General features: G+C 38.5%; 2 protein-coding genes and 1 long non-coding RNA gene across 3 annotated transcripts; 1 reads left to right on the forward strand and 2 right to left on the reverse strand.

Annotated features, from left to right (window-relative positions):
* Positions 1–31,679: 31,679 nt before the first annotated feature.
* On the reverse strand, positions 31,680–52,454 carry LOC143693949 (uncharacterized). The gene is made up of 6 exons (XR_013182049.1): positions 52,284–52,454; positions 44,084–44,147; positions 42,824–42,915; positions 42,547–42,654; positions 39,268–39,401; positions 31,680–31,757 (listed from the first exon to the last, which is right to left on the reverse strand). It is a non-coding gene; the product is annotated as an uncharacterized LOC143693949 (long non-coding RNA).
* Positions 52,455–52,602: 148 nt separating this feature from the next.
* Positions 52,603–104,168, forward strand: STT3B (STT3 oligosaccharyltransferase complex catalytic subunit B). The gene is made up of 16 exons (XM_054644138.2): positions 52,603–53,132; positions 75,207–75,315; positions 77,046–77,333; positions 79,043–79,108; positions 82,711–82,810; positions 87,317–87,415; positions 88,920–89,066; positions 91,005–91,053; positions 92,781–92,935; positions 94,549–94,760; positions 94,851–95,038; positions 95,538–95,709; positions 98,056–98,229; positions 99,203–99,316; positions 100,326–100,538; positions 102,504–104,168. The coding sequence occupies exons 1-16, from the start codon at positions 52,618–52,620 to the stop codon at positions 102,582–102,584; spliced, it is 2,682 nt and encodes an 893-aa protein (XP_054500113.2). The 5' UTR covers positions 52,603–52,617; the 3' UTR covers positions 102,585–104,168.
* A 2,145-nt stretch (positions 104,169–106,313) lies between these two features.
* Positions 106,314–219,362, reverse strand: OSBPL10 (oxysterol binding protein like 10). The gene is made up of 12 exons (XM_054644018.2): positions 218,692–219,362; positions 187,840–188,021; positions 186,054–186,133; positions 175,321–175,512; positions 155,875–156,085; positions 147,257–147,417; positions 129,050–129,196; positions 122,088–122,571; positions 113,338–113,524; positions 111,718–111,900; positions 109,780–109,933; positions 106,314–109,071 (listed from the first exon to the last, which is right to left on the reverse strand). Exons 1-12 carry the CDS (start codon positions 219,345–219,347, stop codon positions 109,027–109,029), a joined length of 2,682 nt encoding a protein of 893 aa, XP_054499993.2. The 5' UTR covers positions 219,348–219,362; the 3' UTR covers positions 106,314–109,026.
* Positions 219,363–227,473: the final 8,111 nt, after the last annotated feature.

A 227,473-nucleotide genomic window follows, 5' to 3' on the forward strand; every position in this document is an offset into this window, starting at 1 on the left:
CTCAATTCTGACACAAAAAAAAGCCTCAAAGAAGTCAACAACTGTTTATCACTGCTGTTCACACAGTTCCAAGCTCATCATAGTCACTTGCTAGGGAAACCACATGATTTCTGCACATTCATGGTATTCAAGCTGCAAACAATAGCAGAGAAAAACAAAAGGTTTTACTTGAGGTTTTTTATTTGAGATGCCAAGGGAAAGAAAACAAGATGAGAACCAGGTTACTGACCTAGGTGCAAGAGGATTTGAATTGAGATCTATTTATAGCAATAAGGTAAGTTACTACACTCAGCTATGAAAAAAAGCAGACAAGCATATCATAGGAGCTCTGCAGTTTAATGGCAATCTTGATTTTACTATAGCAATGATTAATTACCTGATTTAATTATTAGTAGTTACCTTGCATGCAGGGCTACAGCACAAACATGAACCAGAATTTCCAATCTCTTTACATCTACAGTTACTAATTCTGTATACTGTGGGGTTTTTACACAATGGTGACACACAAGTGTTATTACGGCAGCTATGACAATATCTGGATCAAATTACTTCTTTATTTGCTCATTTAGATTTTAAAAACTGGCAAAACACAAGTTCTATAGTAACTATCAAACCAGTTGTATCACTGCAAACTCCTAGAGGTATGTGCAAACACACAGCTTAAGGTGATGTAAAGCAAGAGAAGTATTTAGAGGTATTTTAGATTAATAAAAGATTAAAGCAGTGAAACCTAATTTGGGTACATGCATGTCAAAGGAAGAAAATATAGATTCCATTTAATTTAGGCTAGCATTTAAAAGGAGTTTTAAAGGTACATAAAGAAAGCTGTCTGGAAACCCCCAGAAATTGCTACAGACAAATTGCAGTAAAGGAACAGGCTACCGAGTATCAGCTGACCCATGGCCTCAGTCCATGTCAGCTTTCTTAGACCACAGCAAATAGTGAGGTAATCAAAGGTAGCCTGGCCTTCTCTCTATGAAACCTAAGCTGATTCACATAATTTATCATTCTCCTTGGGCAGGTGCACAGTCACAGTACATCAGCTGATGCACAATGTCTTGTCAAGGTGTGTCACTGGATGAGGAATGGGAGAACAGAGAAAATTTGTCTGGCCTTGCACAAGAAAAATAGCTAAATGACCAAGGTAAAATGGAATAAACTGCATTTTGTTCAAGCTGCTATGTTTTTCAGGGATCTGTGCTGGCATAAACCAAGTGGCACTGGTGCCAATTTTCCTCACCTAAATGAAAACCTACAGAGATGTCTATAAAATGTAGCACCAGTTTGATTAAGTGTGCATTATAAATTACTGCATGTAACTCAGTTCAATCCACTACATTTAAAGCAAGATTATTTTAATTTGCTTTAAACTGATTAGGAATGTGTTTAAATTAAACCAACATATTCTTAAATCATAATACCACAATTCTGGTATAAACTCCCATTTTAAAATAACCTGTAGGGTTAAATACTTTTTAACATTCTCATGATACAGGCCAAAACTAATACTTCCATTTGTAGCCAAGTTTTTAACTCCAATAGTTTTTTGCACCTACAAATGACCCAAAAGTGGAAATATTTCCAAATGCAAAACTATTATAAATATCTGATTTACTCATGGCTGAAATTTAGTCCTACCTGAGGAAGTACTCTGAGGTAACTCAGAAATAGTTAGTTATTATCCTTGGAAGAAATGAAGTATTTCTACAGCTTCAAAAATCCAAATGGAAAATGTAAAACCTTTTGCTCCACAGATTCCAGTACTATAGCTAATTAGACTGAATTATAATGCTCCTTTAAAACCAATTCATATTAAAAAAAGCATATTTAAGACTCAAAAAAAACCAGCTTAAAGTAACAAAACCAGTAAATTGTTCATGATTCTGCAAATCAGTATCAAAGGGTTTGCTGTCAGTCTCTTTTAAGATCAAACTGTATAAAAGAGAATTTCTCTACATGTTTTGACGCAGGAACATCTCAAAAGAGTTTTATCAGGTTTATTGCTTTGGTTCTAAGTGCCAAAATATACAGAAAAAATATTACTGTCCAAGATGTCCAATTTGATTTCTAAATAAAACAAGTAATAGCCTGAATTTCATCCATTACAGGAATCCCAACAGTTAGGGAATCAGACTAAAATTTCAGTGCAAAACATCTCAGCACACACAGGAATAAACAAGGCCTTGATCCAGGAAACTGCTGCCTGTTGAGACTACTTGAGATCAGTGAGACTCACCATTGACATGGAACATGGCTTATTCAGAGCACTTCACAAGACTGAGGCTAAAAATCTAAAAGAAAACAGAAATTCCTCTCACTTCAACAAAAAGCCCCTTCTGCATTTTTTCAATTTTCCATTTTAGTTGCACCTTCTAAATCTTACAGTAAGATATAAGGAAGACCAAGGTTTATTTCATTCTTAACATTTTTCATTAGTAAAAAAGGGGGCATTATAAAAGTACCAAAAATCTAAAGAAATAATTTTACCTGTATTGCTAATATTTGGTAATTACTTCATAGGAGGAAAGAATGTTTTGAAGGGCCAAGAAATTTAATGTGGAGGTATTCCCCCAAAGTCAGCCCATAAATTCTTCTTCTCTCCTCTCCTAGTGGCAAACTTCCAAATATCTTTCATTTTCATTAAAAAGTTTCTCAGCTCGTCCTTGAGGGTACAGAGGATGTAAACTGCTGGTTATGGTGAAAGGTCATTCTGAGCTGTTGTGATTCAAGTGCTGGCACAGGTTCTAAAATAAAGCAACCTTCTCAGTGCTGTGATAAAGGCTGAGCCTTCAACATTTTGAGTTTAGCTGCTATTGAAGCTATTGCTGATGCACAGTTAGTTATCCTCAGCAATTCATACTACCCTTGGAAAATTTGCAGGGAAAATTGAGAGAAGTCGCACTGTACTTAAAAATTCACACTCTATCTACAGTTTCCATCCATTAGCTTAATAGAATTTAATTTATTTAAAAAAATTAAAAAGCTGCTCCACAATAGAGCTTGTATGCTTCTCCTATTTTCACTGCATTAAGTGAAAAGCAAAAGGCAGACACTTACCCAGCAGGGAACAGACTGAGATACTTCATGGCTTTGTAAAGTTTTAAATCAAAGGATACCATGAGATCAGGCGATCTGCTTAAGTTTCATCATAATCTATTATTATGTTTCATTTGGTCACCTCTGCACTGAGCCTCCCCTAACCTATGTTTGTTGATTGACTTGTCTACCCAAGGAGACACCAGGGGTTTTGTTCCAGTCATTATTAGCTAAACTGTGGTCTCTGCTGTGGCCCATGCCACAGCTGCAAATTAATCCTGGGTGAATAAGACAGCACAGTTTTGTGTGGCACTCTCTGCCAGGGCACTTCCCACACACTGCAATTCCTTGTGTTTGTGTGCTGCAGCAAGGCTGCTGGGAGGATGTCCCTCAGTTGGTGGCACTTGAGGACTCTGACAGTAGGAGTGGCAGGTATGTCACGATGTAGAGACAAAATCTGAAAAGATACCTATTCCCCCTCTGCTGGTGCAGATGCCACTGAGGATGCCTGGCCATCAGACTATTTCCTGAAAGACAGACGTGAGGAGTTCCAGGACTATCAGTCCGAAAATGACCAGAGGGCTGATAGAACCATAGCATCTGATCAGGCAGGAATAACTACAGAACAGGCTTTTACACACATCAGAGTGTTCCTTCATGCCTATGCAGATGTTTGAAACCAGGACCTCAGTAAAGACATTTATCTGTACTGCAGCTCCAGCACAACTGAGACTAGCAGTTGGCTTCAGGTAAACATAGGATGTACTTCACTGTCTGCTCTTCTTCTGTCATTTGACCCATAACCAATAGTGCCCTTCCTTCCACTTGAACTTTCCTGCATCACTGACACAACTGGAGTATGGATTAGGGAGTATATTAACATTTGAAAACCTTTGAAGGCAGCCTCTGCACTTTTTCAATCTAGTTTGCAATTGACGTAATCGTGCCCAGCATGACAACACTGGTACAGCGATGAAGAGGAATATGTTCACCAACAGCAGGTGAAAATGGATTCATATGATCATGGCTATCAAAAAAAAAAGGTGAATCAAAGGATTTCTGAAGAACTTAGAAGAGCTTTAATGAGTGGATGTAGTCATCCCATCTTTTTATTCTTGAATGAGAACACGAGGAGACACAGCAGGGGCATACTTGTCAAGTGTGAAAAAAGTGAACTTCCATGAGGCTCAAGGAACTGAGAGGCCCTGATGCTGAATTAAAAAAGAGGTAAAAGCACAGATGTCCAGATAAAGAGTCCCATGTGATTCCTTCAACTAATTAATTCTTTCGGTAGTGAGAAGAAAAATATCAATAAAGAAGAACCACGTTTCCATACAGTTTCACTTTCTCGTTCTCATCAGCAGCACTGCAACTGCACTGCCTGCAAACACAGCAAGGGGACCTCTCTTCCTCTTTACTTTTTTCCTGCACTCAATCATTTCTGACTTTCCTTGAGGTGCCACTGAATTCTAAAACTCAAGGAAGAAATTAGTCAGTGATTGGGTAGGAGTGTAAAGGAAGAGAGGGGTAAGAGAAGGCAATCAAGTCAAACCAAACAAGCAAAGGAATCCATAGCACCAGTATCAAAGGAGCAAGAGTCACAATGGCTGAGAACCTGAGGCTGATGTGATTTACTTGCATGCCTTAGGACATTCAGTTCCACATAATCCACTGTCAAAGTAAATTATAAGTATTACAGTATCTGCTACTGGAATGGATCCAATTCATTCAGAAGGAAACATCAAAAGCTGCCTGTAAGGTATAGGAGCACTTAATGACAAGGATTTATACCAAGATACAATCAAAATGAACAAGCTGTACAAAAGAGCAAACTAAAGCTAGGTTGCTTCTGTGTCTCTGGTTTTTTTTATTTCCCAAGGGATTATTTTAAACTAACTTTCTTCAAACATAACAGCATTAGGAAACAAAGGAATAAATAATCTTTTTTTGTAACACTGGCCCATATAGTTACTTTCCTAAGCCCATATTCATATATCAAACCAGACATAATTATACAGTTTTTCATAATTTTCATATAATTATTAGATTTTTTCAGATTTTTCAGAGCCTGGCACCTTCTGTTGAAATCAGTAACACCATCTATCTCTCACCACATGGCTTTACCACTACTGCGAGGACGATCCACTCCTGACTGTGATAAGTAGTGCTATTTGAAGGAGGAAACTGTGCTGGTAGGCATAGAGAAATGCTTTGAAGAGTTTGAAATCAAAGTACAGTCTCTTATTGTCAAAGACATACAGGCAGAACTATTTATTTAGGACTGGAACTGCTCCATGGATCTTGCCCCATTTTTAAGGCAGACGACTGAATAACAATTTTTACTGTATCTGCTTGACTCAGAAGCACCATCCCATTCCAGCAAAAGAGGACCTTGGCCACATTTATTTCTGTCTCTGACCTTCCTTGACTTGTGTACAATTTCCATGTACTTCAACACAAACCATCCAACATTTTGGAAATCCCAGCTGGCACAGAGAAGAGCAGCTTGCTCCCTCTGAAACACATGCTGTGGTGCATCCAGTCCATTCTCCTCACCTGAAAGCTGCTTCTCAACAGGTAACAAATGAAGTCCTAGTTCTACCAGACATCAGAGTATCTAAAAGATCAACAAAATTCCAAGATTTACATGATGATTAACTCAATCCCATGATCCAAGCTGGCACTCTGGGAGCAATCCAAACCTCAGCACACAAGTGCAGGCTGACTTTCTCTCACCTTCTCCTCTTTCTAGCATAAACACACAGCAGTAGGAATAGTCCATATATTCTAAGCTTAAATTCCATTGCACATACCTCATAATTCCTCAAGGAATTATGGGGTGTGCAGCACGGTCAGGTAGCTGGTGCCCTGACATGGGACCAGGAGGTATAAAGGCCATACCAAGAGGTGACATGGGTGGGAAGGGAGTAGGGGCTTGTGGCATTCATATTTTCTGGAAAAATCCCCAGGATTTTTCTCCTGGGAAGCTGAGAGGCCTCAGAGAAAAAGGAAAACAAATTCTTATCTCATTTGCTTCTCCTTTGTTGTGCTCACATGTGGAACGTGTTTGGAGATTGTTTATCCAACAGGTGATTGTTCCATTGGTTTCTGCTGTGGGTTGTTTTCACTCATTGGCCAATTGAGGCCAACCTGTGTCGGGGCTCTGAAAAGAGTCACGAGTTTTCATTATCTTTTTAGCCTTCTGTAAGTATCCTTTCTGTATAGTTTAGTATAGCATTCTTTAATATAATATAGTATCATGAAATAATAAATAAGCCTTCTGAGAACACAAATTCAGATTGATCATTCCTTCCATTGTCTGGGGATCCCCACAAATACAATAGAGGCTTGCTTAGCACACGCTCACCCAAGGTAGAAACTCAACAGAGGTAAGCAAGGCAAGCAGAGCTAAACAGCTGGACCTGATGGTCTGAAATGTCCTTCTCCAACCTTAACAATTCCATGATTCTGTGGAAATTTCTAGAAGGTGCACAGATGTGCATTCATTACAGAGAATAATCATGCAATCCTACTGAAAAATCAGAAGGTAAAATAGGAGACTGGATCAGATTTTCATTTCTTCCAACTTCCAACACCTCATGGCACCAGACCTGGACAACAATGGTGCAAGAGTGGCTCAAGCAAGCTGATTTACTAGATACAGTTTGCCAGCAGACCAACTGCTCTAGCACAGGCAGGATCATGGAAAACAAAGCCCCAAGAACAGAAAGAAAGAATCCTCTAAGGTGATATTCCAAATAGCTGTGAATATCCCTTACGAAGAAAAATTATACTTTTACTCTTCCTCTAGGAAACAGGTGCAAGATTTTTTTCCAGGGCTTTCATTTGACTTCTCCTGAATATGTCAACAATGTATTCCTATATTTCTTACTTCCCTTCAGGAGGGGGATTTCACTGAGAATTGTGGATAGCAAAAGAGACTAGTTTTAGACCTTTTTACCACAGTAAAAATATTTCTACATGATATAATTTCTTTTGCTACAATGAATCATTATAAAGTCAGCCGAACTTCAAGATAAGATATCTTAAGAACCTTAACAGAGGAAAAAAAATTATATCTACCTAATTATACATCAAAGAGTACTTTTGGAATAAATTCTGTTATCTGCAGAGTTAGAATTTTTTAAGTGTTCTACTTTAGTAATAAGAACAGTGCTGCTTGAATTAACTATTCTGCATAACTGTGCTCAGATATCAGGGGTGTCCAAATGTACTTTGACATGTCCACTCTATTATTATCACTAGTGATTCTCAGTCCATATTTCCCACAAAAAATATTCAATTCCTAATGCAGAAGTACCTTTACTATGGTCCTTTTTAATAACTTCAGTCTTGCCACAGTTCAGCATAATATTTTATAAAGCTTCTTTTGAGTTAAAGGGCATGAAGTTTCAATAATAGAAGTAATGTATATTGAATTTGTATTTCAGTTTTCAATTATTTTCACATTTTTATTATAATTTTCTTTACAAAAAATGTCTCCATGGGGGCAGTCTCATTTTCTACACAAGAATATATCTAATTCTGACATCCATCTGTCTGGAATTTTTTTATTGTATTTGTCACAGCATATTTAGAGGTAAACTTACTCTGTGACATTTCAAGATATAACGACATTTTCTCACACACACTAATGAAAATCCTAAAAACCTCCTATACTATGTTGAGAATTTGCCCTAGATCAGCCAGCTTTTGAGTATCTCCAGTGTGTGAGACTCCATAACATCTCTGGGCAACCTGTGCTGGTGCTGTCACCCTCACTGAGAAAAAGGGGTTTCTAATGTTCAGAGGGAAACTCCTGCATTTCAGTTTGTGCCTGTCAGCCCTGTTCCTGTCACTGGGTACCACTGGAAAGAGACTGGACCCATCCTCTTTGCCCTCTCCCTGTGATTATTTGTATACACTGGTGAGATCTCCCTCAGCTTTCTCTTCTCTGAGCTGAACAGTCACAGCTCTCACAGCTCTCTCACAGGAGAGATGTTCCAGTTTCTTAACAATTTTCATGGCACTTCTTTGGACTCTCTCCATGTCTCTTGCAGTGGGGAGCCCAGGACTGGAGACACAGCACTCTCGGGTGTGGCCTCAGCAAAGGATCACCTCCCTTGACCTGCCTAATGCATCCCAACAATAAAGCAGCTTTTCTGCTGCAAGGGCACATAGCTGGCTCATGTTCAATTTGGATACCATGAGCACTCACAGGCCTTTTTTTCTTCCAAGCTGCTTGCCAGCTGGGTGGCCCCCAGAATTTCTTGGTGCAAGGAGTTGATCATCCCCATGTTCAACATAAGCCAGCAGTGTGCCCTTGCAGGAAAAAAAAAAAAGTAACATTTCCTTGGGCTGAATTAGTGTGTTGCCAGCAGGTCAAGAGAAAAATATAAACACTTCAAGGGAGGGTATTGGATCCATATCAATCATTGGGACACATTGCTTGTTACTGGCCTTAAACTAGATTTTGTGCCACAGACCACAACCCTCAGGGCTCAGCTATCCACTCAGTTTTTAATCCCCCTCATTGCCTGCTCATGTAGCCCACAGTTCAGCTCCTCAGTGAGCATCTCTGGGAAGTCAAGGTATACAGTATCTACTACTCTTAAGTGTACCAGAGTCATGATTTCCTCTCACACTCTTTTATTGTTTATTTACACATCAATATTCCCAATGTGCTGTGGTTAACATTTGTAATAGAGAGTAGGTTAGACATTTGGCATTTATCATTTAGTTCATTGCCCCTGAAAACAGTAATTCATTACTTCTTACACACTAGCCCAGGAATCAGCCTTTAATACTGGGAAGAGAGAGCAAGAAAAACCTAACCAACCAAGATCATGCTTTCTTTTTTACTTTGTTAACCTTTTTTCTTTATAAATTCACTTCTTTGAGATATCCTTGAGGATGTGTCTATGAGATGTCTGAAAGAACAGAGACTTATGGGCTGGTAATTGGAATGTCCTGTACCCCACAGTCCTTGAAAAAAAGAAACAAAAGAGCAGGACGTGAACAGCTAAAATCACTAATAGAACAAAAGAAGGAATGTTGACACAATAAAAGACTATTCAGAGACAACAGCCTCCATTGCTACTTAGCTTTGAATAAACCCCAGATCAGGATCATCTTGTTTAATGAATGAACCAAGGGGTCCTTTGGAAAAAAAAATATGGCAAAGTTTTGCTGACACAGAACTAACTGAAAACAACGGAAACCATATATCAAATGAGAAGTCATTAAGAGCAACTTCAAACTGTATATTAATTACATATTTTATCCCAGTGCATTTCTGTCTTTCAGACAAACTTCATATTCAAATTTAGGTATGTATACAAATTATTCACCTCTTTACATCCAAAAACTTCTAAATAGCTTCCTTTAGAATAAGAGTTAAATTCCTTCTTTTTTTAAGATGTTAATTCTCAAAGCAGGAGTGTCATAGGAGACAATTATGAAATCTCAAAGTAAAATCCATCTTTCAGAGGGTAAAAAGCAGTACAGTTACATAATTCAAAAGGTAGAGTAATAAAATAATAACAACACAGGCAACTTCTTTCTCAAGATCTCAGAAAACTGTACAAATATTGATGTAGATGTAAGCATTATAATTTATCTGGAAACAAGGAAACAGTTTCATTTTCATTCCAGAGATAAAAAAAGGCACACAAAGGTTAACTTTTAGCTCAGGGCCACTGTGCTTGGCCACTGTTTTCAAAACATAACTGAAAATTTTTCCTAAGTCAGATGCCTTGCTTGCTGGATTGCATTCCATTGGGGAGTACTGTCTAGCCAGAAAATAGATCACCTTGTGCCTTACATTGATAAACAAAAGAAGTTTTAAATCTGTCAATACAGTACCTCAGTAACGGAATGCATATCATATACAATATGGAACAAATAAAAAGATAAAATTTTGAAATTTTTTTTCATTTTCTTACCTGCTTTTGTTACTGCAGGCAAGTGTGAACAGGGTTGTGCAGAAAGACTTAATTCTTTGAAGAACTGCAGAGCAGAATCACCCGGATAAAATTAAATTCTAGTTTAAAAATGTGGCTGATAATGAAGTGAGAGGAAGAAGGTGAATGCTTACATGCACTAATTTTTAGTTAGTGCAGGACTTGATCCATTCTATAGCATTACATCCCAAGGTGAGAAGTAATCATATTCTATCCCACATCTCTAATAATGGGGTAATCTAGTCAGCAACATCCTAGACTGGCTTCTCTAAAGAGGAACCATAAGAGAGTAATCCACTAGCATTATGCTGAGATATTTCCATAGAAAAAAAGGAGAAATAAAAAAAAAAATTTAAAAGAGAGGTGAAAATTTGCTTAATATGGTATTAGTCACTGTTTTTATCTTTAAAACAGGATAAGGGATGAGACACATCTAATGTTAGTTATTAACTTGTTTGTTACCATTACCCTGAATTTAGTAGTTTATTTAACAATCAAAGAATTTTAATTTAATTTGAATGTGACTCCTAAATCTAATGGCACTTGTGTGAATCCAATCTGTTGCTGAAGAAGCACTGCTTGTTCAGGTGACATTTGTGTGGAAGTAGCTTTAAATTCACAATTCTGTTATTTCCAAAATGTCATGTATTTCTAAGCAACAAGAACAACACTAGATCCACGTGATTGTGCATTTTTTCCCAATTACAAGTCCAAAACACAGTGGGAAAAATAAGAGATGCTTGGCACAGCCTGAACACTGAATATCCCAGTACAACTCGGATGCTATTGCGTGAGTGGTTTTGCCTACCATCAATGATGAACACACAGTTCTTTCTAGCCCTATAGATCATGTGTTTTGGTAGCTACTTTGTATTGCAAAAGAGCTAAGTAATATCAGAATGATTCAGTGGAAATTTGATTTGTTTTGTTTTGATTTGTTTTAAAGATAATGTAAAGTTTTGACAGGTCTCATAAACCAAAGTCAAAAGGGTCTGTATTTTAAAAAGCTATACCAAATTTTTATTTGCACTAATGTCAGACTGTTAATCTTTATATCAATTCTTCATTTCAGTAACGCATGTAGAAGATTAACACACCCACATACATTCCTTTCCTATAATTTTTAGCCATTCACCTAACCAAAAAGACAAATCCTGAAGTGCACTGCAGTTGGAATTACATGGATCTTAACAGATCTAGGCACATATTTTGATGCCCAGATAATAAGGAATTAGAAAATAGAGCTATAAAGGCTATCAATGTAGAAATTCACAAATGGAGAGGTTTGGTTAAGGCTGTAGGGGGAACTATGGGAGGGGAGAATAATTTTATTTTTTAGTTTTCCCATATTAGAAGAGGTGAATTTGTATCTTAAAAAATAAACAGCAATTCAAAGTGCATTTTTAGAAGTTCAATGCACTAAATGATTTCCTTTGTGTGTCCTAAATGCTGTACGGATTCTCCATCAACCTGTGTTTTCTCAGTTCTCTTATTTATTCCTCAGCAGAACAGTGTCAAGGCAAATCATATCAAGACACCTCCACAGAAAAAATGACCATGGATATTCAGAAGATATTAATAAATGTTACAACCTTGATTTATACAAGGCTGTGGCAGGGGTTTTTTTACATCTTGCACACAAAAGAGGAGTTTATTATAAAAAATTCCAACTACTTTCCATCTTATGACAGCAAGACCTTTCTTATATTTTGAGAAAAAACCTTAAACAAATATCTCAATGCATTCTTTTTTATGAGCTTTTTGATAATGCCAAGGCAAGAATATTCTCATTTCAACACAAATGAAAAATAATTTGGATCATCTGAGACTCAAAGCCCACACAATCTACTAGAAAAAAATAATACAAGAAAATGGAAAACAGGAAACAACTTCTGTATCAGACCTAAAATAGCTGGTATTTAGAAACAAGAACAAATCAGGTGTTTTACTTCAGATGTCATTGAAGTGAGTATTTTTTCTGCACAAGTTACAACATCATTAATTTATACCATATTCAGAAGCCAGAATTCTGAAAGAGAAGCACGCAAGGAAAAGCACCTCCCAATCAACATCCTGCCAATTAAGGTAATAGAGCTTTTACTATAGCTTACAGCTCTATAGAGCTGATAATTAAACCAACTTATGCCCCTGAATTGTTAGTCTTTCATATCTCAGATAAGTGCCATCAACTGATGATGGGAGAGCTGAGTCTTTGTCTCTGCACCTGGAAAGCTTTCACCCAGCAGACACTTCATGAAAATGAGTGTGTTTCTGCAGAAAGTTCTAGTTTTACTAAGTGACCCCTTTTTTTGCAAAAGTATGTTTCATCAGAGAATCATTACCCAAATTCTTGAGCATCCTTATAGAGGTATTTTTTCCCTATACTATTTTTCATTAGGGTCCTTCCACAGAAAGATTGCAATATCTTCTTAATAAAACAGTTACCTGAGACAGAGAGAAAGACAAACACTTTTAGGGAACATGATAACAGTGCACAAAGAGGACTTAGGAGCCTGCCTAGGAATCCATATTGAGCAGCAATCAATTATCCACAGTATGCATTACACAGTTTGTAGATGGAGAGTTAGGAGCAGTGCTTAATTTGGTCAACACGATCCCAAACCTGATCTCTCAGTTTTTTGAGTAGGCTGCATGGACAAACAAATCTTGCAGACCTGAAAAATATATACTGAATCTGTCATAACTTTCTCATTGTTAAAGATCCACCAGAGGCCTCCAAATCCTTTTTTGGCACCAAATTTGAATGGTTAAGATTATAATGTCATTTAACAAGTCCAGAGACTGTTCTCTGGCTGCACACCACACAGCATTTTACCCTGAGTCCCTCTGGGCCTCATAAACTGCCCCTCTGAGCACAAAAGCACAAGCATAATTACTTTTTACTGTGTTTATTTTTTGCTCAAACCACCTGAAATAACATGTGAGCTGTGAATACAGCACCTCCAGTTTTGGTTGCTCTCTGTCTGCATAATTCTAAATCTAAAAATAGGACTTAAATAATCCTTCCATAATGATATGTCACGGTGAAAGAGCAGGCAAAAGAATGAGTAGGTATTACCATGTACTACTGCTATGGCTGGTATCTGTACTGTAATTAAAAATTGTTAATGGTTCTATTATAAGTGTCTAATTCATAGATTTTATCATTTAATCTTAAAAGATAATGCCTTCATTTTAGTTCATTTACTTGAGTGAGTAATAATCCCAACTTGTGAAAAGAGTCCTCTTAATGAGTCACATCAATAAAGAATTGGTCCCAAAATGAGAATAACTTTTACAGTGTAAACTTTAGCTGAAAGCTACATTTCTTTCTTTTCCCCCTCTACCTCTAAACAAAAAATAACAGCATCATCTGAACCAAAATGAAAACATGTAGATACTCTCAGTTAACCATGGATCTGTTTTCAGAATGAAACAGGAAATTTATCAAGTAAGCAGTCATTATAGACTTATGATTTCTTTTGAAACAAACCTTTGAAATGTAGTTCAGGCATTTATCTTTGCTCACAATCAGTGGTCATTGCTCTTCTAAAGAAAAATCCAAAAGATCTGATGGCTAACCTTGCATGAGATGCTGAATTTATACTCACACGACACAAACCCACACTCACTTCAAATCCTGGAGTAATTAGTCACCAAAAGAAATGTTTGTTCCTGTATAATGTCTGCATATCATGACTTCCTGTTGGCAAATATGAGGCTTGTACACCTGCTATGAATGCCTATTTGATCATCTAAGATCTAATCTTCTTCACAACTGTCAGTCCCTCTGACTACAAAAGAAATTCAGTTATTTTGGTGGAGATCTTATCTGTGTTTTTATGCTGTGGGATTTCCCAGATCCATGAGGTACCCCTTGCACTTAACACTTCATGTTCTGTAACACTGTAGTTTTTCCCACAACATTATTATTATTTTGGTCACCATGTCACTATGCATGCCAGTGCACCAACAGAGGTCTTGTGTCATTTAGCACAGCCCCCCATGGAAGTGCTAAATCACAGTGAAGAATGATGTTTCTTTGAGAGATATGATCTCCAGGCCAGCAAGTAAAAAAAAAATCCAGTTTCTTCTGCTAAGGAGATCTGCTTCTGCTAACAAGAGATGTGTATGTATATTGGAGGTGGTAGGCAAAGGTTTATGCATCAATTCTGGTGACAGAAGGGTGCAACATTCAAGGTACTAGCAGTGCTACAGGACTAATGCAGAGGCAGCCAAGTCAATTAAGATTCTGATGGTTTACCTTTCTTTGAGCTGCTTATTTTGATAGGAATATCGAACTCAGAACAGGGCTTGTAAAGGCAGAGTTGGAACCTGATGAGGTAAAATCCTGCCATGACAAGCCAGTCCCCCAGCTCAGTCCTTTTAGCAATGCAGGAAGCTGCTCTTATCTACACACCAATTTCAGACCACAAAGAACTTACAGGACAGAAATGAAACATTAAAAAAGCACAAGAAACGACAGACAACACTTCAGCAGTAGAACACCACAGAAAACGACATGAAGGAAAGTTTGACTCAGAGCTCAGTGGAAGAGACCAAGACAAGAATGAGCAAAAGTGCTTAGGTGTGCTAGCAGCTAAAGCCTTGCTCAAGACAGTAGACGTAGATACATGGATTTTAGAAAAGTAGGTTAGGCATGTCTTTGAAAAATCTCCTCACTATTTAAATTCCAACAAATTATTAAAAAAAAAATTAAAAATCAGGAGGCCTCTGGCTGAGACTCGCAGGAACTGAGGATTTAATTTTATTTATATATGTATGTATGTATATGCACTGAGCACCAAAGAGGCTTTGACAAAAAGCTAAAGTGTGTTGGCTTGAATTATTGGAAGTTATTCCTGGGGCAAAGATTTTCTTCCAAGTCTTCAATTACAAAGAATCTGGCTGAAATGCTCTCAAAATTACCATATGATGAGACAATGCACCAGTGGGGTGGATCCTTTGGAACAGCCTTGAAAGTCCCCAAGATTAGCAGCTTCCCAAATTTGTGACATAGGGTGAAAAACAAGATGAATAGATCCAAAACTAAATTAATGCTTCCTCAGGCTACAGAAAGCGCACTGAATTTGTCCTGGAGGCAAAGCTGGATATTGGGAATGCAAGTGTAGGATGGTACTGACCACAGAGGAGGTAGAAATAAAACTCAGGGGTTTTCTGCAGCATCTACCAATTTCCAAGCTGCTATTCTGAAAGCCTTAGCACATGCATTCACACAAAAAATACTTTTAATGAATGTCTCAAGTTGTCATACAAACAGGTAACAGCATTTATTGTGTTTATGAAGCAGTGAAAAAGAAAAAGTGATCCAGTTACTGCACTGTTTGGACCTCAGTAGAACACAGTGCTTTCAAATAGATGATGCTGCTATCAGAAATAAATACAAAATGAATTCAAGGGTGGATAAGTCAGCATTCCTTTCTTAAAGAGAACTGGCATTAAAAGAAAATTCTTAGACATTATCTGTCCAGCCTACAGTAAAACAGCTGGTCCAGCTGTTTTTTGAGAAATTTGTGGGAAATTAATAAATAACGCTAGAGAAGAAACAGGTAAAAGAGGAACTGTTAGATGGAAAGGAAAAATGGAAATAGACTGTTGGGTAGCTGACAGTTTGAAAGGGGCATTTTGACAATGGAAGGGGCTTAATGGTACTTACTCAAGGATCAGTTCTGGGGTGAGTTGTTTCAAAATTTTCTTTCATGATCATGACGTATAAGTAAGTGGTATGATGACTCAAACAAGGAAGCATTGTCAATACAAAACAAAATTAAGTCACTGCAGATTAAAATTGGAATGGTCTGAGGACAGGAGTAATGGAAAGAAGAACTTGGACTAAAACACTGTTTACATGAGGATCTAATTGCAAGTGGTTTTGCCAGAAATTTAGGAAATTACTAGTGAAAAATAACTGAAGAAAAGGATCTATCTTGGCTATGAGGCACAGATTTACTAGAAAAACAGAATATCTTCTTCTCTTGGACCACAATTTCTCTGAGGATAAATGTAGAAGTATAGCACACACTCCCACTGCATGTGATGCAATTTCAGATATTCAGCTGAATAGACCCCCAGCCTGTGACAAGAATGAAGGCAAAATCAGGATGAATTTTTGAGGTATTTTCTGTGGACATAGAGAACCAGGTGTGTCATTATTTGGCATTGGTAACCAGTGAAATTCTGTACTGCCATTAAATAAAAGGAAGATCAAGTGGAGAGTAGCTACTAGGAAACAAGATTATGGTTGGTGTAATAGCAGAGTTCAGAACCTAAAGTTGCAGGTCTTGGCCAAACCCTATTCCTTGGGCTGAATTTGCAGCCTTTGTTAGTCTGTCTCTATTGGAAGCAAAGCGACAGTTCTGAACTAGAAGCAAAAATCTTGTGTTGTGATTTTGCTTCGCTGCTTTTTTTCAGGGTTTTGGGATTTTTGGGGTTGGGGTTTTTCTGTCTCAGTTGAGCACAGATATCCTAACAGACTTTTTCAGAAAAGCTTTGTATTTATATTTGCACGTTCATGCAGAACCAAGAATACAGACATAGAATATATATTAACAAAATAACTCTGTTTGCATGGTTTGTGTTTCATATCACTGTAAAGGGTGCATTGTACCATTTTACACTCAAGGGAAGAACCATTAACTTCCAAATAGCTCACTGCTGCATTTTTACTGGTTTATACTTCAGGTTTTTTGCATTCAATCAAAGTAACAGTTTGTTAAATCTGTTATCCTGTCCTCCATAGTAGCCATGGGCAGATAATTCATGCAACAGTTTAAACTTTATTCCTTAATAAGGAGCTGCTTGATACCATGCTGATGCATAAAGTTCCTACCTCCCCTCTGGTAGGTAGAAGTTAGATTACAACCTGAAAACTTAGATCCCAGATAATAGTCATTCTTTGAATATTTTTAACACAAGCTATATTACTGTCATCGTACACTAAACATCACTGTTAACTGGCAATACTCATCTAGAAACATGGACTATATATGACTTGTGAAAACTGATCAAGTCTGTCTACTCTCTTATTTTTCCTGAGGCACAAGTGAGGAGGGAGCTGCCAGCCACCTGAAGAGCACTATGCCCAGTCTTCTTTTCCATCAGCCCAGCACATGCTGGTCAGAGAAAAATGAGACAATGTCAGTGAAAGTCTTCTGTGAAAGCAAACAGCAGGGACTGGGATAAATCAGTGATTCTGGAGGTGGCATTGAAAAACAGCCAAAGCTTTATTTGATAGATACGGACAAACATATGCTGCATGGAAAATCAGCAACATTTCCATTGCTTCAGGGAAGCACCACTTCCTGCAAGTATACCCAACCTCATTGATTTGGGCATGTTCAGTAAGCCCAGTTCCACAAGGACTAATCAAACTTAAGTGCAAATCCTCCAGTCCATTAGGTGCTGGACACGTGACTATGGAAAGCACTGTGACACATGACCCAAGTGCTTTCATAGGAAGCTGTGCAGCCAGCTGTATCAGAACAACTGTGCACCACCAACATAAATAAATAATGGCAAAAATAAAGATTGTCCACATATTAAAGTACCAATCTAAAATTCAGTTTTGCTCTACATAAGATTCTGTCTGTGGTCCAAGGCAAATCATCTAGTGTTGCCACAGTGCCAATTCTGTTCAGTCAATTAGTGGCATAATACTTTTCTGCATTAGAAGCCATTTTCTGCATTTTGTAAGGATCAATACATTAAGGATTCTTAAATATTCAGATCAAATGTTATTGGATGATCGACCAAGTTAGCAAGAAACGTTGCTCTTTTTTTTCTGCTCCTTTTATTAATGCCATGAAGTTCACTGCCTCAGATCTTGAGGGAGTGATGCCACATTTGTCTAAAAAGGATTTTCTGCTATCAGTTTAAAACTGAAAGGCTGTGATTTTATCATGAACCCTTTGTTCTTGAGTTCTGAGAGAGTTAAATCGGTGCACCTCCTTGACCTTCTTTAAACCATTAATAATTTATACACCTCTTTCATTTCACCTCTTATTCATCTCTGTTGTTACGTAAATACCCTAATCTTTTTAATCTCTGCATGTATGGAACTCTATCCATGCCTCTGATCCTTCTCATTACTATTCTCTATCTCCTGTTTCATTTCTGGCCTAAGTGAAATTAAGTGACCAAACTGAAGGAATAGTCCAAATGGAAGGTTACTATTGTTTCATGTAAGATGTCTATAATACATTTGATTTGTTTCAGGATAGTTTCTTTTTTTTTTCTCCTGGGTATGTAGGTGTTTTCAACAGGAAGGCCACAGTAAGAGTATAGTTTTTTCTCTGAATATAGCTGCTGATCAGTTAGGATTTCTCAGGCTGAACAAGCGGGTCTAATAATTTTTTTCCCCACTGTCTGCTAATCTTTTCTTATTTTATCAGCTACTGTTGGACTACAGGCTTCCAAACAGTAGTTCTCTGCATTCTGCACCGTGGTGTTCTCTGCATTTTGCTCTTACTAACTTATTCTGTCTCTCCCATGTCAACACAACTTTTTCCTGATTTGCTCCAAAATCCTGGGGTTTTTTCAATTTTATTTGTTACACAAATATTTAGGATCCCATCATATCTTGTATTGCTGCCTTATGCCATTGTTTTGCATGAATCCAAACCTGACCATCTGGGCACAACAAGACCTTCACTCACCCATTTCACCGTTCTGTGTTTAGCTTTGCATTCCCTTATCTGCTCCCGTAGACTCTCTTGTTTATCTGTTAGGATCTTTTCCTGTCTGCCTTCCTTTCTGTTTTGCATTAAATCAACAGTCTCCTGCCTGTCTGTACAGCACACCAACTGTGCTGTACCATCATTTTGTGCTACCCATGAAGAAGGTGCCCTTGTGCTCCAAGTCCTGTTGATGCCAATTTAGTTAAATCCAGCTGTAGCACAGTGTGGACTGTTGCGTGAGTACAGTAATCTCAGGCCAAACACATACTTTCAAAACACCCCTGGGGTGTTTTGCTCCCTAGGCAGAGCTCTTGCCTGCATGTCCTTCATCAGGCACTTCTCAGAAATGTGTGTCTTGTATTATGGGTGACTGTTACCAGAAGTCAAATCCATTCTCACCTCCTGCCAGAACTGAGATTAGTAAAGACTGTATCACATATTGTCTTTGAATTCATCATCCAGTAATATACATGCCCTAAATTAGATATTCATGTCTGCCAAGCAGGCAGCTTTCTGAACAGACCTAGTGATGTCTCTCATTTCATATATGAACTGTTGTCCATTTCATGCCAACTCCTATGATTATGACTCAATTCTCTATTAAAAAATGTCCCCACCACACAGTACACCCATCATGTCATGTAAGAAATAGCTTCATGTGGTCCTCACAATCTGGTCAATGCCAAAGTATAAACTCTTTTATTCCTTAATCCCCATTTAGGGTATAGAATTATGTTGAGAGAGAGAGCACATCCATTTCTCAAGAAGCAAATAGAACAGTACAGTCCATTGCTGGAATCCATCTCAGAGAAGTGTGCATTGTGTTCAGGAAAGCCAGTTCAGTGTCAGCTACTAACAGTGACTCTTGCTCCATGCTACATAGTTCTGCAGTCTATACAACATTCAACTTGGAATGCAGTTTTTGTGATGGGATGCTCACAGTGCTGGCACATTCAGGTGAGCTGATGGAAACCTTTATTTGCAAACTACTTGGTCCACAACTCCTTCTTGAAGCAAATTTTTTGTGTCTCTTGATGCTAACAACTTCTGCAAGCTAATACATTTAGGAACCACAGCATCCTTGCCTTTCAGCAGAACAAATACTTTGGGCAAATACCTTGGCTATACTACTTTTATTCTTCAAATGTTTGTTCTTGGACACACAACTCTTCTTACATTGGACTGCTACATATCAAAACCTGTATCAAAGGCTATTTCTAAGAGCATGCAGCATCTAGGAAGACAGTTATTCATCCTTATTGCCCTCCCTCACACTCATCAATCTTACATATTCCTAATAGCATCTCAAAGCCTGAAAATTATTTCCTAGAAACCTACAGAGCTCAGTTCTTCTCACCTTCTCCTTGACCAGGTTTTCATTGGTGTACCTTCCACAGTATTCACTCATAATTTGTTGTGCCTTCACATTATGTGTTGCTTGTTCCTTGATGCCTCATTCACCTTCAAGAATGTCATCAGTCCTGGTCTTAAGATTTTTCTTGTACATGTTTCAATTAACATTAGAATTCCTTTGAAGGCAGACAGATACTTAAAGCTACTTGCAGTCAGCCCAATGCTAACAGTAAAGGTAGTTGCCTTGCCTTATTATATCAAAACATGTACTTCATTCCACCTAAAATGGTATTTTTAGGATAAAACAGATCCTATACCCACAGTCTTTGGATAAGGCTAATGACTTATTTTTAGTGTTACTTCAGTACAGGTTCTGATATTATCTGAATATTACCTCCCTCATTTCTTGTGGAACTACATTACCACTATAGTCTGCTGTAAATACTTATTGTACACAGTGTGGTAGTTGGTTTGCCAATTCCTTTCTATGGAGAGCTTAAAAACATTTCATTGTCTCATACAGTAAACATGGGAATATACTTCTAAAACAACCCTGCACTGTAGGTGTCCTTTTCCTTGAAATATATTTGCATGCTGCCAGACAATTTTCATTTCTCTTTTCCATCAGGGACTTCATTGCTGTTCAACAGTGCAAAGTACAGTCCCATTTGGACTACTGGAAATTCTAAAAAATAACTTGTCATTGGAGGAGGGTGGATTTTCATGGACAATAAGTACTCACTTCACTGACTTCAGGAATGTTTTACTACCTTTGATCACTTTGTAGGCATTCTTCCTAAATCTAACCACTTTTCAGGCTCAGCTGGAATTATAAGGCAGCTGGAATGTAATTGGCTGCCAGTCTAATAACAGATCTTCAAACATTATTTGGCATGAATACAGATATACATTAGTTTGGGGATCATGTACACATGGCAATCACTTCAATAGGCTCCTTTCATTACCCATACTGCTGCTGACCACTATGATGTTAGTTTCAGCTTCAGGATAAGAAGTATTTCTAGTCCTTATGCCTGTCCACAGAGTGGGCACTTGTTTTGTTTATTTTTCATGCTGCTTTCTGATGTCTGCCCTAAACCACACTATCAGCCTCAATGTCTCCTAGTTCATCACTTTCTTTACTGTGAGCCAGTTGATTGGTTTGGGCTTTTTTCCTAGTTGCCACTATAACTTTGATACTTTCCCAGGAGACTGCCATGGTTGTGGTTAGTGAAAGTAGCTCTGCTGCACAGGATGTATGTTCCCTGACAGTCTTTCTCATAAGAAACTCGTCTGCCATATACAAATATGTCATTAGCAAGGAATCTTTAATGTTTCCAGAGTTTCTGGAGCTACAAGACTTCTCAGGTCCTGTTATAATTTCCTCTTCCACTTGGCTTTGAGTAGAAAATAACAAGATGCACAACAGCCTCTTATCCATGATCTCCTTCTGTGGGGTCACACTACTCAATAAGCACTTTTATCAGTCTTCCCAGTGTTTCAGACACAACAGCATCTTATTTGCCTCTTTTTCCATCTTTTCCCTGAAAGACAGCAGAGAAAACCTTTACAGTCATTTTCTCATCTTTATTCCTTTGTGCACGTGCTCAATTGCATTTTTAACCGCTTCCTAGTTTGTGTAGGTAATTTTGTCTGGAAAGTCACCGTTAAATTTTTTTAAGTCTCCCCTGACCACCTGTTTATTTCTAGTTTTGTTTTCCATTTAATAATATTTGAAGGGGAAGGTGTGTCTCTCTGCAATTATTGCTGCTGACACATTTCTGCACCATGTACTGGACAACAGTACCAGAGGACTCCATGTTTATAACACCAACCTGGCTTTTTAACAAGTTATTTACACAGATGCTGAGGCTGCAATTAACAGCAAAGCCACATGCATGCAGATTAGCTTATGTGTGGTCTTTGAGAGCTCCCTGCAACCCATGTTCTTTCCCCTGGTTTCACACAGATTACTGCACTCCGTTATCTTTATTTACTTTCCCAGCCTAAGGAATTGTATGTGGTTTAACAGCAGCTAGAGAAGTCAGATGCTGAGCACTTATCAGTAGTGGTGGCAGCTGTTAGTCCAATAAATCTGTCTTTTCCAGCTTGGTTGGAAAATACCTTATATTTACATACTCACTTAAGCAAGACTGAAACTATGTTAAACAGAATTCCTTTCAAACAAGCCAATTTTAATTACTAGCTCTCACAACTTTATTTACTTCCTAGGAAACTAAATTTTGGAAACTTTGTGCTCATGTTGCATGTATAATACAAAAATAAACAGATAAAATAAGCAGATTTGAGAACTGATAAGCTTTACTTGAATCCATCACTGTCTTTTTAGATCTTATCTCACTTGAACTGCGTCAACCATCAGGGACATCCAAAAAGACTGTGCCTGATAAAGCAGTATATTATGCTGATGGAAGAACCTTTAGCATACTGAAATTTATTCTTTGATCATAGACTATGATGGTATCACCAAGAAATGGATAAAAGGCACATTTAAAATTACTTTAGGTTAAATATTTATACATTACTATTTCTAAATTGAAATGCGTATAGAGATGTTCTAAAACATATACTTACTAAAAATAAACTCTAAGATCTTCCTCTAGTGTTTGACTCAAGCAGCTAAACATAGCAAAATATATCACAATATTTTAATAGAGCATTAAAACATGACCATGTAAATGCATTCTCTACTGTGCAGGACTCTTAAGTTATTAATCTAGAAATGTCCCCTAATAATTCAGGCCAGTCTGAAATAATATGGCATTTTAGACCTTGTGCTTAAATCACTGTGTTACTCACTGTAAGCCAGAAATTAAAGATTCATTTCACATTAAAAAATTAAACAAACAGCTATAAATGTATGCTACAGCACCAATTACAAAAAGAAGACTATATTGCCTTTTGAGAAAATGCAGCTGTTTTTCATTCATCCAAATATGTTCAATCTTACTTAAAAATTAGTATGTATGTAAGGGCATGTTGTATTTTTCCAGGAGAATAGACATAGCATGTTTCCTTACTTCACACTGCAGAAGTGGCCACATCTGCTCACCTCAGAAAGCATACAGATGTTCAAGCACTGTATCAAGGTATATATTTCAAGGAGAAAATTTAACTGCCTGGGTGTCACACTTTATTCCAGCATAGCTGAAGCAGGAGGATGAGAATTTTTAAAAATTTTCTCAGTTAATTGATTGATGAATAACACCTTCCAAGAGCAGACCTTTATTCATCTCATTTCGTATACCATTATCTGAAATTCACTTGGATTACCTCAGGTCATAAAAAAATTATAAGTAAGGACACACTGAAGTGTGCACTGCACACTGCATACTTGCAATTTCTATTTTCCAGCATTTTTCTGGGATTTTAATTTACTGGAGATCCATGACCAGACTGCCTATTTGTACAAAACTGCTTTTAGAGCTTGAATCATGAAGTATTAGAAGTATTTCCCTGCAGTGTTTCTGTGAAGGGCAGTAACAACCTGGTACTATTTCCCTCTCTCAGGAGAGAGAAACTTTTTACAGCTCTCCAACATAAACAAAAGTGAAAGCTTCTCAGTTCCAACAGTAAAAATTTTATAAATATAGATATTGATACAAATATTTTCATTCTTTCTGCCAGATTAGCTTTCCTACCCAAGAGCTTATACAATTCAAGAGGTGTTTGCTAAAATGATAGCTATATAGGTATAAACATCTTAGCAATAAAAGAGCACCAGCATGAAGTCTGAAACATGGAATCTATACATATCATAGCTTATTGTAGATCTATCCAATTTTATCACTGCTGAATGGTTTTAAAATGTTGAATTCCTTTCATTTGTGCAATTCCAGCAAGCATATACATGTCAACTCTTTCAGTTATAGATACCTAATACCAAGCAGCCAAATTGCCTAAATAGTAAAAAGGACATTTAAGAGATTTGGGCTTTGAGATAGCAAGAGTCAATTAGAAACATAATGAAAACATAAAGCTTTGGAACACTGTTCAAAATATATCTTCTTAAAGGATGATCTACCATGCACCATATTCAGCAGCTGCATAGCTTGCAGTACACCTTGTTTGAACTGGGCAGAGCCCTGCCCAGAACAGATGTGTTTTTCACAGGGACACACATGTCCTACACTGGGTAGGCATGACACACACTGACTACACTTAGCCCTTCACTAGGCAACCAATGGCAGACAGAGACACACAGCTTGAATGAGCAAACATTCAACCTGTGAATTACTAGAGGAAAAAAAATAAATTCTCAGGGTTGTTTGTTTATCATAATCCTAAAATGTGTTCTGTTCATACAGATTTTTATTTAAAAAGGAACAGTTGCTCTTCAAAAATAAATAAATGTTTTGCAACAGAACTCCATCGTCATACTGATCACAATGCTTTCTTTTGTCATGAGAGCAAAGGAGTATGAGCAGTTTTAAGCAGGCCATATCAGGTAAATACTATCAACATCCATATACATTCAGACAGACAATTTTTTTTTCTTACTGATTTTGGTGTCCATCAGTGTTGCAGCATACACCACAGTTAAAACAGCAATAAAATACAGAGCATCACTATACAATTTCAGAAGGCTTTAAGGCCCTACCATACAGAGTAACATCACTTCAGAAGGCTGCAAGTGTCCACCCTTCTTGTTCTTTGGCACAACCTTTTATACCTCTCATGTTCATACATTGCACCTGTGTGCCCTCTGTTCCCTTTGGTGGTTGGTCAGTGCACCTGGGCACTCCATGTCTCATTGCTTTCAATGCTGTTCACCTGCTTTTCACAGTTGTAGCCCATTAGAGATGAGGTTCAGCCACAGCCCCACTCCCAATTACCACAAACTGTGTGCCTACACATTAGCTCTATGGATAGACCTTCTCTTTTGTCTTCTGGAGTGTCCATAACACTATAGGGAAATTGATTTCTAAATTATAAACTAGGAAGGAACTTTTGTAATAAAGAGTGGGTTTTAAAACCTCAGGTTTTTGGAAGTCAGTTTTTAACATTAATGTGAACTGTCATGGCAAGGGGTTTGCTTGGCACAGCTAGAGCAAAGAGAACAAGCAAAGCACAGAACAATAACATTACAGAAGAGGACAGTATTGAACAGAAGAGATAAAATGGAATGCCAAGAAAAACATGATGTGAGGAATCAGAAGGTTTAAGAAACTATGAACTTCAAAATTACTGCTTTACTTATAGCTTGGTGAGAGAATAAATTGTCAGCTAACTGATAACATCTCAACAACTGTGTAGAAATAGCCTAAATCTCAGACTCAAGCTGAATTAGTCACTTTTTCACAGCACTTCCCTGCAAAAGCTTACTCAAGGGTCAGCTCTACAGCAACATGACTAGTGCATCTAGCAGAGAAACCCCATGTATTTTTGAGAGCACGTAAGCTTTCTTCAGGGATGTGCTGCAGGATACTGGGACTGATTTGCCCTCAGAATGCATCTTATCATGGAGGTCAGCAAAATGAACTCATCTTCTGAGGCCCACTCAATCCTACTGCAGCTTGTAATAGAGACATACAATTTCAAGGTTTCAAAGTATTCTGGGGCCATGAAGTTCACATGAAATGTGCAGGTACAGCCAGAAGCTTTTAACAGCTGTAATATCTTTGTATCTACCTGCTAAGTTACATAAAGTATCTAATGAGAAGGTCACATGGCCAAATATGGCTCTACTTGCTCTGATAACTGCTACCCACGCATTTATCCTATCTTAGCTTGTTGCTTTTCTTCATGGTCTGTAGTTGTGTCAGGGAAGGTTAAGGTTGGATATTAGGAAAAGGTTTCTCACCCAGGGGGTGGTTGGGCACTGGAACAGGCTCTCCAGGAAAGTGGTCACAGCACCAGCCTGACAGAGTAGTCAACAAGCATTTGGACATCACTCTCAGGCACATGATGTGACTCTTAGGGATGGTGCTATATTGGGCCAGGAGTAGGACTTGATGATCCTTCTGGGTCCCTTCCAACTCAACTCATTCTGTGATTAAGGATGAGTTTTACAAAGAATTCCAAGGCCTTATTATGAGGATCCTATTAAATACTCAAAACCTTGCATTCAAAACTGTTCGGAAAATTGACTGTTTTGTGGCACAGGTTTGTTATTGTCCAAGGTTTTGGGGTATTTGAGTTTGTTGTAATTAATAGCAAATAAAAAAAAAAAAACAAAACCAAACAACAACAACAAAAAAAAAGGCAACACAAAACCATTAGGTTACACAATCTCCAAAACGTTCCTTCCATGTATTAAACATGTGAGATTATTTTAAATCATCTAGTCCGTAGCTCTGGCCCCTATTATTTTCATTTCTTCTGTTTTCTTCTTTGGAGTTGGGAAGGTAGTTAGACATGAGCTGTTGCCCATTTTAATCACATCTTCCCTTCAGAATCAACCAACACAGTCAGCACTATTGGCAAAGAATAGTGCTTAACATTTCAAGAGGCAGCAAGCTTACTTGCAAACCCTCATCAATCTCATTTCTGTTTCATTATTTTTCTGGAAAAAATACTTTTATGTCACCACTATATCCTTGCAACAATTATTATCTTTAGCTGTCTTTACTTATTTCTGTAAACTAATGCTTTTTATTAATAAATAAAAGTGGGATTGAATAAAAAATGCTGGCAAAGCTAGCAAAAAAAAAAAAAAGTCTTTGAAGAAAAATATTCTGGTGATCATTATCCTTAGACACCATATTAAAGTCTTTCTCTTTTATTCATCTTAACACTGTAGACAAGTGGTAACTGCTTCCAGAGAGCAGTGGAATGAAGGTGCCACAATATTAGCAGTATCACAGCAAGTAGCAGACAGGCTCTGGTGTGACAGAATAATAATAGAAAATACATCCATTTCAGGGACGAAAGATACTAATTTGTAGTCAACTCCACTCAGAGAGATGCTGAAAACAATTCCTTAAACTGGCTTCCTAAGAAAGATGGTAGGTTATTAGTGCCTCTTTCTCAAGAGGCACAAACAAGTCCATTACATAGAAGAATGACAAATGTTGTTTTTGAAGAAGGGCAGTTAACTATCTCTTCCAATACTAAAATCACTTGGCTCTTCATCTCACCTGCATCTCACAGCACTTTGTGAAAGCTGCATTTTATAGTCCCTTTCAGCAAGGGAATTAAAAACCAAAGCTTTTATCAAAGTGGGGATGCCTCTGAGGAACCACAAAAGAGGAAAAAGCATGCCCAAAGTGTTTCTCTTCCTGACAAGAAGATTCATTTCCTTGTCCTCATCCTTCCAAGCTCACACCTGGAGTAGGTTCCATACTAGAGTAATAGAGAGAAGGGTAAAGGCAAGCAGACTGACTGAAAGGAAGCAGTGAGGAGACAATAAGGATCTGTAAAACCTTGAAGAAAATATAGTCTGATAGAACAGCATGTGGAAAGTTTGTGCAGTTGAGAGGGCCTAGATCCAGAGGCAAAGACAGCTCATTAACATTTAGCTGACCTGTCAGCCACCTGTGGAAGAAAACCACAGATATGACAACTCTACACTGCACTACATTGTTAGCTCTAGTGGGGAAAGGGCACCACAATGAGTAACATTCCATCACAATCTAGGAGACAAAATAAAGTCAAAATAAACTGAAGCTATTGGGGAATTTAGTAGGCAGCAGGTAATTCCCAACCCTGCAGACTGGGGTTTTCTTTTCCTACATCTGCTAAATGAGTAAAGGTGCTGCTACTGGGCTCCCAGCAAGAGGAAGATAGTTGTGATCCACCTGTTTACATCCAGAAGTGTATTTCTTTCCCTTATGTCATTACTCTTCTACAGAGGTCAAGGAATGCAAGAAAAACTCTCTCCTGAGCAATTCACTAGAGCAGAATACAGAGCTCCTCTTCTAAAAATCTTTTAAGGAATGCCTTTGCTAGCAGAGTCTATAATCTACCATATGGAGGTCACAGTAGACACTGCATTGGCTCCATTTCAGCAATTATCTGGAAAACACTTTTTCAGCCACTAAATCAAGTTTGAAAAAAGCCAAATAATTCTCAGTAGTATGCCTCTGCACTCCTCAGTGTTTAGGCCTTATGGAAACAGTGATTGCATGTGCCACCCCAAAAACCTACTCACTCTTAGACAGCTCTTCACCATCCCTAGAGTCAGACTTCACACTTAAAATTCATCCCTCTGGATTTAGTCAGGATTTTAATATGAAACAGTGCCTCAGCTTTGCTTATTTGGTTCAGAATTCCTGTGAACCATAAATTACAGGGTTTGAGACAGAGCTATTCATGAATGTTTATCTGTATCATCTGATTCCAAGTTTGACCACAGATTTCCTTACTGCTGCTATGATATATTTCATGGGAATCCTTTTAATACAATTTAATTTGTTAGCTACCACTTCCTTCATACCAAGGGGAAAAAAGTGAAAAAGATTAAAAAACTGGTATGTGCCCTAGCAGTGCAATTTTCAGCTAATCCCTCTGTTTAAATGAACAACAAGGACAAAAACATTTATTTCTGAGACCTTTAATTCCAGCCACCCTTGAGCCTTCCAAAATAAATTGCACACTAGAAATAAAGCAAAATACAGTAGATCAGTTCAACTTTCCTATAGTAGAGCTCTATTCTATGCAATACTCCTGCCTGTTTAGTAATATGGGAAAGACTGCAATTTGCTGTTGTTCCAGTCACAAGGAACACAAATCCCTGCTGAGAACTGCAAGTCTGTTAAAAATCTCTTACAGAGATACATGCCCTTTAGAGAAATGGTGTGCAAGAGGCTTGAAGGGTTTAGTTACTACTCAGCCATGTAGAACATAGCACATAACTTTGAAAACAGTTGTCTTTTCACAAGACATTAATTCTATCACCTTGTATTAATTCTATCACTACATATTTAACTCTACCTGGCCAGGCTCCCCTATGTCTTAAGCCTGTACAAGTATTTGCACTTATTCTGTTTTGAAATAAAGAGCACATAAGGTGGCCATCCAACATGGATGGGACATATAACATCTTCTTTCTAATAGCACATGGTCTTTTCCATCAAAGAATTGTTTCAGATCTCCAAATTCTTAAATATTGGTAAACTACCACCTAGACAATTCTATTAAAATGTATAGCCAAAAAAACTTACTACAAGACAAAAATTTTTGTCCTAGAAAATTGTAGATTTGATCTGGAAGAAGTATAAATCCTGCTGTTAAAAATAATCTCCCCAGAACCAACATAAACATCCAAATAAACTTCTGTTTCATTTTAGTATTGTTTGATTGCTGTTGTCACCATGAGACATAGTCATGGGCCATGAAGTCACATCATCTTAACTATTGAAAAGTTTATATTTACTACATAATTGAGTTTACTTGTGCATTGTCAAAGGTAATTTTTAAAGGCTTCAGGGCAGAAAACTGAACAGTTGATGGTATGAAAAATGAGATAAATGTCTAGTGTCTGCCCATAATACAGTAAAATACAGTGGCATTCTTCCACAGTTAACAATATTATGAAAAAACTAAACCATATCTGCCATAGAATTATGCTTTGTCTCCCATATCATCACTTTTCTTATTTGAACACTTCTATTGCCTTGTATAAATACACCATCTCTACATCTTCATTTTTCTAAGGAGAATATACTGGGGGTTTTTGCCTCCCCACCAAACCCAAACTGTCTTTAATTTGGTAGAGTTAAGATTCCTGTGCAAAAAAAAAAAGGAAAAAAGTAAAGCCTCTGCATTTTTTACTGAAGTTAGTTTGACATGGCTATAGAACTGGGAGAAAACCATATCTTTAAATTGCATGTGCTATCATACTGTGACATTATATTACCAGGTGGTGATAAAACATGACTCTATGGGAAATGATGGTACACCTTCACCAACACAGAATATGTTAGGTGCTTTGGAACAGTGTCACTTGCTGTTTTGAGAAAGAAAAATTCTAATTTATCAGGAAACTTCCAGGGTGGCTGCATCCAGCACTGAAGAAAATTACTTGAAAATAGTTTCAACTTCACTGCCCAGAGCATACATTAAATGCATTATCTGTATTGAGCTCTGCTGCAGCTCTAAATTTAGTGAAATGTGGTTTTCACTGAGGCTAATGAAACTGGTAATCCCTATGGAGAGTGAAATTTCAGCATTTTCCTTATTCAGTGGCTTCTCATTTTCCAACCAGACCACCTCAGGCTATGATTTATCAGAGCTCAGATGCTAGGTTTGAGGGCCTTTTTAAACATGTGGATAGGAAACCTTTTTGGAAAACTTGGTTCCCAAGGAAGAAACGATGATACTATTGCACTATTGTAAACTCAATTGGTACCTAGTCACTAAAACTGTCTTCTTTTGACCAAGACCTAAAATACAAGTGTAATTAGCAGAAGAATTTCAAAAGATTATTGGGGTGTTGGTTTTCAGTTGTGGTTTTGCGGGTATTTTTCCCCACAAGGGGAAATGTCTGTACTCCTATTTCAGTGATCCCTAAAATTGGAGTGATACAGACCATCCATGGCCAATTGGCATAAGGTCAGCAGGAGCAAACCTAGTCGACCACAAAATTTCAGAGAAGTCTAACTTAGCCATGTGAGTGGGATTGTTTTGTCCTGTGGCCAGGGTGGTTTCCATCCAAGATTAGGAGCTCTGATGTGGAATTTACTCTATCATCACGTTAGTGTTTGTACACAGATTCAAAGATCAAAAAGCCCCATGTGATGCTTAGTAAAAAGTCAGGACTTACCTCTAGATTTAGACATCTAAAAATCAGGTTCTACATGTGAGCTAGATGTTCTCACTCCCACTGTAGCCAGTGGAGAACTGATCAATGTAGTTGGTAGAATCCAAAAGCAATTCAGCTCAAAAGTCTCTTCTGAATTTGGCAGCTTATAAGGCCAGCATAGTTAAAAGAACTGTTTCTGTGGCCAATTTTATACAAATGATGGATGCATCTGTCCACCCACTTCATTACTTTCAACTACTCAACCCAAATGACCAGGGATGCATGCTGTTATGGTGTAACCTCAGTCAGCAACTTAGTCACATGTTCATTCCCCCCTGGTGGGATGGGGGAGAAAATCAGAAGAAAGAGAGTGAGAAAATGTATGAGTTGAGATAAAGACAGATCAATAAGGTAAAGCAAAGACACACATACATGCAAGGAAAGCAAAACAAACAATTAATTCACTGCTTCCCATGGACAGGCAGGTGCTACAAGTCTCCCCAGGAGAGCAGGGCTAGATTACATCTAATGGTAACTTGGGAAGACAAACACCATCACTCCAAATGTTTCCCCCTTCCTTCTTCCCTTCTTTATATGCTGAGCGTGACTCCATATGGTTTGAAAAATGCCTTTGGTCAGTGGGGGCAGCTGTTCCAGCTGCATCTTCCCAACCCCTTGTGTACCCCCAGCCCTCTCACTGGCAGGGCAGTATGAGAGGCAAAAAAGGCCTTGACTCAGGGCACAAGCCCTTCTCAGCAATAACAAAAACATCTATTATCAATTCTGTTTTCATGGGGAATCCAAAGCAGAGCCCACAAGAGCCACTGTGAAGATGATTATCTCTACCCCAGCTCAAACCAGCCCACATGCATAGCAAGATCAATCATACAGTTTGTCACAAGGCAGAAATTCACATCTCTACATACCATAAACACTACTCTACTTCAACGGTATCATCACTATCCATATTTTTACTCATCTCTGTGTCTTTGCTTCAAAGGTCCACTGTAAAGCAAACAAAGGAAAAGCATAGCAGTTCAGATTTGGTTTAAAAACATAGCTCAAATGGTCTAATTTCCTACCAGCATTAAGTTCTTACAGAGAAATATATAATGCCATAATCTACGCAAAGCACCTAAAATTACCTAAATGCCTGATCTGCCTGCTGAAAATATACTGATCCTATACATTCCCTATGCAGCCCTTGCTGACTGACACTCATGAAATCCAGTATGGAATTTAAATTGCCCCCTACACAGACTTCTCCATCTCTGTTCAACAATTGCACCTCAGCATTGCAGCAAGGTTCAAGCATCCTCTCAAGCATGACATTTAACTGAAAATGGTTCACCCCTCAGGGAAAGTCTGGATAAAGATGCTAAAGATATCCCCTGCAGATCAGCTTAAAAGCTTTTTAGCTTGGCTAATAGATGGAAGTCTCATTGTATTAGTATCAGCTAATTGATTTTGGGGAACAAAACCCTCTTGCTGTAGGTTTAGCCTGCCTTACAACTGCCCTATAGTTTGCTGGTAAAGTCAGAGAAGAGTCTTACCAGATGCAGCAGAGACTGGAAATTGGATGTTTTCCAACAGAGCAATTGGTATAGACACTATCTGGATTATGCAGTCCCTTATTAAGTAGTGTCAAGGATTAGCCAGAACTAAAAACACTTGTGGGATTAGGGATTTATTTATATGAAGACAATCAGGAAAGTGAATTAACTAAAAATGTTACTTTAAAGAGAAGCTGTAAAACTACATTAATTCCTAATGTGGATGTTCTCCTTTAGAAACTACATTTGAATGATCTAACTTCACTGATGAAGTAAATTAAATTAAATTAGGACCACTTGAATTCTGGATAAGAAGGTCCTTAGGGGTTTTAATGACGTTTAACTGATCTATTTCTAAGTCACATCTTTAGTTGACTCACATTAATTTTCACGAATTGGTCCATGTAGATAAGTCTCAAGTTCTGAAATGAGGAAAGCCCATAAAAAGAAAAGTGACTGCTAAATTAATGGCAACAAAACATTCCTAAAAACAGTTGCAACACAGCTTGTTCATCTGCAAAGGCAATAGCAATCACAATGACTCTGGATCTGCATACCAAAGGACAAGATTTAGTAACAGGCTCTCAAATAAGTCTTCTTGAGACAATGCCCAACTGAGGCTTTTTCTGTATTTCTCAGATTGAAAACTGCTTGCTCTGCAAGTCCTAAAACAATATTTTAGATTTTAGGAAATTCTAAACATTTTGGAAGGCATTTAGGCCAAAGTTAAGATTTATAATTAAAGAGCTGGAAACTACTGGTGTGTCAAGAGAGTATCCTTTTTCTGTTTTTCATTCCAAGTTCAACTGCTGGAGGCAAAAGGAACAAAAAACTCCCTCATAACTCACTTTTTTTTTTTGCTTCTGTAATCTATGCAATCCATGGTTGAAAACTCATAACCAATCTATTTCTTGTATTGTATCAGAAAGCCAATGGGACAAATTGTATTACTGACCTTTCTGCTTTTTGTTCAGTATCCTATATCCAGAGTAGAAGGAACTACGTAGCTCCATTATATTACTGATATTTGAGTCAAATTGTGCAACAATTCTTTTGTTGTAAATTCAGCTAATTAATCATTGTCATCCTTCTATTGTGCATCTAGAATTCCTTCTGTGATTTTTCTGCCTATGGAAAAATTTCTATTACATATTCAGGGTGTACATAAAACTTCATTCCCTTATATAAGATTTCTTTTTCCTCAAGAGAGCTAATATAAGTATATGCACTTAAATTTTAATACTGGGCATCATAAATAGTTTTTCCTTACACAGAGATAGTTTTTCAAATCCCTCTTGTGACATGTGCAGTAATGAGCATCTTAACACTTGTAGGTGGGTTGTAGTTATTGCAGTTCAGAGAGTATATCTATACTAAGGGGGAGAAAAAAAGGCTGGAACCAGGCTAAAATATGCTGAACCATTGGTTCAATTTCTCTTCTATTCACCACTGTTGGTTAGTAAAGGTAAAAGCACTCATATTATACCTCAAACAAAATCACTGATTTTCCTTGTGCAGAGAACAATCTGTGAAGGCCTAACTTTTGTAGCTGATAGCAAACACATTTAGATTAAAATGCAGGTCTTAAAATACCCTGCTCTTGAACACATGCACTTACAAGGATGTTATGTCTAATTTTGGCCTTTTGGAAGGGTAACTATTTTCAGAACCCATTTTATTGAAGTCTTAGGATACTTGCAGAAATAAAGTACTACATGTTGATACACTTGAAACCAAGTTTTGAAAAACAAGATTCATCTGGTGCTTTCTCCTCACTTAAAAGAATAAAAGAAAAATAGACTTTGTACCAAAAGCCAAAGACATTATATTATTTTCATTAATTATGGTCTAAAAACATTCAGAGCTGTTCAAGAAGCAGAAAACCTAAAAAGCTTATAGAAGAGCTTAGTTTGGCACCTTTAATTTTTTCTCTTATGGAATGAAGAACTTGAGAATTTTCATTACAAATTCCTGATGTTTTGCCCATTACATCATGATTTTCAATAGAAAGGAAACATAACCTGCTTATTTCAGAGCACTGAACAAACCAACAAAAGTCTTTTCAAACAAGAATGGAATGTGTCTCTGAACTTTCTGGAAAACACAAGGGGCTAAAACCAGAGTGGTTAAGAGGAGCAAAGTTTGCCAGTTTTAAAACTGAAGAGGAAGCCAGTTTAACCTTGACTTAGTCTTTGTGAAATCCTAGCATCCATGCAGACCTTTAAATGAAAAAAATAACCTTGTTTCTCAATTACTCTGGGGTGAGAGCAACTGCAGAAATTCTTTGGTTCTGGTATAAAATATCCTGATTTTATTTTCCATCAGAAAAGATAAATTGTTTCATTCTCGGGTTTTGAACTCATAATGGCTTAAGCATACAAGTAATCCTTCTGGTTTATGAAACACTGTATGTTTTTCAGGACTGTGATTGTTTGTTTGTTATGTGTAGTCACTTTTTCATGACAAATATAACAAGTAAAATTGCAAAAGCCTGCTTAGTTCAGCAAAAAACACCCTGTTTTCTGCTTACTTAATGAGCTGGATCCACTCATGAGTGGTTGAACAAATAACAGTGGCTGTAAAAAAAAAAGTTGGACCTTGGGGCAGAAGTAAGGGAAAGTGGAAGAGGAAGCAGGAATAACAGAACCTGAAATCCTCCTTTCAGCAGTGTCAAACTTTTGGATGTGCTCAGAGATCTCATCTCTTTGCTGGTTTAAAGACCCAAGTATGACATATGAAAACAAGGAAACCTCTCTGCCCTTTTCGCTTCCCTTGCTGACCAGGGGTACAGTTCTGCTAAAAAGAGCTGCTTGGTCTTGTAAGGTTTAAGAAACACTTCTTTTTAATTTATGTTCAAGCATTTCTACTACCTCCACTGCATTGAACACAATCTAATAGGGAAAGACCTGCCTACTTAATAATAACTGCAATTCTTTCTCACGCTAGTCAAGAGTATTGAGTCTCTGGACAAGACATTTTTCAATGGTTTATCAAAAGCAAAGGTTTTCTTGCTGTAAAAATTAGAACAATTTCTTTACAGTTTCCATCCTCTCAAAAAAACAGCTTGTGCAGTTAAACTTGAGTCCTTTCCAAGTACCTTTTTGACTACACGTCACACTTCAAAATTTAAAACAGTTTTCCTTTATGAAAGTCAGCATCAAAAGCTCTTAATAAAAAATTGGTTTACAACTTTAACCATAAAATTGTTATTGGAAGCCTATGTTCTCAAGATGGAAAATATTTTGGTGGATAGAAACAGAAACTTATTTGTAAATAATCATCAAGATGTACTGGCAGACTTTGCTGGCATGCACAAAATGCAGTAAAGGAAAAAATGTTGCCCTTTTCTATCTATATTTAAATTAGACCTTTGTTCAAAAGCCCATTTCATATTGGATTTTTTTTGCTTAAACCAACACTGGAAGAGGTGAACTATTTAAAAAATAAAATCCCCCCAAATGAAAAAAGAGGATTATCCAATTTTATTTTCTGTCCAGTTTTGATGAAACCTCAATGATAAAAAACCCTCATATGCTATCCTACATAATACATTGATACATAAGCAGCATGTGCAAAAATCCTAAGAATACTTTGTTACAGTATTTTAAATAATAAACTTTAAAATAAACTTTTAATGCATATTAAAGATAACATATCAAAGTCATCAGCCTTACACTGTAAAATAATACAAGTACAGAGACCAAAAAAGTCCCACAGGACAGCCTTTCATGCTGTCTTCTGCTCTTTTCCTGGACTAGAAATACTCTCATGGCAGGTCCTTTTACAAAATTTACCGTGGACAGATAAAATACATGATATTTTCATTCTGAATGTTACATCTACAGACCCCAAATATACCAAGTTTTATTTAAGCAGCTAAATTATACTATTGATTGGAGAATGGAAAGCAGATGTTTGTGTGTGTGTGCATGTATAGGAAATGTAAGTGTAGGAGGGAAGGAAAGCAGAACCAAATGTGAATTCCTGCATACAAAAGATGGTGGTAGCAAGTGTGGGGTGTAACATATGTTGGAACACTGTTCTTAATTTTAACATGCCTTTGGATGGATAAATCCATGACAATTATACCACTAAGATTCTTGAGCCACTTTCCAGCAAGCATAGGAATGTGAGAACAGAATGGTAGGAAGCGACTACAATTAGAGGGAAGTCATGGATAAATCAGCAGATAATATGCAGGAGTACTGAGATGATTGATCAACAGAAAGTGAGAAGGAAAAATATTGTAACTAGAGACTCTCTAGAGTCTCCAGAGTCTGAGGTTTGCCGGCTGAGCTCTGCAGCAGTGGGTCTGTGGCTACAAGAGGGGTGCAGTATATGCTGGGTATAGTATGGAACCCATGGAGACTGAAGGAGAGTGCACATAAGGGGAAACAGCATTTTACTCTACTGCAGACACACTGTCAATTATCCTCCTTGGTTCCTCTTTTTAGAGTAATAGTTTATTCCCCTGTTGAAGGTAACAGAAGAGGCCAGGAACCTCTGGAAACTAGAGTTATACATACAAGGACTCACTGAGAGACAATTAGGAATACTTTTCAAAGGTTGTTAAAGATCTCCTGTCTCAGATTATTTCTAAAATAGAGATACAATATCTAACTAATCTACACAAGACACCAAGTTGATGGCAGCAAAGGTCTTTTCAATACATGGGGTACTATAATTGTTAAGTATTATTATCATTACTACTAAGAAGAAGAAAAGAGTAAAATATGGTACTGAACAAAGGGCAACACACTGCAATATTGTTACATCCTGTTTTAAAATAAATATATTTCTATCACTGGTAATAAAAATATACTATAAAGTGGAAACTTGCAAAAATAAATCTCAGACAAGTAATCTAAGGAAGGTGGGAGTAATATAAGAAATTGGTACTGGTTTGCTTGATAGTTTTTATGCTAAATGACATGGGGATTGGACTGAATACTCTAGACTGTAATATTTTCTGTTAAGTTTGATTTGTTCAAATCCATTACTCTTGTCAGAGTTTGGTCTTTTATCCATCTACTGGGGAGAGAAATCAAATATTATAAACACTCAAGGCAATGATGTAACTCCTGCATTGTATTTTTTTCACTTTGAAGCTACTGCAGGCCACTTAGATGTTGCAAATCCCTTTATTCCCTCCACAGGAGTCTGAACACACTGACCTTTCTTTGCCCTACACAACTTCCAGTGGAATCAAGAATATGCTGGTATGACACTAGGCAGGGAAGCTTGGATGTACATATCCAAGCTGACTTATCTAACCAATTTAGTGACTGACAAAAGCCCATCCCAAGGCAGGATGAGTCCCAGCACAGACTGTTAAAGCCAAAATCAAACAGCCTAAATGAAACCCCAAGCCCCTGTCTGGCTACACTGTGCTGGGTACCCACAAGAGCAGTTTTAAAGCCAGCTCAGATGTATCCTGAGGAGCTATAGCTACATTGTTAGACTGGAGTGTAGATGTATGATATGAGAGATGACTGCGGATATTCATCAGCTTTGGAAATTAAAAATTGCTCAGGATAAGAGCAGAAAGAGACAAAGACAAATTTGTAAAGGAAATAAGATTTTACTTTCTGGAAATTGCATTTGGACATAAAGTCTAATTAATGAAAATTCAGTAATTTTTTTAGCATCTAATCACATTTACTCATGGTGGTTAGAGGTTTCACCACTACTGGTTATCCAGTAAATTCCTAATCAATTAAATACATTATGTTTCCTCAGTTCCATCTGAAACTTTGGTGGGAAGATTTCTCACAAGAAACTGATCCAAAAGGCCTCTCACAGGAATGCAAAAATTCTGAAGATTTCTATCTTTAACTTTCTGGGCAACAAGCTTGCTCATTTGCATACTTTGCTCAGCAATTTTGACAACCAAAGGTAGCAAATGACAACTCAGATGGGAGCACTACTTCCTTATGGATTCATTTCTACCTCATTTTTGGTTTTATTTTGAGCAAAATATCTCCACAGATATTCTATAGATGAAGCTAAAATCCCTGGAAAAGAAAGTATACAAAAGTCAGATACAACTTATTTAAAGTTCATTAAGTACTTCAAACATTTTGGCATGTATGTAAGTCCCAACAATAGTTTTGGGAAGGGAGGGCAGCAGATCAGTTTCTTAAGAACTTTATCATTTCTGAGGGGAAATACCAGAAGTTTGTTGTATGAAATTAAGGGATGAAGGCAATAGCAGTTTCAAATCCTTTTTTTGGTCATGAACGGATCTACAGCTACATAGTCAATCATGTGATTTCATTAAGATACCATTTATTAAGGAACTTAAGCCTGCCAAATTCTAACCATGAATGATTCTACTACCAAGAATAAAATTATTGGAAGACCTATATCTATTTGGATTCTAGCTATTCAGGAAATTAATAAAAATAATATTTTAAAACTTTAAATATTAAAGATATTTATAAATTTTAAAATAGAGGATGCTATCTTTATTTTTATATTAAATGTTTTAGCAGGCTATATTTTTAGGCTTATTTTCTTAAACTGACCTGTTTAAGAAACATTTTCTGTTCTGAAATTCCTTTTAATCATGCCCTCGTTGTAGAGTCTTACACACTAAGTCATTGTTATCACATAAATTGTTCCAAAGAGGTGACAAATCATTACATTTCTGGACAAATAGATGTGCTACAAAAACACTTCTAGCAGGAGCAGTTACAGTTAGATTAAAGGCAAAAAAAATGAAAGTGAATGCTAGATTTTTGTGCCTCTATAATGTTTTTCTTTACTTGATCTTTAACATTTTAGAGAGATTAAAAGAAGACGACCGGCGCAATTTGTTTCAACAACAACAGTGTTAGTTCAGAAGGAATGCCTACAAAGATTTGCAGTTCCTGAGAGCAAAAATTACTAAGGACAGTAGCAAAGATGTAGTCATTAATTTAAAATACAGAGATATAATTTACAAATCTCATTTTGCTTACCTGTCATTGCAATCAGCAATGGCTGTGATAAGTAGTCATGGTAATAGGAGACCCTTTTTTTTTTTTCAGTCAGGATGTATTTGAAAGAATTTTTTTCAATAGTATACCCTCTCTCACTCTTCAGGGGATCCTTACTGCAACAAAATAGATATGAAAACATAATTGCAAAACCTCAGCATTTGCTGAGGCATTGGGTATGTACAGCATTGGACTGGAGAGAAGTTTTTTTTTCTCTATCTAACCCAGAAAATCTCAGATAACAAATTTCTGTCTTTTAAAAGATATCTCTATCCATCTAGCTATCTATATATGTATGCTAAATATAAAGTAAAATATAATGAAATCACTTGGGGAAAAAAAAAAAAAGGTGTTCAATAACTTACCTAGAGAAGCAGTGAAAATGCTGTTTATTTGCAAAGATATTTAAAACTAAATTGCCCAAAGCACTGGAAAAGTTTATGGCAGAAAACCATTTTGCTGAGAAAGGCAATGGACTACATAAAGTAGTAAGTCTTTCCCATCTCTAGATCCCATGATTCGTGAAGTAAATGAAGATGACTGATAATTTTTTTTAACCAATAAAAAGAGCACTTTTTGAAAACTCTATCCTTCCTTATTCCAGGAGACACTAAGGTTGAAAACTCAGACAAGTCCACTAATGATTCTAAAATTGCAACGAAATAAAACTAATTATTTATAATTAAGCACCATTTCACTTGTACTGTATCATAATTATGCTTCTAAAACATGACTCTGACACATTTACTTTTGATCATGGTCCAACACAACTTGCTCTGAGTGCCCAGAGCAAAGACACACAGGTAAACAAAGGGTACACCACAGGTATTTAAGCCAAATTGGAGCTGTAAATCTACTGGTCTGTTTAGAGCAATCACATCAGTGATTGATCACATCAGTGAGAATTCCTGAAATGACACAATGGCCTGGAGTCTTTCCAGCCTCACTTGGGATATTGACCAAAATACCTAAATTTAACATTGTCACCTGGAGATCCACCTACAACCATTCACAAGAGAGCTGCTCTGCCCTGCAGTTCTGGCTACCTACAACCCCAAGGAAAACAGACTGAACAGGGAGTCCCAGTCATTGATCCCTGTCTCAAAAGGACTCCTGGGATTCCAGTTTCAAATCCTCCCATGGAAATGTTAGCAGACACTGCTCTGCATGACCCCAGCTACTCAACTCTTACAGCAGAGACCTGTGATGTGCAGATCCAGCTCTGGCTTTCTCCTCTCCCCAGGGAATAAAAGGGTCATATCCTGGAACCATACAGAGCTTCCTACTGGACAGTAAGAGTAATAACTGGGCTGTGCACTGCCTATACATATCAGCTACTCTTTATTACAACTTGGTGAGCCTTGAGCAACATCAGGTTCCTCATAAACTTACCCCCTCAGGATATATCTCGTGCACTTTCTTGAGAGCTTATTCACCCCAGTCACCAAAACTAAAAATTTGAGATCCACTCCAGTGGGCTGATTCTTCCTAAATGAATTATGAATAACTCTTAAGGACAAGGGTGGTTTAATCCTGTTTCCAGAGTGATAATAGAGTTTCTTGGGCATCATGATTAATATTATATTGGATTGGAGTAGGAGAGTAAGTGGTCTTACATTTTCTCTGTGCTTATGGAACAGTGCAAAAATGTCATTACTGTCCAAAATTTTATAAATTCTTTATAAAATAGTAACATCAACATATAGCATGATACACTTGCCAAATGCAACTTTGGGGGAGGGAGAGAAGGGCAAGATATTTATGGCATGTTTCTTGCATCAGGATTGCTGAACAGCAAAATTATATTCAAACTGCATTCAAAGGAAACTTATTATAATAAGTACATATAGAAAGCAGAAACATTTCTACCAAATCTGGGAACAATGCTCATATATTTAGATATGTTTTTTCTTTGCATATATCAAGTTTTCTAGGGACACAATTCAGCGAAAATACTTCAGCATAAGATTACCTCTGTGCACTTTATTGGGGTTATTCACATGCTTAAAGAGAAATACAAGCTCAAGTGCTGAACTTAAGAATTATACATTTTAATGACTTTAAAATTATTGTCTTCAAGTAAAACATAAAAAATAGATGTTATAAAAGAGATCTTATAAAAATATTCCCAACTCATTGGCAACTTCTCCCTATCACCCAAAATCTGCAAGTGTTCTCACCATTTCTAGAGAGAAATTGCACCCTGATAAATAACCAAAACACAAATGTCCAAGACATCCTCATCTCTAGAGGAAGTACTGCAATTTTTTTTCAGAGCTCATCTATTAACTATCCTAGAGGGAAAAAAAGATATTTTAAAAATATACCTAGAAAACTGCCAATAACACTGCCAAGAAAGATGGCTTTTGATCCAGTAACTAAGCCAAAGTGCTTCTGCAAGAGGCTATCACTCTGATCCTGACTAACACCAGTAGCAGCAGCATCTTCCTGGCTTCTAGGAAGGACATGACATAAAAGACACAAGTCCAACAGATACATCACTGTAAGTGTGCTCTGGCAACAATTCACAGCACCTAGATAGAAATCCTTGTAGGAAAATTTACCAATTTTTCTCATCTCATAGTCCCAGTTCTTTTGTCACGGATTCAGTCTGATCAGAATCCAAGCAACTCTATCTTCAAAAGAATTTGAAAACTCACTGCAAGAAACATTTAACTCTGTTACAGTGGGCAAGTTCTTAGATTAACCAAGTAGCTAAGCACCAAGAATGCTCCTGCTGATAATTTCATATGTGCTCCTTAAGGCACAGGCATTTTTCTTTTCACTCCACCACAAGCATAGGATAAAAGTTTTGGTTTTAAAATATTTCTTACATTTCTCTAAAACTGAAGTAAAATCTTCAACAACTACCATCATAATTTTTTTCTTTTCTGTCTCAAATATCACAATCAATTCTCTTGCAACAGAGCTGAAGTGCAGGAAATTAAGGTCTATTTAGTATTAATGGTTTAAGAATAGAATTTCAGCTCCCATCAGATCAAAACATCTGCCAATCTGTACTACTGTTCTTCAGAGCCCTACAAAACATAGATATTATTAGGTTTCAGGACAGACACTTCAAACAGAGTCTAAAAGGCAAAATACACTACCACATCTTTACAGTTCTTTTACTCTAAGTTTAAATTCTGTTCATCAGCAGACGTGACTTGTGCAGATCCTTGCTCACACACAGTAGGATACTCTGCACTAGACCAAAAGTATAATCACTGCAACAGAATAATGGTCTTCAGCTCTTTTCACCTTTCATTTTCCAATGAAGAGCAGTTTCTCCAGTCAGTCAAAGGTCCTTGGGAGTGGGTGCTTGGCAAACTCCTTGTAGGCAGCCGTTATGAGGGTCCACTGACCAGTCTGAAAATTGCAAACAGAATTGTTACCAAAAGAACTGGCCTCTATTCCTCCAGTGGGAAAAGGCTCTGCCACAGGTAAGTTAGTCCTCAGAAACTATATTTTCCAAAAACGCAGAGTTGACTAGAAAGGTGGGTAGAACACAGCGTTTGTTTGCTCATGACACACATACCCAGATGAGCTTGTTTTGAACACTTAGCATCCCAATTCTTCTACTGGTGTATTATTCATAACTCCAGAGCATTTCCCAATCCTTGCAGATGCCTGAAAATAAGGACAACATAAGCATAGGCAACGAGGCAATGCCAGTAACTATGTACTAAGAGGCTCAGAAGAGCCATAATACCATTCTGGCCAATTTAAATATTCATCCTTTCCTTGTTAACATAAAGCCTCTCCATGTTCAGTTTCTCAGTTAAACAGAAGGTGAAGTGGTTTATACAGAAGTGCTTTAGTGAGATGGAATCTGATTACACTTAATCTCCCAATACACAGAAGTGTGGCTTCCCAAGAGTTAATAAAAAGTGATGGTTAGAAATTACAAGAGTACTACTTCCAAAATGAACTTAAGATCAAGCACAAGAATGTCTAATTACCAAATTAAAAACCTGCTTTGAGAGGTATTAATTTCTCAAGCATGGATGGGTGGAACAAGCCATGATTATATCTCTCATCCTTTAGCATAGGCATTCCTTACAGACCTATGTTGCACTAGTGCTTAGGAAGCTGATTGCTTCTTCTTCCTTTTCAAGAAACTAGCTGCCATAATGTTGGGTGTATGAGTAAAAGGATAATAATACCATATGGAGGCAGAGTAACTAAAATATTGATATTTCATCTTTTCATCCTACTGGGGATCTGTCATTTTTTAGATTGTTCTAACATGTAACAGAGAGAGAAAACTTTTTATGATCACAAATTTATATGATTCAGGCTTGTATGCCTAAAAGCACTCAGGGTTTGACCTTGCATTTCTGGATTTTTAGGAGCCTCTATAGGACTCCAAAACAAAACTATTTATTGCATATGTTTATTGTTTTATAATTGCATTATATATAAGCTGACAGACAGGGCTTATAATACTCTGGAGGAGCTGGCTGATCTTCAGAGGCATATGTCATTCTCAACTAAAACAGAGAATTAAGTAAAAGATAGTCAGTCTTTGTACTGAATATTCACAGCTTTTCTAGTCTCTAGCTGTGAGTAGCTGTGCTGCCTGTATTAATAAAATTTTTCTCCTATCACATTAGAAGAAACCATATACAACTTATACTTGACAGTCCAGGTTAGGACAGTGTACATTAAGCCATAGGTCACAGTAGGGTGGTGGGACTGCAGTGAAATGACACTGCATTTTTTCTAAGCCTGGCAGAATTACTCTACTGCCTTTGAAAGAGTATTTGAACACTGTCTTCTTTTTATTGTTACCTACCACAATGAGCTAATGAAGAAAACAAGAAAGTCACAAGTCACGTTTCTCTCCAGAAGAAGGGTAACTGTTGCAGAAATAACAAAATATTAGCATAATTCCATGCTTATAATTCAAATGCTAATAATTAACAGTCCAATAAAAATTGTCTAGGATCTCCACACAAATCTTAACATCTGCCTGCAATAAAAATCATGAAGTGTATCTCTGCTTCAGGTGGAAGTCGCATGAAGGAGATGTAAGTAGAACTAATTCAGCAAATTAAAGAACCTTGTAAGATAATGGGGGTATTTTCTCCAAAAAAGAGGCCATTACCTTAGAAACTCCTGAATTTATTCTCAATATTAAGAAATAGGATCTTTTCAAAAGTTGTATGACTCCATAAATACATACAGCCTTCAAACACAATATTCAATACATGACATTGTATAAACAGAACAGTATGTAACAAAAAGACATTTGAGTAAAGTAAAAAAATCCTGGTAACCAGCAAAAAAAATCATGATGAAGATAGCTTGGTCATATTCCCTATCCAGCTTGCCTCTGTGGACTTGCAAACCTGTGGGAAGAGGTCAGGGACTGCCCTGTGCCAGACACTTGTAGTTCCAGAAATCTTTACAGTGGATCCACTAAAGATCAAGGCTGAGCCCAACAGCCAAGTTGAAATATATCCAAGAAATACAACAAGGCATCAGCTATAGAGAGGAAGAGGAAGAGTTAGTAAAGAGTTAGAAACAACAGAGTGAACACCAAGTTCCAAGGAGAAGGAGAAGGAAGGGGAAGAAGTGCTCCATGACAGATATCCCTGCAGTAGTTTATGGGACTGGAAAGGATCTCATGTTGAATTTTGAATACTGTACATAAAGGTCCACACTTGAGGCACATGTACAGGGAACAGTTGGAAGATTTTTCCAATCTCTCACCCTTATAATTTTGAAGGTAAATAATTTGGCACAAAATCCATGGCACAAAGAAGCCAAAGTAATACTGAGTGTAGTCCTTCATGCAAAACCAAAGTGCATCTGCTCTAGCTCAGAAAGGAAAAGTATTGAAATTAGGGTTATTAAACCTGTCTTGGCAATTCTGGATGATCTCAAGCAACACTGGTTCCATGTAAAAATAAATGGCACAATATCAAACAAGATGGGAGAAGGAAGAGACCAGGGAGGCTGAATGCATGTGTCAGGGCAGCAGAGTTACTAAATCAGCATTTGTAAGACAAATTTGTATCTTTGTGTTTAAGACAACCTCATGCAACCCCTCCTCCCTCCCAAGTGTCCCTAAATGCAGAAGTACAGAGAGCACAAAAGCAAAAACTAGGAAAAAATTTTAGAGGACAGAATTCACATCAGAAGACAACAAAGAGGCTTTTAAAAGGTATGGCATGGCTTGTTACATAAATGTTGTATTACTTGCTGATTGCCATGTCAAAGGAGAATGAACCCTGCCTTGAACAGTGGTTTGGCTGCTTTGGCAGAAGAGTCTGTTCCCTGGTCCTGTTTTTGCATCAGTACTTCTGCTACAGTCAAATAAGAAAAGGATCTTTATTTTTGCATCAAATTTATGTGGCTGCTTTCCTTTAGCAACTAGAAATCCATTCTATGCAAATTAATTGGAAATACTATGATTTTTTATGTCTGGGAGCAAGTATCAGTAATAAACGGGGGGAATGTACCAGGAAATGGCATAGAGTATCAATAGGGATTACAATGTTCTAAGATGTATAAAGTGGAACAAATATTTAAGAAAGGAAGGCATAAGAAGAGAGTTTAGCAGTAAGGATTAGATTAATTACTGTGGGGTCAGTTTCCCCAGGAGAGGATTTTAAACATTAAGATTCATTGTTTCAGAACACATATGATAAGGGGGGGGGTAAAAAAGCAACAAAAAACCAGAAATTCAACTGGATAACAATAAATATAGGATTCAGGCACTAGAGTCATTTGCAAAAAGAGATTGCTGGGGACCTGAAGCCTACAGATTATATATCACAGAACGTGGTGTCTCAGTTCATATGTGGACAGAAGGCAGTAAAAACCTCATAGTAACTTCACCTCAATACATCAGTTTTTCACTTCTGCATCCTCTAATCATTTGATGCCACTGCAGAAGCCAAAGAAATTCAAGTAATATAAAGTCAAACTAGTCATTGCTGAGTTCTCTTCTTGACAATGATGGAGTCCTCACTTCAGATCTACATGCAAGGATGGTTTGAAATTACACTATCCCAAAGCACCCATAAGCTCCTATTTTGTATTGCATAGTGCATTTTGGCACAGTTTATTCCACAACAATGTGACTTAAATTCTTTTATAATTTTAATGCAGTTATTAATGCAGCAGTTGACCAGAAAAATACCTAAAAGTAGTCTAGAAAACAGCAAGGAGGCAATTAGTCTGAATTGCTACCAAGAGAAAAGCACTAGAAAAAAATCTTTTGCAAAATTCTCTTTCCTCAAGGCTGTTCACATTTAGACTATAAACCCAATTATGGAAAAATACTGCGCAATACTTAGAGTGAAACTTCCAGGCATGGGGAATTCTTTGCTGATATTTTACTATACGATTTTTTTTATCACCTACTGAAGTATTCTTTGATACTGCAGAATAATTTTCCAACTTAAACAACTTGCTCAAATTTATCAGCCAAACTAAAATCAGAAGAGCTAAGCTTTAATGAATTATGGCAACACTTTACAGACAATGTGCAAATAAAATCTTTTACCCCTTCCCCTACATTCAATTTCTACCAGAAACTATGTGGAATGTTCTGGTGAGGGAGGCAATGAAGAAAAATTCAAATCAAGGATGATCAACATGCTACCAAGAAAAATCTCCCATTGATTTCAACAGGCTTTAAATGACTTTAATTTTTTTTTTCCTCTCTGCCCCTCTGTTTTTTGCTGTTTCCACACATCTTACCCTGATGCTGTAACAGCAGCTGGTGTTACAGCAAACAGCAGAATGCCTTTCCTGTACTCCGCCCTCCTCTCTCACTTCAACAAAATTCACCTTAATTGCAACTAAACAGTGAGAGATCTCATATACTTAAACTGAATATAACTGAATATAACTTTTACTCCACTCCCCAGAGGTTGGCTTTACCCTCCAGCTGGTTCCCTGAGCAGCTTTGCTGTTCCAACAAAACATTTTAATAAGACCCACTATCTACAACACCTAGGTACCTAGCATTTACATGTTAAACATCACTCTTCAGATGAGCCATTTACTGATGTCCCTGAAGAAAATGGCCTTTTTTAAAACTCTTTTTTGATCATCCCCAAGGCTGTACTTTCCTTCTTAATAGAATGAATAAAACGAAAGTTTTGCAAAGACACTTGAGTGCAGGATTTGCCAAGAACAATTAAATTCTGGTTAAGGTGCTTGCAAACACTACAGATGACAAAACATGTTTCAAGATAGGTACTTCAGAGGTCCACAGGTTTTAAATGTTGTACAGCATTTATGTATGTGGGTTAGAAAATACACATGTAGAACATTGAGTATGGCATTTTTCATTTCTATAAAGAACGGCCCAGTGTGTGTCTCTGCTTCATTTTTTTAACAAGGGATGAAGATTTAGCAGGGCTGGCACCAGCCCAGCAGATGGAAAAGCCCCGTTTTTTTCACAAGAAGTAAAGGCAGGTTGATGCAAGAGGTTACGGTGGCAGATGATTATGTCAGGGCTTGGCTAAGGAGAGCGAAAAAGCAGATCTGTGCATGCAGACTGGAGTGATTTCTACCACTGTACAGGTCATGGGAAAGGCAAATTAAGCAGGATAATTAAGACAGAAGAAGCAGAGGAGCAACATCAACACATTTAAACTATTGGAAAGAAAAGAAGGAAGGTTTGAGATTCTCCTGTTATTGAATTAAATGCCAGATGAAGGCCTTGTCTAAACACACCAGTTATGCAATTTCTACTCAAATCAATTACAAACCTCATTATAGTTACACAGGTGCAAAACTCTTTACAGACCATCTTGTATCACTGCTTAAGTGATTTACACATGTCCACAAAGGGTTGCAGCTGCTGAATAAAATCCATTTTACAATTAGAGTAAACTCATGTCATTTTTGTCTATATGGAGACTAATAGATGGTGATTTTTTAAGTGTATTAAACTTCAGGTTCCCAAAGATAATTTCAGGCAATAGGGTTATGTTTTCTCTCATTTGAACATTTTTAAATCAATGACCATCTGAGCACATAGCTGAAATCAAGTATCTTTCACCACATCAAATTATGCTTAACTGTACTATTTTAATATTCTTCATTTCAAGAGATATTGTGTCATTAATTTCTAAAGCCATCCTCAAAATATCTTAATATCTTAATAACTTGTTCAGCTGCAGGAACACAAAGAGACTTGTTTACTCCTTCAAACCTGAACAGCTCTTCAAATGGCTTTCTAAACGAAGGTGTCTACTCCTGTTACTAAACACTGCTGAATTGTTGCTAATGAAGTTTGGTGAGAGATATGAACCATGAGCCTGTACTTCTGAGTAATAATTGATTTCCTGGATGTGTCCATGTGCAGTTTTTTTTCTGCAGGAATTTTGCTGTCATTCTTTCAGCAGTACTGACACATGGTAGCTCTTGTTGAGGAATGAAAAGCTCTCATTTGACATTTTCCTATATGCAGATCCACAGCTTTCAAGATTTTCTAGTTTGTACAACCATAATATGAATTCTGCATTTGGCATTATCCCCTGAATAATTCCACTATTAAGGAAACTTGGAAATGAAAGACTTTTTTCTTTCCTTAAGGCATTTGGCCATTATTTTACACACTCAAAATAGGAAACTGATTTTCTATACACAAAATGGTTCATAATCAGTATGCAAAGTCAACTTCTCAGTCACTAATGTGGACATTTTTGTGGGGTTTTGTCTTCACAGAATGCACCACCACACACAGTGGAACAAATCAAACCAAATTACCTTGAAACAAATCAAAGAACACAAGAAGGGGGGGGGGAACAGGATGGGGGATGGAGGAAGTAAAAATAAAATAAGACAAAATAAAAAGAGAGAAATGGAAAATGTCCTTGCCTATCAAGCAATGAGTGTGGGTTGAATGCAGTTTCCAGTAGGCACCATTTGCATCTCCTTTACAGAAATGTACTTTCCATTGCTGTCATGACCATGTAGTACCAAACCCACTGAATCCTTCCATCTACCTATAGAAGTCTCTTAATTTCCATCTGTCTGCATTTGTTTGATTGATTTTATCATAAGACTGTTAAGCCTTACTTCATTTCAAACAATAAATTTACAGAAACATTAATAAAGTTTTTACTAGAACTATGCTTTTGCTGCCACTAAATTTCACTGCCCGAGCTCTGAGATATTCAAGAGTACAGCCTTTAGAACAGTTTGAAAATAAATAGGCAACAATATAATTTGTTACCAATGACAAAGAAACACTTTACCATTAGTCAGCATTCAAATAAATCACATTGTCTGGGCTTGTCTGCGCTCAAAAAATTGTCTGATCTAACTCTGACAGTACACTCAGAATGATATAACCTCCCTGTTGCAAGTAAAAGTTATAGCACTGAAATTTAAAGTAAACATCACATAACCTTATCCACACCATGATCTGCAATAATTTTTAAATAAATCAGATTCCAAATCAAGGAAAGTTAACATTGGTAGTAAATTATACATTAAAAAAAGCTCTGATATACACATTTTTTCCCCAGCTAATATGAATCATCGGTCCTTTTTGGCTCCTTAACATCGAGAAAAACGGTCAGGAAGGAAAGAAAACACAAAGGTATTCTCTCAGCGTCCAACACTGCCATTTGAAACAGCTCCTCTGCTGCATCGTTAAGCCTGAACTGCTGTTACCAAAAACAGGATGCCAACTGACAGAATAGAAATCCAGAAAAGTAGATCAGGACTGAGCCTGTTGTAAAATCAGCCAGCACCCTTTAGAAAACACTTGATAGTTGCAAATTTCTGCTCGCGTTTGCTCTGCGTTCATGAACCAATTAAAAAAAAATCCTTCACTTGAAATGCCAGCTGGTCAGCTCATTAAAAAAGCCTCACTGACAACACTAGAAAAGGGGCAAATGTCTATCTCTAACATATTATTGGCCTATTTAAGCAAGAAAGAATACAGTGCGTAAAAAAGCAACGACAAACAAACCACAATCAACACACACAAAAAATCCCTACCTCACAAAAATTTAGCCTTTTAAAAGCCAGATTCAGCAAAACTGAACCTCAAAATCTTCCAGAAGTTTTCCTTAGCCTCATTCTGTGGCTGTGTGAAATGGAGTCCTTTAGGAGAAACAGCATACCAAAGTACTCAGATCAAAACATACACACAACACACTTGACAATACAGTTCCTCTGCTTTCAAACACAGTGACCAAGTCACTCCCCTTGGCTAATGCAGGGATTGAGGAAAAATAGTTACATTCTCTAAGGATTGTTGAACAGATCTTTCCCCTAAAGCAGCAACTTCAATGGAGGGATGCATCCAGCTCTGGGGTCTCCAGCACAGCAGTGCCATGGACCTGTTGGAATGAGTCCAGAGGAGGCCCACGGAAATAATCGGAGGGCTGGAACACTTCTGCTATGAAGACAGGCTGAGAGAGTTGGGGCTTTTCAGCCTGGAGGAGAGGAGTCTCCAGGGAGACCTCAGAGCACCTCCCTGTACCTAAAGGGGCCCTAGAAGAGAGCTGGAGAGGGACTTTTTACAAGGGCAGGTAGTGAGAGGACAAGTGGGAATTGCTTTAAACCGAGAGGAAGTAGGTCTAGATTGGATGTTAGAAAGAAATTCTTTACTGTGAGGGTGGTGAACCACTGGAACAGGTTGCCCAGAGAAGCTGAAGGATGACCCAAATGTTCAAGGCCAGGCTGGATGAGGCTTTGAGTAACCTAGTCTAATGGAAGATGCTTCTGTTCATAGAAGGGAGGTTGGAAGTAAATAATCTTTAAGGTCCCTTCCAACCCAAACCATTCTAGGACTCTGTAATAAAAAGGTTTCCACTGTGCATAGAAAGAAACATACTGTTTCCTTCCTCTGCCAAACAAAATAAAGCTAGAGACAACAGCAAGGACTAATTAGAATTGTATCAGTCAACTAAGACCCAGTACAGTCCCCATCCATACTGGTGAAATTGAACTGCAAGTCTTCAGGACCTTTGAAGAGCCATATTTGTGCATCAAAGGGAATGCCCAGACCTCAGACAACAAACATGAGCTATTTAATTTCAAAACTGAAGCCCTGCATAAAAACCATAAAACATATGTTGTTCGTGTGATCAGTGCAAAGAGCCGTGTGCTCTTTTATTCTGCCTGTGTTTAATATCATACTTTTTCTAAAAGCAGGCTGTCCCCTGCCATCTCAGGCTCAAAAAAAGGCCAGCATGCCCCACGCTGATGAGGCATGTGCAACCCGAAGTTTTCTCCACCTGCTCCTTATAGCCACAAGTTTTGCAAAACATTTGAGGGAGTTACAAAGGCTCCCAAATAGCATTTCAATGGGAAAACTGCTAAAAGACAATTTAAAAAACCCAAACAATCCCACCCTCCCAAAAAAGCCAAGGCGTCCATTTGCTGGTCACTGAGCCTGACCGAGATGGTAGAGTCATCATCTCTGGAATGGAAACTGTTTAGGAAAGACTGGATCTGGCTCTTAGGGCCATGGTCGAGTTGACATGGTGGTGTTCGGCCATAGGTTGGACTCGATGACCTCCATGGTCTCTTCCAACATAATGCACTGATGGATTCCATAAAAATGCTCCCAGCTGAGGCAAGTGGCACACGCAGGGCTCTCCCTGACCTTGCTCTAAGCTACTCCTCTCAACTGCATGAGGGCGAAGCTCTCCCACATCCCTCAGCGCCAGCCATCGCAGTTTCCACCGGGACAAATAAACATTCCTAGCAAACGGAGTTACCGGGGCTCGCCGCGCCCCCGCACGGGCGGACTATAATTCCCGCCATGCTCCGCTCCGCGCCGCTCCAGAGCACGCCGGGAGCGGGGCCACCCGCCGGCCCACACGCACCCGCAGCGCCCTGGCACGGCGCCGGGGGCGCCCACGTGACTCGCACGCCGCGCTCCGATTGGGCCAAACGACTGCCACTCAACTTCCCCAACGGCTGGCACCGGGAGAGACGTCCCCCCTGCGCGCGGGGCCGTGCCGCTCCGATTGGCTACTCGGGAATGACCCGCCCCTTTTAAATACCTGTCGCTCCGTGACAGGCCGTCACCGGAGTTCCTGTTAGGAGGGCGCTACCCGAGGGGATCGGTCCCGCCCCCTCGCCTTCTCCTGGGAGCCCCGCCCTCCCCCGGTAGCTCCTCCCACTCCGGAGGGGCGGCAATGTCAAACGGCCCGCTCGGGAAGAAGGGAGAACAGGAGCCGCGATCCGCCCCTGTCCCTCCCGCCCGGGTCCCGTCCGCAGCCCCCTGCTGGCGGAGCTCCCTCCCCACCCCGGCGCTGCCTCTCGGAGCCGCGCGCGCGCCCCGGGCCGTCTCCAGCCCCGCCCCTCCTGCTCCTTGACCCCGCCCCCGCCCTGTCGATGGCCCCGCCCCCCGGGCTGGCGCGCGCCACGCCGTGCTCCCCCCCGCGCCGGGGGACGGTGACGGCGGCGGCGGGAGGAGGAGGCAGCGGCAGAGCCCGGGTGCGCCAGGAGGCGGCGGGGAGTCAGCGAGGACCGCCGAGCAAGAGCGGGCGGGCTCCGCCCCGCCCCTTGCCGAGCCCCCCGCCCCCTGCCCTTCCTCCCTCCTCTCCCCTCCTCCGCCTCCTCCTCCCCGCACGCGCCGGGCGGAGGGAGAGGCTGCGAGGGAGCCCCGGGTACAACATGGCGGAGCACTCGGCCCCCGACCACAAGCACAGACCCGCCGCCAACTCCGCGGCGCCGCTCCACAGCCGCGCCGGGGCGGGCGGCGGCCTGTCGGGGGGCCTGTCGCAGCCGGCGGGCTGGCAGTCCCTGCTCTCCTTCACCATCCTCTTCCTGGCCTGGCTGGCTGGATTCAGCTCCCGGCTCTTCGCCGTCATCCGCTTCGAGAGCATCATCCACGAGTTCGATCCCTGGTCAGTCGCCGCCGCCGCCGCCGGGCGGGACGGGGAGGCGGGAAAGCACCGCGCCATGAGCCGCGGCGGGGGAGACCCGCGGGTTCCCTGCGCCCTGGCCGCGGGGACGGCGGGAGGGCCCCGCCGCCCGCCCCCTGCTCCGCCACTCCGCGAAGTTGCGCCCCTGGCTGTTCCCCGGAGGGAGCCGGCAGCCGCGGCCGCCCCGGGAGCCGAGGAGGGAGGCAGGGGGAGAGAGAGGGAGGCGGTGCGGACGGGACACGCTGTGGCAGGTCGGAGGGAGCGTGAGGGGTCGCCACCGCGGCGCGGGAGAAGGGAAGCGCCGGGAGCGAGCGGCGGTGCCGGCGCTGGGGTGTCCCCTACGGCGGAGACCTCGGGAACGGGGCGGCGGCAGTTCCCCCGCATCCCTCGGAGTTGCGGCAGGACTCTCCGAGGGGCACGGGGAAAGAAAGTTGTGGCGCTGGCAGGGAATCGGGAGTGGGGCCGGAGTCAGGGCTGGTAGCGAAACAGTTGTGCCAGGCGTGACCCGCGCCCCGGTCCGGGTCCCGCTGTCGCGGCGCCGGTGCCGTGTGCGCGGTGCGGCTTCCCGGAGTGGTCTTTACTGGAGTCCTTGTCGGCCGGGGAGGGAGCAGGGCGAGGAATGCGCTGCAGGAAGTAATCTTCATAAAAGTGACTTGAGGGATTACAGCGAAATGGGTGACATTGATTTACTGCCAGGTGTTTCGAAGCTGCGTTTCTGAGCCCAAGGACTTTTGCTGTTTCCCACACATCTTGATTTTTCCAAAGACTGCTTTCCCTCCTGTAGAAGCCGTCTGTTCTTTTTCCCTCTTGGAGGGGACCGAAACCATTTTATGGATGAGATGAAGAAATGCTGCACTCGTTCCTTGCAGCAAGGCGAAGTGAAAGGATGGCAAGACTTGTGGGGCAGGGTTGTTGTAATGCAAAAACGTGACAATGAATTTTTGTATTACTGGTTACTTCATCCTGGGAATCCGTGGGGTTTTTAGAACTTTAAGTAGGGTAAGTGGCAGATGACTTTAGAATAGTGAATTATCAGATTTTAATTTAAAATTTTATGTCTTGGTTCTCACTGTTAATTGCACGAAGGAAGGAGATGCTTCATTTTGAAATGCACGCTAGATATTCTGTGTTAAATTTCACCTAAAATTGTTGCTGAAATTGTACTTCTCTGCAAAGCATGCATTCCACTTTGATACTTTCAAAAGCACAACTTCCTCTTTTCTAGTTGGCCTTTCCCCCCTCACTTCTATCCCCCCCACACGCAAATGTAATCCATTCACAAATCGTGGCTCAGAATAGTGGATAGGGAACAAGGAATGGCTTTGTTTTTAAATGCTGTGTGAAGTAATAAACCTTTGTGATGTGAAAGCCAAGTATCTCAAAATATCTTCAAAATGTCAAGTAATTGCCCATGATTTAAGTGTTTTTCTGCAGACACAAATGAATGGAAGAAGTGCAGACTTCCAATTAATAAAGTTAAGAATGAGGGGGAGCGTAGTTAAAACACATCTACAGTGAGACTATGAACCTGAGTTTGTATCCTGTGAAGTAGTTACCTTCTAATCTAAATTTAAGCATAAAGGCTTTCATGTCTATTATGGAGGAAACTTTTAGGCATGCAACCTACATTTTTGTGCCAGTTTTATCTAATTTTTATAATCAAGACTCATCCTTGTTGGATAAACGAAAATTTTACAGTGCTGAGTTGCGTAACTTCTTACTAAGCCCTGAAGGACACTAAAATGGTGCTATGGGAGTTAAGTTCATAGTAATGATCTAGCTGTAAAGATAAACTCCTGTTTAAAGCAACGTGTAAATTGATGCAAAGTCATCTTCCTGAGTACACAAACAGAAGGCATTGCTGCCTGTGCTGCTGGATGTACCCTTGTTAATTAGGGAATAGATGAAGTTGACAAAACTCATTGATTTTAATGCAGGTCTGTGAGAAGCAGTTGAAATGTCAAGAATCATGCCAGTGTCGTGTTGCTGCATGCCAGAAATGGTAGAGGCAAATGCACTTAAGTTAATTAGTAGAAAAGGGACCTAAAATGGTAGAAACTGAGTGAAAACAAAGGACTTTCTCTATTGCAGCAGCAAAATTGTTGGAAAGAGTAAAAAATGATGTTGCTCTCTTAAACAGTGTGGAGTAGCTAGATGGGAATGGTTTTTCACAGTTGCAAGGGTCTTACAAGTCTGAATGTAATATGGGAAAGGAGCTTATGAAAAGACCAGTAGCAGTGTTTTGTTTCTAATTTTTTTAAACCACTTCTTTAGCAGCTTCTCCAGGTAAACTGGATTTTTTTTTTCAGGACAGTGGCTGTAGACTTTGCTGTGAAACAGTTTGATATTTTTCTCAATTCTTTTGGCTTTTCCTGTCAAGTTTGCATAGGATATCTTGCAGTGTGTTGTTAAGTCACCAATTCTCTAGTATTTGTTTTGTGCTCCAGAGAGGAAACGGAGGTATATCTGATAAAACGAGGAGCATTAGACAAATCACTTATTCTTTGGAATTGAAAAATATTATTGCCTCTAAGGTGTAGAAAGCTTTCCCATTTACTTAGGAATCCAGTTTCCTGGTATGGACATATGCAACCACCAAGGGTGGGAAGAAAGGCAGAATTACCTTGGGTTTTCTACATATCAATTGAATCAAATAGCACTTATTTTTTTTCCTAACATCCCTTTTGACCTGCTTTTCTGACAGTAAAATTTGGTTTTGATTTGGCATAGAAAGGAGATTTACTGCTTTTGTAAAATCAGCTGCTGAGACTCACTTGTGTTGGCATTTCTTCCAGAAGTGACCCAAATGTAGTACGATAGGCCAAGGCAGTAGAGGGAGGACGGTGTTTGATTTTTGATCTCCATTGAAATACAATGCCAGGGCAAGGTAAAACCAAACTGGTATTTTGAGGTCACCACGCTGTCACTTAAGAACTTGTGACCTGTACATTATGACTCAGTTTACTGGGGTTTTTTTCACACTGACTACCTATTTTGTGCAGTATTTTCACTTTTTGATTTATTTCTCATGTCATGTTTATTTTCCATACTTGAGCTGGTCCAGAGACTTTGAGAAATGTGTGTACTTCTTGTCAGCTTCTAGGTCAGGTGAGCTGATATGTGAAGTCAGGCAGCTCATTAAGATGTGCCATTGACAGGCCTCCAGGATTTAATTCCAGGATTTCATTCTAAGGCCAAGAACTTGAAACATGGATAGTGATGGTACATTGAAATGGACAGATTTCATGTCTGAAATCTGGTTCATCTCTTGGCTGGTTTGGCATCTGGGTGGATCAAGAGCTTAATTTTGGTGCTGTGTACACACAAGTGCAGAGTGAAAGCTGCACATGAAAGTACAACAGCAGATTTAACTCAGTTGTCAAGTGAGAGCATTCTTACTGTCAGATGTTGCCTTAAATGTCAACCTGGCTGCAGAACCAAGGCAACCAAAATCATGGAGCCCTTGAACAGAGGCTACTTTCTCTGCACTGGTTTTCTGAAGTACAGCTCCAGCATGTCCATATGCTATTTCTTTTGGCTGCTTGCATCATATATATATGTGTGTGTGTGTGTATATGTATAAAAAATAATCTGTATGTGTGCGTATGTATACATATAAGATAGATATATAGATATAGATATATATATATATATATATATGTATAGCAAGACTGTTGCATTCTGATACTGCTACCAAGTAAAATGATGATAACTTCTGGTACATCAGTAGTCTTCAGGGAGTACTGTCAAAATAGTACATTCATTGTGTTTGTACAGTTCTTACCATTAAGTCACACGTGTGAGAACTGTATCTGAATCATTAATCATATCCCATGACAGGAGATCAAACTTCTCTTTCCCCTGAGAATTTTAACATCTTGCTAAAAGCCAGCTTAATACCAGTTACCTTAGTGAAAGCTTTCTTAGGCTGGAATACCAAAGCTCATATGTGTGAGCATGAGACCCTCTTCCTACCACTTTGCATATGCAGGGTGATGCACCAGTGAGTGCAAGCTTTGTCAGTTCCCTTTGCCTACCTTCTCCTGCTGGGAATGTTGCCTTCTACATCCCTGCCAGCTCCTGGTAATGAAGAGTGCTACCACAATCTCATACACAGTTTTGGGCTCTTCCAGACCAGCACCATTGATCTCTCCACCATCTTTTTACCTGCCATTAGGGGTGGCCATTGTTTATTGTACCTTGCTCTGAGGTAACATAATTGTCCTGGTAGCAAATATGGCTTATAGATATAATAGCATTCCACTTTCTCATCGTTGATACCATAATCTACTGTTAGTAGGGTTTGGTGAATGGGGATTAACTGGTGAAAATAAACCTAAGGTCAGTGTCATTGCTTGAGTTTCAGAGACAGGCAAGTTAAAGGAAGTTGAGATTTTTATCTCAGTCAGATGCAGTCAAATATACAGGTTTTGTTCAAATCAATCATGTTTGCCAGATGGATCCTTGAGCTGTTGTAAACTTGTTTCATTAATGAAAACATAATTTATCATCTATAAATATGACATGAAACCTTCCTTAAAATTCAAAGTGTGACTGAAGTGAACGGAAAAAGTGGTGTATGGAATTGATCAGTCACTGGTGATTGTGGGTTTGTGTTGTAGTTACCTGATTTGATAGTTGACTTCTGGAGTAGTTCTCCTCTGTTGCCCAGTGTGCAGTCTGGTTTTCTTCTTCTTGCTTGCTCCAAAGCAGTCATAGTAAATTCAGTGAGGTAAATTGTTGAAATGCTATAGCATTTTAGTTTCCTGAGCTGGTTTGCCACCAGGTTTTATATTACCGTTTTATCTCTTATTTTTGAGGCAGAATATGAACATCAGGAGGGAATGTAAATAGTGACTGATATTAGGGGATAAACTGGGACTGAGTGACAGAGGGAAGGCACATACAAATAAAACCAGAGCAGATTGAGACACTGGAGTAGCAGGTGATGAAAGAAGAGGTGAATAAGAGCATGTTAAGCTGGTGTTCATAAGGAGAAGAGAAAAAATTGCATAAAGAGGATAGTGTCAATAATAACAATTACCACTGCCCACCCAGGTAATTCATCTGGCCACTAGCTTCCCTGCTAGTGCCTCTTGCTGGGAAAATATCAGATTGTGTACTAAAAGAATTCTTGAGAGTTGACAGGCACTTTGGTCTCCAAACTGGATCTGTCTTTCTGGAGCCTTTCAACCCAGTACACAGTCCTGTTCAAGTGAAGTACATAAATGTGATCTCTTTAGGAAACATTTCTCACAGACTTCAGGGCTTTTTTCCCAAAACAATTCCTTTTGTTTGTAATCTTAGACAACTTCCAGACCTCAGGAAAGAATTTGATTCCAATTCAGTTTGAATATAATCACTTTGAATTAATTTTGAGATGTTGCAAATTTCATGAGATTCATATTAAGAACTTACTACATGTTCTTCATTCACAAGTGTTTTGATTCTGTGAAGTGAGAAGTATTATATTTCTATTTTATTGAAATATAGTTTTTAGTATTATATTTACTGTTAACATTTGAAATGAATTTTTATACTCTAGTAATACTAATAGTTTTAACAGAATTTCAGGTAACTCAAACTCGTTTCTGCCATTTTATTATAGTAGGAAAATTATTCTAGCATAGAGTCCAGATCTGATTCAGTGGAGACTGTGTGCTCATGAAGGGAAAGGTTAGAGATTTTCATGTGGGAATAGTCTTCCAGGCTTTGCCACTGCACCACCACCTACCCTTTAATGAAGAGGATCCAAATCAGGCATCTTTTTGACCACTTCTATTGCAGTGTGGCGTGGGCTGAGAAACTGTTAGCACAGGTTAGCCTGGCTTTTGGGGTCTCTCCCTTATAAGGTATTGTTGACCTACTTGGAGGGAGCTGCTTTGAAAAGTAAATTTTTCTGTAAGGTTGATATGGTGGTAAAGTCAAGATGATGTGCACTTGACTGTACTGGACTTCTCTACTGCTTGAGAAATTGCAAAAATAGGTAAATATTAGAAATGTAAGGGAAGGAGGATAATTTGGTAAAAGAACATTGGACAGAGTTGAAGGCATAGCAGAAACTGCTTTGTGAGTGGGGAGACCTCAGGCTAGATTTGTTCAGTTGGAGTGATGCAGCTGAAAAGCAATTCACTGTGTGGCCTCATAAAATAGCAGTCATGCGAGAATCAAATCCCTGCTCTGTATCTACTATTGTCTACTACCATCTTTACAGAGGAGTAGTGCTCCTCTCCTCACTTGCACTACTTGTAATTGGGGTGAGCACCTCATCAGATTTCATGTGGGTGCAGTAATGGGCTTATGCATGATAGGTAGGAGGGGCAGTGTTCATAAAACGTGCAGAGACTCCCTGCAGACTTCTTGTGGAAAACATATGAGGTGAGATAGAATGCTTGCAAAGTGTTGACCCGTTTATGGATTTATGGATAGCAGAATGAAACATGAAAAAGAAAACATATCCAAATGTTTTATGTAGGCTGGGTCAACTGAACCATCAAGTTAAGTTTTTAATGCCATGATTTGTTTTTGAATGGTCTTCAGCAAACACTCACAAACACTTGACTAACTATAGCAAATGCTACAATTAAAATCCTTGAATGGACTTTTTTTTTGGCAGATATCCTATTATTTGAACAGCTTAATATGATCAGTTTTTAAAACAGAAATTTGATTTAATTACGTAGGGTTAGAGTGTTTTATAAAGGGTAGCTTTGCTTCCTATCATAACTCTCTCTAATAGTCTCTAGTTCTGGCAGCCTGTAATCCTAATACTCATGTTTTTGAACCTGTCGTATGTTGAACTGGCGGGGGAAGGAGAGAATAAAAATTTTGGCTAGTATAGTTAGCAACAAAATTCAAAATCCTGTAGGAACTAAGTTTTTAATGGATTGAGGGGACACTATGTTTAGGGAGGTGTCTTTGCTGTTCCACAAGAATCTCCTCTAATTTCGTCAGGTTATTTTCCATTTTATGTCTAACTGTGCATGTATTGCAGAGTTTCTTCCTGAATTTTTGAAAATTCCATTCTTGAAAGCCCTTTGAGGTACATTTGTATTGACATTTAGGGCTACTCCTGAAGGCTCCTTTCTACTTAGGAAAGCTGTTAAAGCTGCTACTTTTGGGGCCCGTGGAGCCTGCACCCTGTAGCAGGATGTGTGACAATGTTTTTATTATTATTAACTCCTTTAGCCAAACTTCTTGGAGCCCTCAGTCTCACTACTTGCTTGGAGAGCCAAGTGAACTTAGGATATGTATTGCTCTGGCTTTTTTATAGTTTGTCCAGCACAGAGAGTGCATTTCCGGCCACATAGTTGAGCAGAGCTTGTGGTCTTCATCTGAGCTGTTGCTGGGCACCAAATTGAGGTGTTTATAATAATGTGGGGAGCTGCTAGGTCTGGGCTGGAGGGGTACCGTGAAATTGACCCTAATGCTGCACCACACCTTACATAAGTTGAAGCAGCCTGGGGAATGAATTTAAGGATATAGATACGAATAAAATAGATCAGCTTCTGTATTTCCCAACTTACTGCTGCTTTCCCTGAGTAAAAGCTCCTTTGGCATTTTAGAGAATTAAATACTTGCTATACTTCAAAAGTGCTTGCTATTATGTGAGGCAATATTTCTGCACTTTAGAAAAAGAAATGGTCTGTTTTAAACAAGGAATAACGGAGTATTTGTACATGAGTGCTTTAAGAGCAGGAAATGGTATTTAAAATGTCTCTCTGCTGTGGGGGACCCGAGTCCAGTATCAAATGTTACTTTTTCAGAGCCCATCTAACATAAATAACTGTAAATGATAATATCTTCCAGGCATTACAATGCTTATCATATAATTTTCTGTGGCAGTCAAATGATGGGTTATGTTAGTTTGTTAGGTAAAAGAGCATGTTCAAGTTCTCTTCAGCTGATAATCCATGAGGAATTGCAAAACACCTTTTCAAAACTTCCCTCACTTAAACAAACAAACTCTTTGGGAAACTACATTGCAATGGAGGACGTGAGTTTGGCTTGATTATTATTTTTGATGGTTTTCTTAGTGGGATATCTATTTTCCTTCAGACTGTTTTACATAGTATTATTTACATTTGTTTAAAATAGTGGCTCACTGTATGGATGGGCGCTCTCTGTCCTGTTGGTTTAATATGGATTTTGCAGAAGGGAAAAATAACATGTAATTGTGTAATTTTAAACTGTTCTAGCACAGGTAACTACATGTTTTCATTTCTTTATTTTTTCAATCTCTGTATTCTCTTTTTTACAATTACTATGCTATAAAGGATAGCCAACTTTTTTAAATTCAAGAAGTGATTTTATTTTTTTTTTATTCCTATCTTCACAATAGATTGATATGTTAAGAAAGTCTAGGCATGGAAAGTACCTCTTAGAGGATGCAGCTGATTGAGAGGAACACATTTAAAAGAATGTGTGTGCTATAGCCAGAGGATTTGAAAATAGAGTGATGCAGAAGCAAAACATAACAAAACAAGCTTTCCTGTCCTGAGTACTTACCTAACTTTACTTATATCTATCTATCTATCTATCTATCTATCTATCTATCTATCTATCTATCTATCTATCTATCCACTGTCTATTGCATACATTGAATGTGCTAACTCCTTGTCCTAAACTTAGCCCAAATAGCATTTGGAAGTTCAGTTAAATAACTTAAAATTTCATAAATATTTTTGAAACATTTATCTTGGAAAAAGGTGATTTCATCTTCATGGTTGAAGTATTTGATGATTTGGGTATTAAAGGTCTTTAAAACAGCTTTAATTCTTTCTCTGGTAATAGATAAAATGCCTTAAAGTTGCAATTCTTCTGATTTAGAAAGTCAGCAAAACAAAATTGGAGCTTTGGCATTGTATCAATGGTAACAATGACAGTAAATGGATGTCTCCTTGACTCACTGTTGTAGAATGAAAGTCATTAGAGCCAGTGCAGTGTTTGAGTTTTCCAAGAAGCTGGGTAATGCTACTGTGTTTTGACTTTTTCTTACTCAGGTGACTAGAATGATTCATTTATTGTCAGATGTGTGAAGTAACAGTTGAAAAGCTATTGCATGTGTCTCACAATCAATTTTGCTCTGTAACAGTTTTAATCTTTCATTCGCCAAATAGAAAATGGATCTTGACACTGGAGAGACTACCTTAAACATTAGCAACAGTATCTTAATTTGTGATGTCTCAGGTCAGCTAGTAATGACAACTGTAATTATTCTCCTATGGCTAAATGGGAGCCAAGGAAATTTTAGTCTTTTTAATTTTGTATTCCACCTTTACTTCACCAACAATAGCCCCACTCTCCCACAATAAAGCCCAGTTTTTGCTAGGCACAATCTTGGATTATGTGTTTTGTGTGAAATGTGTCATGCTTGTAATTGTTCCATCACTGAATTTTATTTTCTGGCTTTTGCTTTTGTAAGTCATCCTCAGGGTTCTTTTTTCTTTATGCTTCCATTGCACTCTGGTTTCAACAAAACATTCTTAGCTATGCACATCATAGTTTTGCTTTGTGAGAGTGTGTTCCACATGGTGCCATCTGCTGTCTTCTTTCAGGGCTACCTTCAAGAAGAAAAAGCCACAGAACAGCGCATTTGTGGAGAGGGGTTTGAGAGGGCATATGGTCTGGTGGGGATTGAAGCATGAAAGGTCCTGGAACAGACCAGCTTAATTCATGTTTGGAGAGCAAGAAGAGAGAAGATTTAGGATTATGTGACCTAAGAACTGTCCCTTGAGAACTTCCCCCAGGTCCTTCCCAACCACTCTCACATACTCTTGGAGTACATGACTTTTGAACCCCACCTGAATTGAAACTGAACCTCTTGCTTTAGCCTCCTCCTTTCCCCATTTTCATGGGCAGCCACACATTCATTTTATGTCACAGTGGGGCAGCAGCAAAAGGATGCACTTTGATTTAATAAAATGGCTTTGGAAATGAAACTCATCCTTTTAATGTTCTAAGACAGAGGGGCTGTAGCTACCAAACTGTATATACCAATGTAGCTGGCTGGTCAAAGAGGTGGTTTGCTTTTGAAAGGGCATGTTCTTGGACATAGGATAGAGGAGGCAATGGTGGGTGTAGTCTCTGAATATTTCTGTACTAACATTTGTGACAGCTTCAAAGCATATGTGTGTAATATCAAGCTTAGCTCATGGTTGAAGTGTTCTCCCACCTTCACATTTTAAGGTCATTTCTAAGCATTCATGGGATTTTAGTGAAATGACAGAGAAGCACAGTGAAATAGCTCAATATCTACAGTAGAGTAGACTGAGCAATACTAGAAGTTTTATCACGTAATGAGAAAATGAGCATGTAACTTCAATTTCACATTGTACATGGCAGGAATTTAATATTAATTATAAATACTGTCTTAAATCCTGAGTACTGCAGTCATCACAGTATACTTAATCTTTAGCATTTCTGTGAGAATACCTAAAAAGCAAATAACATTTTGTTATTACACTTGTGTTTCCTGTGCATAGTCTTTAAAGAAATACTGGTAACCATAAAGTACAATTCTTAACAGGTTACATTAAATTCAGCTAAAACTTTGGGTTTCTTTGTAATTTGGACTTACTTGAAGCAGTATGAAAGATACAAAATAGAAGTAGTTCATAACTCATTTTAAATTCTGCTTGCCATACTTACTTGAGATGAAATCAGACACTGAAAGTATCTGAATGCAAAATATGGTTAGAAAGATAAACTCCACTCTGTGAGTTATGAGGAAGGATAAAGGCAACTTTCAGTTTTCAGCTACTTTCCTGGTCTTTGTTTATTTTATTGGTGACATCCTATTCCCACACTGATTTGCTCCAGTGTGAGAATATACAGTCACTTTGCAAGCATCTGGAACTCTTTTTGCCCTTAGCTAGGGGACATCATCCCTTCTGTTGGACTGTATTAATAGATGTGGATACTTTTCATCTGCTTCAGAATAAATTCAGTTAAAATAGTCAGGGTCATAAAATCATTTAGGTTGAAAAAGACCTCTTTGAGCAATGGATCCAACCATTAACCCAGCACTAGCATGTCTCACCTCTTTTAAAAACTTCAAGGGTTGGTGAGTCAACCACTTCCTGGGCAGCATGTTCCAATGCTTAACAATCCTTTCAGTGAAGAAATTTTTCCAAATAGCTAGTGTAAATCTCCTCTAGTGCAACTTGATGTTTCTTCTTGTCATCTTACTTGTTACCTGGGAGAAGAGGCTGACCCCACCTGGCTACAACCTCTTTTCAGTGGTTGCAGAGAGTGATAAGGTTCTCCATAAGCCTCTTTTTCTCCAGGCTGAACAAACCCAGCTCTTTCAGCTGATCCTCACAGGACTTGTGCTCCAGGCTCTTCACCAGCTCCACTGCCCTTCTCTGGACTCGCTTCAGCACATCAGTGTTCTTTTTTTGTCCCAAAAGTGAACATAGGATTTGAGGTGTGGCTTCACCAGTGCCAAGCACAGGGTGACAATCACTGCCCTGGTCCTGCTGGCCACACTACTGCTGAGACAAGCCAGGATGCCATTGGCCTTCTTGGCCAGCTGGGCACAGACTGGCTCACGTTTGCTGCTGTTGAACCAGGTCCTTTTCTGCCGTTCAGCTTTCCAGCCACTCTTCTCCAAGCCTGCAGTGTTCAGTGGGGTTTCTGTGATCCAAGTGCGGGACCCAGCACTTCACCTTGTTGAACCTCATATAAGTGGCCTTGGCCCATCATTCCAGCCTGTCCAGATCCCTCTGCAGAGCCTTCCTGCCATGCAGCAGATCAACACTCCCACCCAACATCTGCAAACTGACTGAGGGTGCACTCGATCCCTCATCCAGATCACTGATAAACAAATTAAACTGGCCTGGCCCAAACACTGATCCCTGGGGAACACCATTTGTGACCAGCTGCCAACTGGATGTAACTCCATCCACCACCACTTTTCAGGCTTGGCCATCCAGCAAAGAGTGTACCTGTCTAAGCCATGAGCAGCCAATTTCTCCAGAATGCTATGGGAATCTTGTCAAAGGCTGCAGTAAAGTCTAGAAAAACAACATCCACAGTCTTTCCCTCATCCACTAAGTGTCACCTTGTCACAGGAGGAGATCAGGTTGGTCAAGAGGTACCTGCCCCTCATAAACCCATCCTGACTGGGCCTGATGCTGGTTGTCCTGTATGAAGATGATCTGCTCCATAACCTTCCCTGGCACCAAGGTGAGGTTGACAGGCCCAGAGTTTCCTGGATCCTCCTTCATCACACCCTTCTTGTAGGGTGGACATCACATTTGCTGACTTTGGTCTAGTGGGATCTCTCTGGATAGTCAGGACTGCTGGGAAGTGATTGAAAATAGCTTAGTGAACACTTCTGCCAGCTCCCTCAGTACCTTTGGGTGGACCCCAAACAGCTTTGTGTGTGTTTGAGTGGTTGCTGACAATTTCCCCTTGGAGTATGGGGGCTTCACTCTGCTGCTCATCCCAGTCTTCCAGCTCAGGGCGCTGGGTACTCAAACAACAGCTGGTCTTACTGTAAAAGACAGAGGCAAAGAACCATTAGATACTTCATCCTTTGTCACTGTTTCCTTCCACAGCCAGCAAAGCCTGGAGTTTCTCCTTAGCCCTGCCTTTGTTGCTGATGCATTTATAGAAGCATTTTCTGTTGTCTTTTATGGCGTCTTTAGAGTGGTTTGCTTTTTAGCTGTGATTTGAGCTAATTTGTCCGATTTGCAGACAGAAGCGGATTAGGAGCACTTCTGCACTCCTTTTAGCTAGCAAAGGTTAGTTGAAGGGTAACTGCCACAGCTAAATTTGCATGTATAATTTAGTACAAGGCAACCTAGAGTTGGGAATACTTTTTTTTTTTTTTTTTACCCTTATGCCATTCCAGTTTGGGCTTTATTCATGTGTTTTTCTTTTCAGCTTTTTTTGTTTAGGGCATAATTAGATCTGTTGCTAGGTTCCTGTAAACCCTGTGTGTATTGTTTGGTTTGTTCTGCAGGTAGTTCTATCTATATACATACATACCCACAGGTGAAAATTGTCTGATTGGTTCTACAGTTCTTGGGAATGCAATGTTTGTGTCTATTTATGCCAGGTTACTGAAGGGTTAAGCAGAATTTGAGCAGACATATTCAAGTTAGATAAAATTAGGTCTTCAACCTGGTGTTAATCACAGGACAGAAATTCTTCAAGTTAGACTCTGTCTGTTCTGCTCTGATGATGCTTTGTATTATCCACTCTGAAACAGTTTTTATTTTCTCAGCAGTTATTGTACTAAAGAGTCAGTAAGTCAATAGAGCAACAGATGGAGTTCAACAGCTGCACTATGAGAGATCCAGATTCTTGGACTAAACATGATCTACCTACAGAGAGACCAATGGAAAGAAAGTATAGTCAGAGAATTAAGGCAAGGTAGACTGACCTAGATGCAGGATGAAGAATAGCAGATGCATTAAGAAATGTACTAAAGAGCAAATATGTAAGGATTTTTGGATGAAAAGCTACCTTATTTTAACTTGCTAAACTGACTTAGATGTGCAGCCATAACACTACAGATACTTCTAATTCTTATGAGCTAAAGAACCTTATGTTGCCATAATTCGTACAGAGTGTTTTGATGTCTAATGTCTGAATCTGCCTGGATTTACCCTTTGTCATGTTACAAAGTTCAAGTAACAGACTCTTGACAATTGAGGGTTGTACAAAATAATTTCTGCTTAAGCTCTTCTGTGATGCTCTAGCTGTTTAAATGTTCTGCCAGAAATAAGATTGTCAGTGCTTAAATATCATCTGTGATGTGAGGGATCTGGAGCCTTTCTAAGGGTCCTGTTTACTTTTTACCATGTCTTGTATTTTACAGGGTAGAAGCAGTCTGCTAGGCCATCTTGCATCCAGACTGATTTCTTACATTTCACTTAATGGGAAGTGAAGTTGGTTCAAATGCATTTTGGGTGTAGCTGGTACTTTCTCGATTGCCACAGCATTGCAGCATATAGTGACTTTATTATGTAATAGAGATGAAGGCTGTGCCCCATACTTCCAAGAAGTTAAAATATAATTAAAATACCTACAATGAGCAGTAAATTTCCTTTTTTGTACTCTGTATTTCAGACTATTACAAAAGTTGCTATTCACTTCTGCACACATACTAGATCTTGCTACAAGATAGCAGGTGTTTTTGAGATCAGTTTAATAGGAGTCCAGCATAGTTATTTAGGTGTTACAGGTTGCTTTTCTATACTAGGAGACGGTGAAAAAAGTGGCTTAGAGCTAGCTGTCCTCTGTTCCCTGTTACTTCTCATGAAGCACTCACGAGAAGTTCACCTCGCTGATTTTTAGTACCAGATTTTTTACAGAAAGGATATTTTGCTCTTAAAATATGTTGTTCAGCTAATAGCCTCTTAATTCCTTCCTGCCAAGCAGATCCTCATGTATCAGTCTCTAACTTAGAAGACCTTGGAGTTAAGCTGTTTCTATCCTTTTTAAAACAAGTACAGCACAAATTTGATCTGGAAAAACACCTTCTTGAACATATTCTTGAATTTGGTGCAAAGCTTTCACAGTTGCAGCATACGAGGCGTATTGTGTCACAGAGTGGTCCAAGAGCATTTAGAAAGAAACAAACATAGCACTATAGGGTTTTTTGAGTTTGTGGTCATTAATACTGTATTGAGGAGAGAATTGATGCCTCTCAAGAAGCTGATGCTGTCAAAAGGTACAGAACCAACATTGTCATCAATTTGGATGCCAGTTGTATGTGGTATCTGGGGTAAAGTGTATGTCCATCCATAAAAAAGAAAACAGGCATTCCATTTTTGCCTGTAAAAATTTCAAATTACTTTGTTTCTATCTTGTCTTTGAAACCTCTTGGGAATTTTGACTGTCCCAAGAAAAAGTCAACATCACTTTCTTCTTAGGTCTAAAATGTTGTTACATGTTATGAATGGCAGAATTCGCTGGCAAAGTATGCCTTTTAATATTGATAAAACCAATGCTTTTCATAATAATTTGCCTTGAGATATGAAATAGTTCAAAAGCAAGACAGAGAAAAAGTAATAAAAAACCTAATAGGCATCAGGGGAAGTGTCTGAAGTTGTAGACAGATATACGCCCACTACAGTGGTGATGGGAAGCATATCGTGGTTTCAGATGGTGATATATTGTGTGAAAAAATACAAATTGTGATCATGGAGTGCTCTCAAAAGCTCACAGTTTTTTAGCAAAAATACTGGAGGTGGCCTGGGTTCTCTGAAGAAGCTGAATGCCTGTATGCTCCTTGTAGAATTTTTTATCATTAAGCTACTGGCAGCATGCAGTTCCTGATTTTAGCACTTGCTAAGCGTAACATCCTATTGCAGGCAGGGAAAATACCATGCCAAGTAGTGGCGGTAGGAAGGCTGTAATCCTTCTTAAACACATTGGGGACATTCTGATATTCTTAATGGTAATTCTTAATGGTTATTCTATAAACATTCTGGTATTCTTCGGGATTTCCATTGAGCTTAGTTGAGTGTTGGGCCTGAAAAAATGTGTGCCGTGCTGATTGTGTCATCCACCTTTTTTTCTGACTTGGCTTTCTCCTGGTTTACCTTCAGGGATTATTCTAAAGATATTACAAAAAGGAGGAGTTTTGTTTCTCAGCTGGATGCCAGGGACAGAAATTTCTTCCTCCTTTGACTGAAAATTTCCATTGTTTTTTTAGTTAGGTGGCCACATCACTGCAAAACTTCCTGCCATTTTGTAACATCATCATTCTTACTAAGCTTAGTTTAACAAGGGAGCCTTTGCCACGTTTTTCTGAGGGGGTGAAATCTGAAATCAGAAACAGGTCCGTGGCCAACTTAGAACCTGAGGAAACTCAGAATGGGAGTACAGCTGCCAATTCTTTTTTCTAAGGTTTGTGATTGACAGTCAGCTTGAAGGACATGTATTTCTCTTTTCAATGGCCTTGCTTGCATCAAAACCCCTACAAATCATTTGAGCCTCTCCAAGTGTAGCGCAGTCTCAATAGCCATCACAAATACTTGACATTATCTCAGAATGCTAAGAGTAATTACATATCCAGATATTTTGATATAAAAATGTGAAGACTAAACAATCAAAAATCGCATATTTAACCCCCTAAAATCATCAGAATTAGGATGATATTAAACTCTGCATCAGTCAAAGCTTTTATTTTTTTCTTTCTGGTGGACTTGTCTTAGCAATCATTCAATCAAGTTTCACAAGAACTGTACAAACCTGTTCTGTCCCTTGTGAAAGATGGGGTAGAGTTAGTGTGCTCGTGACTCCCTGGGTGGTTGTTGTCTGGTGAGGTACAGAAGCTTGAGTGTGCAAAGTGATAACAGTTTCCCCATAAAGACATGGTAGGTGTCTATCCAGAGAAATTCCAGAAAAAAAAGATGTGTGGTCACATACGGACTTTATATATACACATATAATGTGATAATTAGGGTTAATTGTATAGTGTATGTATTAGAATTAGGACCTAATAAAACCATTCCACTGACATGAATGTAAGTTAAAAAAAGAAAGGAATGTGAGGTTTTTCTAAAATAAAATTGCCTGGTGGTTCTTCCATTTTGCAGAGTTGTCAGTTTTGGCTCAGGTAAACAGAAAACCACCCTCTATCTCATGGGTTCTTACACATGAGAGAGGTCGAGCTTGGTGTATGTTTTCTTCAGTCTTATTGTGAGGTCTAACACCTCAGGTTTGGATTGTGGGCACTAGGAAAGGCTCTTTATGTGTCATAAGTACTTTTTCCTGTAGGTATTGCTGCTCCAAAGTTTTAATCTTGATTATTTGAAAATGGCTTAAATGTCCACACATACTTACCAAGGTTATAAACACAACACAAATAAGAATTTTCTTGATGAGAAAGACTTCCTTGGTGCCTTGAATTCATTATGTGATTGATTGGTTCTACACTTCCATTTTAAAAACCTTATGCAGAACTGAGTGTGTTAATTGCTCATTTGCAGATACAGAGCTCAGAATGAGACTTGAAGGATCTTGTGCTGGTAGTATAGTCTGTGGGCAAGCAGGTGTTTTAAAATTTAATTTGGAATACCGTATATATGTTTCTTTGTTTCAGTGGAAGTTACTGAAGTTTCTCATTAGATTTCCCATAAAGTGCTGCTGAATGTATTCTTCCTTTGGATGCGAAGAATATGTCGGATATGGAGTCAATCTGCAACCATCTTTTTCAAGAATCTACACTTGCCATCTCTAATTAGATTCTGTATGGCCAAATTGATTCTGTAATCTACATTTGCATTAAAAACTGACTCCTAGAATTACTCCTATAGCTTGTAATGTTCACAGTTTGTATCTTGTCATTTTTCTGAGTTTGCAGATGTGAAAATTTTGTGCATCTGCAGCTGAAGACTTTTAAAGCACAGAAGCCTTTATAATTGAAGGCTTAGAAAATTTTCAACAGATTCTGCTCGTAAGGAGATTACATATTCTCAGATGGCTGTAAAATGCTGGATAAAAAGTCTAGATGATGGGGCAGTAATAGCATGAAATTGATTGGGGTTTAGACAGTCACCATTCCCACAAGAAGCAACACACTGATCTTGCACTCTCTTGGAATTGAGGGGTCAAATGAATTCCATTGCTGTCAGTGTAATTTGCCTTAAGTGTTGTTAAGATGTGGATGAAGTAACTTCACTGCCATACATGTGCTGTTCTTTTCTATATGTTCTTATTTCTCAGTAGGCTGAATTTTATTTTAATACTCACCTTAAATAGTACTTTGTCAAGGAAATACTAAACCTAGGAACGTCAAAGACGTCTCTTTATAAATATAGCAGTAATTGTTGCTGTGAAGTGCTGGAGAATTCTGTAGCTCCTGGATAGAGAGTGATTGCTGTGACTAGCATTAAGTAATTATCCTACAGTATTGCCTTGTGTCATCAAAAAGGCAGTTCATAGCAGGGAATAAAAATCATACCTAAACATGAACAGATAGTTAAGATTATGTATTAACAGTGCATAATATATATATAAGTGAAAACTTCACAGGCTTTGCTTTGCAAGCTGCCTAGTTAAGCTTTCTAAATTAATGTTGCTGCTAAAAAAAAAGATTATGCCTCTGTTTCAGTTATTTTGCAGTTGCTGCTTATACTCTGTTCTATGTTAAAATATATGAAATGAGAACTGTATTTTTTATTAACTTACCTCCAGTTGTCCAGTGAACCAGCTGTAATGTAGGTATCTCCAACAGTGCCACGAAATTAATGCTACCATCCACAGAGCACTTAGGTAATCATTAGAGCATCCCCCTCAAGGTTCAAACTACAATACTAGCCTGGTTTGGAGGTTGGGACTTGAAATTCTGAAATGTACAAAGACATAGGATTGTTTATTCCTTTAAAGCTTAGCTTGGAGGAGGAAATAATTCAAACTACAGACATGACAGAAAGAGAGAACAGCAGAACATCACTTTTTCCCCTAGAACGTCTACTGAAATAAATCAGTGCTTCCTGGTGTCAGGCCCTTAGCTGAATCTTAGCAAGTGTGAATATTCTTTACAGCACGGACTGAGAACCTGAATATTTCACTCAGGTTTTCTAGCTAAGTATTTAATTAAAATGTGCTTCACATAATTTTGTTCTTTATTCTTCTCAGGTCTGTTTCAAATCGACTTGCCTCAAGGGGGTGAGGGAGGATGAGAGGGAATCTTGGGAAATGGGTAATCTGTTTCCATACCTTAAGATCAGGTGGATGTGAGGGTTGAGGGTGGCAGAAAAGGGATCCTGTCCTTCGTTCTGGTTCTGTCACATCATGCTGCATACTGTTTAGTCAGTGCAACCAGCAGTGTACTTCAGTTCCAGTGTCTCCTTGGATAAGATGGAGTAGGTCAGAAGGAGGGCTGGATAAAAACCCTAAATACCACCTCTTCTTGCTGCTGCTGCAAGTGGAAGAACTGGGGCAGGCAATGACCCCCAAACCTGACATGCAACCCCTACCCGGCAGTGGCTGTTCTTGCCTCCATTCTGATTCCTTCCTCAGCTGCAGCCCCTGAATCTCCCAGATGCAGGTGCAGGCAAAGATGGCATTTTTTGGTGATATTTTCTAGGGTTGTTTTACACCCCTGTGGAACCTATAGATATTTGCAGGTACTGTGATAGCATTGCAGTAGAAATACAATACCACTGTGCTTCATTTGAAGCACAGTTTGAAAAGTACCAAGATAGTAAGGAGGTGTGACTGGTTGTGATGCTCGCTGTTTGTTAGCAGCACTCTCTGTCCTAGCTTAAAGGGAAAGAGTTTCACAAGGTTCAGGCTTGTCCCTAAAAAAGTGCTCTGAAGGGCTAAGTGATACCACAGCATAATACTGGCATCATCATATGAGTGCCAAACTAGATTTTTGTCTGGTGCACTGTCCATTGCTGCCAGTTTGTCCATGCCTGAAGCTGGCTTTGATACGCAACATCACAGCAACCTTTTCTTGATGTGTGCATAGGTTTATGTTGACTTTTTAACTTATTTTGGTTTGCAGGTAACCTAGTGGGAGGTGAAGTGGACGCTTTTTTTTTAAGTCAAAGTGAGGTGCTGAATTAAGCTTTAAATATTTTTATTTCTAGAAGATTATTTCTTGTTCTCACAGGTCTTCTCACAATACACTGTAGTATTGCCAGTAATTTCTGCTGCAAAGACATGCCCCGCTGTCACTGCATGCTTTCATTTGTGGCAAAAGAATCACTTTTTTGAAAGAAGGGCTAATAGATTTGTGTCTATCCAAGAGTATAAGAGTATATCAGGAGGGAAGATTAAATTCTTACCTCTGAAGTGGTAGAAGTAAAATGCTGTTACATTGCATTTCAATTTTGAGTGGTAATTCATTCTTATTAAAGACTTAATGGGATGCTGCCAAAGCTCAAGACAGTTGTTCGCATCCTTCTGAAGTCAGTTACGAAGCTTTGCTAATTGGAAACATGAGGAGAATGTCAATATGTATTCTTCTTGCCTATTTAGTTTGTTTAACTAATCTTTTGATGATGTAAAAGTAAACATTAGTCATACTTTTGTAGCCTCTGTGAGTTTGAATTATGATTTAAAAATTTGAAAGTAATTCATATTAGTAAACATCTTACTTGGTCTCTTTTTAAAGTTCTAGGATAACAATATTCAGTGGGTTTTCAGTGTTTTCAGTCCTGTCTGTAGCTGGATGGATTCCGTGTGTCCTGTGCAATATGAAACTCCTGATTTGTTACATACCATACTGCAGGCACTTGGCACTAAACAAATTAACAATAGACCTTGCTGTCCTAAGATAAGAGGCTAATTTTACAGGTACAGCATTTCAGAAATCACATTAGAGTTGACAGTTCAGAACTGGAGAATTAATTAATATTTAGAAATCTAGTCAAACGGGAATAGTTGTAGGCTTATTAGAAACCAGTGTCACATTGCTGTTTGAATCAAAGATTTCTAGGTCAGACTGAGTGATGTTCGTGTGAATTTTCTTATATAAACATGACTAATGACTTCTGAAAGCCCACAGTTTTATCAGTTAATCCTATATAAATGCTTATTTAACAGATATAAGATATAAGAGAGTGTTCCTGAAAGTACTTCACTCTGTTATTTACCTATTTTTAATATAATTTGACTGATGCTGTGACAGTTCAGACACTTGAAGCATGCAAATTTGCTGACATCTGAACCTGAATTTCAGTTCTTTTTGTTCTTCCACTGTGTAGATGAAGAATCTGCTCATGACCTCAATGTGGTTTTATTTCAGATACTACTTGTACTGATTAAACAATTAGGAACTTGATGGGGTTTGCAGTCTTAAATGACCTTAGCTTTATTCTGTGGAAATGAATTGGTTCAAAGTAAACTTGTGATATTTTGGGAATCCTAGATATGCAAAAGAATTTGAATTAGTTTTAAATTTTTTGTCAGAAGGGATGCATATTTCTGATATAAGGGAATTCTTCCATAAAATAGACAAAAAGAAAAACACACAGTCTTTTCTAGGCTTGAATTCTAGCAGTGTCTTTGGAAGTCTTTTGTGGTGGTTTGCCCATCTAACCTTTTGTCTGTTGTAGTATTTCATTTAGTCACCTGAACTTCTACTTAACTGATGAATAAAATCTTTAATACTTCTTTAACCAATGAATTTCACATGCTTAATTGAATTTCAATTAGAGTATCTATTAGAAGGGTTGGCTTTGTGAATGTTGCTTGTTTTAGAAGCTGTGTTCACCCAGGCTTTTCTCTACCTAAGCTTTCTGTACCAAGCTTCACATTCTCATTATCTGTAGCCTTTTTAGTTTGGCCTTTGAATGAGTGATCATGAAAGAGTTGCTGCTTTAGGGTGACATGCACTGTAGTGCTTCTTGCAGCCTGATACTTAATTTCAAGAACTAATGGACATTTTAATAGTTTAAAAGTTTTGTTATCAAATGTTTGAGATATTTTGTGCCAGGAAGGTGGAAGATGAATGCCTTAATAGCAGTCTGTTGGTGTTTTTTAATGGTTTTTATACAGTGTGGAAGGCTGAACTGAAGGTGTGCATGAGAGACCCTTTGTTGTACAAGAAATTCTCTGCAGCAGAATATGTACAAACTTTGAAACTTCATCTCCAGAGGTTCTACATTGTGTAAATTCTTACTGATTGGAAGAAGGCCACTGGTTTGATAGTGTGAACAAACAGACTGATTCCTGATGCCTGTTATTGGATGAGTCACCTGTCAATTTTACATGAAGTAGGGCAGCTGCACGTGTAGATAGCCTGTCTCAGAATGGGAATCTTGCCTTGACTGCATGTGATACACTGTAGTTGAAAATGAATAGTTTTAGAAAGGAATAACAAAAATAGCCAGAGTACTGTATCAGAGTGAAAGAAAACATTTTAAAGTTTACGCACAAAAATGAAGTCACCAAAAACTGTGAACTGTCATCTGTAGTATATGCACTGGCTGTAGAAGTGAAGAAAATATAGTAGTTAGTAGCTGAGAACTTAGTAATTTACTTCAAAACTCTGCAGGTTTAGAGAGGACCATTGTATATACATAGTAAATGAGAGGCTAAAGCTCTTGATTTTTATCTTATCCTTCTGTTTCTTTCTAGGTTTAACTATAGATCAACACATCATCTTGCCTCTCATGGCTTTTATGAATTTTTAAATTGGTTTGATGAAAGAGCATGGTATCCACTAGGAAGAATAGTAGGTGGAACTGTAAGTATTGTAATAATACATTTATTTTAAAAAAATCCATTTAATAAGTAAAAAATAATTAAAGGTGACTTTTCAGGAAGTTTTTTGAACTTTCAGTACAAATATGATGTTGATAAAAGGAGAATCTTAATAAAATGTGCTTTTAATTGTCAAATTGCTGCAGAGGGAATATCAAGATGTTTTTAATTTTTAGCTGCAGAAACGAAGTAAGTCAACATGCCTTATCTAATAGCACATTGTGACCAAGGAATACAGAACTTCCTTTCATATGAAATTCTAATAAGTAACAAGTAAGGGTATTATGGCTCCTGCAGTTCTGGTATATGAAATCAAAACAGGAAAAACATTTTTTTAAACATTTTTAAAAAATCATTACCTAAATCTCTTGAGGTACAAGTTTTAATCCAATTATGTATGCTGAGTGGACTTCATATGTGTATGGATAAAAGTTAGGATTTCACTGGGAGAAGACCATGTGAAATTAGATCAGTGTGGCACCTGTACAAAACATCAGGACTAGTTAAGATTGGTATCAATGCAAGTCACAAGACAGGAAAGGTGTACAAAACAAGGTTATCAAGTCAAAATGCAAATATCACTCATTGGAATAGCTTTAGTAACTCTAAGTAATGCAGCCACATGTTTCTTAATGTGTTAAAGTTCATTAAAGCTTTTTAATGCTAGTATATACCACTTAAAGGCATTTATAAGTTTCTTGTAGCAGTTAGATCACCATTGTTTTAGTATCTTAGAGATACTGGACACTTTTATGCAACATTTAAGTGCATGTTTTTCACACCTGTCTCATACAAAATAAAACCTCTTAAGAAAAAAAATTGAAATATATGCAGGGGAATGTTCAGTCATCTGTTAATTTAATTTAGTACAATGTCCTTCTTAGTTTTTGAAAGAAACTAAGGCAGGTGAAGTACATATTAACTTGTCTAGGATGTATTGATTTTTCTAATGTTGATAAATGTGGGAGGGTAGAATTCCTACTAAGAATATTCTAAAGTTCTCTAATATTCTATGGTGGATTCAATAGACTTGTGTAAGTCTGTGCTACCTTTCCTGGTGCACATCTTAATTCAATTTTTACAGGACTTTGTTTTACTCCTTCATATCCAAAGATGTCTACAGATACCTTGTAAAAATGTAGTATTCAATTGACTGACCATCTACTTTTCATCTTTAAAAAATTAGATCTTATTGAAGTACATTTTCTCTCCCTGTTGGCACCAAGAAGTGAAAGAATAGTGTGGTATATTTTAAAGGAAAATGGATACGACTGGGAAATTTTGCGTTTCTTCTTGATGTCTTAGGCTTTTCAGGCTTGTTTTTGCATTTCCTTAAAACCGGTAGCTGGCTTAAAATTCTGTTGCAGATTTTGGTTTCTGCTTCCATACCTTAATGACAAATTGTTTTCATTATATGATAAATGTCAAGTGAGATGGGATATTATCTGTATGCTGCTCATTCATTTATGAAGTAGATTATATGTTATTGTTAGCATTTGGATAAAATTAAAAGAGCCTAGGGTATTCAGTGTTGTTGTCAAAACATGATTAAAGTAGTACTAAAATAATTCTGTTAGCTTATGCTAATACTCAGTGCTTATATCAGCTTAAAAATTATTGTTTAATTGCAAGTTCTGTGTAAACATGCATACCATGACAGTTTTCTGTAATAACCCCGTGTTCTGGTTTGTTTTGGTTTTTATCTCCATGTAGGTATATCCAGGACTGATGGTGACAGCAGGCCTTATACATTGGATTTTAAATATGCTAAATGTGACAGTCCATATAAGAGATGTATGTGTGTTTCTAGCACCAGTTTTTAGCGGCCTTACAGCTATTTCTACTTTCCTGCTCACCAGAGAACTGTGGAACCAGGGAGCAGGGCTTTTAGCTGCCTGTTTTATCGCCATAGTTCCAGGTTACATATCCCGATCAGTAGCAGGATCTTTTGACAATGAAGGCATAGCTATTTTTGCACTGCAGTTCACATACTATTTATGGGTAAGTAATTGCTGAGTCTTTTGCTTTGGAAAGGTTTTTTGGTTCCTCCTCCAACCAAATGACTGATTTTTCTTAGAATCCATTGAATTCTTATTTTCCTCCCTCTCATCTCTCTTCCCCTTGGCTCTTGATTAGGCAAGTACTGAGAAGTCACATGATCTGAACCACTCCATAATCATGCTCTTCAGTTTGCTGTGTAAAAGCACAGTTCCACTGAAGTATGTGTGTCCTGTAGTAGTAATAAAAATGATGATGAGTCTAGAAATTTAAAGCAAACAGAGGGGTTGTTTGTTTTTCGGTTTGGAGGTGTTAGTGCTGTGTGCATCAAATGTCAGCCTCCTTATATAGCTGGTGAAAAGCTATATAGATAATATGTTAATATAGCATATTCAGAGAAGACTGTGAATATGAATATGCTTTAAATTGTCTTCTCTAAAGACTTTTGACTGTATGGACTGTCTGGGCTTTGAGTTCAGTATCCAAATTAAATGGTCAAAGCTGGCTAGAGTCAGATATTAGTGTTTCTTGTGTGCTTAAAAAACCAGTCTTATGTCTTCTCATTTGCCTGCTTGCTAAAGCAACATGTCTGCCTCTCCTTTATCTGTGTAGAATTGCATCCATAAGGTAGTTTTGCAGGAAGGAATTTAGGAAAGCTAGAGTATTTCTGGGCTGTTGAACCTACTTTGGAAATAACAAAAATAGCGTAACTATTGTTAATTCAGCACAGACACTGTAGGCTACTGTCTCTTGTGTATTCTGGAATGCCTGCACTTTTTATTTAGAGGGCTCCATATAAGTACATGGCCACTACAACTTTCTCCATAATTTTGTCAAGAGTTATCATGAGCAGATGCATATCCACAAATGTTTTAGCTTTAGAGTATTTCAAACTTTGGGATATATTTGGTAGGAATATAATGGAAGAGAACTGAATTTTTCATGACTGAGTGACTGGTGTTACTTAAATATAGTATTTCTTAATCTGGTTTTAGAATAAGCTGCAGCTGGAAAGGTGTGCTGTGTTTGATAACAATAATAGAATCAACCTGTGTTGTTACTTTAGAGTAACTGAGATATGATAGCAGTTATCTGTTCTCATGGAATTCATATTTAACTAAACTGCAGAGTGCAATAATGTTTGCATGAACTCTTGTAGAATCAAATACATTTTATAGACAACTTCCTAGCATTTTTTAATGTCTGTTCTTCATTCCTGTTCTTCCTCACCACAGTCACCCCCATCAGTTTCAGACAAATTCATATTCCTTGGGCAGTTTCTGGATCCTGCTAAACCTTTAGCAGTATCTGGATGCTCTTGTTAACCTTAAGTGAATTTTTTTGGAATAGCTATTTTGTCTGTAGTGGCAGAGTTGGGTCAGATGCCAGACAAATTAAGGCATGGATGGTCTTCACTTAGAATTATAAAGTGCTCTAACACCTCAGAGAAAGTAGCACAGAGCCATTGCAACTACATTTCTACATCAGATCATAAGGCAGAGAGTTGGATTGAATGCTTTTGCTAGAGAAATACATCTCACCTTTTGTGTGTGTGAAAGAATTGCATTTGTGTTACGATTTTATGGACATCAGTTCAGAAGCGTCAAATATAACTTGATGCAGGCTAAAGTTCTCTCAACAATTGTTTTGGGATGAAACTTTAGAGTATTGTCCAGGATTTGTCATTCATAAATACTTGGTTATTTTTCTAGGTGAAGTCTGTGAAAACTGGGTCTGTCTTTTGGACAATCTGCTGCTGTCTATCCTACTTTTACATGGTAAGGCTTTTGTATATATAATAGCTAAACTAATTGAGTAACTTACATACTTAATATGTTGACAAAGAAGAGAATAAAGCTATTTTCATCTTTTTGGAGCCAAAATATAAAATTTTTGCTTTGTATTGTTATTAAAACCTTAAATATATGACTAAACAACATAGTTTGTAAAGGTAAAGTATTTAAATCAACATGATTAAACATGATTGATTGGGGTAAAAAATGAAAATATAATAACTTTACTTAGAAATTTTCCCATGCTGTGAATAGGTGCTCTGATTCAGTTGGATTTTTATTTGGGTACAGGTAAATTAAGGTATAATTTTAATGTTTATGTGTCTGTGTGTCATTACTATAATGCAATAATAATCAGAATATTTAGAATGTGAGGACAAAGTTACCTTTTTATAATTTTGAAAGCTATTTCTATGGGTATAATTATGCCATAAAGTAAAGCTTACCACCAGAACTGATGAATGACTTCAATGTCATAATAAATGATCATAAATGCCCTTTTCATTTTTGATCTGTGAAAATGAAGGCTACTGCAGAGATTTTCCTAAGGGCTAACAGAGGGGGAAAACACTAGTAAACATGAGGAGATAAAACTAATAGAAAAATGGAGGGAATTGGTTTTCCTCCTCCTCCATCTTCTGAAATATTACACTAAGAATTCTCTTGTTTGAGTCAAACATGTGGTTTTTTTCCCCCTAACTGATAAACTTTTTGTGGCTGTATGAAAAATAAATTACCCTCAAAATAGCTAGTGCCAGGACAGTCAGGCTAATTGCTTGGTGACAGTTAAGACTGAGGTCTCAAATACTGCTTTTCTATCATCCGGTAACTAAGTTTGCAAAAGCAAGGAGCTTCTGGATTGGTTTATGTGCCTTAAAGTCAAGGTTAATTCAAAGCTTATCTGGATGCTGTCTAGTTTTCCTCTAGCTTTAATGTCCATTTGGTTTTCTGGGAGACTTTTACAGTTAATATGGGAGATAATAGCCTTCTGTTTGTCACCAAAGATACGAAGATAGCTATTTCTTGTTAAGAGTACATTTATTAATTCAATTTCTCCTCCTTTTTGCCACATTGCTTAATAGAGAGCCACTTCTTTATACACAGCATTGCTGTTTATATAGCTTTATAGTGAAAAGGTCCTGTAGCTTTGGTACATGAGTCCAGTATAATAGCTGCAAGTAAATTTTTGAATTGTAATATTTATATAGTACAGTATTTTTTTTATATTGTGCCAGTTTATTGTTAAGATTCTCTTAAGGTGCCTTCATAAACATACAAATAACAAATACAATACTTCCACAATTTTACTGCTAAAAATCACACATAAACAGATTCTTAGCATCTTGGTGTGTGGGATTGTATGTGAGAGTATGTGATCATGTGTGTACATGGTATCTGAACTTAAGAATCAATGTAATCATTACAGTCAATCCTTATATATAAATGGGGGTGATGTTATTTTCCTTTCAAGTTCTATCAGCTCATGAAAGGTTCAGATTCATCTGTAGCTTAGCTTCACATCTCAGTGAATAGATGTTAGAATTTTATTGCTTGTATCTGCATCATCCCACATATGATGGTCTTCCCTACATTGTATTTACCTTTTGGAAAGAATTTTGTGAAGTTGCCCTTCTAGATATTTTGCTTAAGTATATTTTTAGGACAAAACATAATTTTCTATTTGTTACATTGTAATAATTTGTCTTTCTCTGGTGGAGTTAGTAATTTTCAGTGTAAGTTGGAAATGAAATCAAATTTAGTTTAAGCTTTGAGGTAGTAAGAGTTCAGTCCTTGAATGGGAAGTTTGGACAACAGCTTGAAAGGTGAAGGGATATTGCATGAACTGACAAATCTTTCCTGACAACTAAACCTGCCTTATAATATATGCCTTACTCACTGTGGTGATTTGACTCATAGCCTTGCATTGGATTCAGTATAGAGAAGGGTGTTTTCTCCTTGGATTTATATTTTTAGCCTTTGTTTTACTTCATCAGCTTCTGCTTCATATGGCTTTTCATGGCAAGGAGGTAAAATAAAAGAGGCTTTACATTGAAGCAATCCTTCAGGAGTAATAGCATGTCTCCACTCTTTTTGCCAATCTGTGAGGATGCCTCAGTTTTATTTGAAAAGTTCCAAAGTACATCTTCAGTATAATTTTCAGTGCCTAGATTTGGGTTCAAATTTTGATAATTAGGGATGCAGGTCTCTGGTCCATGCAAGCTGTGACTTCCTTCATTCAAACCTTTCCCTGAATTTGACAGTGTTCTATTTGCATGTTTGAACTCTATTCTGTCTTACCTGTCTTCAGGTACATGTTTTCTCCCATTAGATAAACTTAGCTGTGTAAACATGATACTTCATCCAAGTAATTAGGCACTAGGATTATGATAATCTGAAATGAGTTACGAGAGAACTTTGATTATTTTATTCTACTTGTTTCATATTGTCTGAATTGCTTATCATAAATTTGAAATGCTGGGGTTTGTAGTATTAGTGTCAAAAGACAGTAATCTTGGCCTCATGGTTTTTTTAGAATTTGTTCTATAGAACATAGTCATTTGGGTTTCTTTTTGGATTCTAGGGCTTTAAAAATAGCTACGTGAATCTAAACCCTAAAGTACAATTAAAGTGAAAACCACATTAGCTACTGCATGCTAAAAATGAAGATCTAGGTTAGGCATGGTGCATATGGGATAAGTCTAGACTGTAATATGACAAGAGGACATGTTAAAATACAGATTGTCTAGTCAATGTGAGCCTTTCTAAATATGTTAGAAATTTAGATAGCACATTGTAATGATAGCTCATTAAATCCTCACTGAAACCGGCAATCTGTTAATAACACTGTAGTGTTTCAGTTCTAAGTACACCAGTCCTTCTCAACAGCTCTTGTTGCCACAGGTTTGCACTGTCTATAATATTGTTGTATATCATTCCACAGTGCTCAGTCCTACTTTCATGTGCTTCCACACTCTTCCCTTTGTTCATTTCCCTACACTGCAGCCTGCACTGGCTGCTCTGGGCTGCTCTGGTCCCAGAGTTGTGCTCCTGGAGGTGCACCTTGCTCCCTTTCCCTCTCTAGCTGGAGATAATGTTTCCTGTCCTCAGCAAAAAGTGCATGGTGCTAAATTTGTCAAAGAAAGTTTTGCATCCTACATGAGATTATAGAATATCCTGAGTTGGAAGGGATCCACAAAGATCATCAAAGCCCAGCTCATAGCCTGCAGATCCTACCACTGCCTTGAGTTGCAGCCTTCACCATGGGGAATGGCTTCCAGCATAACATTCTCGTTTGCCAGTATGGCCAGATTAGCTTGGAAGGAGGAGATCCAGGAAGGGTAGCCTAGGAAATCCATCAGCCCATTTCAAACACCTCTGATATGTGGGCTTTGTTGTGGTATGTTTTTTTCTTTTATAATATATATTGAGGAGGATTCTGGTGGTATTTATTAGTAGTAGTTCTGACTGCTTGTGTAGATGGGCTGTGTGTTTTCTTGTTAGACCATCAAGATGTATAAATCCACCATGGGTTGTCCTAAGAATTTGCAGATATTTTCAGGTCTAATTTCCTGTTCCATTTGTCTTAGGTCTCTGCATGGGGTGGTTATGTTTTCATCATCAACCTTATTCCACTGCATGTGTTTGTTCTGTTGCTGATGCAGAGATACAGCAGAAGAGTCTACATTGGTAAGTTCTGTTCATGGCAAAGTCATTCTCAAATACTTAAAACATGAGATACAAAATTATTGTACTGATGTGTTTTGTATCAAGTGGGTGTTAAGTAATTGCATATCAGATTGAGTTGTTTTAATTTGATTACTGATTATAGTCATTTATTTTCTACAACATGGAAATAAGGAGTTGAAGCATACTCACACTTCCAAAATTTCATATATATTGCTACTAATTAATTTTTTCGTTTCTAGTGCATGGGAAAGAAAAATGGGTGGTTTGATGTAAAAGAACCCTATTAATATCTTGTAAATATGCATTGCATCTGCGCCTTTAATAATGTTTTATATTTTTTTCTTTTCCAAGTATATAAAACAATTGGTATTCTTAAAAGTTATATAGCAGGAATTATGCAAACATCTAGATAAAGACATAAGAAATTTTGAGCAGCCATGTAAGTTTTAGATGACTGAGAAAAGGCATGCACAGTAAGAGTCTGCCCACTCCATGGGAATCCTTAAAAGTTTATTGGATTAATTGGTCAGTCTTCCTTCCAGTTTCAGGAATGTGTGAATAGGGATCCTGAGAGCCTAACGTTTTTATTGATTTGCCTGACATTTAAATACTGTGTAAACTGTTTTTACTGACACTTTACCAATAAAATCAGTTGGCCATGATGTAGGTGTGTGAATGGAATATTTAGTAAGCAATTCAGGTATTCAGAGATTTAGAAGTTAGCTGGAACACTTTTAATGTGAAGCCTTTACCATAGGTAGGTGGAGAACATAATGTGTGCTGAAGCGTAATCACAAAGCATTTCATATTTGTAAATATATTTTTATTCCTCATTTTAGTACTGCTTTATCTTTGTATTTTCAATTATTTTAATGCATTTTTGAGTCCCTGCTAGAGAAATTACTTCAAGTACATATATGTGAACCACTATATATCACAATTGCTTAATTTACTCAAGTTCAGTTTTGAGTTTTTGTTATCAAAACTATAAATATTGCTTCCATACTTCTTTGCTACTCTATGTAAGTAAGAATTGGAAATTCATTAAAATTTTAAAAAGAGAGAAAGAAGAATCTCTAACCCATCTTAGAATTGTTAGTATTAGTTAACTTCTTCATTAACTACTTTTTCCTAACTTAAGGGGAAAGTAATTTATCTTGTTTTCTGTTTAAAATTGTTTTATTGAATATTTTCATTTTCTGATTTCTATGAATTAGGCAAGAGAAAATTAGATCAACTAATTATAAAATCCTGAAGCAATATGGTAGCCAGAAACAATAAGGAATAAGTGCTCTTGCTTTTTCAGCTTTAAATTAACTAGTCTTTGAACTCATGTGGGAAAAATAGTACTGCAAGTTCATAGGAATTAAAGGGTTTGGCAGATGTTTGTTTTGCAAATAGCTGCAGTGTTTTGAGATGTTATTGCCCTTCAGCAGTGAGGGATATGTGCTGCCAAGGAGCTGTCAGAATGAAAATGTGATCAGTGCTCTCTGTTTCATTGCAACTGCTGTCTTAATTTAAGCTTTCATGGGAAGCCCTAGAGAAGTCTGTACAGCTCACATTACTATGTCATTTCTAGGTTTGTTTAACAGGATGTTTTTGTAAAACAGGTAAGAATGTTCAAGCACTTCTGAGAGGAAATTCGAGTGTGCTTCACCTCCAAACTATTCAGATAGGGAGAAGAGTTTACAAAAGCTCCTTGAAGCAGGGAGAGTGAAGATATTTGGGGAGTTCCTGTTGCAATTGCTACTGCGCCTGCAACAGTCTTACAATTCTTAAAAAACTTATCTTGTGCAGCTAAAACTTTTGAAAAGCATTGTCAGCTGACAATAGATAATAAAAGCTCTACATACTTTTTACTGTTATGGAGAATTTTGGGGGTTTTAATCTCTAGATCAGTTGTTTACATTTATTTCAAGCTAGCATGAGCCATTTTATAAAGGCTCTTTGTGTTAAGTTTAATCCAACATAACATAAATGTAGAGAACAGTATTTGTCAGAACCAAATTTTTAAAAATAGTGGTGGATTCCTGGTATATATTTCTCATAAGAGTGTTCATACACCAAGGAAAAGGTTAGTGGGACATGATTGATATATCTGGGAATGTAACTCAGAATCATGTAATGAGTAAAAATTTCCAGAATGTGAAGGGTTTGCCAATTGTAAAATATTTTAGGGCTGGAAGGGAGATGACTTTATTAGCCAGATAGCTTCTGACCCATTTGGCATCAATAGTGATGATACTACCTCCATCTGAAAGCTCAAGCTGTGCTTTTATTATTTTTTCATCTTGACAATGGCCAGTGCCTTTCATTCAGATCCTCTAGTTTAATCATTATGAGCAAGTGCTTACAATTCCAGTGTATTAACAGAGCGGTGAATAACTTCTTTAGTCAGATACAGCAACCATTGATACTATATTCTATCATTGTAGTCTCTCTTTAGTTTCTCATATGTTTAAAAAATAAATGGTTTTACAATTGGAAGGGTATAGATTTATGTTATGTTTGCACACGTCAATTTTATAATTTTTCATACAATTTTTTTAGGTTCTGTATAATTATCAGAATATTTCATAAAACACGTGAGGATCTTCCAGAATTTAAACATACAATAATTCCTTGATGTATGTCTTGTATTTTATCATTAAAACAGTGAACAGGCATATATTTATATCAACTACTTCAGTGTTCTAAAATTTCAGGTTGAGTGTTTTTTTCTGGTGATTTTAATCCATTAATTGAAAGTATGTGGCCAGTATATGATTATACTCTCCAGAGAAGCTTTTGAGTAGGTCTTTCCTTTGTTTGTGGGGTGTACTGCAAATTAAATTCTTTGTAAAATGACTTTATCCACAGTAGGTCAGAATGATTTTGTTCTGGAGTTGATCAAAGTTATAACCATAAGAACAGCATGCAAGAATCAAAATTAACTTCTTGTTTTTGCAAAGACTGTGCTAACTGTAGAATATAAAGGAATATTAAAAGTTTGTGATGATATATTGTCCTGATCTTTCTAACTTCCTAGAAAAATTGTCATATTGTGTAAATTTTCTTTTTTTAAATCTTTTCAGTACCAGGCACTATGTACCTTTTTGAAAGAAGTGGGAGTAAGGGATTGGGATGGGGTGGGCAGTGCACATAGCAAGTATAGCAGTTGCAGGACTGGGCTTAAAAATGGTGATTTACAGTGGTCTAACAAATGTGAAATGTAGTGATTTATGCCAACCATTGAACTTCCACAGGATGGCAGTGTTGTAACAGTTGCATGGTACAGTAAATGATTTATGTTGTAGTGAATTCTTCAAAAATTGAGCTTCCTACAGGAAAAACACATTTCAGTGACTTAAGAGGGCATAGGTGAGTAGCTAGGCCAAGCTGTGCAATACAGGTGCTTGAAAGAATAAACCATCCCTTCTGGCTGGTTTGGAACTCAGACAGTGCCCTGGGAGCATAATCCCTCAGTGAGACCACATAGGTGCTATGGAACTGACACCACTGCTCAGTGATGCACTCCTCAGAACTGACCTCATGGAGTTACTAAAGGGAGAGAACAGGATACATGAGAACAGGATCTCTTGGTAAGATCCAGGTTATCTACAGCCAGATAGTGGTTTAGGATTTGTAGGAGTTTAAAAATATGACAGGTGGATTTTTGCTGTTTTCCACTGAAGGAATGGAACTTCATTTGGACTTTAGGCTGGCTGGTTACTTCAAATGTAATCAGGCTCATGGCTTTTCAGATTTGGTATTCTCATCTTCCCCTTCCATCTCTTCTTCACCTTGTAATATTGAGGACCAAAACCCCTTTCAAAATAAAGTATATGAATGTTAATGCATGTACAATAAGAATTCATATTAATTAATAATAGTAATTAATTATGCTCTTGGCCTCTGTTTTCTGGGGGATTATAAATCCCCAGGGTTGATACAGATCTATCAATACATATGCTTACTATTAATTTTTAATTCTATTGTTGTTCAATTTCTTGCCTTCCCTTTGCTCTTGTGTTAAATAAAGAACAATGGTGCCCGTTTGCATTTTCTAAAGAAGTAGTGGACTCTTAAATGTTTTGCTTTTTTGAGGTCTGGTCCCTTTAATTTCTCCTCATATAGAAAGCTTCCTATGTCACTTGTTATTTGAGAGCTCTTTCTACATCCATGACTCTCAAAACCAAGATGGGAAACAAAAACTTTTTACAAGCTGAAGAATCTTAGGTTCATGGCTTATTTTCCTAGGAGAAGGCAAAACAGTGCAATTTGAAAGAGCAGTATGCTGCTACATCCACCAAAATGGGTTGCAATGGACAGCTTTATTCTAGTCAGTGAAGAAAAAAGTAATTCACATGGCTGAAATATTTAGCATACTACAGTTCTGTTTTGCTGTCAGTGGAGTTAGGGGAGAAGGTGGACTCCTCTCTGACGATGGAGCCAATGCTTTTTCAAACGTGTATTAATTCTGTTCCCATCTTTCTCTTCCCCTCTTCTCACATTTTTCTCTCCTAGCATATAGCACTTTCTACATTGTGGGGTTAATATTATCGATGCAGATACCTTTTGTGGGATTTCAGCCAATTAGAACAAGTGAACACATGGCAGCTGCAGGTAAGAAAATGAAGCTTCTGCATCCAACAGCCTCCTCAGCACAGGAAAACCTCAAACACTTGCAGCTTTTTTTCCTTGTTTTAGAAAAAACACCAGCTAACTAAACAAATTGTTAAAGAAAGAGGTACAATTTAGTGTCTTCTGGGAAGTTTTCTTTCCAATTGACACAATATCCTCTTTTTGTGTGAGCTAATGGAGATAAAATGCTTCCATAAGACTGGATCAATTAGTATTCTGACAAGCACTTACTTTACACATTGATAATCTCTGCTGGTTTGCAATACAACGTTGCCTTCACACGTTGTACAATTGAAATATTCCAGTGTACAATAGAAACATTGGTAACACAGTTTTTACTGAGCCATTTGGTTTTAGAGTTGATAATCTTCTGTAATTTTTCAACGCAGGCTAAATATAAATGACATAAATTACTAATTAGGAAGGTGATTTTTAAAATAACCATTTTCAATCTTGTTTGGAGTTTTTTTGATTTCTTTAAGTTGATTTTTCCATAATTGTTGGCAGTCAGACATCTTGATTTCTTGACAGCAATAACCTTTGCTAACAGTGAGTTTAACTGCATGCACTGTTTGTGTGATAGAGTCCAGTTTGTTAGATTCCCCAAGGGGCTTTTTTTACATTTAGTCACTTACCAGAATGTATTTGGGACAGTAATGGGACCATCATTAAAATTTAACACAAAAATACTTTCAAAATGAAGACTTGCAACAATCTGAATATAATGGAAAAAGAAAAAAATTACCTAGCCATATTCAGATTCTGAAGATTTTTTGCATTTATTTAGTGAATAGAATTTTTGTCTTTCTCTATGAGCTCAGACCTAGTGAATTTCATTGTGTACCTTGAATTCTTTGTTAATTTGAAGAAAGATGATACACTTCTGTTTTATTTTATTCCTCTGACAGCCAGCATTGAATTTTCACTTTTGAAAGGATTCATCAGTGGATTGATCTAACTATATACCATGAAATGAATAATAACTGAAATACCATGTCCAAGTTCTGGGTTTAATGTTAAACTCTGAATAGCCTTTTTGAGTGTGTCGGGTGCTTCACCATTGAATTCTGGTGTTTCAACATTAACTTTATATAATTCAGTTGACTTAATACTTACTTGGTTTGGTTTTTTCTTTCATTAATTCCTCCCGTTATTCTGTATTAGCATTGTGTGTTGCCTGAAGTCTGTCTCCTAATTTTTCACCACATCTAGCTAGATATGTTAACCTGTATTCTCATCAATCAATGCAATCTGCTTTTCAGAGGATTCTCTCCTTTAGAATATTTTATCTCATTGGAAGTTTCTGGTTTTCCAAGTGTCATGCCTGCTAAGTATTAAAGGTTATTTGTTGATGTTATACTAGTTTCTAGATGTTAGGGTGTACCCTATGTTTATTTTTCCAATTCAAATTTTGGCAAATATGTTGGTTGCTTTAACAGATGTACTGCTTTTGAGCATTTAAACGAGAACTTTCCTCTTTCCGCAGGTGTTTTTGCACTGCTGCAGGCTTATGCATTTTTGCAGTATCTGAGAGACAGATTAACAAAGCAAGAATTTCAGACATTGTTCTTCTTGGGTGTCTCACTAGCTGCTGGTACTGTATTCCTGAGTGTCATCTATTTGACATACACAGGTAAATAAATGTGAAACTCATTTACCTTCACAGCTTGTAAGCCAGATGATCGACATTTAGTTTATCCTAAAGTAGTTGTTTCAACATTTTGGACTATTTAGTAGCAGTTTTATTTTTGTTACTTATGATATCATAGTTCCAAAAGAATTTTTAGCATCTCTGTTTGTTTCAAAGTCTTCTAAAACATGGTCGTTTGATTTGCTTTTCCATGCATAAGTTAGCAAAGTTTTCAGACTGGCATATCAAAACAAAAATTGGCTTCTAATCTCAGCATGCAGCCAAATATGTATTCAGTTGCAGTTCTTGGGAAGTGTTCATTTCATCTTCTGAAATTCACTGATCAGTATCCCTGCTTCATCAGCTGGAACAGGCCTTGTTCCCCCAGCTTCTGACAGGTTGTGTGATCTGGGCTCCTGCCCACCTCACAGTGCTCTGACCTCTCTAGATTTTCTTAATACTCCTCTTGCACAAGAGGGTGCCCACATCTGGACCCTTCATCCCAGCATGTGGAAGAAAGAGTTTCAGGTTTTGGACTGAAATCCTGCCTGCCACAAGGCATGTCAGCCACTCTTTTCAATTTAGCACAGTTCCTTTTGGCCTCTGGGATATTTTTACTTTCTGTGAGCCAGTGGTTGGACCCCAGTCCACTGTGTACTACCTTGAGCTTGTCAGGACAGCCAGTTTTCAACCAGTCAAATAGTCTGTTTGTCCTGTCAATTCTTCTTCAGCTATTAATGAGCAATGAAGAAAACATTTATCAATGTGTTTCAGGAGGCTGTTCCATGGTTTTTCAGCAGCTCAGGTTACTGCCCTGTAGGTTCCCACATACAGCTTCCTGCCCTGCCTAGAGGTGCAGCAGTAGCCAGTTCCCAGGCACCAGGCCCCCTCATCACCCAGGTGAAGGGAGATGCTGGGTAGCTCTCATGCCAACTCTTCCAGCACCCTCAGGTGAAGGCTGTCTGCATCCAGAGAAGATCATAACCAGTAGTGTCCTGTGTACTGACAGCTCCTTCTTCATGTGCACATAGTGGATAGGCAGCAATCTTTTCATCTGGAGACTGAAGGGAAAAAATATGTCTTGTATTAGAAAGTTAACCACAATATTTAAATGTCTAAATTAGATACTGAAGTAACCCTTCAGTCAGATTATACTCATTCTGAATATAAGATACAGGAAGACGTACTGAGTCACACACAAAAACTTGGATAATAATGAAAGGATTTAATCTTCTCTTATTTCTCCTTGTCTGTATCTGTCTTCAGGAGGAGCTGAAACAATTGCAAAGAAAGCAGAAATAAAAATTTAAGAATCATCTTAAAACTTTTAATAATAATTTTTATCTTTCATCTAATAATTGTACTGTTTCTTTTTATCTTATCATATTCAACTTACCTAAAAGCCTTGTTTTATCAAATAATACGTAAAGCTTATCAGCATGTCTAATAGCAGCTTTTATATTCCATGCTACAAGTAGATTCACCAGGAGAGAAATAAAAGGAAGCCAGCATTTCATTCAGTGTTTGTGTTTCAGCTATAGAGTGCTCCCAGTTTCCTGCTCTGACATTTCAGAAAAATGAAATACTTTCTTATCAATTATGTTTTCTTTTTCTCATACTCCTTCACAGAGTATAGTTTGCTATCTGTCATATTATTTGAGAAATGTTTAGTATTGCATTGCTTTGACTTTTGGAAGTGTGCGTGTCTTGATACTCAGATTGTACTTAACAAGTACAATGTGATCCTGTAATTGTGTTCTAAAACCAGCTTGCTTCATGGTTGGTGGATTTTATAGCCTGCCTAATGCAGTAGGTATGGTTCACATATATTACAAGTTCAATGAAAATTTCTTTGGGTTTGTGTTATAACTTGAGGGAGTAGAAAAATTATTTCATTTAAAAACCTAGGCAGCAAAAAGGTTTTTCTTCCTCCTTTTTCAGGTTATATTGCTCCTTGGAGTGGCAGATTTTATTCATTGTGGGACACTGGGTAAGTAAGCATATAAGATTTAGATATTGGTAGCATTTTACTGAAAACTAATAATCATTTCCTCTCCTCATCCCCAAATCCATTTAGTATTTCAGTCAAGGAGAATCAACAGCATTCAGCAGGGGCAAGGGAGGGGGAAAGGAGTGGTGATTGGCACACCTGGGGAAGGAACCGGGATAACTGAGCCAGGCTATGACATCACACCACAAAAAGTTATCTAAAGAAAGTATTTATAGTTGCTATTTCATGGTCTTTACAACCACTTCACTAATTTGTCTCTGAAAATTCTTGTTTCTTTGCAAATCTTTGAATATGTAATATGTTTTTTCTATATGAAACTGTAGTATGTATGTCAGCATGAAATAACTGCAAGCTGTGCCAACACTTGAGTACACATTTAAAAATTACTAAGAGCCTTAGACTATTTTCATTGTGCAATATTGCACGAAATCACCAAAATGTTGCACATAGGATCTTGAATGTTGCCTCTATATTACATTACTACATCTGTTTTTTATATACAGATGTCCACTCTGAACAATTGTTTTATTAATGTGTGTTTTCACAGGTAAAAATCTTGTTAATCTTTTGTTTTAGTTAACCTTTGAAAATCCTATGTTGGATTCTTTAGTCAGCCCAGAGAAAAGGAATAAAACTGAATTTCACTTTAAAATATTTATCTGAGAAAATGGAGAGTATTTTTCTCAGATAAATATTTTAAAGTGAAATTCAGTTGCTAGATATTTTTAAGATTTAAAGCAAGGATAGAACAACTTCAAACTTTGTGCAGTTCAGACTTTTTTCCAGGCTCCAAAATCCAGCTCATACGGGATTCTGTCCCAGCTCCATGATAAATGTGGTCGAACAAATGTTAGTAAAGAAGCCTCAGATTTACTTGAGGAATATATAGATTTTGTTCTTTGCCTGTCTATATATATGTATACACATATATATAAATACATGTATATTCAGAGCATTAAACTTTTGAGGGCTTGTCTACATTAGAAAAACATAGTGTGTTAAAACACACAATACAGTTTTGAATGAGAGCTAGATCTCAGTGAAGAAAAGGACATATGTTAGATACCTCACCATTCAGTCATGGTAGCACCCTAGATCAGGTCCATATGTATAGTTGTCTGTAATATAGAACACAGTTTTGTCCTTGTCTGCACTGAGTGTTTGACATGTTATTTAGATGACATGTGTTTCCAAGTAGACAAGGCCTGTTTTCTTCAGTATCTGAAAGAATATGGGTGCATCAGTAATTGATCTGGTATTTAATACTCTAACTTTCTTTACTAAGAAAATGAAGATATTCTGTGTAGAGGTTTTGAAATACAATGTTGAAAATTTAGGAGATTTACTGGCATTGATGATTCAAAAATTTAAAAAAAAAAGGTGCTTCCATAGCTGTGTGTTTCTATTTTGGTGAATATGGCTTCATATTTAGCCATGAACAAATGAAACATCTATAATTCTAATTGTCTTAATAAGAATGGAAATAATAGTTGTTTTAAATAACTATACACTAAATGCTTCCTAGATCCAGTAAGGCCTGGGGATTTCTTTGGTATAAGAGTTTCATCAGATTTCTGCTGATTAGGGCACTTGCCATTTAAAATTGAAATGCTTCCTTTGAGATGAATTTCAGAATTCCTAATGTTTACAGGTTTTAATAATTTTATCTTTTCAAAATAATTTGAACTGAATTTTTTTTAAAAAAGGTATGCGAAAATTCACATCCCGATCATTGCCTCTGTGTCTGAGCATCAGCCTACAACATGGGTTTCCTTCTTTTTTGATCTGCATATTCTCGTGTGTACTTTCCCAGCAGGGCTGTGGTTCTGTATCAAAAACATCAATGATGAAAGAGTCTTTGGTAAGAGAAAATATTTTTAAATTATTTTGAAAAAGTTTGCCTTCAACTTCATTTTACTTTGGTTTTGTTTGCTCAAAGCTGATACGTGGCTTGTTCTAAAATATGGTTTAAAAGTGATGTGTTTAAAGCTGATTATTAAGAGTTGCCTGCACCCAGCAGTCTTTAAAGCAGTTTATAAAAGTGCAGAGGTTGCTGAAATGGTGATGGAGTGTAGTCCCAGGAGGTGGGATGCAGTCATTTGTTGTGTTCAGTTCTGCAGCTGGAGTTGCACATTCTGGTGGGATGCAGTTCCACAGTACAGGTTAGCCAGGAGAACAATGTGCAAAGGCAGGGTCCCTACTTTGGACGTCTGGCACTCACCCCATCACAAATTATTCAAAATGCCCTTGCTTTCCAGGTTTTCTGCTATTTTGGGGAACAGAATCTCTTGCTTTGGAAGAAGTGCTAGATAAGGCACAAGCCAAAATAGAAGTGTGGGGTCTCCCTATGTCAGTGACAACCTTTTTTTTTTTTTTAATGCAAAACTGTGTTGTGAAAGCCAGCTTCTGATTTTGAGTGAGGCTTGTAAGCATTTGTAACCCTTATGGAGGAGTGAAGATCAGTCAGATCTTGGACTTTTACAGGGAGAGGAGGCTCCAGGCTAATATAGCTGCTTCTTAGGCAACCTAAGAGATGGGTGGGCAGTATGAATGTTTACAATGAATGTTTGTCAGCTTGCTTTCAGCCTCCTACTGAAGGCTGCACCTTCCATTTAACCCAGCTTAAAGAGACCTATGAGTGAGGATGGAGAGCCATACTGTCTCATCACAATGTAGAAAATATTTACATGATGTAATCTTATAAATCAGTGTCCCTTGATCTCTGTGGCAAATCTTTCACAAGAGGGTATTGTTAAACTGTAGCAGATGAGTCTACCACAAGGAAATCACTATTGGATATTCCCAATCAGTGTATGCAGGATTGTTTGTTTTTTTTTCTTTCTACTAAATGTGTTCTTAATGTTTTGTAGTATTCTGAAAATCTTGGTTTATATTTTGTGGAAGACAAAGTGGAGGTAATACTGCTCAGGAATACTTACTTCAGAATAGGGCTCACAATATCATGTTATTCATCTGTATAGAATTATAATGTAGACAAGCCCCCAATTTGTCCACAGATGCCTCTAACTTAAATCAAAATTTAATATTTACACGAATTGTAACACTTCCTTTTGCTTTTTCAGTTCTAATAACTTGTTTGGTCTAGAGCTGTTTGATTTTTTAATCAAATGAAATTACCTATTATTCCAGTAGCATTGTTGGTGTATAATATTAAATTTCACTAATAATGTATCTTCTGACACATTACTAATGAATATTGAAAATGGGGTTGTGTTATTGTTAATAGTTGTGGAGATGAATCTCAGGAAGGGTTTGAGGCTTCAAAGGGATAAACGTTAATTCAGCCGTATGTCTGTACATTAAAAAGCAATGAAATGCAAGATGCACACTCAAGCCTTTATACACACAGATGCTCAACCCACTTCCAGAAGCAGTTTTATGGAGAGCATGTACGTGTGCAGTCAGAGAGAGTGTTATTTTCCAAGTGTCACCATTAGCTGTGTTTCCTTGCAGTTGCTCTGTATGCAATCAGCGCTGTTTACTTTGCTGGGGTGATGGTCCGCCTCATGCTCACTTTGACTCCAGTGGTCTGTATGCTGTCAGCAATTGCCTTCTCCAATGTCTTTGAGCGTTATTTGGGTGATGATATGAAGAGGGAAAATCCACCAGTAGAAGACAGCAGTGATGAGGATGACAAAAGGAACCCTGGCAACCTGTATGATAAGGTGAGGGGAGGAAGCAAGAGTTAGAAAATTTAGGTTCCTGTGTCAAGGATGATAGAAGTTGCCATAACAGGTACATTTGTGTTTGTTTAGGCAGGCAAAGTGAGGAAACATGTGTCTGAGCAGGAAAAAACAGAAGAAGGGCTGGGCCCCAATATCAAAAACATTGTGACAATGCTGATGCTGATGTTGTTGATGATGTTTGCTGTTCACTGTACCTGGGTAACCAGCAATGCATACTCCAGCCCCAGCGTGGTTCTCGCCTCCTATAACCATGATGGGTAAGTAAGGTCTACAGTCTGAAGTGATTAAAGCCTTTTTTACTGCCATTGCATTAGCAGTTGGGTTTGCCTTCTTTAAATCACTCCTTATTACAGAAAGGAATTGTGACCAGAATAATAAATTATTCATATTCTAGTTTTCAAAAAGATACAACTTTTTCTGAAATATTTAATGAAATATATAAAAATAATCCTACCCAAAGCCAATAAAAATGATGGTTAAAAAAGCCTTGGAGTGAACTGGGAAAACTTGTTTAAGAGTATATATTTGACTGGAAATGCATTTACTCATGTCTTCAAAAGCAATCATGTCTTCAAAGCAGTTCAGCTTCTGGACATTCAGCTGTCAGAGTTCAAACTTATGAGTGCTGGTGACAAAATCCCTCAAAGGGAGCTGAACTCATAAGAAAACCCTTATTTGTGAACCCAGACTTACCATGGTGCAGTTAATTTGTTGGTAGTATCTGTACAGATGCAAATCAAAGGAACTGTTTTGCAGCACTCGGAATATCCTGGATGACTTCAGAGAAGCCTATTACTGGCTCAGGCAGAACACGGACGAGCATGCCAGAGTGATGTCATGGTGGGACTATGGCTATCAGATAGCAGGAATGGCCAACAGGACAACCCTGGTTGATAACAACACTTGGAACAACAGCCACATCGCCTTGGTAAGGGTGGCAGTTTTCTAGGGAGCAAAAACACCAAAATGTTTACACTGCAGTCCAGTATGAAATTGCAGATGTCTCTTAGGGTGACTGATATTAAGGAGAAATTGCATAGAGTGAGAAACACAAACGTGGAAGGGACATACTTCTTTCATTTGTTAAAACTCAAGTAAAGGGATCAATTTTGCTTCAGAGTTTTCATTTACTTGGAGCTTCCAAAACTTCACTTTCACTTCAGTTTCTCTTCTTTTCTTTGGGGGAGGATAGACAATACCTAAGGTAACCATTCCCCTTGGGATTAATGCTGTAACAGCTGGTACCCACTGGCCTATCAAAGTAAGGATCCTTGCATTTCAGCAGTGTCACTGCTGAGTGGATTTCTGAAGGGCATGTGAAAACTGACCACAAGATTTGACAAATTTTCAGACATCTGGGAAATCACAGGAAGTGATTATTTATGACTAGCTGTGGAAGTGTAGCAGACTCAATGCAATTCTGGCTTCTCAAATTTGCAGATAGACAAAATGACTGCACTTTTAATTTCTTTCACTTCTGAGGAGTAAGTTTAACCTTTGTATGTGTGCTTAAGGCAGGGTGTTAGTGTTGCCTGTGGTTACAGGGCACCACCTTGGGCAACTTGTGTTGTGCAATGAATGACTCCTCATCAATCACATTTCTTCCCAGAATGTTTTGCTACAAGGGCAGGATGGGGGAAGGGATCAAGAAATTAGGATAATTAGGATAGCTTTTTGTATTCTTCCTGTCTTGGGTCAGTACTGAGTACAGCTGTGGACCAGATCTGCCAAAAAGCAGTGTAGAAAGCCAACAAATTAATGAAGCTCTGCTTTGAGCAGAGTCCCGAAAAAATGTGTGTTGGAGAAGAGAGATCACACATCCACACTTTTTACAGGGCAGGAAACTCACATTCAGCTAGAAGCAAACTTGAGAAACTGTACTGATGGTGTTAATATCAGTCTAATGTCAGTCAACATGCATTGCCATGTACTCTGAGACACTTCTAATTTGGTTGGTGACCTGACAGCATTGGGTGTGTTTTAATGGACACTCAGCTCTGATACCTGTGTGCCTCCCTCTGCTACAAGAGGTAGAAATGCAGGTACTGCATTCAAACTCACAGTTTCTTGCAGGACAAGGTGCATCATGTGAATAGAGACTGTGGAAGTCATCTGTGTTGCCTAAGCACAGTAAGCACACACATTGCAGTAACTGGCTATAATGGCTTTCAGTAAAGAATTCTCTTGAGTATGAGTGCTGCATTGTGAAGTTCCATTTTGGAATGAAGACTCCATAAAGGAGGACCCAAGCAATAAATGTGTGTTGTGGCCAATACCTGCACTTGTGCTGTAAACAAGGCATGCCCTGGAGATGTGTCCAGATGATTTTCTCCTGCACAGAGATGGAAATCTGGCAAATAACCCCAAATTAATTAGGATAATTGCCAAGAAGTTGAGGTTCTTGGTCTTATGACAGCTTGCTGCCTAAGCTTAGTGCTCTCTAATTACATTCTTAGCTGAATGTTACCAAGTCAGGCACAATATTATGTATATTGTAGTTACTCCCTGAGACTACAGCAATACCTTACTGTGCCTTAAGTACAAGAACTTCAAGAGGAAACAAAACTGCTAAACTGCATGCCAGTTACTGAGCAAATTCTTTTAAGTGTGGGAAGTGACCAGGATACAAGAGGTGCTGGATACAGCTATAAAAAGTTTTATTCTGACATTTTCTCTGTGTAGATTTACCTTGAATTCAGTGCTGAGGGCACCTGTGTGCTACTTAGTGCAATGCACAATGGCTGCTTCATTAATGAAGGTCAGAGCTCAAGGAAAAAACAAATCACATTCAAATAATTTGTACACTTTGGGCTGTGTCTAAAGCTTTGAAAATAATTTGTAATTAGGTATTTTCTGCAACACTTAAGCTTTTGGTAATACAGCTGTGACTTCAAGAATATGTAGGTGCCACAAAAGGAAAAGCCTTGTTGCTACATTTCATACCAAAAACACTCCTTTCAACAGGCAGCACTCCTCTTACAGAGGAGAAAATATTTCAGTTTAGGCTGGGCTTTTGTGGGTCTAAATATTCACAATGGGTTTTCTTCATCTGATATGAAAATGTTGGCTTTGGTTGACAAGTAGGTATTAGAGAATCACAGAACCAGAGGCTGGAAGGAAGTGCAGTGGGTACTGGTCCAACCTCCCTGCTAAAGCAGGGCCATCCTAGAGCACGTGGCACAGGATTCCTGGGCTTTGGTCTGGCTGTATTGATCTGTGGAGCTGTTCCATAGGCAGCTATGCAGAAATTTAAGATATTTTTGCAATTATACAGGTGGGAAAGGCAATGTCATCAAATGAGTCTGCAGCATATGAGATCATGAGAAGCCTGGATGTGGATTATGTTTTGATTATTTTTGGTGGTGTGATTGGCTATTCTGGTGATGATATTAATAAGTTCTTGTGGATGGTGAGAATAGCAGAGGGGGAACATCCCAAAGATATACGGGTAAGTGGAACCTCTACTTTCTGATTTTTTTTAAAAACCCTTTTATTTATGTTATCACTTCTCTGGGAGTGGCCACTACAGTGGAGGGAAATCTCTACTACTTAATTGCCATTTTATTTGAAACATGTGCTGGGGTTGTTTTTCTAGAATAGTAGGAGTGCAGGGGCCTGTAGCCCAGTTTCTTTCAATGTTTTTGATTCTGAAAGGTCAGTAACCTAAAAAGCTTTTCACATTTATGCATGATACTAAAAGTAAGATTTTTTTTTCTGTAATTCTTGTCTGTATGTCTCTGTGCATCATCACATGCTTGAAAAAAGTAGGAGTGTTTGGACTATTTAAATGGCATTACAAATTTCTTCAAACTCTGTAATAGCAGGAGACAAGTGAAAGTGTTAATATTGACTTATGTAGAGTTTAAGCTGTTCAAACACCTCTGAGATTGCAGAAGTGTGTAGTAATATTTTCTTAAGCCTAACAAAAACTCCTAGATATTGAGCACAGGCTTAAGGGAGTAGCCCATGTGTGTATTTTCATCTTGTACTGGAGATGAAAATGCCAGAAATTTGTTTAAACATGGAGAATATATGAAGTTTACTGTGACCCTGCAGATAGATCTTTTATATTAACAATAAAGTATTCATCACCTTTCTGAAGAATAGATGCCCAACTAAATTTTACAGTTTGAGGTAACTTTTCCAGAACCACTTACAGTGATGTGACAAAACTTCTAACAGCACAAAGTACAGATTTAGGAAAACTGATCCATTGAGGTCTGGCTTACAAGCAAGGTAGTTTGCAACTATTTCACCTTTAATGAGCACCATTTCTTTCATTTTAAGGTTACCTTAAATCAGCTTTTAAACTGTAGTAGCCAGTTGAGATTCTTAGATGTCTTTCTGTGGGGGAAGGAATGAGAAATTTCCTTAGGATTTGAGTTTGCATTGACTCTTTGTATTTTCTTTTCTCTTTAAAGGAAAGTGATTACTTTACCCCTCAGGGAGAATTCCGGGTAGACAAGGCAGGCTCTCCAACTTTGCTGAACTGCCTCATGTATAAAATGTCCTATTACAGATTTGGAGAGATGCAGGTTAGTGCTACAACTTCTTCTGAATCTTAACTGCAATGTGAGAAAACAAATATTATTTTGATGTATTTTCTATCTTGTAAATTAAGCATTGCTTGTAGTAGCAGAATATGCAGTAAGAGTGAGCTTTACAAATTAAAATACATCCAGTCATGGGCTGCTGTTTATAACCCTTAGCAAAAAGCATTTTTGCTGTTAACCCACACTTGTACTTCATTTTTTGGTGTCCTTCACATTGCCTCAGATGACTATCTTGATTGCACTGTGGTTGGTGTGTGCTCACTAAAGCATCAGCTGTGACATTGTGGAGAGCTTTAGATCTGTTTGCTATAATAGCAACATGCAAGTGAACTGCTGACTGTTTGAAGTGTGTCAGAAATGACATGATTTCCATCCAAGTCACATCAGTGTATAAAATAACACCACACTGTGTAGTAAAGGCTGCAGTTGTCGCTCCCCTTTGGGAGCACCAAACACATGGATGGAGCTAAACCTGTTTGTTTTCTTTCTTTCCTTTTCTTCCCTTGTTGCCCCCACGAGGGGCCCTTCCTTCTGATGTATTGGCACAAGAATTCTTTTTTCAGTGGATTTACTTGTAACGCAATGGGGCCAAATTTAACTGATAATTGTGAACTACTTCTGGATTATATGGAAATTTGTGGAAGTCCAAATAATTGCAGTATAGGCGAGAGCACAAAGGCAGCAGCTCTGCTGAAAAAACACCCAGGCTGCTGCAGCTCAGACTGTTCTTTGAGTTGTTTCATCTCTGAATGCAGACAAGGTGGTTTTGCTATTAACTACTGTCTCCTGTGACAGCTGTAGGAGTAAGAATGAATTTGTCCCTTAGGATCTCAAAGGTTTTTCTGTGTAGTAGAGTAACCAGTGCAAGAGAAGTGTTGCCCTTTGACTCAAGCCAGCTGAAAGCATTGCTTTATCTGGGAAGTTTCACAGTTTGCAATGATTGGTGTTCTGGGTTTTGTCTCAAACTAACATGCAACTTTAATTTTTATAGCTGGATTTTCGGACACCCCCAGGATTTGACCGTACACGCAATGCAGAGATAGGCAACAAAGACATTAAATTTAAACATCTGGAGGAAGCCTTTACCTCAGAGCACTGGCTTGTTAGAATATACAAGGTCAAACAACTAGACAACAGAGAGACACTGGATCACAAACCTAGAGTAACCAACATTGTACCGAAACAGAAGTATTTGTCAAAGAAGGTGGGTTCCCAGTGAAGTAACTGAAAGGGGTCAGGAGTTTATTTTTAACAGTGAATCACACAGCTGGTGAATTATATATTTCCACTAGCCAGAATGTTATGGATACTGTTCATGTTAGTGTCCAATATCAGACCTGCCTGCTGGTAATAATTGTTAATTTACTGTCTGCTTAACTTAAAAGCATGTGAAGACACAAGGCTAGATTTTTTTTAGGCAGAATGCTGACTTGACATAGAGTGTGTCACTGGCTGTTACAACTCTTAAGTCTTCATGTAACTGGAAGTATAATCTCTAAAGTACATCAATTCATGTTTCAGTAACCATGGCTCACTAAGTAAATGTGGAAGTTGCTTTCTGACTTTGTTTGAAAGTAGTGATGCCTAGAAGTTTACAAATGGCAATTTTGTATGAAATAAATTAAATATGAAACTTTTGTTGATGGAACTTTAGTGTCTGTCTGCTTACTGCTTGAAGTCATCTTCACAGTTTTAAAGTGTTTGTTGTGCTGCCCTCCTTCAGTCTATTAAGAAAGGCCTGTTCCCAGGGGAGTTGGGGAGACTGTTAGCAGCCCTCTCCTTCACAACATCTGTTTTCTATATATTCAAATAGATGTTGCAAAAGGAGCTGCAGAACCCTGCCTAACAAACTAGTATAGGCAGTAGACTTAAACTGTGTCATGGAAATACAAGTAAAGAACATTCTCTGCAAGTAGAGAATGCTAAATGTAAAGATGCTTATCTCTGTGATTTGATGGGAAGTACATAAAATAAGGCATTTGGGAGTTACCACTGCAGCTAGACATAACTTGAAATGATAAGCTTTATTATGCCTGTCATACACTTAACATTGTAACTTTTGATCTTTAATGACAAGCAAGGCTGTGTTTATCTATGATAGATGCTCTGACCCCACTTGAGCCTTGGATGTGTAAGTTTTCTGTCTAGAAGTTGATGCTGTTTCTGAAGGCTGCAGTACAAACAGGCTGTACTTCCCCTTTAAGAAATCAGAGAACCAGGGAGAGCATGGGATTTCTTAAATATAAACTAGAATTTCTTAAATACACAGTCTGAGGGCTCCTTAGTAGCCACAGTTTTTCAGAAGTTGCTTCCTTACTGGAAATTCAGTCCATCTCCTGTCATGTTAGGAATGACACTGCTGAACCTCAGAGATTCAGTATGTATCTGAATATTACATATTAGTTTGTATCTATTTCACTTTATTATAATCATGTTGGTGGTGTCATGTTGATTAAATGCAGTTTTTTAAAATAATAATGGACCCTGCTGGTAAGCACAGCACAGTGCAGCAAGGGTGGGAGCTGCCTCCTGGCAGGTGTGTTGAATGTACAGTTGCACCTGCCACAAGCTATGTACACAAATTTGAAGTTAATTTTACCTTTGACCAATATTAATGGGTCCCCCTCATTACTACCTAAAAAAGAATCTAAAACAGGCTGATAAAGGAATGTGCAGGAAGTGCTAACTAAGCAACCTACAGACCAACAGTGGAGTTTAGAAGACTAAAATGGGATTATTCAGGCTTTTTTCTTTTGAAAAATGTTGCTTTGAGCAAATACTTCTACCTAACTTTTAAGAAAATAAAATAGTCCAAAAGATGCAAGAAGGTATTTCCAAACAAAACTAAGATCTATATCAATATATTTTGCTCTATGGGCATATTAGAGTTTTATCATATTGGTTAATGATTAATTCTCCCCCAGCACATGCTTTGAAAAGAATTCTACAGATCTAGTAGACAGGGTTACAAAAGCACATCTTGTGCAAAAGCAACTGTTAGGCAGGAATTAACAATCCCACATTAAAAATAATAACTGGATAATGCCTAGGTGAGGGTTTAGCATTCAAGCTCTTTAAAATCAATCTAAAGCTCAGGCATTGAATGCACATGAAACCGCGGTCAAGATAAATCATTAACTAATACCTGTTGTTCTGTTTTTCTTTTTAGACCTCCAAAAGGAAGCGTGGCTACATTAAGAATAAACTAATTTTAAAGAAAGGCAAGAGACCCAACAGGAAGACAGTTTAAACACACTGTTCTGATTGCTAATACGAAGCAGTTGTCCTTGAGATAACCAGTCTTTGCCTTTAGCTCAAATCATGTTTCACAGCAACATGAGGGTACAGAACCATCATTGGTCCAGATTATTGTACAAAATTTTCAGGCAATGTCTGATTAAAAATATTGGCTTATTGAGAACAGCTGTTTTAGATTTGTAATGTGAAGCAAGACAGAGCTGCTATCCAAGTCTAGCAGCATTTTTTTTATTGGTACATATTATCCTTCAAATCTGTTGAAAATTTGGACTGACTTTACCAAAGAACCCTGTAATTTGGTCCTTGGCACATGCATTACTTGTCAATCTTTTCTGGAGAACACTGTTCAGCTGAATAGCAGCAGTATGAAAACTGGAATGGTGACATCTGAAAATGACTCTTTTTCAACAAGAAAGAGATGGCAGAGCTCTCTCAAATTCAACTTTCAAAACAAGTTACTCCCACGATTATTTTTCAATGGTTTCTTTCAATGTCCTTTTACTCTTGCTGCAGGCTGGTTTTGAGCTGGAGTGTAAGAAGCAAAGCTGCAGTTTTCACAAGAGGTGACAGGACAGATGAATTGGACAAGCTGCTTTTGTTCAACATGGGATTGCAGTATTGCTGCCTTACACTGTCATTTCACAAGGTAGACAAGGCAAATCTTGCACACTGTAGATACAAGGGCTAAATTTGTAACCTCCTGAAAGATCTGAAACGACAGTAATGAATGCTATAATGACATACAGCTGAGCACCATGAAGCTGCTGGTGCTTCAGAACACAAATTAAACTATTTTAGGTGAATGTTTACATTGGTAAAACAAGTATAGCCTGGTTACTGGGGAAAAGAAGGTTGACAGGTATACAAACCCCTTTTCTGTGGCTATCAAAGGTAGAAGATTTGCAAACCTCTTCAGATTTGCAAACCCTCACTGCCTTTCTGGTGAGGGTGGAAGTTTTTCTGGAAATCTGTTTCTCTGCATTTTATTTGGAGTGCTTAAATCAATTGAAGAAATTCCTGCTCTAGTGCTATTTGCTTTGTCTGTCTTTTATACTGGTTCGGTTTGGGTTTTTTTTTTAAGTGGTGAAAGCTGTCAGATTAAATGCACTAAAATATAAACGGAGACTGAACGTGTTCACTTTCCAGATATAAGGAAACTTTATACAGACTTGAAATTTTTCTTTAATTAAAAGGAAAGGGTTTTTTTGCAGTTTGTTTTCCTGCCACAGGTTGTAACTTTTTATAGAAACAAATCTTGCATCAATAACTTGATGTAAAATGCAGAATAGTATGTACCTTTCATGAAGAAAATGTAAATTTACAGTGTTCTGTGAGAATGTTACTGCTGACTTCTTTCCCAAGGTGTAGAATATTTTTTTGATTTATGAACTCATTTTTGACTTCAGTGGTTTATACAGACCAATATTACAGCTGCAACATTTTCACAAAGGTAATTAAATCTGGATTTCTGGCCCCTGTCGTTTGGAGATTTCATTTTATTTTGTTGCTTTAAAGCTCAATGCAGACCAGTTGTCAACTGTAGGGGAAAATAAAGTTAATTCAAGTTTTGTGTTAAGGCTGTTGTGTCAGTTTTGTTGTGATTAACTTGGTAACATGTTGTTTGTAGTCTTAGTCATAAATTAAGACATTGGAATTCCATATTGCAAATCTCCTGCCTTCACCAAGCTGCTGTAGTGAAGCCACAGCATCTTCTTAACTCCCTCCAGCTTAAACCAAGCCAAATCCAGGGCCTCTGCTGTGATGAAATCAAGCTGGCTGTCATATTTCCAGGGAAGAGCAGCCTCTCTTCCCAACCACACATTGCAGCAACTCCTTCCAGCATCTGGAGCTCCCCAAGCTGCTACAGCTGCTCACCCACCAGCAGAAGGGCTGAGTGATGATGTGATGCACGATTCCTAGTGTCGTGCTGCTTCCAAGCCACTCTGCATCCTGACCATGGGTGAGAAATAAGGGATCTAACATTTGGAAGAACACCTGAAAGGCAGCAGGACAGAGGCTGTCAGTCAGTCTGTGGCTTGGCAGTAACTCAGCCTTGTTTTAAAAAAGGAAATACACAATTGCCCTCCCCTCTTCACGTACCTTTACATTTGGACAGACTTGTACCAGATTTGTACCTTTACATTTGGACAGTCTTCAGCCTTAGGTAGCAGCGTTCTCTTTAACAGCAGAAGCAAGTGAATCTGAGGCATGTGAAATAAAAATAAGCCAACTGCAGGCATCCCAGCCAACCTGGGCCTAAAGTTGCCTCCTACTTACCTGAGCTTTACTTTTTTCCTAAATCTAACATGACTTCAAGGATTCTGCCAATGTTCTGTGGTTAAAATTAAATAAAAAGTTGGGAGTCATTGAGGCATCCACTTAGAAAAAGCAACATTATGAAGAAGAACTGGCACTGTCTCACCTTCCTTGGTTCCTCAGGAATCTGCACACTGGGTATGTTTACAGCTGGATCCTGGAATCAAACAGCTGAACTAACTCCTGCCTCTTTGGGAGAACTGCACAGAGCTTCTACCAGCAAAGACTATCAGCCTCTTCCCTCTTCATCACACACTCTTCCCAGACTAGTTTATTTCCTTAGCTCCAGCCATCCTTTTTCCTTTTGTTGTTCTACTGTGTCAAATTTTGAAGCATAATTGCCACAAAACAGTAAAAAAAACCCAAAAAACACCAAAACAATAAAACCAAACACAACAAAAGACACGTGAGCCAGGCTCAGGTCAGCAGTTGCTAAGGAACTAAAGCTACAAGTGTCTAGAATTCAATAATAATGCCTAGATTCTGTATCTCTTAATAATTAGTGGTGGGAGCAGTGAGACAGACAGTGCTGCTGGTAATCCCAGAAGAAATACTTTGACTTGCAGAAGTAATTTCATAACAAGGAGAAAAGTTGTTAATTAAATATCTTGATAGATTTACTCTTGAAAAAGCAGCTGAATGCTTTGACAGAGCTCCTTGTACATACCAGTCTCATCAGGAGTAAAAACTGAAAAAAAAGAGTATTTGGCTGTGACTAAAACGCCCTCACATCTTTATCCCAAGTGGATAAACTGCTCCAAGATGGGGCCTTGAAGCAGTGCCACGGAAGGCAAGGAACAGGGCTGGGTAGTGTTTCCTGCCCTATTTACAGGCAGCGTTCTTTTCCGTTTTCCATTAAAACAAAGTGTTCCAGCAAGATTGTTTCCAGCACTGTGGATGAATGTTTAAAGAAAACCAGAAGGGCATTATCTAACACTTGAAAAATGCTGACCATAATCTGTGTGATTCCTCTAGAACATTTTTTTCTCCTCACACAAGTGCCCAATGCTGTAATAATGTAGAGTTGTGTTTTAAGAGGTTCTAATCAAGAATCCCTGTTGGTGATGAAGATTAAATGAAATGGGATTTTCAGAAGCAAGGGTACACCTTTACCTATTTCCTTTTTACTTGCCAAAATGAAGCAGTTGTTCCCCAGCCTTTCCTAAAGCTGTTGTTGCTGCCCAGCCCCATTTTCCCTGGGCAGAGCTATCCAATTTAACCAAAAAACTTACCTTCAGAGTGTCTGGGAGAATAAGGGTGGAAAAGCCTCAAAGCAAACCCAGATTAACCTAGCAAATCACTTCCATGGGAACCATGCTCTGGTGTCATACATAGCTCCTGGACAGTCAGTGACTGACACCACTGAACTAAGGCTTCCATGGAAAGAGAAAGGGCATCCCACTGCTAAATGAAACAAATCTTTTATTCATGAGCATTCTCATTTTAAATTCACAAATTATGAAAGGAAGGCAAATCAGAAGAGACTGCCAGAGCATCTTTTAAATGATAAAGGTATAAATTTTCTTTCTGAACATTTCTAATTTAAGAAAGAAAAAGGTTGCATAGGCTTTCTACAGGTGTGCACAAAAAAAAAAAATCGAAGTACATGGAAGTTTTTACATTACAATTCAGTGTACATCAGCTACTTGAAAAGGAAAGTATTTACTTGCAATTCCAAGACAGCTACTGGAACAACCTACAGAATAAGGCTTATGAATATTTACGTTTCAGTCCTGCAAAATATACTGAACACATACTATCAGAAAAATAACATGACACTTGTGAATCTTGTTCTGGAATCTCTCACTGATGGGATCTTTTCTGAAAGGACTTTTTCTGTTCGTGTCTCCCAAGTTAATTTGGGAAAGAAGCAGTGATAATGGCATCAGGGGATTCTTCATAGCATCAGAACAGAACAAAACATTGGCCAGAGCACAAGTGGAATGTCCTCGGCATGCAGAAACAACCAACCATGCAGACAGAGAATCTTCAATAAATTACAAGCAGAAAATTATTCAAATTTCTCCTCAAAAGAACAGCTACAGCATCTCTGTAGCCTTGACAGTCACACCATCCCAGCTGAAAGAGGTCTACTCCTTCAGGGGCCCAGGCCTGCATGCCTGAGACACAGAGGTTTGCAATGGCTATTTAGTGAGTATGTGTCTTGTTCTTTGGTGTGTGAGAGAGTTCTGGGAGGATGTTCCATGTTTAACTCTGCTTTTTCCATTGTTCTTTGTGATGATACTACAAACTGTAGGAATACTCTTAGGTACTTATCAGACTAATCTCTAGAACAAGAGTGGATCCATTATAAAGTGAATTCTTGCAGGTGATAAAGTACAAGTGTTCCTGATGATACTCAGTAGCAGTTCGCTGATTACTGCAACAGCATCATTTTGGTTTTGTTACAGAAAACTGTTACATCAACTGTTCCTAAAAAATAAGATTTTTTTTTCCTCTTAAAAAAAAGTGTCAGTTAGAAAACCAAGCTCATACAATCCACTGTTTTTTAAAAATAGGATTTAAATCATTTAGAACACAAATCTTCCTAATGTGCAAAAAAAAAAAAAAAAAGAGACAGACAAGAGGACTAAATAGATTTAGGAGGAAAAGTAGCCACACCTTCATTAAAATTAAATAGAGATCTGAAGTTCAAATCCAAAGGAACAACTAATGGAATGTTTCCTTGTGCACACACCTCCTCCACTCAGCCTTCTGAACTGCTCAAGAGATTTTAACGTCTACCAAAAACACAAAATGCGGGATGCACAAGGACAGATGTGAGCAGTGCTGTGACCTGAATATCTCTGCAGTATAAGCATAAGTCAGTGTATGAACAGAGCAGACGGAAGGCACAAAATTACTCAGCTCTACAGATGGGCATCCATGCTACCGTGTGTTAGAAATACAGTGGTTTTGTTAAGGGGCACTGTGGAAAGGAGCACTGAGCACATTTTACATGTGCCTTTTGCTGCCACCTCTCTCAAAAACATCTTCATTTCCAACAAATAAAAACTAAAAAGCGACAAAGCCTTAACACACTTCTAGAATCCACTTTGTCCATGTCACAGTGGGTACCTTACAAAGCAAGATCAAGTGACAGGATTTTCTTTGATTTTTCTTTTTAACACTACAAAACAAGTTGTATCCCATTTCGTTTGTTTCATTCATAAAGTTATTATCCCGGTGGAATAATTTACTAAATTGTTACTTTTACATCAGGGAATAATTTTTCTGGGAAGGCTAGTTACATCACCTCTACTCATCCAGATGTTTTATCAGAAGCAATCCCATTTAGTGGAACATGTAAGCCAGAAGTGCTAGCATGCCAGCAGCCAGAGAACATTACACAGCAAGATCAAAGTTACCAGAGCAGCTGGCTCAGGGGTGGTGACCAGAGATGGACTGAACAGCTGGAGCATGAACAGACAAAGCAGCGAGGACATGACAGGTTAGTGTGAAGAACAACGTTCTGGAGAAGGTATTGCTACTTCTTAGAGGGTGGCAGGAAATTCACACTCATCAGTGACAGGAAACACGCCCTGACCTGGGCAACCCAGAGCGAGCACGGCCAGTGGATCATTCTTACATCCAAGTGAGTTACTCGCTGACTGTTCAGACAGATCGACTGCCATTAACAGACACATCACGTTTTAAGTGCAAAACATTTTTGGCAAAAGTGAAAAATAGAAAAACCTTAACCAGTACTAATAAAAAAGTGTTTTCTTAAATACTAGCACAGGGCCTGATCCTGCAAGCACACAACTCAGGGAACCCTGGCCGAGTCCAGCCAGGGTTCTGTGCCCTAACAGTTGGAGGAAAAGGTCTTTGAGTTGCTGTTGGTGTTGGTACTGTTTACATGTAGTGTAAATAACACACACAACACATGCACACCGTGGTACTTAGGGACCTGTGCCTGTGTGCCTGTGGATCTGCACACACAAAATGGCTCCTGAATAAACCCGAGCTCGTGCTTATTGTGAGATGTATCATTCACAGTACATAGCTTCCCATGGGGATCTTCTGGGAACAGGACCTATCCAAGGACATCCTGAAGTTACATACTGTATCATTTTAATGCCTTTCAGGTAAAGTTAGGAGGCAACTGCTCTCTCCTGTCAATGGGTCTTCCAGAGAGGATTCATGTACAGCCAACCATCGCCCTGTAAGAAAATTAAGCAGAGTTTACAAACAAGATTTATAAATACCAGATCCGTGTATGTCCACACAAAAGCTAAAATAAGACCAAACAAGAAGCCATCCCTATCACCTGAAAATTCTGTGTTTAAAGAATTGACAAGTAATGTGGGTGGGAGGGAAAAAATTACAAGGGGGGGAAGAGATGCAATGAGAAGAGATGCTGATTTAAATAGCAGCTAATGGAACAATTCCCACAGTCAGTCTCATTTTCCCTCCACCTTTCCGCCAAGAAAGGGGAAAGATGAACTTGTTAAAATTCATTTCCTTTCACACAGATGAAACCCAAGACTGTGTTTAGGATGTCAATGCTTACTTACACTGGATAAATCTCCCTACATTGTGCTCATTTTAGTATGCTAAGATTATGGGGGAAGTGAGTATGCAGAATTTGAGAAGTAAGGGCTGGATTTTAAAGAAAAACACATCACTTTATGTGCCTAACATTAGGCACCAAAAATCCAGATCAAAATCAATCTAACTAAGGTGAACAAGTCCACAACATAGAGATGGAAAAGCCCACTGCTCTCATTCAAGAGCCAGACTGTCAAAAAGAAAATTTAAGCAATCAGTGGTACATAACAACACCAGCCCATGACAAAATCCACAGACATTCACTTGTCCCCTGTGCAGGAACTTCCTAAAAGGTCTCTAAACCAAGAGACTCCAAGTACCTCTTTGGCAAAGTATTTGGGTTTCCAGGGAGTTGTGAGCGCCGCCCGCTGCCTCTCCTCTGCTCGCTGCCTCTCTTCCAGGCGGTGCTTGTGCTCCGTGGCGGCATCGATGTTCCCCTCCTTCAGGGAGTTGGTGACGTGCTGCCACAGGCGCCTGCCCAGGGACAAGAGCACAGGGGAGGGTGACAACAGCTCTGCCACAGCCCCTGCTGCTGGACACCACACTGCTGGGCAGCAGGCTGAGGCCACAATATCCATGCCGGACATTTCCAAGTCCCACAGCTCGGGAACCATCACTCTCCTAGGATATTCATCACATTTGTGGACCAAATTTTCAGATTCACCCAGTATTTTGCAGTGCAACTTTCTCAGTAAACTGTTTATGTTCTGTTCACCACCTGAGCTTTTTTCTCAAAGCAGGTGGATTTACTTCTACCATTTCCAGTTCACATTCCTTACTGATGGTCCTCCACCCTCCAAATAACAGGAGTTTCATTTTGCGTTTTTTTGCAGGTAAATTTTTGAATTATAAGGAAGTGTCAGCCAAAACCCAAGAGTGCACTGAACCGGGACACTGACTGATCCAACAAGATCACTAGCAGAGGAACTGATTCTAGGGAGCCGCTCTAGGTCTGTGTTCTGTATTCCCAGTTACAATATTTACCAGCACAGAGCTACACATTTCTCACATAGTTGATCATGCTCAGATACAGTGCCTTATATCAGCCTAGCAGAATCTTTGACCAGAAAAGCACTGAGAAAAATCCTCATAGAATGGTTTGGGTTGGAAGAGACCTTAAAGATCCTCTAGTTCCTCCCTGCCTGCCATGGGGAGGGACATCTCCCACTAGATCACTCTGCTCAGAGCCCCATCCAACCTGGCCTTGAACACTGCCAGGGATGGGGCATCCACACCTTCTGGGCAACCTGTGCCAGGGCATCACCACCACCCTCACACTAAAGAACTTCTTCCTAATATCTAATCCAAACTGCTCTCTGTCTGAAACCAACCATAGCTTTCACATATGTCCAGGGCTGTTTAAATGAGATTGTGTTCACAATGTGATAAACTGCAGATCCTGCAGAGCCACTGGATGGATGCAATTTGCTGACTAGTATCTAAAAAACACAATAAATACACTGAAAAGCTACTGGTTTCCTTATTTACTACAATCTACATGTTCCACACTACAGGGGGAAAATGAGTTTGTGGATAAGCAAGTGGTCTAGAAAGTAGACAAATTGTATCTGAGCCTGCACAATGACTCAAGACATCTTTGTAAAATAAAAAGACCTTTACAGATAATAAAATGTAGTTTAACTCAAATTTTTAAATCCTTCAATAAAATGTTCCTAAATTCAATTAAGGTATTGATTTTTCTGAAGATAAACATGAACAGTTATTGACAGTGAATACAGATCAGGTTTTTCTAATGTACCTAGTCCAAGTTAGGCACATGATGTAGGTGCCAAGAGGCTCAAAACCACCTGTAAGTGTGTCTTTATATCTCATATTGCCTCACATTTTAGATACGTTTATACAAATACATATTCTAAAATATATAAAACATGAAGCAGTTTCAATGATATGCAACATATAATATATATGCCAGTTTGAATTGCTTGCAACAAGCTGATTTGCCTACCATGTTGCAATCACTCCAAGAAGCAGGTGAAAACACTGCATTACCATTTTCCAGATGCTCATTAAAACAAATACAGGCCTTTCCCCCATCTACAGAATTGATGTACTCGTCACTACAGTGTAATTTATGCTCCAAGGAACCAATACACAGCCTCACTCAGCTCTCTGTGCCCAGATTTCTGTGCCGTGGGAAGCAAGGAATTTTTGAACCACAGCACTCAGAGCTGCAGTTGGCTTCCCTGCTCTGTTCCCACCCAAAGTTCAGGACAGCACTGCAAAGCCTCTGCCCTTACCTCGACTCCAGTGGCCCTTGGTTTGCTATGGGCCTGATCTTTTTCCTGATAACAGGCAGTTTGGTGGTGTCAATCACTTTGGTGTCTCCATTGCTGTAAGTGAATTCCAGGGTGCCGTTCCATTCTCCCTGTGCCTTGCACACAATGGTGTTCGTCGGATTGTGCTTCACCTCGGCCGTAACTCTGATTCAAGGGGCAAGGAAAAACAGACCACAGACATAACTGGTACCATTTACTATCAGCAATGAAAGCACCACCTTGCTAAAGGTGTAAGCAGCTTTCTACCTCCACAAACCAATTATTCAAGCAAAGTAGTGATGCTGCCTCCAAAAAAGAAAGACTCATCCCAGGAAAGCTGTTCTAACACAGCAACAACTTGGGGATGACATTCTAACTAAATGCAGCAGTAATCCAACTTAAAACTGTGATACCTGGCTCAAGCCCAGACCAAATGGTTACCTCAGCAGCCTGAAAAACAATCCCTGACATTCATGTGACATTTTCAATACATGATACCTTCATGCCTGAACATAATGCTGCTCAGAGACCCATGTCAAAAAATTTGGGTATCTTTGTTTTCTTCTTTAGCTCTGCAAGTTCACTTCTCAGCTGCTGAGAGGCAATGATTAAAGCCACCTCACCAGTCAAATAACTGGTCTGAGAGTGAGCAAAATAGACAGATAGAAAACTGAAATGCAGGGAGAAGTTTTGTGAATGTGCCCATGAGCATGCACACATGTGCTTTAAAAAGCCATGTAAAGTCATGTGTAAACTCAATTTTTTAATTACTAAAGTAATACAGCACAACTTCCCCAAAATTTTACTCGCCCTGATGGCACCAATTATTAATCTAAAACTTGTAAAAAAAAGCCCTGTCAAAACAGCCTCATGTGGACATTTAACTGAACACAACATTGAAATGGTTGACACATACATATATGGAAGAATAATTACACCATCTGAAATAAAACAGAGGCAACCATGCAAAGCACAGTCTCCTCTGGACACTGCAACAGTCCACAGCAGAGCAAGAAAGGGATCCAATGTTAATGACTGGGACATCACCCTGAGCATGGAAGCAAGACAGGAGGCTGTCCTGCACAGTGCCTATTTGCACCATTAGTAAAGGGGAACCAAAGAAGGTAAACAACATTTTCACCATCTGGAATTTCAGTGCAGAGATGGGAGTCCCCATTAGGGAGGTACCACTATGGATAGTGACACTTTTGCTTCTCTCCTCTTTTCAGGAGCTCCACCTGGAACACCAGTTCATCTACAAGACTCACACAGAAGCAGCAGCTGGGGTAGCAGAAATATTGCCTTTTCCACGTACATTTTTCTGATCCTACACTTACAGCAACTTTTACAAGCAACAAAGCCTGGAGAGATACATTCTCTTTATTTTAATGAGAGAAATACATCCAATTCAGTTAAACAACATCATATGTATTGCTACAATAAACTGCCCTAGAGCTTTAAGTCATCTCCAGCACTAATAGGAAAAGAACTTCAGCTATCTGTCTATAAAATACTGCAACAGAAGAACTGAACAGATGCCCCAGAGCCCTTCCCCTGAAATGCAGCAGCAGGTAAACAGGAGTAAGGCAGTAATTGCTGTACCTGTGGACCTTCCCTCCATAGAAGGGCTTGGTGTGGAACGTGACCGTGGCAGAATAGCCCGTTCTGGCACAACTGATGTTGACTTTCCCTCCAAGCTCCACCCAGGGGATGGTAAGGATTGAGCGAGCGTAGGCACTGGGCAGGGTGAAGACATACTCCTCTTCATGTTCCAGCAAGTGAAGGACACCTGTGCAGGAAGAGGAGAAAGTGAGGTGATAAAAGGTTCTGTGATAAGACCTGATGGTCACTGACCAATTAAGCACCATCAAAATGCACATCCACAGAGAGCATGTGCAGCCCTCCTTGAAGGAGAGCACTGTCTGCTAAGAAACTCTGCTTTCTAGAACAAGTTTCTTCCAATAAGCATTTTCAAAAGCATCCCATTTGACTGTGCACCCTGACATATTGATTGCTACCAAACAAATTTTCAGAAAATCTGACTGGATTCTTTTCTTTGCATTAGTGTTAAAAGCTGGATAAACATAGAATGTACACCTAAAAAACCATACTGAAAATTCAGATGCTCTGTCAATGTTGTATCATAATCTCCCTCCAGAAAAAATATGGGCATGGCCAAAGGACTGTTCACTTCTCCATTCAGTTAGAAACAGCCATGTCCTCCACTAATTCCCTCTTGATGCTGTAAAAGGCTCTAAGTCTCTGTGGGTACAACAAGAAAACATGGCAACTACAAATTTCCTATTAACTTTGCTCTTTAATTTCCAAATGGCTGGTTTCTCACACTGGCTTCGAAAAAATCTTGCATAATCCAAGAGGTGCCCAGCAGGGCCACTGCTCTATCAGCACCAAGTCCAGTGTCCCTACCAGGCAGAGAAAATTACTGGTAATTCCATCTCTTTCTGTAAAGGTTCCTCCACCCTCAGCACCATGAGGCTGTAACTAAAAACAACACACGACAGCAGCAGTTTTTCAACATTACTTGGAAGTTGCACAAAGAAAGTTGCTTTCCTGATCAGACCTTTGCAGCTTCCCCTGGGGCTAAGGATACAACTCTATCTCCATAAAAACTGTAGTTTGGTCTTCAGGATAACAGGACATAAGACCAGGAAAAGAGCACCATAAACCTTGCACACAGAATTAGATCATGCCAAATGTCTGCAGTGTATTTTTTACTAGAGTTTTACAGTCTTTTGTGTCCCATTTACTAACTGCCTAAAGGCAAAAATGACAGCTTTGAAAATATTTTTTCACAACGGGGACTGAAAATAACCTATTACAGGAAGAACTCACAACCCAGAAATATTTGGAAAAAAAAAGAAAGGAAAGATACTTTGACACAGTAATAGTATTGGTTTAGTAGCAAGATAAGCTTGAGCCCATTTGCCTTCACCCTGGGGCAGGCAGGGGAAGAACACACTGTTAGTGGTATTGATTATCTGTTTAAGGGCAAACTGACACTACTTTTTCAAAGTGATCTCACATTTAATGAAGAAAAAGCATTAAATAGGAACATGACACTACTGCTGCCAATATGAAAATATGCCTTTAACACTGCATGGAAACACAAACTTAAATTAAAACACAGTCAAAATTAAAAGCACAGAGCTCTAAGAGAGCCCTGATCTTGAATATAGGCTCCAGCTAACAAAACTAAATACAGGTACAGGAAACTCTGCAATTTGTCGCTTCTGCCTTCTGAACTATTGCACAGGAAAACATTTGCAAACCAGAACAGTTTCATGCAGTTGTTCTCAGAACCTCTGCAACCTCAGCCTCCCAGCAGTGACACAGCCAGCACGTCCCCTCCAGCAGCTCTGACCCAAGGAGCTGGGAGTGCAAAAGCACAGAGAAAAGCCATGTCTCAAAAGCACCTTTAATCATTCCAGCTTGGCAAGCTACAAGTTCCTCGTGTCACGTGCTGAGCCCTCAGCAGCAGGGAAAGGCCAGGAGGACACAGCCAGAACACACAGACACGTTTTGCCTCCAGCTTCCTCAGCTTCACACCTGCACAGACATCCCAGCTGAACACACTGCAGGGAGGCTGAACTACCCAACTCACCCTGGACATGCACCCAGAAATAACTTACACTCAAAAAACTACTCTGGCTATCAAACTCATTAAATGGATGCTACAATAGCATTAAGTTAATAAAAAACAATTGCAGAATCACAGAATGGCCTGAGTTGGAAGGGACCTTAAAGATCATTGAGTTTCAACCCCCTTGCCATGGGCAGGGACACCTTCCACCAGACCAGGCTGCTCAGAGCCCCATCCAACCTGGCCTTGAACACTTCCAGGGATGAGGCATCCACAATTTCTTTGGGCAACCTGTTCCAGCACCTCAATACCCACACAGTAAAGAATTTTTTCCTAATATCTAACCTAAGCCTATTCTCATTTTAAAGCCATTACCCCTTTTCCTGCAGCTACATGCCCTTGTAAAAAGTCTCCCTACCTCTCCCATCCTCCTCTGATCACCACTGTATGTGATGCTCCTCATGTGAGCGGAAACTGTTATGATAAATGAAATTTCTTTATGGGTCAGTATAGGTTTGCCTCTGTGCCCCTGATGGGATCAAGAGATTTTTCTCCCTAGTCAGATGGGAGGGGCTCAGAGCTGCAGTGCTGCCAAGCACATTTAAAGTGCAGAGCAAACAGCAGCAGTGACCTTCAATGTAAATATTTAACCACCACAGCAGGTTAGATATTAAAAACTGAACCCAGCTCTCTTGGCAGTATTTTTAGCACCCGGTAGCATATTTTCTGAATTCCTTGAACACCTGAATAAATACATTTTTTAATGAAGTGCTATCTCACTTGAAATGTGACTCCAGCTCTATAATTACAGTCTAAAAGAGATTAAAGGGCAGATCTGAAATACCCATGACTTGATAATACTTTTAGTATTAACCTGACTGTTTTGCATTCCATTGTTCACCGAGCTCGCATGCAAAACCTCGTTTAAATGAAGCACCACAAACACTGTGGCTGCAGCACCACACTGAACAGAGACTTGTGCTCCCTTAGGGGAGAGGAAGCCAAAAATTACACTGAGATTCAACATTTGTAACAGGTACCACAATTTGAAGTAACTCCCCACCCTGCAAAGTCTCAATCTTGAGACATCAAAAGCCAATTAACTGAAAGCTAACAGTTACTTTACAATGTGTCATTTTTACACCTGTTCATAATCATTACATTGCAACTGATCTTTAAAAACAACTGCTGGAAAATACACAAGCCATTTTTCTTCTTTTGCTTCCCTGCTGTAAGGGATGATTCAAGTTTAGTTCGAAAATGGCTATAAGTAAATACACATGTAAAGCTGTGTATAGAATATTCTCCCATTTTTAGTTTTTTCCTCTCATAACTAAGAGTTCTTTCAAAAACTTCCAATTCCTTTAAAAAAAAATCTAAAGTATTTATAGGCAACAATTGCACAAGGAAGAATACACCAGACCAATACTCTGGGAGGAACAGTGGATTTAGTAATCTGGTTTGTTAGGAAAAAATGCTACAGAGAAGGCTGAATTTGTTAAAAACCATTGCAGGATATTGAAATTCCCCCTTGAAATGTCCTCAGCACCATTTACTCCTCCTTTTGACTCCAGCAATGTATTCAGAGTCACACCCCTATCCATGACCCCTCAGCCTGCATTAAAGGAAGCGATGGCCTGGCATATCACTCTCCCAGTTTGACTCTTACATGTCCCTCACTGATGCTGCAGCTTTGTGAATTGATTTCCCAGTAACACATATTGACAAAAAAGCCCAGAGGAGGCTCTGGATCAATAAGCTGCAGAAGAGACACGTGGGATTTAATGCTTCCCACTGCCTGCATGGAGATCAATCTGAACAACAAATGGCACGTGGGACTCCAGGGGCCTGGGGCAGCTTTCCCATTTAAGCAGGTCTTCACCCTGTGTTTCTCATAACACACAAAGAGGAGCAAGTTATGTGTAGGATGAGCCCCACACGGGTGTTGTGCATCACCAACTGCCCAGACCCCCACAGGAAAACAGGAAATGCCAGAACTGGGCTCTTATTGTCTCAAACCTTCCAGGCAGCTGTGCTGAGCAATGCTCATTTTTCAAAGACTGGAACCATTTGCTAGATTAGGTAAAGAGTGCCATGCTATATCAAAATAGTTCTAAAAACACTAGGCTAAAAATATTAACGCAAAAATGAGTACTTAGGGAAATACTTAGGTAGCTCTAATTGCATGGAGCAATCAAGCTTTGGGACTGATAAATTTTAAGTCACTCATTTCTCAGTACTAGAAATTATAGATCTGTACATCTATTAATACATACACATACATGTATTTGAACAGAAGAAAAAAAAAAAGATGAAAAAACATTCATTGCTTTCTTTTAAATTTACCCTGGAAAGAGCATTGAACCTTTTACTCACCTATCAGATCTTTTCAAGTTGATTTCATTTGAGAAAAAATAATTTTTGGAAGCCTATACCTCACTACTTTTTAAAACATTTAAAATACCAGAAGTGAAAACATCAAATGTAACTAGCCACTTGACAATACAGAGCAATCCATTTAAATGTACTTTATGCTCTCTGCAAAATTAACCCATAAATCAAAGATGACACTTTTTGTTGGCTTTTGCTGCTCTGAACCAAAATCCAAGAGCAGAAAAGGAACGGGCACAGCTGACACTGAGGTGTGCTCACCACAGCACCATTACCCCACAACCAGTATCCTTTTAAAGATTCTATGGACCATGTAAAAACCATTAAATATTTATATTGACTCATCCTTTGCTAATTTAAATCTTAATGTGACCCTGTTCATTACAGCCTCATCTCCTCCCTCACTCTTTCATTAGTACATAATTAACATTAACCAGAATTAGGGACTGCACATGCAACCTAAATTCTTCTATGCAAAATACCCTCTTTTCTATTCCAGGTGGCTTTCTCATGAGGAAACTCGGTGCTGACTTCTCTGAAGAACGGGGGTTTTGTCATACAGCAAAGAAAAGTTGCAAGGCTTCATTAGCAAGCCAGATTTAGAGCACTCATAACCAGAGATGAAGAAAGGCTAGCATATAAAACAGCTCCCCACATGGATTTCCAGCAGTGCTCTCCCAATTGTTCTGCATCTCTGCAACTGGTACTTACTTTGAATCAACAAACAAAAATCACAGACAGAAAAAAAAATCTTAGTCACTTTGAGGTGTGACATACACAAAAAATCACACCACTGAGACACTGAGCTGCAGCCTTTGTGTGCCAAGACCATACCATCCTTAAATCCCCTAATTCTTTAAATTCCTTTATAAATCTTTGTACTTCCATGACATCCTATGTCAGCTTCTAACAAAAAGCATTAAAAGCAATATGCTCTATACATCTAAGGACTTGCTATAAAAATATGATTCAAAGCCTCCACAGACACATTATCATTACCATATTCTTTACACACACTATAGGTCCAAAAATTCAGTACTACTTTATTTCTGCAAATAGCCAACTGCAGTAGAAAAAGCTCCACTGAACTGTTGGAGGGACACATTGGAATGTTAAAACACACCTCAGTTGCTTGTGTTCAACATTAGGCTACAATGAAGTTTCTGGTCATTGTCACAGAATCATAGAATGGCCTGGGTTGGAAGGGACCTTAAAAATCCTCTTGTTCCAAACCCTCTGCTGTGGGCAGGGACACCTTCCACCAGACCAGGTTGCTCACAGCCCCATCCAACCTGGCCTTGGAAACCTCCAAGGACAGAGAATCCACAACTTCTCTGCCAGCCCGGTCAGACAGAACAGTTCTGATACATATCTGACTAGAACAAGATGGTCACTCACTACCAGTAAATTATCCAAAGCATTAATTACAGTTCTCTAGCACTCTGTCTGGAAGGATGTTTTTCCCCTCTCCCATATCAATTAGTACTGATATAATCTGTAGTATAATGAACCTAATATTGAACCAACAGCAGAATTATTTAACCCAAGTCTCAAAACAGACACAGGTACTTTAGAGGCATCGAGGAAACCGTCTTCTAAGTAACATGATGCCACATCTAAAATCCTTTCTGCTCTTACAAAGAGTGAAAGACCCACACATGTATGTAATTTAACTCCAGCAACAGGCAAAAAAAAGTGCTGCATGTTCATAATGAGGGGGAAATTAGGACAAAAAAAGGAGTAAGAGACAAGAAAAAATCCCAACAATAACACGATTAGTTTGGTCATCCAATGCACAGTAGCAAAAAAACCCCACAACAATCAAAGCCCAGAGATTTTGAGGATCCATGAGATGTTACTTTGTCTCTCATCAAAAGTAGGATCAGTGATATTTCATTCCCCAGAAACTCAATCTGCTTTTAAAAGATTAAAATAAGATTCTACAACCTTACCAGCTAACCTTGGTGTGTGAAGTTCTCTCCAAGGAGCTAACTTTAAGTTTCTACCTATCTTAAGTAGCTCCATATGCCTTCTGACTATCAGCACCTTTCCACAGCCCAACTCACTAACTTTGCTAGACTAATTCAGCCCATATGAAATATTGCGACTCTAATCTGTCCCTAAACAGAAGGAAAAAATTTTGAAATTATATTTCACATTACTAAAATTATTAGGCCCTGCATTACTAGGCACAAAAATACAGCCTTAGATTTTCCACACTTTTAGTCCAACATCTCCTTTTTGTTGGTTCAGCAATCTATTCCCTGGTACTCACACTGACCTCAATCTACTACAGAATTTATACTTATGCAGCACATAAGAAAGAAGCATCTGCAGTAGATTCTAATTTTTGCACAGCTTGACAAATCCACACACCAACTTAATCAGGAAGATTTCCCTGGACCTAAAATAAATAAACAAAAAAAAAATTAAAGAAAGTGCAGTTTCAAGAGAAGGAACTGCACATTTTAAACTGAGGCTGCCAGGCTTAGGTTTGCTGTTTTCAGATGACAGAAAAGCCTCAGTGGTACAAGTTCTTGCTGACCATTGCCAGCCCTCAACATGCAACAGAAATGCTTGGGCTGCACTGAAGTGTCTCCATCACTTCCCAGAAATGCTGTGGCTGTGAATGCCCCTGCTCTTGCACTGCTTACATGAACACAAAGATGAATAGTAACTATGAACTGGTGAACCCAGACTTCCTCCCAGCATGCACATCACAGAGACAGCAGCAAACCTTGGAATAAAAGAGTTTGCTACTGCAGATGTTCCCCAAAGCCCGCCTCCACTCCTGGGATGTCTCCAGGATCACAAAAAAAAAAAAAAAAAAAAGAAAGAGCATAGGGAGGAATTGATTCTCACAAGCACACATTAAACAATCCTTGGGGTGAGTAAGCAGTTAATTCTTAGACCCTTTCTCTCTCAAAACTGGGACACATCAGGACTTTGAAGTCTTAAATAATCCCCACAGTAGACACCCCCAATCCCAGGGAACTGTGTGTGCTAGCAGCAAGAGAAAGAAATTTCCCTACTCCTACATAATCATAAGTGACTTCATGTTTAATTTTATTTCCATTAAATAGTTCCTTCACTCAGCAAAAGAGTACTAGAAACGAACATGTACCAGAAAAATGCAGAATGTTAAGCCAGTGACTCAGACTGGCAGTAGTACAGGCAGGGGACAGACAGACAGACCAATTTCCGTTCTGACACTCCCTTGCCAACTTCCTTAACTCTGTACTCAAAGCAAAATACCTAAGTCATGGGAAGAAGGAAACACATGCTAACATAGACTTTTATCACAAGGGTATCAAAACCAGTAGTAAGGAGGTTTCATGCCTCTTCTATTAAAAAAAGGGAATATATTGCCATCAGGGAAGGAGCAACTGTAGTCCTTTCCACTGGTCTTTAGTTTTAGATAGTGGAAATAGCAGAATATATTTGTATTTTTTCACCATAGTTATTTTGTTGCTATTAATAAGCAAAGCCAAACCACTGCATTTCTGCATTTCCCACTCCACTTTTTTACTGCCATTAATACCACAGTATTTAACATAATGGTGACAAAAAGAAGCAAGTTGTCTTCATACTTCTGAGACTACAGTCCAAAAACTATTTAAGACAAAACAGTAAAATCCATACATAGCATCTTACCCTCAAACAGCCAAAAGGACTAAATTGCTTAGAAACACACTTCTCTCAATGCATTAACAGTCAGTGACAACACTGGTACAAGTGTGTGCATCAGTTCAGATCATCCATTAAGGATTTGTTATGACTCCCTGTATTTCTGAACTCAAGTTGGGCAGTGATTTATCACAATGTACACTGCATGTGTAGGATATAGAAAAGCAGGATTCACACCTCTACTATGTGACTTTCTAGAAAGCTTATGTAAATAGACTAACTTTGCAAACACTACAGAAATCATGATTCTTTGCAGAAACTATGAAAAACAAATGTCAGGTTTATGCAAAAATGAGTTTCTTCTCATTGCTTTGTTCCAATAATGAACACCAAATCCCATATTACTTTGAAAGTGACCAAAAATGATCTCTCAGAATATGCCATAATTTGTCATTTGCTATTATGACTTAATTGTTTCTGAAGTCTGGCCACATAAATTAACAGTCTCATCAATATAAGCACACATTTATATATGCAATGTTCATTTCACATTCTGTCTGGACAGCAAAAGGTTATATGAAACCTACAGTTTTAATTCCAAACTTCACAAAAGCAAACAGTCATAAGGTTCAAATGAAAGGTCAGAGGGAGAGCAAGTAGGAAAACATTTGGATTTCTGTTGACACCCAGAAATATTAGCTAAAAAAAAGCAGAATAAAAGCACATTTCTTACCTTCACCTACCATAGAAACACCTATTGACATGCCCATGAACTTGCTTTTGGTCCATACGTGAGCGTTCACACACATTTTCTTCTCTTTGCACTCACAGTAAAAGCAAGATACTGGTGGATGATGAGACACTTGCTCAGCTACAAACCTCAGCTTGTAGCACGAGGAGTGGTCCTGGCCAAGCTCCTTGGCTGAGTCCTTAGAAACCGTGGAGGCACCATTAGTTCTGAATGCTTTCACTTTATCTCTAGGCACATCCCACGAGCAGTGAAAGGTTTCACCAATTATAGGGTTATAGGGCTTCTTGGCAACTGCTCCCTTTCGGCCTTCGTGAAAAGCTGTTAGATAATACTCCACAAAGCAGATAATTCTTTCCTCGGGAGTGGCTCCAGCTGCAATTGACAAAAACAGGTCTGGATGGGCCATGAAATTTGCATACATCTCCAGCAGGGATCTTTTCTCCAAAATAAATGTTGGAAGCACTACCTGTATGCAAAGCAGACAAAGGCATATATGATTTCCCTGTGATCACACTACTGAGGGGAAAGGGGGAGAGGGAACAGTTAGGACAGCTGGAATTCTGACCCTGCCAAATTTTGGGATAGCATATTTCCCTCCCATTCCACAACAATTTAATTTTCTTTGCAGTGTAAATAATGAGTGAAGGAAAAAGCAGTGGCCTTGATACCCATGCAGGGTGCTTCCTATTTCATCATGACTTTCAGGAGCAGCTCACACAACAGGGATGGGCTGTTCCACACACATGGAAACCCACCTTTTCCTCTCAGTTAACAAACCAGACATTGTTTTCTTTGTTTACAGGACACAAAACCATACTTTGATATAAACTAATGTACACCAAATGTCAACAAACCAAACTAATCATAACCCTCCAAAATGGGAGGGCCAAACCACCAGAAGGTGAGTGTTTTATATGAACGTACCCATCACCAACCCCTAAGTGCTGGAGAATGTAAGGGGTACATCCATCCCTTCTGTCAAACATCTCTGTCCCATATTTCACTCCTGGGCCCCTGACTACCCACTCTACACAGATTAGGTCCCTTCCAGCCTCTAACAAACCAACCCAAGGATATCCAACCACAACCAAATATCAAGTTTATTTCCAAGTATAAAACCATCCCAAGGAGCCTTCCCAAGAGGCTGTAGGCAAGAAAGCACTCCCCATTTGCCCTAGAGTGTCATCATATGCCATGTCCCTCCACAATTCCCAAGCCAAATCCCTTGCCATCCCTAATCTCCTGTCTCCCCCAAGCCCATGGCACACCCCCTCAGTTTCAGATGGTTCCATGTCACTGTGGTGGGCCCCTGCATGGCTTCGCTTTATTTCAGACAAGTTGAAAGACAAACTGCACAAACCATTACATTCATATCATGGGAATAGAGAGGCTCCCTTGGGCCCAGAAAAAAGCCTGGGGCTGAGCACTAGGCAGTCTGCCCTGGAGGGAGCCAGCCCCAGGTGACTTGGATACAGTCTCAAGGGCCTTCTCTAGCAACGCAGATGTTGCCAAGGTCACTCACTTCACAAGAACACTTTGTTGGAATTTTCCAGTGAAGCATCCTGGAGGGTACTGCAAGGCAAACAAGGGCTAAGGAACATAATTTATTTCTCTCCCTTCTTTGCCCCCATGCTCCCCACTTTGTGCAGGTCTGTCGCAGGGGAGCTCAAGGGTTGCTCTCATATGACCAAAAGGAATTTCTGGCACGCACAAATTTATCTTATGTGAATCCAAGTGGCTCAATGATGCCAGATGCAAACCTGCTGTTCTCTATTACAGCAATTCTTCTGCTTTCTTCTTTAAATTTTCACTGCATTTTCACTTTAAATTTTTACTTTTTCCCTTTCCCAAAAGCAAGGGTTATTTACAGCTGGCAGGGAGCCACTGTTTGTCACAAACACATTTGCTTTCCCCCTGCTGGTCCAGCTTGCCATTCTAAGTGGGACCAAAGCACAGATCAGCCCTTTTGGATCCCATGGATAATGAAATAGAAGCTTTCAAACTTTTATTAATCATTCAGCCCTTCTCAAAGAGAACTTGTAAACAGGAACAAGAATTCCAGTCACAGCAGCTCGAACAGAGTCTTTACAGCTACACAGCAAGTCACAGCACCTCCTGCAAAAAGAGAGAACTGCTGTGTCTGGTAACTTATCTGCTTATTGGCTCTCTCCTTCTGTATTTTATATTTACACACATACAGTCCTTTATAGGCTAATAATTTTTACAAGTTTAGATATAAATCAAGCAAAGTTCCATCTGTAATATTCCTCTGACTCTACTCTCTAAGCCTTGAGGACTCCACATAATTTCTGCCACCAACCTGAATGATGGAGGACCTTAATTTTACACTATATGTGGCAGACTGAGTGCTAATGACAGCCTACAGTGCTGGTGGTGTGACAGTGGCAGGCTGAGGAGATTGGTTTTCAAAATGAAATCCAAAACTTTGAAGGCAAAGCAGAAAGCCAGTAGAGTTTTTTTTTATTTTTAGCTCTTTAAACAAGTCCATCTTATTTGCAGCATTCTCATTCTGACCAGATATTCATTATCCAATATAATCTTTAGGAAAATGCAATTCAGCAGTTGAAATCCTCAATTCAGGATCTCATTTTAATATAAATTATACACTAAAAGATCAGGGTACAAGATGGGAAAGTGACAGCAAAACATACAAAAAATCTCCCATATTTTCTGTCTAGAAGTACCAGTAGTGCCTTTGTGAGTTCACTGCAGAGACTTGAAAGGGCAAACTCATTTGAATAAACAGCACTCTGCATCTCACTATGTCCAAGAGCTTCTCTCTGAAGACAGTGACCTTTATTAGCACAAACAGAGGAGAAGAAAACTGCAGACCATCCTTCAGATGATTTTATGGTACAACACTAAGACTGCCGTGGTCTCATCCCATTGTCATGGCCACAGAGTCTTGGTACCTCCTCCCTTAAGTCCCAGATGGGTGCTTTGCTTAACACAGCTACACCAGCACTGCCACCAGGTGAGATGTGATGAATCACTGGACTCTAACTATTGAGTTTCAAGAATCAATTTAAAATCTGAGTCAGGCCTGCACTCCAGCTCAAATGATCTTGCTTTAAAAGCCTAACTAAGCTGGAAATTAAATCCTCAATTGTGGCAGGAACGGATCCACTGAATAACTGAATTGTTTCCACACAAGGAGGCAGAACTATGAAATAAAAATATTTGACTTTTAAAGCTTACACAACTTCAGTATTACAAAATATGCCTACAAAACATTGCATTTTATTAAATAATCTCATACCCTCAAAGTTTCAATATGCAACACCACCACACACTAATACAGCACCAAAAAAATAAAAAAATCACACCAATATTTTTTTTTAATTGGCCCTATCTTGATTTCTGCAGAAATAAGAAAAACAAAAATAAATAAATTTGAAAGCGTATAACATTCTTCTTGCCAGCACTGGGCTGTTGTGCACTTGTGCTAGCACTCCAGCTTTTAAAGGAATGAGGTTTTCAACTCTTCTGCAGCCAGACAGAATGAAGTGTCCAGAAAAAAACACTTAGGACCTATGTTCTTTATACTGGCTTTGGGCAGGACTATGAATTATTTTTTTAAATTGCATAAGAAGTTAAAACTGACTAATTTTTTCCTCTGAGAAAATGTCAGCATGACAACCATTTGGACAAAAGAAACACTCTGGAAGAAATACCAAGTTGCTGAAGTCTGAAGGAAAGAAATCACCTCACCTCATTCTAAAATGTTAGAACAATCTATTCTTACTCTCTCTCGGGCTTCAGATGAAAAGAAAGCAGTTTAAGAGGCATTCTTCCATTTTCATTGAGGTTAAAAAGACAATACTGGTTGAAAACTTGATTATAACCTCCTAGGTTTGAATTCACTTAATTAGATCTGAATGCAACTGAGAAAAATGAGCACAATGTCTTAAGAATAGAGATATTTATCCCCACTATTATTTACTGTGAGGAAAAACATGGGTGTCAGCACCATTCCCTAATTTTTTCAGAAATCCAGCCAAGGTACCTCCTGCTGAGATAGCCTTCTCTTAGACGTGTAAAAGCTTTCTTTCCACTGTTATCTGTGTCATTGTGGGAATAAAACAAGCTATTTTCATGCCACTTACATTTTAAAATTGCAAGGTAAAACAATATTGGCAAGCAAAGGAAAAACTTATGACATGAACACATCACAATGTTAATTTACAACAGGCTGACATTCTGCAGAATTACTGGCAGCTCTTTTACAAAGAATGGCAACCCTTTATTTTTAGCATATATTAATTGTGTAAAGGAAGGTAAGGGAATGCAGGGGAGTGACCACCCATCTGAACAAGCTGTTAGCATTAACTGCAATCCATTAGATGCCATTTGCCACAAAGACTGTCAGGGGGTTTTGGCCCTGTTTTTAATTTTTTAAAAGTCTGAAGAACAAACAATTTAGAAACTTGTCTTTTTCCCCAGCAATTCTAGTTTCAAATGAGGCTGAAAGTCCTATCCCAGTCTGAAGCATCAGTTGTGTACACATTCTGCTGCTGTGTACTGCTCCCCACCCAACTCTCTCCAGCAGCTGTTGAAGCCTATTTGGCCACCATGAAGTTTAGGCCATTCTAGCAAATCCCCACACAGATTTGATACTTCACTGCAGGTGTTCTCCTTCACAGCAGTTTTTACTCCTTAACTCCTCACTAAAAGGCAAAGCAGTATGACACATTCCAGAAGGGAAGCACCTCCACAACATTAATGTGGCTGTCTTCACTGTGGGAAACTGCTGTCAGCACAGGCAAGGCCATGGCTAACATAAGGATAAGATGCTGTTTCCTGTGATATGGAATGTAAAGGTAAAGCTCATGCATCCAGAACCCAAAACCCCCAAGGGCTCAGAAAAAGCTGTTTGTTCACGTGAGTATCATGCAGCTCTCAGAATGAACCAAAGACACAGCCCTAGGGAAGATAGCACAGGCAAATGGAAACATGTAAAAACATCCTCTGATATTAGCAACTATTGTGCCACAACCACTTCCACCAGAAGGTGATGAGCATCAAGGTGCTCTGAAATCTGACTTTCAGAAGAATAATGAAAAATGGGAAGAAGTGCAGCCAACAAACCCAGCTTTATTGTCACATGTCAGCGGCCCTAAGGGCCTCATGTCAGTAAGCAAAGTTGATAAAAAAATGCAGCCAGCTGTCCTGTATTTTTTTTTAATCCTCAAAATGGGCAGAAAAGTGATGTGCACATGTGGCATGTCTCATTAATACTTATCATATGTGTATTCATGCATCACACAGACTACAAACAGATCTAACTCTGCCATATGCCTGTTCCTCTTCTCATTTCAACATTTATCATTATCTTTAAAAACTGTGCTCTAAGAACACTACGTAAGAAACAGGTTATCATATATGTATTTACCTTCATATTTCTCTTATAACTGTCTACTCTTCTCTTATTTACCGGAATTTCTCTTACTTACATTAACTGTGTGTCTTTGGGTTTTGCCTACTCTGCCATGACAAGAAGATGACTGTGAAAACCAGGAAAGAAAAATCTTGTCTTTAGACAAAGACAAAATGTTCTGAAGACACAAGAACCACGGATAAGAAATCTTAGCCTAGTTTGAACATTATAGACTCAAGACAGCCTTAGAAAACCAACACAGAAAAGAGGAAGAGCTAAGAAAAAGTGAGAATGTAAGAAAAACAAAATCAAAAATGAACTGTATATAACCCCAGACATGCTAAAATGTGAGAGGTATAAATTATTCAAAATGAAATTATGAAACTTTCATTTTATTTAGAATAAAACATTCATTTCTGTGCAGCTACTCAGCAACAGAACACAGGATTGCTCAGTCTTAATATTGTAATTATTTTAAAACACTGACAATTGTTCCAGAGCAAGCAGGAAAAGCTATATTGAGAAAACTTTATTTTGTAAAAATATTATGGTTTTTGATTAATATGTTAAAAAAATAAAAGCAGATGAACTCTTCAGAATATCAAAATGCCCATGAGAGTAACTTCCTGCAAAACTACTTCAAGAACGTGCCAGAGAAATTGTCTGGTCCTTCCAAACTTTGTATTACTTGTGGAGAGTGTCAGAATGAACTCTTATTTGTGAGAAGTGGACAACAGGAGTTTTATCTGGGGGATTTTTAAGTAGAAAACCCTTGTGCAAGGAAAGGATATTCCATATATTTACAAAAATCTCCTTGATTATTTATTAAGCCCCATGAGAAGGTTTCACTGGAATACAAGACTATTCAAAAAGAAGCACTCCTTCCTTCCTTAACATCTACCTCATTTCCCAAACTCCAAGGACTGAAGGGAAAATTTCTCAGACACTGTAATCTCTTTGCTCATATCAGTATGGACAAGCTTGTGACAATACTGGTTCTAGGACCAGAAGAATGCACAGAAGGTTAAACCAGTGAGCTGCTCAACACTGACAAGAACTGATACACTGAAGACTGTAATTTCTTTACCAGCATGGGGTTTTTCTGAAGCTGACTTGCAATTAAATGGAATCCGATCCACAAAGCAGTTATGTGAACATGTATATCCTTCATCCATACAATTGCCATTATTGTTCCTCCAACACCCAGTGCACCCTGACATACTTGTGGGTTACATACACAACATATGGTTACTCTGAAAGTAACTCTCTGAAAGACTTGCAAAAAAGTAAGAAAGAGTTTTGGAGGATTTTTTTCTTCTTCTTTTTTTCCTTCCCTCCCCCTCCATCTCTAAAATATCTGATGTGGCCACTTCATGTGAAAGCCTGCCTAGCAAGAGACAGCACTCCACAGCTCTCACATTTTTATAAAGAGGAAAATTTCACTGTCCACAGGGGCAAAACACACTCACAATAACTGGCTGTGCACATAAACACACAGAAGAAAAAACAATAGTGAACAGATATAAAAGAGATACAGTGTTCCTACCCTGGTAAGGTCCATGCCAAGTTTGAGCTGAGAGATGAGATGGAGAATTACACTGCGTTGATCATCCATGACTCCTAAATCCTCCTCTTCATTATCTTCAGTATCTGTCATTTCATCTTCAACTAGGATCAACTCAGAAGCTGAATGCTGAAATGAAAAGAAGCATCACCATCTGGACAAAAAGACAGAGAATGGTATTTTCCACCACTATATATGTTTTAAAATGGAGCTGTCTTGATGGAACTGAAGACAGCCTATGTTAAAGACAAGAAAAGATACAAAGTCAAAATAAATAAAAAATCCAGTCATGGGTTCATAAAGCATTTTGATCCGTTTCCCAGAATGAGAGTACTAAGTATGAGATGCTAATTTACACATTCTCTTCTCATATTTATACTGCAGTCATGTCAGATAAATCTCATAGCATATTTAAGTAACAAGTCATCTTTTCATTAAATAGAAACATGCAGTTGAAAATGAGTCTTCAAGTTTGTTTCATAAATCTCCCCAGCAAATATTCATAGATGCTGCATGACCCGATTTCACAGGTTTTTTCCTTTCTCTATCCAATTTCAAAGTTAGATATTTAAGAAAGTCAAGATATTAACTAAAGAAGATAAAAAGACAACTATAATTAAAGAACACACCTTTGAAAAAAACCCAAAGACATAAGATTTTGGGAAGTAGAGCAGTGCCATAACTCTTTATAACTATTGCAACACTTCATCACCTTACAGCACAACGCCCGTGCTGCTGAGTTTCCAAAAATACAAGCTGAATATCAACAGACAGGCACCATGCCAGTCCCTTCAAGAGGAACTTTACAGCAAAAGGGATAATGACTTGTGATATTTTATTTTTCCTCAGGGTTTACAATGTATAACTAACAATAATCCAAACAGGTGGTAGTTACTTTGTTCAAGCTATTGAAACCACTCTGCAAGCCTTCCAGATATGTATTCAAGTAAGCTTCTTGTACTTCAAGGGAAAAAAAAACTGGGTTATGTAGATGAAAAATTACAGCCCAGCATGTCATTATTGCCCAAAGATTCCATGCTGTAAATGAGACAACACTCCCTGTAAAAGTTAGCATTCTTTCATGCTAAATTGCATTTCTGCAGGAACAGCTAGCTCATTACATAAAACAAGAAATTTTTCATCTCAGTGTGGAAGCCTACGCAACTGAAAAGTTTCACTAAAACCAGCTAATATCCAGAATTAGGTTTCAAAGGAATATTTCTGAATGATCACATTAGAGACCCCTCAGGTGAACTGCAGCTTGTGTAAGGGGAGTTTCTTTGAAATTAAGTTACTACAGAGGTTTCCAAAATCTGAATAAAGTACTTTCTCTATTTTTTTTAAAATTACTTAAATGTTTAGGTAGCTATTCCTAAAATAATAGCTCTTTGGTGAAACCCAATGACATCTGCAATACACTTTATAGTTGCTTTATTTAGAAAGTAGAATATGTAGATTACATAAAACAGAATCTGGTGAGCTGTAACCTCAACAGCTTGGAGCTTTTCAAAAGGACAAAACCACACTTTCTTCTTCCCACTCCCTTGGAAAATAAAAGGAGAGAAGATAAGCCCTTTTCTCCCAAAATGCACAGCATTATTACCCAACTGACGCCTCACTGACAAGTTCAATTAACATAAAACCTGACAATCTCACACAAAATTATCAGTCGGGGAGGGATAAAGCACTGAAGCCTGGCAGAGTCATACAGGCTATGATTTATTTGGAGGTAGCAGGGAAAAAGCAGTATCAGAACTTACAGGAGATGCTTCCACAGGAGGCTTCCCTTTGATGCAGCTTGACCTCATTGAGAGCACTGAGCAACCGAATAGGCTCTGCTGCCTCTGCCATGAACCGAGCTTGCGGCAAACAAGCTCCAGCAGGAATTAACAGCGCTACAAAAAAAGCAAGGGAACCTCCCCTCCTCACTCCCACCCCCTCTTTTTTTTTTCTCTTTCTTCTCTTTTTTTTTTTTTTTTTTTCCAACTGAGGGGTTGGAGAGTGTGCACCGGATGGCAATCTGCTCCTTGCGTTTCCAGTCACATGGCATTGAGATCAGTGAGCTTAAATGCACGCAGCTCCAACTGGGAAATGGTGCTGCTGTTCCCAGAGGATATCCTGATCGGCGGCTCTCCAGGAAGGAGGGGAAGGGGCACAAATTTGTGTGAGTGTGCACAAGTGGGAGACAGAAAGAGGACAGAAAGAGAACATGCCAGCAGGTAACATCTTTTTACATGAACATGTAACAGCTGCATAGCCTTAAGTTGCTAACAGCATCAGAAAACAAACAAATTACCCATTACCAGTCTGCAGACTAAATGACACACTAAGAATTTTCTTTTTCTCCCAAAGACTGCACATTTACCCAGGGCCAGAAAATCTTCTTTCCTTCTTTCTTGATGAAATAGGTGTTAGGCTTTCCTTGCCTCTTAACTGTTACTAACAAAATAGCAAGCAACTGAGAATATTTTGTGAAGTTACCCCTCTCTGCTACGCTGCAGAACATCCACGGTCAGAGCAAGCCACCCTATGGACACTTGGGGTGCTCACTAAAGTAGCATTTGCATTGTTCTAAATGAAAGCCTTTCTGATCATCAGAGAGGATGAGCACAATGTAACATTAAGATCAATCGTGTTTAATGAGCACACTGTAAAGACTAAAATCTTAATTACCTTAACTATCCCTATTTTAAGGACTTGTGCAAGGTCACCAAAAAAACCAAACTCTGCTATTACAGTCATCAACACACAAGTGACCTTCAGGGAATGACATGCAGACAACTGCGCTTTTCTCACTTTCCAAGGAGAAGAATTTAAGGAAGCAGTTTACAATTTGTGCTAGAGGAACTGAAGAGCAGTCATCGTCAGAAAGCAATATCCTTTCTATATTTCCCTCTCTCCTCATTAGCTGTTCTGTGTCACTATTAAATAAGTTTATAGGAGCACAAAAAGTAACTTTGACTAACACATTTTCTTAAACCAACATGTAAGCATGTAACAACCACACCGTGTGAGTGGACGCATGCAGTAACAAAATACAAAGCTGATGTATCTTTAAAGTGTCATAAAAGTTCAACCATTCTTTAATTCTTTTTCTATCCATGAAAATAGCATGCAGTTTAGTAGTATCCAGTGCATAAGCATTCAGCAGAATGCAAAGGATTATGTGGACTGATTATCCTTTAACGGCAGCTTTTCTGAATTATCAGACACAGACTTTTTTTTACCTTGTCCTGTAAAACGTAACTGCACAACTGACCTAGGAAAGCAGCGATCTGCTCCACCCCTGCGTGGTCAGAGCATAATGTAAAAGCTATTGAGCTGTGCACTGCCCAGCTGGGGAATGAACAGCACAGCCTGGCTTAGGTGCTGACCCTGAGAAATCCAATACTGAACCAGCTACAAACAACCACAAAAAAGGGGCTTATATATAAAATCATTTAAATCAAAATTGGTTTCCAATACTGGGCTGAAGCACCAGCATTTTTCAGAAAAATCTGAAGAGAAAATAAAAGATAATTTCTAAAAATCCCAGGAAGAGATGCACTTCAAAGTTTAAATGCCAAAGACATGAAAATACACACCGGCAGAGAGCTATTTTAAACAGGTCACCTCATTAGAACTGAGATCGATTAATTTAGAGAGGTCATCTGCGGGGACACAAAATGGATGTTCTAGTCAGCAGTCTCCAACAGAAAACATGCTGATTCTTTTTTAACAGATGAAATCTGTAAAGGTAAGAAACAGTTTCTGAAGGAAACATTCTGCATTTTACAAAAATGCTTTTAGGAAAAGACACACTGACAAGCCTGGGATAGAATCACAGAGTCAAAAGCTGTACTTCCGTGAAAGGGCAAATGTGTCTCTGTCCTTCTACAGCTTCTTCCACAAGTTAATTTTTCAAATTAACTGCTGTGCTGGAAATTAACTGTTAGGTAATTAATACAGATATACAGCTCAGAACTTCATTTTCCAACATACTTCACAAACCATACAATGCAACAATACATTCAAGAATGACCTGGGTCTCGTCTTGGTTGGATTTTTGAGGGGAAGAAAGGAACACACAGAATCAGAGTCTCATTTAGGTTAGAACAGACTTCTTGGTATCTTCTTGTCCTTCACCTGCTGAAGCAAGTGCATGTAGAACCAGTTGCCCAGCTAAGTTTTGATTATCTCCAAGGATGGAGACTCCACAACTTCTCTGGGCAACCCACGCCAGTGTTCAATGCTCTCCACAACAGAAGTGCATTTGCTGGTGTTCAGATTCACTTCCACTGGCTCTTGTTTTGTCACTGGGCACTATTGAGAAAAACCTGTCTCCCTGTTCTTCACTCCCATGAGGTATTCATGTATATTGATAAAATACCCCTGAATCTTCTCTTCTGCAGGCTGGACAGTCCCAGCTCCCTCAGACCCTCCTCATGGGAAGGATGCTCCAGAACCTTCCTCATCTCTGGGGCCTGTGCTGGACGTACCCCATTAAGTCCATGCCCCTCTTGCACTGGGGAACTGCACACAACACTGCAGATGTGGCCTCACCTCTGCCAAGTAGAGGGGAAGGATCTCAACCTGATGGCAACACTCTTCCTAATGCAGCCCAGGAAGCTGCTGGGCACACAAAAACATTTTTGTTGGTTCATGGTCAGCTTGCTGTCCCCCAAGATCTTTGCAGAACTGCTTTCCAACCAGATGGCTTCCAGCCTGTACTGGTGCAAGAGTTTACTCTCAAATATCCTCCAGATAACAGGAATTGGCACTTCCCTGAGCTTATCTTTAAGAGACTCCTCTGTGTCCAGACTGCCAAGATCTCTCTCTCTCTATGGCAGCACAACCCCCTGGCTCATCAGCCACTCCTCCCAGGTTTTTCATCACCTACAAACTTCTCAGGAATGCACTCTGCATCATCATCCAGGTCATTAATGAAGATGTGGAACAGTGCCAATCCCAGTATGGACCCCTGAGGTACACCATTAGTAACTGGCCTCCAACTGGACCTTGTACCACTGATCACAACCCTCTGGGCTGAGTTGTTCTGTGAGGATGTTCGGGAAGACAGCATCAAAAGCCTTATCAACATTAAAGCAAACAACATCCACTGCCCTCCCCATAAGCACCAAGTGAGTCACTATCATTGTGAGGGGAATCATGCTGGTTAAGCATGATTTTCCCTTTGTAAGTCCATTAAGACTACTTCTAATTGTCCTCTTGTCCTTTATGTGTTTGGAGATACCTTCCAGGGTTAGATGCTCCACCACCTTCCCAGGGTCTGAGGAAAGGCTGAAAAACCTGCAGGATCCCAGATGTTACCAGAACACCCAGAGAGTCCCTTCTTGCCCTTTTTTAAAAAATTAATGACATTCACTTTCCTCTAGTCTACACAAACCTCTCCCAAATTCCATAATCTGTTAGAGACCCTGGAGCTGTATATGTGCAGCTTAAGTGCTGCACATATACAGCTCCATATGCTGTTCCCCCTCCATGAAGGGTCTGTCTACCTCCAGATTTTCCCTCTGATCTCAAAGTCTGTTACCAGTAAAGGCCAAGGTAAAGAAGGCATAGAGAAACTCAGCCTTTTCTCCACCATGACAGTAAGCAGAGACTGTGTATATCCTGAGATATTAGGGACATGTATCTCAGGGACACACTGAGGACCTCATATTCTTCATATAATTACAAAAAAGTATTCTAAGAATCTTCATTTAGGCATGAAAACATTTTTATGTACTATAAAAAGGACTGTAGTCAGGAGCAAGAAGATGAATCTTAGGAACTTAAAACATCCAGATAAAAACATACCATTTTGTAATATTCCAAGGGAAGTATTCTTTAAGTCCTTCTATGTTCAAAAAAATGCAAAAGATTGTTAAAAAGCCCCTATTTAGAAAACACCTCTGCATCAAGAGGGAGTAAGTTAGAAGAAATATTAAACAGAATTAGCATTCTCAAACTAGACAAGGATTGTCGTATTTTCCACCTAGTCCTCTAATTATCTTTGGTCCCTATTACTGGATATAAAAGTTAAGGGCCTCATTTTGATTTTCAGATTGCCTTCAGTAATAGCATAGGTTTGCAAGCATCATTTACACTTCCATTTGTGTAACTCAAAAGCTTGCAAGCAGGTTTTCCGTGGGTGTAAGATTAAATATAACTCCGTAAGGTCAGGGAGTGCTTTAGCACATTTACACTAATGCAAGAAATGGGCCCCGTAAGATTTTCACCGGTTTCAATACTAAAGTTAGAATTCTTTTTGTAAAGCACATACAGTAAGAACACCCCAAAGTAGTAGCATATAATGAGCTGTTAGCTTCTTGCAGGGCTTGTCACCAGATCAGAAGTGACATAACTGCACTAACTTCACTTGTCTTCTTCCACTGGGCACCCCACATTTAATTGCACTTATTGTAGCATGCACCTGGCAGAAAAGCATGCAAGCTTACTGTACTCATCCCTTATTAGCAGTGATCAAATGTAGCTTGTGCTGTAAGTTGAACTTATTAAAGCATTTACATACAGACTAGCATATTGTCATGCTACTGGTTGTCGTGGGCTGTCCCTGGCTAGGAGCCAGATGCCCACCAAAAGCACTCCTTCACTCCCTTTCTCAGCTGTGCAGGAGAGAGAAATACCATAGAAGGCTCACGGGTTGAGTTAAGGACAGGAAGAAATCACTCACCCATTACCTCATGGCTAACACAGACTTGACTTAGGAAAATTAGTTCAATTTATTACTAATCAAGTATGAGTAGGGTAATGAGAAAATAAAAACAAATCTTGAACACCATCCTCCCACCACTTCTTCCTAGGTTTAACTTTACTACTGCCTACCAACTTCCCCACAGTGGGGCAGGGGACAGGGAACGGGAGTTGCAGTCAGTACTTCACACCTTGCCTGAACGGAACTGTGATCCAGACTCTTCCCTTGCTCCAGCACAGACTCCCTCCCAAAGGGGACAGTCAGCCACAAACTTCATCAATGTGAGTCCTTCCCATGGGCTGCAGTTCTTCACAAACTGCACATCCATGGGTCCTTTCCACATGCTACAGTCCTTCAGGCACAGCCTGCTCCATCATGGGTCCCCCACAGGGCCACAAATCCTGCCAGAAAACCTGCTCTGGTAGGATTGGCCTTCTCTCTGCACAGATCCATAAATCCACATCCTACAAGGAATCTACTCCAGCATAAGCTTCCACAGGGTCCCTGCCCCAGCCAGCACAGAGTCCTCAGGGGGCTGTGGGCAGGTATCTGCTTCACTGTGGTCCTCCATGGGCTGCAGAGGGAGAGCCTGACCCACCATGGTCCTCCATGGGCTGCAGAAGAATGTCTGCTCTGGCAGCTGGACTGTTTCATGTCCTTCCCCTCCTTCTTCACTGATTGTGGTGTCTGCAGCTGCTTCTCTCACATCCTCACTCCTCTCTCTGCTGCTGCTCTGCAGGGTTCCATTTTTTCTCCCTTCATAAGTCAGTTATCCCAGAGACACTACAACCATCACTGATGGGCTCAGCCTCAGCCTGCAGCAGGTCATTCCTGGAGCCAGCTGGCATTGGCTCTGTCAAACACAGAGGAAGCTTCCAGCAGCTTCTCACAGAAACCACCCCTGTAGGCCCCCAATACCAAAATCTTGCCACACAAACCCACTATAGGTTTTGAAAGGAGGAATTATGCCCATATAGAAAACTGAATTTAATAGAAACTAAACCTAAATCTTGAAATAAAGTCTTGAAACACATTTACTACCCACTGTGAAGACTGATTCCTGAAATCATCCTCATCTACTCACTTTTTCTCTAACTTCCAAATGCATTGTCATTTACAGATTATCAAGCCTAATCTTAACTATAAGGCAGTAACTTTTTAATATCGAACAAACTCCTGATCTCTTTATATAAAATGTTCTACTCTTCAAGAGCAGCTAAAATAAAAAAATAATCTTGAAAATACTATTCTCAATGTTTACCACCACACAGTGTAAGCAGAGAAAGGCAAAAAATGGAGCTGGAAAAGTGGTGGTGAAGTCAGGTCATTGCTTGAGCCCTGGCCTCCCTCCATCTTACTGTAGTCTTATTTATGCTTTGCTTCTGGTGGCATCTGTGACTGATCACTGCAAAGAATGAGCAGATCAAGGATAAAACCTCAAACACACTGACATCCCATATGCCCACTGTAATGCTGGCACCAGGATACCAAAGTTAGTGACTTTCAAAGGCTTCCAGTGTTCAGGTTTGATGTTTTCAAAGCCACACAATGAGCCCAGAAGCATAGCAGATTTTAAATGGTGAATTTAGAGAGCAAAACTTATTACCTGTGTACACCTTCCTTTCATCCTGAAAAAGTTTTCTTAAAGGTAGCAAAATAGGCAGGCTCAGTTCAGCTGCATTTTTTAAAATTTACTCAGAGTATTTCATAGAAACTGTTTCCTCTAATGCAGAAAAAGTCTACCTCAAGGGGGAATCCACCCCCTTCAAACCCCAAATCACACACCCACAGTCACACTTCCAGCATTCTGCCATTAGAGCTTAGCTCTAATAATGATGAACCAAAATTAAAGTTAACTTTTAAAATATTGAAGCAAGCAATAGAGGATGAGAATCAAATGAGAAGGATTTTACAATGAAAAAGTGAATACACTATAACTTACACACACCATCACCATGGCAAGCAAGAACACCACTCTCTTTTTGTTATCTACATAGAGAACCAATCAGCAAGACAGTTACTTTCTCCTTCATATAACAAAGGAAAAATGCCATAATAGGCAGATTTTCTACTTACCTACGCTACATATGACAAGAAAAATAATCCAGCCATATCTATCTGAATAAGTAAGTAACTGCTGTATCTGAGTTTCTGCTCTGACAGCATGGGGCCAAAGCATTTATGTAACTGTGGATACATCATTCAGCACTAATAGGTCAAATCAGGTCTTATTTGGTAGAGAAAGCTTACATCAGGGAAGAATGTTTACAGAGTGCCCAGAAATTAATTTCTTGCCATATTTGTTATTTGTGTTTGGTATTTCAGGTCTTCAGAGAAAATAAAATTCTTCAAAGGACCATCAATGATTAAAACACCTCTTTTTTGTGTGTATGGATAATTTGTATACATTTTGTGGTTTGTTGCTTGGGGTTGTTTTTCATTGAATATGCTAAACACACTTGATGTTCAGAAAATCTCTCAGCTAGGGACAAGTGCAAGGATCAAAAGTGTGGCAATCTGTCTATCACACAAGATTAATTGGATACAGCATGTAATAGCAGAGACATCTACTGAACCAAGAGAAACCTATCCTTCTTCAGGAGATATCCCCTCACTGCAAGCAAGCAAAGCAAGCAAGCAAAGCAGAAATGAATCTTGACACTAACACTGCACGGACAGGCTGACACACAGACAAAGCAAGCAAAGAAAACAATCACAAAACCTGTACCTTAGGTGACAAATAGGTCTGCAATCTTTTTCCTTCTCAACAAAAACAATCTGCAAGGCATCTGGAGACAAGCACATTATCCAGATACTACCCTCTTAGAGAACTGCACTAATGCCTTTTTGTTAATGTTTTGCAGGAGTATCTCTGGGAACAGAAGTCTTTCCATCATTAAAGAACAAGCTCAGAAAGCTTCCTTTTCCCACACTGCAGATGTGTTTTACTACGACCTCTGACTATATTTAGGGCTGAACATAATGAAGCAGTGATGAGGACCAGACAATAAGAGATTTCAGAAGAAAAAGGACTGGTTTATTGCTTAAAGGATAGGAGCAAGTGCATGTAACATGAAACAAAGAACATCTATGTTTATATTGCAGTATAGCCTGTGCAATCATTCAGAAAAAATAAGCTAGCTCTGAAAGTGATTATGTTTAAAAATAAAGAATCTATCAGTGACTAAACATCCTGTTAAACAGAGCTCCTCATTTGAGTTACCTACAGCACTGTAATCCTGTTATGCACCAAATAATGTTTATCGGACAACTTTTCCCCCCACATGTTCATATTTTCTTCATAAAACAATTCCTCTTGCAAAAATCGATTTTCATAAACCTAAGGTAGTCAGTTCTGAAAACAGGCTGAAAAGCAGCTAATTCCCAAGCACAGACTCTAAGGGAAAGATTAAGTATCAGTACCAGTCCACACATGCTTGTGAGCACCTTTCATGAAATGAGGGCCACTGAAGTACAGAATTGTTCAATCTGAATCCTAAATCCTACTTTGCAGTATTGCATAAATTCAGTAAGAACTGGGAATAAACATATTTCATCACTGGTATCATCAGAAAGGAATAGTAACATGAGACTATGAAACAAAATGCAGGAAGAGAAAAGCCCCATGGACTTGTCCTAAATTAAAGCAAAAAAACCTTGAAGGCTGGCATAAATCACAACCGTAATTTAGAGAGTATCACAGCATAAACAATTTTAACAAAACCTATACCTAATGCAATGCAGGTACTAGTGAAGAACAATTTCCTCATATTCAATTTTATTTTACTAATTAATTTTTCTAGAAGCAAATGGCAACAAATAGAGTATCCAAAGTAAGTGTACAAAGCTTACAAACCACAGCATGCAGCAGGACAGATTCCAGCCACTGCCAAGCAGCACTTCAGACACTCCAAGGGGTCTGCAAGTTGCATGGTTATAACTTTTGGGGAGCTGAAGACAAAAGACTGCACTGAGCTGCAGGTCAGTGCAGGAGAGTAGCATGGGGGAAAGGCTGGCAGAAAGCTACCCTTTAGACACCTCCCTGTACTACAAGGCATCCTCTCTAGAGTGAGATCCTTGGGGAGAAACCTGAAGTAGTAGGTTCTTCAGGCCTCCTAATCCCGTGAAGAAGGGGAGGACAAACACGCTCTGGTAAGGGCCCCAGCAGGTAGGTCCCTTATTGCTGCTCACCAGACAGTACAGCACACTGAGTATGATACCTTTCCTTAGCAAACAACCCTTAGCTCCCATTGGCATAATTCCCTAGAGAATTGCAAGATTTTCTGCAGAGAGGCCGTGGGACCCCCACTGTGGGAGGTGTTCAGGACTGGACAAGCTGACCTGATTAGTGCTGCTCTCACAGTGCTGAGCTGCAGGACCTCTGGAGGTCCCTTTCAAGCCAGAGTACCCTATGATTCCATTATGATTCTGCCTGCTATGCCCAGTAAGTGAAAAGTTAGGCAGTAACAGAGCTGAAGTCATTTAGCCAGCTGTAATTCTCTTTTATGTCGCTTTGTATGCTGGCTAAGCAAATTTACTGCAGAAAAGTACTGCCACATTAGTCAATAATACACCACTCACATATGCAAAGAGGGCACAAAAAGATGGACAACTACAAATTTAACCTTTACAATCATCTGGTCTTGCAATACCAATCTATATGTAAATCCAGTTCTCACAGTGCTATTTCTTGTGCGCAGTATCACATGTCAGCATATTTGTAAAAGGACAGAAATGGTAAAGACATGTTAATCCAAGCAGTATTAAGTCTTGCCCCAAGACAACACATTTATTAAACCACCCTGACTCTTCCTGCAATTTCATTGCTCATCCACCATACACATTCACATTGTTGATAAACACACACAACTGAAAAAACCCAAACAAAAATCCTTAAGTCTTTCAAAAGAAAACTGAATCATTATTAATCATAGCAGGAGAACATTCAATGTGTATGTGAAACAAATTAGGCCTAGAAGATTGTCTTCTTTTCTATGTCTAACTCCTTGAGGCCAGTGGAACTCTCTGCTTGAAAAGCTTCTAAGAATTGTTCTCAGTCTGATGAATCAATCACTTGGTCCATCTCAAAATGAAAATTCTCTGTTAATGTAGAAGAGTTCTGCCTTTTTCACCTGCTCCTTCCAACTCCTCCTCTGGGACAAATTTTAGAATTCAATTCTGTTATCACAGCTGGGATTTATTTCCACATTCTGGGCTTTTCAAATAAAGAACCACTACTGTTCATCACCACAAGCTGAAAACCCCAGGTTTTTTCTAGCAAAACCAGACAGAACAGCTGAAGCCAGTCTAGATGATTCACTAAGCAAGATAAAGCAATGTCAACCTGAGACAAACTCTCCCTGTAAGAGAGTTGAGCAACTTAGTAAGGTCTATTAAGGAATTGACAGTCTTAATGAGATGGGTAAGATTTCTAATGGGCAGTATCACCAAGCCAAATATATACACATACCAAGAAATAAAACTGATAGCACAAAGCAAATTAACTGGCACATAACAAACCAGCACACAATCCTGAAATAAAATTAACATTGACTTCGGAGTTCCTTTAGCAAGGGGCACGGGTTTTATGCTGAATAGAGTATGCAACTGATCCACTTAAAGGTAATTTTTAAGCCTTACTGCAAGGGAACCCAAGTTCTTTATACTCTGATGATTAGATTTTGCTGACTTTTCACTAGTAATTATGGAATGCCACATGAATCAGAACCTCATGTTTATTCAAATTAGAAGCAGATTTGGAAAAAGGGTTTTCTTACACAGAGTATTACTCTCAAATATATAGATAGCAGCTGGAACACATGCATTTTAGAGGTGGAAGTGATTCAATAATATGTAATGGGTTTGGCTGGTGATAAAATTTGTATTAATTATTTCCATAAACAGATTTACTGGAGGACTGCCTGGTGACACAGTAGCTATTCCAGAAAGCTAGCAAAAAAAAAAAAAAAAAAAAATTGGCTAGATTATCTTAGTCATTGTCAGTGCTGCTGTAGCAGGCTTAGGGTCATTTAATTCTACTTTTAGTCTAATTGTACATTTAATCCTTAAATATACATTCCCTTGATTATCCTTAAATATACCTTCAATTGATTATCTCAGATTTCATTTTTTAGATGGTCTGCATAGTGAATGGATTAACTGGTACCATCTTTGCCTAGAGATTAATTTAGCTAAATCATTACAGACCATTCACTGTGCTCTTCAGCCTGAAAAGTACTTAATCATGCAGAGGACAAAGAGCAGAGCACACTGAGAAACCCTGTAATGTCTGTACTAAACAGTGAAAGGGAACCATCAGTACTACTGCAAACATTACTTTCCCCTCCTGATCTGTTGTTCTTCCATTACTGCACTTGTGGCTAGCACTGTATGTTCATGGCATCTCCCAATATCAATTATACACATTTCTGTCAAGTACAAAAAGAAATTAGGAAACACTAGAAACAAATTATACCAGGAAACAATCCACAGACCTGGGCACATCTGCTGAGACACAGATAAATAAAGGTAATATTGAATTAGAAATCATTTCTTTTATCCAGCTGAGTGTCTAAAATTGCATGAGCATCTCTTAAATTATTTCTTAGTATCTCTAATACATTCTGTAATAGCTCTAAAGTCTAAAGTCATATTAGGATATATACTTACATACAGATAAAAAACAAATTACAGCTTGAAAAAAACGATCACCTGAAGAAATGGGAAAAAAAATACATCAATTTATAACATTAAACAATTCAGTAACTCTTCCAAATAGAACAGTTCTGTTACAGTTAAAAACAAGGTTCAGATCATCCAGGGGACCAAAATATCTTTAATAACCTGGACTTGACTGCCCTTGCAATCACTATCACAATTAAAACCTGCTTTAGCAGTTAGATAATCAGAGCTAAAGGCTCAATCCTACAGAGCTCAAACTTCAATCTCATTAAAAAGACACTTCCATTTGGAGCAGGCATACAGCTGCTCATGCTCACAGGCAAGGGAAAGTTAGGGATAGGAAAGCAGAGAAACAGCACAGATACCAGATCCACAGGATGGGAAGAATCAGCTGGCATGGCATTTTAAGGCATAAAAATCACATGAAGAGGACTATATTGCAGATCTAGCTACAGAACATTTTTTTTTAGTAATTCTTAACAGAACTATTAGATCCAAAGAAAATTATTCCTTCCCTTTCAGACCCCACAAAAATAACAGCCTGTTACCTATTTGTATTTAGCTGATAGGAGAAGTATTAGGCCTGCAGTCACTCTTTGTCAGCTCAGAGGAGGAATTCTGACACCCAAAATGACAATTAGTTGAACTGCAATAGTTCACCCATGAAAGTGATTCACACCTTTATTCTACTTTGGCATCGAGTTTATTACAACCAAATTTACTATGAGATTCAAACTAATTAAGGTCAGTATTTCTTGAAAAGAATTCCAAAATTATTAAACCTTAAATGAAGAAAGCAGGGTCCCATTTATGGCAGCTTGGAAAGAGACCAAGTTCACATCAGAGGTCTCAAGAATGTACCTCTGGCACATTTCACACCGGATTGGTTCTGTTCTTCTTTAAGGAAAAACCCTAAAAATTACCTTGAAATTATAACACAACTTATGCCAAAAAGTCCTTCACTAGGGGATGCACAGGAGCATTTTACATCAATTATCACTAGATTGAGGATAGTTCTGTGCAGCTCAACCCTTATCCCTTCCATCTGATCTTTCAGGTGGACAGAAAAAAAAAAAAAAAAACCAAAAAAAACAAAACCACTAACTAAAAGTTAGAGACTTATAAAACATTAAAACCAATATGGCAAATAAGAGACAAAATTGCTTGATCTGGGAATTCAGTCTCAGATGTTATTTCTTTCAGTAAAGATAATAGGCTTTAACTTCATGCTGTATCATGCATATCACAACTCTAAAAGAATAACAGGCAAGGAAGACTCAAGAAAATAATCTCTGTCACAAAATCTTTTCTTTTCTGAACTAGTTTAAGCATTACCTCAAATTATACCCCTGCATTTAGAAGCAGGAAACAACCTAAATAAACCAAAGCAAGTAAACACCAACATATCTAAAAAGGATAATCTTTAGCTTCTACCTTATTTCACCAAAGAAACTCTGCATTCCTGAAACCCTGACAGTACAACAAAGCAAAAAGAAAAGTTTTACTTTAGTTACCTATGGTCTTTCTACATTCCTCAAGAATGCTTAAGTACTCAAAGAAAATGGCATTAGATGAACCTTGTTGTTCAGAGAATTGTAAAGATCCACACACTTCTTCATAAACATATAAAAACCTGTCCCCAAAATCATTATTATAATGATGCCACTTGATGCACAGCTGCAAAGTGTCTGAATGCCGTGCTGAGAATTAGCACAGTTAGCACTAAACACACTCAGCCACTCAGTCATGCTGCCAGGAAACTGCTGCCACTGGCAGGCAGCTGGATGGGAGAGATTCCTCAGCACTCATCCACAACCCCCTCTGCCCCAACACAACATCTTGGTTCTCTTCTTAAAATCACTGCTCATCCACATTCCTAAAACTACCTTTGCCTTATAAATAACACTCCATAATATAAGCAGCTGAGTCTGCTGCTCCTCAAGGTTAGCCATTTAATGGCATTTTCTAGTTCAGACTAGAGGTCAATTCACAATTTTTTGGTTGGTCCATCTCCTATATTACACAGAGTTAGTCAAAAAGCTCTTTTCCATTCCTTTGGGGTATAGCTTCTGCTTCTGACTAACAGATAGAGGTTATACCATGAAATTAGAGATTTTTTTTTTTTTAATCTAGACCAGTCAAAGAAGAGAGTGGAATTAATTTTGATAGCACTGATACAGGAACTAGCACTCTCATCTCATAACTTCTGTAAAAGCAAGGCTTATTTCTTCTGGCAGGTATATTTGGAAAGTTGAGCCCCATTAATATCCCAGCAGCTTCTTCAAGAAACCAAGATTATCTAGTGCCTAGTTGGGTTTTCTTAAAAAGAAAATCATTAAGAGAAATAAGCTTCATTTGAATTACACTAGTGGATTCCTCTTTTCTTCTAAAAGAAGCTATCACATAAATAAAAAAAAAAAGAAATCAGGGCATTCAGTGTCAGCAAAATGTCAGGTAATGCCATCTAGAAGCATTTTCTCATTCTCTGCTACTGTCATCACTTACTAACAACAAAGTATCTGGACTACAAACAAGTGAGGATTTTCATTTGCTTTTATATATTATTATACATGTTAAATAATTAGCACAGTCAGTGCTTTTATACCTTTGAAATTAAAGTGCCTACTCAGTGCCAGATCTAGGCGCTTGCCTTGGACACACAAAGCCACAATATATTTAAAAATATGATTACATCTTGCGCAGAGATGTGGGAAATTATTTGTGGCAAATCAAACATATTTGATAACTTTGGGCAGGCCAGACATCATCTCCTGGGTGACTACCTGGCTCAGATAGCATTCTTACCAGAGTAACTGCTAAGTTTCTCAGAAAAAAAGTTTAGCAAAATGATCAAAACTGAAAAGTGCATCAGCTACATTTTTAAAAAACCTTCAAATTCAGAGCCAACGATATCAATCTCAGCATCACACACAGACTGTATAAGAGAAGATGCAGGTTTCTAAAGAACTTCCAGGAATGAATCCTGGTTTAAGCCACTTCCTTGGAGCAAAAACAAATTCCTGCTCATTAAGCTGTATTACTACATAACAAAAATTGCACGCCTGATTCCAGCAGCTTCTTGTTGCTCCACCAATCCACAAACTTCTACTTCCTGTTTCTACCAAAAACACCATCTTGAGCTGACCTTTTTGTAACTTAAAAATCTTACTCTTTCTGCCCCCACCTCTTTTTCTTCTTTTTTAATGGCTAATGCCTCAGGGCCTCCAAACGCAGGTTGCTGCCTTCAGGAAGATTGCCCACAAAGCACTGAGGATTCTGCACTAGAAACAGTGCTACACTTTCTTGTTTCCCCTCTTCAAGGGCACTCCCTTTTCAAGAAATCATGAGTTCCACAAGCAAAGCAGTACCTCAACCCACGCACACAACTCAGTGTCTCTCATCAGCAAATGAACAGGAAGGGATTGGACTCATAAAAAAATATTGTAATTTAAAACATGTCATAAATGTCTCAACTCAACTGCAAAATGATATCTCAATGTGAGTAAAATCAGCTGCCGCTCTTTATGTTCTTGCTGCAAAGCTCATGCTTCCACATCCCATTTGGCTTTAGTGGATGATCAAGAATAAAAAAGAATATCAACAAAAACTAAAAAACTCCTAATGAAACAGATTTCAGTGCTTCAAGTAAGTAGTAACTCCCAAAACAATACTCTTAAATAGCCTCTTGTCTTAAAAACACACTGTAAAAAGTACACTTGACTTATCTGAAAAAAGAAATTACACAACTTCCTAATAAAAAGTAATTACAGGTAATTTAAACATTTTGGTAAATGGACACTAGTTGTAACAGAATTCAAAATTCCTTTCTAAGGACAGAGGACCAAAAGGACATGTTAAAAAAAAAGCTGGTTTGTCTGTGAATTCTTTTTTGAACTACATTCAATTCAACATACTACAAAAGAACAAGAAAAACAGCTTTATTGATGTCTCCAGCCATTACATATTTTGTTTAAAGTGATGTCATTTAATTTAAGCTATTCCAATTGCCCAGAGCATTCACTAGTTTCTTCAGTTCTTTCAAAATCTTTGTTCCAGTTCTCCAAGTCTCATGTGCTCCAGGTGCCCTATAATCTCTAGGGTCTCAGAGTGAAGTGTTTTCCTTGTGGGCAGGACTGGTTACTGAAGCAGACAGCAGAAGCTGCAGAAGTTTGTCATGATGAGAGATTTTCAGTGCATGAGATGGCTGATACACAGCTGTGAGTCTCCTCAAAGAGTGGATGCTTCAGAACTGCCCTTTACCAAGTAAATGCCACGAAAGCACAAATCAGCTGGCTGACACAGGATGATGTGGACAAGTTCTGCCCATAATCACTTAACAGGAAAAGGGATCAGGAAAAACATCATTTTTCAAATCAAAGAACAGTCAGCTATACTCAAGAGATGCCCAAGAGGAAACAGCAACATGGAAGAGCAAGTAGCAAGCAAGTAGTGTCTCCTGTCTACCTCACCAGAATGAAAGATAAATAAATAGCTTTTATTTACATCAGAGGATAGAAATATGTATTGACAATCTGTTGATTACTTTTAAGATCAGGAAAGACATTTTACACTTGCCAAAGTTTGCTGACCGGAGCACCTCAGAGAAGTAAAAGCACAGAACAATATCATCAACAAATTTTTCAAGTTTTTGGAGTGCACTGTTGCATGAAACTTAGCATTTTCACAAGTAACTTCAAACAAAGAGCACATTATCCAGACAAAATACAATAATTTATCAATGAAAGTATCCACCATCACACGTGGTTTGCATCTAACCAACAGAGGTCTCTGCAGAGACCAAGCACTCTTACCTCAGTGTTTGGCTGTAGTGCCTGTGCATCCTGGGCTGCAGATGGTACTATGGTACTTGCCCAGGTAATGTTGGCACTAGCAGATGATAAGGAGCTGAGGGCACCATTTTTCAGTTCCTCTGTGGAGTGTGACTTGGGCCCAGGCCATCCCAGGATACCATCTGAAGCAGAAAATAGGTATCAGCTTACAAAAGAAAGATTACAGATTTCCTCCATTCTCCTCACCATTCTACTGATCTAAATGAGTTGTATCTCTTCTCTGCTTCCATGTAGCTTTACTTCAGTAAAAAATGATCTTGTACTTTCTGAACTAGCTTATGCAGTATCTCAAATTATATTCCTGCCTTTGGAAGCAAGAAACACCCTAAACAACCAGAGTAAGCATCTTACAGGCAAACTTATCTGTGATATTTTTTTTAAGTCAATGAATGTTAGCCCTACCAGCTGAATGTATAATGTATAATAATATATGACTGTATAGAAATCTGGCATACCTTGGAAATTAAGCAAGAATTCTCCACCCACTATTTTCATAGCTATGAAGTTATCCAACTAAACTCTCAATTTCTTCTGCCTGAAATCAAAGTTTTAAACCTAGCAGCTGTATTTTATTTCTGCCTGTACTACTAAAAGTTTCTTCTAAAATGCTTTACTGGTACCAAGACCACAGTTTAAAAGAGGTCTCATTAGAAAGATACACATTAAATATGAATCAAACGAAACTTGGCATCAGAACAGCCCTTATTTCTGGGGGCACTTGATTTCCTGGATGGGTCTGTATTTAAGGATGCCATGACAGAAAGTACAATCAGCTAAGGCAAGTGCACAGCTGTTCCTCCCTAAGTGCTCTAAAACATAGTCTCAACAGTCAAATTACTAGCCCTCAGCACAGGACTTATAATTTCAGCCATTAATTACACACTGCTGTAAAACATAGAGATATGGATAAGAAAATCATAGCTCTTCACTCATTACCTTAATTTATATATGAATATACAATTAGTGCCACAGGGAGGATTTCCTCTCAGCACTGACAAATTTTTAAGATGATGCAAAGCAACACAAAGTACATTAAAGAACATGCACTTTCTCCTCTCCACATGACCAGGGTTACCAGAGATTGCCTCCTAAGTGAAGTAAATGCTTAGATCTGGAGAGGCTATGCTGCACAGTGTTATAGTAGCACTTCCATTATTAAAAAATGGGCCACAAATCCCATAGCTGACTGAACTCTTACCAAATGCTAGAGACAAAACAGTTACAGAACATTCCTCTCATCTAAAACAGCACTAAGTTATGAAGACATGGCAGGAGTTCAGATCTACTTTGCTTATGGTGCTTTTGTGGCGCCATCTTTTGCTGAAGAAATTCTGAGGAAAGCATAAGCAAGTAGTTTAAAAAAAATTATTTTCAAAGATCTGAGTAACCAACAGGGAAAAAAAAATCCAGCCTTCTTTTAAAATGTGTATTTCAGACATTTACACAAAATTCCTCTTGCCAAAGGAAGAACATTTTCGTGGCTCTGCTGTCAAATTATTTCTCAGTCTTCATTATTTTGCAATAACACATCTCGATCTAGTTTTCTGTTTCTCTCTGTCAAAGAAGCTGAATAATGGATTACTGTTGCTATTTTCCTATTACAGAGACACTAAAAAAAAAATTGAACTGACTTCTCTTTATGCCAATCTTTAAAAATATGTCATCCCATCATTTCCTTGGGCTATCCATTTTCTCTCTGCACAAACAATCTATTTGGCCTTCACTGTAAACAGTAATTTTTGATTTTTTTAAATCTAGTTTATGTAAATAAGCACAATAAAAAAACTCCCACATGAAGAAGTACCTCACTTCAGGGGAAATTTTAAAGTGTGAACATTTACTTCATCATCACAAACATATTTTTAAAAGAACTATACTAGTTTTCGTCTTCAGTGCAAACACGTTGTAAAAAGACCTTTGTATTTCTCTGCACATTTTAGAGTCTCTAAGAGAAATAGAAACTGTTAGAACTAGGCAAGCATGTTTTCTCTCCTGTATCAAGGGCAATGCTACCCTCACAAAAGAACAAATCTTGTCAGCCTAATCAAATTTTAAACAGATCTTAAAAATACATTATGACCAAGCCAACACCAACAGGATGCCAAGAGTTACAGTGCAAAAGATATTAAAGCACATTAATTTCCTCAACACTTTTGCATATAAGAAAAATTGTTTTGTTAAACTGTGCATCTGGAATTTGAGTACTTTGCCAAAGAGAAATATGCAGGGAAAGATATTAAGTCACACAGCTCAGAAATCTAAACAAATAAACAGTATCTCTCCGAATAAATTGAAAAAAAAATCCCGCCTTTCAAAGCGCCATTAGTGAACCTGTGATGACTTGAATCTACAGATCTTACTCTGAGATGTCAGCATTCTCATATCCTCCCAAGGGACTTGCCATATATCTAATACAGCAGCTCATGTTTCAGGCAAAAACAATCTCTTATCAGAAATTATCTTAAAATCAACTCAGGCTAGAATACAATCTCTGTGTAGAAAGTGAAAGGCTACAACAATATGGCTCCTACTTTACTCATATTATCAATTTTCCAAAACTTTTCTGGACAGTTTTTCAAGTTTTCTTCAGTTTTTTTTACACCCAAAATGTTCTCATCTGCACTAGTACAAATTACTCTTATCACAAAAAAGTACAGGTATAGCTGTTGTATGTGCCATATCTAATCCAGCTGTTTTACTGGACTTTACTGTCCACAGTTTGAGCTGCCATCTGTAAATAATTTGATCCACTCTCATGGAGTTGCCATCTTTGCCACTTTATGGGACTCAAAAATTTCTATCACTAGTTCAATCCCTGTTCTTATAAACACTTTAAATATATATATAAATTAAACATAATATGAGAAAGTTTATCTTCTTCTGAGTTGGATAAGAATAGGAAAAAGCTGCTGTCATTGGTTTGGGTTTTCTAAAGCCACATTTTTTCTCTGTTCTCAGTCACAGCCAAAGACAGCTGACAGAAAGGTAAATTCTGTTCTATTTTGATACATTTCAGAACTCTAAAGGAATTCTCCAGAAAGGCAGTCACAAATTATATAAAAATATTGACAGCTACATAACTACTTTACTACTTGCTTTAAGACTATGCCAAGCACTACACTAATTAAAACAAAACATCTGTTTCTGCAGTAAACGATGCAAAAAGTAGAAAGGACATACCAAATAAACAACTAGTAAAATCAGACAGATCTTTTCTATCTGCACTGTGTCAGTTCTGTAGTTCCAGGAGTGAAAACCCAAGTCTGATTCCTCTGAAACTTCAGGGCATATGTATACACAAAACAGGAGTTCTTCTAGAACATACCCAAAAATGAGCTTCCTTCCCACTTCCCCTCAACAGCAGCTTCCACTGTGATGAACGTGCAGCAGACAAGGCACATGAGAACACCTGTACCTAAGCACAGCATCCAGACACAACCTATTTATCCTTTCCCCACAGCAATGCTGCCGTTCACAAACATCTATTTTAGAGGGCATAATAGGTTGTATCACACAAATGCCCTCAGGAGAAACATCTTTCCCTTCTACAGGTGCACACTGCAGGAGTGGGTGGAATTCTCTCCAAACAGAAGGTTTACAGGAGATTTTTCAGTTAAGCAATGTTGATAATTTTCTTTTGCTGGTTTCGATTTTCTGGGTACCTGATGTACCTTCAAACTCACTTTTGCATGATAATTGATGCATGAAATATGCTTAACATATTTCAATTCCACAACAAAATGTTTCTAATTTGAAGTCCTCTGGTCTTGCCTGGGAGACTACAAACAAAAACTCTGCCTTTTTTCCCTGACACAATTGTAAACTAACATTTATTTATAACATTTTAATGACATATTTTAAATATGTCATGAGTAAATACACTCTAACAAATATCCCCTAACAGTGCAGTGGCAGGCCTTGAGGAGAAACCAATATTAGACTTGGATTCCTTCCCCTGCCAGGGATGGATGTGACAGCTTGGTCTCTCTGCTGAATCCCTACAGCACACTGAACCAGCAACAGCAAATGGCAGCTGCACATCTGCTTTTCACATGAGACTGCATTTGCTAATGTTGTGTGGAGACTAGAAAATAATGTTATCTTCCAGTGAAAGAAGAACATGTAAGGAATAATGTATTAGCCTTTAGATAGAACAGCAAACTGTTCTGGTTATTCTTGACAGAAGCAAGGCTGGGGATGGTGCAATTAAGGGAAAACGAACTGACCAAGCCAACTTTAGTAAAGTACACCAGTAACAAAGAATTTGTACTCCTGTTTTCTTTCCTCACTCTTCCCTCTCCACATGCATTTAAGCACAAACAAGGACTTACTTTTCTACTCATTTTTCTTTCTTGTCATCAGCTGCAGGAGAATTCCTAGGAGTCATTTTTCAACAAATTGAAAGCATCTAGATTTTGTCCTTCCTATCCATTTATTTTCTTCAAAAAGGAGACAATAGAGAATAAAAAGCTCAAGTATATCCTGCCCCCAACTCCAGAATAATCTCTGATCCATTTGTTTCCATGGGACCCAAAATCAGCAGCGTTTGCACATTAAAGTGAATTGCAGAAAATCAATAGTAAGGATGAGTTTGGTGTTTGTTTTTAAAAAATCTTAAGCAAAATGAAACGTTCTACAGTTTGGAAAAGTGGGCAAGGGAGAGATAGAAAAATATAGGAGGGAATTCCTGTTGGGAAGATGTTTTATTCAGTAAATGAATGGCCAAAGTGAAATGCAGATTAAACGAACGGATTGATCTGTGCGGGCTGCTACTACAGGAGAGGATTCTGTCCGCCAAAACACCAGAATAAATTTTAAAAAAAAACCCAGATCTAAAACACAACATACGCTGGTAGAGCTAAATTAAAACAAACATTCAAGTTTGCTCTGTTCGCAGTCTGGGAGAGAAAAATGTTAACAATTGCAGTCAGCAGGCTCTGGAGATACTCCTCTGCCAAACGCTGTAAACAGAGCTGGAAAAAAATAACACTAGAACTTCTAAAGTTAGAAATGAAGACAAAAGTTCCTTCTCCACATTTTTATTTTCAAAGGTGTCTGCTCCTTGTCTGCACGCCAAATAAACTCAAGCCTGTCAGAAGGCACTTTTGATGTACCTAAGTGGTGACATTCTCAGACAAAAAGAAAGGCCTTGACATTTTCCACCATCCTATAAAAAAAAATGTCATTCCCAAACACAAAGAAGCTTGTAAAGATACAATCTCTCATCCTCAATTCACACTATATATAACCAACACTTTCAGCTAATAATATCCTTCTCTGGCATATTTTTCAATGAAAGTAAATAAAGATTACAAAAATTTAGCCAATGATCAATCCACATACCTTTAATAATGACAGTTAGAAATTATTTTTGCATTAATTTTACTTAAGAGTAGAAACACAGATAGGATTTTGCTTCAGTGACTGTTCTTATTAATTTACTTCCAAAATAGACAATCACAAAAACCCTTCCATAAAGCTTCAGAGTAGAAATAAAAAAAAACATTGACTAGCTTTCAAGACAAGATTGAAGACTTCAGTTTAATCTTCATGTCTGCTTGTAGGCTTGAGGTCTTAGACCGACAATTCGTGAGAAACATGAAATGGAAAAATCATGTCATCCTTAAACTATTCTATTAGAAAGGATGCCATAAAAATATTTTAAGTCATGACCAAGATAATTTTAAATTCTGGACAAGATTTTACTAAAGTGAATGCTAATTTCTTTCTACTCTAATTACTGGAAAACAAAGCAACAAAAATATTTACATCAAAAGAAAGAAGACACTTTTTTTCCTTGTCTAAAACAATAAATGTCAGTGTCTGTTTAAAATAGTGACTATTTCATCAATCTTCATGAGAACATTCCATAAGTACTTGGTCAGAAACTCTCAGCCACTTTTAAGTCTTTGCTTTAGAGGCAGTAAGACTGCAAGACCTCCAGGGAAGTCACAAAACTTGCACAATCGGGTATAAAGACCCCAAGGACACAAGGAAAGGTACAGATTAAGTAGACATACATCTACTTTTAAGGCAGTTCTCTCTCTTTATGGCATAATAGTGAAAGCTTTGGATGCTGAAGGAAAGCAAACTCAGGGGTAGGTTCAATTTCCCCAAGGTAAGCAACTGAGTATTTCTCACACTCACACAAGGAAGACTGTTGCCTGCCTGGACTGGATTGCTTTCATGAACTGTAGGCTAGAAGCAAGAAAATAAATAATGAAATAAGAAAATAAATAATAAATAATGAATAATGAATTTAAATAATTTAAATTTATTTAAATAATAAATAAATTTCTATCTTGTCTCTGTCTATGCATTCTGCCCCACAATGCCCACTAGCATCTTTACACCACACAGCAGGTAATGAGACAGCACTGGGATGGAAGCATTCAGCAATAAATTGCACAGGACATCTCACAAGCAAGGTGTTTGAGAATTCCTACCACGGGAGCACATGGTTTTTAAACTAACCAACGTCATGTTCACCTGACAGTGACAGAAAAGGTCATTTTCTATTGTAGCTGCTGGGTATAAAATTAAAAGAATTCACCTGGAGGACACAATCAAAATGAACTAGATCATCTCTCAGAATTAGTTTGCTAGGGGATTACTTAAAGGCTTTATTCTGAATAGGTATGAGCTTATGCAGCTTTGATGACTCTGAAACTCTACCAACTCAGCACAAACATTAAGTCTATCAAAGTACTCCTGGAAAAGATTAAGTGTGTAGGAAAATCAGTAATCAAGACTTGTAGGCCAGGTTCTTTCAGGCAACTGTGTTGCATAATAAGGCCTAGGGAAAAAAAATCATTTCAGTCAGGAAGAAGAGACTAAATATTTCAGTAGCTTTTAGTTCCCTTCTTAGTACTTTCTTTTTTTTACTTCCATACCAAAGAATAAACCCAGCCACACACTGAAGAATTAACTGCTTGCATTCAAGTTCTCACAGTTACACCAAAGATGCTGGTGTGAACCACTGCTATAGAATTTTGATTCCTGAAAGGATTCTCATGCAAGTTTACAGTCTTAGGAAGAACAAATAAAAACAATTATTAAATTTTATAATTCAGTATTTCATAGTCATGACTTTCCTTTAAAAAAAAAAAAAAAGGTGATTCCCTTTAAGTAATTACTAATGCTTTGCTTGCTTTTCTCTCTTCCTGTCCATAGATCCTCAAAAAACATTATCAAGTCAAAACAAAGCCTGATTTAACAGAAGATTATGTGGACACAGAGTCAAGGATATGTACACCTCAAGGCATCTATCTCTTGACAGTTCACTTAGATCACATCAAGATTAAAAACAACCTTCAGGGACCTTGAAACTAGAAAGTAACTTTTCTTCGAAGGATGCTTTTCATCTGTGTTTCAAACCATAATTTTCTGAAATAAAGTTATATTAAATAATTTAATTTAATCCACTTTATTATTACTACTTAGGTAAGTGCAAGAGAGGTTTGCATTTTCTACAAGAAAATGGCAATTTTTAAAAAATCATGTTCCTTTATGAAACCAATCAGCATCTGGATATGGGAAAGTCAGCACATACCATAGGACAGGTGTCAAAAAGTTTAATATTGTTTATTCCAAGAACCACTTTCGTATCATTTTCCTGCTTCCCAACTAACCCTCTCCCATTTCTATTCTCCTCACAATGGGAATGCTTCAGAGGCTGTCCCAGTGTGCCATCTCAGCAGCCTTGAGGGCATGTCCTGCCCTGCAGTGAACCTACTGCAAGTAAGGGCAGGTTGAGGGGGATTGTTTTGGAAGCACCCAAAGGAAACACAAAAAGCCACCCTGTACCCAGAGTTCTGCTGCTGCTGCTTCTCTTACATCAACACCTGCTCTTGTTCTTAAAACTTGGCAGTGCAGTTATGGGAAAATGCTAACCACCCTTCCAGAAAGCTCAAGGTCCAACTTCCAGTAGTATGGACAGATCCAGAACTGGGTGAATTGGAAAAACTGACGTACATGGGGACTGAGAGGGTCATGCCTGCAGAGCTCACTGTAGTATCACACTGACATTTTAGGCTCATAAAACTTGCCACATTTCTTTTTTGCTTAAAGCATGGAGAACTCTTTCCAGACTCAAAGAAAATCACAGACCAAAATAAAACCACCTCAGCAGCATCCTTCCATGCAGAAAACTAGAAATATTATCTTCACTGTAGTATTGCATAGCATTATTTTTATCAAACAAATCTGTATTGAGATTGAAATCTATTAAAAATAAAAAAGAAGGGGGGCAAACCAAAACAACCAAGCTGGTTCCACACTGCCATTAAGAATGTAGGTTTATATATACCTCTTCCCAATTCCCTTTTTTTTTTTTGTGTAGCTGTCTTCAGGACCAATTTCTCTGAGAAAACTCAGGACCACCTTTTTTTCCTCCCCTCTTTGACTGCAATACATTTTGCATCTTTTTTTAGGTAAGGAATTACATTGTTTGAGGCTGCAGAAGCTCACAAGCAGCTCATCCCAACTTGCCTCTCTGAGAATGGTTAATTTTGCCTGCTTCACATCATAATAAAACACGCCAAAGTACATGAAACAATACCCAAGGGAGCTGTGCTCACCTGATGACAGTGTCCTGTTATGCTGTTGGCCCACTTGATGCATGCTTTGCTGTAGGAGACTCAGGCATTCTCCAAGGCAGCTCAGGGTGGCAGCAGAGGTAGCTTTTAAAAGTAGCAAGTCCTGATCCAAGGCAGTAAGAGGTCCAGAATTTGGGAGAGATTCAATGGCTTGTACAAGATTCTTCTGCTGTCCTTCAGCTTGGCTCATGATCTGTAAAGGTCCAAAAACATCTGCTGTCATAGGAAATATCACTATATAGCTGTTACATTCTTATGGATTGAAATAGTGACTAAATGTGAAGAACTACCACAAATGGATGTTAATGTTCTGATCCAAACATACCATATACTCACCTACAAAAACGAAGGGCTTGAGACTACCAAAGGCCTGTAAAAATGTCAAGACTATGTTAGAGAAAATAGTCTCTTAAAATAGTAGCTTCACAGTAGGTTTAATAGTGACTCATACTTTCTGCAAGTCTTTGTAAGGAAAAGTATGAAAATTCTACTTCCTTCTCCATTATTGATTTAGGCTTAGATTTTCTTGCCTTGGTATGTGATCTGAGACACCCAAGGAAGTTATACTGTCCCTCCTCCTTTCCTACATAAGGTATCTCATCACAGTTTAAGAATAGGCATTACTCATTTCTCAAACTAAGGACCTGCTTTTACAAAATGCAGTAATTTTTAGGTTTACAGACATTAGCATAGGAAGCAACTTAGAGTACTTATTTCATATCCAATATGAATACAAGCTGTCAGGCAGCAAGTTAACCTCTTTCTAGGTTTGGACCATCCAGATGAAGATGAAAGGGGTGCTTGTATAGCAGATAAAAATACAGCAGTATTTGAGCAGGCTGCTCTTTAAGCAAATTGGCAAGCTTTCAAATTCCTAAAGCCAAAAGAAAAAGAATATATTCAAAATTTCTCTTTCCATTTTTGCAGCCTGTAGGAAATCATATATGCATATGACAAGCCTCTTACTCTTACCTTGCAAAAAACTTGCTGCAAAAATTTACAGGTCCTACACTTGAGATATCCAAAGTTTTCAGAAAAATCTATCTGAAGACATCATAATAAACAAAAATTCAAGCTCCATTTGTCCACACTACTGTACTGTAAAAATGTATTATAAACTTCATGACTTTTTTATTATCATTATTATATTTTCAAGTATTGTGTGTTTCCTGCAGCCCTCCTACAATTATTGTAAATTGACTGATTAAAAAATATATGTTGAGTGCACTGAAAAGCTAGAAAGGAAACTGAACTTAGAGATGAAAGAACCACTCTTGCAAGAAAAGACCAGAATTACACAAGATGATGATGATGTTGCAGTTCATAAATTTAGCCAAATGCCATGCTGAAAGTTAACATGACATTTTAATAATCAACATTTAAAACAGAGGCCAAAACTTCAGTAAAAGCCACAGACAATTTTAATTCCCTTTGGCAGAAAACAAGACCTGTCAGAAGGTGACACAAACCTCTCCAATATGCAGCTTTAGGGAACCACAGAATCAATCCCAGGCAATGCAAGTATTCCTCCTTCATGGAAAGAGCACAAGGAGGCAAACAGAAGGAACAGCCAGGAGAAAAAAAGATGACCATCTCCCTAGAAGACTAAACAATATAATTGTATGGAAAACTACTCCTCTCCTTTTCCCATCCTGCAGAAGAGTGTGAAATTGAAAACCTGACTTTCTCATACGTCACAGTGACAGAAGTGTTCTAATTTCATTTCCAAGTGACTAGTTTTCCTATTTTTTGGGGGGGTGGGGAGGCAGAGCTTACAAATCCAAGACTTGCTTCCATAAAAAATATAATGAAAAAGAAAACAAAAAGCAAAATGTTGAAAACTTCAAACATTTTAATTTTCCCCTCCCCCTTAGTAAAGAACTCTTTTTTTTCACAGATTGGATAGGAGCATAAGATAAAGTTTAGAAAACATTTGGAAAATTAACTGAATGTGTGCAGCTATCAGCCAGCCCAAAAGTTTACAGGCTTTTGTCAGCTGTATTCTTCCTAGATTAGGAGAAATTTCAATAAAATCAAAGATTTATTCTACCTTTATCCAAAACAAGATATTGGTCCAAGTCTTACTGTTTTCTAGCTGACCTAAGACAGCTTTACAGCAGCCTCCTGATTCAGCTTTTCCTTGCTATCTAGTTTCATGCTATAGTTGTGATACCAGCAGCTGGTCTACAGACCTGACACAGCAGAAGACATCTGGAACTGCAACTTCTGTGTAGGATTCAAAGTATTAGAACTTGCTGAACATTTACTGCTCAAAAACTGATCACAACCACACTGTTTAAGGTGTTGAATGCCCAGAACAAAGATGCAGAACTTCCCCTATTGTAAAGTGACAGATTTCAATGGCAAAAAGCATAAGGAAATTACATATATTATTGAAATAATTGAACTTTTTTTTATATGTTTGCCAATTTTTTTTAAAAGACCTTGACAAAATATTTCAGAAGACCTGAAGTGTAGTTGTTCTACAGAGAGTAAATCAAGGAGGAGCTAACACAAAAACCCCAAACCATATAAGATGAAACTCATTAAACACATTAACCCTTAACAGGACAGCCACTAAGTCATGCAGTTATAGCACCATCCTCTGTCTTACTGGTGGGTCTGTTTTTTGCTTTTTCCCAGGAGAGGAGAGGTAAAATGCTTGACTTACTAGCACTCTAAGCTTGTTTCAAAATCAGAATGAAATGCTTGGATTTTGAAAAAGGGAAGTTTCTAACTTTTCTTTCACAAAGTGAAATAACTTGCCTAATTTTGAATGACTTTGCTCTTACATGGGCTTATCTCAGCACCTTACAATTCTCCATCCTTCCCATTTGCAAATACAGACAGCTCAAAGTAGCAGTTCTCTACTTGTAACAACAACAAAGTGTATTTGCCCCTGTTTCCTCACCAATTTTAACCTATTTCTCTTTCCACTCTTGTTTTGGATTTGACAACTCCTCTTCACCTATATATTCTTCTCATAATATAACGAAACAACATTATCAGAAAAGCACTGAAACTTCAAATATACAACTCCAAGATGTACAATAAAAAAACTGAAAGAACCATCAGGACTATATGTATTAAAAGGAATTACAGGTATGCAAATATCTAGCATTATTAGGCCTGCATTTACTTGACTGCAAAATGTTCAGTAAGAGGAAACCTCATCCTAGGAAGACACCAGCTCAAACACATAGTTTGCTTCTTTCTCCATCTTCTGATTCAGGAGAACAAGCAGATGACAAGTGTTCCCAATTAAGAGCTGCTCCTGAAGCATGAAGGAGATTCAGACTTTTAGCCTGTCAGAAACTCTCAGGTATTGCCTGTGTTCTTGTAGTGGTTACCCAGTGCCCACTGCTTCCCCTCCTTGGCTGAACAACAAAAGGTTTGGGGGGTCAAGATAAGAACAGGGAGGTCACCCAATTACCATCACAGGTAAAACAGACTCGACTCAGGGAAATCAGTGCAATTAGTACCAATCAGAGTAAGGCAATGAGAAAATAAAACCAATCTTACTTTTCCTCCACCCTCCCTTCTTCCCAGGCTTAACTTCATTCCCAGTTTCACTACCTCCTTGCCCAGAGCAGCACAGGGGGACAGTTAGGGGCAGTTACAGCCTGATCATGACACATTGCCACTCTATGCTCCTTGCTCTCTTCACCTGATCCAGCATGGCAGACAATCCTGCACAAACTGCACTAGTGCACGTCTTTCACAGGGTCACAAGTCCTGTCAGCTTCAGCCCGAGCTTCCCCCGGGGTCACAGCCTCTTTCAGACATCCATCTGTCCTGGTGGGGTCCTACACAGGTTGCAGGTGGATCTCTGCTCACCATGGCCTCCATGGGCTGTAGGACATCCTGCTCCACCATGGGCTGCACCACAGGCTCCAGGGAAATCCTTCCTCCAGTACCTGGAGCACCACCTTCCCCTCCCTTGTCACTGGCCTTGGTGTCTGCAGTTGCTTCTCTCACATTTTCTCACTCCTCTTCTCTACCAGCAGCAGTTTCTCCTCCTTTCTTCAATCTGTTATCCCAAAGGCTCTACCACCATGGCTGATGGGCTTGGCCAACTGCGGGTCCATCTTGGAGCCAGCTGGCCTTAGCTCTGTCAGACATGGGGAAGCTTCTGGCAGTTTCTCACAGAAGCCATGTCTGTGGCCCTTCTCATGCCAAAGCCTTGCCAGGCAAAGCCAACAAATTCTCCTGAGTAAAACTACACTCCAAGAAACCTGCCATCCAATGACCCAATCATGAATGTCAGAATGCAACAGGAAATTATGTGATGCTTTCCTCTCTAGGTGATGCCCTCCCTACCACTTGCTCCAAAACAAGACAATCCACAGCTTTGGTTGCTGCCTGCTTCCTCCTCTTCAGGGCTGATCTTAACATCCTGTGTGATCACTTTCCCTACTTAACCCAGCCCCAGCAACTGCTACCTACTCCTTCACAGCTGGAACTGCACCTCCTGCTCTGAACACACAGCCAACCACAATGCAGGAGACCAAACACTTATGTGATGAGAATCCAAACAAATGGTAAGTAGAAATGACTAATTCTCAGGATTATTTCCACAGTATGTGGAAGATAAGCAGAAAAAGCCATGAGATACCCTAGGTTTGCAAAGAAATTTATTTCAGACATAATAAGATGAAAGAACATTCTTTCATGTGGTAAATAAGCTAAAATTAGTTATTAAAAATTAAATTAGGAAGTAAAAATGAAAAAATTGAAGTGCTATTTTCCATGCTAAAAGAAAAAAATACAGGAATTCAACATTTGGATAAAATACTAGATGATACACTATTCTTTCCCATGGAGAGAAATCATCTTAAAAAATCTGAATGCCATTTTTGATTTAAGACTTAAATTGGTTTCTGAAACTAGAAAGAGAAAGGGAGAGATTCCAAATTATTAAGTACAATAACAAATAATCTCTATTCAGGATTTTTCCTCCCATCTGACAACAAAAATAAACAGAAACTTCAAACGCAGAAAACTGAATAGCCACACCTAACTGCAAGAGCATATGATTGCTTTTGACATGATTTTATTTTAAATGCTTTTGTTATTCAGACTCCAAGACTAACATAGGCAGAAGTCTGTTTGTCTAGGACAGATGTGTATTATCAGACATCCTTCTTTCTAGAATTATTGATCCTACAGGATTTTGCCCAATTAACACAGTGTATCATAACGACCTAAAGCAAACATCAGCTTTATGCCATCTGTGAAACTTCTCAGTCCACGGCTGCCAGAGGGGCACCTCCCAAGACAGTGAGTTCAGGTTCCTCAAAGGAAGAATGACAGCCATATGACCTCAGCCATATGACCTCAGAGGGCAAGCAGACACTCTCCCTTTGTCACAGGGGCCACGTGGAGCTGGCCATGAAAACAAGTAGCATCACCAATCCTGTCTTTCTACACAATTATTTAAACGCTTCAGATCATTCTACCCTCCTTCTAGAATATAAAACATGAGTGAGATTCTTCAGACTGTGCCAACCACAATCTGATACACACATGAGCAATTTCAATTTTAGTTTAAATTTAGTTTAAATGTTGTTCAAATAGAGTTGATAACATAATTGAATCCTTTACAGTCAGTATTAAGATATGCCTACCCATGCATGAGGAAAAATCCAAAACATTCCAGAGAAAAAAGAAAACATTCTTTTAGCACTGAAAAAACACAGAAATCCTGTATCATCAAGCTCATCTGTGACATGCCAGAAATCATTCATGAAAGAGAAATTCTGCTCCATCAGTTAATAACTCTTTTTCTCTGCTGTAGTAATCTCTGTGCACCATCGCCAGCAGCACGTGGTCTGACAACCTATCTGTAGGCAATTCTTCTGAAAAATTTAATGCGGTCATTTTTATTTTTAAATCCTTTCCATTATTGACTGCATGCAAGTTAAAAACAGTTATTAAAAACATGGGGAAATAAACAACACAATAAAAAGTGCTTATACAAAAAATAGAGCATCTGTAAAAATAAACACTTGTGTAGAAAAATCTTTAGACACTTTAATAGTAATAGAAATGCAACATGCATCACTTCCTCAAAACTCCAAGTCAAGCTGTTGTCCTTGTGAGAAGTTTACTGCTTTTAAAGACTGGGAAATAGCCAGCTTGCTGCTGAACTATTTTTCGGCAGGATTTGATTGATTGGTGCTTCATTTGGGGTGGATTTTCTAATATGAAAACACAATCTCTCTCTCTCTGACACATGCACACATACACTTTCTGGAAATACTAGTTTTTTTGCTTTTTAGAAAACAGTACCAGAAAAATAACTTTTCAGAAAACATTGGGAAAGGAGGTGAGACCAGCTTTTCAAACTACTCTAGAATAAGTCACAAGTGATGTATGAGTGAGGACATTTAACGATTGGTAAACAAGCAGATTCGACAGGAGTTTGGATTTTTTTCTTTTATTTCATAGAAAACACCTTTTTTCTTAAAAGCAAATGAAGAACAGAAGAGTCCACACACAAGAAACAAAAACCTTTTAAGTCACTGTAAATGTGATATATTGTGTTGCCACATGAAGCTAACACAGTCATCAATTCTGACCTTGATCAAGGACTCCTCTGGCAATCTTGACCTGTATTGCATCAACACCACAGACTGTCATATGCAAAAATCAAAAGTTAAACCAGCCAGTATAAGTAGAATATATGTGTATATTTATACACATACATCTATCAAGAATACATCAAAATGCAAGATACTGATACCTGGAACTCCTATGTCACTAAAGCAATCAAACCAGTCACCAATTGGACACACTAGCTACCAATTCAGCTCATATTCACAAATCCAAAACGATTTCCATTAAACTTTGTCCACTTTCCACTATTTATTCTGAAAAAGGAAAGAGCATCAACACACATGCAAGAAGACTACAATAAATACTGTTAATCATCAGCTCAGAAAGTATACCTCACCAATTGAGATGTCTGGCAAATGAAGGTAACTCATACAAATACAGTAAAAGTGGAGGTTTTTTTTACAAATTTAATGCTCTGTTGTTTTGAGTTAAGCATAACCACAACAGAGGAAGTGAACTTTTGCCTTGATTTAAATTACTGAGAAGAGTTCTCAGACTGCTCAAGGTTACTTGCTATGTCCATCTTACTACTTGACAAAATAAATTTTCTGATGAGGATTTACAGTAACTCTTTTCTTCAGTAGAGTCACGTAACAGATTTTGCAATGGCATTCCATCTATGCAAGCCAGGAAGAAAAAAATCACAGCTTAATATATAACTAAGATGAAATAACTAAGAATAGAGGTTGCTGCTGGAAGTACTCCAATAGCTAACAGAAATCTCTTATCAAGATAATTTTGCACTTCAGCTTTTAAAGTGTCTAGAGTAGAAACAGGTACAAGACCAGATCACCACCAGTAACATATCTGTACACTTTGCCTGCAATAAAACCTGACCTTCAGACCAAAAAGAACCTCCTTAAACTGTAAACAGGAAAGAATTCTACCCACAAATATTCAATCTGGAGTAAGACCCACAGTAGCCTCTGCAGACATTACAATGCTAATGGCAAAAAATGTTTTAAGGAAAGATCCTAGAACACCAAGTGAGATACCCTGAAAGCGCCTTGGAAAGATGGAACCAGATAATGACATCCGTATCAGCTGTCCTTTCCTGATTACTGCTTCCCTCCCATTACCGGGAATAAGCACGAAATTCTCCATTATCATCACCTCCGGGCAGCAGCCAGCTTGACCTCAATTATTTTAACAATGCAAACAATGAACATTAAAATTGGACTGACTTGTTATATAATAGTTATTAAGGCTCAGACACATACATCCCATCAACAAAGCTTCAAAGGAGCAAGTTAATTTTCATTTGGCATGTAATTTGCAGAGACACAAAAAGTAACAGAACAAACAGAACTATACCTCTGACAATCAGGATGGAAGCTAATCACCAAGGCACATTTCTTCTCTTCAGTCCCTGCCTCTGCTGTCACGATTCAATTTTTTCCCTCAAAGGAGAATGAAAACAAGCTCTCTCCACCCCCATTTGTTATTTTGTTATCTTTTCCCTAACCAGGAACCCACAATCTGTTACGGGAAAAACTGAAAAGTCAGTTGCTACATATCTTCATTGTCTCAGCTAACAAAACATTATTTCCTTTGGGGTTTTGTTTTGGCTTTTTGTACTCAGTCTTCTCACCACACACTCCACAGGGTGGTTCCTTGTGAGGAAAACCTTACAGAAACATCAAATGTCATCAGGACTGAGTCTAAAAGCCAAGTTTAAGACAATCAGAAAAACAGGGAGTGGATGAGGCAGGCTGGCTCAATTGTTTCCTGTTCTCAGCTACTCTTACCAATCTGCTGCTGTCCCACTGGTCGCCATCAGCACCTCCTGGGGCTATGAGCTCTCCACAGACCTCAGCACAGGGTTTACTCTCCAGAGAGCAGCTCTTATTTACCTACATCTGTCATGAAAATTTTGAATTGGCCAGTTAATTTTTTCATATACTAAACATGAAACTATGCTCCTTTTTTACACATTCAATTCCTATTTTGTATCTTCAAATTCTACAACTTGGACACTTACTGCATATCCTTACAATATAATATAATTCTATTTTGCACAAACAACATTCATTAATCATTTGATAAACTACAAACATCTTCTTACTGGCCTACTATCCAGTACCTTATTAATCACACCTGCAAGCTCCCTTGTTATTAGCTGCAGAGCTACAATAGTAAGACTTCGTATTTTGTAGGTCTGAATCCTATTGCTTTAGTCCATGAAATTACCAGATTTGAGGGATAGAGGAAAAGGGGGACACAGGTCTTTTTTGCTGAATGGTCTGGAAGCCTTAAACATTCCATGCAGTGGCAGAGGAGGAAAATTAATCTACCCTCCCAAGAAATTCTCAGTTGGTTGCAGCTCAGGTATATGAGAGAAAGCTCCTCCCTTCCTCCAAAACAGGCAGAAGGCTCAGCAAGAAAGGGAGCTGACCTATCTTAACTACCTGTTTTACAAAAGCATCATTCTGTTCAGAAGAACAAAAGACAGGATATATTTAACAGATCCATCTCCAAAGTATATGAGTATCTGTATATGATATCTGTAATTGTCAGGGTTCTCTGGGACTTTATGAAGACAATTTGGATGCAAGACACTCCCAAGGACAACCTGAGTGTTCTGAGTCTTTAAGGAAGTCTGCTTCTTAAATCTGGGAAGCAAAGAGATACCAGAGAGCTTCACAGCTCTTGCAACACAAATGGTTAAAGTAAAGAGGATCAAAGCAGTTCTGGCAGGATCCCTGAGAATGCCTCCAGAAATCTCAGCAAAACAGCCCACCTATGTCAGGCCAAAACAAATCGACCGCCTCCCTTTGCTACCTCCTTACCAGACATGACAACCCAGACACAAGGTTAAATGCATGTTTTCTGTATTCAATCTGTCCTCCTCACCTGAGAAATGAGTTACTGAATGACAGAAAGGCAACTGGGGCAGGGGTGAGGAAAAGACCTTGTGTCCATGCAGACAGATTAGGACAAAAAATTCAAATTCAGAGAATATTTAAGCAGACAGAATCTCGGATTTTCTAAACCAGAGGATGCTTTTAGTCTTAATCAGTACTCTAATATATATTCAGTTTTCCATGAGTGGCTTCATTATACAGGAGGGAAAAAATGGGAGGGGAGGGAAGCTTTTCTTGTCATTCTCCCAAAATCTTTTTTATGATTCTGAGACTACCTTCTTGCTGCCTAAATCTGAAGGAGAACACTTCTCCCTCACAAAACAACATCAACTGCATGTTGTTTTCCCTGTGGAAGAGGAAGATTTACTAACAAACCAAAGTACTAAAACACTAGAGAAAAATAAAATTCCTCTGATAGTATCAGCTGTCTTGGAGTGTTTCATGGAATCACTCCACAAGTCTTCAGGTGAGAAGTGAAATCTTTTTAGAAAGAGCTGGCTGCCATAAGAAATACACAAGTGAAAGCATGTGATTCAGACAAATTGTATCAATGACCACTGCATTTTCCCACAAATCAGAGTCAGCTAATTTTCTGCAAAATGACTGATCAGTACCAACACAGCACTGGTCACTTTGCTTCTGGAGGGAGGGGTCAGGGCATCAGGACCTGTTGCAGGAGGCATGACAGTTTTCCTTTTTTGCCTGTTTTGTTAGAGCTCCCTGTGAATACTCCATGTATCTGGGTAACACATGACATTTTGTACAAAAACAACTGATAAGTGCTGGGTTTCTCACCATGATCTCTTTTCTTGAGTATTTTCTGCTAATCACATCCTACTAAAAGTCATCTATTGAGACTTTGCTTTTACTTTCAAACACAACTCAATGGGACCAGAGAGTTGGGATCTCAAGGAAAAATCACAGGGAAGAGCAAAAGCAGCTCCCAAGGTTGTTACCCCCACCTCAAGTTGCTTTCAGCAATCCAGAACCAAAAAATTAGAGAAGCAAAAGGAAGGCGTGTACAAATTCAAGTAAATCTTGGATGGCAGCTCGCTGCCATCTAGCCAAGCAGGAAGCACACAATTCTATTTTAAGCCACAGAATACAGCATTGAGAGCAGTTTATAAAAAGAACTTTGTGGGAATTTATTCTTATGCAATTTTACTATAAAAATTACCTTGCAAAGTCATTATTTTTGTCATTAAACGTTACTCATAGGCAGATGTTATTCCGTGGGCTCCCCTGAGTAGCAGCTTTCCTTATGCTTCAGAAGGATCATTTTGCTGAAGTTAACAGCTATAATCCTGGTCTGGAAAGCGTATTTTGGTTATCAGGAATTTCAAGCATTTGAAAGAGCTCAGAAAATGTTGCTGCCAGCCATTAGGTCAACATAAGCAATCACAAGAAAATTCTATCAGTTTACTGCAACATAGGACACAATTGATAAAAGGTGGGTTTTGGATTTCAAGTGAAATTAGTCTTCAGAAGAGAAAAGGCCATGTTGAACATAAATTACACATTTCAACATGAGTAGCTTCAAGGAGGCACAGGTTACTGTCAGAACATCTGGTGCTGGGAAAAAGAACTCCAAATGTTTTACTACTACTATCATTATTATTATTATATTCTTAAATGCTACTTTAAAGCATATGTCAGATTTGGGCAGATGTAGTTCAGGTTTGCTTGTTGGATGAGATGTTGCTAGCTATTGTCTTATGGGCCATTTTTTAAAAGCATACTGTCAGAAATCAGAATTGCAGCCAAGAAGCAGGTAAGCAGCTGCTGAAAAGCACCCTTGTAGCACAGTTTGCAAAGCATTCAACACCTGCAAGACAAGCATTACAGTAAGAACATGTAGCAAAAGCTGTCAGAGATCAGGTCTTTGTTAAATAACTAAGAGTTACAGGGCTTACTATTCACATTTGTTGTAAACTTAAAATGCTTCCTGTGTTTCTTAGACTAGCATTCAGTACTTCAGGTGCCACACAAGGAGCTGAAGATTACAGTAAGCCCTCAATAAACGTGTATAATAATGTAAACTTAATGCTATGCTTAAAATATATGAGCCATTTCTATGGTTACTTTCTTCTTGAGGGCATTTATAGAAGTACTTTCTGTACTTAGTATTTGAAACCTCACTAGCCACCTTACATTGTCATATATTACCACTGAGAACATTCAAAAATACCTTCTACTTAATTCAATAAAAATAGCATGTAAGTGTGGGTTAACAAAATGGCCCATGTATCTTGGAAGCAGTAATTCACATTACAGAGTTGCAGAAGGTGCCCCTTGTCACCCTTGTTCAGAGTTTGCTGTGAAAATCACTGTTGCATCAGCAAGTCACCCAGAAACCTGCACTGAAAACAAAACCATGAGATATGATATCCTCATCCAAGAAAAGATTTACTGAATTATGTTATTTTTTTCTTCATATTTTTATATTAATTTTTCTTTAAAGCTTCATTTTCAAACTGAGAACTCTGATTTTAAACTACTGCAGTATTTGTACTATAGTTGTGAAAGAAAACAACCTTGTAGTTTTCAAAAAATGCATGTGTATGATACACTATGCTGTTTTATATGTGCAGATAAAACAGTTGCATTTTGTACATAAAGCAGAATTAAGTGGCAGTTTTGAAGGCACACAGAAACTGGAGACTGAATTCCCTTCAAATGTAACTTCTCTAAGGATCCCTTGGGAACTTACCATTTACTTGAAATGCAATTAAATGTTTTAACAACTGTAAAGAATAATCTTAGCTTCTCTGCAACTGCTTAAGAAAATGAATGCTGCAGCAATCTCTGAATGTAGTTATCATATGTACTGTATTATCCCTAATTTATTAATTGCCATTTATTAAATGATGGAAAATTATCATCTTTGCACATGCTCAATTACTGCTAAACTACAGGCTGAAAAAAAATTATGAAAAGAAGCCATGTTTGTATAACTCATATTTTTGAGGTTTGAAGGGGGGGCTGGTAAAAGGAAATATCAAAAATAATGAGCCAGGTTCATTCTTGACATAACCCATATGGACAAACAGTGTAATTTTAGTAGAACATTTGCTCTACGATTCCCATAGCAACCTCAATTCTCCCTGCCTGGGTATCTGGAACCCAGGATGACTCAACCTTCACATGAATACAAAATCAAATGCACAGAACAAAGTGCAGTTTAGGAAGATGCTACTTATATGCACTCTTAGTGACCTCAAACATATTGCAAACACAAGGTAAAGGTTCAGAGATCAGAAGTATTCAGATCATGTTTATGTAATGGTAACAGCTAGTTTATAGTATTAGAATAATTTCCATCTCCTCATCCCCATGTGAGACAGTTAATGCTACTTACTGAATAATTTTTAGAAGCACATGTACGTTTACTACTCTAGGAGGTACTAGACTGATTCTGTCAGAGATATAAGCATCCCATTTACTCCCCTAGGAGACATGTTTCTATTGATCTTAGCAGAGCTAACCTGAGATAGAATAAGCAGATACAGAAAAGATGTCTACAGACAAGACAAACGGCTTCCAAAGAAAGTGCCACAGAAGGCACCAAATAACTGCATCTGTTCTACATGCACTCCAATCCACTTTTCTCTCTGAGGACATGAAGGGCAGGCAATCACACAAACGTTGCTGTATGGCCAGATTTCAGTGTGCTCACACTCCTATTTTCACACTGTTCAAGTATCTCAGGTTTCTAGAACAGGGGCCAACACCAATTCAGAAGTGCAGAGGTAACACCTGCAGCGGCCCCTTTTAGACATCATGTTAGGTTTGAAACTTGTTTTCTCTGTTACAGATTTAATGCCTCTAAACAAATCATAATGGCTCCTGTTAAAACCCAGCTGGAAGCAATCCTTTTGGTATCAAGGAGCTCAGCGGCAACTGAGCTGTTAAATGTACCTGTAACACAAATTTGTATTACAACACTTCTCAATTCACAAAGTGTGTCTAAGCACACACTTTGTTAAGTGTGTGCTTAGTTAAACAGTAGTAGCTGTAGAATAACTGACACTACCATGTTCTGTGCCACATAACTATGAATTTACTGAATTAAGGCTTAAGGCCTCACTTTGTATTGACAGACACAAAAGTGACACAAAGGTTTTCTGCTGTCTTTTCTTCTGCTTCACTTTTCTTGAAGCCAAGAAGTATCCATTGCTTTCTGGGAAATAGCTGGTTTTGGTCTGAGCTCTTTTCCAAGCACTTTTACATTACCTGTTTTAGAGTGGAGACATTCTTCTGTTTTTCCCACCCAGATAATAAAAGTGAAAATTTTCTGACAGTGAGTTTACAGACAAATGGAAGTGTAATACATCCAATCCATATAAAGTATAGATGCAGTGTCATGAGGATGTAACCTCTTCAGTAACATATCTCATTTTCTGATTAGCATCCATCAACAATTAAAGACTAATTATCTTGTATATGTTATGACATACTTGATAGAAGATGATCAATAGGATGAGCCTTTAGTAATTTCTTATGTATAGTGGGGGATTGGAGGAAGATATTTTAAATACAAGTCCAGGAAAAACTGGAGAGCTGAAACTCACAAAGGCTGCTCCTCTGTGTACTCTCCCTTCCTTTTCCAAAATTGCCACTCACTGTACCACTGTATTATTTCCTAAAATGAACAGAATACAGGACACTTGGATTTCAAAACTGAAACAGTAAAAACACTTTCTACAGTATCTAAGAGAGATGAAATGCCCTGGTCAGTCCAACTGAGAAATCTGTCTAGAGTGTATTTACTACGCTGGTTTTGAAATGCAAGAAGACTAATTAAAGAATCAACCACAAACTGCCACAAAGAAAACATCACAAAGTACCTTCTTATACTAAAACATATTTAGAAAGAAAAATGGACATGATATTAGGTAACTAGTTTTTTACCTGACTAGCAAAGGCACAGCAACAAGACCTAGACAGTGCTACTCTAGCTGCAGTCCGCAGTTACCCGCTCTCCCCTATAAAGCACCCACATTACTAGGCCAGAAAAACTGAAGTTAGCACAGTTTAGCAGCCCATCTTACCTCCATACCTTAGGTGAATATGAGATCATTTTCATCTCCTAAAAGCAAATATTTGATTTATTACTCATGCAGACCTAAAGGTCATCTTTGTTAAAAGCCAGCTCTCATCTTCCTGCACTCCAAAATCAAGGTGAGAACTGCAGTGAAAGCAATGATCTAATATACAGCATTTCTCCCCACTTATACAAAGTAATTTTACACAAAATTAGGCACATACGGTCAAACCCACTTAAATTGTTAAGAGGATTTTTAAATGGTCTTTGTGTATACTTCACACTGTCTAAGCATGATATCCCGTTCAAGGAGCTGAATCCATTTTTTTTCATGCACCCTTATTGCACAACCCCACAGAACCTCAACACTATGCCAAATATCTAGAGCTACAGCATTCTTTTTGTTAGGACTCACATTATTCCTTATCCACTGACCTTTCCAAGTACATGCTTTCAGAGGAAAAAAAAAAGGAGGGAAAAAAATTGAAATAAAAAGCAAAACCTGACTTTTTCGAAGCTGCAGAGTAAAATTTGGCATAGGTCATAAACCATCAAGACTTCCCCCACTACCAGCTTAAGCATTTACTACAAAGCTTTAACATCAACACACAGCTTAGTGCAGTCTTCATATAAAGTTCACACCTGTGAAAAGTCCTGCAAGCCTTAATGCTACCCCAAGTGGTTTAAGTACCACATCTCCTTTGTCACCTACAATGCTGCCTGTGCAGTGCTGTAATTCTGTGACACAACAAACACTTCTCCACACACAACAGCATCCTTTTTTGCTTACAGTAGCGAGTCACAGTTCCTAACTTTGCTATCCAAACATTACAGCAACCTGAAGACATTCATTCCTCACTTGAAAAATCCTCAAAAGTGTTTCAGAATCATCACTTTTTCCCAATAAGCACATAAAATTGTTGCCTCACTCCATGAAGCCCTAGGTGCAAATCCTAGATTTGCCCATATTGTAAGGAAGGAAGCACAGAACTATCACTTTGCTGCATAATTCCTGCAGGAATCAAATAGTAACTGTTTCTATATGGAAAAGGATGTGCAAGAAGCAGTAGGACTGTCATCTCATCGAAAAGCAGTCCTTTCCAAGTTCTAGGACTGCCAACTGGCACACAAAAGAGATGTTACACTGGTAGAGGCCCTGTGAAATCTGGATCTCCCTGTACCAAATGTTCAGAAACCCATACTGATGACTAGTCACGGTATCAAAAGTTGTAACAAACACATTTCAAAGTGATCAGAAAATTCTTCATTGGCTTTTTTAAACTGTGGGAAGAAATATTTATCTGGACTTCTTTTAGTTTAATTTCTGTAAATGTCTGCAAATAATTAAAACCAATTACTACAAAATCTTCACACACTTGGTTCTTTAACAACAATTGTAACACTGGCAGAGGTTGTACAAGAGTCAGACACTCTCAGCCAAAATAAACACCGTTCTGACCATTCTGTCACTATTATTTAGTTCAGTGACAGCTAAAATTTAATATGAAGTGTGATGTGGCCACTTGGCTTAACCTTCCAGTTGATTTTAACCACCTACAGTAAAGAAATCTGAAAGCATAACTCTGATCATAAATTTCTAACAGGATAATAATATACACAGTTTTAAAAACAGAATTAAATTTCAAGACCACAGAGACTTAGTTTGCCATAAAATCACTTACTAAAAAATTAGCTCAAAGTAGTGCTTTAATGCTAAGTTATGGTTCAAATAAAGAAGTAGGATCTCTAATAATTCTGCATGAAGTGCAACACGATGCAGATCATTTCTCACAAGTTAATGTACAGTTAATTTTAGTTTTGATGTAACATTCCATAAATCAGTGTGGACTGCACTATTAACACCAAGTTAATATAAGCAAAAATCTGATTTAAGAGATATTAAACAGAATAAAAAATTACATTATGATGAAAAGCAATGCTCCTGAGCTCCTTTTCCATTCAACACTATACAAAAGTAGGGCAAGTATTAAAACATAAATTTTTTATAGCAGTCAAAAGCTCCATACTTATACTCAATTTTAACTTACCAAAATTTGGAAAATAGGTGAAATTCCAACTTCACAATGGAAACACTTATGACATGTGTCATTTTGCAGACCTAGACAGTTGCGTCTACTACATTTATATGATTTTGCTTGTCAGTTTGGTGCTAAATAGACCTCTTTGCTACAATTAGTTTCATGCTAAAATTCTCTAGCCTATTAAAAATCAAACTAAATCAACCAGAACAAACCACAGAAGGAAACATTGTTGTTTATTCTTACTGTTTTGTTTATTCTTATTATGAACTGAAAAGAGGGGGGAAAGAACAATCAAGTATTACCAAACATCTTGCATTATATAAAATATAGGAGTATATTCTGCCCTATTTGCAAGGTGGAGATACACCTCATTTTTTTCCAGATAATATGGCCAGACCAAGAAAGTTCAGAATTGAGAAGCAATTTCAAGTTGCTTTCTCAGGAACATTGACCCAGCTAGCAAACACTGTCCCAGCTAGCACATGTGCCAAGTGAAGAATGCCCCTCTTTGCAGCATTACTGTTTTTCAAAGATCTCACATATAACATGGTAGGACTACCATAGCATAACATTGTTGTGAAATTTAAAACACACATGCTTCCTCTCGTTTTCCAGAAGGAGATCAACATTTTACATTGACTCAACTACTGTATTTATAAGGTGCAAAATTAGCTAATGCAGTCCTATTTATGGAACAATTTAAAAAAACTTATTTGCATGTCAAAGCTTCAATTGCATCACTCAATCAGGGGAACACTAATATTGATCTATAATCCTTTTGCAGTCTCTTCCCTTCACCCAGATCATACCAAACAAATGTCAAATAAAAAGTAAAGATTTGGGCATTGAGGAAAGGATTAACTCTCTCTCTCTCACTGTACTTTTAGCTCCTATTTTTCATTGTTTCAGATTAAAAAACAGGACTAGAACAGATTTAAGCGCACTTTCGTGAGGGGATCTGGACATATCTCTTCATTGATAAATTTCATAAGGGAGGGTGGATCTAACAGTCACTGCTTGACTCATACATGGAACAAAGATATTTCCTGAAAACACAGGTATCATATACCCAAGTCTATTTCATTCACTCTGGAAGATGGGGGAGAAGGAAGTGCACAGAGCATACTGTTGAAATAAAATGTACTTCCTTAATCTGGAAAAAACAGACTGAGCCTTTCACAAGATGGAAACAACATCAGTTAAGCAGCCACTTTTTACACAAGACTGGGAAAGAGGGCAGAAGTTCTGATTTCTCCACTGTTTGCTGTTCTTTAGGAAGCAGCACACACACACAAAATATCCAACACATAAAAATGTAAACTTCACACATTGTCTTATGAAATTTTGCTTACGCATCATTCATTTTAGTACCATTTTCTCTCCCTGAAAAGCACTCATTTCTTTCAGCCATTATTGTATCTTCAATGTCTGAGGGGTTTTTTTTCATTATTATTGCAGACCTCTAAGAGGTACCATTCACCTCAAGCAAAACAAAATAATCACCTTCCATCATTAAAGACTGAAGTCCTGCAATAGTTACCTTTTTTGGAATGACATCACATTGCAATGCACCACAAACAAGTGAGTCAGCAATTCACTGGCCTTTTCTGCAGGGATGATACCTGAACTCTTCCTCATTGTTTTACTATAGGTTAGTATTTATTTCTTCCAGGTGTATTCTTTGCAACTGATGGCTTTTTTCTTCCCAACTTATGATCAGCACATACACTAATACTCCCTTTCAAATGGCTTTCAGCCTTACTTAGCTCCATTTGACGAAATTGCAACCACTCCCACTGTTGATTTTATTAATAGGTTTAAGGTGCACTCTGAATTCAAGGTATGAGAGGAAATACATTTAGCATGCTAGGAGTAACCTGGGGGAGATGATTGGTAGACAAAGACACGATATTTTTACAAAAAATAGACAAATGTATGTTTTCTCTAATGTAAAGAAAATGTGGGTGACATTCAGACAGCCAGTTCTTCATTTCTAATGTTTACTAGAAGAAAAACAAGCATTCCTCCTCAGGATGTGCAATTTAAGCCTTCATTCAGAGCACATCCCAAGCATTTATTCAAATTCTTAACATGAAAGAGAAACTGAAAGAGAGTAAGAGATGAAAGATGAAAGTGTGTTCTGTGAAAATCTGCTGTACTATTTAAGCTTAAAACTCTGTACTATTTTTGTTGTCTGAAAGACAGAGTTAACTCGGTATGAGTTAAATTGCTTAAACACTGGTACAGTCTTTAAAAGAAACAAGCTCCATATGAGTTAAATTTCTTAAACACTGGTACAAATAGTCTTTAAAAGAAGCTTTCTGCTTTGGTTTTCATGCATTTGATACAGATGAACCATTTTTCCTCTGCAAGGCCAGCAATATAAACTTGACACAAAGTTAAGACTACAACAGCATAGCAACAAACTGCTGAGTGTGGGGAGCTACGCCTTCATTCACACTTTCATCAGAATTATTCAAGTAGTTTTTTTCCAGCTATATTTAAATGCTTCAGGGCCCACTTTCCAATCTGAAAAGTATTTTTTGCTGCACACAGCTTCAAAGAGATTTTCCTCCAGTCCTGCAATACCACTGCAAAGCCTGAGAGCTGTTGCCTATCTACTTCACTTTCAAGCATGTGCACACACCAATTTTAACATCAGCATAAAAAAATCTGTATACACCTGACCTGAAGCTGAACCAGAACTAAAGCCCACCTCTTGCTCAGCAAGGGGATCAAAACAAAGCAGTCGTAAAGTAGGAAGAAAAGATAATTGTTAACTTGTCAGATTCAATTGCTTATTGTGAAGCAAAATAAGCACTTCCAAGCTATAGCAAACCAGCAGATGTTTCTCTCTTACCTCTCGGACTTCATGGAGCTGACCAGATCTCTGGCTCTTTGCTCTTCGAGCAGCTGCAGGTGATTTGTGATGTGTGATGGTTACAACAGTTGGCCCACTTTGATTCGTGTGTTTCTGGCCACTGGGAGATGCAGAATTAGCTGTCCCAGGTGGCAGCAGAGATGAGCTTCTACTTCGTGAGGATGAGATGCTCTAGAACAAGCAATAGGATTGTGATATTAGCAACTTTACACAAGCAAAAATTTACAATACAGGCTATATATTTTACATTTGTATTGTTCTACTTTTCTCACAAACCTAATCTGCAGGTGTAACTGATTTATTCCTTCTGAACCATATGCACGGCTCAGGAGATGCTCTTGGAAACATTAGAGCTGTTACCTTTGTTTCTTGGTGTGCCTGTATAATTGGTCTTTGCAAATATCTTCACAAATTCTTACATAATAATATGCGGCTTAGTTCTTACGATCCTACTTTTTAGGAAAGCTTAGGAAAGATTTTGCAGACAGAATAACAACAATGCCAATACAAATATTTTTCATGAAACTGTTGACCAACAATTCACCAAACTGGTGTGAACAGCCAGGAAGAAAAAAATCTCAATGCTTTCATTTGATCAACTTCTGAAACAGTGTAGTATTGTTCTCAACATCAGAGGAGGTTCAATTTTGGCAAGGCCAATCCACATACCAATTAAATATTAACATTTGAAACAAAATTTGTCTTAAAGAAATCAATGCATTTTGGAGTAAGCTTGGGATAAACCCAATATACAAAAAAGGCCAGAAATAAATCTCCAACAGTATCTGCAGTAAGAATACTTTTAACATACAACCTATAAAATTGGTAGGACACTCAATTTTTATCTAACCATCTGTCAGTGTTGCTGTCTCAGTTTGCTCTCCACAGACTTCAAACACAAGGTCCTGGAGGTCTATAGGACACCAATTCTCAGTCAAGCTCAGATGGGCACCAGATCACCCTGGGAAATCATATATAAAAGTGCAATATAAAAAAGTCTTTCCCTTCTATTGAACTGTTGATTGCATCTGTAAGGTTAACACTGAAACAGAATAATTTTTACCTCATGAAACACAAACCAATTCAGAGAGTAAGATTAAGCAGCACTTCAAGACAGTGAAGAAAATACACAGCCCACGACTAAAACACCTTTCCACCTCTTCTCCAAAATCTGCACAAATAACAATGGCAACCTACAACATTGCTAAGACAGTCACCATCAACACCAGGTACTTCTCCTCAGCATGCTAACAAAAGTATACCTATACAAAAGTATTCCTCCACAAAAGGATTCCTTGGGTATAATCTCTCTTCTTATACCTTCCATGTCACTTTTTGCAATTCTGTGGTAATCTTCAAACCAAGCTGAACAGGTTCCAACTAGAACTGCAACTGAAGTCAGGCCCCATGTTACCACCACACTGACTGTAAAGGACAAGGCAGATTATTTGGCACTGCCAAGGAAGAGGAGTGAAACAAGTAACAAAATCCCATTGCCACCACCACACAAAACTAGACTTTAGACTTTTTGAAGGCTTAAAAAATGGGTTATCACATTGCCATTGTGCAAAGAGCTGCTAATCTCATAGAAATAATTATCATTCTGTTGGTCTAGATTTAACATTTACAAATGCTTCCAAGAATGATGGTCTGACTGTTTTTGAAATGAATATATCCTTTGCTACCATGGCCAATAAGATTACAATAATAAGCATATTTCAAAAAAATATCCACCCTGGCTGATAAATCACAAATGCATTAAAACCGGATTTGACTCTAAGGCAAAAATGCAGCACGAGGTGTAATTTGTCAGAAGGGCACAGAAGGTTGCTAGGTTTATAATTCATCTTCCATTTGAAAGAGCTTAGACTTAACTACAATTAAAATAAGAGCCAGATGAAAAGGTATTTGGGAGAAAGAAGGGGATGAGGGAAACTGAATTTCCTTTTTCAAACATATATTCCACAGAAAAAGGGTGTTCTGAGTATATGAGTGAAATATACTTCACTAATGCTTGTTCTTCAAACTGACTAGTATCAGAATACCATCTAAACTAAAGTTAGGGTGTAGAGGTAGAACAAGATATTTTTTTTTTTCAATGAAAAATCAACTTCTCTTTTAGGTTAATAAAAGTTGATTTTGTTTTAGAATGAAATCTTTTGAGATTCACTGACATTTTAGTATCATACTATCACAATAATAAAAATACATAGCTGCTACTTTCATATAGCTAAACAGATCCTAACAGATCAAACAAACAGTTTGTCTGCTGCTCAGACTAACAGCAGCCATGTAAAACTGAGTTTTCCCATTAGATTCACTTAAAAAAAAAAAAAAAAAAAAAACAAAACAATTCTGTGAGAGGTAAAGTTTTGCTATGTTTTGATTTTCTTGAGGGAGAGCTATAGATCTGCACGTAAAAAAAGTTAACACAAAACACATTTGGAAAAATCCATGCACTGGTTCAGACTGTGGGACCACAGTGCATTTAAGATGGCTTTTCCTAAGTTTTGCCAAAGTATGTAGTAGCTCACAGCAACTTCTGGTGAACAGTCATGTAGGGCATGGAGTTTGGGGATCAGTGGAGCAGGAGAGAAAATTAGAAAAAACAGCCCATCTCTAGTTTCAGTAGTGGGTGGTGCTCAAAAAGACTGTGCAGCTATAGGGACACAAGGTAAACCCAAGACCCTACATAGACAAGCACACAGCCTGGCAAGGGCTGCCCATGGATCCACTGCCTGATGTGCCTAACACTCAGCTCTGTTGTGTCAGAACCCAGGACATTCCTCTGCCTGCCCTGGCTGATTTGAGACCCTGGCAGGAGGCTCAGAGACCTTGGCACAGAGTCAAAAACACCTGTACCTTCAATCTTAGCCCATGGAAAAAGTTACCAACTTTGTGTGAAGATTTACAAGCCACAAGAGTTTGAGTAGAATGTTAGTGAATTTATCACAGGGTGAGAAAGTAGAATTTTGGAGTTTTAGAAAGGGGGTTCAGGAGGCAAGATGGAGGGATTTGGGTATGTCCTGTCCTTCCTCTTGCTTCTTCTTAGCCTCCATCTTCTGCTGTGATGGTGGCACTTTTGGATTGCTTTAGAGTAGAGACAAACTGTCTAACATAGGTGATAGGTATTGGAAAATTATTTTTTGTAAATATTTATTGTAAATAAAGTACACATAGTTTTAGTATAAAAAGATAACACTGCCCTGAGGGCAGTCAGTGTGCCTCAACCCGACCTGCTAGACAGACCTCAGCAGGTCAGAAAGACAATGTATTAAATAAGAGAAAATAAACAACCTTGAGAACCAGATCTGAGGAATCCCATCTTCTTCTTCGGTCCCGGGACTGGGAAAAAGAGACTTTCTAACACCTTGGGGTCATCTCGACACCAGAGACCCCGGCATGTTGTAGGGCAAGGCATGGAGCTTTGTGATCTCCAGGGAGAGACCAGCTCTGCCAGTGAGCCTCCTAGAGCCCTCTGCTTCCCCTTGCAGCACAGAAGAGTCACCAGTCCTATAGAGCTCATCCAGTCAGGGAGACTGTCAATCTGGAATTCACACGTACATGGTCTGTGCAAAATATCAGACCTAAATATATTGGTCCACAATCAGCTCCTACAGGTCTAGAAGCAAGCTCTCCTCGTCTCTTTGTTTTCTTTACATCCTTCATCCACTTATAGTGACCCAACATTTCCAAACAACATGATAGAAAATTCCACCAGCCCACAACACAAATACTCCAGCACCTAAATTTGGTATTATTCTTTAGAGGGCATCTGTAACATACAAACTTTAAATGAGCTCAGCACCAGGACCTCCAGCTACCCATGAAGCTCTCTCTAGGCACGCCTCAATGACAAACATAAAAATTTTGTCACAGCCAGTATGCATGTGAATGTCTGCAGGAGGCAGTTTTTGGAACCACTCAAAAGCTTTTCAAGTTGGACTAACCTGTCACAGAGAACAGCAGCAGAGTACTGTGCCTGCTGCATCCAAGAAAATGGGGGAAGCATCCAATTCCTTCTGACAGCTTCTTCCTGTCACTGCCAGAAGAAGACTCTCCAGGAACTGCACACTCAGCCCCTCAGGCACTTTTGAATTTTACAGTACATTGTCAACACCTATGTCCCAGCCAAATACTTGACTCTTCTTTTGCAGAATTTCTTGAGATTCAACACTGGGAATGACAAGCATCCTTTTTGCATTTGACACACAGCTGTGCAAAAATCCAAATTTTCCATTTCTGGTAAAATGTGAAAACCTATGTGAAGTTTTCCATTGCTAAAAGCACTCTAATTATAAATCATACTACAACAGCCATTAAAGTCACTCTCAAAGGAAATCAAAGCAATGACAGTAACTGATGGGCCTTTATGCCTAATCCCCTGCTCTTCCCCCAGCACTGCTCGTATGACTGATCTGCCCCTCTAATTATTATCATACCTCATTTTCTTTGGTCTTGCTGCTTTCTGGCTCACAACTAAATAAATAAAAAGAGAGTGAAAAGCCTGATGAAAGGAAAATGTAAGCTCTTCAACATTAGTAATGCACAGTGCCAATAATGAGTCAAGGAATCCACAGGCTGAAGTATCCCAAAAGGACTGCAAATTTTCTTTCCTGAGGCTACACCTTACCATTGCACCAACATTTCACCTGCTAATAAAATGAAACCAATAAAAGAATAATAAAGAAGCTAATAAAAGATTAATTTGTAACTTGCATTCATATGGGTTTTATGACCTAAAGCTAGCTAAAGTATGCTTAGCTAAAACAGATTTGGGTTAAGATTTTTATTTTAATAGCCTGTCCATCCCCAAGATAAAAAAGCAGTATAATGAGTGCTTCCATTTGGATATCAAAAATCCTAACAATTAAAATAATGGAATTGCAGAACAGTAAGTTCGAACTATACTAATGTTTTCATGACTCATTCTCCCAGGAGATTGCCCTTCCTGTTCACAAAGAAGCTGAAGTGTTTTTCACCATTTACCAGAAGCAAACAATTTTGTTTATTTTTGAAAGTAAATGCAATTTTCCAGAGATCAATAAAATAACTTTGAAGTGATTGTCATATCTGCTTATGGTTGATAATCATCATTTTCACAGGCACTCTGCCACAGATGTTTTTCTCTGAATAATAATTACCAAAATGACACTCCTTTACTCCTCTGCACATATACAGCACAGAAAACCAATCCCTGCATGCAGCTTGAGAGTTATGGGAAGTCACACACTATCAGAAAGTAATTACAATTTTGAGATACCACCATTCAGTGTTTTAATTCCCATCTACTTCTTTTCCAATGCATCCTAAGTAAACAAACACTGATAAAAGATAAACCTAGACACAGTTCTGCTTCATTTACATTATAATCATTCACAAATATTAAAATGCAAATGACAGAATCTACATAACATCCAAACTTCAACACTACATAGGGACTAGCTTATGATGTTTTGCATATTCCTGTCAAGCACCACTCTGCAGTACTAACTTTTCTGATAGAATATCATACTGTTTCATCATCTTCAGTAAGGCAATATGTCTTTTTTTAAGCAAGAGACTATGATAATCATTCTATCATAAAATCTTCTCTTCATCAAGAATCATTTGAGCATGTTCAATCCTAAATTGATTTTCTTCCATTTCTGTAGAAAGATTTTAGAAGCAGTGAACAACTCTTATTTTCATGAAGCTTCCGAAGGGAGGAAAAAAGATGTCAAACACACAACTATCAACAGCCAAGCACTGCTTCCCTCTCAGCCCCACTACTGTAAGGATTTCAGTGCATGCTTTAATTAGAAATGCCATTCTTTAGTTGACTTCCATAGGTCAGGGATGAGAAGAGGAAGCAGACAAGCATACCAACAGAGGGAACACTTGAAGCTCAGAAGGCAAAGCAATTTGACATGCACAGAAGAACCAAAACAACACTGAAAAGGACTTGAAATTTTCACCGATTTAGCTTTATGAAAAGTTACCATGCAGATGTTAAATATACTCAGCCAATGATCCACTTAAAAATGTAAAGGTATCTCTGTGGCCATTCATTACTAAAGCAAAAAGAAACCTGATAAAACCAAAGATCCATGATAGTCATTCTTCCAGCTGTGGAGAATAATTACACCTCTGCCTCATAACAATATGACAGAAGTGTTAAGTTTGAGGCATTACTGCTGGTGCTGTTTACATTATAGTCAAACTGCTACTGCAGTTGATACTTGACAGGGGCAGGTTTGGACTTTTTTTCCCCACCATTACTCCAGGGAGGTAAGCCAGTAGAGAGCCAGAGCCAGAGACACACAATCCTCAGAGAGCTGGTCAGAGAGCTAAGCTCTTTTTAGTAGGATGCCATTTTTTCTACTTTTGATGCCCAGGTTAATACAGAACTGGAAACATGACAAAACCCACACAAAAGGTGGCAGCAGAAGGAAGGGAATTGGATTGCAACCTACAGCTGCAAGGAATCAGCAAATGAGTTCAGCTTAAAGATGAATCCACATCATCCAATTTTAAGCAGCTAGCTCACTGTGCAGCTCAAAACCAAAAAGCTAAAACAATGGACAGTCTGTCTCCTTATTCTAACACAGACCTAAGCTGAAAGTTACCATCTGAGCACAGAAGTGACTTCACAAGATAAAGGTTCTGTTCCCTGTCACATTCCTGATACAGACACACTGAGATATACAAGGGCTATATGCAAATCCAGCAACCAGTCCACACACTGGCATTAAGAGCTGGTTTAAAAACCTGTGTTTGTTTTCAGTAGTGCTTTTACAGCCACCATCATTAAACAGTCAAGAAAAAAGGAAGATGAAACAGAAGAACTAAAAAGCTTGTGACAATTTCTGGATACAAAATTATTCTTGGAAGTTACCACAAAAATTACTCCTAAGCCTACTCTTTCTTGAAAGCACTTTATATCACTGAATGCAAATTTGACTAATGTTTTAATTAAAGCTTGTACAAAATATTCACTTAGAATAGTCTAAAAGAACCAGCAATCCTATCCAGACATAGATGATTTCTTCCAAAACAGTTGATTTGGCACTTATGGAGGTTGAACAATCTGTAATTAAGTGAAATGAGACTTGTATGGGAATATCAAGAACATTAAGATTACGTGACAACATGGGAATTATTTGCCAGTGAACACTATTCTTTTACTGCTTTTTTTTTATCATTACCATGTAAAATTTAATTAAAACAAAGTCAGAGACTTAGCTTGAGTTACATACACTCATTAACTGTACCGCTCACCTTTGGACCATTCATTAGGACACACTAAATTTAGTCTTTAGTATACAACCTTTTCTTTCTTTTTTCAATCACTTCTCTATTTAATTTCCTCCACCACTCCAATCCCCAGCTGAAGCTTTAAAAACAGTCATTCAGTAGCATTTTGAAGCAGGCAGTAGCTGAAAAAAAGAAAGTAAACTAAGTCTGATCTACCTCCAGTGCAGCCAGTAGGAATCCTCTTCTCTGAGTATTTCACAGAAACGGTGACACGGCTTCAGCTTTGAAACACATCCTCCAAATTATCATGTTTTTCTACAAATTCCCTTCCAATAATATCTATTCAAGATTTTTAAAGTGTGCTCTCTCCAGTATGAATAACCTGTCGCTAAGTTACTTTGCTGGTATTCTTGGAAACCCTCCCACTGCTTGCCTGGTTATCCCATTATTGGGTTTTTTCACATTTAAACTATATCCCACTTGCATAATAGAAAATATACCCCTCACTGCATATTTTTCACTTCCCATTCTACCTCATTCAAGTGTATGACTCCTCAAGAACAGCTAGAAATTTCTGCATCTCAGTATTCCTATGAAAAAGGTGAATTTAAGCTGCAGAAGAAGCTGGGAGCAAACATTCAGACTTCAACTTCCCAGAGGCTGTTCCCAGCAGAGACAGAGCTTGGATTCTGTTCAAACTCCAGAAGCTCAGAACACATGAGTATCTGCCTGTTCCTTACAGCATGATGAGAGACAGATAACTGGCAGTTTCCACTTACTACAAAGTATGCAGAGAGGGAGGAATAAAGAGATCCAACCTTGCTGACAGCAGAATAACAAATCACATCATGACAATCCTATCAATGGTAGAGCTATTTTAACAAAACCCAAAAATACAGATTTTTGTGAAGTCCTCGATTATGCAAAAGTAAGTCAAGCATACACCCATCTCTGTGTCATTACAGACCTTTCTTTGCAAATCCAGACCCTAAGCTGAAAAAGTAAGGCGGCTAAAAATAGCAGAATGCTATTTTATGTAAATTTAAAACACTTTAAAGAGCATGTTTCCACTCCCGTGCTAATAATAATTTAGTATAAAGTGCCATCATCTACAAGAGAAAGAAAAAAACAATACAATGAAATGAAGCAGTTCTCGCTTCTTGTAGTGAATATGAAGACAGAAACTTTAAGAAAAAAAATTAAAAGAAAAAGAATAGAAATGTCTTTTTTTTTCCCTAGTTTCTGGAATTTCTGTGAAGAATTGTTACCTTGCAAATGATATCTGATCTCCAAAGTCTAATTATTGTAGCATTTAAGCTTTTGATCTCTTCCTTTTATAAAGAAAAGCAGAGAGAAATTTAAAATCTTACTTGTAGATGAAATTCAAGTTCACCATATATGCAATACTAAAGCCAGTTAAAATATTCTTCTCAGTTAATACTCTAATACTGAGAAGACAGGAGGGGGAAAAGGGAAAAGGCATATTAAAAATAAGAGATAAATCTTGTCACAAGAAAAGTTTCTAGGAACAGGTAAGCACAAAATTGCTTCAAGTACAGTCCACTTCTTGAGTAAGAAGCAGAGTCATCGGTGGTGTCATCTGAAGCACATAAATTCTGGACTGTTAAGTTTAAAACCACAGAATTTTATTTTCTGGACTGTTAAGTTTAAAAACACAGAAGATAGATATTCTCTATTTGCTCTGTGACTTACAAAAGCAGAGAACTTAAAGTGCTTCAGTAACAAACATTTCAAGTGAAAAGTGACCTAGTCTGATTTGTAACACAGAACTAAGAAGCATACTTTTCTTCAGCATTTCTGCTTTATACTCAACAGATTCAAGCCAATTAAAACATACCTATTCCAAAATACATCTATACTTCCAACTTCCTATGCCAAGTTTCTGTAACTTAACAGTCTTAAAGAAAAATGCAAGAACCCTCTTCCTACTATCTGAAATACTCTTCCATTTAGTTCCTCTGCTACACATGTCCACCACCCCTCAGTTAAGGAAATACTCTTATTTTCTTGCACAATGAGCATAGGAACAAGGAGCAAACCACAGCATTGTTGGTCACTATGCAAGAATACAAGTGGACCAGTGAGATGCTCCCCATTCTAAAGCCTTCCTGCTTCCAAAAGTTGTGCCTTAGATCTTCTGTGGCAGAAACTGGCTGTGTATTTACCAGTCTCCCACTCATTTAGTCAAGACTTTCTAATAAAATTTTGCTTTTCAAATGCTTTTCAAATTCCTGAACACTTCTGGCATCCAAAGCATCCCAACATATTCTCCACTTTCTATTCATGTCCTTTTGGTGCCTTTTTTTGGTTTTTTGTTTTACCTGTTTTCAACTCCTTTTTTCTTTGAGGCTCCCCATATCAACATTATTATTAACAGCTAAGCAAATACTTCATATTCAGCCACTGCAGAGCACTTACTATACTGATTTGCTCTTTCCATTCTCATCACCAGAAAAAAAAAGACTACAATGAAGTCAAATTTCATCACACAGAGTTCATCCTGTACAGAAGAATAACAAATATGATGAAAAGTACTTCATTATCCCCACTCCAATTTTTCATTTCAGAAATGGAAGGGGACTGATAAAAGTATTCATTACAAGTATTTGACAGAGTTAGAGCAAGCTAAGTATTCTTGCTATTCTTCTTTTTCCTGATAATTTCTGAAATTTTGTTTGCTTTCTTTGGACCACTACTAATTGCTGTTTACTTTCACTGTTGCAACACCAAGGTTTTTCTCTTGACACATGAATTAATTCAGGACTAAATATGCAGATACTACTCCTGTTGAAGGAGCTCAACATGGAAAGAGTCTGAACAGAAATTACTACCAAGTGTAACAGTTTTTACCTAAAGAAGAAATATGATCCCAACTTCAGTTCCACAAAGATCAGCTTCAACTAAATTACTGCTATTCTAAATGAGATTTTGCTATTAAAATAGAATAATTTATCACAAGCAGGAAAAGCATAAAAATAAAACCAGTATTAAGAAATATAATGAAAATTAATAGAGCGTAGAAGCATAAGAATCAGTATCCCGTTGCACAAGTCTCCAATGTCATATATACTGAACAGCAGTTTTACCACCTCATCACAGTTATAGATGCTAAACATCTAAATGCTTTTAAGAAGTGACCAGAAAACATACTGAGGAATAATTCCTTGCTGGCAATTGAGTATAGAAAGTTGGCATCAGTTGGCATCCTGGTTGATTCAGCCACTCAATTAACTATGCACTTTACTAATTTGTCATAAACAGGAAAATGTTTATTTATTAGGATCGCCCAAACTGACCTATCCTGCTCCATTAGTGACAAATGACAACTTGCTGCTTTTACTCAAAACCCTCTTAACATCAACCCACTAATCACAACAGCCAGTCATCCAGGCTATGCTGTTCTTCACCTACTCCACTTAAAACATAATAGTTACTTCTCACTCTTAATTATTTACCTTAGAATCACTTTCCTTGTGATGTTTGGCACAGGATCGAAGCTGAGTTATCCAGTACTGTTTCTCCTTTGCATCAGCAGCTAGAACAGAAACAAGAAAATGCAAGCAATCACACATAAATCAATACTCTTTTGCCCAAGAGGTGACAGAGCAGGACAGAGGGGGAAAGATTAATTATTGAGTAGGATGAAGTATAAATCCTAATTTATGCTACATAAATACACTTAAGTTTTTCAGTGCCACACATCTAAACCTGTACTTAAGAGGCCAGTTGGAAGAAATAAGCATATGAGTCTTCCTCATAGTTATCTCTTCCACACATTAGCAAAGGCAGAACTCCTACCTCAAGAAGACTACTTTGTTCAAAATTTTTCATCCACTTTTGTTTTATTTGTCTGTCTTTGTGAAGGACACACCGCAGCATTTAAATCCATAAAAGCTCTACACTCAGGTTGTCGATCAGCTATCAGACAAGCTACCAGTTTCCCAGATACTTAAGTGCTTCTCTTTTAATGGAGTTCAACTAAATCTCTCTCTAAATCCATGTCATTCACATGCAACTTAAAGACATAGGAATTTCCCCACACATCTTTAAAAACCAGCTTTAAAAACCATTGAAGAGTTTGACTGCTCTCAGATGGCTCCTGTGTAATATACTAAGTCTGTTTAGGAGAAAGGCTTTTGTTTTTCCCTAAACTACTACTACAGGAATCCTCATTAAGAATAGCAATACAGAGTTGATAATTTCAGTAAATATTTTCTCTTACTTCCTCTGCTATTGATTATCTTAATGGTTATTGACTCAGCATAAAAATTGTTTACTGATTTTAATCAAATTCACAGACATCATTAAATTAAAAGCAGCATATTGTAAGCATTTGATAATTTCAAGTGATTGGAAAAGCATAATGAAACACAAGTGCTCATGATTTCTAGCTGTGCAACTTTCAAAGCATTTTATTAGAAATTCTCCCCGGTTGTTTCAGAATTCAGTTCTGTGTATGAAAGAGCAACACACTGTAGAACAGGGGACTCCTGCATGCTCAGTGCTGTTGGACAACTGGTAAACTGTGGTCAGAATAAAACTAAGAATACATCTGTTACACTGCATTATCTATCTTTTCTTTTAGATAACAGGGTTTTTTTATAAATTAGCTTGACTTGGAAGCATCATGATCAATCAACCATACTGAAAATACCTTAAAATCAAAACACTACCATTTTTTTTTTCTTCCTTTTTGTAAATATTCCAAAGTAACTCCTATATACCCTGTATTGTTTGTCTTATACTTGGGAACAAGGGAAGAGAACATTTTATATCACAGGAGCATTCAATTACTCCAAGACTGATAAGAACATAATATCTCAGCAACCCCTCACTGGCATTTTTCCCTTCTCTGACCCATCATCAGATTCATTACTGCACATTATCTGCAGAAGAGAAGAACAGTACTAGAAAACAAATGTTATGGTGTGGAAGCAATGAAAGCACCTTTTTCTTCCTTTGGAAGCAAATAAGATACAGCATTCAATGAAAATGCCACAGTAACAGATTACAGAAGCCACCTTGAGGTACCTTCCAGCCCTGAAAGTCTATACATTTTAAAGTCACATGTACTTAACTCCAGATTACTCCTCCATCGTGTTTTAAAATATACTGTGTAATAACAGAGCTGGATAGCCACTACTTTCTGACAGCACAGGGAAATGAGACATGAGAGAAGAGATGCAGAAGTGGGAGTGGAAGAGAAGAACAATTCAGCAGGCACTGTGAGCAGCACTGTACCTCTTAGCTTGTACATCTCTCCATTAGCAGAGTAGACCACCATCATGTGTGGCACTTCATCACTGGGCGATATTATAGCTCCAGCTAAAGACAAGGCTCCTCGTGGCTTTGGGCTCTGGTTTTTAGTTTGTTCATTCATGAAATACTGCAGAATCCCCGTCTCAAAGTCCAGCACAAAATACCTGTTGAAAGAAATTACAAGCATACAGTATTTCCACAGAAGCTTTTCATGCATTTACCCAACAAAGGACACAGATTGATCTTAAATCAAGATCATAAATATACAAAGAAGGTTAAAGTAATTTTTGTAATTACAATTTTATAAGGTACTGTTATTAGGCTTGGTTTTTCAGGGGTAGATGATCCATTCCTTTATTCATAACACAAGCCATTTCACAATAAACCAACACCTAAGACTGAAAGATCATACAAACAAAAAATAAACTAACTGGGTTGCCCAAGTGCACTAAATGAAAGTGAAGGCATTTCAAAGTTGGTGTGTCAGCCTCAGGAGTTGAAAACATTTCTTTTTTCCCCACAGATGAACCCTTCTTTCACAATAGCACAGATCCTAAATTTCATTTCCCTCTGGAAATCTTCTATGGTATCATAAAGAACAATTATTTAACACTAACCCTTGACCAAGAGGGAACAGACAGCAGCCTCCTGGCTCACATGAAGGTCAGTCTACTACAATCCTCAATAGCCTAGACCAAAGATCACACAAATGCAGGTAACCCTCCTTAGCTGCTTCTAAAAAACCACTGCTAACAATATGGCTAATCCCACTAACACGGGCATTTGTAACACACAATATTTGCTACTGTTCCTCTAAAATAAGATTACCACAGGTCATATGAAGTTGTGTAAAATATTCCAAAAACTGTGGTTATTTAGACTTCTGTTGCTTTGTCTATCCCAAACTTGCTCAAGTTACCACATTTTGTCTTCACAATATCCCCATATTGAACATCTCCATCTAACCTTCACCATCAAAGAACATTTCCAGGATTATCTTCACAGCCTGCAGTTATTGGTGGTGGTCTGCTCTTCTCTTTATTCATGCCAAATAAGCCTGGACATGATGCAAGCAGCTATTGCCTAAGACTTACAAAGTTTCAGACATTTTGCTTGGGACCCCTTCCTTTGCTGCAGTTATGCTTAACTCTCTACTGCCACTGCCTCCACATCTGAGCAAAGATTAAATTCTCTTTCAATTGTTACAGATTAACAACCCTGTCCCAAAGAATTTTAAGCTAGTGCACCACCACACCCTTCACTTCTGCCCTGACTCCATCTCCCACAAGCTCTTCTGCATCCTTTTCCTCAAGAAACAAATGGAAAGCCTCCCTTTTGTAATCATGTAGCAGCACATCACTTCACCTTCCCTCTACAGGTTATCTTCAACACAAAGAAGGACTGGAGGAATGGAAGCTGAATGACAACCACATTTGCAAAAGTAGTGTTAGAAATAAGGATGCCCTAAAAGGAAACTGCCAAAATTTCATATTACCTTACTGACTAGTATTGTACCAGTTCATAACCTTCCTGTTGTGTTTGATTTTTAAATGATTTTACAATACTTCTCTTCCCCTTAAGAACCACTTTTTCTCTCCAGGTTGCTTAGTAGGAGAAAACAATGCACTTAACTGCACGGGAAAATAGCAGAATTGGAAAACATTTTTTTTAAAACTCAGACTTGCATATTTCATAGTAAATTTTAATTTTGTTCATTCTCATTTTTCCAGATATTTTGGGAACATCTGTTACATACTCAAGAGAAAAAGCAGAGCGCCAGACAGAAGTAATGCCATGCCCCTGAGAAAATGACACAGTAGCTTGACCCTAGAGCTAATGCTTCTCCCCATGGTCTCCGAGCTCAGCAAACAAGTCTAGACTTTATATGCAGTGATGTTCATTCCCAGCCCATGCCATCCTCATTATAATTTCATTGTCCTTTTATTGTTCAGGTACAAATAATTTATTTCAGCCTTTGTTATTTGGCCATTTTTTAATCGATTACTACCTTGGAAATCATCATTGTGGTTACTAAAGTGCATATCTACAATTAACAAAAGGAGGAACAACAGCTAGAGGAGAAAAAAAACAAAAAGGAAAGAAAAAGAGAGGTAAGAAAAAGTCTCTTCTTCTCCTATTAAGACCAAAGGATTTGGAGAAAAAAGTTCCTCTGAGTCTATTAGAACAGAATCTATTAAGTTACATAAACACTACGAGCACTTCAGCTCAGAAACTTCTGCATGCTAGACCAGCAAAGCACTCCCAGAATGACTGTAAGCTCCACAAAAATGGACTTTGCATTGGCTTAAAGCTACCCCAGGGAAGGAAACCAGCCATTCGAGTACAGAATAATACCTTTACCAGCATAATGACATCAGACAGCAGCAACTTCTGCAAATTCCCAAATGCAGAGACTGCAACCTTCCACATCCTTGTTATCACTGCTACAGCAGTAGTGTTAACTGGATTTCTAGCCAACCACAACCTATTTTATGTACAGTCTCAGAAAAACAGAACATCACCACTGACCTTGTACCTTAGGTTTTTTGTGATGATGTCTTAGAAGCCTGCAAAAGCAAGCAATTCAGAAATCAAGCAGTAATTTTAAGAAAGAAAAAGGTAGTTTTCAGAAGCCCTCACATCACCCTCAAGTATCCTGCCTTCTTTCTTGTCCCAAAAGAATCAGGAACTTTTCACAAGCATTTTGGCCATGACACTGTACATATCACACAGAATCAAGCGTTCCCTTTCCAAAGATTATGGTTTGATGTGCAACTCCCCTCTTCACCTTTCACACAGTGGTATCACAGAAAAAGACAAGAATAAACTGCACAGACAACTATAGTCTCACAAAGATGCAGGGAGATAACACACTTTGAAAACTGCTAAAAGGATAGAAAGAGCCAGGAGAAGGAATAAGGAATTAAATGTCAAATCAAGCAGTGCAAGGCTTCATACAAAGGAGGTGGAGGAGAGAGGAACACAAAGAGATAGGAAAAACAGGAGCAGCTTTCAAAAACATTTTCTCGCATCACAGACCAAATGATGACCCAGTTCAGACCATCACAAAAACACAGAAGAAATAAAGACCAGAGTCTTTCATTAACTGAGGATGGAAAAGCATTACACATATAAAGTAGAAGAGCAGGGTACATGTCCCATTTTAGAAGCACTGTGCAGCTGAATCAAAAGGACAGAGATCTCTTTTAACTTGTAAAAGTCATTTGTTCTGCCTACCAGGGAAATAACAGCACTAACCTCTCTACAACTGATTCATCTGGCCACCTCATCCTTACTGCTCTACTTGGCCTTGCTCACATTTACCCATGATGTCATATTTCTGTAATTAAATCTCAGATACCAGTGATGAAAACAAACGTACTCTTTAGAGAACAGTCAGGCAGAAGGTGGCAGAGCCCAGTTATGTCATACTTCTCACACAAAAAATCAGTGCTACAGAGGAATTGTGAAACAACTGTTAATGAAAGACACTTCCAAAAGACAGCTGGATTTTTCTGTTATTCCAAAACCAGAATAACTTTTTTTTTTAATTAATAGTCTTTAAAAGAGGAAAGGTAGAAAATCATCTAGAGGGAAAGTAGAAAATCACCACTTAAGCACATTTTAAGCAGTTTTAACTGCTTAAGCACAGTTCAAAATGGACAGGCAAAATTACGGGCAAGAAAATGCAGGCTTCACAAATGAAGAGCCAATGGATTTCTCACTTCAGATTCAAATCCATTCAGAAACTAAAAGCTTCCTCTGGCCCAGCTTCCCTTAAGCTCCTGAGATCCATCAGGATAGTCCCCCTATGCTATTCCAACCAAAAGTAGAGCCATTACCAACTGACATGAATTACAAGAGAAAACATTCACCACACTCTGCAGAACTGAAGTCTGACATGACCAGAATTGCTACTTTAAGTCACTCAGGAGTTTGTCAATATAGCCTGATGACAGTTTCTTTCTCTTTTACTTCCCATATTTCAAAATTAATGCCCTCTCTGCATAAATCCTAAGTCTTATAAATTCTACAACTGTCTTAAGTAAACAGTTATGTTTCACCATGCCCTTCATCCATTCACTCATTCATTTATAGCCATTTTAAAAAAATTTTAAATGTCAAGCAGAACAAGTATGATATGCTAGGAAGTGGAACATGTTGCCTTCTGAATTCTTAGAAGGGAAGGGTCAAACACTGTACTAATAAAGTATTTCAACTGGGTTTGCTTCCACTAATAAGAGCATTTATTAGACTAATAAATATAACATGTTCATATAATTATAGAGTATTAAAATAATTTATTATTAGTTCCCTATTCAAGAAGACTTTAAGACAAAGCAGTGACTATGCTTTAAAGTGATAAAATGCTGGTAGTATAGCAGGACATGAACATGCTCTACCACAAGAGATTGTCAACAAACAACAGCAGCTTAACAGGTCTTCCATGAGAAAAACTGACATTTCAACACTATAACAGATTTGAGGCAATAAAATTTTTTTTAAAACATTTAAAAGCCACACATAATTATCAGAAGCACATGATACAAACATTTCCCACATAATTTGCTCACCTCACTGGATTAAAGAATTTTAATTATCCCACTTCGAGGCAAATTAATCATTTCCTTGTTCTCCAGTGGAAATGAATACTTTAGTAAGTAAATAAAAAATAAATCACATCTCTATGTATTTCGTCATTCAATTACACATCATAACATGGTGCTCTGCTCCTTGAAGCTGTCACTTGGATGCAAACCTGCAAAGCACCCAAAATTATGCTCCCAACAGAAAAAAAACACCTCAAAACAAGTTTCTCCTTTTCCTCCCTTATTCTGAACACATCTCACAAACCAACTATCTGAATCCATGTTTTCACTACTTTGTAATCCAAATAAATTTTCAGTGTAGGATTGCTAAATCTTTCCATTGTGTAATGCATTCCTAGCAATTTGAATATTCCTTACACCCTTCTTTCCCACTTAAGTCAGTTTTCTGGACCAGATTTTGTACAACTTCCAGTTTGAATCCATAATGTGACAGAGGTTTTTTATAGACATTTACAGCTGGACAACTACAGTCCCAGTCAAATCTTCAATTTCTGACACAATCTTCTGGAAGAACCTCAACTCTTTTGGAAAGCAGCTTTGTATTAATCATGTCCTTGGGTTCATAAAGGTAGCCTGTGCTGGAGTCCATGCTTCATAGCTGGACCATGTCTAATCCCAGGCTTTATGTTTAAAATTGTATGGATGTCCAAATACTGCACACTAGGCACAGACAAATCCTGCTGACTGACGACAAAAATCTTCCAATTTTCCATCATTTCCAAAACAAAATTGTTTTCATTTTATTATGATCTAACACAGCAAGTACTTCTGGATGGAGAGGGATGCTGGGTTGCTTCTACAGCAGGCTAGCTTTGTTTCACCTTTTTGGAGATTTTTTTTTCCCCAGTTTCTTAACTCACTGATGCATAGAGGAACTTTTCTTTCTAAAACACCATTTTAGGTCTTCTGCAGACATCTTTTCTCCTAAACCAATCTCACAATACATACTTTATGATCTGCTTTTTATTTTGCTTTAGCCATAAAAATGCAAATTGTTTAAATAAAAATACATTTATTTGAAACAGGACAGTATTCACTCAGACTTAAAAGACCCTGACAGGCACACACTGAATAGTAACAATTCATGCATTTTCCCTTCTCAGACTACTGAACTCATCATTCCAGACAATGTGACAAATACTATATCTACTCAATACTTCAGCACCAAATTAACTCAAGAACAGAAGCAGCTCACAACAGAGGAATTTCACTACCTTCTTCTTCAACCACTGTTCTTAACACTTCTGAGTTTCCAAACATGTTTTCCTTTCACTCCATTCCAATCTCCCCCCAGTCACTGCCAACACATATTCTTCACTGATTCCATAACCCTCTAAAGGAAGATATTCAAGAATAAGGAATCAAACTATTCTCTAATTTTCTTCCTTTTTTAGAAGTAGTTTAAAAATATATAAGAACTGTAGGATATAAAGTAAATTACTGTGTCAAACAAAAGCAAACTTTATGGCTCCTGTAACTGAGTAAGATGTCACACAGAAATGTTTCATTTTTAGGAAACTGTATCTTATTAGGACATCCTGTGCACCATATTCATACAAGAGCTTCTTTTTTTCCATTTTTACCTTGATCCATAAAACTAAGGGAATTATTCAAGCCAATAAAGATAAAGCATAGAACGCACACATTCCACAGCCAAGGACTTAATTATTAAAATTTATCTCCAAAGTTGTCATTTAAAGACTGATAATCAGGAGAACATGCTTACATTTCAGTAGCTCTACCACCTTGTCTGCACTGAGGTTCCTCAATTTATCATTTTTTAACATAGGAAAGTGTAAGAATCACAGTATTCGTTAAAACCTTTACTGACTTCACGCATCTCTGTATGAAAACTGAATTTTTAGAACAGTAATTTTTCAGCATTACTGGAATTCAGTCATGATGAACTACAATTTGCTTGATACTTTTAGAGGTGTTCTGCATCTAAAATGCAGTTAGGAAGTAGAGGAAGTATTATCCACAACTAACAGATGAATGGCTCATTTTTGCTGATCAGGCCCTTCATGATTTTAGCACCTGCAGAATTCTCACACAAATAAAATAAAAAATTAAGAGAAATCTCCTTTCCTGTCTTATCAAGTCCCAGCAAGCCTTCTTTATGAACCAGAATGTCACTTCTTTCTCAGTGAAGAAACAATTGCTACTGACCAGCTCATCAGGTCATCAACCTCTGCTTGCAATGCCAATTATTTTCAACTGTCTGAACTTCTCTGTAGTGACAAATGGATATGTTGCCCAGATTTTACAGAAAAAGAGACTACAGTAAGGATAAACATTAAAAATTGCTTAGGGGTTGCTTTTTAGGAAAGAAGGAGGAAGAATAGGCCTAAAAATAACACATCCATTTGTACCCATCAGGCTTTGAATTCATAGAGAATTGTGGAGAAGTACATTCATCATACTAATCCATGCTTCAGTACAACATGGCCATGCTGAGGGGTTGCAATTGCAATTTGGGGACAAACATAAACAAAAGGTACACAGTTAATACCATTAACAGCACCTACTGCTCACAGCTCATCACACTGGCTGGCTACCAGTAATCATTGCCACCTTCCTTTTCCTTGTTCCAAATTCACTACTACTTAACAATTAAGCAGACTGAAATTCTCATATTGCAGGTCAAGAGAAAAGAGATATAACGGGGGGAATAAACAGGCTGCTGTAATTTGAATTCTGGAAATGTTATTACCCAGCTTGATTCAGGTCCCAGATTGAAAACAGAGCTTCCAGGCAGGAAAATATGCTTTCCTTCATAAGAAAAACAATGAAGACCTAAACCAAAACAAGAACCAAGTACTTACATGTCACTTTTAATGATCTGCATGTAATGAAAGGATGGTAACCTTTAGAAAGACACAATTCTGTGAGATTCTAAAACAAGGTCAAGGAAACATACACAAGAAAATTAGTTGTACACACACCAACTTCATTCCCCTTCAGAGGGGAAGGCAGAGCTCTGTGTGACACAAAGCTCAGCAGCTAAATTGGTTCTCACTGAAGCCAAGCCCACAGGAGCTGTCTGCAATCACCTGGACACCAAAAGGAAGGAAGCTGTCTGGTCCATCTTCTCCCAGTCCCACCTTTCCACTTTATCCAGGAACAAGGCTTTGCTCCTTTGAGAAAGTAAAATTACAGAAACCTACTTTGCAGCCTGTATGGACAACTGCTTCTCTGCTCCAAGTCTAAGTGCAGTATTGTTCAGTCACAACTAGCAATAAAAACCCCACCAGTAAACAAGGCAGCTATCAGAAATCAAGTGCTTCACTTTCTTCTGTCATCCCTACATCTAGCTAAATTGGGCTTTACATTCAGATGTTTAGCTTTCACCTAGTCATCCTGAAGAGGATGCAAAGAAGTAGAATGCATGTAGTTAGTCAAGGAATATTCTAGTTGCAAAGTACCTTAAGAATACCCAGAGAAACAACTGTTAGAAGACCTTATTAGCAAACTTTGTGAGAGTCAGTAAGTAAATGACAAAAATTAATTTGCTTTCATTTTTGTAACAAATCACTAAGACAATCCAAAAGCAAAAACATACAAAAAGCCCCCCAAATCTAAATACTGGGGGGTAAGGGCAACACATACACTAAAAATCAGGGAAAAAAAAATCTGAGTTTCTTCCCCAAAATAAACAAAAAATATGTACATGTAATGAGACAATCAATTATACCTAGCTTGTGAAAGAAGTTTTCACATACTAATATTTGTAAATCCCTCTAGTCACATTAGCAGTCATCAAAACTGCTCTTGAGCAAACAGCTGCATTACCACACAGCTCCCAAACACCTCCCAAAATTACACCAGCTATGGAAGGAATCTTATTGCCTTTTCTTTTCTGTAACACAAAGCCCCACCAAAATGTGCAAGCAATACAGAAATGTTCGACCTTCTGAAAAAATATGTCACTTTTTTGCTTTACACTTTCTGTAATAACATTTCAAAAGATCTGACAGGTTTGGCAAGCACACTTCACATCAAAAATCACCTGCTACCTAGCATGCATTCATCTTTCATTAAATACTTATAAAAAATATAGAATTAAATAAACAGCTTAGAAGTTGGCCTGACATATCAAAAAATACAATTCTCCAACAACTAAATACCAAGTCTGAAGGAAAGTAATCAAAAAGAAGGCAGCACTGAAAGCAGCCACTGGGAAGGCAGCTGCTTAGAGCACTAATGAGTCCAACAGTGACTGACACTACTATGGTTTATTCTTTCAACATTCTCTCCTTTAAGTAGGGATATGCACACACACAGAGAACACGCTTCCAAGATGGCAATATATGAAGACAAATCAATAATGAAGTGATATTTGACCAAGGGCAGTATTTTATGGAGATTTCTGTCTGCTACCTGTCACATCCTGGAGGAGACTTCACGGATTGACTAGAGAAGATGTGACCTTTGCTTGGTCTTTCTGCTACTTGCTTTTACAACGTCCACAAATGACTCAAATATATTTATTTGACAGCTTGGTTCTCATGAAATATAATGAGAGACTTGCAGCAAATTCAGTCACCTAACATAATGTCCCCATAACACACAGTCTCAGAGTCTGGAATTACCATGCAACAGAGTTTAAAGAAAACCACATCCCACTGAATTGATGAGAGTCAGCCAGGTCTAAATCATAGTTCTATCTCAAAATACTATCATCTGTAATCCAAATTCTCTACAATTTGCAGCCACTGAATTTTAGCAATCCCAAACACAAACACCCCTGAAAAAGGCTGTTGAATAGAAAACTTATATTCGGTTGAAATATACCACAACCCTCTCCTTCACCTCAGCAACTAGAGCTTGCCCTCTGAACTACTTTACTAGCAGGTCATAAAATGCATGAAGGAAGCAGTAAACCCTCACAGAGTCACACACCCTAACACACACTAACTTCCACTGATCCTAAGCTTTATTATCACTTCCCTCTTATGATGTACCAGTGATGAACTGGACCCTTATTGCAGACGTGAACTTGGTTTACGTTCCCCTGACTTGCACCTCCCGACTCTTCCCCTCTCTTCTCCAACAACTGCTGTTATTGAATATTATGTTCCATCTAGGACAAGCACCTTTATACATCTGTAGATCTTTGGAGCTCTTTTCTGCTGCCAGGAATTACAGACCATATACAGAAAAGCACTCAGCTATGAGAAAACCAGCATGACCCCAACTTTTTATGCCAGACCCGATGTTAGTTAGGATTTCACCTGGAGATAAAATGCTTTCAGGGACTGAAATATTTATGAAACAAATAACAAAGGCACAGGGAGTGACCCTTGGACCACAGCACAAATGCTGACACTGAGAAGGAGACAAGGACTGGATGACAAACCAGGAGATGGCCTAACACCTCCAGGCATGAATATCAAGCAAACTATTCAGGTAATCAGACCACAAAACAGACAGCAAAGACTGCAAATAGAAGTAGCTCAAATTACAAGACTACTCTAGCTTCAATTAGAGTAGCTGTAGAGTAGTTCAGCTACTTTCAAGTACTGCTGTTTGTTCAATTTAACAATGAGAGTACAGAAATTAGGAGTATCATTCAAATCATGTCTTAAGCCAATTACAGAGACAAAAGGAGTCTGTTATCTCAGCCCAAACTATTTGGCCTCAGCGTTAAAAGCCAGGGATATTATCTATGCAGGTAAACTCTAATGTTCCTCATAGGTGAATATAGTCCCATATTTAACAATAACAGCCTGTAGTGCTAAGTTAGGAGTCTTCAGGGAGTTGACCAGGACATAAATAAAAAGGACTAAATGTCAATGCAAGCAAAATGGCCATTGGAGTTCTTTCAAATTCATTTTTACTGCTTACTAGAAACCAAGGTTGCTTTAACATACAATGCAAAACCTCAGAGGAAAGACGTGCAACTCTACTAAAAATTCTATTCTAACTGCACTATTCTGTATATAGTAATTATTGAACTAAATAGTTAAATCACTGAACTATCTTCACTATTACTTCTCTCTGCCCTCATTTTTTATTTTTGAACATGAAATATAAGGTTTAGATAGGATTCATAAACTGTCCTAATAAAAAGATGTCACCAACCTACAAGTTTTCAACAGAAATATGTTGCTGAAAATTAATTAGAACAGTCACATGTCATGATTTATTGAGACAGAACATCAGTTTTACTACAACCACTCTGCTGCCAACAAGCAAGAAACAATCTAGAGAGGAAATGAAGTAGAGGGATGAAGGAGCAGACAAGCGGAACAGTTTGGCAATGGCATGTGCCAAAAGGTTTTCATGAAATCTACCTAAAACTAAATAAACAGAAGTCTGAAGAATCATTTGACACTGCAGTCTAAAAAAGCATTTTAATAGCTAGACTTCCAACCACTATTCAGAGCAAAACACTCTTCTGTACCAGATTATATGTACATTAGGCTAATTATTAGGTTAGTGAAAATTGAGGGCTTTTGCTACTTCCCACCAATTTCAGAGGTATTTAATTCTGTTCAAGTTACTGATATGAAATTCTAAAGAATGTGACACTCCTCTGGAAACTAAAACCCTTTCAAAAACTATATTTAATCTTATTTACATTTTCTATAATCTCCATGGATGAAGACTTAGGAAATCAGCACAGACATCCTCTTATCATTGCTTCCATTCTATGTGAACAATTCCATTTCAAAACTACGTTACTGAAGAAAATACATGAAGTAGATTTGGTATTTCTCAATATACGATCAGTTAACTAAAATGAAGGGGGAAAAACAAAATTAAACTTAAGATATTAGTCCAACTTATATCTCCAAATTCCAATCACTTAATTTAGGCTGAAATATGTTTACAACACAGTCCACAGCAATGGTGCAAAATAAACAGCAACCATTCCTCAAAAATCTCAATGAAGTGTTACATCACATATTTGGGCAGTATAGTTTAAAAGGCAGCCCTTAAAAAGCACAAGTGAAATCAGTTGTAAATGCTCTCTCTCCCTCCTCAAGGAAGAATTACTGGCTTGCTCTTTAAAAACCCAGTTCAGCTGAACCAGCCTCCCCCTATCTGATGTCAGGCAGAGCTCCTGCCCTGTCACCTTCCCTGCACTGTCCCCATCACTGCCCAGCAGCAGCACCCAGCAACACATCCCACTACAGCACCAATCCAGGAATGAGAGCTGGATTCAGGAGCTGGATTCAGAATAACACAGCCAGGTCAGTCTTTGGGTAGAAGGGAAACTTTGCAGAGTCATGCATACAGCAGAGGAAAAAAAAAAAAAACAAAACAAAAAAAAAACCCCAACAACAACAACAAAATTCCTCTGTCCTCTGCAACTACAAACATCACATGGAAACCACTGCATTGTCAGTATTTTCAGATGTAGGTCTGTGTGGATACTTGGCCCCAGGCTGTTATTTGGTACAGGCTGACTAAGAAGCCACAGGTCTCATACCCTGTGGTGAACCTGTGAGCTGGAAAGCTCCTGGCTCAGGTATAAGTGAGTGAAGGTGCCTTGGGAAAAATATTTCTAAAGGTGGTTTCAAAGCCCAAAAATGGAAGGAATCAAAGGACATAACAAGATAATAGCTAAAATGAAGACACCCATCTGGTATACACTATTGCCAAGCAGCCAACAATTTCACTGCATAAATATTCCTATCAGGATGGATCCAACTGGAGCTCTCCCTGAACTGCAGCTGAAGTGCCAGGTGACTCTCCCCTTGAGCAGGGATGCCTCTCAAGGTTTAAGATTCCTTACTTGACCAAGAGATCCTTCCTTACACAAAGCAGAGAGAATGATAGCATGCTGAGTTAACTCTAATGAAACATTGCCAAGTCACTTAGCTGCCTAATATTATTATAGATATTGTACAGATAATTCCATTACAGATCAATTTTTGTCCAAGTCTGAGACTAAGATTGGATCCAGCTCCACATATTCTCCATAAGGAGTTAAGAAAGTAAGGTTCTCTCTGAATGCTGTGACATAACATGAGGGTCCTCATTTCTCTTTGCATCTCTGGTCTACATGTGAATCATTCCAACTTGATACTATTTCAACTTTCCTGTGTATATTTCTTCCATTCAGTAATTAATAAGATGAACTTTGCCATCAAGCTTATTGAACCTTGTCAAACTATTGCCAAACCTTTTTTAATTCCATCAAATTTATTTAACTCTGTCAATTTATTATTTTGCCTCAGTTAAGCATATTGCTGCTTCTCTCTTTTGAATGAGGTGCATATTCTACTCATCCACAACAAGGTCACATGCATTTGTGATTGTACATAGCAGTCCTGACTCGACAGCAGAGAGAAACTCACTTGCTGCCCCATTACCAACTTTCAACTACTCAAAACTCCTGGCAAGAAGGCTTTTACTCAATTATGTGCAACTACTTTTTCCCAGGGTGAAAACAGAACCTGCCCCACAATAACAACTACTTCACTAAGAGTCTTAGTCAAAAAACCTGATAGTAAGAACAATTTACATCACTCAGTCCTGCCAAAATAATTTCTGCTGTTCTCACATTTTAAAATTACAAAACTCCTTTTTTCAGGAGCCTCCTACATTACACTACATATGTTTCTGTCAAATCTCTTGTTGCATCTTACTGAATGACTGAGAAGAGTCATAGTGGCTGATCAGCTAGCAGGTACTTTCAAATAAAATTTGATGCCATTCGTAATACAAAAGCAATCAGTCTGTTCTGCAAAGGTCAAACTCACTAGTAACTTTTTTAAAGCTTAACAATTTCTGCTGTCATTCCTATGGTTACGATCACACTACTATTAAAAACAATTTGGGAATTTCTGATCTAATCCACCCTCCCACACAAAAATAACTCCTTTGTCATAACTGAAACTATGAACTTTTGAGCTATGAACAGCTATGAACCAACAGCTTCAAAAGGAAAGTTTAAATTCTTCCCTTTTGAAATAAAATAGTACATGGGTATTGAAGAAATTAGGCCACTAATGACAATATTATAGCAAAATCAAATTACTTTAAACATGCTGACAATGTCTCTGCTTATCAATGGCATAAAGCAGAATGAACGGCCTGGAAAAGATAAAACTATGGAACAATGAACTAACTTAATGAGACAAATAAAACATCTCTTAGAGTCTGCTTCTAGTTCAGCTTCAGGTGTTTATAGTCTCTCAGGTCAGGCTTGTGCTCTCCCCCTTAGGTAAAAACCTTGCTTAAATATAGCAAAACAGCAGGCATTTTTCCTCATGACAGGAAGTAACATCAAGTTGTGAGATATCTATTAGACTTGAAGTTTAATGGTTCTAGTAACAGCTGAAACCCCAAATCTTACTTTTAGTGCCTGAACATTTAGGTTACATTTCAAACTTTTTCATGAAACTCCACAATTATAATAATGAAATGCTACAGGGAGATTTGGAAGAAGGAAAATTACTATAGCATAACCATTTCCTCAACTAGCAGACATAAGCTGTATGTTTTCCTTCAGTTACCAGAAGTCCACAGCTTTAAAAAAAAGCAGCAAGTAAAATTACTCAACCACACTAAGTTCTCTTCAGTAATGACCTAGAATTTATTCCAATGTCTTTCCTGCAAGTGTAGTTTAAAGACTTCTTCCATCTAGCTTTTTCCTTGTCCCTAATTACGATTACAAAATCAATGGTGTGTTAAGTACTTCTCTACTTCTCCACTTGTCTGTAGCCTTTTTTTAGTTTATCAAATGTTATCAACTGTTTGCAAACAGTCTTAATAGATGTTGCTCCTTAGCTGATAGTTTCTCTTACCTGACACCACAAATAGACAACATATGATTTATTTCCACTTCTTCCTTCCCCCAAAAAAAGAATTCCTCTTGCTCACTGTATCTGAGATATCCAGATTACAATCAAAAATGCTCAAGCAAAAAAAGGGTAGGGTAAAAAAAAAAAAAGAGAGTAGGGAGAAGTCCAAAAAGAAACATCCCAACTGAAAATTCGAACTACAGAGAGATGCATTTTTTTTTAACAGCCATTTCAAAAACTTACTATTTCTCAAAATAAAGCATTGTAAAGCAGCATTCATTCACTTTATGGATCACAAGCTGTTAAGTCTCTTTCCTAGCAGAGATTTGACATTTGAAGGTCACCCCTGCTCTGCAGTGCTCTTGGGTACCCTACTACCTGCCTTCACCACACTCCTCAGTACTCACACTGGTCCTGCACTGCAGCATTTGACAAGGTACCTTTCTCTGCTTTTCATTTCATTTCGAGCACTGAGAGGCAGACAGCATGACAAAAGAACAGTGTAAAAAGAAAAAAAAAACAAAACACACACAAAAAAAATAAAACACAAACAAACATCAAAAACCCTACAAATTAGTTGGAGGAAAAACTTAACAGCAGACTAAAACACCAGCAACAATTTTAGGCATATTCTTAAACTCCTCTAAGAGTAAACCTCATGCTTGCTGTTAGAACTGCAGTAGCCAGCTTGCCTCCAATGCGGTCTCTGAAAGAATGAAAAAGCAGATAACAACACACAAAAGGAATTTCAGGAAAAAATTCTATAGCAGGGATTTCAAGAAGCTGAACATTTTCCTGTGAAGGAAAAGAGAAAAGGTAGTTTGATTTTTTCCTTCAGCAGTATAACCATGACACAATTCAAGTGAACATTTGAACCCACTGTTGGCACGTGTACGGAAAGGAGGTACAAGAGGAGTGCATTAACCAATTCACAAGTGTAAAATACTCCTTTAAACAGAAGAGATCCATCCAAGAATCCAAGTACCTAACAGAAGACAACACAACCAACAAACCAGAATGTAAGCACAAAACAAACAGAGGTAATAAACAAATAAATAGCCAGAGCAGAAATCGTTTTCACATTTCCAGAACCAAGTTAATTTCATAATTCTATTCATTTTCTGTTAAAAAGCAGACAATTCAGCATTCTAATAATTAAATCCAATTGAGGGAATTATTCAATGAAAGACAAAACTCAACATGAGAGTTCAGAGTAGGTATTTTCAGTCTCTCAGACATCTGTTCCTGGTGTCCTGACACCATCACAAGTAAAAAATATCTGTGAGAAACTGCACTATATTTTTGCCTATACCAGCTGCTTTCTCTATTACTAGAGACAGTTCCACTAAGCATTCCAGTTCCCTCAGTTGAGACACCTATTCCTGCCTCTTGTGCTCAATCTGTTCAAGTGCCACTTTTGAAAAATCAATTTTTAGGCTCAAGGGGAATAAAACCTACAAAAAGCATCATGTCATTAGCCTCCTCTCTGGAACCTAAGGTCACAGCTCATCTACCTCTAATTTTTAGCACCTGTAATATTTTCATATCTGATCTCCTTTCTTTCCAATGTTTTCTTCTCCTCAGTCCATCTCTTATAGCACTACTCCCCCCTATACCTGCTGTCACAGTATCAAAAAACAAGATCAAATAAATGGGAAAGATCCTCAGAAGATGGAAAGGAGGGCAGATGGATTCATATCATTTATCTGATCCTGCAGAAAAGCTCAATATTGCACTGCCAACCTGTTTGTTCAGCTCAAGGAGCAAGACTGCAGCTGGCAGCTGCTCAGCTCTTCTCCTCAAGGCTTTAATTCCTCCATTTAAAAACTAGCATAGAGAAAAGATAAGAACCTAAGTGATGAGCAGTTGTAAGCTGCTCCAGTCTGCTTAGACAGCCCAGCTACTTTCTGCAGCTCATCTCTCAACTCAGGCATTCCCACTAGAAACCCCATGCCCAAGGAGCAGCCACCTAAGCTGCTCCCACCATTTTTCACAGTCATCTGACCCCTCTAAAAAAGGTCAAAGCCCAGGGAGACACTTCCAATACTTCTCCCTCACAGAAGGAGCACAGTGTGCTACAGGAAACCCTGAGATACATTTGAATAATCTGCCAGCCTTTTGGTTCAGAGCACAGCAAAATTACAGGATCTGTCACAGGATTTCCTTTGGCCAACACATTTAAACGCTGAATGAAGCAAGCCATGCCATGCCTGCCATCTATCCTTTGGGCCCAGCAGCTGTGAATCAGCTCAGAACAGCTGAAAGCTCTCAGCAGTGAGCTCAGAGGCACAGATGAACCCCAGGCCATGCAGTGCTGAGCGCACCAGAGCAGCCAGCACAAACCACCACAGCAAAACGCTCCTGAACGTGGGGAATGTGGGCATCACCAGCCCACACCCCCTAAGCAGCACGGGGTATGGGCATAAAGGCTGGGAAAGCTCTGGAAAGCTGCAGAACCAAATTAGCAGTTTGAGCCCCTGACCCCCTGGCAAGGACAGAGCAGCTGAACGTGGCTGTCACAACCCACAGCTTATCAACTGCTCACTGCAACCCATTCTCACATTTGTGAGCTCTGCTTTAAGATACTGGCTGTTCTCACAGCTTCCTATAACTATCAACTCTAAATTAGTATCTTAATTAGAAAAGAAGGATAAGTGTACCAGTGCTTTTCCCAGCATAATTACATTTTCACTAGGGTTTTTACTATCAACATGTAACAACTGGAGGGAAAACTGGCAGTCCTGTTAGCAAGATATTTAATGACAGAAGAAAAACAAGAAATTAGAAGTTTCTGGTGTTCCAGTCTCTGGATGTGTTTTTCTCATCCAGGAGCACAGACCCAGCTAGACAGAACTACTCCCAGATCAGGTGCCCCAGCCTTCACTTCTAGGGAAAATTATCAATTTTCCGCTAACCAGTGCAATTTGGGACTTGGGAGGAGAAAAGATAATTCTGAAATAAGCCTCAACAGCATGTTTGGATTAAAGTCGCCTCCCAGAGAGAAAAGAAGGAACAGAAAAGAAAAATATGAACTACACATTTTATCTGCAGCCTCCAGATCCCTTGTACTATCTCCCTGATGATGACTTCACTTGGCATAGTAAACTGCATTCCATACTGGGTGTGGAACAATTGCAGATATACTGCACGATGCCTGGTAAGTATTAAATGTATACACAGACTTAACTGGACAGGACTTGCATCAGCATCAAATATAAATGTAGTTTTTACAAACAGAATAGGGAATCACAGACATGACTTAGGATGTTCAAAATAGCTTGAAAAAACAAAAGAGAACAGAGGTACCAGCAACAGAAGGGTAGACAGGGAAGTACAGCATGATTACACAGTTAATTTTTTAAAAATTGAATTTTACATAGTGATCTACAAAAGGAAGTAATTGTATTAATAAAGATTGTAAATCTATGTAAGATTATTCTTTTTTTTTCTTAGTACATGCTATGTTAAGAACTGGTAAGCACTTCATTTATGTTTTTTAAATGACAGAAAAAGTTTCAAATATATTCAAGACTACTCCTAGTTTGTTTTTAGATCCATTCGATTTCAAGTTGACATCTTTTCAATATTCAGAAGCTACTTTGTTGAAGTCAACGTTTTAAGAACAAGATCCTGTTAAAGAAAGATACTGACCGTACTGTATTACAATAATGCAATGCAATGAGGTTCAAAGCATAACCACATCCTATCCATGGATATTATTGCATAAATTTTCAATTAGCTGCCTTGAGTCAGCAGAGTTCTACTGAGGTTGTATCACAGTTCACCGACTTCTCTGCCAGACCTTCAGAGTTCATCCTTGTTTTGCAATGCCCTATCCTCAGCAAGAATCATTGCCAGGAGATAGAAACTCTTCACTGTTACTTTCTAGACTGCAGCTAAAAACATCAAGGAATAAAAAACCTCAAGAAATAATAACCTTCCTGTAAACTAAAAAATTAATGTTTAGATTTGAAAACCATCTTGCAATCAATCAATGAGAGTCATTTTTAGACCTCACCATTACACCAGGAAAAGAAAAACACAATATATTTATAACCTAGCAATCATTTAATGAGGAAAGATGTGGTCAGTTAGAGATCCAGCATCTCTTACTCTAACCTCAGGAATGTTATGCATCACATCTGATGCTTCAAATTTTGTGAGGTACCTGTGGTGTTTTCAGATGAAAGATAAAAACTTTAAAAAAAAAACTTTGGCTTTCTTAAGAAAACACTATCACCCCAAAATATGGTGTTAAAAGTTTAAACAATAGAACAGTTGTGCTACAAACCAGTTTTAGTAAGTATTTTATTGAGTAATGCACTGCAATACCAACAAAAACGTAAGCTCGTGGGTGCAAGTTTTTTTTCTTTTACCATTTCTAACAAAACAGAATGTGAAATAGTTTGAAACACCTTTTATTAGAAGAGTGCTTATCTTCATCAATCTAGGTCAGCAGAGTTATAATACCTATACAAAGCTCCTGTATTCAGGAATCTGGCTTTCTGATACCTGCCTCACATTCATTTAGCTATTTTTGGCTTGTGGGCATACCTACATTACTCATGTAATTTATGTGCAAGATATTCATAGTAATAAAATCTGATTACCACCAGCAAAAGGGAAACCAGCAAAAGGGAAAAATTTTAGAGGTCATTTCCAGGAGAAAAAGATACATACCTGATGCCAGGAGACACCAGTCCTCAAGCCAATTCTTCATTCCTCCATTCCACTCTGTACTTCTTATATAATTAATTCAGGGCATATTCTCTATAGCTGTTCTAGACACAAAGTATTATCATATATTCTAAGTGAATACATGAAATACCAGATAATTTCTAGCAGGCAAACTGCTTCTGAATACATCTATTTCAACAATAATTTTTGTGCAAGTTGATGGAATAAAACATCTGGTTTTAAATTTGTTCTGTTTTTTACTGCGCTGGTTATAGGAGCTGTTATTTTCACTTTCAAAATGCAGATAATTTATCATCTAGATTCTCAAACTTGAACCACATGAATGTTGGCATTTCTCCCAACTGTAAGTTACATTGAAAATATTATTTCACTTGCAAAACCTGTTGAACAAGAAATATTAATTTCACTGGCATATACAAGGGGCTGAGAACTCACCTATGTTATATTAATGCCATTTTTATGTACTGCATATACTTCTTATATTTAGGGAGAGAAACACAGAGAAGAAAAAAAAAAGCAAAGGCAAGTTAAGGTCTTACTTTGGGAATTTCTTAAGTCCTCAATTTTATGTCTTCCCTTCTGTTCATTCTTCCTAGCATTTGAAATTTTTTTTTTTATCCACAATCTAAAAAGTTCTCAGTTGGGAAGAATGAACATATTTGATGCAGCATTTTCTTTACACATCATATGGGAGAAAATACAATATACAAAGTAAGAATCTTGATAACAAGATCAGCATGCTAGTTTCCTTCCAGCTCTTCTGCACCCAGCTTGTTCAAACAAAGCTTTGCAGAAATCAGACCTTTCTTACATCATCTCAGAATAGTTGGAACTTTTCAACCTTCTCTGCCAATACTTCACAATCCAATAGTATTTCCCTTGCCTTTACTCCTAGGACTATTAATTCATTGACTGAAATGAGAAGTTTAAGTTTCCATGTTTGGTCTTTATCCTGTCAGCTGATATGCAGCAATTTTTAACAAGTATCTAGTCAACACTGTCTCTTACAAACATTATACATAGAGTCCACAGAACCCGTAAGAGGGCGGTTTCATCAACATATTGCAAGATATGCAGAGCATTAGCCTTGATCTTTCTGAAGAAAGAGTATTTAAATTCGTGAGCAAACATAATTTTTGAAGACCTTTATACATTAGGCTGCTGCTTTGTACACATATATATAGATATTTCTAGAAATACTGTTCCACAAAAATCCAGATCATCAAAAATGTGTTCTAATCAAAAATGCAAAAACAATACTTATAACCTTTAGCAAGAAAATAATCATCACAGAAGCCTGAATTCCCATATAATCAATACTGTGTCTAAAAGGGCAAAGGTAAGTCTGGCACATTAATATATATCCAGGTGGATACTGTCAGTAGCTTCCTCTGACTGCTCTTCACATCAGTCCTCTACTTACCTGAAATCAGCTCTGCTACAGAAGGGGCAAAGGGAAGAAAGCAAAACCAGAAAAATCCTCACTACACATTCTGCAATTTAAAAAACACTACTTTCCTCACTACTTCTTGTGTGCCACTCTTAATGGCAGTATTAAAATGTATAAATAAGAGCAAATTCTCTCACTTGGGTTTTCGAGACTTCATTCTGAATTCATGTTATACAACTTCCAGATTTTTTTTTTTTTTAAGAAGTAAGCATCTAGCCTTGTGCTGTTCTCAGTTGAGCATCTACTTCTGTCTCACCCCTGTTTCTTCCCTTACACAGAATCACAGAATGGTTTGGGTTGGAAGGGACCTTGAAGATCATCCAGTTCCAACCCCCCTGCCATTGTGGCGGACACCTTTCACTAGAGCAAGTTGTTCAAAGCCCCATCCAGCCTAGCTTGAACACTTCCAGGGATGGGGCATCCACAACTTCTCTGGGCAACCTGTGCCAGTGCCTTGTCACTCTCACAGTAAAGAATTTCTTCCCAACATCTCATCTAAACCTACTCTCAGCGTGAAACTAATTCCTCTCTTCCTGTCACTACAGTGTGCTTTGCCTTCATCAGTCCATCCTCCAGGTGCTTTAACCCCTTTCCTAAAACTCTCCAGCCATTCTACTCTTTTCTTTCTTCCCTTGTTCTATTGCCAAACTATCGCTTCCTTCTACTTGCATAATAAAAATAGGATGAATTTTATACACTAACACAATGTAAAACAAAGCTCACTAAGCTGGTAAGATAAAACAGGAGAAAAGCAGAGAAGCGAAGAAAGTAGAGACAAAATCCACACTACACTTTATGATGTGGAAGGCAAACCTTTCAGCTAAAAAACAACCAAAATAAAAACACCAAAACCAAATGAACCAACCAATCAAAAATGCCAAATACTTGATGTTTGCAGCATAGATAACCTGTTTTGCTCCTCCACGGTGCTGGTTTGGGCTGGGATAAAGTTAATTTGTCTACACCTTGGGACCTTCTTCATGATTAAGTTCATTATTTTCCTCCTATCACCATGATAAAAGCACTAGACAGAAACTTTACACAACTCCAAATAATGGCAACAGACAAGAAAATGGCCTTTTCCTCTCTTCTTCCCTCCTCTTTTTTTTTTCATTTAATAAATTCAAGCACACAAATAGCAGAATGCCTGGTCTTGCCTGCATTTGCTTAAACAAGTCTAGTCTCCTTTTACTAGGAAGATTTTCTCCATATTCCAAGGCTGGAAAAACACACACACCTTTCTCCAGCTGAGGTTAAACACACTACTCTGACTGCAGCGTGTAGATTTTCTCACAGTGTGTGTGCTCTACCTCAATGAAAGACATAGCAAACAACATACCTGTAAGTGGAGTGTGGTTCACACCTCTGTATGTAAGATAAACACTGAAGCTTTATCAACACACAGCCCCACCTTACATTTATGTACTTCCTGCCTCACCACTATTCTTGACTGTGCTCCAAGTCCATTCTCAAGCAAATCAAATAAACATCAACCTATTTTATAAAAAATCTTGTAAACCAGACTAGAGGCACACTATACAAGGCACAGCTCTTCAACCCTTAAAGAGCAGGGAGTTATACAAGGAACAGATAACCCCTGAAAGGCTGTGCAGTTGAAAAAAGCCATTTCCTCAGTCACTGAGAAATATGTACTTCATACATGAACTTGTAGTAGTAACTTACTCAAAACCACAATAAAAATAGTAATTTAGGGATTTCAACTTAGAACTGACAGCCTAAGATCTTTTTAGTCAAGTACTTCTTCAGACACCTACAAATGCAGATACCCAACAGCAATCATATTTAGCCTGCATGAATGTCCCAAACAAGCATCAAGCATTTAGCAATTACTACTACACATCAGTGTATCCCTGTCTTTTATTTTGAAGACTCATACTCCACATTTCACTGCAATTTTAACAAAAAAACACCACCAACAAAACTGTTAGGTTATGCCACGCATATAGTGAATGACAAAAAAAGGTTAAGGTTCATCAATACTTGGTGCATTCAGCTCCTCTTCATCAAAAACAATGGGCAAGCACCCAAACCACAGAAAATTACACATTAAATGCACTGAAAAACAGTTAAAAGATGGGAGTTAGCTCAAAATATAACGAAACGAGGTTATTTGAGTGAATGTATTTCTAATAGGGTATTCTGGCAATCAGTACTTGGCTTTGGAGTGCTTAGCAATGACCTACATGGGAGGAAAAATTTCCATAAAGATTGCTGATGATATGAAAATAGGCTATCATCAGCCAACATCAAGCTTTCCAATACTGTCAAAATAAAATTATATATCTAGTGACAAAAAAGTCATAATTACAAGATACAGGATTCACCTGGAAAAGAAATTACTCATAAAAATTCAGGGTAAGGAAAACCTACTGATTATTTTGGTCAAATAATTCCTCCAACTAATAATAACTTTCCTCAACTATATTTTAAAATTATTGTCTTCCTAAACAAATAATTAACTGCTATTTTTCCCCCCTCAAAAAACAGGGCCTGCATGCACCTTGAGAAAGCCCAAGAAAGATCACTGGGGATATGCAAAAACATGCTAACTGTGGAGAGAGCAGTCTGCAGGTTGACAGCTCCCACAGCAATCCTCCCCAGCACCTTCCCAGACAAACGAAAAAGGGGTAGTGAAGTGCTACCCTTCATTCTGACACTTCTGGCACTCACTTGGGTAGTACTATACCATATGTTCCTGGATCAAGTAGTATACTGGATACTAGGAGAAAATGGCATAACAAGCACCAGGATGCTGCAGCTTAGGTAAACAGAAAATAACAAGAGTGTGGGTATGGAGATATCTGTCAGGAGAACCCAAGCAGCACCAAGGAACATGAGGTCTCAGTGTTGCCTGTAATCAGACTAATAATAAAACTTAAAAGGCAAAACTAACAACCTAATTTTTAAAAATAAACCAACAAAGATCAAAAAAGCTAATGGTCCTTGAACTTTTCAAGTGGGAATAAATATTGAGTTGGAGCAAACAGAATGCATTATTCTTGTATTTGATCCCAAGTGCAACTACAACTGAATGCGTACATAGTTCTGGTGTCCCACGTAAATAAAAACTTTGAAACACTGAATAACCATCAGGACTATCATAAATTACTGAAATTACTGGGAGAGCTGACTTGTGACTGGGACTGTAACGGAGTGACTGGGAGAGCAGCAAGAAAACTCCATTGGTCTACATACTCCAAACTCAGACAAAAGATAACCACTTAGTCTGCCCAAAAATAATGAATGTAGAGCCCAAATGTGATACAAGGTACCTTCAGTCCAGCATCATGAGATTCAGTGAAGAGTAAAAGGCTGATAAAAAACTGCTTGTTGTACTTAGTGTGTAAGTAGTAATTAACTCTGGGCAAATTGTTCCCATGGCTATAATGAAGAATCCTCTATCACCAGAAGATAAATCCTCAGATCAATATCCAAAGAGAAACACAAGTCTAGATGCAACAGAAACCATGGCAAATACTATGGCTTGTGCTATACAACTGAGTAGTAAAGAATCTCCACCCTTCAGCTTTAAATTACCTACAAATTAAATGCTATCTTGGAAAGTGAAGTGCAGCAGCATTTAGACAGCATTTACAGCAACGTTTTTATATGCAACAGTTAGGTACTAAGCAAACTTTGTCTCTCTGGATTGTGTTCCAAAAAGTAATCAAACATCTCAGGAAGATATCCACAAAAGCCTCCAAGATCTAAAGCACAATGTCAAGATACTTGTAAAAACAGTTGCATTAGTTTATTATATGGAAACAAACTGCATTTTTCAATGAACCAAGTTCATTACTTTTTTTTCATCATTCATTATAATACGTATTTAACAAATATAGTTGTACATTAAATAGCCATTGTCATGGCAATTTTTAGCAACTTTTTCACTTAGAAAGTTCAGTCTTTTAAATATATTATAAAGAACAAAGAGTATAAGGTGAATCTAAAGACCAAATAGATTCTTACTGAACAATTAGTTTCAAATATAAAATGACTGGGGAAAACTTTTGAATACTTATATACTCATAAAATTATTCCTGGCACATTACTTAGTTTAACCTACTGTCACTTCTCCTACATTAACAAAATCCATATTCATAAATTGGTGGGGCTTTATAAATGAGCCAGCAAGTGCATGTGTGCTCCCTCTAACCACACTTATCGTTGCCTTGCTAAGCACAGAAATCACCGTTGAAAAAAGCTAGCAGCAAAATGAGCCAGTAATAACAAAACCCAGAGAAGGGCAAAGTGCCTGTTTCAGTGCCAGTGCCAACTGCCACTTCTCTGCACTGCCTGAGAGCTAAGTGTGACATCTGGGTGAAAGGAAGACCACACTCTATTTTGACTGTCACTTCATTCCCTCTGGTAGGAGACTGCTGCTCAGCTCTGAAGAGCACTCGCAAATCCCAAATATACTGCCTGAGTGAAAATGCCCAAGTCTCATCTGTTTCAAACAGATTTTTCCTACATTATCATCAAGCATCTTCTGCATTAGGTTATTATCCATTATATGAATTTATCCTCTGCATAGGCATAAACAGCCCCAGCACCATGTGATACAAGCAGCTAAGGAACAAAGAGCTTGGGTTACCTGCCTGGGGACAAGAGAAATGTCCATGGCAGCTCTCCAACCAGAATCCACACCCCCACAATGCAAACCAATTCCTTAACCACAAGGCCCTCCTTTTCAATTTTAGCCTGAGGTTCCAAGTTGTCTTCTTCCAAATGTTCCCTGCAAGCACTACTGAAGGGCAGAGAATGATGGATTCCTCAGCCTCTCTCTTACCTTGTTAAAATTCTTTCTCTGATTTTGCTGTTGGAAATGCCTTCTCCATTCTCCCAACAGAGATGGTTTAGAGGCAACAGCAAAAGCTATTCAAACTAATCAACCAGCCTGTCATTAAACCAGTTAGGTTTAATCAGCCAGTAACTAAACAAAGAGAAGGTACACCTTAACTTAAATCTTCCTACAAAGAAACTAGGGATATACATTTTAAAAGATTTATTTATTTCTTTTTAATTTAATTTGTTTTTTAAGTGAGAATTAATGATCCTTAAGGGGGAAAAGTTCCAAGAGCAAAAAGCAAAAGAAGGAGAGGAAGAAAAAAGAAAGCCTACATTTCAATGTGATTATTTTTGCTATATAGATTTTAGGATTAAGAAAACAGATTAGTGCCTTAATCCAAAACAGAACTTACTAATAACTGACTTTTTGGCATTTTAAATGCCAAGTTTATTTAAGACTAATGACATACATCTTGATTTAAATATTGTAAAATATGCAGCTACTGAGTGTTTAGCACAGGAAACATCATTTGCTCCAGAGAACTAAAATAAGTTGGGTTTAAGTAGATTTCTTTCTTTTCACATTCCCTCCTCCTACAAAGAGAGCCTATAAATGAAGGGACAACACAGTCTCCAGTAAAATCTATTTTGCAAGTAAAATTTTTAATAAATGTTAGCACTATAGTATAAAAACACCTTGACAATTTTAAGGTTTACACAATTGCTAACAAATTATTAGCAAGGCTCCAAAATTCAAGCAGGAGATGCAGAACGACAGAAGAAACAGAATATATTGTATCTCCAGCTCCTTAAAAGGGAGTCTCCCTGTTCACAGATTCTGCAAATAAATCCTGGAGGGTGTTACAACACTACACAAAGCCCTGGACAGACATGCCACAGAATCACACTAAGATGAAAAAATACGCAGTGGAGGAGCTGGTGTTAATCTAATTCCAGTAAGAACACAAAAAATTCCCATTTCAGCAAACTTCACAAACATTAAATTAATTGTGTGGCTATTTTCTCCTTCTCAGATACAGTCTACTGTTAGGCTATTTAATACGGCTAAAATGGCTTATTAGGAGTGTGGCTTACTTTTATACTAAAAAACCCCAGTTTATTTCTCTGGGACAGATTTCCCCCTCCAGCAGCTATACAGGTCTACCACAGTCATATAGTTTGTTCAGTAACCATATACTGGGTTTTTTATACTGGAAAAATGCCCCAATTCATTGCTCGAACAACTTGACTGGTACCATTGAAGAATACTATATTAGTATTATATATAGTATATACTACACTTAAGAATATTAAGAATACCAGGGCTGCTAACTACCCCAAAACTCCACAAGCAGATGTGTCAATCACAAAACTCTGTGGAAGACTAGTTAGCTGATTCAGAAAGAGGGAGAGAGAGGTTATTACTGTGTTTGAAGGTACCTTTGTCAATTCTTCTAGGAGGTCACAATCTATTTCTCCGGAATATACATATAAATTTTTAAAAATAATAATAATAATAAAAATGTTACGAACAGATTTTTGTGCTACAGCACAATACACTGTTGACACATTTTGTCAGCATACATAGAAAACCCTCCCATAAGAGCTGCAGTCAGAGTAGCACAAGGTCTGGGACCCAGTGAAATCAGCTCCTAAAGTGGCACTAAAACCTGATGGCTACCTCCTGCTTGGGACACTGGTAATAAAAAAGGGCTTTTCTCTTGTGGCAGGAGTCAGACTGCAACTGCTCTGTGCAACTACACAAGAAAAGATATTACACCACAGCATTGGAGAGCCTGATAAAGATCCTGAGTGCAAAAAATCCCCAGACTGCCCCAAAGTACACTTTTTGTTGACCTACAGGGAATGCAGCTAAACCCCAAAAGAAGTCTGGTGGTCCCAAGCGCAAGAAGTCAGGCATGATTCATGCAGGCTGGTAACACAATACATTTCCCAACTGAGAGAGGAAACAGAAGTAGGCCAAAATAATGTTTAAAAAAAACACCTGGGCTACAGAGCAACTTACACAAAACAGTTCAGCTCAGAAAAGCAACAACATCCATCAGCCAGGGCTCCATTTATTGTTGTTACAAACCCAGATTTAAGTCCCAGCTCAAATGCAGATGACCCAGGACTTTATACATGCTTGCAGGATAAAACCCTACAAGTGCAAGTACTAAGTATTTTCAGGGAAAAAGCAGAGAGGGGGATGCAGACACCGTGAATTTCCCATTACCTTGGGCAAATGGGGGTTTTAAGATTTTTTACAACATTTTGCCAGTCTACTCAAAAGACAGGATAGTAACATCACAGGCAATAAGTATATCAATAATTTCAAATTAATTAATAGAAAATAGGTCTTGCATGACATAAGATGACACTACAGAGACATATTTGTCCATCAAATCCACATAACTCCTGCTTAAAATACAAGCTCTACCCTCCCATACACATGTAACAAGTAAATCCTAATAGAAATTATTTGTAACAGTACTTCAATTGAGAACACAATTACTTGTAATTTCATAGTAAAGACAGCCAGATGCCCTACTGTCTCAGACCAGACACAAGTGTTCTTATGTCAAAGAGTCTGTTTCAGATTAAGCTCCACTCCCTGTATCCATACCTGAATAAATCCACAGAAAGTCACAGACTCAAGTGGAGACATGGCAAGCGCCCAGGCCCCTTGACACCTTTCTCACACAACAAACTGCCTCAAAACAAAGAAACAAAAAAACCACTGTTTCCTTCTGTTTGTCATAAAGGTGAGGAATCACCTCACTAATTTCCAGATCAGGTTGTTCCTGATCTGCTTGAGCAGAACAAATGGATTTCTTTAGTAACAAACAATAAACACTTGGAAATTCTCAAAATAAGAAGTAATGCAGCTATCCAGATTGACTGATTTTGAGGCCTTCAATTACTTCAGTTAATGCTTATAAATGAAGTGTTATGCTTCAGTAATCATATTCAGTTCCCTCATCCACAATCAGACTATCTTGCATATGCCTGCTAAAGGAACATTTATTCAGAAGTGACACTACTTTATTATAATTCAAATTACAGTAATTGCTTCAGACTTGTAAAGGCTACTCTGCACACTAAGTGTTGGATAACCTAGGAAAGCCTTTCAACTTCAATACCACACGGCAAGAGCTAACATTAACTACATTTAAATTATTCAGGCTAATGGATAAGGAGCTTTAAAGAAGAACATTCCAAATCCACAATAAGTGAACTCTGTCAGTTTTCACTTTATTTTCCCATTTTATTTATATTCATGCCATCTGGTTGTATTGATCATGCAGTTGAACAATCTTGTGTTTTTTTCAAATGAAGTAAATGCAAAACTAATTTGTCTGCTAACAAACACGCTGAAAGTGCCAGCTACAAAGTCACTTACAGACTGTTACAGAATGAGCTCCAATTCACAGTAAACACATTCCGTAACAAATGGAATAACAGAAGGCCAAATGGACAACCATGCTCAAAACCATGGATCACTATTCATTTATTGAACATTATATAATAAGATCAACTTCTGTGAGCCTCAAGTTTCAACTGATCTGTTTAGAACTTGTATCAGATTCCAAATCCCAAACCACAGCTACACGTATCAACATAATAGACTAAGTGAGCAAACTAAAAAAGTTACTTATCCTAAAAGCTGTCTCATGATAAATCACTTTCTCAAAAAGCCAGACTTATAGAAAATAAAGCCAGCAATTGACAAAGCACAATAAAGCAGTATAAAAAAAGACTGCTGGAAGTAAATTATCATTAATTTCCAAGTGCTGTGGTAGAACTGTTTAAGTGACATTTGTCTTTTTTCCATCATGCTTTCAGGTAAAATTTCTTGGGCATGCAGAGATTATGCACACTATTTCCAGCTGTTAGCCTCATCAAATATTTAATGTTTCCAAATACAAAAAACAGGCAGCTTTAGACCCAAAGATTTATAATCAATTACCTCTCTTTTGCAATTTCAGATTACAACCCTTAAAATCATACACATAAAAGAAGCTACTGTCTCTATAAAAAGAGATGGAAGTGTCAGGGGAAAAAAAGGGGGTAAGGGGGCTTTTAATTTTGAGTCATGGATTTCAGTCCTACATTTTAGGTATCAAAACGCATTTGTTTCTTAAACAAAACTACAGGAGTACCATATAAACCAACAAATAGATAAAAGTCTAATGTACATCTAGAACAGAACTACAGTAACAAATGACAGCAAAAAAGGCCTTCTCTACGTCTCTGCTGAAGCAGTCAATGGAGATGCATGTCTCCAGTTCATACCAAGCTTTTTAATTTATAGCTGGTACACCTACGCATGGCCTCCAGTGTATGGAATTAGACCAGCTCCTGAAATTCTCCAGGAAGTGCTGCTACAGTAGTCCTAGCACTGATTTAGCCACACACGATTCAGCACCAGAGCATCACTGGCATTTCTGCAACTCTGTCACTTATAAATGCTTTAAATTTACTGTCAGAACATCAAGATCCCGGCCATTCCCACATTCTTATTGCTTGTGATCACCTAATATAAGCAACAGCAGGTTTTAGTCTTTTTGTTTGTTTTCTTAAAGGTCTGTACAGAGCTTTATAACTAGTCCAATACTCGTTCTCTCTATAGCATCTTCTCTTTAAAATCACCACAGTGTTGCTTTATATTGAGAAGTTGCGTTTTGGACACACATCTTTATCCATCCATTAAGATGACAAATTTAAACAACAAAAAGTGAAACATCACAGGAAATCTCTTTTGCTTTCAACAGATCCCAACACAGCCCTATTAACTCCACAGTCTGGCTGAAACTCTGTAAAAATTTTACACTACAACTAGACCAAAACCAGACCTTCCTCGGGACTTCCACAGATGCAAGTCAGCCTGTCCACACCCAACAAATTGCAGGACCTGGGCCTGTCACCATATCAGCATAAATTAGGGCTTGTGAAACTTAGGACATAGCAACAGAAGTTATTTTATTGAACTCAAAGGAAACTGTTTCTGCTGTCCCACCTATTAGCGACAAAAACAATAGTAATAATCACAAGCATGACATTTTCCTCCCTTTATTTTGGGAGGCTCTCAGTTTTTCATTCTTGAGTTATCCAAGCTAACTTCACAGGAGATGGATACTAACGTGATAGGCAAAGGAGCTTAAAAGCGGAGCCCTGTCATACAGGGACAGCAGTATGTGCAGCCTCAGCCCTCCCCTGCCCCCGCCCGCACCTGCGGCGGCCGCGCCGGGGGACAGCGCTCCGACCCTGCGCCGGGCCACCTCCCCGCCCGCCCTAATGCCAAACTCGGCTGGGAAAATAAACAAGTCCAACAAAAGGAAGGAGAGCGGGCGCAGAGGGGAACGGAGCCCGGCCTCGGGACGCGGCGGCCGGTGAGGGTTGGGGTCGGCTCGGGCGGCAGCGCCGGTTGCCCGGGCACCATCTTGGGGGCTGCCGGGGGCGAGGACGCGGCCCCGCAGCGCCGCCGGGGGCCGGCCCGGCGCTTTACCTGCTCTGCCAGCCCTGCAGGAGGTTGGTGTATTTGCTGAGCGTCCCTTCCAACACCGGCTCCCGCCGCCTGCCGCCGCCGCCGGGCGCCTGCGCGCCCCCCGGGCTGGCCGCCACCGAGCCGGGGCTGCTGCTGCCGCCGCCCCCGCCTCCATCCAGCCTGCCCGCGGCCGCCGCCCGGCCCGGGAGCCCGCGGCTGGCGGAGGAGGACGAGGGGGACGAGCCCGCCGACGTGGGGCGGCTGCTGCTGCGGCTGCTGCTGTTGCTGCCGCCGCCTTCGCCCGCCGCTTTCTCCATGGAGCCCCGCGGCGGAGGCTGCCCGTCCGCTCCGGCCCCGGCTGCCGCCCGTGCCCGGCAAAGCCCTGACTCACAGGCGGCGCGGAGAGGGGCGGCGCCCGGGGGAGAAGGGGCTGGGCCGCGGCGGGCGAGTGAACCGCCGCGCCGCCTCCTCCTCGCCAGGCGTTGCGGGGAGCTGGGCGGCGGTCGGTGCCCCGAGGCTCCGCGGGGTCCCGCCCGCCGCCCCCCCGGGCGCCCCGCCCGCCCGAGCCGGGGGCAGGGCGCCGCTGCGGCGGGGGCCGCGCAGGGGCGGGGGCCGCACACGCACACGCGGAGGCACAGGGCGAACGGGGAGAGGCACAGCACGCACACGGACTGCATGGTGCCCGCGGCCGGCACACACACGCACACGCCGTGCGACACGGGGAGCGACCCCGAAGGACGCGGTGGCCGGGTATGGGGCGGGCGTGCAGACCCACGCGTGTGGCGGGGGCAGAGCGCACACCGAGACCGCCTCCGGCCCCAGCGGCCGCACCGCGCCCCCCGTGACGCGCCCGCCACATGACAGGCACTCACCCGAGCAGCGGCGGGATGTGCGCCGGGACAGCGGCGGACAGCGGGATGCCCAAGCCACACAGCGTGTGCCTGACGCTTGCACAAGCCGTGCCCCGACACCGCCGAGGAGGTGACTGTCGGTGGTACTGTACACCGGCAGCACAGTCGTGCCCGCACTCGTGAGCTGAGTGCTGTGCCCAGCACTCGGGAACACAATATTCTTGCTCAACCCACAGCAGGTAGTGTGTATGAACATACCACATGAGTCATGTCATTCATCCAGACTTTACAAAAACATACTACAAGTCCACACCTCCTAAAAGGAGAGGATGTAACCTCAAGATCACCATAACAAGCTAAGCAGATCCTGTACAGTCAGCCCAGACCCACGAATCACTTCTGTGGCCATCCTTGCTGTCTTAGACAAGTGCCTCAGTTATGTTACAATGTGTATCTTCCCAGCGTACCAGAGATGTAACTATTCTTCTTGTCAGTTTATAATTGTAGACCTGAAATGTAGAGGAGACTCGAGAGTCCTTGAAAAGTATAAACTGAGCCTTAGCTTTTGTGCTTCAACCCTGTGGAAAGTTTTAACAATCCTTTGTACTAGAGATATTTTGAGTGTAGAGTATCAGATGTGCCTTCTGTTCTGCACCTCAGAAGATACTCAAACTATCCAAATCCACACACAGTCAGATATGTACATTCCCCATATAAATCAGCACAGAGAGGAGGGATCCCAACTTAGATTCTCCCAGTTTTCTCTCTGGAAAATCCTACCATATGTGTTGTGGTTGGGTAGCTGAAATGTTGGGCAACCTGATCCTGAATTTTGGGTGGTTAGACTTCTCATGTTGCAGTTAAATACTAAGGCACTGCAGTCTGGAAACTTGAATTTTAATACTTCATGGGTTGGACATATAACACTCAACTCTTGCAGAACAGACAAAGATTAAGAACTTAATTATTTTAAAAGATAAAATGTTAGAGTAATTATTTTTCTGCATCTGTTACTTGAGATGTTCATGTAAAATTCCCAAATCATTGTTTGCTATGGAAAGAAACTCTATTACCACAACATGAAAATCCTCATTCTTAGGCTCAACTCTACTTTTGATGACCAGAGTTTTTAGGAAACATTTAAATGAACAAGGAATGCTCCTTTGGCAAGCTCAGATCCTGCTTGGTGGAGATAAAGATGAGACCCCTTCACTTGTCTTCATAATGTTACAATGAGGGGCCAAAATTGTGGAACAATATTTTAATAAACCGTGTCACCACATCAGCCACTTCAACACCTTTCATGTGTGTGTTCTACATTAAAGGTAATGAATGTAATACTTTCTGCCTTCCACAGAATTCATTGGAACATAATTCTTCAGAAATTCATCAGGAAAAGAAAGTGACCTTAAAAAAGAACAGAGAAGCCTCTCCATACATTTCTGTACAATAAAACTCAAATAGCAATGGTGCACTTATCAGGAAGTCTCTGAAATAAAAGGGGTAACAGACTGTAAGTATATTATGCCCCCAGAGAGTTCTGCCAAATCATAAAACATGGTTCACTGCTGCTAGAAGGAGTGCTGGGATGTGGTAACATAAGAAGTTCTCTTGTAGATTGAGAGCCCAGCTATGAGTTGGGTTCTGTGTTGTTCAGTATCTTCTTAAGTCAGAATCTCTTCATTTGCTTATAGTTAAAACTAGAATCAAATGTGAAAAAAATAGCAGAAGGATATCACAGTAGTAACTAAATCACTGATAAAGTGGCACCTGAAATTTAATATTGCCAAAAGCCAAAGTAAAGCACATGGTGAGAAAATAACTTTTACTATGCAGGCATGATGATCTATAAATTAGCTATAGCCTCTCAAGCAAGAGATCTTGGAGACATTTTAAGTAGTCCTCTGAAAATTCCATCTCAGTCAGTGTTCAAGGGTAATCAAACAAACAGCTGTGATAAGCTCATTAGGAAAAACAGAAATAACAGCTTGCTGCTATATAAATCCACAGTACAGCCAGTATCTATACAACCCTGCATTTATAATATTCTTTCAAAAAGGACAGAGTAGAAAGAGAAAAGTGTAAATCCAAGCTTTTATATGAAGAGAGCTCACTGAGCAGGGTTTTCAGTTAAAAAATAAACAACAAATGTAAAAAATAATATTCAGGTTAATAGAAGTTATTCTTCACTGTTTCTCATGAAACAAGAACTATGGGGGCAACTGGTTTAAAACAAGCACAAGAAACTACTTTCTCACATGATTTACACTCATAAAACTCATTCTTATGGAGATGGGTTTGGATGCTAAATACCTAGAAAGATTAAAAAAGCAATTGTTCTTGAAGAACCTTTCAACAAGGTTGAGCAAAGTATTTTGGGTGTATTTGAAGTTCAGAAAGGCTCTAAACTTCTGACTCTTCAAAGACTGTTTTTACATTATTGATTAATTAATCCCTCCCCTGTTCTTAGTCTTTCTCTAAACACCTACTTGTGGAAGGAATTAAGTGCTGGACTAGAAAGACCTTTGGCTTAACCTATTGTATAGCTTTTCATGTACTAAGGATTCCTCCTTCTTGGTCAACCAGTATGGTTGAGTCAAACATTGACACAGTTTGCAACTTTTATATTGTATTGAAGCAAAAGAATGTGTCATTCTTCTCATCCCCTTTCCTTTCCTAATTTGTACATACTGCAGCCTAGCAGAGCTGGACAGCCTTTTATAGCAATCTTGATATGAGTGAGCTCCTAACCTCATTTGCTTTAAGTTCTTAATGGTCTTTAAAATGACTGAACCTGTATTTATTTTACTAGCTAATGGTTTGTCCTAGTAGAGCTAGAGTTCAGGGTAATACACACTGACTTATTCTGATGCAATACCACATGATGTATGCCTCGTTACAAGTATTCTTAATTACCTATTTATTAATGCAACCTGCATGATGAAGGTTCACACTGTTTCCAAGGTAACATAGCTGCTATGTTACAGTCCTCCTTTAGAACATTACTTTCACTCTCTGACCAAACCAAAATTTTGCTTCTTTTATTAAGAATCAAAAAGAATCAAAATAACTCATTATTTATCCTACCTTTTAGAAAGCAAAACATGCATTAAGACAACAAATTCAGTGCTTTTTGCTCTTATCAGGAAACAGAGACCTTTCTCTGTCCTTTGCTAAACTACACTTTTAACTTCTAGAATGAGGTCAGCTCATAACCCATTTGCTAACTTACATTTCCTGGACACATTGGTTTGGGTTTCTCTATCATTTTAACACTCTCCTGGTACACAGTTTTCTCAAATTACTTTGCAATTTATTTTTATCTCCTTCCACCACCAAATTTCCACACAACTTCCCACCATCACAATTGTATGGAGGAATTTAGCTATATGGTCTACAGAAACAATTTCTGCCCAGCCTACATTCAGGTATTGAATATATTCCATGGAAATGCCCCAAGGCTTGCTCAGCTGTTCTTTCTTGCCCTACAAAGTCCTTCTGAGACACTGCTTCATTTCACATGAGCTTTGGAGATAAGTCCATCTGTCACTAAACTGTAGGCAATATTTATGGTAAAAGCATGTCAATGTGCACTTCTTTCCCCGCTGTTTATAGGTGTCAGCACCTATAAATGTCCCAGAATGACTGGGACATTATCCCTGAAGTTCATCTCATGCCATGGTAACACCTGCACCAAGCCTACTGTCACTAAGGCTTCCCAATTGTCCACAGCAACTAGAAGGGAGTGAATGTGGAATGGTGTGCACCAGCATGTCCTTCAGTCCTTAGATTCAGCATCATAAGTTCCTGAGTTTGAAGGTTCAAAAGAAACAGTGACTCTCTAAGCAGACCTTTTAAATAACACAGTACAAGAATTGCAATATTCTCCCTCATACAATTGTTTTATTTAGAATTAACCAGCACATCATCCATGAGTAGCAGGCTTCTTGCCCAACGATTCTGAGAACAGAGAAACAGCCACTAACTCTGCAGCCTGCCAACTTTAGCTTTAGCTTTGCTGAGCCAGTATCCATCTTATCCTCCCTCCATGGTGCATGTAAGCCTGCAATGTATGCCAAACATGCTGCTTTGCCACACTTCATCCCATTGTCAGCAGCTTCTCATCCACCAGCATAACCACCCATCTAAGCCTCACTCAGCTCAAAGCTGGTGACAAGGGAAACAGCCAAGAGAGACACAGCATATGGCAAAGAGCACCCAAACTACTTTTACTGCCAGGGACATTGAGCCTGGGAGACAGGCTTGCCTGCAGGTTAATATACTCAACCACAAGGCATTGCATGTGGGCTGAGGCTTCTGCTGTCACAGCTAGACTCTCACAGCTTGTTTACTCAGCTACTGTGCACTGCTCTGTAATTTGCAGGTTAGACCAGTTGAAACAAAACTTGATCAAAATGGCTGATCCTCTGGAATAAAAAATTTGGGATGGTTAGCTGGAGAAAATGCTAGTTTCTATTAGGCATGTTATGTATATATTTGCATTGGATGTCATTAAATGTGCATGAGGAAGTGATGTGTATGACAAGCATGACGAAAGGCATTTTCTGCATGGTTAGAATCAACCCTTTGAACTGCAACGGGAAACAAATACAAAGTCAGTACATAAAGATACTAAGTGAGCACAAATATCACTTACACTATATATTACTATATATTGTGTATTTTAGCTAGTGAGAACAGCTTTATTCTGTGCCAGCTCATCTTTGAACAGTTTTTATAGGCAGTCACAAATACAGTTCTTCAAAATAAATTCATTCATAGACCGAGGCCAGAAGAGAACACTGAGATTATCCAGCATAACCAGCTGGATAACAGAAACCCTTTTTGGTTTGATGTTGGATTACAGATAAATATACCAAATCTTAACAGTCTGCAGGCATTTTTACTGCCTGTTTTTCTAGCTCTGTGATTAAACATTTAGGGATTTGAAAAGTATACTAGCCCACTAAAGGTCAAATTCAGATCCAAGACCAAACTGAGGGCACTCAGTGTAGCTCTCATATCTCAAACCAGTGCTAAAGCTCTCTTTTATCCTACTTTTTTTGAGAGCTGAGTGGTTCCAATGGAATCTGCCATATTTCAATTTTATTATTCGTAAGGCATGAGGCCGTATATCACTGTAATAACACCCAGCTTTCTAAATGCGGTATCTATGCACCTGTAATCTTATGCCTAAGCTGCAAAACCATTTGCACATCCCATAAGTATTGCTATAGAGCATTTATGCTGCAGAGTGTGTATTTATTGATAAAATAATGCTAGTTTATGACACTTGGGTTCTGGTCTCACACTCCACCAACAGCAATTTTTGTAGTTGTTTGATATCAGCAAGCAGTATCTTACAGATTAAAAACAAGTCTCATTCAAATTGACCTGGTCTCTAAGCCTGTTACCTATAGCAGAGCTCTATTTCACTCACATCATCTTTAAAACTACTCTTTAGATAATGTAAGAATCCAGCACACAATAGGATGACAGTTAAAAAAAATAAAAGGAAAGAACTATGCACTAGAAATCAAAAGCAAAACACAAACATTTAAGATTTTTTGGCACTGAGAAAAGGAGGAAAACTTCAGTCAATAAAATTTTCTGACAACTATTTATGCAGAAACTACTTTTGATAATTTCACTTGCCATTCTGCAAATAGATTCATCTACAGAACCTAATTAAAACAAATAAAAGTTTCTAATGCAACATAACTACCTCCTTTTTTACTCACAAATCTGCATTAAGAACATTCATTTATTTCAATATGTGGGATTAAAAGATATAGACATGACAAATGACAGAGTCTGTTTGAAACACTTTCTGAAGCTGCAGAACCTCATATTAAACCATGCATAATGTTCACTCCATTTTCCAGGCAATATTTTGGAAGCTGTGCAGACTTATATAGACTTCCTAGTTCTTTATGAGTACTGTAAATACGCAAAAAAGTAAGACCTTTAGAGCAAGTCATGACACCTATATTTTAACTGCTTTTTACTATCAAAATAAATCTCATGTAAATTCAATAAACTGCTGAAATGTATTTTACCACTCAGTTCTAAATTTTAGCTCCTACCAATAAAAACCAGTCAATAAGCATGCAAAAGGGAGTAAAAGGCAGTAAAGCTTGGGGGTTTGTTACAGTTTGGAGGTTTATAATTTTGGGGGTCATACTTTAATTAACTATAGACTATGTGAGGTGTGTAATTATCCCAAGCTGTGGATAACATCGTTTTTTACCAAGGTTCACCACAAAGTGATTTTAAGTTTGACTGATAACAGACAAATAATAATAGCTTGTTAAAAACACATGAACCAAAATTTTCTTACATATTACAATAACTAAGATTAGCTTTAAAAAACCCAAACAAAACAAAACAAAAAAGGAATGTGCTGCATATTGCCCACCTCATGCAAATGTGGTCTGCAGGTTTAAAGCTAATATAACAGATAGACAACATTATGTTCAACAGGATCCCACAGCACACACTGTTATCGTCCCTGATTCTGAAGAACAGCATAAACTGAGGTTTATAAAAGCCTGACAAGATCATTTATCCAATCATCTTCTGGTTGCTGGACAGAAAAAGACAGGCATATTTTTTTCTCCCTCTTCTCTGGTGAATTTGTTTGTAAAGCTTACTCTCTCATATCATACTCAGCCTTGACAGAAGTATCCAGTGGAGATAACCTCAAATATGCAAAGAACTGAATTATGATTCTGTCCCTCTGGTTTCTAAAACTCAGCTGTCAGCTTTGATCTTTGACTTTTGAGAGCCTGTTCTGAAAAATAGAATGTGCATTCATACATGGCTTGATCTGAGTATTTGCCATTATTTCAAAGGTAGAAACAAATTTTTAGAATAAGCACAGTAAAAGTTCAGGAAGCAGCCATTTTTCAGTTTAACTTTTCCTGACCTTGGCCTTTTCCATAGAGGATGCCTGGAACATGCACTCCTTAGCTGCAGTTCCACAAATCCAGACATTCTAAACTCTGAGCTCTGCCAGCTTCAATCAATCATATTTCTCCCTACAATACTGTGTTACAGCCAAAAAATAGGGCTATACTTTCAGAAAATGAGGTAGCATTAACGCTATGAAAGTTGATAAAACAGATTCCAGATGCTAGTAACCTGAAATGACAATGAGAAGAAGAATCTAAGAGTTTGCATATGCAGACAATTTTCTTCCTACTTTATAAGCTACACAGGAGGCTGGAGAAAATAGTTTTATTTTTCTGACATCCCATTTCTATGAAATGAAGGACAAATATTTAATCTTACTATGCTATTGGGGAAAAATGGGAAACAATTCTGGGGGACCTTGAAATCCTGATCAAGAGAGGTCAATCTGTGTCTGTGAAGACAGACATTGGATCTCTAAGATATCTCACAAATATTTTAAATTGTCATCAGAAATGAAAATTTAAACCAACAATATAACAAAGCTTTGAATGGTCTCAATAAAAAATTTTCCCTGTCCAAATATGTTCTTCACAGACTTTTCAATTCAAAATGCTTAATGAAAAACAAGTAGAAAGGATCTGAGGTTTTAGTATAAATATTAAATGGAACAGGAAAGGTCTTCAAAAGATCATGCACTGCTTCTTTTTTTTTTTTTTTTTTTTTAGAAAACTCCTTGAACAAAGTCATCATCTAAAAGCTATAAATAAGCTCATACACAACATGTTCTTCATAAACTAGAATAGGATCTTATTATGGGAAAACACAGCCCATCCTAATTTAATCTGTTCCCAGATTCCTGCATGTCAGAAATAAAATTCGCACTGCTTTTTGTAGAGAAGGGCTTAGAATTGTATTTCTGACTGGGAAAAATGGGGTTTGTGGGCAGAAACAAAGACAAGAATCAGTCAGTTGGAAAGAGGTTTAGATATTCATGTATTTTTGCTAGCACTGAGGTCTGCCACACCACATTCAGAGCA

Source organism: Agelaius phoeniceus, chromosome 1, assembly GCF_051311805.1.
Source record: "Agelaius phoeniceus isolate bAgePho1 chromosome 1, bAgePho1.hap1, whole genome shotgun sequence".
NCBI classification, from domain to species: Eukaryota; Metazoa; Chordata; class Aves; order Passeriformes; family Icteridae; genus Agelaius; species Agelaius phoeniceus.

Excerpts from the sequence above, each read along its gene's own strand:
- OSBPL10 (XM_054644018.2), bottom strand. The coding sequence starts at position 219,347 with ATGCAGTCCGTGTGCGTGCTGTGCCTCTCCCCGTTCGCCCTGTGCCTC. Across the intron at positions 129,197-147,256 it reads CACTACAGCCAAACACTGAG|CATTCAGCTTCTGAGTTGAT; the intron begins GTAAGAGTGCTT and ends TTTTCATTTCAG. Across the intron at positions 113,525-122,087 it reads TGTTTCTATGGTAGGTGAAG|GTGTCCTTCACTTGCTGGAA; the intron begins GTAAGAAATGTG and ends CTTCCTGCACAG.
- STT3B (XM_054644138.2), top strand. The coding sequence starts at position 52,618 with ATGGCCCCGCCCCCCGGGCTGGCGCGCGCCACGCCGTGCTCCCCCCCG. Across the intron at positions 87,416-88,919 it reads TGAACACATGGCAGCTGCAG|GTGTTTTTGCACTGCTGCAG; the intron begins GTAAGAAAATGA and ends CTCTTTCCGCAG. Across the intron at positions 95,710-98,055 it reads ACAACAGCCACATCGCCTTG|GTGGGAAAGGCAATGTCATC; the intron begins GTAAGGGTGGCA and ends GCAATTATACAG.